The sequence below is a fragment of the Poecilia mexicana genome, unplaced genomic scaffold (assembly GCF_051168715.1).
Source record: "Poecilia mexicana isolate PSO_F unplaced genomic scaffold, ASM5116871v1 scaffold_4, whole genome shotgun sequence".
NCBI classification, from domain to species: Eukaryota; Metazoa; Chordata; class Actinopteri; order Cyprinodontiformes; family Poeciliidae; genus Poecilia; species Poecilia mexicana.
Window position 1 is genome coordinate 15,616,350 of NW_028263373.1, and position 288,358 is coordinate 15,904,707.

General features: G+C 37.3%; 1 protein-coding gene and 1 long non-coding RNA gene across 3 annotated transcripts; both read left to right on the forward strand.

Moving 5' to 3' along the window:
* Positions 1–57,656: 57,656 nt before the first annotated feature.
* Positions 57,657–224,079, forward strand: negr1 (neuronal growth regulator 1). Of its 2 annotated transcripts, XM_015008974.2 has the most exons (7): positions 57,657–58,335; positions 112,299–112,537; positions 143,314–143,439; positions 155,098–155,229; positions 168,918–169,038; positions 172,079–172,227; positions 220,142–224,079. In XM_015008974.2, exons 1-7 carry the CDS (start codon positions 58,166–58,168, stop codon positions 220,240–220,242), a joined length of 1,038 nt encoding a protein of 345 aa, XP_014864460.1. In that variant the 5' UTR covers positions 57,657–58,165; the 3' UTR covers positions 220,243–224,079. The 2 variants fall into 2 exon arrangements, with proteins under 2 accessions (XP_014864460.1, XP_087861143.1); XM_088005017.1 differs by lacking the exon at positions 220,142–224,079 and having other exon boundaries at positions 172,079–173,971.
* Positions 224,080–233,822: 9,743 nt separating this feature from the next.
* LOC106931048 (uncharacterized) lies at positions 233,823–237,415 on the forward strand. Its single transcript, XR_001420979.2, has 2 exons — positions 233,823–236,159; positions 236,287–237,415. It is a non-coding gene; the product is annotated as an uncharacterized LOC106931048 (long non-coding RNA).
* Positions 237,416–288,358: the final 50,943 nt, after the last annotated feature.

The window sequence follows — 288,358 nt, forward strand, 5'->3', positions numbered from 1 at the left end:
TATTTAACACACATAAATAAAAAGTGTGTTATTTAGAAATATTAAAAAAATACACCTTTTTATATATATATATATAAAAATACACCTTTATATATATATATATATATATATATATATATATATATATATATATATATATATATATATATATATATATATATATATATATATATATATATATATATAAAAATTCCCCTCTCACCCTCCGTGGGTGGTCTCTTTCATCCTCTGAGCTCGGGTCCTCTACCAGAGGCCTGGGAGCTTGAGGGTTCTGCGCAGTATCTTGGCTGTGCCTAGAACTGCACATTTCTGGACTGAGATGTCTGATGTTGTTCCTGGGATCTGTTTGAGCCACTGCTCCAGTTTGGGGGTGACTGCCCCGAGGGCCCCGATGACCACAGGCACCACTGTGGTCTTCACCTTCCAGGCCTTCTCCAGTTCCTCTCTGAGGCCCTGGTATTTCTCCAGTTTCTCATGCTCCTTTTTCCTGATGTTGTGGTCACTTGGTATTGCTACATCCACCACAACGGCTTTCCTCTGTTCTTTATCCACCACCACAATGTCCGGTTGGTTCGACATTACCATCTTGTCTGTCTGGATCTGGAAGTCCCACAGGATCTTAGCTCGGTCATTCTCCACCACCTTTGGGGGTGTCCCCCATTTTGACCTCGGGGCTTCCAGTCCATATTCTGCACAGATGTTCCTGTACACTATGCCCGCCACTTGGTTATGTCGTTCCATGTACGCTTTCCCTGCCAGCATCTTGCACCCTGCTGTTATGTGCTGGACTGTCTCAGAGGCCTCCTTGCACAACCTACACCTTGGGTCTTGTCTGGTGTGGTAGATCTGAGCTTCTATTGCTCTGGTGTTTAGGGCCTGTTCCTGGGCGGCCAGGATGAGGGCCTCCGTGCTGTCCTTGAGTCCAGCTTTCTCCAGCCATTGGTAGGATTTCCTGATATCAGCCACTTCAGTTATTTGTCGGTGGTACATCCCATGTAGGGGCTTGTCTTCCCATGATGGTTCCTCCAGCACCTCGTCCTCTGTTCCCCATTGCCTGAGACATTCGCTGAGCACATCGTCCGTTGAGGCTTTGTCCTTGATGTATTTATGGATCTTAGATGTTTCATCCTGGACAGTGGCTCTCACACTCACTAGTCCTCTGCCTCCTTCCTTACGGCTCGTGTACAGTCTCAGGGTGCTGGATTTGGGGTGGAACCCTCCATGCATGGTTAGTAGCTTCCGAGTCTTAACATCCGTGGCCTTCATCTCTTCCATTGGCCAGCTAATTATTCCGGCAGGGTATCTGATTACTGGTAAGGCATAGCTGTTTATTGCACGGATCTTGTTCTTGCCATTGAGCTGGCTTCTCAGGACTTGCCTTATTCGTTGGAGGTATTTGGCTGTGGCTCCTTTCCTTGTGACCTCATCGAGGTTGCCATTTGCTTGTGGTATTCCCAGGTACTTGTAGCTGTGCTCTATGTCTGCTATCGTTCCCTCTGGGAGTGAGACCCCTTCTGTGCGGACGACCTTCCCTCTCTTTGTAACCATCCGGCCACACTTCTCTAGTCCGAATGACATCCCAATGTCAGTGCTGTAGATCCTGGTGGTGTGGATCAGTGAGTCGATGTCTCGCTCGCTCTTGGCGTACAACTTGATGTCATCCATGTATAGGAGGTGACTGATTGTGGCCCCATATATATATATATATATATATATATATATATATATATATATATATATATATATATATATATATATATATATATATATATATATATATATATATATGTATATGTATATATATATATATAAAAAGGTGTATTTTTTTAATATTTCTAAATAACACACTTTTTTTCGACATTACATCTGCCTTATAATGACGTAGAATATAATGACTTAGAATATTATATAACATAATGTGCAATAATGTTTTTTCTCATTTTTACCAGTATTACTGACATTCTAAATGAAGTTGACACTGACCCAATACAGCCGGCTGTGAGCCTTTCACTGCATGCACATCATTTCCCTCAATAGTTTTACTGCCACATTCACAAAATGAGCTTGTTGCCATGTTCCCCGACAATGATGGGAAGTAGATGTCCCAATGTTTTCAGGGGGAGATTAAAAGCAAATTCAAACTGAGAAAAGCTTCAGAAAGCGCACAGGTCCTTGAAGGAAACTGAACATGTTATATGTTTATGGCAATGTTAATGACATCATTCTCACTTTTATGCTGTTTGGTGTGTTGTTGTTGCACTATGCCGTTGCTTTCATTTCATAAAGCAGCCTCTTTAGGGCTTTTACATAAACAAGGTTGGGAACAGAAGTGAGCTTAATGTGGAATCTTGTGCTAAAGGCTGCGAGATTGTAGGCAGCACAAAGGTTGATTTAGATTTGTGCATTGCGTCATTGTATCTTACCAGCTTAACGTTTACTGGAATCTAATTCAACTGCAACAATTAGCAGTAATGGTAATAATAATAATAAAACAGTTTTACATGCCCACAAAGTGTGTGAACCATCCTGGCCAATCCTGTACTGTGCTTCCTTCCTTTTTTCTGTGCGTGATTATTTTTGACTCTTCAATAGTTGAATGTTAAATGTAACACTGAGAGTTTTAGAGTCCAATTAAAACATATGGATAAGAAAATCTAGAACTCTGAAATATTTTTTTGTTGAATTGGTGGCTTACATGGTTCTAAAGGTGGCAGAATTGTAGGCAGCTTGTGAACCAGCCTGGCCTGTGGTACAACTGAACATAAATAAGGATTAAATATAAGTTATAAGAGAGATGGGGGAGTTTAATCAGATTGACATGAACCTGTTCATTAAATTGCATGTCAACAATGCCTGTGTTAAAATACAAGCTGCAGCACTCTAGATTAACTACATTGTTAACTAATAAAAGGAAAACCTCATCGATACCACAAAGGTTACAATAGTATACTGGAATGTAATGAAAGCATGAATCATCCTTTTAAATTGACCATGAAAAAGAAGTTTCTCCTTCAATAAAATCCTCAATTAAAAAAAAGAAACTTAAGAAACACTGAACTAATTTGCTTTTCATAGTTAAAATAGAGGGAATGTACATTTTCTATTTAGACACCAAATATAACAAATTATATAATTGGTTCCATATTAAAAATACAATCACAGTTTTTTTTTTTTTTTTTTTTTTTTTTTTTGTGAACTGTCGATGTTTCTTGTTGGAGTAATTTGTTTTCTAAGAAACCCAGAATAAAATAGAGTTATACTTTCTTTATGCATCATTTTCAGCTAGAATATATTTTGAATCATTACTTACTCATCTGACTGGAAAAAAGATGCCTAAATTTAATTAGATAAAGTTAAATAACATCAAGATGTAGAAATTTAGTCTTAGAAGGAGATAAACATGGATGTACTGCCAGGGGTGTTTCCTTCTTAAAAATTTGCCAGAGCAGTCTAAGGTCATTATTTTTATTTTGTGAACAGATTTAAGAGCTCTGAAGCAGTTTACTTTGATTTTCCAAGAAATGATTTTGTGAGAGCAGTTTGACAGTTATGTTTTCCACCCACAGTTCAGAGAAAAAGGTGTGAGTTTTGAGGAAATGTGTTTTGGCGGTTTTGAACAACTTTATTGTGTGAATGGCGTCTGAATCCTATCTAGCGGCAGTAAATCCATAAACAGTTTTTCCAAGGAAGCTTTAGCCTACTGTAATAGTTTGGGATTATCCCCGGATATTCAGAAAGAAGATCACGATTCTAAAAACCCTCCCGGTGGTCAGGCTAACTTTGAAGTTCCTTGCAGTCAGTTTGAAGAGAACGACATTAGTCCCTACAATAAAATCCATAAAGCGTGTAATATCAAAAGAAAAGAAGCCATGGACATCTCAAACACAGCTACATGCAACACTCCCATGTTGCTTTTCATCTCAGCCTCAGTTGTTTGAGCTCCATGAATTATCTCTATCTCTGTTTTAAGAAGTCCTTCAGAAAATTACATTTGATTATTTAGAAAAATGTCTGAGAAGCTCTTTGTGTCACCCACAGACCTTTCTTTAATTTTTCTTTTTGTTCTTTATTCATGATTATCTCTTCAAACAGTAATAGGATATTTTGTTTTGTTCCAAGAAAATGGCTCTAATAATTTTAAAATGTATACAGTTCAATGACACTTAGAGCTAAAATTAGGGTGAACAATAAAGATGACCTGAAAAGATTGTATCTTAGTGTTGATTCATCCCATAAAAATAAAAATAAAAAAATGAAACAACTCTTTGTGTTTGTAAAATGACTGGACAGAGCTCAAATTTGCAAGTTGGGGTTTTTAGGTGACAGATCACTATTCATATTAGAAACACTGAACCTCTCAAATACTAAGTATGTTCTCAAGACCCTACAATGGCAGCGGTAATACAGGTCAGTAATGCAGTAAAATATTCAACAAGTACAACTAAATCTAAAGGAAAGATTGGAGTGGAAAATATTGCTTTCTAAGACAGTTGAGAGAAAACATATTGTTTTCTTGAGTATGAAAAGTTACACTCAGTGCCTTTCTTGATTGATTTGGATGTGTGTCAGCTCTCCAGGAAATACATGTGAGAGAACAAATATCTCCTCACCCACCAAAAGCAGTCTCTTGGTTGGACACATTTTTTTCCCACAGAGATATAAAACAATTGAAATCTCAGGTTTTAAAAGAAAAAGACAAACCAAAGCTGAGAGACAATGAAACTGGTGAGTTAATGCCCAAGGCCACAAGAGACAAATGTAGCTCTAAGTCAGCAGCCAGACCACTGATGAACCTGTGGATATTGTTTGTAAACATGAAGATTATAGGTAAGAAAGTGTTTTTTTGTTTTGTTTTGTTTTTTTTTGTTTTTTTTTGACTGAAAATCAGATAAAGTTGCATAATGTTTTCAAATCAGTGTCTGAGCCAAGGGAGCATTCTAAAACATCTGGTGTCTGAGTTTATTAATTCAAGCCAGTGCATTTCTGGCAGGATTCAAACACTTACTGAAATATATCTTGACTCCATAAAATGGCACTATGAGCCTGGAAAACACATAACAACGCCCCTTTAAAGGTGTTTTGTTTTAGTTTTTCATCATCAGACACTGAACTCAGAATTGTTCTCATACTTCTTTTGAGTATCTTTAATTTAAAAATAAAAATAAAGTTTTTTTTTATAGTTAACAGTTATTGAATGATTTTAACTTTCAATCCACAATCCCTTTAGCCTTGTGTAAGTGTATTGTTTTTAAATATCACTCTTTCTGGAAAAATGTTGAGAAGGTAATTTAATATTTCAACTTTCAAAGGAGGTGGTTTTAAATAGATTGGACAACTTAAATGTGCAAGAGACCAGGAGGGGGCACTGTTGATCTTGGCAGTGATGCAACACTATTCTCCAGCAGCCCTCTCTTCTGTTTTTACTTTTTGTGAAAATACAATCTCTTTTATCCAGACACGATGCCATTCTCCATTTTTACCGGTTTGACCCACCAAATGCATGTAAACGTGATGAAATAAGTGCCTTAGAAAGTCCTAAACAGTGACTAATCAGTAATCTAGAGAGAATTCCTGCAAGATGTGTTCATTTCAACTAAGAATACATTTGAGCATCAGTCAGTATGATAATCCTGTACAGCTGTTTTACTGATTTTTTTTTTCCCAGTACTGTATACATAGAAAAAATGAAAATTACAACATCTTCCTTCCCTCTCTGCAAACACACAGATAAACTGATAACTGAGCAACAGAAACAGAAAAACCCGTGAAAGAGTAAAGGTGAATTAAGAAGCTTTAAGCTTTTAGCCGCCAAGAACACAACAATTCATTCAGTGCAGTTCTATTAGCTCGGTGTCTTCGGGAAAAGAAGGCCACTGATCTCTGTGACTGTGAGGAGTGGTTACCATAGCACCCTCACAATTTATCAAACCGGCGAAGAGAGCGTACTGATGTTCCACACATAAACACACACACATACAGGATGTGGGCTACAGTGACAAGCAGCAATGCTTGGAGAAACATTTTTTTGTAAATTATGAATTTACCCAGTCTCTCTGTTCAGCATGTGAGACGGTAAACGAAAACATGACCGTATTCCTGAATTATATCAGGAACTCTATCCAGGAGCTTATATTGTAGTGAGTAAACATTTACATACTGAGTTGAGCAGGTGGCAGAGCGACAGGGTGATTAGAGATTAGCTATGAGTGCAGGCTTACAGCTTTGATTCCTGCAAAGATCAGAATTTATAGAGAGCTAATAATGTTGTCTTTCATTTAGTCATACCATAACAAAAGCAAGTCATTAAATTGCTACAACAGCTAGAACCAAATGTCTTATCTAATAAAAGCTACAGTTGAGTCAGGCTAGAAATCTTTATGTTTAAAGTTCCTTATGTAATTATCGGAGCAAAGTGCAACAGCTATTAATGAAATGTGCATTTGTATTTGAAGCAAGTGACAAAAATAGCAAGATGGCCGGAACTTGTGTGTTGCTTTATCAAGTTCAGAGGACCCTAAAGTGCTCACCTGGCATTCAATCATTTGTGCACACATTAACACGCTGATGGTGGAGAGGGACATTGTGGTCAAAGCTTCCCCGGGGCAGTCTGACAGAGACGAGGCGGCCACACACCAGGACCGCCGGGACCTCTGACCACCACCAGCAGATGACGTATCTTGCGCAAGGACACAATGACACAATGACAGAGATGGACGGAGCAGGGCATCAAACCAGCAACCCACCGATTCAGGGGTGAACCTATCGCCGATCACCACCATCTCCCCTGGAAATGCCGCATTAGCATGGCATGTGGTCCTTCCAGATTATGAGTTCAATTTATGGTGGCTAAGGACCAAAATAAATTCAATAGAAAATCCACACAAGCAGCAGAAAAGAAACATTAGTATTAGATTCTAACTCTAATAGGGTAAAAGGGGAATTGAAATAAATAAAAAAAAGAACTAAACTCAATCTCTGTTTATTCTGTTATGGAGAAGTTAGAATTGCAGCAAAACTAGTTGCTACAGGAAGTAAGAAAATTAAAGTAGTTCTGCAAAACTCTTGACTATTTGCTGTCTTCTTGTTATGCTTTACTAGGCTTTTTGTGGAGTTTTGCCCAGTAGCAATTAAGACAAAAAGTAAGAACTTTGAGTCCAGTATATTAATGTTTTGTATAAAGGCTTTTTCTTCTCTTGAAATTATCAAAGAAAATGTTATTTATGTGCTCAGGAACAGGGTTGATATTTTGCCCGTTGAAAACTTTGATGCCAATTCCAAAAATCTCACTGTGGCTTTTTTTTTTTTTTTTTTCTTGTTTGGTATTGTTTATTGAATTTGACGATTTAGTTTGAAAGAAGCAAGGCATTTTGGCATTCTATTCATTTAATAAACAAGACCCTCAGAAGTGTGTGTGTGGCTGGAGCAAGTAAACACAACCAATTCACACTGGCTATGGATCATAATAGATGACAAAAGTATTTAACATGGCTGAAGCCAGAACTGCAGGCAGGTCATTTATGCCTCTCCACTCCCAAATGCTTAGCATTTTTAAAAACAGAGTGGGATCCCTAAGAGAGGAGATGTTGAGATGCATCTCAACATCTTTCTGGGTTGAAATTACTTTTTGTGATGACAAACCTGTTTCTAGTTAAGGAACTGTTCAGTTAAAAAAAAAGTTTTCATGGGTACAGCCCACATACTCTGCCATATAAATAAGCCCACAAATGAGATGTTCTTACAAATAAAGCACCATTTAATGGGAAACAATTAGAGTTTTCAACAATGTATGATTTATTGCCAAGAAGAATTGCAGCAGCAAAGACAAAAAACAACAACACACATTTCTTTATAGCTCTGTTGGGTATTATTTCTCTGACAATAAGAAATGTGTTTCCAATGTCTACAGGATTAACGAGTGTGTGAAAATATGCTTCATGGTCACATATGCATCAAAGGTTTGTCTGCTAGTCCTTCATGAAAACTGTTGCTGATTTTTTTTTTTCCCACAACCAGTCTGGAGATAGTGTTATATCTGTAAGCATGCATCCAACAATCTTGTGGTGAGGACAGATACAAATAACCAGAAATAAAGCATATGTAAGACACAATAACACACTGAAGAAGGGGAGGAGGACACAGACAGCCAAACTCTGTCAAGCTCTCGTCTTTAGAAGACTATGTACACGATTCTGCTCTCTGTTAGCATGTCGAATGCATTCCCACTTTCTATTTCTCAGACGCGCACAACACACCCAGTTGTGTATTTTCCTTTCTGTGTGGGAGTTACTTTTAGTATAAACTCCACTATAACTAGTGTGACTGCTCCTTGTCATTTCTACACGGCTAAAGAAATAAATAATCACCGAAAAAGCATGACAAGCATAACGGGTATACGCAGTGTGACACCTGAGTTCATCTCGCAGTAATTGAGCTGCTCAGCTCACAGCTAATGGAGTGAGATTGAGGCTCACAAAACACACTCAGGCATTTATTTTGAGACCTGTATGGAGTATTTACCCTTCTTCCTGAAAGGTTTTCAGAACAAATGCCGATTTCCTTTCTTGTTCAGTCTTGCATTGAGAGGAAGCCCAGCTAACATAGTAGTTGTTGAAGGACTCTTGCCCTTCATCTTGTCACAACAACGAAGAAAAACGGCATGTTCAATTTGGAATAATTGACAGAAATTACAGTATTTTTAGCCTCACAAGACAGTGCCATAGCTTGAAACCTGCCGTCTCTTTTGAAGAAACGAAGTGTGCTCTTCGTCACAGGTAAGACAGGTGGTAGCCCTTTTGAGTTGCTACAGATTGCATTTTTTTCTTTTAGAGTCTTCATAAATATTTTAAATGTGAGCTGACAGCGCAGGCAAAATACAGTGTGCTCGCCATTTTCAGACAGCAACAACCTTCAAAACAATATTGCGATGCAAACATGCTACAAATATGCTCTACAAGTCAGCTTCATTTGACACGGAGCTAATGAGAACCAGCACCATAAATTATTGTGTCACCCATTTAAAAAATAAATGAGGGAATTTCAATTTTGTAGCTGGCAAACATTTTTAGACACGCTGAAAGATGCGTCTAATCTGAACTGTGGCTGGCATCTCACCGCAGGTCTGCTGTCATGTCTGCTCTCTGTGAAGCAGAATGATTAAAGAAGCAGCAAAATAACACTCAAGACAACAACCTGACAAGCTGACTGTGGTGGCACTAGCTCAGACTTAAATAGGTTTGAACTGAAAAAAAAAATACTCACACCAAGGTAACTTTTAAAAAACAGCAAAACAAACACCCACCCAAACCTCTTGACACGTAAAGATATTTATATTCCTACACAATGTACAGACACAATGAGCACACCATTTAGGCATATAAAGGAGGTAATCAACTGTGTGACAGTGAGCACTTGTTTTTTAGGGTTTTTTTTTTTTTTTTATCCCATCAGGTTGTTTTGTTTTCCTGTATTGTATTCATAATCTCCATTCTTGCAGATACAAAGCTAAGCAGCATCTACATTCTGTTCTAAACATGAATGTGTCTCTTACAGATTCATAGTTCAAATCCCAATCAGTCCCACTGACAAGTTGTCAAGTGCAACGGGATTCAAGTGCTTAAATTGCTTTCCCGTGTCTCAGTGTGCAAATCAGCAGGATTCATGCTAACGTGCACATGGCCATTTTCGTATTCAGATTGGGAGCATTAGTTTTGATTCAGCTGCTGAAGAAATTCCACTCCAGCCCATCAGGTGGCAATAATCAATGGATGGGAGTTGTCATCAGAATTTGATGTATTTCTTTTGCCTTTGCAGCGATTTTCCTCACATTACATTTAGTCAAAACAAGAATCCATAGAGTTTTTCTCCTTGTGATTTTGTCTTGCTGCTTATACCTTAATCATTGTACCCTCTGTTTTCTCATGAGTACCTAAAAGTCAATGTCTCTCACACTAACTTTTACACTTACCATGTAATAATTAATGCCCATTTTGGGAAGTTTAACATTTTCTTTAATAAACATGACTTATTCATTGTCTGTTTCTGTATGACAATGTAGTTGAGAGAGAAGACAAGTTTCCATGGAGCTATGTTGGTATGTTTAACAAAAAGAAGGCAAAGACAGAGTTTTTGAACTTTTTTTTTTTTTTGTGAAATTGAATTATTTGGATACCAGAACAGAGGTAATGTTTGATTTAAAAAAATAATAAAAAAAAAAAAAACAGCATTTGGTGAAGCTGGGAATTGTTTTTTCTGAAGCAGGAGCTGGCATGGTCACCATAATCCACCCTGAAATGTATCAAATATCAGAGAGTGGGCAAGGAAAATGCTAAAATGTAAAATAAAAAAATGAAATTTACCAGAGCTAGACCTTGCATTATGATAAAGAACCAAAACAGAAAAGTCGCACTCAAAACAAAAGAAAATTGGAGGTCAAGTTTTGACCTCATTCTAGGACCTGGCTGGCTTGAAGCGAGTTGCGCAAGTAAGACACCCATCAAACATCGACAACTGAAAGAATTTTGCCGTGAGGAGTGGGGCAAAGTTTGCTCAGACTGATATTGCAGACTGGCAGAGGAAGGATATTATTTTAGGCAAAGATAGCAAAACTTTTTCCTCTACTAGAAAAGCACATTTTGTTTGTATTTACTTTTTAATGACTCAAACAAGGTTAACTTTTGTCATTGGCAAAAGAAAAGACAACATGTACAGCACATACTGCTGACAAAAATATGGGTTTGTACCTGAAAAGACATTGCAGGCTGATACAAACAAAAACTTGCTGCCTTTGCTTAAAGAGTCAACTAGACAGTCAAGCAAATACAGAAAAACAAATGGGGTCTTTTAGACTGTTTAATTTCTTGCAACCTCATGCAAATGTATACAGGCTATACAGGCTATACCGTAAAAATTTCATAGACTGACAAATTCTTATGACATTAACACAAACACTGACGGCCTCCCCTTGGAAAATGTAGATAAATCATACGGTGTGGGTGAAAAATAGCTTCAGATGTATATCTAAGACACAATTATTGTCGCATATTGAGTTGTTTGTGTCTTTGATCAAATGTTTGCATTCTATTTCCATTTCTATTAGTTTTAAAGGCTTTTAGTGGTGCTCAATGTAAAGGTCACAAAGTATAAAAAAAAAGATATGTAAGTCTCTTGGAAGCAGCAAAAAATAAATAAACAAATAAATAAATGCAGAGATGTGGCTTTTTTTCCTTTGTAAACAAGAGGAGTTTTTTCCAAGGAAACATTTTCTATTACAAGAATGTGTCCCAGTTAGCCATTTGTGACCCTCTAATCTTTTTCATACAAACTCAGACGCAACAGTTTTGACATTAGTTACTAGACATCATTCACAATTTCCTTTGGCTCAAGCTATTTTTCCTATAACATTCAGAGCATGCCCATTACTGTTGGAATAAATCTACAAGAATGACAAAAATAATTTTTGATTTGGAAAAAATGAAAGAGAGGCTGTCCGTTTGATCACCCCTCTGTTTCTGTGTTTCCAAACAATGTATTTTAATATAGCCACAGTCACATAAAAGCTTCTCTCGCTTACATATTTTTCTGTTTGTATTGTCCGATTGCATTTTAAGTCTGAAAATCAAAATGCAAACATTGGATCAGCTCATTAGCAATAGTCACTGTCTTTTTTTAAAAGCTAAATTTCATTTACGCATGGTGTTAGTCAACAAATTGTACATTTACATAATCTGAAAATACTGTCTCCACTGCTGATTAGGTTTTAATTATTTGTAGGGTACTAAGAGAAAAGAAAATATATGAACCACAATGCCCGAAATCTCCAGTATCCTCCTGCAAGGCTACACAGTTCTACATCTGGACTAGGACTGTGTTCACCCAGGCTGCATGCAGAGGTAAGTAACAGTTTCAGTTTTGATGGTCATTGTTGATTTAAAACAAAGGGAAGGCCCCCTCAAATGCAGGAACATCTGGATGAGTCCCACTCACAGCAGACCACAGAACACCAGATCTGGTCAGCCAGGAAAAATGCTGTGATAGCTAAACTCTTTTCCAAATGATTCAGGTTAAAGCAATCAAATCAAGAATAGAATTTTGTTTAATGTCACCCGTGAGCTGAACTCTGTTCAACCACAGCTGTAATAAATTGTTTTCAGATAAAAGTGTATATAGCTTAACTGGCATATGCACTGAAAGTGAGCATTGTCTGTTTTTCCTTTGTATCACATTTGTATTGCCTAGAAAAGTAAAAAAAAATATGTGATGGCCTACTCATAAGATCAGTAGTCTCATCCTTAGTTATCTCAGTAAAATCACAATTCTTTCTTAGGAAATAGTCTGGGGTGTATAATTTGTTTTCAAGGCCTTGTTTTTATTTTCATGGATGAAATGAATCAGCAGATTTCTTGTTTTAATTTGCAAAGTCAGTGAGTTACAGTAATGCTTTAAAACACAAGTCCTAAGCTGCAAACTTGCTCCAAATATACAAAAATTGCACCTCATCCCTTTCTAGACAGGTAAATACATAAAATAGAAGCAAATATTTGCATAGATAAAAGTGCATTATTTACAGAGACCGAAACAATCAAATGATTTTTCAGTGTCGGGGCTTAACCCCACTAAAACCCAAAAATATCACCCACACAGTTATATCAGTTCCCCACACGTTATGCAAGTTAATCAAATCATCAAAACTGCACACAAAACAAACTAAAATTTAGACATGAAAGGCTGTAATTGTTTTGTACATTGATGTTCAGAATTAATGGACGAGTCGCTAATTTTATTTCTCCCTGATTGTCTTCACTGATGTAAGCATTAAGCAAAAAAAAAAAAAAAAAAAAAAACATGGAAAAACCATGTGCACAAATGGACTCCAGTACAATTATATTGTGTAAAACATTTGCAAACTCAGCTGAATCAGTGAATGTTTACTTTCTATTCTGTATGAATAATATTGGTTATATGATGTTATGATTATTTCCAGCCTATGCTGTTGTTGTGACTTTCATTGTTTAGAGAATTTTCATTATATTTACTAATGAGATTTAAAAAAAAATGTATAAGGTATGCACGGGTAAACAAAAAGTCCTGCTTTTAGTCGCTTTGAAGTTACAAGTACAGCTGAAACCTAACTTTTCATACACCAAATTAAAAGACACATATCTTCTTTTCAAAGTCTTGAACTATGTCTTTCTTGCTTTAGGTCAGTTAGAACTACAAAATGTATTCTTATTTCCTAAAATGCACAATAACAGAAATGTATTTGTTAACTTCAACTCTGGTTATGCTTAAAAGTGGTGGTACTCAAACAGCAAATTACAATTAATACAAACTAATTAAAACGTATTTTAATTAGAATTTATTTATCTGTACAAGAAACACTTAAATGTTTGTTTTGTTTTATTCTTTTTATAAGCCAGACTTTTTTTTTTTTTCACGTCACATATTTTCTTCAAATGCAGTAACTCTATTTCAATTCATTGAAGGGGGCACAAAGATCAAGAAACTTCACAAAACTAGAACAATCAGCGAACAATACCAAACTTATAAATACTCTTAAAAGATGAAGTAACAGACTAAACAGCATGAAAGTGAAATTGATCAGCTGCTTCAGTTCAACATAAGTAAGAATCCAGCAGTCAGCCTATCAGTCACACGACTTGAGGGGTAATTTTTGCTGCCCTTCTATTTATAGAACTACACAGAGTTTTCAATACTGTTGATCACACATTTTCCTGACAGCAAAGACCTGATATATAAGCCTTGGTTTGTACGTGATGACAGACTTGACTTGATGTTTTTCCTTCGCTGATTTTCATCTATCAAAGAGCATTGTTGCTGTTTAAATGAATAAGTCTCTTTAACAAATTTACACCGTGAATCTATGTGGCAAGCATTAATTATTCATGTTCATAATACATATGTGATGTAATAATTTAGTTTTTGTAAATGATCAAAACTGTAAGCAGTTTTTATATCTTTGAACTTATGCATTTGGTTAGCATTCTCATAGATTGGACATTCAAACATTATTTTACAACATTCAGGTCAGCTTATTTTTGTGGCACCAATTCACAGCACATGAACAATTCACAACAACCTGAAGCATCCTGCTAAACATGCACAAAGGTGATTTGATGTTCTGGAGAGGCCTAGTCAAAGCCCTGGCCTCAATTTTGACTTGACCTCAGAAGGACTGTTCACAGCCAATCTCCACACAACCTGGCAGAGATGAAGAGTTTTTCAAGGAAGAACTGAATAACATTGCAATTTCCAGATGTGAACACCTCATTGAGACATATCACAAAGAGCAACAAAAATTTCATCTACCAAATGCTGACTTGAAAGAGGGAAATTTTACCCTAGATTTACACTGTATGCAGCCTCTCTGGTGCGAACCCCAGAGGAGCTTTGAGAAGAATACTTTAGAAATGTGAGATTGTGCCACAAAGCTAGAGATAAAAAAAAAAAAGATGAGTGGTGTCATATAAAATATTATAGTACTCAACTTCTAAATTTAATCTTTCTTAATCCCTTACTCTGTCACTTCATCTGACTAAATAGATTTCAGGTTTGTATTTGTGCATAGCCACAAATGATACATTTTGAGAGCATATGTGTGTAAATATATCCATATTTTATTGCCATGCTTGTTCATTTCAGTGTTGGTGTCTGGTGGTCTTTGTTTAAATGTGTTTCTAAGCATGTGACTGAGATGTTGAATACAAACTAAAAAATTGTCACACAGTAAAGTTTATTTTCATTATCTTCTTCTTCTTCTTCTTCCTTGAACCTTTGCTAAAAGTATCTGTATATCTGCCTTAGCAGAGGCTGTGTGCTTATTTGCAACTCCTGCTGAGCCAGTTGACTAAACTGTAAAGAATCTCTGATTTCCGTCTTGTTTTCTCTCTGGTCTCCGGGGGGTTTCACTCTCTCTGAGCTGCATGATCTACTTTAGCTGCCATAGAACTTCAGTGATGCAGCTACAAAGAAAGCCTTCATGGTATTTCTGACTGCTAACACGTTTAACAGAGGACCGTTACCTGGTCAAGTTGATAGTGTCTGCAAACTCCACATGGACATCAGGAAGCTACCACAAATTCATCTTACATACAGAAAAGGATTTAAAAGTTGCACTTTGAACATCATCTGTTTTACGTGCAATTATTATTATTATTGATATTTATTGTAACACTATTTACATTTATTGGTATTGCTTGCAGTGAATTTCTCAGGACTTGTTACTCCCACCTTTTATGTATATAATTACAGCAGTTTTTGTAATAACTAACAAGGTGTTTAGTCAAATTTAAATTTATTTTGTAGATCACTTCATATCCTATGTTATGTGTTTAATGTTCTCTATGTTGCCGATAGTGCCTGTCTCGTCCACTTGCTCCCTTATAGGTCACTGTGAGTTCATTGGTTCAGAAAACACTGAAGACAAATCTCTCCTCACATCAGTCAGCCAATCAGTAGACAGCAGAGGTAGAAGAGGCAGTGTGGCAACATGAAACTTGGCAGTAATACTGTAGATCATGAAATAGTCTAAAAAAGTATTTACAAAATCTTAGTCTTAAAACTGACGTTGCTTACAATTTATGCTTACCTAAATTTCAGCATTTATCTTGTAAATATCACACTATTCGTTGTTTGGATTTTGCCACATTGCGCATAAGCTACGTGTGCACTGTTTACCTGAAGCATGTGCATCACATTGGCCTCCGTTTTTCCTGTCTTGTGACCAGATCAGGTTTCCCTAAATAGAAGAAGTTTGGATTCATACATCAAACCAATGTCAGGAACTTTGAGGCAGTGGCAGGGCCCTCTGCTGTGTCTCCTCACGCTGCCAGCGTCTGGGAAAAAAATAGCATTGAAACACCCTTGCAAAGAGGACACCCAGCTGACAGTATGGATCCATAAATACATCACTTGGTTGGGTGGGACTTGTTAAGCAAAGCTCTGTTTGAATGAAGTTGTGTGAGAATTTGCTCAGTTGCTCTCGTAGTTTCAGCAAGAGATGCTGTGACTGTGATCCAACACCCTCCCTGCCCCACTCTGATTTAAGAAATCATTTAAAATACTGGCCAATAGTGAGTTTCTCTCCAAAACTATATAATGCTATATGTGTGGTTATTACTCTGCAATTAGTAATAACAATAGACTTTATTTGAGAAATGTTTATTTTAATTGTGGAAACGGTACAGCAAAAATGCTGCAGTCTGTTTAGTTTTATAAATGTAAATAAAATGTTGTCACACAGACGTCGCCATGTTGTTTCACACGGTAGTTTGCAAGAATTTTGAGAAAACTCCTCCCGATCAAACTGGTGTAACAAAGTCAGGGTTTTAGGCTTCCTTGCACACACAAATCTTCTTAAATGTGCCCACTTTTTTTTTATTATCATTTTGCTGAGTTTAGGTCTTTCTTCAAGACTGAGTGGCCTTGAAGTTTACATCCATAGCTGTGCTCCCGTGAAACTAAAATGTTGTGAAATAACCAGACGCTTATAAATACACATCACATCATTAATTTTGTTGTTGTTTCATTCCTAACCTCCTAACAATTCAGCAACATTACATCTAAGCTTGTTTTTTATTACGTAATTTACAGAACAGGCATTTCTAGTCTTAAGGGGAAAGTATTTTTACTATTTTTTTAGGGAAAACCTCCTCACAAGACGCAATGAATCTTAAGCCAAAGAAAAAAATGAAATCACCAAAACAAGTTATCTGTTTCCCTAGATGTTCAAAAACCTTGGACTGCCTTGAACTTTGCACTGTTGGACTTTGCTGACCAAAAGCCATTTCAAAGGGAGATAACACTGATGGAGGCCATGCCCTCAATCATTTTTAATTCTTCTATAAATGCTGCTGCAAGTTGAAGTATAGTAGAGTTGTTTTACCTTTCTGTCCTTGACTTACATTGCAGAGCGCCTAAACCTCTACAGGCTCAAATGCGTCGTGTTTGTACAACAGCACAGCACAACAATCGGCTGGCCTGAACAGTTTGAACGCCAATGCATCTTTTATGAGAATTTATTTTATTAGATCATAGATTTATTAAATCTTCTGAAATTACATAATACTGATTCAAAACTATGTTGCATGATTTTCTGTTTTATTTTGTATTTACATTGTCTACTATTTAGTGTTTTATATGGAGACTATGTGATTTAGCAGTTCATTTTTAATTTTTGCTGTGTTTGTTTTTGAAGTGGTGGTATCACTTCATTATACCACCACAGGACAAAAAAAGCATTCTATTCTATTCTATTCTATTCTATTCTATTCTATTCTATTGTTCTCTGTAAATGTATCCTTACTGCCCTATAGCTACTCTATAGAAGCAGAGTTTTCCTTTGATCTAATCCTGTCATAATGATGCAATGTGAAAATTTCTGTGCAACATCTGAGATCTAAGAGACTTCAGAGAAGAAAATGTCATTACTTCAACCAGTTTCTGGTTGTTTTTAGGCACTAGTGGCCTTTATTTAACAGTAATTGTTAAAAATAGGGAGGAGACAGAAGAGGAAGACATGCAGCAAACGGACCAAGACCGGGAATCAAACCCACCCAGGACAACCGCAGCGAGGACTACACCTCAGACACATGGAGTGCATCTGCTACCAACAAATGCACTCAGGGCCCAGTTTCTGGCTTTTATGTGATGGGTTTTGGAGTTTCTTGTGGTTGCAAATAAAGATATTCTTTTGAGTGTGGGACGTCATGTTGCCGTAATGCATGCAGTTTGATAGAAGCCAAAACATGCACACAAACACACAGACACACACAAACAACTGAGTGAACCATTTTTGAAGACTGATGACTGTGGGTAGATCCATTAAAAGCATCACATTTTCAGATACTTTCACTAAGAAGATTATGCTTTCCAGTTTCTTAAAATGTTTATGTATTGCGGTGGTCTCTGAAGGATATAGAATGGACGTCTGAAATTGAGTCTTGCATCGAAATGTTGGGACTTTGCAGAAGTTTATTCCACTGTAACTTCCATTTAATGTGGTTGTTCCACATCAGCTCTCAGTCCTTTCACAACATCATCCTGTCTTTCACCCATCAGTGAAAACTGCAGAAAGAGTGCTGAAATGAAATTTGCTGTTCTAGCGTCCTTGAGCGAACACCAGCGCGGCTGAGTATTTGGAGGATAAAGGAGTAGTGAAAATGGATTAATTACTCCGGTCACTTTCCACTTGCAGCCCAGGGGACTCACCGTGGGACCGAAAGACTCACACAGACTCCCACTGCTGCTTCCATCTGTCGTGTCACACCTAGTGTTTACAGCTAGTGCACCACAGCTATTAAAAACCCACAGGGCACAGGGGCAAATTAGAAATACTCGGTTTGGCACAGGATGCAAGAAACTCTGGGAGTAGAACAAAGGTGAAGGCTAAGGGTTATGTGCAGTAAGGGTGAGGTTAAAGTGTTTTGACAAGAGCTCTAAACCCAACCATTGTGTGCGTGTTAGTCACTTCATGTGAAAACCCCACAGGGTCTGACATATCTTTGACAGTAAGCTCCCCACCCGAGTGAGAATGTCAATGCAGCAATGTGGTGTCCTCTGGCCTCACTGAGGTTTGTCAGTCACACAGCTACCCCCCTGTCCCAGCAACCCCCCCCCTGCGTGATAACACACTTCAATCGTCCCTTTTTCTCTGGTTGTACAAGAGTTTTCAACATGGCTCTCCAGTGAGTAAAACATTCAAGTGTTCTCGTGTCAGTGCCTTCACATTTTGGCGCTGACCTGAATTGAGAAAAAGACCGTAGTTATCACAGTCCCACACATCACAGCTCCATGATGCCCTCGTGCCGCATTACATTCAGATGGAGCTCAATCACTTCTTTGTGGGTTATAATATATTGCAAGAGTTTAAAGGACATGATGTAACCCGTGATAATCCTTTTCTGAAAAACATGTTTTCATACTGTCTGCATCATTTCAGTCGACAAATGCTGCGTCTTAATGTGGTTTTGATGATTATGTTCGCTATGTTTTGTTTAGTTTTTTTTTTCTCTGCCACACAGACCAGAATGTAGAAAACTTTATTCCAGTGTCATGTGTATAACAAGAATCTCACTCAATTAGCTGTTGAAGAAGAGAGGGTCTCCTTGCTTTTTATCAACAACAGCCATGATGGATGTCAAATCCTCTAGGCAGATATGTTTTACATAAATAAAGAAAAAAAAATCAAGTCCTTACCTTCAGCAGCACATCTTGTGATCATTGATCACTATGTATTCTTTCAACCACCTGCTGCCACCAAAGATTTCACCTCTGCCAAAGCAGCACTTAGCGAGTCAGTTCTTTTCCTCGTCTCTACTAGGTCAAGTAAACACAGGATTTTTGCACATGCTATAGCTTCTCAGACCGAACAGATAGATTGGACGTAGCTTTTCTCAGGCTTGAGGTAGTAGCCCCCCTCTAACCATGAGGTGGTAGAAAACTTGAGAGGGTGAAAGTTTCATTGCTTAAGACCCTTGTAATATGCTTGGCACAACAGTACAAAACACAACTCTAAATAATGACCAAGTCTACAGCACCACAGCAAAAGATTTTTCATATTGTGAAAAATGGCAATATGTTTCACTACTCATTTCAGCAATGGAAAAACCATATGTTATATAGATTTATTACACAATTAAATATTTTACAATTTCATTGGCTTACAGTTGCTGAAAACTCAAAATTCAGGCTGCTATAAAAACAGCCTTGGCTTCCATAACACTTCAGCCATGCCACACAGGCTGATCCACCAAATGCCTCGCCACTGCAGAAATTCATGCAAAATAAGACCCAACCTTGGGTGCAAATAAATAAACAAGACTTTCAGAAGTCTGACGTTTCTGTTTAAAATATCCTTTTTCACTGACTTTCTGCATTATTAAATTTTGGTTTGTCCTTATTTGGAAATCATAATCCTCCAGAAACAGTCTTGAAATATTTCACTCTATTTGTAATGAGTCTAAATATGAGTTTCACTTGCTAAAAGGAGCTGCAAAAATATCTTGAGATTTTTATAATATATATTTTTTTTTAGATATGCCTGTATATGATTTTTTTTTTCCTTTTGTTTTGCACCGAATACAGTGTTTACAGCACACACCCACCTTTCCAAGGAGGATTTAATGGATTTGACGCAGTGAATACATCAGCACTGTAAACACTATCCCCGTTGATGAGAGTACTTAAACACATTCATACAACCAGTAAAACTTTCAAAATGTAGAAATCTTTTTGAAAAATGCATGTCCACTATAATCTCCCAAAATCCTTGAGCATTCGCCGTCTCTCCCATGCTTGTAACAGCTGTTGTTGTATGGCACTAACTGCATGCATTAGAAATGCATTTCTTTCTCTACATCTCCAGACAGCGTGTAACATCGCAAACACTAGTTGACTTGACAGACCAATTAAAACTTCCCCGATGGCAACACTTTCCTGAAAACCTCTCAGTTTTCCCAGAGATGTGGGGTCCATTCTTGCTCGCAACCTTCCTCTTTCTGACGAAATTACGTTTTGCATATCCTGGTTGATTTGCTCTAAACCAATAAATGGAAACGTGTCTAATTCCCTTTTTTTTTCTCCTTTCAACATTTTAAAAATTTTCTCAAGTTCTCCATGACAATTGGATGGAGTCACAACTATTGTCAAAATAAAAAAAACCTGCGACCCAGCTAAATACTGACATCTGATCCCTGGATAGAGGAATGACGGCGTAAGGTTGCAGTCAGTTTTGAGAAAACTGCAACTTTATCTTAAAGCCAAGGGTTCCTCCGTGTGGTTTATTTGTTGAAATCAACAAATAAACATTATCCTTCCTATGTTGCCATGAGTAGATATATTTGAAAAAAGTAAAACTGTGAGGCAGTATTGCATTTTTCATTTATCTTCATTCAAACAGGAAAATAAATTTGAAAACCTGAGCCAAGACATGGTGCAACATCATTCTTTCACCAAACTAGGTTTAGTTGTTGCAAAAGCCAATAATTAAAATCCAGCATTTTATTTTGATGTTATTAACTAAAACCTTATTAGTTGAGACACTTCACCACCTGCCTGGCTGCAGGAAATACCTGCCAGACAGATAATGAGTGAAGGTTTATACACTTTGAGAAAACAGTCAGCACCGCTTATCAACACAGCTGTCAAAACAAGGACGTTCATTTATGTGAAAGGATTAAAACGTGTCAACAGTCGTATCAGTAAACACAGTACAACTTTCACAATGCTGCAAAACCCCTTCAGACGTTAGCATTTACGTGACATAAAAACATACTAATAATGGTTACTGGTAAAGAAAAACTTATCCATTCTTTTCATTTTGCCCCACAAATTGACATTAATGTGTTATGAAATCTCTTCTTAGTATTGAGAAAAGGCTTAAGAATATTTGAACCAGAGGAAAAAGATTAAAAACCAGAGAACAAAGAAACTAATTAAAACAGATAACATCATATGGTGTATCTCATATGAAAATATTTTAATAATGTTGTCACTTGTTCTCGTATTGCACAGTCTTGTCCATTCATGCATAAACAGAGCAAAAGGTCGCAATGTAAGTTTCCAAAGTCACACTGCTCAGTCCCAGTCGTGAGTAAAAACACTGGTACACCAGAACAGATGCTAATTACAACCCCTGGCAAAAAGTATGGAATCACCAGTGTTGGATGAGCAGTCATTCAGACATTTCATGCTGTAAAACAAACTCGGATCAAAAACATGATACAATATTAAGGTCATTCCAAAGTGCAACTTGTTGGCTTTCAGGAACACTCAAAGAAATGAAGAGAAAACATTGTGGAAGTCAGTGAATGATACTTTTATTGACCAAACACAGGGAAATAAATATGGAATCACTCAATTCTGAGGAAAAAAGTATGGAATCACTCAAATTGGAGGTAGAAAAAAGGACACACCCAGTCTATTTCCTTTCCCTAAATGGACATCTGCCCCAGATTAGATGTGCCCGTTAGTGTGCAGTTCAAAACACCTGCAGTCATGACACCTTGGAGGGCTGCTGGACGAAGTGGAGTGGCGAGAACCATGACTCCAACAAGAGAAATGTCCCTTGAAACAAAAGAGAGGATTGTGAAACTTCTTGAAGAAGGTAACCCTTCACGCATGGTTGCTAAAGATGTGGGCTGTTCACAGTCAGCTGTATCCAAGATATGGTCCAAACACAAACAGCATGGAATGGTTGTTAAAGCCAAGCGTACTGGTAGACCAAGAAAGACATTAAAGCGTCAAGACAAACAACTAAAGGTCATTTGTCTTGAAAACCAAAAAAGTACAACTAAACAGATGAAGCATAAATGGGAGGAAGCTGGAGTCAATGTATGTGACCGAACCGTAAGAAATCGCCTAAAGGAGGTGGGATTTCAATACAGGAAAGCTAAATGAAAACCAGCATTGACACCTAACCATAAAAGAACAAGATTCCGATGGGCTAAGGAGAGGCAATCATGGACTGTGGATGACTGGATGAAAGTTGTCTTCAGTGATGAGTCAAGAATCTGCATTGGACAAGGTGATGATGCTGGAACTTTTGTTTGGTGCCGTTCCAGTGAGATTTATGAAGAGGCCTGCCTGAAGAAAACAACCAAATTTCCACAGTCCTTGATGATATGGGGCTGCATGTCAGGCAAAGGCACTGGGGAGATGACTGTGGTTAATTCTTCTATCAATGCACAAGTTTACATTGACATTTTGGACAGTTTTCTCATCCCTTCAATTGAACAGATGATGAAATAATTTTCCAAGATGACAATGCATCGTGCCATAGGGCAAAAACAGTGAAGGCATTCCTTGAAGAAAGACACATTCAGTCGATGTCATGGCCTGCAAATAGTCCAGATCTCAACCCAATAGAAAACCTGTGGTGGAGATTGAAAAAAATGTTCCACAAGAAGGCTCCAACCTGCAAAGCTGATCTGGCAACTGCTATCAAAGAGAGTAGGCACCAAATACTGTTTGTCCCTCATCAAGTCCATGCCTCAGAGACTAAAAGCTGTTATAAAAGCCAAAGATGGTGCAACTAAATACTAGTGATGTATTTTGAATGGTCTTTTGTTTATGTGTTTTTCATGATTCCATACTTTTTTCCTCAGAATTGAGTGATTCCATATTTATTTCCCTGTGTTTGGTCAATAAAAGTATCATTCACTGACTTCCACAATGTTTTCTCTTCATTTCTTTGAGTGTTCCTGAAAGCCAACAAGTTGCACTTTGGAACGACCTTAATATTGTGTCATGTTTTTGATCCGAGTTTGTTTTACAGCATGAAATGTCTGAATGACTGCTCATCCAACACTGGTGATTCCATACTTTTTGCCAGGGGTTGTACTCATTGTCTGCTGTGTGGTGATAAAAAAAAAAAACTAATCTCATACACTTCTAACAGCAACAAATGCAGCAAATATATATACAGCTGCTGGATTTTTTTTTTTTTTTTCCTTCACAAAAGAGACTGCTGAAATGATGGGACATATCGGTGCCACCACTTGTTTGAATTTCATGGTGGTTTCAGAGTTCGGAGAAAAATCAACTTCTCTTTTGTTGCTGGGAGATAAAGTCCTTTACTTATGGGGACATCGGAAAGTAAAGCCTGCAGGGAGACTTCAATCGAGGGAAGTGTGCCCTCACCGCAGGCAGAAATAAACCCTGACACTCTTCACCAGCTTAGCTCCCCATGACTGTCTATGACACACGGTGAAAGCTTTCGGATCGCTGGGCCACCTCATCGCCAAAATAAACACTGCAGGTTGCTTTTGCAACAAGACAGCTAGTAAAACAAATGGGACCAGCTGTTGGTTTATAAATGTTTAAACATGATGCTCATCATTAGGATTATTGATGTTCTTAGGGTGAAAATATTTCAGATTTACCATCTGATCTAAGGAAGGTAGAGCCATAACACATTTATTTGCACTTGATGTAGCAAAAAGCTCCCAAGTTTGAACGGAACCAGAACCTTTCTGTTTCCTTGTTCCCTCCACCGTGATGTGATACTCCATTTAAGCTTATTCCAGGTTAAATTTCTAAATTGTCTTTATTGTGTCCAGAAATGTTTGGGTTTTTTGCCCTGTGTATCTCCAACGAATTTCTGCAAGGGGTTTCCATAATTTCCTTGCACATGTTTTGCTTCTTTCCATGTACATCTTCTTGCCACAATTTAAAAACATGCATTTGGTTGATTAAACACTTACATTTTTTTCTGAAGTGAGTGTGCACCCGGATTTATAGTTACTTGTTCTGTTTTGCCTCATTTCTTTTTGCTGTAACAGACTATGTTCACAATTCAGGTCATATCCTGTCTCTTACCCATTGATCACTGTCCACAAGCACTTCCCCTGACCCTCATTATGTTGCGTGGATTAGATGTAGAAATGGACTGATTCAGTTTCCTGCCTTAAAGCTCTGCTTCAGCTTTTTCCCTGTATTCTTTTCGTGCAGTTACGTCATTTTGAGTTTAGTCAAGTTTTGAACCGCCCTGCTTTTGCATTTTCTTCAAATCCATAACATGTGTCATTAATGTTTTTACATTATTTTACACTGAAAGATTTGTAAAATTCATGAAATCACAATTATAAAATCATATTCACATTACTGCTGAAAGACTGCAACTCACTTCTAAGATATAAGGCCTGTAAATATGTCCCAAGTACGGTGAAACTTTTTTTTTTTTTTTTTTAACTCAAGGTGCCAAGAAAACATTCCTTTTGGTCAGGACATTTCATTCTTCTGAAGTGTAGATTTCCTGAGAAGTCTTCATAGATCCTACCTGCAGCAGCATATACCAATTAAATAAACACATCCGTTATAATTTTTTGACCAATCGATCAATATTGCAGAAGTAAAAAGTTCTGCCTGGAGGATGATTTAACAACAAACTTTTGTTGTTTGCCACTGAAGTGCTGGGAAATGAAAAAAAAGAAAAGATTTGTCCCTGCAGAGTATGTATTGGCCTAAAGATGTGAACATTCACAGCTTTTTTGTTGAAGGGCAAATCAGAGTTTGAGCTCCAAGCAAGTCAGATGTCTTTTCTCCCATTAAGATGCATGGAGTCTTTTGGAGTCTTTGCGTTTTTGTGTTGTTTTATTTGAGTACTTTTCTTCCGTTTGTTTTCCGTAAGATTGTTCTGGGTTGGTAGTTTATTGTGTACTGTGATATTGTTGTTCCACATTTTGCTAGCTAGTTTGTTTCTTCATTAGCTCTGCCATCTATGCTTCCTCTCCACCTGGTTCTAATTTACTGATTGTACCACCTGCTGAGTGTCTGTTATTATATATATTTCCTCTGCATCGTCGGTCCTGGGTTTGTACTCTGCCAAACTGAATCCTGTTGTTTTTTTGTATTTTTTTGTCTCTGTGAAATTTGGAGCTTGACATAATTCTAAAGTAATCTTGGTTTCTTTTTTTGACAACAGGTGAATTACTGTTTGCTTACTTGCATTTGAATCTTCTCCAACTATTTACAACAAAAGTGTCCGAAGTTTCTCTGCTTCAAAAGTAGTAGTGCTTCTCCTTATAAATTCATGTCATTCTGTCACACATATACGAACAAAAACATAAATGTCCCATGTGAAATATAAGCGTTTTATGAACATTTGGATTACGCAATATATAGAGAAACTCAAAATATATTTTCAGTAATTCCTGATCTTCATTTTGGCATTGATAACATTGTGGCATGGCCATTTGTAGCAGATAGTAGCGGCCTGATCTTTGAACATGATAGGGTCAGGTTGAGGAATTTGCTGGACATGCAAGTTGGCTTGTCATAGCCGGTTACGGACAGTCTGAGGTGTGATGGGTCTGTTGTGCAGACCAATAGCCTCATCAGCTGTGTGTGTTGCTGGTCAGTGATTCTTGAGAATAGGGACAAAACAGGTCCTATGGATAAAGCATGAAATTTGAATAAAATATACACAAAATATATTTTTTTCAAATATCTAACTAAACTAACCTGGGTCATGTGAGCACAACAATGTATATTTTTCTTTTTTTTGCTGAATATTTTTTTATTTTAAACATTGTAGTCGGTGGATGATGCCTGTAAAAGCCCTTGTCCAGGAGCAGAACTCAATACATTCTTATAGTTTAAAACAATTAAAGAAATACTAAAATTATATATTATGACAATTAAGTATAAGTAGTCATATAAATAATTATAAAAGTATCGATAAATTGAATTAAAAATAATTTTTAGATATTTTCCAACTCCGTTGAAATTTGTCCATAGCTTTTGTCAACACCGTCAGAAATGAAAAGAATGTAAAAAAATCAGGCATTATTGGGGGGCACCAGAACTTCTGAGGACCCCATGACGTTGTCTTTTCTCTTCCTTTGCTAGGAGGGCTAGTTAGCTCCGGTTAGCTTAAGTTATTCTTTAGTTTTTTCTTCTGTTTTATTCCTAAGTTGTTTGTCACAACCATGATGTGTCAACTCCATAACTGACAATTTACAAAACTTTGATGAAATTTTGCGAAATAAAAGCTTAATTTTGGTATAATATAAAGATTTCATGGACCTGACGAGCTACAATATGGCCTCCTTCAGAATAACATCATATAAATTGAGGTAGTTTGGCATTTCGTCAACTCCGTCAGATGTCAACTCCGTCAGAGTTTTTGACTCTTTCAGTGAAATTGTTGTCAAATCTCACTTAAATGTGCAGTTAATTCATTTTAATGTATTTTACATGAATTGCATTACTTCACATGTACCAAGTTTTTCATTTTACTCACTAGTTTGTCACCACCTTCAGTTCTGTGTCAACTCCGTCATGCACTGTCAACTCCATCAGATGGACTTTTTCTTGTTTTTTGTTTTAAATAATATTTATTTTATTTCTTGAGAAGCATTTGTCTGTAAATTGAGTAAAAATATCACTAATGGGGTATTTTAAAAATCATTTTAGATTTATTTTTGTCAGATGGTGATGACAAAGTTTTGGGTCAGGTCGATTAAAAATGTAATTTTTTTTTAAAAATTCGCAACTGGGAGCCTGTACCTTAGCATCTTCATATTTTCTAAACATTATTTGTCATATGTGCATACATAAGGTTGAGAAATAATTTTAAAAAAATATGGGAAAATTAAAACCCATCTTGTCCCTATTCTCAAGAATCACTGTGGTCCTAACCGATCCCGCAGATGGACGAGGTGGACGTGGCGATCTTGTGCAGGAGTGGAGTGGTCACACACGGCTGACAAGGATGAGATCAATTTGCAGTAGTGCCAGTCTGTTGGAAACAAACTCTTAAATGGCCTATGGTCCGATAATGGACATTGAGCCATGCAGCTACTGTTTTGGTGGACATCCCTGCATCCAACATGACAATAGCACGCTCCCGCATAACTTGCAACATATGACTTGTGATTAAAATTGACATTTTGGAGAGGCCTTTTATTGTCCCCAGTCCAAGGATTGTCCAGTTGTTGCTCATTTTGTCTGATCACCCACTGGACATGCCCCAACCATTCACTGAGTAAAAAAACAACTCACTGAGTAGTGGTCATTAAAAATCAAGTTGGATTCAAACTTAAACACAAATGAAGAGAAATATTACTTTTGTACAATAAAATATCAACAAATCCTTGTTTTCTTCACATGGCATCAATATTTGATATGGGATGTTTATATATATATATATATATATTTTATTTTTTTTATTTTTTTTTTTTTAAATTAACTCCAAAAATAATTTAAATTGTTCAATTTCTTAAACCTTCATGTTGTGGTAAAAAAAAAATGCAAATATTCCAGTAACTCATTATTTAATATCCCAAAATCATAAAAGTTCTGACCCATAATCATGAGCTGACTTGAAGGACTTTGAAAAAAGCTCAGTAGAGCTCGTAAACATAAATATGTCAATATCCATGGGGGGCCAGAAGATGGATATCGATATACTCACAAGGAGAAGTATCCATTCAGCATCGAAATGCTGGTAAGCAACGAGCCTCCGAAGACCTGTAAACACTTTGAGTGATCACGGTGTATTACAGATAACGCTATGTCAGCTGTCATTAAGATGTGTTGCGGTGATTGTTGGTGAGGAGAAATATGCCAGCTATAGCAAACAGCTGCATTAGAATCAGAAGGCACCCTTCCCAATCTACACTATGTAAACATTATCTGGATGTCTGTAAGTAAGAAGATGTGGCATGATTTATCAAAGAAAAACTCAAAACATATGCTAACGGATGCTCCAAACAATAATCAAATGGGATTAGTGCTACTAAGACAAAGTCAAAAATGTTCTTCTCCTGACACCAAATGGAGAACATTGTGGAGATAACATTACAAACCTGATATGCGAAGAAGAGACAGTAAGATATGGAGGAGAGAGACCTCAGGGAAAGATAGGAAAATTAAAAGTCTGTGTAACAGAAATACAAAAGTCCTGAAAGGTAAAGGGATATTTTTATTTTATTTTAAAGACCCATTTTTAAGCTTTACCAAATGTTACTTTACTTTTGACTTTTAAAGTCATGTGGAAGTAAAAACATAATTACTATGTATAATATTTGATTGTTTTTTATTGAGTATTTCAGACTATAAAAAAATAGTTCTTACATTTCGACTGTAAATAATCTACTGATTGGAAAAGACAAATATTTTTGTAAGTCTTATGTTTTTTCCTCACTGAAATCCTGAAGGGTAAGTGGGGAAAAAATAAAATCTGACTTGTGATTTGTTTTTAGTTTTTTATTTTCTTCTAGCACACAGGAAAATAAAATAAATGTTTTAGTTTTGTTTTCAAAGTCTTAATTTTATTTATTTATTTTTTTGTTTAAGCCTCAAATAGCAAGTTGGGGAAAAAATATTTATTTTTTTCTTAAGAAATATATTTTTTTCCCTTTTCTCATGAGTTGATTGAGAACAATTATTATGAATTATGCAAATTACAGCAATCTACGTGCATTTTGTTTGTGCCGATCACATGTTGAAAAGTCAGACGTTGCTGGAAGCTGCATTTTAATGTTAGCCTGTTATCCCACAGTAGAAGGAAATCTGATGTATCGACTGGTCGTGCTGACCGTGTCATCTAGAATGGCAGGTATTATTCCACATAGCGCTCAGTGTGATATATCCAGTTACCTCACAGGACTATGCTGTTCCATAAAGTAGCTTTGAGCAGAGTTGATTATTTGTTGATTAATTCAAACACATACCTTTTGATTAATCCAAACACCTGTCTTCCAATTTAAACTTAGAGATGCTGTGATTGTCTGTAAACAGACTGTTCATGCTCAAACTCTCACGAATGTGGCTGAATTACAGCAGTTCTGCAAAAAATGAAAATTGATCAACATTCCTCCAAAGCCACTTAAAAGACTCGTCACCAGTTATCACAAACACATGATGGGAGGTGTCGCCACCGAAAGTGGCACAACAGTCTGTTATTTTACTGTGCTGTCCTTTTTTCAGAAAATCATTTTATAAATAATATTTTTTTGGAAAACTTGTTATATTTACTCAGAGTTTAGCCAACTATCCGAATTTGTTCGCTGATATGGAACATTTAAATGACAAAACAGCAAAACAAAACAAAAGAAGAAAAAAATGTCTAGGCAGAAGAATTACTATCATCTTTACAGTACAGTCTAGCAGATAAAAACTCATTAAGGTAGAAATCTGCTCCACTTGTGCGGATGTCAAAATACGCTGCTGCTGTTGCTGCTCCACCAAAAATTCTTGAGTGTTGATTTCAGGGATCAGACATTTCTTTGTGCTGCTGCTGCTGGCTCAGAAATTACCTAACCGGTATTTTTCTTCCAAGTTTCTGGTGGCATTGTTAAATTTGAGGTTTGCGCTCCTTTAACCTGTCTGCCACCAGCTGAGTCTGTTTTGAAAGATTGGGTCAAAACAGGGGCAGCTTAATCTCCTCCTAACTTAAACAAGGGAGCCATTTAGTTTTTACACACAGAGGAAGTCTCGGGTAAATGATTGGTTTTGGTGGCTCTGTGTTTTCAGCATAAACATAGGCTCCTGTCAGCCATTTATATATTTTTTTGTACAGTCCCAATCTCTTACTTGTCAGACTCGACACAGTTTGATTAAACTTGTCAACACTTCTTGTCTCCGCAGCTTCCGATTCATGATGAATGCAATCACCCCTTGGATCCCCCACCGACACACACACATATCCGCACCCACACTGCTGCCGATCCCCTCATCCCACCTCAGGTCACTCTCGAAGAGCACTGCTTTGTTCCTGCATCGCTACTGCTCACCTCAGCAGCACTGGATATACACTATTATCATATTATTTATGAGGGCTGGCCTTCGGGGATGCAGCTCAAGCAAGAATACCAATTGAGCTCTCCTGCTGTCCTGCTCCCAGGCCTTCCTCCTGGGTTAGGCACTTACACTTCTCCTCCCCAGGTAGTGTGTTATCTTCAAGCTGGGGTTCAGTGGGTGTTATTTATTTTCCATTTAAGCAGACACTGTGTACACACTTTTACTGCAGGTGTCTTGTTGGTGTCCTGCATTTGTAACTTGGAGCGAGAACAAACAAGCTCGAATCTTGTGCCTGAGACTGTATCTTGCGCCTGATGAATCCCTCCCGGTTAGTTTTCCGTTAACATGAGGATTCGGTTAATGCGCCCGACTTTCACTGTGTCTCCCTGGTGGCAAGGCATGGATATGATGTGTTTTCTGTCATGGCTGCGGACAATCCACCAGTCTGTTCACTGGATTGTGAAACACAAAGCTTTCCCCGGTGTTTGGACCAGCAGATTACATTGTTAGCAGAAAGTCATTATTTCCAGAAAGCGCACTAATCTGCCGTGGCTGTCCGAAAGCAAGACCTTTACTCAGCCCCCAGCTAGATGATATTGTTTCAGCCTCCACACTTGGATGGATGTAACAGATGTGACTGAAATGACGTCAGCATCTGAATCCCATTTAACAGCAGGAGTCAGGTGGTTCTATTAGACATTAATACCTGCTGGCTTTCCATCCTAGACTGCTGATTTTTTTATGCATCATGTGTCAGCTTATATCACCGTTCTTTCCAGTCGAATACTTTAATGCAGTTTTTATTAGACTCTAACTCTGTTTTAAAAAAAAGTGCTGGCATTTTCTTCTTTCATTTTTAAATTTCTTTGTCTTAGAAAAATAAGAGCTCCAAATGTTAAAGCGTTCCCTGCAGGTCTCACTGCACAGAAGTTGCCCTCATTGTTGACATGAGCGTCTTCAGTATCTTAATTTTGGGCTTTTGACTTGTTTGAACCATTCTTTCAATTTGCAATGGACTGGCAATACACATAACTTTATGGATGCGTACAAACAAGAATATGAAGAAGTTTGAAATTACTGTGAAATTACTGTGAATCCTTTCACTATTTGGATAAATGTACCGGACCAACTCCACTGTGTGGAATGCACTCCTAACATTGGCAGCAGAAAAAAATAAATAAAAAATAAAAAAAAAAATTAAATCCTCATCACGATTCACTCACCACCATGTTTGGTTTAAAATATTTGCCTTGACTTCCCTGCAGAATCTCCTTGTTGCAGTTCAATTATCTGAACTGCATGCAAAAACTAGTCAGTAAAAAGTTCCCAAATGGATTTTTTAAGACGTTTCACCACTTCTGTTTTTTGGAACAATTAACATCATATGTTTGTTTAAAGTTTAACCAGAAGATATGTATCATTAAAACTCCAAAATCAACTTTACAATCATCTCTTATCAGTGTATGCAGACTCTTAAGCAGAATGGTAAAATCTGAAAAAAATAAAAATAAACAAATGCAGTGTTGTTTTTGTGCAATGTCTCTTACAGCATTGCATCTGTCAATATTTAACTACTCTGAGTAATTTTCACCAAATTGTCTATGCTTGACATTTATAGCCAGCTGGATCTTTCATGTGATTGCACATGCTCACTGAAGAAAAGGAATCGAGTGTGTTCTTCTGCACAACAAAGAACTGACCTGAAATATTTACACGGCTGAACGGTCAAAATGAAAGGAAATCTTTGGCTTTTTGGAATTATTCACTGAAGAAAAGAAAATTCATTGGGTTCATTGTGTGGACATATGCTGAGTTAAGCTTTTGGACAATAGTTTTCAGAAAGACAGGAAGGCATGTGTTGTGCGCCCATTGGAGAAATTCGCCCAAATTGGATTAGTGTCCGCAGTGATGGAAGCGCTGAATGGTGTAATGATTTTGGAGATCTGTACTCCTCGATGAACCTCTTCCTGTTCCACAGCCCCATCACACTAAACACAGACCATAAGCAGGCTGTATGCATGTCACACAGGATGGATAAATGTGTTGCAGACACATTGCAAAAATTGCCTCATTCTCCTAGGAGCTTTCTCTGCAACTGTCCTAGACCACAAAATGCCGAAAAGCAAAAGGTTGCATGGTGGGAGTGGCGTCTTGGGAAGAAGACCCTGGCCCCGGTAGCATGTCTTCCCTTCATGCCTCATTCATTCACTTCATCACCCCATTAGGTGAATGTGAAGGTTTGGAGCAGAAGCCTTGTCACCATGAGACTGAAAGGCAGAAGCTGCACTCTATCATCTCCTCCCCAGGCTCAACTTGTCCCCTCAGATATCGAGATGGATGCGGAGTGGGACATTCATCACTAAGTGATTCACGACAGAAATTGTTAAAGTTATCTGCAATTTTGGTATGAAACAAAAGAGTGAAAACTTTTACGAGGCTGCCTATGAGGTAAATGCAAATTCTCTTTCCAGACAACAGAGAGAACATAATGTGCTGTGCAGACCATAAAGCCTTAGTGGATTCTGGGATTTATGAATAAGAAACATCCTGAGTCACCCATAATTATCTTTTAATTTTTATCATTTTATTTTTATGGCCTTCACTTGTTCAGTAACATTAAACATTGCTTCACTCAGTATCTTTGATATTTCAAATTATGCCTACCCAAATGTTATCATCTCACACAGTGAGGTGAAAAGCGACCTCCCAAGCAGATGGTGCGTATCTTATTCTGGCTTTGCATAAGTCCTGATGCACTTGTAACCATAACGTCTTTTGGGATACAGTGTGCATCTTAAGCAGTGTTTAAAAAAAAAAACTGAGGTAGCAACTAAGTTAGTATATTGTAAAAGTAACTAATTATCAGGGAAACTACAGCATTATTTACACAAAAAAAGTGTTTAAATATGTAAAACTATTTTAGATTCCCTCTTGGAAGAACTTTAAAATATATGTTGAAATGTTTATCACAAAACTTAATCAATAAATCGGCTCTTAAAAGAAGGATTTACAAACAGGAAACTGCGTACACTGATGTTGTGGCCTCATTATATCAGTGAAATCAAGCTTAGACGGCTTGGACAGCTGAGTGGGGTGATGAGATATATAGGAGATGCATATAAAAGAATCTTTCATCTTCCTTTTCCAAAGAAAAATATTTATTTATTAGGAAAAGTTTGCATTCCAGATTCACAAATGAGAATTCTCTGTTGTGTGTTTTTTCACTAATCATTCAAAACAACAAATTGAATGCCAGGAGCAGAGAGAGATGTAGCAAAGACAAGGAAAACATGCAACACTGACTTAGTCAGAGTCCTGGGTTTGATGTTTCCTGTAAATGTCTTGCAGATGAAACAAGAATGCAGAATAAAATATCTTAACTCATTTCACTGGGCAGAAGAGAATAGCTGGAAAGACAGCTGACTTCCTTTAGCTATGCTCAAGCTAACATATAAATGTATTCATTCATTTATTAATTTCTTTTGGCATATTTTTTGAATAATCTTACATATTTTTGACAATTCTGGAAATATCAGAAGGAAGCAACCCTCACCCAACACCTCCAATATCTCCACCACCATCACCACCACGACACACATAACCACATTTAGTGGAAAAATGGACAGCACACCTTCAGATGTTTTTGGCGTTATTTGAAAAAAAAATGAGCCAATACTTGAGAAGTAATTATTTGCCTATTATCCACAGAAACCTAGAAAGAAGTAGTTATGCCCAGAAAATGCGCAACATTTTCTGATTCTCACCAGTGACAATCAAAGCAAATTATAATAGTAATAAAGGGAGACAAAAAAAATATGAAGTGACAACATGATAACCTATTTCTTCCTGGAAGAAATTACATAGAGGTTGTGTTTAACAAGCAGACTAATCAGATGGAAAAATGTGTTCCGTTTTGCAGTGAATGTTTTGTGCTTTTAATTATGTTTTGTATGATGTTCCAGGTTAGACTGATTGGAGGATCTGCAATCAAACCATTATGTGCCTGAGGTTGTGCTGACGCAACATTGTTTTTGGTACATAATTAATACCTTGCATCATTTAATAAAGTAGTCAAACTGGCTTCTATAACTGTAATGAGCTTTATGAGCCCTAATTTGCAGTCCATTAGTCATTGAACTACAAACTCATTTTCCCGTTCATCTTGTCTGGACACAACAACTTAGACAAATTAAAAACAAATAGCAGCCTAAATTTTTATTATTCCTTTTGTTACTTTTACTTTGAGAGAACATGTCTCTTGCAGAGAAGCTGTGTATGAGAACAGAATAAACTGTTGTGATAATGAATTGGCTTCAGCTTTTTGGTGAAGTCAACAAACCTAATTGTTTAAGATTATAAAGTTAATAGTGGCGAACATGAATAAAAGAAGCATAATTGCTAATCTCCTCTGAACCTTCAACATGTGGCTGCTTTTGGTTGTGTTTTTTTTTTTGTTTTTTTTGACAACACACCAGTCAAAAGAGTAACACATAATCCATGCAGTATTTTGCTACTTGCACCACCGTAAGATAAAAAAAATGTTTGGAGAACATTTCATTTTGCATGTAGAATAATCCATAAACTGATTAGCTGTAAGTAATAAACAAATCAGTCTTCAAACCTAATGGTGAAGATAACAAAAAGGTAAAATTCTGCAACTGACAGAACATTTCAGTAGAATAGCAGGTGTCAACATGTCCAACTTCAGACTTTAATGCATACTATACTGGAATCTAATGTCTCTGGATGTGACTGTGAATGGCTTTATTGCTTCCTTTAGTATCTAAATAAAAGTAACACAGGAAATAACGAAACTTTGTATATGAACAGTTATTTTTCTTAGAGTTAGAGTGTTTTTTGTATATTTTGTAAAGTCTGTTTATTTCTCCTAACATGGTGCCACATTTGTGAGGAAATTGCCTTTGTTGTTTTAGGCAGAAGAGTTGAGTATGTGGGTTGCACTGTTGAAAAATAATCCAAATCCTGTTTTCAGCTCCCTATCAGCTTTTGATGAACGCAGTGCGATGGTGTGGGGACTATCTCCTTAAAGGGAAAACAAGGCTTTAAATCACTGAAGATTAATTCAAAGCAGAAATAAACTGAGTTAAGATTCTAAAACCTGTGAAAATCCGAAACCAATATTAGTGCTTTTGGCTGATTTATAGCTAATGTGACAAGACTACTGACCAGCATGTGGTGTTGAACATCCAAGTTAACGGCTCTATTATGCACTAATGAGGCTGCCATTTAATGTTACATTACTATTACGTCTAGGTCTTTCAGACTTCAATCATCCAAAACAAGGAAAGGCAGCAAATCAAGCAAGTCGGTTGCAGAATTAATTGTTTAGCTTTGGAATGGCAGAGAGGATATGGCAACATTTGTATTTATACAAGTCACAAAATGTTGCTCAATTCATAAATTCTCTAATACATGGCTAGATTTTGCCAACACCAAATTTTCTAGTGCAATATTGTGTTGTTGCAATGAAAGAAGAAAGTGACATGTATGACTAATTAACGATGTTTCTAGCTAAGTAATTTTCACAGTAGCTAATTTCTGCAAGCTAGCTGAATGTTTTGGGGGAGCGGGGTACAAGTTAAGTTATGAAAGTTCAAGTTAAGACTTTTTGCTTCAATTAAGAAAATATATTCACCATAATTAGGTTAGTTAATGAAAATGGCATGATTTACATATATTCCTCAGCTTAGTCAGCTTTTAAGTTGCCGTTTTTGTCACTTTGTTAAAAAGCAGCACACAAATCAAGCTGGCGCTTAGAAACAGAAAGCAAAAAGTGACAGTTTCTTGTTAAAGTGACGAAATGAGGGGTCCTAACCCCATGTGGTGCTCATTAAAAGTGAGAACCACAGCTACCTCCATACGTTTCAGTTTTAAATTAACATTTAAAGATAAATTATTCTTCTGTTCCAACTTCAGAATGGTGTCAAAATAATTTTAAGGTGCTCTTTATATTTGTGAAATAGTTCAAAAAATCCATTAAACTGAAAGTATTGTGTGACGAGGAAATATGTCCAATTACACATTGAGCAAGTTTAATTAAGAATACAGCTGCCCAAAGCAACAAAAAAGGCTGGTATTGCTGGAGAAAAAACTATTTATTGTAATTGTATTTAACAGCTCAAACATAGATAAGGACAGTTTTAATTTCAGAATTAATCTTTGTGGTGGAATGGCAAAGAAAACCTAACCCACCCAGAAACCAAACCGAGTGCTTCATTGATCTCTATATTACATAAAAAGTGTAACAGAAAATGTCTATATTTGTTTATGTTTTATTTTAATACTATTAGACTTTATAAGACTGGGCTTGCATCAGAAGTAATGCAATTAAAAATCATGGCTGAAAAAAAGATGACTTAATCATCTTTTTAAATTATGTGTGGAATAGAAAATGTTCACCTCCATGGTGAAAATTGTTCTTCTGAATAATGGCTGCCTCTGAGCTAAGTGATTGTATAATTAGGTTGGCATTTACAAAATATCATAATCATTACCACCTGGTAGGTCTTCATGTCGGTGTAATTTAGCTAATGACTCAGACTTTAGTCATTTGGTGAATTCATTCAACCCAAACAAAAAAAAAAAAAAATCCTTTTCACACCAGTATCCTAAATTCTTCCCCTTAACCCATCCTTCTAGCCGTAATATTCCAACACCACCTTAATGTCTTGGTGAGCTTTGACAGGTTACATTACTACGGTGCTCCATCTCAGTGGCAATCCGCTGTTGGTAAGCAACTATATTTTTCAAAATTAGAAATAGAAAAAAAAAAAACGTATTAATTTCTAGTCCTGATGTATGACTTGATCTGTAGATGTAGTAGGGGAAGTTCACTAACGTGTGGATATTGTAAGTTCAAGGAGAATCTCACAGACACCTTACTGGGCCTCATGCCTCTTTGACCATTTCACCCAGTTTCATAGGTTTTCCTGCGAGACAATAGTGCTTGGCCTGCTAATATATGGACCATTTTCTCCACTTGGCTGTTTTCTCCCCATTGGTGTAATGTTTAAAATTAATTCAACCTATTAGCTTTTTTATGTATTTTTTTTTCTTTTCACACAAGATATGTGATTTTGAGTTTAGCTCTGACTCTTTCCTGAATGAAAGTCAATGGTGAAACATTCAACACTTAACTCTGTTTACTCTTTCTGTCTTTCTTTCTTAAAGAAATAACTATTGGCCAAGTCTCTTTCCTAAACAAAACATTTAAAGAAGATATTGCTATCATTAGGCCTTTTTTACTCTTTGTTTTTCTTTTGCTCACAAAGTACTCCTGAAACACTGTTTATGTGTCTTTATCTCTCATTTACGTCCTCTCAACTGCCATCTGCTGAAATGAAGCCTGCTTCACCTCTATTGCCACATCTATGCTTATGGGGAATAGCAACAAAGTAAAAAGACCTTGATACAATTAGCTGGACTTCCTTAGATAAACAGGTTTCTACCCACTGACGTGATGTTGATCTGAAAACTGTGTTGAAGAGGAAGTGATGTTTTAAATGCACACTCAAATGAGGGAGCTAAAGATTTAATAACAGTATGTTTGCTGTTGTGTGATGGAAGTAATCTGAGCATAAAACCCCTAACAGGGGAAAATCTCAAGAGGACAGTCTGCACTTTGTATTGTGGCTTGATCTCACATCAACTTCAGAGGTCATTACAATCATGATTTTGTGATGTTATTCCATTCCAGGGTTTTGTTTTTTTTTTGCATTTGTTCTTCTGAAAGGTACTTTATCAAGGCAGTGACATCAATTGCTAGTTTAATTTGTTGAAATGTTATATGAATTTCTATGAATTATTAGGTTATTAGTTATTAACTAATAATAATTAATACAAATCTGCATCATACCTAGGACTTATTAGGGCTTTATGTAAGTGAATATTATAGTGTTTGATGTATTTGTATTTGGATTTATTTCAATTTGGACAAATTTAAATCATTTATATTTCGGTATGAATTGGCTCAGATTCAGAATCAGAATGCATTTATCATTATTGTACCGAAGCACAGCTAAATTAATTTCAGTTCAGGATTGTTGTCTAAAGTTGTTTTAATATATTTATTGTGATTTGCAAGTTGGAATGTTTCAACACAGAAGTGTGAAGCAAATTAGAAATTGCATGTTGATAATGTGCAACCATTACTACTTACAAACTAAAGCTCGTGCACAAAAATTTTCACCCATGATGGAAAGAATTTCCAGCCATAAATTTTTTATTAAATGCTAATGAGCAAATATGTGATTATCTGCTGCACAAACACACTATGCACCCAACAATAGGGAGCTTCAAATGTTAATAGAGCATCTTAAGATTATGGCAAAGTGTATTTCTTGGGCTCCTGATGTATCATTGACAGAATTTTGTTCTTTGACAGAACAAAAGGTTTGACAATAGATGAGACGACTCATTCCAAAAAACCACATTAAGCTGATTTTAGCTTTGCGTCAGCTGTAAGGTAACGATCAGAGGCAGATGATTCCTTAGATCTGTGATTGCTGTGCAAACAGAAACCACTTTCAGAAAGCCTTTCCTCAACACATTCAAATCTGAAATCTTAGACTCTGTCCTCTCTGGAGGCTGAAAACTCTCTGGTGCACACTGACTGACTTCTGCTTGCTTCTTTCTCTGATAGAAAATCAAAAGATACTTAATTTTAAAATGGTGACACTAACAGTAAGAAATTTTACCATGGTAACCATTAAAACTAGTGTTTTATCTCTAACCCAGATCCACAGAGAGATTCTCTTAGGAGCCTCTGAGGCATATTTGATGGTTCATTTTGTCTTGGCTCTTATGATATTTAGCAGGAGTAGGATTTGTACAAGACGCAGGCACCAAAATCTTTATGTGTATGTGAGCTCATGTCAGATTACCATATAATCCTTAAGTTACATATTTTCAAGCTGTCCTGGAAGTATGAGATGCCTGCCATGTCAACTTGCAACTCCCAGTCCTCAGCCAATGAGGACAGAGAGGCTGAACATTACTTTTGTTCCACCGATTTGGGTGCTGAAGAAAACATGCCCTGAAAACATTTTCTGCATCTAGGTGTAATACCAGAAGCAGTGGCCTTCTTTCAAGGCTTTTGCCAAGCTGCTACATGTTTTTTTTTTTTTTTTTTTTTTTCAGGATAAAGAAAACAAAAATATCTCACAGAAAAAGGTGACAAATTTGCAACAGAAATGCCACAGAATAAGCTTTTCTTTGCTGACATAACTGTTAGCAGTGACATTTGTGGTGTGATACGATTGATTTAATCTCGCAAGCAGAAGCAGTGTGGTTTCTTCCAGAGCTCTGATGCTATTTTCAGAGTCTCTCATCGTCTGTTGTGTATTTGTTACTATACAGAGGCAAACCATTTGTGTGAGACGGGGTCTATCAATGTACAACTTATATAAGCCAAACAACTGAACGTCAAGTCAGCATAATAAACCCAGACTGATGAATGATTTGTTAAATTGATTTTTTTTTACCACAGAAAGGGTCTTTAACAGGTTGAAAGAAAAACACAGATGTTGGGGGGGGGGATCAGAACAGATTCCTCTGTGTTTATCAAAGTTCTCTGTAAGCAAGTAATTAATCTACCACCCACATAAGCACTGATGTTGTTGCCCAGGAGTTTTCTGTAATGTCCCTGTGTTTGCTTAGGGGTATTTTTATGTGATTTTTTAATTAAATATTTGCAGACTTTTTGCAACTTGTCATTATATGATTCATGAAAGCAACACCATTTTTGTGTCAGAGACAATCAGAAATGGATGACAAAGGAAAAAGAAAAGCTTTTTAATGCAGTCAGTGATAAGAATCTTACAGTAAAACATGCCAGAGTCATGGATTTCTCCTCTAATTTTATTGAGCACATCGTCCTGGTATTGGGATGGTGCACTTTGACCTTCAGAACTGTCTTAAGGGGTGCTATTAAGTGAAATAAACTTTTTTTTTTAGATTTATATTACGTTGTAACGTCATTCCTTCATCAAAAATATACCTGGGGCATATATCTCCATGGGACAACCTTTCAGAGATGCCTAATAGCTTGTTTCCACAAAGTTCTGCCTATTTCCAAAAGGTTCCTCCTTGGAGATGCAAGTCTCCAGCTGAGCTTCTGAATCCCAGGCCACACCTACCAGGCTCTCTTAAGAGGTGTAACTTATAAAGTGGTACAATTGTCTGTGAATACTTATTCTAAACACAAGATCTTCTGCCTCACTTCAATTACTGCTCAAGACAGCACAGCGAGCTCTGTGCAGAAAACTTTCTAGGTAGAAATTTTCCAGATATGTATTTAATTTCTACTGATTGTGAGAAAACGGTGAAGATTTAATAGCCATGTTGGTATTAGAATGGTCGTGAAAGTGCATGCTTAGTTTTGTGCCAAGTCTGCTGTAGTGAGAATATCTATCTTGACATTGAATAGTTTGACGTGACGTGCAATAGCAACTCTGTGACAATAATAGGCTAACCATCACGTTTCAGAGCCTTGTCGTTATTGTGAGGTGAATCAAATTCTAGAGCTGTGAGCTTTAAAATATTAAAAAAGATCAATCTCATGAAAAAAAAAAAAAAAAAAAACTAAGAGTTTCTTTTAACCAGAAGCAACAATTCCAATCATAACAACCTCGTCTAATCTCCCTCTCCCCTCTCCTTGGGAGTTTGACATTCGTTTCAAAAACGATGTCATTAATCTGGCAGAAATCCCTGCAATAAAATCATATTCTTCAGGTATTAGGCCTCATCTACATTCATCGGCCACGTATAAGGGATCTTATCGGAAGTTCAGTCACACATAAAGGGACATGGACCAATTAGTTAACCTCATTTGAGGTGCTCTCTCATGATAATATTCCCTACAGCGACAGGATTTCACCTGGCTGACAAACGTCTGTGTTTTCTCACTTCGCAAAACTGAGTTCGCTGCAGTGTTGCTTCTCCACGACTGGTGAGCCACATAAAGCAGGGCTGTCCCTCAGGAGACAGAGAGCATTTCATTTCACTCTGACACATTCACCTCTATCCTCTCCGTTCCGCTGCGGATTCCAGGGGTTGTCGACCATGGGGGAAATGAAAGAAAGAATCAAGATTCTTGCCAAAAAACAAAACAACGTGAAAACAACAATTGTGACTGCAACACAAAGCTGATAGATAAAATGCTTCCGACTCTTAAGATGGAAGAGTTGCTTATGCGGTTTCATGTCAGGGTGCCTGTTCTATCATTCAAAAAGATTAACTTCATAATACTTTAAGGAATCATAACACCCTGAAGTAAAAATAAGCACAGGGGTTTCATGTTATAAGTACGATTTGCGTAAGGAATAAAATTATGATGTATCACCTCATTCTCTTTATAAATAGATGAATGTGGGAACAATTCTCTGTAACTGTGTTTGTCTTTGGTCAAGTGGAGGTCAACCTTCTAATAAAGCACCTACGGGGGGCTAGCAGAAGTCGAATAAATTGGATTTTATATGCTTGTTGTGAATATGAGGCTCATCCAATCTGGAGGCTGCTTTGCACTTTTTAGAGCGTGGATGATACCCTCAGGCTTTTCATCACCAGCAAAGCTTAGGCATATCACTTCTCATTATTTCTTGCTGAATCCTCCAATCTCACCAGTTCGAGGTAAAACATAACTCAGATGTGGTTCCCCGAGGGTTGAATTTTTGAGGTACACTGGGCATGGGAGACAAAAGGGCAATATGTGTTGTTTCTCATGCTATTTATTTACATAATTTGTTTTTTTCCTCTTTTCTCTCAACATCTGGCAATGAACAGGAACTCTGTTGTAACTGTGGTAGTATTTAGTTCAGCTATAGATGGTTGTTTTCAGAATCCTATTAAATTACATTTTGGTTCTTTATTCTAAGTTATACTGTTTATTGCATGTGTGCAATAAATCCAACTGAGAATTGCTACTTTGCAAAGAAGATTTGGCACAAATATCATGTCTAGATTTGTGGAGTTGGTGAAGTAATACCCTGAGAGATTTGCATCTGTAATTGCACAGCAAATTATTTTAGAAAGTAACTCAGATGGACTGAATGCATATGGACAACACACTTATGTTCTATTGTTTTGCCTTATCAAATGAAATCCCAATAAAATACTTTAAAGTGTGTGGATTAGACATGACAAATGATCTCAACACTTAAAAAATACAGTGTTGTTGCAACATTGTCTGCAGGATTTTGAGAGAACACAAACCAGTTCCTGTTTTGATATGATTAGCACGGATAAATGTATTTCTAAAGCTCGGTTTTCATGCTCCTAAAATAGAAAATGCTCCTAACAATGTATGTAAATCTGTAGTTTAAAGGGCTTATAGGGATGCGCGTGGTTCTGCAAGAAGTTAGGTTCTATTTATCTGCTTCATAAGGTCATACAGATTAAATCCTGCTATGAAGATACCAATTTCCCATGACAGCTCCCTGCAGGAGAGCTGCAGTGCTCTAAAATCAAGGTTAAAACAGCCGCAAGTGTTGGAGCTTAAAGGTTGAGCGTTTGCACAATGCCTGTTCTCAATTCAATCTCTATCATTATAGCATTGAAGCCTATATGAAAGTAAAAGTAAAGTGATGGTGCTCTCTGAACAAACCAGTGGGCACATTTTTCTTTAAATTAAATAGCACATTTGTCAAAATGGCCAAAAATGAAATCTACTCTCAGGTGCCATACAATATAAAGCTCTATAAGTCACTTGACGACACACTAAAACACATCTTCTTCTGGAGAAGGGAATTTCAGTCGAGTGGATGCTATGTTCCCACGTTAACCCCGAGCTTTACTATGCAAGAACTATCTGTTTTTCTCAGCTTTTGGAAGGAGAAACATCTCCTTTAGAGGATGGTATTTTATGTCCCTTATTTCAGCTCGTGCATTGAAATAACTTAGCCGAGTCGCATAATCCGAGATAAAAATGTTCACAACTACTATTCACTCACTTCTATTTATAATGGTTTTGTTCAGGATAATAATCTTTCTTTGTAAAAATGAAAGAAAGTTATTTCAATCTTTGACTGAACCTCCCTAGTGATTCCTAGAGATTACCTTTAATTATTTAAAGTCTTTTCTTTAAACATTAAAAGGTCACATCTATGTGTGTATTAAGACTAATCTCAAGCTAATTAATTTTGATGGGGATATTTATGTTGTTTTATCACTTATTAGTCCTTTACCACTGAATTTCTGCAGTTATCTGATCATTTCAGTTGCCATGCCATTTAAGCTGATACTTAAAAGTTACATTTTCACTGCTGATTTAACTGGAGACTGAAAGTTTATTTTTAAACTACCTTGAAAATGCCTCCGTCCTTTAAAAAAGGTCACATAAGTCACGGCGTATTGTTTCATTTTTATCATTTGACATCCACCCCTTCACTCTACCAATGCACCCCGGACTCAGAGATGTTTTAAAAATTCATGCAGAACTATCAAGGTAGAAATGAAGGGAATAAAGCTGTTCACATAAAAATCTTCTCTGTGAAGGAATCAACTGCTTCGAGGGTTGCAACATGTAATATTAACACTGCCTTGAGGCTCTACATGCTCTAGTCAAAGAAACCTTCACTGCTGCTGACAGCATCAATGAAATCGAGTAAGATGTTTTACTCTTTTTTAGCTCATAGGAAACTGTACTCAGAAATAAATTATAATGAAAAGGAAAAAAATAAAACCAATTGAGAGCAAAAAAATATCTTCACCCTCACTTTAGACACATACTATATTTTTCTACCACTAAACAGGAAGATGCATGCAAAACGTCAAGGCCTACTACTGATTTTGTTTTAGAGTAGGAATAGAATAAAAAAATATCCTTTATTTTCATGTCTCTCACTGGGGGCTTTACCAAAGTGAAGCTTGCCGCTGGTTGAACAGCAGCAAGATCCTCTCCGAGGATCACATTCATGAAAGAACAGGAACATGATCCTGACAGTGCTTCTAGGCTTCTCCAGGTGGGTCAGAGCTCAGTGAAGGAGATAGCTGATGGCGTCATTACGCCAACACCAGGCTGGTAAGTAAACTGCTGCAGGTTCAATGAAGACCTCACCGGTGGACCGATATGGTTGAGGAACATCTCAAAAGTTTTCATCAGATGTGAGGTGGAACACGATGGCCTGTAGTTGGTGAAGTCCGTTGGATGTTAGGACTTTGACATCGATACCACGCAGGAGGTTTTCCACAGCTGTGGTACTTTTCCAAGCTTCAGATCCTTGATGAACATGTATTCCATGGTGACACAGTTGGTCTGCAGAGCGTCTCAGAAACCTTAAGCCATCCAGACCTGCAGCCTTTTGTACCCTGATTTTATGAAGCTCATTCCTAACCTGAGGTGTTGAAAGGGACAGGATTATGGAAGGGCAGAGGGGCTGTTGAATGGAGTCCTCTGAAGTGGTGGGACTGGATGATGGCTGAGGGCTGAGAGGTGTGAAGTTCAGGGAAGAAAAGCAGCAGTTATTAAAGATAAGATGGTTTACAGAAGGGGTGACTGGGCTGAGGGAAGAGTGAGTGTCTGATCAAACCTGTAGAAGAACTGGTTCAGATCATTAACCGACTCTAAGTCCCCTACAGCCTTGGGGGCTTGGTTTGTGTCCTGAAATTGTCTTCAGGCTCTTTGAAACCCCACTGATGTTTTTTTCTGCTCCAGTTGGTCCTCCATCTTCTGTTTGTAAATGTTTTTTTTTTCATCCCTATCTCCTCTCTGTTTCAATTTGCCAGTATTTTCTTTGTTTTTTTCTTTTTTTTTTTAAGCAACTGGTATTTTGTCCCAACAGGAGTTTTTTTTTTTTTTCTTTGCTGGAAATCATTGACATCATACTTCAAAACAGGGTTAATTAGGTTTGGGAAACGATTATAATTTTATGACTATTCAGGTGGATATCCATCATATTCTTCCAACGTGATTTCCCTTTTTCTGTGGCCAGCTAGGAAGCTAAGCATTGTACTTTTGTTAGATCGAGTTTCTATTTTCAGTCAGATGGGATATTTTTTGTAGGTTTAGCCTCGAAGACCCTAGAATTTATTGCTTTGCTTAAATTGAAGTCATGTGAGAAACACTGAACTCTGAAAATAAGAGCTAGGGTTTGTTCAATATTTTGAAGTTGCTGATGGCTATGTTTATTTTATGAATTTTGTATTACACCCTATTTCTTTTTGACTCATCCAAACTTGATGAACTGGATTTCAGCTGGACTTTGTTAGACAGTTGTTGGGTATCCTGATCACAGCATGGAAAGCAGGTCACATGATACAGAGAGAGAGAGCTGCAGCACCCAATCTCTCTTTCACTTTACATCTTTTCATATTTGAAGAAAATACTTTTGTTGTTGTTGAAAGCACATTCATTAGATTAAAAAAAATGTGCCTAGGATACATTTTGTCTACAATTATCTCATAATATCTTAATAGCCTGCTCACTCAACTGACTTGTGTGTTATGGCTCAAGCGTGTAATGTCTAAAATTATAATTACCGCCGGCCTCCATAGCCACCTGATGAGGGAATTTAAGGCAAAACACACAAACCACTTGTGTGCAGTGTGGGTTTAATGCACATCCATTTTCATCATTAACAAACAGTTAATGAGACAGAACAGCAGACGGGACTTCAGTCATAGTTTCTTCAGCAGCAGTTATTTCTAATGGAACAAAACGTGAAGGTCTCGCACAATACCAATGTGTTCAACCTCTTAGAAAACCTCAACCCTTGTTTTATGTGTAACACTCTATACTGACCCTGCAGAGCTCCACTCCATGACACCTTTAGTTTCCCATTACAGGCTTGATTTTTGAAAGCCCCTGTGTGTGCGACATTTCATTTATACATGACCAAAAAGCGGCTCAAAGAGGCTTTAAAACCATGTATAGTAACAACAAGTACCTGGAGTTTGGCTTAGTCAGACTCCAATATCAATCATTTCAAACTACCTTTATTCCTGTTTCACTGCAGCATAATGTGTTGTCTGAAAACACAAGTGGTAAAAAAAAATAAATAAAACCTTCTTCTCTGCGAGCACCTTTATTTTATCATTTTCTCTGTGATCAACATATTTGAAAGCCCAGAATATTTAATTTCAAAACTTACATATAATCAATGAGAGCCAGCCAATAATGTAGCTTTATATAAGCGTCATTAAGTAATTTATAATTTCAAAGAAAATTATTTTTGAAGTAATGGAGGAATAAGAACAGCACTCTTTTTGGCATCCTCGAGTGTACATTCCTTTTATCTACAGTCACATAAAACATAAGGACACCTCTGTGTTTTTCTTATGTATTTGGATATGTGAATCCTTCATGTTGACTTCAAAATACTGAAGCTTTTAATTCATCTGGCCATTTAATTTCTCGCACGAAGTCAAAAGTCACCTGATTATTTCAGCCATTCTCCCCGTGATAGATCATTGAGGTCTGCTATTCATGAACTCTCCAGCATTTCATAAAAAAAAAAAAAATTGGATGCTGTATACCGTTGTGCTCTTCTTTTCATGACTAATGGTGACTTACAAATACATCACCGCGCCTTGTATGCTACAGCAAAATGTCCGTCTTTGAATGACCGCAGACTTTCTCTCTGGCTGGTTTTTATCTATAAATGCATTCTTGCTCATTTTCCTACATATTTATATGCACTTCTGTCTAGAATCTTGCGCCATTATGGCCTGCACTCTCAGGACATCATTTTGAAGCTGGTCCCAAAGGTCAGAACTGACTGGGTAAAAAGGCATTAAATTTTCTGCCCCTGCCACCAGGAATAATCTGCAGAATGACTTAAAATGATCATTTCTTGTTACCTTGCGGCAATTCAATTCAATTTTAAAGGACAGAGACATCAGATTACTTGGATCCTGTAACTGCCCTAATGTATAATTATGTGATTTTTCTTGATTTTGCATTTTGTGTGTCTGGGTTTGTATTTTGGATTTGTTGTATGTTTTATGTTGCCGTCTCAGCAAGGCCACTCCTGGAAAAGACATTTTTAATCTCAATGGGGTTTTTTTTATGGTTAAATAAATGATAAATATATACAATATTTGAATGAAAATATCATTTCATAAAAAGTCTTTTCACTGTATGGAAAATTGCCTGCCAGAGAAGAGGCCATTCAGAACAGCTGACAAAATGTCCAGGTGTGATAATCTTAGTAAGTTCACCGCAAAAGCAGGTTGCATAATGCTAAAAGTAGTTCTTAAAAAAAATCCTAAAACCTCAATCATAGAAACTAATTCAGGTACTTGCTGCTGCTGATTGAAAGTGTATGCTTGTTCAAACAGAATAAAACTGCACAAACCTAACCTCCAAAGGACATGTGCAAGCAGGAGACCTCTGATCTCCAAGGTAGAACAAGAAAAGAATTAAGGAGTAGGGAAAACAGACTGATGTTGGAGACTGGTTGAGACTTACTGAAGAGTTACACTAACTATTAGGGGGTAGAAAATCCTCATTCTTTCTTTCATTCTTGTTGATAAACTCTGTTTAATTACAAAAGATAGGAATTTTATTGTAAATAAAAAAATAAGGTTGGACTTGAACATGTTTCTTGATGAATAACCAAACATTTAACGCGATGAACAATTTTTCACATGAATGTACAATAAAACAAATAAGGAGACCAAGTGAAGTGGAACTTTGTTTTTAATTTAACAAGCTTTATTTATTTTTTTTACTTTCAGTAATTCATCATTCATTTATGTACTTATCATACCATAACCATACAGAAACACACAAAATCTTTTCTAAGGCCAGCATGTCTTTTGTGTGTGAAAGAGTCCTATTTTAAAAATGTGTGTATGGGTAACAGAGCATTAATAAGCATATAGACCTTTAAATTCACCAAAAACCTGTTGTGGATATAAGGTGGAAACCATGGTATGAAGATGTTGGCAGGGAAAGCGTACATGGAACGACATAACCAAGTGGCGGGCATAGTGTACAGGAACATCTGTGCAGAATATGGACTGGAAGCCCCGAGGTCAAAGTGGGGAACACCCCCAAAGGTGGTGGAGAATGACCGAGCTAAGATCCTGTGGGACTTCCAGATCCAGACAGACAAGATGGTAATGGCAAACCAACCGGACATTGTGGTGGTGGATAAAGAACAGAGGAAAGCCGTTGTGGTGGATGTAGCAATACCAAGTGACCACAACATCAGGAAAAAGGAGCACGAGAAACTGGAGAAATACCAGGGCCTCAGAGAGGAACTGGAGAAGGCCTGGAAGGTGAAGACCACAGTGGTGCCTGTGGTCATCGGGGCCCTCGGGGCAGTCACCCCCAAACTGGAGCAGTGGCTCAAACAAATCCCAGGAACAACATCAGACATCTCAGTCCAGAAATGTGCAGTTTTAGGCACAGCCAAGATACTGGAGGAACCCTCAAGCTCCCAGGCCTCTGGTAGAGGCTCTGCTCAGAGGATGAAAGAGACCACCCGTGGAGGATGAGAAGGGAATTATATATATATATTATATATATATTATACATATTTATATATAAATAAATATAAAAAACGGGCTGCACAGTTGGTAGAGCTGTTGCCTTGCAGCAAGAAGGTTCTGGGTTCGATTCTGCATGGAGTTTGCATGTTCTCCCTGTACATGGTGGGTTCTCTCCGGGTTCTCCAGCTTTCTCCCATAGTCCAAAACATGACTGTCAGGTTAATTGGTCTCTCTAAATTGTCCTAAGTGTGAGTGTGTGTGCATGGTTGTGTGTCCTGTCTGTCTCTGTGTTGCCCTGCGACAGACTGGCGACCTGTCCAGGGTGACCCCGCCTCTCGCCTGGAACATTAGCTGGAGAGGCACCAGCACCTCCCGACCCCAGTAAGGGACAAGGGTGTACAGATGGATGGATATATAAAAACTGCTTCTTTGTGTGCTTTGGAGTTTCTGTGCTGATTTTTTTTTTTTTTTTTTGCGAAGCAATAAAAACTGGTAGATCTTGAATTGCTACAAAATAAAGCTGTATTTCCTTCAGTCCACTGGCTGCAATGTTGAACCTTGAGATGTCATGAGACCTAAATTCTGAACATCATGGCATGGAGTGCATCCCAGTTTTCCATGTCTGGCATATAACCATTCATTTTAGCTTTTAAACTGGTTCTATTGATCCTGTGTCCAGACAGACGGATAATCAGTAGCCCAGCATCATGACCCGTTTGTTCCGAAGATCCTGCAGCTTCGTCTTCCTTACATGGCGCCTCATCACCCTGACTCTCGTACTGATAAGAGCTCTGTTAAGTTAAAAGCACATCTTCTGAAGTTGGGATATTTTTCCTCCAACAGGTTCCAGAGGAATCACCTCAAACCAAATGTTGGACTGGATTTTATTTCAATGTCATTTGTGAATGTTAGCTCCTCTTTTTCAACAGTGGAATTATAAAAGTTGGTTATCATTTTGGAGAAAGTCTCATCAACATCAATATTTCCACTAAATGAGAGGCAAAAAAAATATATAGTTTTACAGAGAAAAAGCCTCTCAGACTCTGAGCCCGACAGCACCAAACTATTATTTTATATTAGACAATTAATTTAATTTCACATAATTATCGCGGTAGAAGCCATTTGTTAAATACTTAATGAAACATATTTACCGTGTTTGATGTTTGTTGTAAATGACATATGCTCACAGACTAACTTGATATTTACTCCAAGTTTGTCTTTTATTGAACGTTCAGAAACTACAGCGGCTGTGAAGCGCCAAGACAAAATAAACAAAGGTAAAACAACCTGAACAGGTGATCAACTCAAAACCACTCGCACCTTTTTACTCTCCGTCTCTGTAATTTAAGCATACCCGTTGCCATGGCAACCTCCAGCGCTCCTCAAGCCGACCAGAGATTACGTTAAAAACATTCAGTCCGTTACGATATCAGGTTTGCAGGCTTGATATTTATTTTGCGATCATTAATAAGCCTCCCTGAACACAGCGGTGGTTGATTAGTTAATTTTAAACTCCTGCTCTGCTAGTTATTTTGGTAATGGAACCGAAACGCACAGAATTGCGCAACACCTTGTTGAAACAAAAAAATCACTGAGATTATAATTGTTGTTGGGTCATTTATTTGAACATGTTTTGTTGATTTTTTTTGTTGTTCTTTAATAAAGTTACGAATGTTTTGAGCGAGTCAGAGGACAACGTGCTGGTCTCAGCGTCCTGGCGGCGTTCAGTTTGTCACCTAATGCCGAGATCGACTCAAAACCTTCCGCGATCGACGTGTTGTTCCACCGCTGCTCTAGCAAAGCACGAACGGTGCAGAAACAATATGAAATGGGGGGGAAAAGTTATATATTAACTGATTAAGTCGTGTTTTAGGTTGTTCTTGAAAAACTAATCAGTCACGGCTGATTAGTGGGTGAAACACAGCTGCACAGTGAACCCATTGATTTTTTTTACAGCTGACAGCCGCTCCTCTCTCTTGCAAGCACTGCGTATCCCCGCTAAATCTTTTAGGGGTACGCAGTACCCTATCGTACCCCTTTTCTTTCACCCCTGTATATATATGTCATAGGGAGTGGTTTGGTGGTGGTGAAGAGTGGACGCAGGCAGACCCAGATGTAGATGAAAATGGTGATCTTTAATGCATGAATCCAAGGAACGGAACAACAACACGACGAGGATCCGACGAAGAACACAGACAACAGGTGGGACTAAATACACACGGGGTAATCAAGGGAACGAGACACACCTGGGAGACAATCAACGGGGAAGACGCAGAGACAGAGACTCGCAGGGAACAGGACCACACAGAAAAAACTCAAAATAAACACACAGACACACGGATCATGACAATATAAGAACTGCACATAGCTTCTCTTCAAAAAGACTGAGATGTGACTCTGGCAGTCTTAAGTGTTTTTGGAAATAATAATTATTATTTTGGAAATAATCCACAAGTCTGGATTCATTTTCTTTAAAAATGTTCTTCCTCTTTTAATAATAATAATAATATTAAGAATATTTATTTGTTTTATTCCAGATCCCAAGTCAGAAACGTTTAACCAGAGAGCAAATAAATGCCTAAAATCCAAATATTATTAGCTAAGATTTATTCTGCAGCTTCATTTATTGCTGGTTCCCCAAGTCTCATTATTATGTAGCCTAAAGCACGTATAATCCACCATGGACTTTTCTGCATCCTGCCAAGTGGCCTGTTCTAGACAGCTGTTTCACATTTAAGGGATGACAGTTAAAAACAAACTCAGCAATATCCTATAGGAATTTGAATAATTTTTTTAGAGATGCACACTCTCAACATATGTTTTCACATAAAGGCATTATTCAGTCCCTGGCTTTGCTATATTTTATATGTCTGGCCATGATGCAAACCCTGGAGAAAGTTCAGAGTATTTTCCAGTCTTGGGGCAAACAGATCAGACTCCTGCTATATGCAATCACTCAAGGGACTCGGGAGAGCTTTTTGAACTACCCACTATGTATAAAGTATGGTTGGTGCTGTCTGAGAGTGCAAATCAGTTATGACTCATAAGCGCTGTAGGTTTCATGCCACGCCATGTGTTCAATCCAGGAAAAAGCAAAGAAAGTATTGGCTGAAAATAAATCACTGCTTGTGGGCCACATATATAAAATGCCATGGTTCATTACAAATATATTTTGTTCACTATATCTGTAAACATTTGGAATCTAACAGTAGGGTGGAGATTGAGAAAAGCATTAATCTCTCAGCAAACAAACAGTTTAAATCAAGTATGATATAATTTTTTTGTGCAATGAACTTAAGAGAAAATAAATCAGATTTTCTGCCTTTATGTTTTTTTTTATTTATTATTATTTAATCAATCAATCCATTGTCTACACCGTCGTATCCTTGTGACAGCGTGTTGGGATCAGTGCTTATTTCCCACAGTGTCAGCCACTGGGTGAAAGGCAGGACACACCTAGGTCACTAGTCAATCACAGGGAAGTGATGTTTACTTTAAGTTGCATGATTAACGATTGTCTAATGAAAAAAAAAAAAAACATTATTTTCTTAAAGAGGAACATGGGAGTGTTTGAACTCCCTGTATAATATACTCCAAACAAAATTGTGTATATTTAATAGGATTTGATTTTATGGCCCTAGAGTAATGAAACAGTGCAGTCAGTGCTGTTCTTCCGCCACTTTTCCCAAGACAGCTTAAAGTTTTAGTGTCTGGCAATTATTTAATGTTATTTTGCGTTGTTGTGTCCATTGACAGGGCAAACCTCAAAAGTCAGTTTGTGCTGACAGTACAGATAATCCATCCATCCATCCATCCATTTTCTGTACACCCTTGTCTCTAGTGGGGTCTGGAGGGTTGCTGGTGCCTATCTCCAGCTAACTCTCTGCGCAAGAGGCGGGGTCACCCTGGACAGGTCACCAGTCTGTCAGTACAGATCAATTCGATAAATTAGAATATGATTGAAATTATTTATTTCAGGGGCTTTATTACACAACATATTAAATTAATTGCATAAAGAGTGATGTTTGAAAGCTTTATTCCTGGCAGTTATGATGATTTTCCACTCCCAGTAAATAAAAGCATGACATTTACAATTATAATATTATATCAGACCAATAAAAAAAAAAATTATATAGAAATTTAACCTTAATGAAAACAGTGTTTAACACCTACTTATTGATTGGCAATTTTCAACAGGTACTTAAATAAGCCTCATCAGAACACATATTCTAGTTTAATAAATAAGACTGCATAATAGAAGGAGAGTTGATATAGAATAAAAAGCACTTCAGTCAAAATATTGTAAACTTAAATGCTGTTTGATGTCATTGAACTAAATTTAGAATGAGTTCTTTTAAGGGTGAACTGGCACAAAGACTGTCAATAACTATATGTTGTCACAAACAAGAGGTTGTGGCAACTTTTCAATTCCTTCTTGTTTCACTTCTTTGGGGGGAAAATAACACCAGCTTCTTCTCTCAGAAGAGAAATGAAAGTACAGACTTTTACAAGCTTTGTTAAGAAAATGTTTATGAGACATGTACTTGTTTTTTCTTTGTTTGCTTATAATTTTTCCCCCTTTTTTAAAAAAAAAAAAAAGAATTAAAGATAATAAAACATGCCATATATCTTTGTACAATGATTCTGATGATAGCATAATTTGAACATAGCTTTAATTATTATTTGAGTCATTATTTATTCAGTGGCTTTTGTTAACTTCAGCAGTAGGGAAGTACTACAAACAATTGTTTTGTATTTTAGCATTTTGCCCGATCGATTGACACACTTCCCTGCTGGATGTCAGCCATTATCATAACAGTCAACATAATTGCTAACTGAGAAAAATGGTGATGTACATAACAGGATACAATACGCTTCAATATCCTGCATTACTCTGGCTGAATAAATCCATTAATCTAAGACAAAACTTTTATATCTCATAGAAAGATGGGAGGAAAAATGCAAGTATCATTATATTTAAAAAAAAAAATTAAGCATGACTTGGTTGGCTAATATAGCAATATCATCAGCAACACACAAAATGTATAACTAATATAATAATACTGAAAAAAGGTTTCAGTTACAAAACCTGAAAAGTTTTGTGACACATCTTTGTCACTTTTTTGTTTTCATGCATGAATCAAACTGACACTGTTGTCATGAGAAGCTGATTGGCTTTGAAACTCAAAGTAAAAATAATAGCCAAGGTATCCATCACTGAAAAAAAAAGCTCTAATGCTGCAAAGGTTCAGACCTGGTAGCTTTCATCTTGTTCATAACTCCTGAGGTTATTATGAGTTGAATATTAGAGGCTGTCTAAATGGAGTTATCGTAATTACAGGTTTTATGCATGGGAAGGTACATTTTCCCAGGTAATTTGAAGGGCTCAGAACTGAGAGAAAAAAAAAAAAAAAAACAGCAATAGAAAATATTTGACTGTCGGAGAGCCCAAGCCCCTATGACACTGAAGTATTTCTATTGATGGAATTATCATAGCTATTAACAGCAGAGGGAGCTTGAGTTATGCAAATTACAACAGTGTTTGCAACTAGATGAACTTTTCATTCCCTCTTTTATTTTTGCCTGTCATGGAACGCTGTTTTTTTGACTCACTTCCAGAACATTGAAACACTCCCTGTTACCTTTGGAAGCCATTATGTTTCTTTCTTGTTTACAACTAACTAGGCAATTAAAGTTGTGCCCCTGATTCACCGCAGTAAAAAAAAAAAAAAATTATAATAAAAGATGTAGACAGTAAAGCTGGAAGTAAAACTCAAGTACAAAGAATGAATTTAAGAGTGTATCAAGGTTTCTTTCATGGGTTTAAACCAAAGACAAAACTAAGGCTGGTTTCAATGGAAAACTACAGCAAATATCCTAGTTCAGATCTTACCAAACCTGCAATCTTGACGTTGTGGTCGGTGACATTTCATAAATATTATATCAGCATTAGAAAAATAAAAAAAAAAGTATATACTTGCTACTGTTAAGTAGCAACTATATACCTTTGTTATATACTTGCAAAAATATAATCACAATCAACTGCAAATTCATATTAGTGGGTGTACAGATCTAAACACAAAAGGGATTGTCCCTTAATATCTGTTGTATTAACAACAGATATTATACCAGGGGATGTATAGCAGGACATCCCCTCAGTAAGCTTGTGGGACAGTTCTTAAACTGGGTAATGCAGATGGTCTCTGAGACATCGTTCAGGCTGAATGTTCCCGATTCGACGCCTTCTGTTGTCACACTAAATGCTAAATGTTATGTCCATAATGTCATAGTGTAAGTCAGATGTACCATGCAAACCTGCTGTCTCATTGAATGTATGTCATTCCCATGGTTACGGCTGTACAGTCTGTCAAGTATTATGTAGGCTAAGTCAAAAGGCTTAGAGCAGAATAATGCAGAGGGGGGCTGCTCTAAAACAAACTTTGTAGTTAAGTCCTCTATCTCCTTGTGCATATGTGTATATGTTGGAGTTTTCCAAGCCAACTGAAATCCCCATAATGCAAACTATATGGACCTTAAGTAGTGTTTTAAATATTCCATGTGGCCAGACCTTACGTTTCAGTTTGAAAGCAGACTTTCATCTCTCTGCTCTCAAAAATTGTAATTCTTGAACTCAAAACTTCTGTTCTTTTTCAAAAATCTGGTCACCCCCCTGCCCCCAGATTTTCTCCTCGCTCTCTGCATGGATCAAATTTGCGCTCACAAACCTCTCTGCTCCTTTGCGAATTCTGTTTTCTTACAGATCAACGAGTACCACTGCCTAGCAACCATTCCAGCCAATAGTATGACAGTTTTCCACTGGGTGCACTTGATAATATCTAGTGGTTGTGCTTGTGTGGCTACAATAGATAGCTGCATCTCCTCTTCTGGCAATGTATAGAAAAAAAAAGAGAAAAACTTAATCTTTCTGCTCCTTCCTCTGTGTTACAATCGTTACTGTTACAATAGTTCAATTTTCTTTACAAGGTTTAAATATTTTGGACAGAGGTAGGAGGTTGCCCTACATCCTTGGGGAATTCACTTCACCTACCTTGCTGCTGGTGGTGGCAACATAGCAGCCTGGCTTCTGTTCCACTACAAATCAGTAGCATGGTATTATCATCGTGTAAATGAGGATGAATGGGAAGATTTCATTGTGAAGTGGTGCTGCGGGTCCTGAATAGCTCTATATAAGTTTAATGTCATTTCATTTCATAAGAACAAATGGAGTGCAGCATCAAGAATGTAGCTCAGAAACACTGACACCACCCATCACATCTAAAAAAATATCAGTTTATGATGTATCGACAAAATGTCGTTATGTGACAAGTAATGAGAGAGAAAACTGACATAGTGAGTAAGTACTTTTAAATGCTGGTGGTGTAGTGGACCTTTTTAGAATGAGGTAGCCACCATTATAAAACTTTTTTGCCCAATAAATAATATTCTGCCAAGGATACTATTTATCCTTGGCAGGACAGAGAAGTTGGTCTGAGTTGATAAATCAACTCAGACCAACTTCTCCTGCCAAAGACATTATTTATAGCCTTGGCATATAAATAAATGTAAATAGCCTCAGTATAATTTTTTGGGGGGTCAACTTCTAATTAAAAAAAGAAAAGCATATTACATCATAGATTAATATAATGTAATATGTTGATTTATTTCACACATTTTATTTATGCTAATTTTCATAGATGTTGCTTTTAACTAATGATTATCCAAAATTCAGTTAAGTTGCAAACTGGAAAATTACAAGAGACCAATAGAAAATTATTTTTTATTACAGAAAAACATTATGTTATAGAAGCTGTCTCTTTGCATAGTACTGAATGGAAGCATATTATAGGAAAGTTTTGTGGAAGTAAAAAGTAAAGATAACACAGATAAAGCAATAAGGATGTGTGTGTGTGTGATTTAAGTAATATATGAACATTGGGTTTGCATAATCGGGTTGGAGGATTAAAATTACACAGAAATAAATGTTTGGTAACACTTTATTTGAAGGGGGGTGAATAAGACTGACATGACACTGTCATAAACATGTCATAACACCTGTCATGAACATGAATAAGCCTTCATGAATATTTATGACTGTTGTCATAAAGCGTCATTCGGTAAATCATGACACTTTTAATACAAAGTTGACATTATTCAAAATGTCTTTGTTATGACAACTTGACATTAACCAATAAATCATTATTGATATAAATTTGTTATAAAAGTATTACTGATTGCACTTTAAAAACCAGGTAACTTTATGTTATTAAAGGTAAAGTTTAAACAGTAATGATTTCTTGGTTAATGTCAAGTTGTCATAACAAAGACATTTTGAATAATGTCAACTTTGTATTAAAAGTGTCATAATTTATCGAATGACGCTTTATGACAACAGTCATAAATATTCATGAAGGCTTATTCATGTTCATGACAGGTGTTATGTCATGTTTATGACAGTGTCATGTCAGTCTTATTCACCCCCTTCAAATAAAGTGTTACCAAATGTTTGAACTCTGAGTTTTATATACTGTATATTTAATCAGATTTTTTTATTATTATTATATGACACATAAAGAGTTTTACTTTTTGAACTGCATATTTAACTCAACTTGAGAAAATGAACTAATTGTAGTGTAAAGTGCTTTGGGGTCACCTGGACTTGAGAAAGCACAATACAAGTATAGGAGTTTAGCACTTATGGTTAAAAAAACCCCCAAAAAACTTTTACCATAAGTTTTTGCATATTTGTTTCAGTTTAATAATGTCTCATGGAGCCCCAATGGCTTCTTTACATTCCCAAAACATTAGCAAAGTTTGCTGGTCCCTAAGGCTGTCCCTGCTGCAGGTGCTACTTTGACCACAGTCCCCCTTGGTAAAAGGGACTTCCCAGATTTCTCATCCAAGAAAAAAAATGTCCAGAGTTTTCCTTCGGGATAAGTGCCTTTACGTCACTAGACTCCATTTCTACAAATGCTCGGACTCTTCATTTCCTTACGGAGGGATAAATAGGGGGTGGTTCACAAGTCGATATCTTTAATTGCTCCTGGGTTGTATCAATACCTACCGGTTTTACTGCTCCATCACGAGCCACTGGGAACGGGTTGCCCGGGAAACGGCCGCATGGCAACAGGATCAGAGCCTGGGGGTTGTCTGCTTCTAGGTCTGCTCCCATTTTACATCGCATTTCCTCACTAGATGGTGTGCAAGCCACTGGAGAGAACACTTCCCCACACAGCGAGCTGTACATCCAGCTAAACAAACCTGGGAAACTATAAACCACGGAGCGTTTCTTCACGGGGTTCCGAGGCGGAAAAGTCTGGAGTTAAAGCCGTCTGTCGCTTTTCTCTTTCTTAAAAAAAAAAAAAAAAAAAAAAAAAAGAAGACGACGAAGAAGAAGAAGCTTTTTTGGGCAACAACTTGGGAGAGGAAAAAAAGCGACCGCAAAACAGCTGTGATGGACATAATGATTGCGGTGCAGGATGCTTGTGTCTCTGGTCAGTGGCTTACTGCGATCATTTTCAGCCTGTGCTGCTTTCTGCCGTCCTGTTTGCCAGCCGGACAAACTGTGGACTATTCTTCGGTGGAGAATGTAGTGAGCAGACAAGGCGACACGGCTCTGCTGAGGTAAAACAAGCCAACACAACTTCACTTTCTCCCGCTCTTACTCTCATCCCTTTCTGCAAAGTTAAACACTCAAAGACGGTAGTCCCTTTCTGGTCTTCCATAGATGTCCATTAACTACTTTTTAAGGCATTTGGTACATGCGATATCCAAACAATAGATAGTTTTCCCTCCATCCAGTCGATGTCTTTCCTTGACGGGGGGGTCGTTTGTGCAGCGAGCCCCTTATACAGGACGCTTGCACAAGTGCATGTCGACTGGCTGCTAACAAAGTTTTCATTGACAGTTTCCCTTCGAACACATTAAGCATTGAATAAAGTGGAACAAGAGGGGTCGGGTGTAGTTCTGATTCTCCCAGCCTGAATTACACAGTTCGCCGTGTGCCGTCTGTCGCTTATGTAATTTGATTACATTATGTTTGCCCGATTTCCACCGTTTTGAACGCGACGGCTGCTTTAAAAGGGGACCATGCGAGCTGAGTGTCAGGTTTAGGAGAATACACAGTGATGTCGCAGTTTCAAAACCGAGGCAAGACGAGTGTACGTGTGGCCGCTGCTGATCTGAATCGAGTTATGGCAATGACGCGCTATCTCCCTCATCCTCCCTTTCCTCCAACCATCTATCCCTTCATCCACCTCCCCTTCCCTTCATCACGTAGGCTTCGGTGCCAGCTGCCCAGGTAGCTGCTCATTAAGGCTTGAATTAACAGCTCTGGGGTGGGGTTTCGCTCCAGTGCACGCATTTTTTGTGGGCAAGAATTTATTCGAACATAAAAAAACAAAAAACGCCGTCAAACTAATAAAAAACAAATGCAAATAAGTAAATAAGTTCCAAACACACTTTAAAAACATCTCTTTAATATCATTGTTTTATTTTATGTTTTTAATCTCGTGCCAAAAAGACACAAGTTAACTCAATAAAAAGATGCAAAATCTCTTGGTCTACCAGTAATAAACTGAGAGGACGGGCCTATATTTCAATATAAATTCCGGAGATGTTGACTGAGAGATTCTATGTGTGGTACTGAATACAGAACAGCTAAATCTGCTTGACTTTTAGTCATTGTTGACTCATACTTGATTGTTGAAGCGCAGAGGTGCATCTGTGGCACAGGATCTTTGGCAGCCACACTGAGATGAGTATCATATCACAGAGAGTAAATATGTACGCAAAGCTGCAACAAAGTTAAGTTTGAAGCAACATAAGTTGTGCCCATATTAAGGGTGTGACAGTACACCTCAGTTAACAAGATGCTTCACAGTAATGGGATCATCACTACTTGAAGGGATTTTTTTTAGCAATCTGTTTGGGAATATGCAATTTTCATTTTGTGTTTCACAAAAAGAATAATGGCTTTGTGAATCTCAAATGGTGGTTTAAAAAAAAATCTTAGTACAATGCAGTATTGTCTAGTTTTGGTCTAACAGCTCTTTTAGATTTCCAACTAGTTCGGACAGGAAGCTAATGAAGGGAATGCTAACTCTAGCATTGGTAATGGTTAAAGTTAGCATCTGATTCACTAGCAGCTAACGTAAGTGTCAGCTGCTAATTTTATCCTAACCCTTATATCTCATTTGTTTACTGTCTTACATTTTTTCTTTTGTTTCATTGGGTAAGAAAAAAAGTTGATAGACAATTTGAAAGTGGTGTACAATTAACAGCCAGTATTTATGGGGGCTAAGGACAACAACCACCTAAGAATAATTGAAATTTGCGAATACTTGAGAGTCCCTCTAAAAATAATTATTTTAATAGTTCAAACACCACATTCAAAATCCACTTAATGATCCCAAAGGAAAATTAATTGTTGTTTCTCATGGTAATTCAAGGTTCTTCAAAAAGTATTTCTAGATGGTGATGGCTATAAGCAAGAAAGATCTTCTGTAGCAGTCTATGTTACATTGAAATTGAACTGGCCTCTGATTGAAGACACTGTTTTTCTATGACAGTCTCATGAAGAGGATGCTCAGGGTTGTCCTTAATTTATGAGGGTAGAAAAATTAGATTGTGGTCAGATTTCCCCAGAGGAGTCTGGTGTTGGTGTAGGGTGGGGCGATATGGCTGAAAAAGTATCATAATATAAGGATTTCATATCAGTCAATATCAATAATTTATTTGTTTTTTTGTTTTAAATATCTGAAATATAGTCAAACTTTGAACGTGACCTTTCCTTTTTTATTCACAATTTCCTCTTTAGTTCTACTATTTCTTTCTCCATGCTGCTGTTTTTTTATTTTTATGCGGCTGTGAGGTACATTGGCAAAACCTTAAACTTTTGATGCATCAAATTACTCAGCAGGTTGTTGCTAGGTCACCAAAGACTGAGTGAGTTAGTTGATGTCACCAACCTATTGAATTATTGAATATTCTATTGGATGGATCTATTCATATGGATCATGTGTTTATCACGACGACATATATTGCCACTGATTTTCTTGTCCAACCCTACTTGGAGATATAGAAATCTAACCAACAACAGATTTGATGGCTTCATGCATTGTCAGCAACAGCCAAGGGTGGAATGTAACCGGTTGCCAAAATAACGAATAATGATGAGCTCTCTTTGTAAATAATATGGATGGAAACTTAACTCCAACAGTTCAATGTCTGGACTGCAGAAACAACATTTTATAGTAACACATCCTGGATAACACTATCTGTTGTTGATGAGCACTGCTACTCCACCTCTTTTGCTTTTCCAGCTTTACGTCTCTGAGATGTAAAGCGTGTTGAGATGTAAACGCCCCATATAATTGTTCGTTCACAAAGATTAATCATTCTCACCGCTCCACAATCTGCCTCTGAATTCGCTACAACTTATTCCTGTGGTTCACATTGAGCTGCGCAACCAGAGCTAACGCGGCGGGTTTTAAACTCTTACCTAGAGTTCTCCAAAGGATCATAATTCCTCACAGTAAGTTAGGTCAGCCTGTGTCCAGTATGAGTTAAAGGAGCCACGCGCGATCCCACTGAGGTAAAGCAGCGGCAGCGCGCGAGGCAAAGCGCAGAGGCAAAGCGCAGAGGCAAAGCGCAGAGGTAAAGCGCAGAGGCGCCAGCTGTGTGATTGGTCCGCGCGCTGTTGGCTTTTAAATGCATAAACCATAAACCTATCTATTGCAAACCTATCCTTAAGGATAAATCTGCTCTGCTAGTGAAATGCTAAGAGCAAAAGAGACGCTTGCAGCCCAGCTTTAAAAAACTAACAAAATAAAAAAAAACAACATTTTTTTTTCTTTTTCCTTTCTTAGAAATGTAAACAAGCAATGCTTAGCCTGGCGGCGGGGCTAGCAAAGCATGGCGGGCCGCCAGGCTTATGATACACTGGGGGAAACCCTGCTCATGGTACAATATTCTGAAGATGATCATGAGAATCTTGCTCCATCTTATGCCTAGATTTGCCAGTAGCAAAGAACTTGGATGTCTGACTCTATAAGAGGAAGCCTAATTCCCCGCTACCAGTCTGGGTTGGCAGTGATCAGTGGCAGGGGATTTCCCTGAATCCTGAGGTTTATTGGTTCAGATTATCCCTTTGCTATGAATCAGTCCATTAAACAAGTTGCCTCCCAACCCCCACTTCCCTCAATAGGGGCACACTTACTCTCAAGCGGGTCATCGCAGCAGTAAATATCACCTAGAAATTTAGATGAAAAGATGTGGAGGAAATATTTTCAAGATGATTTCATGGCTAGGCTCTCATAGTTAATTAATGGGTTATTCAGTGCTCACTGTAGCCATTCATTTCCCTTTTTTCATATGTTGATGCTGCCAGTATGACGTTATTGCTTTGCTCTGCTTGGACATGTAGACCATATGTAGACGCTAAACATGAATGTTCTTAGTTTGCATCTCACTGCTTAACATTTCCATCAGGGTAGTGGTGATAAAAGCCCCGCTCTGTCTCTGTACTGTCATTTTCTCCAACCACGAGGAAGCACTGCTCTATCATTTTCCCTCTAGATTGAGAGTGCAGCATTGATGGATGAATGAACTATCTCTTTAGGAACTAGCTGCTGAAAACAGTGCCTGCCTGTTGAATTCCTCCATTGTTGAGACCCTGGCTGGTAAAGGGCACTTTTACTGTGCCTCAAAGCTGATTGCTGGCTAAGAATGTGAGCGTTCTCAAACACTGAAATGCCTAGAAGCATGCAATTATTTCCTGCCTTTGGTTTATGAAGTGGCTCCTGAGAGATGTATCTGCGCTCATGTTTATTTCTCCCAATCTCCTTGATTCTTGTTGCTGCATTTTTGCTGGCCTTTAGCCCTTTGAGAAAGAGTGGTTCACAGGTACATCATCTTTGTAAAGGCCCAGACTGTGAGAGAGCATCGGCTTTCACAATGTCTTTCTCGTGCATGTTAAAGTTTGGCAAAATAGATAATTCCTCTGTGTCTGTGAACTTTCTGTGAGGGCACATTGTTCAAATAACACATCTTTCAATTCAGCCTTGGTTTGCAAATTTCATGTTGTTTGGACTCAGATGAATGAACTATTCTAGTAAATGACTCAATGGGTTGCAAATTTGAAATTGACGGCAAAATGAAAGAGCAGTTTTATGCTGCCAGGAAATGCGCAGCATCAGTGCTTGTCACTTCCACATGGAAAAGCAATTGTAATCAACAGTATAAAGCTTATCTGTGTAAATTTAGTTCAAGCAGACTTAGATCTTTTAAGATGGGACTGGGCCGTACATGAAACTTCTTAAATTGCTCGCCCTTTATCTTGTGTACTTTGATTTATCTGTCGAGGATTCCATTTTGTTATTCTCTATTATAAAGAATTTTATAATAACACTCATGTTGTTGAATTAACACTGTATTTTTAGCATACAACACTTGCACTGGAAATCTGACACTTCCGAATTTGCTGTGCAATATTGCAGTTTTACAGTTTTTACAGTTTATCATCATCATCATCATCATCATCATCATCATCATCATCATCCATCTATCACTATCCAAATTCCTCCTAGTACTCCTAACCTGCTCAACTGCTGGTATAGACTGGTCAACTGCTTGTGGTCAGCAGTGTTTTTCTGTGAAATCCTTGTGGATGCAGTATCTGTCTAGTTGAAGTGTGCAATGATGACACAGGAGCCAGAAGTTTGTCCTGTAATTAGTGGGTTGCTGGTTCAAACCCCCCACTCTGTCCGTCTCTGTCCTTGTGTCCTTGGGCAAGACATGTCACCTGAATTGCCTGTTGCTGGTGATCAGCTGGTGATGACTACAATGTAGCTTACCACCATCAGCATTTGAACGCGTGCATGCATAGGTGTTTGATTAAATGTAGTATGAAACGCTTTGGGGTTCACTGGATTAGATAAAGCGCTATACAAATGCAGGCCATTTAACATTTGCCATTGTCCCTGAAGCACCTGTATGATCCTTTATTAGGTTTTTATTATTATTATACAGTTGGTGTTTTACCATCACATTGTGCTTTTTCTACGTTGTCCTGACTAAATTACAAAGGTTTCTGTCACCTCGTTTCCTTTTTTGCCAGATTGTCAAATATGTTGAAAAAAAACACAGATTCTATAAGGTTTTGAAAGGAGGAAATGAAGCAGGTGTTGTGCAAGATCAGTTCTCAATTGTGCAATGACAATACATTTACTTTTACCATGTTTTTTGTTGTTTTAGTTTGAAGGATCAACTGGCCACCTAGAAATTACATTTTATTGCTTTATGTGCCTCAAAGTGATCAGGTAATTATAATCTGAATTCATAAGAAAGTGGCAATGTCATCAAATCTTCTCCTAGAGCATTTCCAAAGTTTTGCATGTGCCTTGGTAATGCTTCTACTTGGGTCATTGCTGTAATATTCAAGTAGCAGCTGTGTACTGTAGGTACAAATGTATAGTATGTTTGGAATGTGATAGCCACATGATAATGCAGCAGAATATTATGATATATTTAAAAATTATGTCGCAACCTTAGTTGGCTGGTGATCATCTTGTTAGTGCTGCTGCATTTAATGTTTTGGGAAGCACTGAAACATAAGGCAGATGCACAATAGTGTGAAGAAGGAGGTTTACGGTCCCATTTCTGAAATGTTTTTCTACAGCTAGGTGGGTTTGCAGCAGCTCTTTAAGTTTTAAACTTTCTAAAATGATCACAATACTGTGTTTTGGATTGTTACTTTTTTGGGGAAATCTTTTTATAGCCAAGGCCTTTCATATATGATGAAATAATCTCCTCTTATTGCTTCTTTGTAAAGCTCCTTTATCTTAACTGTGATTGAAACTCAACTTGATTACTGTTGTGGGTGGGGTTTATATGCATTATAGCTGAAGCAAACAAGGACTAATTACAGAGGTTCCAAATGCTTAATTATGTTTTAACTTTACTTCAGACCCAAAAATACTTTCATAATAACAATATTGTAAAGGGATGAAATTATTGTGATTGGCTTTCTTAAAACATACTGCTACACACTAAGACTTCATTATGCATTGTTTGTGTTGACTTTATGTGGCATTCCAATCACAAAGAAATCATCCAAAGTGAACTTTGAAAAAACTTAAGTAATAAATCCCGAAACTCCCTGGGGGATAGATATATATATTTTTTTCTGATTCCAACTGAATATGGGCAAAACAGAAAGAAAAAAAAAGTAGTAATTTAGATGTTAAAGCTTTATTTTAAGTTTAAAGCACAGTCAAGAAATGCAAGAAAGACTATACAAAGAATAACAAGATAATCTTGGCTTATTTATGTTATTTAGTTTGACGGCTGGCCCTCAGCCACAAATAAGGCCTGCACCACAGGCCTTTGTCTCTGTAATGGTGCAAAATTGACCTGTCACTTGTTTGAAAGTCTGGTATTCGTATAAATCTAAAATCATTGCCACACGTCAGCAGGCCGCTTGATGAAAACCTTTTCGGGCTGTACACAATTGCTGCGAAGCCTGGTTTTGTAGCTCTATCCTGGACAAAAACGGTGCCATGCATCACTTTCCTTTTCCGTGTCATTATTACGGCTTTGAAAGGTCTTGACATTTACTATAAGCACTTGTGCCATAGACAGCGCCTATTTTAAATGGCTTACTGCCTACCCCCACGCATGTGCAGATTCTAGTGGGATGGAATAAGATAATATTAAATGACTGTTCAAGCTCCACAGGATATAATTTAAAGGAGGAATTGTTGACTGTCTTCCTAACACAGACCAAGACCAAAGCCGAGGAGCGCGCTAACTACTTTCAGCCATTCAGCACTTTTTTAATTAGGCCAGAGCCACTTCACTGAAAGCAGTATCAACAGTATGAACTACTTCATTTCCCACAGCTTGAAAGGGACGGAGCTTATATTGTGTGCTACGAACACATTGGTTACCTGGCAGATATCAGCAATACCATGCGCTTGTTTAGGTGAAAACCTGTTCTGCCTCTTACGACACATCTGGGGGCACACCTGAGTCTGTCACTGTTAATTAAACGGCGAAACCCTCTCTCCTGTTCAATGCGGCGCATGTTTAACGTAATCTGTGCTGCTCTCAGCACAATGTTGCCTTTCTTTCACAGCCTCTCTGCTCCTCGCAGTCTCCATTCCAAGAGGAGCCAATGTTTTGGTTGTCATTTGATCTCTCCTCAGCTAGGGAATAGCCATGATCATGAATAAAACTGTGTGCATGTGGGAGGGGCTCCCAGATGGAGCCATCTCTAAATAGATATTAGTGATGATGGGAAGCTGACTGTCTCTGCTGCCAGAAAGCTAACATTAGGGAGTATCTTCTGTTGCTTAAGGGAGGCTGACTAACTTACTGATTAGATTCATTGCTCTGTCTTCTATTTGTAAGTGATAAATATTAGTGAGAATGGAAACCAGCTGTTGAGGTGACATACAAAGTTTGCCATGGTTTGTATTCAAGTCCTCAGGAGAACCATAAAAGCACGTCTTCAGCAAAATAGCAAAGTGTATTATTTATTTATTTTTTTATTTTTTAGCTTTTATGTTTGAGTAGAACGGGGGTAGTAAAATTCCATAGATTGTCAATACTTTATCAACAATTAAGTATCTGCTGATGAGCTAAAGACTGATCTCATTTATATCATCTCCTAAAAATAGTACAGTTTTAATTGGGTTGTTTTTGTTTTGAGCTGAGAGGATTTTGATGAAAGTTTGTAGCTTTGTTAGAAAAGAAAAATATGTTATGCTGTTTACATTTGTCTTAAACCTGTAATTCTAACTTTTGCATTCATGAAAATGTTATAAGTATGAGTTTTTATGTGTAGATTGACTACACATAAAAACTGTGTAGTTTTTATGTGTAGTCACTACGTCATGATGTAGTGACGTCCATCATGACGTCATGACGTCATGATGGACGTCATGATGGACGTCCATCATGACGTCCATCATGACGTCATGATGGACGTCATGATGTGACGTCCATCATGATGTGATGGACGTCACATCATGTTTGTGACGTCCATGATGCGGGGTCACAAACAGCAATACCTTTAATTTAATCAGTTTTGAAACTGGCAAAAAAAAAAAAAAAAAACCCTATGGTTTTCATTGTATCAGTCAGTAAGTTTATTTAAAGAGTTTTATTTAAAATAAACAATAAGAAAAAAAAAAGTTTTCTTCATATGGAAACAAGCACCATAATCTTTGATTGATCCTGTCTAGGTAGTAAAATTCACAAATTTTAAAGTTAAAACTTGCTGTAGAATATATATAGAATATATATTCTATGCTATAATATATAATTATATATTATAGTATTTTTCTCTCACATTTTGAAATGGCATTTTCTGCATTTATTTTAATGTGAGTGGTTTGGTTTTAACCAACTTATGCCTTGTTTGCAAACAGTTTGTACTGTTTTCTAATAAAAGTTAAATATAATAAAATTGATAGAAGTTTATGTACTTTTTCCACTGTTTTGTTCAGTGCATAAATTGCTATCTAAAGGTTTGAAAAGGTCTTCATCTATATTTTGCATTTATATGCAAAATGACAGAAAATTAGGTCTTTTGTCATTCTTGTCTAGAGATTATCATTGTACCTCCTGTTTCTTTTGTCTTCATCGACAAATGGTCCAAATAGTCCCAGTCAGAATGGAATGTTATTTCCAGGGTAAATCATGTTCTACTTAAAGATTTGAACTTGGCCATTTATTGATATATTTCAAAACCATAAACATTTAAATCTAGTGCTAAAATTAGAGGGGCCAGGCACTTAGTTTTGTCAGCATGCAAAGCAAAACCTAGCTTTCTATAACCTAATGGTAAAAACTATGAAGTGCCACTGACATGCATAAACGAACCAAATTTACACACTGTGAGCATTTTTCAAATGGATTATATTCGTGGCCATGATTTTGCAGACAAATCATTCCATTGTGCTTTCTGAAAATTAAGCTTTTCTATTTCTAATGTATTTCAATTAGTTCTAAAGTGATTGAGTGCCCTGGTAAATTAAAGCCTAAATAGAAATGCTTTTTCAAGGTAATTTTTTCTATGGAAATAGATGCTATGTTAGGCTTTAAAGCATCTTTCTAATACTCTTATAATCACTACAATTATGGAGGATAGAGGAAATAATTTGGGATGGAAAATGGAGCTTTCACACATTTGAGGCTCTAAGCGTCCATATAATTATAATAATTTGGCACTAAAATATCACAGAGGCATTTTTATGCTGTGTAAAAAGGCAGTGCATTGGAATTGAACTCAACAGAAAGTGTGTAGGCATTATATAATCTCTTTAAGTATAAAAAGAAGTAACTTGAAAGATAATTTTTTCTGAAGTTCTTGTCTGCCTTGTTGGTATACTGCACTTTTTTGTAATATGTCAAATACACTTAGAATTTGCCCCAAAGTAATTGGACCACCATTTCTCCATTTGCTATTTATATCTACAGTGCGAATACATTAGATCAAGTGAAAGGAGTTCTTACAGACTGCTTAAGAAGATAGTTGGTAGTGGATTGATTTGCAGAAAGCCGCATCAGGAATAGCACTGTTTCTCTGCATGTTCCTTTATTGGCGAATCACTGCTTTGTTGTAAGATTTTGCTACCCTCCGACGGCTTCTGCAGAGTAAATTTGTTTTACCAGCTCCTTGTTGAATGCTGCAAAGCCTTCTTAATCATATGCCAACTCTTGCAGCCTTTAATCACTGAGAAAACCCGTTCCTTAGAGCCCCTTCAATTACAATCCTTAATCAATCAGTTTGCATCTCCTCGTGTTTCATGATAATTAGTTGTGCTACTCTGACAACATTTTGTAATCTCATCACTCCCTCCCCAGTTGAGCAGTATATGGAAAGCCTGGTTATATAGCTCATGTTGGCAGGTCAATGACAGCATCTACTGTCATCTACTGTAAAGTTTAGATGCTCTGACCTGAGTTCCACCACACACTTGTCTTTACTTTTTTTCAGTGCACCTCCGTGACCTAGATACTAAATGTGGGACTTTTCAAATTTCCGGAAAAAATATCACCTCTGTTCTCATCATGGTAATATTTTTCTCATGTTTGCAATCTTCGATATTTATAAGAAGTGGGTGTGTGAGGTGGAATCATCATCAAGACAATAAATTTCACTGAATAGTGTGGCTGATGACACTACCAGCCATGGTGGATATTTATGAGTGAGCATGGCTGGAGGGAACGGAGCCAGACATTAGTCTCGTCCCATGGGAATATTAAATCAGATGTGTTGACACATGGATGTCTTAACGATGTCCTTCAGTGAATTAAAACCAGCTAAAGAGATTTGAGATCTGAGCTGGAATGTTCTTGTGGTTTAATGAAATTCAGTCCAACCTATATATCTTGGTTTTACATTATATTATGCACAAGGATAAGTATAACTTTAATACCCTCCGACTATGTCCTTCAAAATATTCAAGATGGCTTGAAGTTGGCTGTAACCTGTCTCAGTTACATTAAAATGCATTTAGATCCCTTTGAGTTTACCACTGTGCTGTACACAGTGGTAAACTCAAAAAGATTAATACCCTTGGTAGATTCAGGTTTAAAGTAATCTTATCATTGTTCACGTTTCCTTTGACTAAATTTAACATGAATGTTTTTAAATCTTGAATTTGATTGAGAATCTGCGGAGGGAGCTAACGATTAGGTTAATGAAAGGGAAGCCTTGCAGCGTCAAAGGCAAACATGCCAAACATCGGCCATTCTTAAGCTTTGATTGCTTCCATTTTACATTTTCAGCTTGAAACATTTAATTTAAAGAAAGGCTGTCAATGTGTTAACGCATGCGATTAATCTGAAAATGTCATCGCGTTAATATTGCATAATGCAGATTTTGACCTAAAAGTTTCTCTTCCGCAGAGGGTTACCTCGTTCACAGGAGTGTGTTATGTGCTCAAAACATGGGATGCGAGAAACAACAACGAAAGATTAACCTTTTACGCTGATGCAAGCATCAGGCATCAGGAAGGAATGGGACACCCAAGAACTAGAAAATGAAATATGTCACATCTGTCAGTTGTGCCCTGAACAAGTTTGTTGCTACTTGTGTAGTGGAGTAGGTTTCCCTTAGTTGCTGCTGAACACTGGGAGACAATATTACCCGCTTTCTGCTGAAGAACGAAAATAAAACAATAAAATAACAGTAAAAGAACCACAACTGTGTGCATATTTATATTTCACGATTACAAGTTTAGGCATAGTGATTCATTGTGATTAATCAGCATCAGAGTGTGATTAATCTGATTACATTTTTTAATTGATTGACAGCACTAGTTTAAACATAAATAATAACCAAATAATTTCCAATATATATGTTGTATTTGCAAACTAACACTTTAGACTTGACTTACACTTGTGCTCTAAAGTGTTGAGACTTGAATTTAAGGCCTGGAATTAAATTTAAATAAACAACTGTTTAAACTGTTTTTATTCATTGCTATCATCAAGAAAGCATTTAGAGTAAGGAAGCCACAGATGGCTGCAATGACTTTAGATGTAAACTATTTTCTATTAAGAATGTTTGATTTATCAATCCGGGATGCTTTTGGACAGTGGGCAATTTATATCTGAGCAAAAAGGAAAACAGATAATAATAAATAGTGTTTAGAATACCCATGCATGGCTGAATGTTCTGAAAAAGATAACTGTAAGATGTTCATGGTTAAATTATGCTTAAAGTTTATAAATCTTCTATACCACTCTAATGCAGTCTTATTGGGAGAGAACACAACATGCATTTGATGTGAGACTTTTATTTTTGTTATTCAAGATTTGACACTTGACTTGAGCGAGAAAAAACTAACCTTTCTCTGGCTAATATATGATCACTTTAAAAGACAGCTACTTTCTTTTCGTTTCGAATTGTCTATCATCGACATTCCCTCAAATAAAACTTACAGACTGTAACCACTTGTACTTCAGTCACTTCAGTCATATTTTCACAATGGCCGCTCACTCAGCAATGGATTAGAGGCCACACCAGCTAAAGGAGTTACATATTGTCATAATTCATTTGTCTCATTGCTGGCATGGCTAAAGAATTTTAATTGGAGTTGTTCTCAGAAGGTTATGGTGATGTTTTTTTGTTGTTTTTTTTTCTTTTTCTTCTTTGCAGCTTCATAACGTGCCAGGATTTCTGATTGCTGTAAATGTTTGTTAGAGCTGAGAAATTGGAGAGTCTGTGTTGGTAATTAGTAAACAAAGATGGAAGGGGGAGAGAAAATCAGAGTCATTGAATGGTTCTACATTTTGCTTTCAACGGGGTGAAGATAACAGAAGTGTGTAAAAGACTCAAGAGCTGATTAAGGATAATTGATCTTGGAAATATTGTAACACAATGCTACGAAGGCTGGAATCAACACTGGATTTGAAGTAATATTTCAATCCATATTTTCATTTTTATTTAGTGTCCAACAATATTTTTAGAATCACAAATCACTTTTCCAATCACAAATCATTATTTTTGTCAGCTGCCATGTTTTATGGAAGCTCCTTGTGGAAAGAACCCAGACCAGGACTCAAAGCCAGGAACATCTTGCTGGCAATAATGTACAAAGATTACTAAAGGGCTTTCCCGCGATAAATATTATACATATAGTCACACCTTGACCAGTTGAGGAACGAATGAAGAACGTCTGTCGCAACCCAGAGGTTTCTGGTAATGCTTGAACAGTTGTACTGAGCTTTCTGGACTATAAAGTGGAATTTCTGTGGATTGGATTGTTACCCATGTTTTATTTTCTTATTTTATGTGCATAACATAATCATAAAACACTGAAGACTACATGTATTTAACCATAAGTTTGCAGTCTTGTTTACCTCTAAAATTTATAAGAGTGATAAATGCATGCTGTTGCTGTTGATAAAATACATAGTGAAGGATTCAGTTCATTATTGCTCAATAATTACCAAAAGTCACAGGGGGAGAAACAAAATTTGTTTCTGCGTTATATCGCGGCAGAAGCCGCTCAAACTGACTGACAGGGCTGACATATTTTTAACTATTGAGAGATACGTCAACCACGTGATCACGTATCTGCTAGTTCAAAGAGTGACAGATGATGCTTAGTCAGTTATCAGGCCTGGGTGTAGCTTGCAAAATTGACCCAACCCATTGTGGGTCAACAACCCAACCTAACCCATTGCGTATGTAATGTGTTCTTTCATGATTTAAAAAGGATACCACAATCATTTCAAAAGTATATTTTGTATTTACACAAGCTATATTTACTATTAAAATGCGTTTTAAGATTAAAGCATGTAACTGTGACTAAAAAATCTGTACAGAATATGTACTACTCCAAATGTGTTTTCACAACATTAATATTTTTCACTTCATGAGGACCTATTATCTCTGCAGTGCCGCTGCTCTCACACATGGCATATTTGAAACATAATTTACTTTTCAACAATTATGAAGTTGAAAAAAGGAAATTGTATTGTTTTTTTCTGTTTAATACCAGATGTTCAATGTTCAGATTGTACACATGGTTTGTTACTGTAAAATTTCACAACCACAGAAAAATAAAATAGCTGTTTTTCTATTGGAATGCAAAACAGATGCTTTAGGACTTGAGATATGCGGCAGCTTTGAAATAGGTCATTAGTCAAATGGTCAGTACTGGGCTATTAAAAAGTGTTAACAGTATTATACAGTATTCTTACACAAGAGTTTGACAGTGTTTTATTATAATAGCCATCAAATCACAGCATATCATTTAGTGTAATGAAAAAAACACTCTGCAACAATGTGCACATGTTAATAGTGAATTAATCAACTGATCCATTAGACTGCTGCTCATTAGTTTTCTAATTTTAGACGAGGGGGTGATGGAGAGCTAGGCTTTTAAGATTCCATGATTTCCTCTCACTCCTGTCTTTTTTTCAAGCTCTTTGGTGCAGTCTGAGATACTTTTTTTTTTCTTTTTATCTGTCTTTCTCACTGCTGTTTTCTCTCCCTAATTGCATCCAGAGGTAAGCAAATGCAGTTGTGATCAGCTTCTACCCAGTGATGGATGAGCTGTCTGGTGTTCTCAGTGAACCCTCCAGAGTTTGTTGAGTTGTATTTAGTGATATTCTATGCTGTTTTGCTCTGTCTGATGCTTAGTTGAGAGGAGAGCAGACTATCTTTGCAGTTAAGAAAAGCCTTCAGCAATGTTCTTTGCTCTTCAGTCAGTCAACAAATACTCCAGAGTTTTAATATTACAGACACTTAAGCAGGATTTACGCATAGCTTCGGGCTAGGGAGGATTGATGGTGATCACGCAAATCTCAAGAGAATCTGGCTGCTTCACAAGATAATTAGAAAGTTTAGTATTCATCCAAAATATGATAATAGCTTATCTAGATGACACTATTTTTCAGACTACATTCTTTTGGGCTCGTGACATTAAGTTGGAAGTTTTGAAGTCACTTGGATCAGAGAAATGCAAAAAGTATGCATCCATAATCGAACAAACATCCATACAAACTCAACTTGTTTTTTAGTGCAACTTTTCAGCTTGTATTGCTAATAGTTGTTGGAACCTCAACAATTATAAAATCCCACAGATTTTTATGCAACTAGAAAAATGCAGCTGGACGATATGAGAAAATCTTTCAATAGCTTCCAATGTTCTCTGTAGCATTGAGAGTCATCTGAGTCAGGAAACGGCATCTGATGCACCAAAATTTAATTAAAAAATTGAATTAAATTTCTCCAAATAAAAAAAAAAGTTTTCCCATGGCTACAGACACATTTTTTGCTGTGGTTGCAAAAGATGCAACCACCTAACTTTTTTTTATATGGGCATTCAAATTTTCTACCACATCACTTTTAATATTGTAATGTTACTGGTTTATTACTTTTTAAATTACTGTCCATAAATACAATATTGACTTGTTATTGATTAAAGCTGCAGTATGTAAAATTACAAGTGAAACATTGTTTTTCCACACTGAAATTTCAATTATTTGTATATAAAATAGTACTATTAAGAATAACAAAAATAGACTGAGTTAGAGTTCATATCCATGGGTTAAATAATGTATTAATTAATTTTAGGTAAAATGACTTGTGCGGAACCAATGTTTGTCTTAAATCCTATTCACATAGATATAAAGCATGTTTAAAGCAGGATGAAGGAAAGTGTATTTGGACTTCTTCACATTCTATACCAGTATACAGATAAAATGTAACAAAGACAACGTGTATAACCTTGTAGCATAAGGTAAAATGATCTCCCTTTGGGAGAAATAAATTAAATAAATTGAATGTAGTTCCATTCAGCAGCTTAAAATAACTTACTGTAGATTCCTTTTTTTTAACTCATCAATAGCCTTAAGGTCAGTCTCTTGAGATACTCATGCCTGGAGCAATGAAACTTGCTGACTGTTTAACCTAGGGATGCAAACAGTTAATCAACGTACACTTAATTGTCGAGTAATGGTTTATTAGATTAAAATTAGTTCCATTCGATTAACTAGTAACGTCACATTAGATCTTCTTTCAACGGCCACCATCCAGAACATGATCGTTATTCGATCGATAAGATCACTCAACTTTAAATTAACTCATTAATTGATAACTTGCATCCATAAGTGGACTGCAGAGATGCATGTGATGTAAATCAGGGGTGATAAGAGAGGCGGGCGTGTTGCAAGAACATCCGTCAATCGCCGTCATCGACTACATTGACGCATTTTTTTCAATTGAGGCAGAGGCAGGAGTTTAATGTTATTAATGCTAACCACACTAATCTCTACTAGATGCCCAAAACATCTTAAAATGTCAATTTGGTGTTCTTGCTCTAAAATAACAGTCAAACTCTGCTTTGCGACACCTCCTGTTTCACACATCGTATGGCATCACTTCTGTTACCAACATTAGAAATTTATGAGAAACATTGGTGGCTGTAGACTGTGAAAAACATATTTTGATTACTTTTAAATTCATCTGCTGGAATCGGTATTGACAGGTCAAAGCTTTACAAAACTCTTGTCAAAAATCCGCCACCTAACTGATCTTTGCATCTCTTTCTACAGATGTAGATGGAATCTTTACAGACCCAACATCAAATTACTCTGAGTGCTTCACAGCATGTTTCGGTTCCACATAATACCAAGTTAGTGTTATCAAAAGAAGGATTACAGCTCCAAGCTAATTAGCATTCAACCCTTGGGGTAGGAAATAAATGTATTTCTATGTTATGCAGTGTGTGCAGAGCATTTTCCTTGTCATGTAAAAATGTGCTTGCCAGTTTTGGATTTCATACACATACTGATTCATCTTACTGTATTTTGGATAAAGCCCCATTTCACAATAATACTTCCCTTAAGCATGCAATCAGCTCCCAGCTTCTATAGCTCGTGGTGCAATTTCTCACTCAGATGTCTTTCTTGGAAGTGAGTAGGCCACGTCTTCTGCCTCAAACCTCAATCCAGGCAGCGTCTTTGATTTCAGCGCAATGCCCTAGCTTTTTTCTCTGCACCGTTCGAGTGCCACTTTCATTTCAGAATATTCACCCCTTGTTATTACCAGTGCAGTTGCTAATGGGTACTCTTTTCAAAGCCTGGAGATGATAATCCTGTCATCTTTGTTTTCATGGTCACCTCGGGGCTATTCAACAAGTTCAAAAGAGAAAGAAAGAAAGAAAAAAAAAAACCTCAGCACTGGAGTGTTTGAGGTTTGTTCTTGCTGTTGTGTTCCATATCTGCCATCGCAGGCAGAGCTTCATGTGGAAACAGGTGCTGTGCTGAATGACTTTAGTGGTGTGCATTGGCTCACTTAAGGGAATTTGTGGGCCAGATGTTTTATTATGTTCTGTTAATGTTGCTGTCAGTGTTCCCCACTAGACAAAGGAGTGGGCAAGATGTGGCTTGCTTTAAAACACTTGCAATCTTTAAAATGATAGCTATTAAAATGATTTTTTCCCCCCCAATTTCCTTTTTTCCAGTGCAACAGCGTATAAGGCAACAGAAGTAAACATGAAACCAATCAAATATATCCATGTTTATGTCACACTTTTCACTCAAAAAAATTGGCTGTATTTCTGCTTTTGCATCACAGAGCCCAATTTGAAGCAGCAATTTTTGATTTGATTGTAAGGACACTGGGGGAGGAGAGTCTTCTTAATTTCTTTTGATGAGTAAATATTTGTATGGGGTATGGGATACATCCGTAAAATATGCTCAACGAATCTGAAGTGTTTACAGTAAATACAAACCAAGGCTTCCTCACTTAACTCTGTACATGACATGAATTCTGATGCTGACTGAATTAACTTTAAGACTCTGGAACGGAGAAATTGTAAATGTATATGTTTTTTCTCTTCACGCTGCACACCGTGCTCTTGTTTCACTACGACATTTTATGAGTAACATGTCTTCAGAGTCTAGCGGCTTTTCATCAAAAAACACCATTGTAAGCTCAATACAGTGATTATAGATTTTTATACCTGCGTATGCATTTTACTATTTATATTTTATGAAGAAGACAATGATATACTGTTCAATAATGGTATAATTGAGGACAGTGTCACATTGTTTTTTGCAAAAGCAGCATGATGATTTTGAATAGCTGGGGAGCCACTTTGCTGAGACGATAAGTATTTGATATTACACATCTAATTTGCAATTTGATGTCAAAATTGATGAAGATATTCTTCCCTCTGTGTTTCATTTTAACTTCTTAAATGCCAGAATTATAATAACCAAATTTTTATAGAATCTGATAAATATAAAATAAAGGTAACACAGGACAGTGAATTAAGAATAATACAGTTTGTTTCCTGTAAAAGCTCAGGTTTCAAGGTTAAACAACTGCTTGATTTTGGAGTTTGAAGCATTATTTACATAGATAGTCTTATAAATTGCTATCTGATTAATTAGGATGCATTTTGATCCTTTAAAAGAGGTCTGGGTGTTTTTACCTTTAATAAAGATCACTCCACTTTGCTGTCTATTTGAATATGTGCTCTTGGCTGTAAAGAAATCTTGATTTTGGATTTGCATGCTTTTTAATGAAAAGCCCCAAAAGGCTTTCAGACTCTCTCTCTCTCTCAAAGCCTAATGCCTAATCTTTCTTTGATAGCTGGACTTATTTTGAAATTAAAGTCACTAATCAGGACAGTTTATTTTGTCAAAGGAAGTTAATTTGGGATGTAAAAACATAATGAAAACCATTTTAAGTTTTATAATTGCTGTATTTACCTATTTGTTCTTTTTTGGGTATACTTCTTGCATCTTACTATTCTAGTCAATGTGACAAAAAAGATGCATTGTATGGATGATATATGTGTTGTACGTGGTTCCTACACTTTTCTCTTATTGAATGAATGAATCAGTAGTAGTCTTCGATTTGGTCTTAGATACTCAAATTAGCAAAGACTAAGTTTAGACATGAAAATATAAGGACCGGATAAAGGGCTGTAAGAAATAATTAGTGTGCTTTATGATCCGTGTGTATGTGTTTATACTGATGTCTGTCACTGCTGTGTTGCTGTGTACTGTAAACATGTATTAGCAGGACACATTTGAATGTGTTGACAACTACTGCATGCTATATTTGTTAGTTTGCTGTACTGCATCCAACATAAAACACAATTAAATAATTAATGTTCAGAGCACATGCAATTGGCACTTGCCAGTTGCTTCACATTACATTTATTTTCAATCTTCAGCTTACTTTTGTACTTTTCTATCAACCCAGCTGTCATTTGACAGACTAATTTACTCCACAGATTTATTTCTTATCGGAAACTTAATGAGTAGACAGATACTATACACTGCTCAATGCATAATTCATGCAGGAGTGGCTTTATAAAGATTAAAATAGAATTTAGAAAATAATGCCGTAAGCTTTCGTAAAATGCCTTTAAACTGCTAATCAACTAGCGATCCTGTATAAGGCAAGTCAACAGCTAAAATGTTGAGCTCAGCTTCAAAAGTGCCTGTTAAGAGTAAATTTAAAGGTCTCTTTTTATATTGTCATCACCTCCTCCTCGATCTTAATTCTTGTGGTTTTTCACTTGGATGTGACACTTTGGAGCCTCTCCTGGGTTATTCTGGCACCAAGGAAGTGACAGGTCCTAATTATACAGCCATGGTGCAGAGACACTTAAACATTAACAATTAGGTAGGGATGAAAGCAGAACATGAAAGAAGGGTAATAACAAGTAGGGAAAACGAGAGAGGGAGAAAATGAATAAAAACAATGCATTTTGATGGGTTTTCTGATATAACAGGCAGGAGATCAGGTTTGTGGAGGACATATTGATAGATTCATTAAAAATCCTAATTTGATTTTGAACCACAGTCATTAAATTTTACATAAAACTTTTTGTGTGTTTTTTGGTCGTTGCCAATGCACTGCCACGATTTCTCAGCCCTTGTGTTGAACTTTCGTCCTTCATTGAGGACCCAATAACAGACAACAGACCGTTATTAGATGCTTCCCAGCCATATGGTTAGCAAGCATAGTAATTGCCTCATTCGGCATTAGGGAACATTGTGGATGAATCCGTGATCTGATAATGCCGCGATGTTTAACAAACAGTTCGAAAGGACACTGGCCTTCTGTTTATGGTGCCAGCTGTAACCCTCCCTGCTCTAAATGGATTAATGATCCTGAGGTAGTCAGTTTAAACCCGGGCACAGAGGATACAGCTGATGTGTCCTTGAGAGAGTCACTTAATCTAAATTGTGTCAGTTAATATCCATCTCCGTAAAGGCTTTACGCACATATCACAGGTTATGTAAGTCATCCTTTATAAGGTAAGGAGAAAAGAACAATGCAACATAATATGGCCACTTGGCTCAACTTGGTCTTGGCAGTGCCAAGCAGCCGTGGCCAAAATTAACTGCTTTGTCATTGTTTGGAGCTATAATGTATCGTATATGCACAAAGATTTTTTTTTTTTTGTTTGTTCATATTATTTATACAGTGGCTCTCAAAACTGTTCACATCTCTGTTAAAGTGCCAGCCTTTTTTGCATCTTAACAACAACAGCAATAACAACAAAAAAACAACAATATAAATTATACACAGAGTTGTTCCACAGTGTATAGTTTTGTATAATTTAAGTGACAAACAGGATTTTTAGACTTTTTTCACTTTTGCATTTTCTAGCTAAATCAATAGTTTGCAGAGAGGGTAGAAAAGATAAGGATGTCATGTTTTAAAGTATTAATCAGAAGAATGGCACAATAAGTTATATTTTCGTACCGTGGTGCAAAAAAAGACATTCAGATAATCACCCGAAGAGAGCTGAAGGCGAGACATTTTCTCACAATCTCAGAGATTTGGACCTTTGCAAGGTGGGGAAAATGCCAATGCAGATGTGGCATTTTGCTACATTCCTACCAATAAGGCTGTAATGCTATACATGCTTTAAAATGTGCATAGATGCAGTCAACTTTATGCATCTGGGTTATTTCACCATTATTGCTTAAAATGACTATTTCTGAAATATTTTTGTTTCTCTGGTGAACTGTGGTTACTACAGTATATGAGTGAAAAACGCATAGAAATGATTCATCATGGTCATATTTCTGTATGTCAGACAAACCTGGGGTGTGGGGCGTGTACACTTTCAAGAGCCAGTGCACATGCTTCACCTGTTCCAAATGTAAACTCACAAGTACTTCTCTTCTGTCACTATCATGGCACGGTATCTGGTAAATGTACAGTACACAGTAAACAGTCCCACAGTGTGTTTTCTGTGTGCAATGTTTAATCAAAGCAGGGTAGCTCAGACACTTTGCTGAGTGGGTGGTTGGCTCAGACCTGGAGCCCACATACGCAGGGCGGAGAGTTTGCAGGGTTGCCCAATTAGTGCTGAAAAGTGTAGCACTGTGAGAGCGTGTCAGCAGGGAAGTGTGCACCGGAGGAGGCGTGTCATCAATCATCACTTCAGCTCCGGGCTTTTTCCAACCCTTTCTCCTGTCTGGCAGGAGGAGAAGGAAGGAGAGGCAGGAATGACAGCGGCCAGACCATTCCAACAATGACAGCAATGACGGCTCTGGAAGTGACTACATTGAAGTCTAACTCTGGGCATCAGAAAGGGACAGTTACATCTTCTGTTGATCCCCTTCTATTGTTTAAGATACTTAGGCTGCGGTCTGAAAAAATAATAGTTGATTTGAGTGTGAAGGATGTCAGTTTAAACTGGATGTTTAAACTGACTTTGAGCCATGTGGCAGTTTTAAGGAAAGCAAAACAGATTTTCTTCTTAGCATTAAGGGCTCTTCCTTTGTCCACATTCTACATCTCAGCTACATTTAATTAAATCAGGGCTGGTAAATTTTGCTGACAGTTACACAAACTGACAAGTAAAATGCGCTGGAAAGATAGCTCAGCCTCAGCTCTCACCTTGGGCAAGGATTAAATCAGCTCATTCACATTTTTGCACTTGGAGGCATATGTCTGAATACTCATTCACATATAATTAATAATTCATATGTGCCAAATTTTAGCACAGTTGAGAAACAGTGCCGTGGAAAAGTACATATACCCCTTGAATATCTTCATTTTTTATTTTATTTTTTTAACCCTCCACAAAACTCAATGTATTACGTTGGGATTTTATTTGCTAATTATGAATTACATGGAATATTTCACCTGAATTATTTTTGTTTTTTTGCAAATTTTATAAGAATGAATTGCAATGCAATTCTGTTTTAGAGTATGCAATACTGATTAAATATGGTCTTCAACTCCCTTTACTCTTATTACCCTAAAAGGAATATAGTGCAACCATCTGTCTTTGAAAGTGGATCTGTTTGTAATTTATTCTTAATATTAATTACAGCTCTTCTCTGAAAGCTAAGGCGTATAGGACAATAGCAGAGGAAAAACTGCTAAATCTGCTGCAAAAACAAATTGAGACAGGAATATTTTCATCTAAAATCAGAATATTGGGCATACATGTACATCTACAGTAATGGGGGGCTTTAAGATGAATGCATATTCATGTGCGATAATGTCCTAGGCCACATCCTGAGCTTAATTCGGTATTTGAAACATTCATAATTTTCGGACACTATCCATCCATTCTAAGTCTGAACTATTTAAAAAAAACTGATTCAAACATCTGTTTCTAGATGTTTTCTGAAACCCATTTAACTCTATAAAATGTTGAAGTTGAGAAGGCAATCCAGTGGAAACTCTGGACAAAAAAGGCAGTTACTAACAAGATGAAAATCTCTATTTTAGCCTTCTTAAACATATTTGTTGAGCAAATTATAAAGCGTGCAGTCAAAATTCTGTTTTAGAGTATGCGATACTGATGAAATATGGTGTGGAAAAGCTTTTATCTGTAAGGGTTTTCAGTTTACAAGTACATTACTCAGATGTTAAATATGTGCAACCAGGTTTGCATTAAAAAAAAAAAAATTCCCCCACACAAAATCTCTACAGAAGTAGAAAAGAAGTGCAGATGCAGCACAAAATATTCACTGTGCAATGTTTTGGTGCTTGTGTTGATTTGTACGTGCCGTTATCACATAGAGCAATCGGTACAAGATCATGATTGACGTTGCTAAGACCCTCCTCCTAGCTCTGATTGGTTGTTTCTGACCGGGAGCGGTGTATTTCTGAAGATGGCAGGGAGGAGACAGAGGAGCTCGATTGTTTTCCACAGATTATCAGTCCTGTACTGTCATAACATGGTCACAGTGATAGGGAATATGTTAAAAAATATATTGTTTATAAAAGTTATATACTACAGCTTAAAAAAGATAAACAGGCTTAGCAAAACACAATTCAAACCAGGAGGTTTAGAGTATTATTTATTGGTTGAACCTGACTGGAATTTTACAGAAGCCATCATAAAACATTATGGGACTGTGAAGTGTGTGCAGCCATTGTTTGCCTTCAGCAAACACTGTCAATATGCAACACCATGCACCATGACCTCTGACAAATGTTTTAAATTCAACCTGCCCAATGTTTACACTGCCTCTCCTCCCTCTTGTGTCTGGTATCTATAGCCAGCTGTTCCTCAGGCTCAAACACTGACGCATAGTGTCACACCGGTGCAGTGATTTGTAATGTTTCCAAAAATGGGAGCTTGGCTCTGTATGTAGGGTATAATGATAATGAAATGTTAATCATCTCGTTAAAAGCCTCTCATTTAGGCAGACTTCTCGCTGCTTTGTCACACTCTTTTACAGAGCCAATTTCAGCTAATAAAAGCTTAAAAAAAATCATCTGGATGTAATCTTCGAGATATTTCATCATATAGGAACCTGTAAAAATGCTTTTCATTCTAATTAAAAGTATGGTTATCTTTCCTGGCACGTGTCTTTTTGTTCATAGTGTGCTCTAAAAATCTCTACAGTGGAAACCATTGATGTGGAAAATGCTTTCAGGTAATCTTTCCTTTGGGAGGTGTACATCGATATAATACGGGAGATGCCCTCACAGAAAGGGCTGTGGAAGTGAAAGGGCTTTGCAGTTACAGGTTAAACCGACCTTTCACAATATTTACATAAGTGTAATTCAAATTTTTGTATGTACGATCTGTTCCTAACGTGGTCTGTGTCCAAATGTCTGACAACTACACTTCATAAACCATTCATCTACTGTAGTGAAGCATTTTTAAATTTAGTTTTGTTATTCGGTTTCTCTGTCAGGGGTCTCAAATGTTTTTTCATCATTATATAATTGGCACTAAATCAAGGACAATTAAGCTAAATCACAAAAGCTGAATAGCAGTGGATCTCTGCGTATTAGCCGATGAGTATTCACTAATTTTCCTTTGGAATGTAACTAAATTGTTCAAGGAAAATGTGCTTGTTTGCAGACTTTTTCATAACTAATAAATATTCAAATAAACATCCATAATACTTGATATGGTATTATTGGCTGGTGTTTGCAAAGCAGCCGCTCCAAGATTACCATTAATTATTTCCTTGGGGTTGATTGGCTGTACCCCCAAGAGAAGAGATAAGAAAAACCATGGATGTAGGCTTCATCAACCAAGCCAAGACAGTTTCCACTGTGCCTGTTAATGTTATGTCCTGGGTTGCTTGAGTTGTTTTTGAGGTTTGATTATTCTGTGTTTCTTCGTCTCTTTCTTTGTTTAGATCAGTCTAGTTTCTGTTTTACTTTAGTTCAGTCCTTCTTAGTGTTTCTAGTTATGCTTATTTCTTATCTATAGTTATTCCTTCTTACTCTAATTTAATTATGTTTCTTCAGTCTTGTTATTCTTTAGTGTTAGGTTCATTTCCTAGTCTCTTGTGTACTCTTGCTCGCCCCCTGTGACATTTTCTCTCTCTCTCCTCACACCTGCAAGCCGTTAGCTAATCATCCCAGGTCTTTTGTTCCAGCATTCACCCTGATTGTATTTAAACCCCTCTCCTGCTCACATTCCTTGCTGGTTCCTCATATTGTACCCAGTTATTTTCCTGTTTTGGCCCTGTGTTTCCTGTTGGCTGTTTTCTTGGTTTTATGTTTTTTCCCTGCTTTGGCTTCCTGTACACCCTGTGTGTGTGTGTGTGTTTTTTTTTTCCTAAGTTTTTTCATCTTTTTCATTAAAACAATCAACTTGCTCCTTTATGCATCCATCCACAAACTCACTCTTCATGACAGTTAATGCATATTAAGGTATGTTTTTGAAGTCAGAAAATAGGTAGCCATGCTATTTCAACTGCTCGCAGGCTGTTGTGGTCTCTAACTTAGGCAAATGCTGGGGATATTTGCTTAAGTTATGGCAAGTTATTAGCAAGTTGTATGGTTCTTTCTTTACAAAAAATTAAATGACCAACATTATGAAATTACTGGGAGGTATTATTTTTGATCCTTTTTACATTATTTGTTTCTACACAGCTTTATAAGCTTTTAGCCTCTTCTTGTCATGAAACATTGTCAGTCATTTGGGTAATCTGAAGATTTATCTATGATTAAAAAAAAACACAGAGAAGGCTTTTAGTACCGCTAGCTGCACTAATGTTGCTCTCAAGGACAGTTTTATAAATCACCTGCAAATTATTTTGTTTAAAAATAATGACATTTTATTTTAAGTAACTGCTTGCTTATGCACACACTGCATAACATTAATTTTCCTCTAAATATGTATTCTTTGACAATTTATGACAGGATGACTACAAAAAATACAACATGAATGCTGTTTTTATCTCTTATTTTTCATAAAGAAAACTTGGAATCACATAGAATCTGGATTAGTAGGTTGAAACTTGAGAAAACTAAATATGTCATTGCAAAGTTGTGATCGATGAAACTTGTTTTGCCTTTACAGTCAGTTTGAATGTTAGATATGTCAAAATACCTTTAAAAAAACAAATACTTCAATGTAATCCTCGAAATCTATTATGGGGGCAGAAACTTTCTGTTCTCAACAAAAGCGTCTGTCTGGGGGAGCGGGGGGGAGAGAACTTGGATCTAACTGGTTATAACCTCTTTTTTAACTGGCAGTTGTAAAAGGCAGAAGTGACCTATATGCTGTAAGGAGGATTCCTGCTCTCTTGTTAGGGTGTGCTGGTGTGGAATTGAGGTCTTTTCTGTCAGGAGGTGATACGATAAAGCTGTGGACTATTTCAGCAAAGCCCCAGGAAAAAAAATAAAAAAAATAAAAAAAATAATGAGAGCAAGCTCTGAGAGAAGGGGGCAAACTGTTTTTAGTTCATGCGTGCGCCCATGTACGGTTGTGAGATGTTTGTGTGGTTGCAGTGTGTGTATGTGGGTGCATTTGTGTAAGAATCGAAGGTTTGACTGGCGGCCCCATCTCCCACAACTCCATGGAGCTCCATGCATCATTAATAGCTGACAAAAATGAGCATTCCGCTGTATCCTATAAAGGCTGAAAGACTTTACTGCCGGCTTTTCCCAATTGTCATCCTGTGTGCGTGTGCGTCTTGTTTATGCTTTGTGTAGGTGAGGACTCACTATAAACTTGAGGTTTTTGACCTGTGTGTTTGGTCCATTGCCACTATGATGGATGACATGGTTATCAGAATCTCTGCTTCAGGATGAGGGCTGTCCTATCATGCTGTCAAGGTCAGTGGTTACCAGGTTCATAACAGAGAGGCAAACCAGTGGGATCACTAAAATACACCCTATGTTCCATCCAGCATCCATCATGTCAGGTGTCAGATTCAGAATGGGGTTCAACACCAACAAGTAAGCCTGCAATTGGAAAAGTCTGACCCTGAATCGGTATTGGAAGGTGTTGACCTGTAAAGGTGTAAATAATGGCAATATTTGTGACACCCATTAGCTGGAAGACATTATAGTGAATTGATTTGTTTTGTAAATCAGATGTAATGAGGGGAATTTATACACTGGCTCCTTGTACATTACATGTCAGAGTATTGCTATTTATCCAAAGTCTAACTTTGGGAATTGATCTGATACTGTATGAAGGTACACCAAGGTGCTACATAAGGGATAAAGCTCCAGTGTTTTAGTGTTCTGCAACATGTAGAAGTTGCAGAACAACCTCGGGTGCCTATAGGTGCTTTATTACACCTGATTAGATCATAAGTGACCTGCATGTTGGCAATTTGGTTTGATGCATGTTTGACCAGGGACACAGCTAAAAGTTGCAGCCTACCAGCCCTCAAAGACTGGAGTTTAGGATTCCTATCCTAAAAAAAACAACAAATTTTATTCAAATAAAGAAAAACCATTAAAGAGCAAATTTAGAAAACACATTTTACTGTCACCAGTAGTTTCTGTATTAAGATCATCAGCTTTTTTGTTGTACATTAGATCAATGGAAATTTAAAGTTTAAAATTAACAACAAACTACACACATACTGTACATAATAATAATAATAATAATAATAATAATAATAAATGGTGATGTTGTCTCCATCACTTTCAGCTTATGTGTAAAAGGGGTGTTTTTTGACAGAGGCACATGATTGAGTGTATGGTGTTATTAAGACTCCTACAGTGTTACTTATTTTTGGCTTGATTCGAATGTCCTCCATGGTGCTGGTTAAATGGAAAATGTGACCAGATTTGTACTACAGTTTTTTTTTTTTCTCTTTACCAATTAAGTTTACATTCAGATGATGCTGATTCCAGTGAGTAATTGAGTGCAACATAGATCCGACTACATACAGTGTTGTTGCATGATGCTTTCGATTGCTCCACTTTGTTTCCCCATTGTCTCTGCAGTAGAAAGAGAGATTTAACAGCCGACTAGTGGGGTGCTCCTAGTTGGTGCTTCCCATGCTGTTTTGTTTTATAGCTGCTATATGTGTTACATGCTGCTATTGTTTTGTATTAATGTGCATTAATACTTATGAGGCTCATAAGATACCAGTATACGCGTAACTCCACTCCCACCCTCCACTTAATATGAAGGACTACTTGTTCAAAGAACTTAGGCTGATCCAACACTCTCTGTAGGATTTGTTCTGAATTTACATGGCATTACAATACATGTGTAATTCTGGGTGATGCTCTTGCGGGAGTGGTGATTTGTTTACTTCAGGTATTTGCCCGGAATTGTCTGTAGTTTACGTGTCCTGATACGAAGACTTGCGCATGGACTCGCCAATTTGTTTTGACAAAGCATACTTGTCGAGTTGATGACAGTGTGTGCTGCTGTGCCGAGAACGCACAGGTGTTCCCGCCAAGAGGAGAAGGTGTTAAAAGAAAAATCTCTGCTTGTGTAAGAGCTTGGAATAGCATTAAGAAAACATTCTCAAACTGACTGCCATCTCACTTTATTCTTCATTTACAGAAGGAAACCTAAGATGAATCTGTAAGTGAAAATAGTGTTTCAATAACTGCTGTTGCAACATTTTTGGAGCCGCTTATATTTCATTCATTTCATTTTATGAAACACTGTGATCTGATGCTGGAACATTTTTTTTTTTTGTTTGTTTTTTATTGCGGATGATGGCTCTGAAGGGTGACCCTGAACGAGACAAAAGGAGCATGAAAATCTGAATACATGTTATTAGACTATATTAAGCTTTAGTGGTGCTTCCTTACTCATATATGCTGTCTAATCTACAAGTATTTAAAACATGTTTCAATGTTGATAAGCTGAAGAGTAAAAAGGCTGATAAAGAAGAGAAATCCAATTTACAGTTTTTTTTTTTTTTTACTATGAGCCAAGGTGAGCTGGTAACATACCACTGTGGGGCCAGGTATGTTCCTTGTGCTTTGTTGTAAAACAGAAAGGTAGCTATGTTTGTCATTGGCAAATGACACTCCTCTAATTATCAATAGGTCTGGTTGCTTGTGACTTCTGCAAGCAACCAGCTGTCAAAACTCGGCTCTAATAAATGCAATTTCTGGCAAGCTGCATTTTCACATGCTTTTGAATTGAACTGGTTGTGCATGTATTTGGTGAAAAGTGCTATTTGTGATATCACCCACAGAACTGAATACTCCCAAAATTGCTGTTTCTAATTTGCAAAGAAAAGCCTGACTTCCCTGCTTCAGCACTGCAATATTAGTCATTAACAGAAAATGCCAGTATTATATATCATTTGTAGCCTTTGTGGTATAATTATACCCCTGTTATACAGAGGTATAATTTTTTTGGGTCATATCACCCCAAATGGTTATCCATCCTGCTTTGTACATTTTAGAATAGAGGGTGAATGGGATCCTTGAGCTTTCCTTGGTGTGGTAGGATTGTAGCCATGGATGTAAGAATTAATGGAACTGAGCACTCCAGCATGGTGGCAATTAATATTAATGACGACTAATTATTTGTACTTTCTTAGTTTAAATAATGATTTCAGTGTTGCCATTTTGTTTCAATACGGAAAATACAAGTTTACCTTTAAGTATTTAGCACTATGCTCTACATGTTTAGGTATCATGACTGGAATTTCATATGCTTTAATAATTTTATGACAGTAATGAAATGTCTCTTACTATTCTGGCAACCCATCAGATTTAAAAGCATGAATATTTGGATTCACTGTTGCCAAATAAAACTTCTTGCGAGATTATGCTCTTAGGCTTTAGGATTTGTTCACACTAACAAATATTTAGCAGAGATATTTGTGTTATTGTATTCTCTGGTTATTTAGAGACTATTCAAAACGATAACACAGAGGTCAACCTTGTTTGGGCCAGTGATTACATTTTGTTCTGGAAAGTACAACGGTGGTTATACCAACCATGTACAATAGAATCTCACCTACTGTATTTGTTGTTTAGTATTTGCAGCTTTTTCTGTGGAACATCGCTCAGAATCATTTTTTGTAGAGCATACATAAAATATGCAATTGAAAATACAGGGTGGGAAGCTGTAATACCTGGGCACAATGTTATTGGGTGTATTGCAAAGCAGCCAATCTAGGAATGACATTCATGTTGCTTATCCACTGCATTGACCTAGTATTCAATTTTTTTTTTTTTTTTATGTGTGTGGTGCTCTTGGCTTAATAAGTAAAAAATATTATTTGTATCAGCAGACTGATATGAATGATATAAGTGCACAGATGTATGCATTGCCGTATTTGTAAATGGCACAAGGAAGCTGGACACATCTTCCACTTTTTTGACTACAGACGGTGTTGATAAAATATCCTAAACCCCCCAAGCAAAAAGCAGCCAACCCATACTGTTTGCTTCATCTATCCTGAATTATTTCTAAAACAGATTCCATTAAGCCCTGATTTTTCATAGTGCAGATATGATTTGTTTGGTAATGTAGAGGATGAACGCTTGCAGTAACTCTTTCTCATCAGCAAGGCTAGGAAGATAGGCCTCTGGCTCTTAAACCACCAACCATCTGAGATTTAATGTATGTTAATTATAGCTTGTGCAGTCCTTATTCTTTAATCCATTTCTTCCCTCTACGTCGCTAAATTTAATCCTTAAAGTAACACCATTGTTTCTCTCCATGACTTGCACTGTAACTATATTAAGAGTTAGCTTCTGACTTTTGCATTTAGAAATTGTTCCATTAAACAACTTTATCCAAGAAATAAACCTTGCTACCATCTCAGTTAATGGCATGGTTTTTAAATTCATACGAAAAAAGTCAGCGTACAGGCTCATACATTTAATTTAGAAAGACATACTTCTTTAACAATCTGCTTAAAGGGCTGAGTTTTTTCTTAGCAGCTTACGTATTCTATACCCTGGGGTTTGCAGGGTTTGATTTAGTGTAGAAGACATACGCCGTTTCTGTGATCCCAGTCATTTATTTTGTGAAAAAGAACTCATCTAAATAACAAAATCCGTTTACTGTGGTGTTTTCCTGTCAGTGTCTTGATGAGTTGAGCTTGTTGTATCATGTGCAGAATCATCAGTCCTTCCCCTCATACCCCAGAGAGCACAATATTGTTTGTGTGCATGCTCATTTTCCATTGGCTCGTTTGAATGTGTGCGATGTCGGTAATGAGCAGGCAGAATTGGTGAGGCATAATAATGCCCAGGGAGGGGAGGAGATGGATTCTCTTTTGGGTGTTTCAGTTTTACCATTATTATCCTGGTTGCCAAGATTTGAAAGTCCCGGATGCTGCAGCATTTACATGGGCTTAATGAACCTGCTCACTTAGACATGCATTCTCCTGCTAGTCTCCCTCGCTACTGGCACATGGGTAGGAGGACGAGAGCCCAAATCCATCATTTAATGAGCTTTAGATAACATCGTAATGGCTAATATATTTTTTCCTGCAGTTTGGTTCTGCATTTTAAGTGATGGCTGTGTTTTCACTTTTGATTTGGTAAAGACAGTCCAAGTGACCGAATGTTCAAAGCAACAAGAAGAAATTCAGAATTTTTGATTGCTTTTGCCTAAGTAGATTAAGACATAGAGTAACAATTGATCGGGAGGTTATTGAATTAAATCAGATAACGCTTGACTGCACTTGGATTATTTTTGTTTTAATGAGTTGGAGGATTATTGTCACTAATGGAAAATGTATCATACAATTTGTTCCCCTACTTACTGTCATTACATTTATTTCCTTAATCCAGACACACTGGGGCTTTCTCTGGGAAATATTCCCAGACAATAGAAGCAATTTCTTGTTCAGGACAATCCTTATTTGTCTCCAGCTTTAATTCTGCTCTGCAAGGTCATTTTGTAACCGGCATTTGCCACTAAAGTATCAAACGGGGATTTGTGTTAAGACCATCCTCACTTTTGATATGGAATGACGTTTTTATCGAAGAAAATTTCACTAAAACGCTGCTTCCCCCTTTGGTATTCTCTGACAGTAAGAGCACGGTTCAAAGGAAACTTAATTGCTGCTTTACAACAGCTCTGTGCCATGTCAACAAAATACTGGACTAATAGCTCCTAGTTATTCTCACCCAATTATTTTTGTCAAGTTTTCTATATTTTTATGTCCAGGACAAACACTTAACCTATCATCCTACAGTAGTGCTTGTTTGAAGGAAAGCCGTGGACTGGCAGAGAAAAGGACAAAAAACCAGAGTAAAATCTCTAGCAGTAAGAAAAACACACACTTGTCTGTCTGACAGAACTAAGGTTTTAGTTAAATTTTGGTTTATAATGTTTGTCAACTGTATATTGGCTGTATCTATGGAAGGAGCAAAATTAGCAATTTAATGCCTAAGCAATTCATTTTAAATATGGGATTCAAGAAATATCCTCTTGGATATAACAACTAATATAGATGTAAATTGATACAGACTGAGGTGTAGATGTATTTTTACCCCAGTAGATTAACGTTATATGTTTTTCTTTATACTCACCTACCACTCTATTAGGTACAAGTTGGATACAGATTAGATCCTGCTTTGTCCTCAGAACTGGCTGAACTTTTGGAGGCATTGATTCAACAAGGTATCAGAAATGTACCTCAGAGATTTTGGTTCATATTGACATAGTGGCATGATGTAGTTGCGGCAGATTTGTTAGCTTCTGTTCCGCCAAATCCCAATGGTGCTCTATTGGATTGAGTTCTAGTGACTGTGACATACTCTGTAAACCAGTTTGAGGGGATTTGATCTTTATGCCTGTTATCTTGTTAAGTGTAGCCAATTGAAAATGGTTAGACTGTGGTCATAGATTGATGGATATGTTGACCAACAATGCTGTGGTAGGCTGGCAGATATGATGCTTATTCGGTACTAAGGGGTCCACAGTGTTTAAACAAAATATCCTACACCATTACACCACCAGCACTAGTGCGAATCTTCAATACAAAGTAGGATGGATTCATGCTTTCATGTGTTTTATGCCAACTTCCAACTCTACCATTTGATTCGTACAGCTGAAATTGAGACTCGCCCATTTTTCAGAGAGACAGGTTGCTTGTAAGTCTGGGAAATCATGGCCATTCCTCTCTAAAAGTAGCGGCTTTAGTGAGCTTATGCGAATTGTAGCCTCAGCGTCCTATTCCTTGCTGACAGCAGTGAAGCCAGTGTGGTCTTCTGCTGTTGTAGCCCATTTCCTTCAAAGTTAAATGTATTCAGATGTAGTATTCCAAATACAGTACTTTGGTAGTTAAGATATGTTTTTAGAGCCACTCCTTTCTATCATCTCACTCTAGTCTATTTGTTCTTCTCTGATTGATTTTGTGTAAATCAGAAAGATGACTGTAAAATGTAAAATCCCAGTAGATCAGCAGTTTCAGAAATACTGAGACCGGCCATTCTGGCACCAACAACCATATTTGCGATTCTGCTGCTTGATATGAGTTTCAGCTAGTCATCAATACATAAAATACAATTGAATAGAATAGAAATAGCCTTTTTTGTCCTAAAGAGGGAGAATTCATGAAAATGCTGTGGAGTTATTAGAATAGAAATATCATATTCACAACTTAGAAGTTATGATCTAATTGGCTGATTCATTATTCACGTGAATAAGCAACTGAACTGTCTTACCAAATAAAGTGGTCAGTGTGTGTAAAATTTGAATAGAATGATTACTGCCGACGACGACATATTCGCGTTTGTAGATATATTTTTACCCAGAATGCAAATGGAAAAAAACCGTGAGCGAAACGGTGACTGGTACTGACTAGTATATATTCCATTGAGGGAAACTAAGTTTCATATCTGCTCAAGAGCCCCCCGTGGTTGAAGAAAAATCCACATATATATGGAAAAAAAACACTGAATGCTCTCTGGTATTGTTCAGGGGGCCGGACCAAATGAGGAGGCGGGCCAGATCCGGTATTGTTCAGGGGGCTGGACCAAATGAGGAGGTGGGGGCCGTAGTTTGGGGACCCCTGACTTAGAGTGACTCTTGCTGCATTAGTAATGGGCTCAGATGCAAGCGAGGTGGGTTCTGGTCTGCATGAACCTTTTCGAATGTTCATTGAATAGTTTTGAGTTTGTTTAGAATTCTTTCTTTAACAGATTTTATGGAAAATTAAAAAATTGAGATGGAAACGTGTATTTTTTCAGTTAGCCTAGTAGTTCTAATAAGGTTTCCCTGACAGCTCGGCACACAGTGTCGCTTGTTGCTTTTACTCCTCATGAGATCCTTTTTGTGCCATTTGGTAATGAGAAACTGCTTATAGATAATCAGTTAGAACTAAACTTCAGCATTGTAACTGACACTAATGGGTGTCAGGGTTGTTTTCTAATTATCAACAGATTTGAGCTATTTCCTCTGCTTTTTGTACCTTTTAAAAGCTTCATTTCAATACTTATTCCATAAGTCATCCCACTTCATTCCTCTATATCTTAATGTGTGAATTTAGCTTATTAACTTTATATGCATACTTGTTATGTTGCCAAAATCTGGTGTGAATTTAATATCTGTAGTCATATTACAAATATATATGTGTGCTGAGAAAACATTGAAGTATTCTAATGTTTATTTCCCCTAATGAATCTGTTATATTAAGAGAGCAAGCCAATAAAAGGTACAAGCAAGTTAAAACTAGACTTCATTAAGCTCCAGTGATCTTTGCTGACATGCTGCAGTGGGTTCATTGAAAAGCTTCACATGTGACCTCTTGATCTACACGGTACATGGGCTACCATTGCTTTGAAGTTAATAAAGTTGAAAAGTAAACAAGGGGAAAACTCACCCAGGAAGCAAGTAACTTAGAAATCATCCCCCGTCCATCATTTAACTTAAATTGTTTGGTCCAGCTTGGCTTGCACGCACCACCTGGAGCTTTGGATTGTTTGATTGCCTCCTTAAAACTGTATACCAGTGTTGACACTCCTAGAGGAATTGGGTTGTTTTTCACCCTGCTGACCACCACTTCAGTTAGTTAAGTGCAATATAGGCTCTGAGTCAAGGTGGAGTGAGATAAATAAGTGCCTCTCTGACCCATGTTGTGCCCCCTGTTGGCTGTCATCTGGATCTCATGCTCAGACCTTTGGACTATTAACTAATGTCTTACTTATTTGTTTCGCTCTGCTGTCAGGTCACCCCATTTAAAATCTCTACGGTCTCTGGAGATAAAGTGACAGCTTTAATTAAACTAATTGTACTTTACTTTTCCTGGTGTCTTTTGTGGAGATCTCTCTGTGATTAAGACAGCCTATTACTCTATTAATACAATTAGTCTCTCAAATCGGTGTTATGAATCAGAGACCCTGTTTGTTGGACAAAACCTGAGCTGTACATAATCCTTGCCAAATGATCTGGCGATTAGCTTAACTCAGGACATTTTGGTTCCTGCCAATGCACTGGCTCTGCATTTTAAACAGAGGAGCATTCACTCAATTTTTGTATTCATCCAATCTTCTGCTGCCTCCTCCCAAACAAACAGACTGATGTGCAAGCATTTACATGCACAAATTAAACCATAAATAATGGAATTTACTACTAAATATACTGCATTTACTTAATAGACTTGATACAATAATGTATTGATTTAGAAGTCGGCTGAATTCTGTCATTGCAGTTCGCTAAACTGGTCTCAGGGATACACATCTCTTTTATGCTGTATGATCTTACTGTTAGTCCTTCAAGATGATGTATTCTGTAATGTTCTGAAGTAAAAGCAGGATGTTGGAGCATTTCATGATGAACAACCCAGTTCTTTCACCCTCTCTGTTACCCAGTGGAGGAAACTTGCGTGTATGTGTGTTATACCATGAGCCAGACAGGAAAAAAAAAAAACAAAAAAAAAAAACTGGAAAGTCCCTATAGAAAGCCAGGAAGCACAAATAGGGCATGTAAAATATGACTTTACCCAGAGGGACTTCTCCTTTGCACAGTGTATTTATTCCAATATTTGCAGATGACTGAAAACAGTTAAGTACTGTGGCAATTGCTTATTTCCCTTTGTCAGAGTGATGGATGTGGTCCCACCTATCGTACTGTGCAGAGGTTCCAAACTGCACTGACAGTGAAGGATTGTCCATTTGTGCCATGGACAGAGCACATCAAAAAGGCTGGATAAAGGCCTCCAGGAAGCAATTATAAACCCTGGCTTGTTACAGCTGTTGTTTATAATAGAGTTGGTTTAAAGTATGGCATTTTCCATGTCACATGTGTTCTTTGAAGACTTGACACCATATTACACTTGACCGGATATGCTAACAAATATGAATTTTTAGCTGCTTATATGTACGTAATATACATTTGGAGTAGGAAATGTTGTCAGTAACTGATAGCTGCTTTTTAATTTTGAACTGAGCCTGCGATGTTTTGTATTTGCTAATTCGTCATGTAGATTTTCTTCAATAGTTAAAAGTGTTAAACAAAAACCTTGAATTATGTGAAAAAGCACAACAGGGAGTTGGGATGGGTAACTGATATTATTTGTTTAAAAATGAGGGGAAAAAATGATTATTTCTGTGACATTATTGATAAATTATAATTAGTATTTGCTGAACCTACCAAAAACTGGCAGAGCTTTAATTAATCTTTTTTTGTTGTTTACATATATATATATATATATATATATATATATATATATATATATATATATATATATATATATGTGTGTGTGTGTGTGTTTGTGTCAACATATGATTAAATGACACTATTATCTTCTGCTCAGCACAACAGTTGTGCAATGTGGTGAAGATGTTATAGTGATTTACCAATTTTGTTATGTATGATTGTTTTGACTCATTTTTGAGGCTTGATTATTTTCCTTAGTCTCTTTATTTGATTAAATCAGCCTTGTTTCTGTTTTACTTTAGTTCAGTCCTTCTTAGTGTTTCTAGTTATGCTTATTTCTTCTCTGTAGTTATTCCTTGTTACTCTAATTATGTTTCTTAGGTCTTGTTATTATTTAGTGGTAGATTCATTTTCTAGTCTCTTGTGTACTCTTGCTCACCCCCTGTGACATTTTCTCTCTCTCTCTCTCCTCACACCTCCAACCTGTTAGCTAATCAGCTCAGGTCTTTTGTTCCAGAATTCATCCTCAGAGTATTTAAACCCCTCTCCTGCTCACACTCCTTGCTGGTTCCTCCTGCTATACCATGTTATTTTCCCAGTTTCTTACCTTGTTCTCTGTTGGAATTTTTCTTGGGTTATGTTCTTTGTTCTGCTCTGGCTCCCTGAGCTCCTTGTGGTTTTTGTAAGTTTTTCAGTTGTCACCTACAAGCTGCCTCTGCCTCTCTGCATTTAGGTCCACCAACAAACATGCATATCATTACAATTTTTGATCAGCAAATTTAATTTTTAGAGCTGTACTGATTAAAATCAGTGAAGTCAAGTAGTCATTTATTTATAGCCAAAATAGTGCATTCACTTTTAAATTATCTTTAACTTTAACTTTTAGCATAATCTCATTAAGTTCCACAAAATTTTGTGTTAAAGTTTTAAATGTGTATTGCCCTTTTCTACTTCATCAATAAAATATATTGAAATCATTAAAAATACCATAGGGTTCTAATGAATGAAAAAGCTCAAAACTTTTGTGATACTGGGTTTATAGGAATGAGATTGAAGTTTAACAAGATTTACTACTCTAATGTCTGCAACACTTGGCAATTTTTTCATCCATCCATCCATCCATTTTCCTTCACCCTTGTCCCTCAGTGGGGTCGGGAGGGGTGCTGGTGCCTATCTCCAGCTCACGTTCCGGGCGAGAGGCGGGGTTGGCAATTTTTTATTTAATTATTTATTTTTTACAGAACTGCGCTGCCAGCTCAAATTTAATTTCCAATCTATTGATTCAGTCAAGTTTATTCATTTAGTGTCAGTTCACAACAAAATATTCTCTCTTTGCACTTTGCAAGAAAAACGGATCCAATCCATACCGACATACATGGTCAGTTCAATCAAATCAACAGATTCAAAGCTAGTTGCATATGTTCCAAGACAATTGTAATTTTAAATTCAGTCAAGGGCAGTTTATTATGCCAAAAGGTAAAAAAAGATTTATATTGATGGAAATCCTGTCCCTATTATTTTTCCAGCAATCCCTCCTGACCGAGCAAATAGCAACAGTGGACAGTTGTTTGCATGAAGTCATTGACTTTGCAGCAATTCCTAATGCTTACCATGCATGTTACAGTAGAGACAAAACCCTTTTTGAGACGAAAGTGGCTGGAATTTAAATAATTCCGATAACTGGACTAAAATGTCTATGAATGTGCTTGGTCAGAGTAACTTCTGATTTATTAAATAAAAATGTTTTCTCATTTGAGATGTTATACTTATTTTATTTAATCATTTTCATTGTTATATATTTGACCATACTTACTTTTCTAGAGATTGATGATTAATGTATTGGTAGTCTGCATAATATTCTATATTTTAATGTTTTTCTTTTTTTTTTTTGTAATTTAAGGAAAAATTCAACAAGAAAATATTGCGGGAATGTTTCTATTCATTGACAGGTTAGCTACACATATATGCAAAAATTGATCAATAACATAGTTGGTTTATTATGTTTTCTTTACGTACATGTGTTACCTTTTTTCTTCCTTTTAGGAGTAGAATACATTTCAAAAACTTTATGTGCCCTTATTCTTATTGGTTTACTCAGTAAGCACAATTGATTGTGACTCATCTGTTTCATCTCAGTCCTGGTGTAGAGGGCTATAAACTCATCTGTAAACCCTAGTGGTTGCAGGCAGTGAGTGGCAGCATACCCCACATCCAGCCTGACCTATCCATCTGACTCAGGTTCTCCCGGTCTGCCTGGCACACTGCCAACCTCGACCTGTCACTTGGGTAGTGAGTTGTGAGGGTAGACAGCAGTGGAATTCCCAACTAAGAAGATACAGCCATAAGGAATCACCTCTGATGCTCATGCATACTTCAGAGCACGAACAAATAAGGTGAAGAGGCTGATCTCTTTATTTAGAGAAGAAGGTGATGGGGTATAATGTGATTATGCTAAAGGAATCCATGTTTTTAAAATGGTTTTCTCACTTTTTTATTCCCCAAAAATGATCCTTTAATTTTGCCAATAACTTTTAATTTAATAGAAAACAAATCCTTTCTACAAAGACAAACAATAGTTTGGTATCATTTACTGCTGAAAGAAATTGATAAACATGTAAAGGATAAAATAATAATAATAATAATAAAAAATATATATGTACTCTTTTATCAGTCGTGTTTCCAGGAAAAATTTAAAAGTAGCAAAAAACAAGCATTTACCGTAAAAAGTGTTCAGCTGTATCATATCTTGTAAATCTTTACTGCAGTGTTTGTATTGTGGTCCTTTTCTGTCTTTCATTTGAGTCCTAATCCTACTGTTGCCTAAACTTTGCATGTGTATGAGAGCAAATATGTACAGTCTGTGTTTGAAGTAGTAAACATTCGAACTGGAGGACGACATTTGAAAAAGGAGAGCGAGAAAGCTTGACAGAGAGAAGGGATTAGGAAGACCTGGGCACAGATGGCTGTGGGAGGCAGATGTCCCTGCTGAGCTGTTCAGGGTACTCCCTGCCAGCCCAGAGATAGAAACACAAGTACACAGAGCAAATAGACTAACGCAGAAGAGGGAGACAAAATTTGTGAAAACAGATGCTGAAAAATGCGTTTAATGCTCGCAAATGTCACCAGTAGCATCATGGCGGAATTAAAGCAGCCCCTTACACTAGAGGTTTTAATCCCCTAAAACACAAGCAAAATAAAAAAAATAAATAAAAATAAACAAATAACTTTTTTGGGTGGTGGTAAAGTAAAAGCTAAGGAGTCATGTTGTTAGCAAAATGTAAACTTGTAAACTTCAGCTGTATAATTAACATTCAAATAAATGTAAAAGCAGTTGAAAGGCTATTCATTGATTGTTCTCTGAGAAGTTTACACTATTCATTGCTAGCTAGTGGCAGTGATACATAATCTAGATCAGGCCAACTCTAATCCAGGATTCAAGAGCCTGTATCCTGTAATGTTTGGATGTCTCTGCTTCAGCAAACCTGAGTCAAATAATGAGGTCAGTAGCAGAACTCTGGAGAACTTCACTGCATACTGAGGAGGCGATTCAGTCGTTTGATTGAATCGCCTGGACCAAAGACACATCTAAAAGTTGCAGGAGTCCAGCCATTTGGGCCTGGATTTGAGGACCCATCTTAACCTTTTTTGAGGTACCGAACCCCCCAGTTTCATAGGCGCATTCACTCCCCCCTTGCCCCCTGACACAGAAAATAATTTGCGGTATTCTGATTTATTAATTTATTAACTTGTGTTACCACCCCCACGCCACTAGAGGCAGTACCAACCCCGAAAAGATGTGACTAAGGAGCAGATTTAGACTATAGAATTTGGTAAAACCGGTGAGCTTTACTGAAGTAATTAAAGATACAAGTTCAAATCCATGCTGAGAGTGGAACTCCTTCCCACAGCACTGATTGGCTAAGCAATGCAACGTGATCGTCTGGAGCAAGTGACGGCAAAGCGGGGCGTCATCACGACTTTACACTAGTGTGTCTTTACCTCCATGGCAGAGGCTCCACCGAACCCCTGAGACCGACTCATCGAACCCCTGGGGTTCGATCAAACCCAGGTTAAGAACCACTGATCTAGATGATGTAACTAGTGTTCTTGCTTTGGATTTAGAATATCAAACATGAATACTCCCTATGCTTTTTAACATTATGTCAAGTTATAACCAGAAACCATAATGTATTTTGATGAGGCCAATAGAAAGTAACACTTTTGTAAAGAAGGACATTGACATACAGTTTTTACAATAGTGTTTATTACATATTTGTATACTATATGTAGCATTTTTTGTAATATTATGTGTTAACTTAAAAATTTAAAAAGTAAAGTGATAACAGACAAGATGTCTTCCAAATGACCATTGCTTGTTTTGCAAACCAGAAATGTGAACAATAACCACAGGCAAACAACATTCTTTGCAGGAGACTGTGCTATGGTCTTTTTCCCCAGAAGAATTGGTGTAAATGTAGATAGGAAGCACTCATGCCACTTCTGATTTCAAAGGTACTATTGTGATATCTACATGACTTTTTCTCATGCTTTACTACATCTGAAAATTAGCTTGGACTGCTCTGCGCTTGCTTTAATTACAGCATTTAGCTCATCTTTCATCAGATGAAACAACTTCATTGCCATTTTCCGTTTCCACTTTACTACCGCAAGAACCCAGTAATGGTTCTTCCTTTGAGGTGTAACTAGCTTCAGTGCAGCATAGTGAAGATTGCTTCTAAAAGCTTTTAGAATAAAATTAAAACAAACCAAGTACCCAGATCAGCAGACACTATTAGGCATCTTTGCCACAACTGAGCATGTGGTCACTTTAATTCAACTTAATCTGGTCAGATCAGCTACATTTAAGGGAAAAATATGTCTGGTACTTTGAGTGTTTGAAAATGGAAACAGTTGACAAAATAATGAGACGCGGGTGGGGGAGAGAACATACACAACATATTCCAACCTCTTATTAATCAATGGCAGTCTTAATTGTACAACACATATTTATTTATATGAGCAGCATTACTCTTATGTTTCACATAGCAGTGGAAATCTTTGGTGCCATCACTGGTGTCTTATGAATACAAACTGCAGGAACAGTCTGATAAAAACATTTTATGGTTTTTAAATCCTAACATTTTAGAACCTTGGTACTGATTCATGTAAGCGGCCCACATGAATCCTAAATATCTGTGAGCTTGTTGAAAATAATAGGAAGATTTATCATTTAAAAAAAGAATGAATGACTTCAGTTATGGAGGACAGAAGCCTCACTAAGTGATCTGGTGTTCTGTTTTCTGTCTGCTTCTAATGGCATTTTGGAAATGAAATAAAGCGTAATTAAAGAGCTCCCAGGGCCCAGACTGTATTATAGCACCCAGAACTCAAATGTGTTTGTCTGGGATTTGTTGGCCACCCACGGCTTGCCTCGGTTTGATCTCTGGGTTTTAATACGAGGCAGAAATGCAGTTATTCACCATATTTGCATTCTTTCCTTTTTTTCCCCCCCTCCTGCTGTCGCATTAAATTCCATCTCCCTTATTTCCATAGGAGAGACAGAGTCTCTCATTGATAGTGAATGTCACATTCAGTCATTACAAGCTCATAATGAGGCATTTATGAGGCAGTGTAAAAACTTTTCTGGTGATAATGTATCAAGCAGTGTCAAAGAAAATCTAGTGGGCTTTGAGGACGTATATCTGCAAAATACTTTCAAAGTGTGTCATGTTGAACAGCTTAGATCAGCGGACTTCAAGTTCCGGCCTTGAGGGCTGGTGTCTTACAACTTTTAGATGCGTCTGTGCTTCATCACATCTGAATCAAATAATGAGGTCATTAGTAGGATTGGACAACATTTGATGGCATTGGTGGGAATTCAGCCATTTAATTCAAATGTGTCGGACCAGGGATGTATCCAAATATTGCAGGACACCAGCCCTCTAAGGTTGGATTTGAAGAGCCCCGGTATAGATAACTGTGTCATATATGAGTAATCACAATCTTCACTTAACTGTGTGAATACAACTAGATAACATATTATTAACTGGAAGCACATCTGTAATCTTTTTCACAATCTTTCCCTTTGTGTTGTGTTCAGACTTGTAGCATATAGTCCCATTCACATGCACAGTTATTTTTTTAAATAAAAAAGGCAAGGTTTTAACTGCACAGAAATAGCCTTTTTAAGAAGTAAAAAAAAAAAAGTAAAGAAAAAATTTCACCCTTCCCCATTTGTGTGGACAGCAAAAATTCATCTTTTGACCTCAGATGCATTGTACATAATACCAACAACAATGGGGAAATTATGTTCATCTTGTAGTTTTTTTTTGTTTTGTTTTTTTTGTAATCCAATGTGAAACGGAGAAGTTAGACTTTGTTGTCACTCCACAGACTCCACTTGTGCTTTGTTGTTCGTCATTCTTGTATACTTTTTGTGATTACTGTTAACCTTGTGTGGAGGCTTTTAGCGTGTGTCTCATACTCCATGTGTAGCACCATTTGCCAGCCTTGGGGAGTAAAAACTGCGCTTGGTCTGTTCTCAATGCTTCCATGTGGATGAAAACATCCCCTGAAACAGTCCCACGTTGATGCAGGTGTTTTTGAAACCGACAGTCCATTACAGAAAAAAACTATCCCGTGTAGACAGAGCCTATGATCGTTTCATTCATTTAAAGGACAGAAATCAAGAAACATAGATCTGAAAAACTGTGAAAGTTAGAAGAAAGCAAAGAGCACCAGAGAACTTGGCTGTAGGTTTCTAAAGAGGATGACACAATGGCAACTCAAAACAAGCAGTGATGGCAAAGTCTCCAGCTCCAATACCTCATCTGATGGTTTAAATGGTGATTTTTTTTTTTATTTTTATTTTTATTTTTTCAGTCAAAAGGGGGAAGTCATGCGTGTGTTTTGCCTGATGAAAATAACTGGGAGACATAACAAACCAGCAGCCTATTAAGGGATTCAAGAGCTCTCAGTGAAAGCCCAGTCTCTGTGTGATTCACCAGAGTGGTGAATGAGGGCTTGCACCAAAATCATTACATTACATTGCAATTCTGGCTTCCAAACACCATTTATACATTTTCCGTATAAAACATTATCAATGGGGGACACCAGTGCTCCCATTTCTCTAAACAACTTTATGCTGCGATTTTACAAGTCGTCTTATGTACATGTGGATCGATCTGTTTTACTTATGAGGGTTTGGTGACTACATTAATTTAACTGTCAAAATGTTATTCCAAAAACATTATCTATTATGCCAGAACTATTCCAAAATCACAGATCATCAAAGGAAAGTGTTTGTGCTTCTATGAACTATCTGTTAAAATTGTGTATACACAAGTCGTGACAGTCTTAACTTAATTGCCAGTCCAAATTTCTGCTGTAACCACAGGAGGTTGGAAGTGCCCAGTGTTAAAGCAGCAGTTTTGAAGGACAAGATAATTTGATTTCAGAGATAATGTACACTGCAGGTGACTCTTGCAGCCAACAGAAACCCCAATCTACTCACAGATAGCTGAGTGAAAACAACTCTGTGCTCATTTTGTGCATTTTTCTAATAGCTCTCCTTTAAGGCTGACACATTAATAACTATATAATTGGTACGTACATCCTAAAAAAATATAATATTGCATACAAGTGTACAGTATGTCTTACCAGTCATCTCAGAAAGTGAAACTTATATATTATATAGCATCGTCACACAGTGATCTTTTCCAAGCCTTTGTTTCTTGTCATTTTGATGATTATGATTTACAGATAATGAAAACGGCCAGTCCTGCTCTAGAGCACTTCATGCCTCCCTCTGCTGACAAGCTGTATGGAGGTGCTGATTTTATTTTCCAGCAGGACTTGGCACCAGCCTAGCCTGACCATTGCCTTCCAATGCTATTCTGCTTGATTCAAATCTTGCTTCACACCTGGGAGTCTAGTAGAATTTTAACTGGGCCAAAACAGAAGGATAAATTGTGAATGATGAAATAGGTTTTCTTTCTTTGGCGACTTCCACTTGTAGCCTGCCTGTAAGTTTAGCAATAGCAGCAGTGGAAGTGGACGAAGCCGTTAGGTCCATGTTGGCCACACTTCCAAATATTGTATTCACATTAACAGACGCCTCGTTTGGCTCGGCACTTCTCTCTTTGCAGTGAAGGCTGGTTGTTTACAGTGCAGGCAATTTCCAGTAAGCTTTATAGCGTCAAAATGGCAAATTCCATACATCACGGGCAAACGTTAGCAATTGGGTAAAATTTAAAACTTCAGCACAATCCACACCTCCAGGAGACGATTGCTTTTTTCAATAGCTGAGAGCCTAAACCCTCTGTATGAAGCGAAGCGTAGGACAAGGACCTGGTTTTTACCAGGCTAACACCAGTGCACAATACCAACGCTTCCAAAAACTGGTTCTTTGGTCATGGTGTTTAGGTTCTTGATTAGGTTCTTGATTGGTCACCAAGCTACTCTGACCTGAACCCCATACAAAATATCTGGCCTTTTGTCTAGAGGAAGATGAGACACCAGCCACAGCAAGACAGATGACCTTAAGGCAGCTATCAACTTGGGCTTTCATTACACCTATGCAGTGCCACAGGCTAATGGCGTCTATGCCAAGGCACATTGATGCAGTAATTTATGCAAAGAGGAGGTCCAACCAAGTTTTGAGTGCATGGAAATATACGTAGTTTTCGGAAGTCTGACATTTGCGCTTGCTGACACCCTGAATTTTGGATTTCTTTACCTGTAAGCCATAATCATGAAAGCTACAAAAAATAATGCTTTTATTCTATGTGTGTTAATGTCTATGAAATTACTGCTTCCCTTTCTAAGATTACTGGTGAGAAATATTGCACTTTTATGCAACATTCTAATTTACTGAGATGTACTACCATAGACTTTGGTGATAATATCAAAGGATATCAATCAAACACTAACAAAATGAAAACATCCTTTTTCATTCTTTTTCAGGTCTGTTAATAAACAATAAGCACGCTGAGGGAATGTGGCTGAAGGCCAAAGACTCCTCTCTTAATGCGCTCATCTGTATGGATACAGAGTACATGGTGGATCTTATAATTTAACGTAACACAACTGAAGTGATTTAAAGTGGGCTCTCAGCCTGCAGGATGCTTTATTTTCAATTTGACCAAAGAAACAGGACCATTCATTTCCCCAAGTGCTCAGTGTGACTCGCTGTGAGTGAATGTTTAAATGAGAACTGTTTATCACTAAATTTAGTCTGAGGCCATCGTGCTTCTCCTTAGATTCTGTCACACATTTCAGGAAATAGCAGTACTTCCAGCAGCAAATTTGAATGATGATTTCTATGTTATATTCTGATGTCTACTGACTTCATGTGTTACTTTGCCATTAGCAGTGCTGCTGCCTCATATTATATTGATTGCTTGCATTTGATTTAGAAAATGCATCCAAAGACTGTTCTTTATTTAACTCAGACTGTCATCAAGAGAGCGACTTATTGTTTGCTTTGCCGTAGTGTGACATTTAAGATTGCGTGCACCAGCCACAGTTGTTTGTTCTATGCGCTTCTTTTATACTGATTCAAATCAATTGTCTGTGCAGAGGAATAGTGGAATGGCTACTGCCTGTCCTTTGTAGACTCCGGTTCTAGACAATTTTGCAGCTGCTCATTTGTGAACCTCATTAATTTGTTTTTCTCTCAAAATTGTGCTTATGTCATCAACATGAACGCCTGAAAAAAAAAAAAAAATTACCAAAACAACAATCAATAATGTGAATTAATCCAGAGATTACTCAAGTAGCACTTTGAATGATTTTCTGTACTTGAATTATTTGTAGTGGAAAGACTCGTGTTGACTTGTTCTCAAACTGACATAAACAGCTTGTAAAATCTTTGTGTCTGTGGTTGAGACAATTAAAAAAGGAGCTACAGACTTTTATTTGTATTTCCAAGTGGGAAATAACTTTGTTGCACACAGGAGCAGTTCACACAATGCTGTAAAATAAATAGAAAGTGCCTCCAATATATTGGAATTGCCGCGGCAGTAACAACTCACGGATTACATCTTATGTGTATGAAAAATTCTGATTGATTTCATTATGTTGCCACAGTAAGGAGATCTTTCTGCCGGCTTTCAGAATAAAAGCGCCTTTCAAAAAGCACTTAAGTTAAAGTGACATTTTGGAAATTTTAATTGAATAGTCATGAAAGAGTATCTGTACTCCCTCTGTGCCTGTGACGTTAGATGCTTTCTTTCATCATTGTGTCTATGTGGATTAGAGCTGGAAAGCCTTCCATGTGTCCCTTCGTTGGTCACAGTCGGACAGATTATATTCGGGATTAAGAGCTTGATGCTCTGTACCTCAATTTTACAACACTGAACAATGTCCTTATTCTTGCAAATCTGCTGACACATCCTGACTGCCAAACTTTACCATGTGAAAAGTTCCCATTTAAAATAAAAGAGATGGGAAAATTCCTTAAAGTAAACCTCCTGGCAACATCTCAGGCATAAACTGATTATAAACTCTGTGCTCCTCTGTTGTAGTTATCTTCCTACACATTTTTTTTTTTTAATGATCTTGAGGATTCGCTGTCAGGGCCACAGCGAACCCTCACCAGAGAGGAGATTGATGCCTGTGCATTCCAGCACTGTCTTTTTTGTGATCACATCTGTTCACTTCACCTATTCTTTGCTGATAGACTTTATTATTTTTTTTTATTGATTTTTTTTTCTTTTTTTATTTATACACACCAGAACAGGTCCTATCAATTTCTCCCCATTGTCCTTGTTTTGTTTTTCCTCCACGTTTGTTTAGATAGAGCTGTCTGCTGAGGGACGCTTTGTGCAGAACGTACACCTATTTTTTACCTGCCAGGGCAACAATTCAGACCTTGATAAACGACACACTAAATGCATTTTCTACAATCTGCTCATTGTCTTATGTAAGGAAATTGGAGGATATGGATTTAATGAATACTGTCTACCAGAAGGAGGTTGGTTAGAGCTACTTTGGTTTCATTTGAGGTCACGATCTCTTATAATGTAAAGTAGGCCAACTGGGGATGAGGACCACAATAAATGGGAATAGGATGTAACTCAAGCTTTTTAGATACTAGCAGAAGATTAAAAAACAATTATTAGTGAGATTTTAGCATTTATCTATGTCTTTATTTTTCACTTTCGTAAATTATGAAAATGCTTAAATACAATACAAAAAAAAAAAAACCTGATATGCTTAAATGATTGGCTTAAAGCTACAGCATGGACAAAGGAAGGGATGGCATTGCCACTGCCTATGTACAAATTAACAAAGGGGCAAATTGACCCTTCGCTGCCATTTAAAATCTTTGTCACTTATTCTGGTAACGATATGCAAAATATCTTCAAAGACATTAATCTTTATTTATTTATTTTTTAGGAAACTGGGACATAAAATTGTGTTAAAATCTAATCTGGAAAATGAGAATATTTATTCAATTTGTGATAAAGAAAATGACACCCTTAACAATTGTTTTAAAATAAATGTAGCTATATGTTTATAATTTGACCAGTGATTAGGAACTTCCATCACATTGCAATAGTCTTTAATTGAAAATGTGGAAATTTAATGTATTTCCACTTCTTTAAAAAGGGCAAGACAAGAGAGCCTGGTGTTCACGTTTGGAAGATTAACTGATTTGTCAATAATATGATTCAAGCTAATCTATTGATACAAATAAGCTATGAAATATTAATATATATATTTTCCCCCCATTTTTTGTGTTAAAATTACGTTCTTGGTAAAAATATATCCGTTTTGCTCATTTCACTGAATAAAATGACTTTTTTTTAAAGACTGATCACTCCTGGTCTCCTTTCACTTGTGCTTTAACATCCAGTCAGTCAATGTGAAATGCATTTTCTCATTTGATGATTCATTGCACTCCAGGGCAGCAACTGGCTCCGTAAGCTGTGAAGAGAGGGGTGCAGTCACCTTTTATGTGTAAAATGCCTAAGATGGAATGGACCATTTCTCTTTAAAGGTGTAAAATTTGAGTATTTCTTCCATAAACGAATGGCTGTTCAGACTATACATGAAACTGGTCTTGATGTAATTAAGTTCTTTTTTTTTTTAAACAATTATGTTATGAAATCAGGATCTTGACACAAAACAAACACACCACCGCATGCTAGTGTCATTAGCCAAACAGTTTTTTAACTGTATAAAACCTTAGATGACTTTATTTTTTATTTATTAAGCAAAAAAAAGTAACATTACCTAATTTATTTTTAATTAAACAAACACTGGTTCTACTGCTGTGAAAATGCATTTTGCTAACATGCATGTATTTCTTACAAATCTGAGCTAGGCATAATTCTAATATTTGTTTTCCTTAAACTCGAGATTCATAAAGTATACTGCTGAGGTTTAAACGGTACTGGTTTTGTACCTGGATAACTGGCACATAGCAGGACACCTAATAAAACCTAGAGACCTCTCCTTAAATACAGTCATTTACTCTGCCAGTTGTCTTAGGAAAATACTGCTGACTGCAAACTACGAGACTGTGAAACATGAGAAATCTGTTTACAAGTGGATATATGTGGGGTTGGTGCCAGAAGGATATTTATTCCTCAAGAATCCCAAAAAAAAACAAAAACAGTTTTATTCAGGTAGGAATCTGGGTCAGAATACTCAGAGTGTTAAAAATGGCATCCAATCAAGAGATTCAGCGAGTTTGGCTAAACGGATTACAGTGTGTACCTCTTACCTGCTGCTGTACTGTAATTAATGGTTTGTACTCATTAGATATTCATATAAGGCATTTTAATACCATCTTATGACTTTTCTCTCCATCATTTTAGTGTAATGACGTCCTGATCTCTGGTCCAAAGTCTAATATATTGTATGTATTTAAGTTTTGAAGAAAATGTCTTGTTGTAAGCCCGGTGCCTGAGCATTCACTCGCATGAAGCAGGGATGAATAAAAGTAATAATTGGTGCATGCTGCAGAATGGAAACTTCGATGCCTGAGGACTAATTGGGCAGAATTTATTCAAGACAGAAGCTCCTGAAAGAGAGATTGATGAAAGCAAAGGCCACCAAAGTTATCGGTTCTGTGCTGCTATGCATGACCAAAGGGAAACCCCCAGAGAAAGTGGCTGAAAAAGACTTACCTGATGGCAGGACTGTACTTTGAAACTATAATATGCTTATTTTTGTGGTGGCAATAGTAAATGTTACTTTTTGGAAATGTGATTTTGGTTTTAATTTCATTTCTAGCTACAAGAAGAACTGCTACTTCTGTTGACATTTTCTGTTAACAAAATGTCAACAGAAGAATCAAACGTAAAAAAAAAATACAAATAATAAAAAAATTCCATTAATTTTCTGTTAATATTTTATATTAAACTAGTATTATTGACATTTCTAAGGGCAATTTTCCAAATTGAATTCTGTGCTGTTTTGTATCACTGAGGCAATCATGCACTTGGTTTCAAGCTAAACTCCACTACGTTTGAATAGCTGAGGCAGGACAGAATAATAAATACGTGTCAGTACCTTATGTTTTTCCAGTATAGAAAAAATCAAGTATTGTGGCGACTTTAGAAAAGTAAATTCATTGTATGAGCAGCAAAGTACCAGTCAAACTGAAGCACACAAATACAGATCAATGTAAACATTGTACACATAAAAAGAAGACTTGGACCATAAAGTACAATCAAATATACAAGGTAAAGAACTTTACAGTTGTGAAAGGTAGCAGATGCAGATTCTAAGAAATGTGCATGCGAATGAGATAATTGCTTTTAAATAAATTAAGCTAAACAGAACTTTACAAAGATATACACACCTGTGAGGATAATAGCTGGAAATTAAACAATTTACTGAGTTTGTTTGGACAAGTGATGATTTGAAAAGATATCCTACAGTAAGACACAGTTTGCTAGAGCTTTAATTTGTATTATTATAGATCACATGATTATAAGATAAGGTATGTAGATGTTTATGGGGCACTAGCCTGTAACTCACTGCGGCCTGAGTGCTGCAGTGTGACCTTTGATATGCAAAACTTTATCTGTGTTCCTAGAAATCCCTGTTTATGCTAAGTCAGTATTAGGACAGCAAAGCTAAAAAAATCAATCTAATTTTTGTAAAAAGTTTTCCATGCTTGGTAATTGGGGTAGTATATGCTTGTTGTTTTCATTCATGTTAAAGATTTGGCACTTCTTCATTTCGTATTACACCCAACATAAGTTGGTCCAAGCATGTAGTGCAACATCGACAATTGTTGTTATATGGATTAGAGTGAGCTTTGGGGCAGATTTTGCTCTAAGATTTTACACAGATGATCATTTCAGCCTCAGCTAGCAGTGCTAGCATCATACTGCTCTAAGTAAAATGTGTGTTTTTGCCTGGTTTGCTGGACTGTGACTGGCTTTTTAAATACAGCCATCTGCATGGCTCCATGGTGAGAAACTTTCAGAAATTAATGGACCAGAAGTGCTAACTCAGTAAGAGAACATCAAGGAAAGATTCTTCAAATGTTGTATCTGACAAATGTGTCCCTGAAAGTTGGTTCATAAATGCTTTTCAAAACTACAGAAAAGCAACAGCAAAGAGCAAGTTATTTAACCATCTTGTTTGAAAAGTTTGGCATAGTTTGAATACATTTGAATTGAATGGGTTACTCAAACTTGATACGTTTAATTATCAACACTTCTCTCCAAATACCTGTCATGTATTTAGGCTCACTACTGCTCTAGCTTTCTTTTGGACAAAAAATAGTTTTTAACAGTTACCCTTAAACCTTAGTCAGAGAAAGTATTGGCTTTTAAAGAAGTGCACTCTGAAAAGCAGGCAGAGAAATCAGGTGGAATCAAACGAGACGAATGGAGAAACTGTATTTTATACTTACAGTAATAATATAGTGATGACGGCCCAGCAAGTTGTTGAAAAGTTATTCTTGTCGGGCTTTGTGCTGAACAGAGGTCAATGTATTTTTTTACTTTGTCTTGCTCCCTCAACTGCCTTTTAAATTCTGAGTCACTGAAGATGTGTGGTCGGAAGTATGGGTGGCAAACCTCACCGGGATGTGTGGTGATCCAAGTACTACTTAAAAGCAGGAAAACACTTAATTGCAAAATTAAAATATGTGGAAAATATTGTCATCACAGCAGTCACATACTTTTTATAATGCTACATGGCATGTTTCCACAGGTATAGTCTTTGAGGTTTGAAAGTCGGCCTTAAATGTTGCTGCTGCCATGGATTCTGTGTGAGATTCCAGTTTTTGCTCTGCTTTTGCCACTCAAAACATGTTAATTACTTGGAATCAGAAAAAAAAAAAAAAGTATTCAAAAATAGGTAGCTTAAAACTTTAATCTGGCAGAGGGGTGAATGATTTGACGCTTAGTCTTTTTTGACAATAAAAATTTTCCTTAAGCGTTTGAATTCAGATAAAATGCTAATGTTATTGGCCTGTAATGTTTTAACTCATTAGACTGGTCACCGACCATAACAGATTGCAAGTCGCACTAATTTTCTTATTTGTATCTTCTAAACTCTGTCATAGGTTAAATATCAAGCACATTGTATTCAACATTTTAGAACAGATATAAAAAAAAAATTGCCTTAAGGAGAAGGAAACCTTAGCTCAAGGGATGTCTGAGTCTCTGTGTTTCTGTTCCTGACTTAAACTTTCATTTAATTTTTCTACCTGTCCATTGTCTATGCTCTCGGGGGAGAAGTCAGCTACATAGACTATTGTCCTCTATCCTTCTTCCTGACAGATGCTTTCTTGGCAGATGGAATTGGTGCTTTGTTATTGTGCCAAACCGATTTCCTTGGTGGCTTTTCCACCAGTGCCGACAGTCCTGCTTGGCATGTCGACAATAGCTTTAGAGCCAAACTTGATTGCCTTTTTACTGCTCATTATCACAGTATTTGTCATGGAGTATCATTGGATTTCTTCAGTTCATACCATTCTGAAATTTCTAACAAAACAAATGTATATTGACCGAAGAGGTTCAATGTTTAACAGATTGTCCAATTTATTCAGTAGCTTCTATAGATAACTCAGCAGTTGCATAGTTAGGCTGAAACTTTGCAGAGCTCTAAAAGGTTTCATATTTCATACTGTATGTTGTCGCAAGTTAGAGACATACTTGTTCAAAACTCAGAATGTACACAAAAACTTTGTCCAGTCATGTTTTCATACGAATACCCTATTGCCATGTTTTCTTTGCTTGTGGCCTAAAAAAACTAAGTGGAGCTGACATAAATATCTCAATTCCTGAAGTGTTTTGCATAGCAGTTTTCTGAGAGGAGCTAACAGCAATGATGTGCGAGTGTACATCATGAAGAAATATGGAAAGCAACAGAAACTTTGTGTTGGTGTGGCATGAGGCAGTTTTTGCTTTGCTGCTCTGGAAATAGCAGTGCCTTCCCTGCAGAAGTTTGTCTTTCTCCAGCTGCTAACACTGCTGTGAGGGTCACATTTTATTCTACATTGGGTTATTTTTTTCTCTGTCTGAACCCATTATGTGATTTGAATAATTATATTTACTAATATTAACAATTTGTCATGCTGCCTTTTAATATTTTCTAAATGCCTGTTTGTTGTGCATAGCAATTTTCTTTATTTCTCTGAAGTGGGAAAAAAAAATATGATCAGTGGTGTGGGCATTTTTCAAAAAGAAAAAAAAAGAATTAAAAGAATTCACCTTACTGTCTTGTGAATTTCTTATAATTTCATAATAATACAGAAAATTCATGATGAATCACCTGAAGGTCCAGCGATGCTTCAAACATGTCAGAGGTTTAAATTTATGTTAAAACTAAGGGAACATTCTCTGTCACATTTCTCACATAAGACATAGAAATCTCCTTAATAATCTGAGTTATTGAGGGTTATTAATAATTATCAAAAGAAAAATAATGAATAATAAACTATCACAACTAATAAGTTATTTTATCAAAACCAAATTTACTAACAAGCTATTGTCCTAAGCTTTATAGATCCTGCACATGTATTTTAATTTAGAGAAATTATGTTCCGTAAACTCCAGTCACTTTTTGACATCTTGTGTCCATTACAGGTCATCTTGTATCCTGTGATGAACACACAGTCCATTACAGGTCTCTGTGTAGCCCTGTCATGGATTGGTGTCCTGTTCAGGACATACCCCTCCTCTTGACCGATGGTCTCCGGACATAGGCATCAGTTCCCATCAGGATAATTGTGTTCAGATGATGGATGGATGGAGTTTTATTTGTAAATACTTGGCCGTGCAAAATTATTCATACAATTTGAACCTGTCCATATTTCGACGGGCAACAACCACTCACTTCAGTGGAATTTGTGCAGCGTTTAGTGTTTTATGGTCTATCGGCACCATATTTGTATTTCTAGAGAAAAAGCAGTTTTGCTAATTTCACTCATATCTATAAAAAGAAATCACTTTTCACTGATTTTGACTCAAATTTAGGCTGGATTCAGATTATTTGATCTACAGCATGTCATTTTAGGACTGGCTGTTTGATTGGGATTGCCGTCCTGCTGGAAGATCAAGCTGTGCTCCAGTCACAAGTCTAGTATTTCTAGCAGGGATTTTCCCCATGACTAACCATTATTTAGCTTTTTCTTTCACTTTATCTGGAAAACTTCACCATAGAATGATGTCGTATCACAGAGAACGTGGTGTGTAATAATTGATAACATGCAAACAAACAAGTTGCACGCATCAAAAGGATAAACTGTAGTTTTAACTTCAAAAATTGTAGCCATATGTGAAACAAAGAAAGAAAAAAAAAAAGATTAAGTTTTATTTATTTCTCTCAATCCAGGTGCTACCTGTTGGATGGGATCTCTAAAGGAGCCTGGCTGAACCGCTCAAGCATCATTTTCGCAGGGGACGACAAGTGGTCTGTGGACCCACGTGTGTCCATAGTGTCCAGTGTTGGAGACAAACACGAGTACAGCCTTCAGATACAGAAAGTGGATGTTACTGATGATGGCCAATACACATGTTCGATTCAGAGCGAACGCAACCCACGGCCGAAGCTACTCAACCTCATCGTAAAAGGTACATAGAGGATAGCCTCTAGTCCTCTGCTGTTGTGTATCTTCTGAAAGCAGACATTTCTTCTCTTGATCTACGATGTTGGAATTCAGTTGTCTGCATGTCTGCTATTTATGTGTCTGTGTGTGTGTGTGTGTGTGCGTGTGTGCGTGTGTGGGGGTGTGTGTGTGTGTGTGTGTGTGTGTGTGTGTGTGTGTGTGTGTTTTGAAGGATGTGCTTCTTTTTATTATTCCTGCCCTATGTCCTGTTTCCATTTTAACACCTTATTTGTTGCATAGAAGAGTTGCCGCAGAAGAAAGCAAACTGACATGGTGCCTTTAGGCTACACCATATAAAGTAGAGGCTTGCTGGTTTAAATGACTGGAGGCAGACTGCAGCTTTAATCAGACCTCCCTGGGTTTTGTCACAGCAGGTACCTCAGAAAGATGTGATTCATATGACTTCAGACCTGTGTGTTGCACTATCATCAACATGCTATAAACGGTGTTATGACTGAGCTTGTGTGTCGGTAGAGAGCGCTATAAGCTAGAATCCATAAAAATCAATCGTCTTCCTCGTTCTGTCTCTTTAATAGGTTGTTTTTTTTTTTCTTTCTTTGAAAGATTTCCTGACAATCTGTCAAAGGAAAGCACTTTTTTTTAGGTCCCACTGTTTATTTCACAGTACACAAAACACATTTTTGTAATTTCACTTTTTTTTTTTTTTTTCACAGCACAGTTTGATGGCTCAAATTCACTGCTCAGTCGCATGAGTTATACTTCATTTACTCAAGAGAAGCCAAGCTTAGTGTAACTCTGCAAAGAAACACGACATTAAAATAACATTGTATTAATCCAAGGTGTAAGGGTCGGGTTTGCATCTTGAAGAAATGTCAGCAGTGTTGTGTGATGTAAACAGGCGTCCAGCTGGCTGCTCTGTTGCAGCATATGTTCGGTTGTGAAATCCATCTTCGTTGTGTGATTATACTGTACCAGCAGTTAGTTTTGTTTGGTGTAAATCGTTGTAAATATATTTGGCTTAGTATTCTTTATGGCAAATGACATAATTTCAGTGAAAGCCTTTCATCCAGTGTGAAACTATTGTTGAAACAAATCACTTTTCTTCTGTGGTATTTACTGCTTCTTAGAAAGTGCCAACAAAGGGCCAAACATGAGTAAAAAGCAGAATGCATTCCTGTTTTTTTTTTGTTTGTTTTTTTTCTGTTGCTTCTTTACCTCAGCAGTTTTAAAATTGAGGCTTATGTATTCAGGTGGAGATGACAGCTGAAGTGAAAACCTTTCATTATCTTGTTTTGATTGAAATTTTCTTGTAGCTCTTGGCATCCACGTGGATGATACAAATGACACATTACTGACACAAGACTGTGCACAATCTCACTCTGATGGCAGTGGCCTGCCTCAGCAGGTCAATTCACCGTGCCACCTCATGAAAACAGATGAGGGATGGCTCAAAGAACATAGCAGGTTTCTGGCTGAAACAAGCCTGGATTCTTGTAGACCACACCTGGAAGTCCATGTAACCTCAAGTAACCTAAAGAATAACATGAAATGCATTAAAAATGCTGAAAAATCTGCACATTTCAGTTGTGAAACATATGGACTTTTAACATGAAATTTTTGTAGGAACTATGTTTGTCGGAGAAGTAATGCAGTATTTTGCTTTAGCTGTCAACAACCTTTTTAGGCCTAGCTGATGCTATAACTAAATTTACTTGTTTTTGACGAACCGTTTCAGTTGCTTGGTTAAGATCTCCAATATCAAGATTTTCCAGACTACAGTTTGGGTGGCATCAGAAATATGATTTTACACATGGATACTCAACTTAGTATCTTTCAGAATTTTAGAAAATCTGACGTGGAGATATTTGTGAAGAATTTATGGAATTTAAAATGCAGTGCAACATCTAAATGTGTGCTGCATTCAAGCAAAATGTGGTCCAAGAAAGTATATTTTATTTAATTTAATTTTTTTCTCATTATGGGCTGCAAGGGTACCTTTGCTTGTTCAACAAAAACAGAACTCTAATTGCACCCGCTGGCTCTTTAGAGTGCCACTTCAACGTTATAGTTACAGTAGCGTCTGTTTAAAAAATCAGACCAAAAGTGGGAGAGCAAGTATGTGTCAAACCCAATAGCACATTAACTTGCCACTTCCTGGACTTAACAGGGACTAGACTGGGGCTCCCTCTGGGCTTGGGGTAGGGCTTTCAGCCCAACAAATACCCTTAGGCTAGAAGGAGCAGACTCTGATACAAAGTAATGTCAAGGTGAAAGGTAACATTGATTGATATGGAAAGGCATGTTGCAGATGAACGTCCGGCCGCTCATCAATCTGATTTTAAATTTTGCTTCAGGGCAGGTTGAAACAGAAACTAGTATAAACTGGTGTCTTTTCACCAAAGCTACTATGCTGCTATTAGTTTTGAACTGTACTACACCACAAATGTAGCAACATGGACAAGTGAGGGATTTTGAATCATTTGAATGGCCCCCGAACATACAAGTGAAACGGTCCAAACGGCGGCAGGTGTGAGATCCAAAATGGACTGTTTTGAAATGTAAACTCTTGAGTTTCACCTTAATGGTGCTCATTTAGCTGTGCTGCGTCGACCTTTCGGTCAAAAATTTCTGATGTGGTGCGAAGGTGAGAATGTGATGACGGAAAAGTGGAGAGCATTATTACATGGAAAAATTAGAACATGATGTCAATAAACTCGGCTGATTTGAAGGCTGTCGTGAGCTAATGCACTTCTTGGAGCCAAGTTTTAACATTCCTTCCAGAGGAATCATAACCGCCTGCTTAGAGGCGCGCTACAACAAGAAGGAGCACAACTAACAGCTCAAAGTGTTGCTCTCACCACCTATTGCAGATCGAGCTATCTCACAGGTACTGCTTTCCACTTCTTTGACACAGTGGCAAGTACAGTCTATGATCCTAAACAACACTCTGTTCAATTTCTGAATTAGGTGTTTCATATATTTTAGTATTTTCTTTTTTTTTTTTTATTCAGCAACCTAAAAAGTTCCCGTTTTGTTGCATTTTATAACTATGTCTACATTTAATAATCTGAGAAAAATACTATTTTCTGTTTATTCAGTCAGTATGCAATACATCTTACACCAAAAATATGTTGAAACACAATTATGTGCCGCTTTTGTAAAAAATTCATATGGAAACTTTGGCCTTCGATGTATGGGACAGCAGTTGACCCGTTTAATACTATAAAGAACTCAGGTTTTTAAGAAAATGATTGCTTTAATTGTTAGTCGATCAATAAGGTCAATCAACTTTAGACCAACTCATTAATCAATTATCATCGATCAGGAAACCTCCTGTAAGGTAGTTAAGGGGCTAAGTGCCTGTGTGTCCGCAGTGTTGCTGTGTAAAATTGTGAGCCAGCTCGGGGACATGATAATGACTCAGTCTATATTGATTTTGGTATAAATGAGCATCTTAAATATATATTTTTTAGTACTAATTATTATTATTTTGATTATTTTTTTATCACAACCTTTTAGCTCATCAGGACTTTACTTTGGGTAACAATACATTTCTTTTTCAGTATTTTCATTTCATGAGCTGTAGGACAATGAAAGTATCAGACTGAGAGTGGGCACTGATAGAAACTTAACCTTCAATGGCTCGGATAATTGCTGGACATCTACATTAGAACGCCCGCAGTCTAAACTATTGTGTTTCAGCTGTTACAAAACCTACCCACTGTATTTAGACACACGGTGCCGATATAAGGTCCAGCTTGCTTTTTGCTGTGCTGCACTCAGACTTTACAGGTGCTCCATGCCTCCAAATGTTGTTGTGATAAACCTGATTAAGCTGTTTGGCAAGCAGCAGTGGTCACTCCAGGACCATCGTGTTTTTGGGGGTGTTGGCTTTCTGAAGAACGCCCTGTAATTTAAATCCTACCAGGGGTTTTTCAGGTCATGTCAGCCCCTCACCGCTGCCCATATGGTCCCAATCAAACAGAAGCGAATGTGCCAGCTGTCAGCTGTGTATTATGTTTTGCAATGGCTGCGCTCCTGATTATTGTGACCCAGCGACAAGGATCTGGCACGAGGTTTGCCCTGTGAATACCAATTGTTTTTCTCAAAAGGGTAGTTTTAGTTTGTGATGTTGGCAAGTTATTCTTGCAAAAAAGAAAAAAAAAATCACAGTTTGGATAAATAAAGCAAAAATAATTCAATATTTCACCTTTAGCTTCATATTTATTTTAGTCTTTTTTTTTTCAACCACCATGCACTACTCAGTAAAATATAATTTACAGTTGCATTTATACAACAATTTATAAAAAGTGCAACGTGATATCAAAAAACCAAGAGCTAAACTAACTACTTCTAAAATATTACATATTGGGTGTCATAAATACAGCAATGTTTTAAATACATATTATAATGTTTTATTTTTTATAGATTTAAAAATATATAATTAATTACTGCCAAGTTTAGTTGTATTTTCATTTTTAATTGTTTATAATACAGACTATTTTTTTTAACCATTCTGCTGTCAGCATAACAAGCTGATACTCGGCTTGTTAAAGTGCAAACTGGGAAGGCAGATTTTTCCAGTACTCCCAGTCATAAGAAGGACAAAAAAATCAGAATTCTAGCTGTAGAAAATCATGAATTGCCTTTCAGCCCCAATTTCTGCATAAAGAAATATAGAGTAATGTAGAAAATAGTGAACATTTTATGTATGAACTTTGAGGGTTTTAAATGACCTTAAGTAGATTTATTTTGTTATCCTGATGATGTTCTTCCTCTCATCCAAGAGGCTACTTCAATTCTGAAATCAGGCTTTTTTCAGTTGTTTTGCAGAAGTTCTGCATCTAAGACATCAGGTATAAGGCGCCAGTCGTTTAGACAGAGCTGTGTACTGGAGTGGAATCTGTAGGCAGGAAGCATGTGAAATACAGATGGTACACTCTACGTGATAGATGCCTTTAGTCAGGTTTCTGACAGCCTTTGAGGTAGTTAAATTTTACTTCCACTCACTCTGAATCATAAATGTAGCATTCTCCCTCGTTTGTGCTCACATGGCATCTCCATAGAATCACACTTAAAGGCACCTTTGCTTATTTGCTTTGTCAAAAGCCAGCCGTGTTTCTGAAACATTACCTGTCACAGTGTGGCACTTGTGTACACATGCTTAAGCCCACTCATGGAGAACACAAGGATTACTTTACAGATGAGATGTAGCAGAGGGAGCAGCTCTGTTATGCTGCAGAGGCTTCTGGGAGTATCCACTTTTTTTTTTTATCTGCTGGAATAAAAGAAAGAAAAATGAGCTGGCACTTTAATCTGGGCTTTTCAGTCCAAGCACACACCATCTATTAATACTATGATACGACAAATGTTACAGTTGCTGTGAAAGGATTTCACGCTATTAAAGGTTTTGGCACTTTTTGCTTTGCAAGGTTGTGCATCGTGAGGAGTATCTTGGAAAATGGGAACAAGAACGGATTACTGTATACGTCAGAAAATGCCAGGGTCTCAACCTATTTCAGTTGGATGACAGGATCTTTGACTCCCTGATCCACTGAGTGATTATACTGATCTGGAAGTCATATCTTATCTTGTTCTTAAAAATTAGTCAAAATATACATGAAAAAAAAAACAGTTTCAACTTGCATAATAATCATGGAGTAGCATGGATCATCAAAAATATAAAGGGTAGACTTTTGCAGAAAACTGTGTTTTTATGTTTTACTGGTAATAAAAGAGGGAAGTAAAATGAAGTCCAACAGTGATGATGATGGTGATCAATAAAAACAAATCGCAATTTGCAAAAATCTGATATTAGATACAAGACTAAACAGGTTTACAGGGTGACGTGTGGACTTCTACAGTTGGAAACCAGATATTTACACAACCTGTTTATAAAGATAGCTTTCCCCCCCTGACTTTCTGACATTCCAGACTATAGTTTCTTGTTTTAGGCCAGCTGGAATTACTAAAACGTTTTCTATTTGCTAGAATAGGGAGAAAGATTGCGACTTTGCTTTTTTCGAATCATTTCCAGTCATTCCCATCTCCACACTTGTATATGTTGTTTTAAAGAAAGATTTTAAGATCTTTATAATAGTATAACTTCATTGCTTTTCTATAGAAAACATTCTTGCTATACAAAAACACTGTAGCGTCACGTAAGCCCCTACTGAAAACCTTTTGTCCATAAATTCTCCTTCTAGATCATAAATAATTCTTTGTTATTGTTTACCGTCATAGCCATTGATAATAATGACTTGGAAAATGTTCACGTTTAATGTTTTATTTTGTCCTCCAACCTCATATAACCAAGAACTTCAAATAAGAAAATAATCTTTACATGGAGATACAAGAAGCTGTTTTTTTTTTCCCACTGTAATCACATCCCATGGGGTTTCTCGTTTCCAGCAATCTTACACAACAGGAATCCCTCGTTAGCATCACCCTTTCCAACACCTGAATTACCTGCTGCTGAATTAGAGATGATGACTGTTACTTCTCTGGAATGCCTAAGAATAATTTTGTCACAGTGTGACATTTATCCCCTCTGAGACCTTATGTCACCGTACCCGATTCCTGTGAATAGAGCTTAGTCAAACATGGCCCATTTGCAGTAATTTTACCTTACAGCACCACACTAATACTTTGTTGATTCAGATGCTCTTCAAAGCTCTAAAGTTGGGGTATGGCTGTGCACATATAATTCTCTTACATAATCGCCGCCGAAAGCAGAAAGCTGTTGTTTGCTGAAATAGCCTAAAAAAATAAAATAAAAAAAATAAAAAAGTCTATGTTTTCCTTGATATGTTTTTGACATTGTTTAGACACGTGTCTACTCTGCAGTTAAACCAAACTGTTTATTCACTCTTAATAATGAATACTCTGACCCCTTACATAGCTCATCTTTTTTCTTTCCTCATCATATTGTACAGCTGGTCTTCATGTGTATATCCTCGTCGCTGCTTTCACTGACCTATTTACAGCCCATCCCCAGCTTTATCTGATGAAGGATACAGAGGAATGAGAGATTGGTATCGGGCCCAAGCAGTCCTTCCGTGCATCACATGACTGTCTTCCCTCTCAGCTTCTATTCTTTTCCTCCCTCCAGCTTAATTAAGATTGAACATGTGATAATGCATTAAATATGCACAGCATCTCTCATCTAAGAATATCTTGTCCTGAGGAGAAACTGGGAAAGAGGCATTTTTCCCTGTTTTCCACTTGTAAATGGTTGCATGGCTGTCGTTAATTTGTTTTTACCGTTTATGGTTACGGAATGCAAACAAGAGTTAGGATAACTTATAAAATATGGAAAAAAAAAAAAAAAAAAAAAAAAAAAACAACAAACAAAGAAAAAAAAAAAAAAAAAAAAAATATATATATATATATATATATATATATATATATATATTTATTTTTTTTTTTTTTTTTTGCGGGGAGGAGTGAGAGGGCACTACAAACAATCTTTGAGTTACATAGAGGCTGTGGAAATTTTACAGCAATTAGTGTATATCGATTAAATCTCACACAGGAAAATGCTTAAAAGTTAATCTAAAAAGAAACTAAGAATAACATTGAAGCATTGATTCTGTGGCATAAATTCAATTCAGATTTTGAAAAACATGTTTTATATAGACCCAGTATACACGTTGGTGTTCTGTATGAAATAAAATGTTTTGGATGTTTGTATGGATCAGAGCAAATCCACAGTGGAACCTTTTTTGCCCACGTTTGAATAGTGAGTCAAATTAGACGGAGACATTGTTATAAATAAGTGAAGAGTTAAATCTGCTCCTTTTAGCGTGCATCTTTAACAGCAGGTTGAGATTAGAGTTTATTTACAGAGTACAGTGTTTTATTATAAATATGTTATGAAATGTTTTAATGTCCTCAGGCAATCATGAAACAAATCACCAACATAGTGCATTACTTTACATTTGACAGGCCAGAGCACCTTCCCTATTTGTATGGAAGAATAAAAAAATGTTAGTTTTACATTCTAGTGACACAATCGATGCCTTCTGATGAAAAATAATCCGCTGATATAGAGTCTCTGCAAAGGGGGGAAAAAAAAAGAATAAGCCTGATGTATTGGCTGACTGATTAATCAATCACATACTCTATCACTTTCAATAATAATTGCGGGGGATTCTTGATCACCAGAGTCCAACAACAGCGCTGGCAACTACCTCTAAAGCAGCTCACTGAATTGATCAACTGAAGTAAGACCTCCAAAATGTAATGTCCCTCTCATTTACAGCCAAGAGTTTCTCTTGTGCATTAGCGGCATCAATAATGTAAATTTAAAGCGTAATTGGAATTTAGCTCAACCTTGTACTTCATACAATTTAAAGTCGATTCCACACTGTGAACATATTGGTTGAACAAATTTCCATTTAAGTTTGGTGACAAGTCACTTTAGAAGCTTAATGTTACATTCTCCATATTTCATTTAAACTAAAACTCATCCTGACATTTTGTCAAAGGTGTCTGTTGCTGCTGTTCCTTTGACAGTTTACTAAAGTTGTATATAAATGTTGTGAAAAGAAATGGCTGGAAGGTACGTCTAACTGAATTTGGATGACTGTGAATTAGTGGGTAGATTGTCTTGCAAAAAAAAAAAAAAAAAAATATATATATATATATATATATATATATATACATATATATATATATATATATATATATATATATATATATATATATATATATATATATATATATATATATATATATATATATATATATATATATATATATTGTGGGTTTGATTCAAGCATTAACCCCAAGAGAAAGTTAGACTAAGAATGTACATTCACAGTTTAATAAACTGTTTGCTGGTTGTGAATTGTTCCTTACTGGCTGACCTTTACTTCCAATAAATGCATGCATGCAAGTTGTTGATTATTGAAATTGTACAACTTTTTTTTTCTTTTGGCAAGGAAAAGAACATTTACAAAATAGTTAAGTTATTGTCTGAGAGGTATTTTTTTGGGGGAAAAAAGTAAGACGTGTAGCTGGTGATAAAGAATGCCTTTATTTAGAATCAAAGTGGGGAAAAAAAAAGACAGACTCCTTGTGTCTATGTGTGATAAGACTTTTTTTGTGTTATGAGAAGAGCTGAAGTAATTGTGTATCAGGAGTGTCAGTTGAATAATTAGCATTCAAACAATGTGTCGTGCCAGTGGTATTACAGTGGAAAGTGTAGAGAGAATGTGAGTGTGTCTACAGAAACAGATTTGCTATTATGCCGAGTGACATTTAGTTAGCCACTAATCATTGTCATTTGTGTGCGTGTGTGTACGTTTGTGTGAGAGAGTGAGCGAGTGAGTTTGTGAATCCTACTCTGGGTCTCGTTTTTTTTTTTTTTTGTTTAATCTTCCGATGTGTTTAGACATGCATTTAGCACTGAATGTGTGCATTTTCGTTCAAATTTGCACATGGTTGAGGGTATGTTTATGCACGCTAATGTGTCCTCATCACGGATATAGCTGATATTAGCTCTGGTTAATTAAAATGAGTGAGGACAAAGGTCAGCCACTCAGCTCTCACGTCTCTCTTCTCTAGAGAGGGAATAGATACAGCTTGAGTGGAGAAGTACCTGGCAGCTTTTATTTGGGCCTTTGTAGTGGTCTTTAAAGGTAAAGCTTCGAGAATTCAAATGCATGTCCGTTATGTAAATTGAAACGAATTCTGTATACAAATATAAAGCAAAAATGTCAAAGTGATCTTTTGGGGAGTAGTTGATGCAAATTATAGACCTAATTTATTCACTACAAAAACATCACGTTCTGCACACTTATGCATATTTGACTTGTACATCAGTAGGAGCTTCGGATTACAGTTATAAAATTGTCTTTAAACAGAAAATGCAGATTTATTCCAGGGGTATTTTTATATTGTCCACTCAAATGCCTCTCGTTTTCAAAACCCAATATTTTCCATCCAGTACTTGTGGATAAAAAGCAGAAACAACGATAGCAATGCCAAAGAAGGTGCAGAAGCTCGCATGGAAACGCATATTAAAGTGAAACTGCTTAAAACCTATTAAAAAAGACTGAGGTATGTGTTGTATCCTAAGGTAAATAGTATCTTAATTACTTTTTATGCTTTCATTGATTTTGGAAAGTAATTATTTAAGGAATGTTAAAAGGTGACCATCCCTGAAACTAACCAACCATTTAAACTATCTGTTCATCAATTCATCAATTAATCCATTCATCGATCAATCAATTATCGCTCACTTATTCAGGGTCGGGTCATGGGGGTAGCAGCCTAAACAGAGAGACTCAGACTTCCCTCTAATCAGGACCGGCTCGTTCGAGGGAATCTCAAGGCATTCCCAGGCCAGCCAATAAACATAGTCCCTCCACTTGAGTGTTGACGTTGCCAGGAGAACAAGGGAGTCCCCCAAACTGGGAATCCACCAGTTACAAGGCAAACTCCTATGTAGCCATCAACATTTTTTTGCTAGATTTCTGATCTCAGTTTCTTTAAAACTTTCACCTGCCAATATCAGCTTGGGCCAATTCAAATTTCTCTATGTAACTATAATTTGATAGAATGATGCCATTAAAATCTTCTTTTTTGTTTCTTTTTGTATTATTTATTTAAAATAACCACAGAGGTAACATTATTCTGCATTTTGTCTGAAAATATATGTAAAACTGATTCATAGTGGCTGTTCCACAAAGACAAATGATTATGTAGTAAACATTTAGTCTGTCTTTAGCATTTTAGACTAGAGATTAGGATGGTCACTATTGAATCTTTTCAGATCCATCACACTGAAAACTCAAGAATAAAACAGTACTTTGACTATACTTTGTTCAGTCTTTCTGTTACATGCTTGAACATATTGTTCCCTTTTTCTCTCTCACAACCTGAATAAACTCCAGACATGTTGTAAAAAAACAATTTTGTCTTACACATTTTCCTATATCTACTTGCATGTGCTTTTTTTAATTTAGTCTGTAAACACTTCAGTTCTCCTGAAAATGGGTAAGATTGAGTTTTCTTCTCTTAGTACAAACTTTCACAGTTTCCTAACAGAATACCCGAACATCTTAACAAGTGTTGTTAGGAAATTGTGCTTGTGGCTATCTGTTATATAATTCTCCCTCTACTTGGAAAAAGATTGGATTTTAAAGTTTTCAGTTGGTCAGGGCCAATTAAACTATAAATCATCTGCTTGTGGTCAATAGACCATTTTTGTGTCTCTCTGTAAGTAACTGCTTTTTGGTGTTGCCTGTTAAAGTTAAATAAATTATGTCTTATGAGATAAAGTTAGAAGTGGTTGATAGTTTTACAAAGTACTTATTTTTTATTCCTTCACAGTAAAACCTATACGGCACTTATCTGTATTTTTTTATTTTTTTTTGTTTGTTTGCACTCGACTCCTTTTTCTGTACATTCATAAAAAAAAACGTTGGTATATTGAGCCAAGGATAGTTTGCCTGGGAACTTGGATATATTGCTGGGTTTTGGATCGAACTGCTTATTTGATTGGAAGAGAAACCAATTACTCACAATTGCCCAACAGATAAATATTGACATCAAAGTTAGTGTGTTGAGTCGACAAGTCTTCCCAGAGGGTGCACCCATAATGAAAAAAAAAAATAGGTGGTCTGTCCATTTTAAATGTTTAAAAAACTGAAATGGTGTCTCATTTTCTTTGGGTTTTTCTTCACTTCAAGGATTTTTCCTGAGGTTTTTACTAATCTGTTGCCTTTTATTAAAAAAAAAACAAAAAAAAAAACAGCCCAAATTTACTTAGCTTGCTGTAATCCTTTTTCAGAATGGCCTTTTTTCTGGTGTTTCCTAAACTGCATTGTGCTGCAGTTGAATCCTTTGTCAATTTTCCATCAGTTCAAGGATTTTACTTTTTTAGTTTATAAATGTTCAGATTTAGGTGATAGCTAGTTTTTGTTACTATTCTGTCTGGCTTTGATGCTCATTAAAAATTACTTTTTTATCTCTCTCTCTCTCTCTTCACATCAGTTCTATGATTTGGGAGTAAATTTGACTTTTTTTTTTTTTTTTTTTTTAATTTAGACAGTGGTGAAAGTGTTAATGCATCCCTACACAAGCCCTTACAGCATGCATTTCAAGCTCATGCTGATCCTGATGTTTATCATGATATTTCTCCCATCTCCAAGCATGATTCGCAGCAGTTATTTTTTAATTGTGTATGCACAGGTTTTTCCTGCAATGTGATAAAGTGTGACAGTCAGGCTTAGCGTGCAAACAATCTATATTCAGATGTTTTATCAGTCAGTGGTGTGAGCCCTTGGCTTTTTTGTGGTGTTAAACAGTTGGTTGTCAGAGGCGCAAACCATAACTGAAACGTGGGTTCTCTCACTACTTTATGTGGATCCAAGAACAGTAGGCGCTCGAGGCGGTGTTTATCATACAATGTAACCCTCATCAACAGAGGCTGTGAAACAGATTTCCAGGAGGTGAAGCACTGGCAGACGTCTCAAAGATACGCTGGCCTTAATTGGGCAGATAAATATCACAGGTTGTGCTCCCCGGCCCTGCAGCCCCGTTGCATACATCACCCTGAATCCAGTCCAGCAGTAGCAGCAGGGTCTCGCCTGCTTGTCTCATCCTTGAAATTTGTCTGTAGCCTGTGGTGCACTGAAAGAGCACTTTGGGCACTAGAGATTTCGTTTCTCAGTCTGCTTCCCATGGTTGCAGCCATTTTAAGGTCAGATTTCAGAGGCCCTCCTGCTTTTTTTTTTAATCGTCTTCTAAGCATCTTTATTTCCAGAATTAGAGTCAGATGACACAGGATGTATTATCAGACATATTGAGATTGTATACTTTATTATTTCAAAAAAGATCAGAGCCACTGATTTCCTGTACGGACACCATTACTGGTCGATACCAACTCTGTAAGTAAATTCCAGGAATTGACATCTGCATTCTACAGAGCAGCTGAGGGTTCTTAATAATGAGCATTGTTTTGAATATTCATGACTCTGGCCTTTCGAAAGCCCCCCAGGAGCTGCGAATTACCCCGTATTACCTATGTGTTGTTCAGTCCAAGTCTTCTCCCAGCAGCCCGTGGGGCCAGCTCTGAAGATGCAGAGCTTCATTTGGGAATAAATGTGGCTTCAGACCCATACAAACTACAACAAAAGCACGCTGCATTCAAACACATTCACAAACCCACACATCAGACACACACAAAGTCAGAGTAATCACTCTTCCTCCTTAGTACTTGCACCATGGACTAATGACTCCTGTTGAAGCAAATAAATCAAGACAGACGGAGAAGGGAAGAGGAAAGCCTTACCCAGGATTCTCATTCAACACAACTTTTTGGTCTAATCATGCTTTCTGAAGAACTCAAAGTCCGAGTGCGCCGCATGTTTTAATCATAGATTCATATAAATATTTAATCTTAATGGATGATTTAAGGCAACGTATTGAGCTCTCATTTGACGTGGATCTTCTGCAAGTTCAGTCCAAAGTATGTAGCGAATATAACAGAAGACTCGATACGGAACTCATAGACGCTGATGAACTATGACGGTTTATCTTTCTTTTTTTTTACATCTAAAATAGATTTCTTTATGATTTACTAATTTAAAGCACTAATTTTGCTCTCCCTGATAAGCAAGAACAAAACAAGGTTAAAAAGATGACTGTTCATGTTTGTGTTTTGTGTTGGTGGTTATCTTTTACATCACAACATTTCAATCTGGAAAGACTCAGACGGACAAAAGGGGAACAATTAAAAGATTTAATGACAGGAATGAATAACAGTTCTTTGGTGCTCGGACCCCGGCAGCAAATTCGAGCTGAGATTTGATGTGAACTCGATGAACATCCCGATAACTGATTAGGGATGCTCTCCCCCCGGGGCCCGACACTGGTGGTGATGGTCAGGAAAGGGTGCTATCCTAGAGAGCTGAAGGATGTGGGTGGAGAAGGGGAGGTGGTGGGTTGAACGCAGCTGGGAAGCGGCTGATGGCTTGGGTGTGGATCCTTTATGCAGAGCCTGATTGCTGATAGAACGCGCCGGGTGAGGTCCAGTTCTGAGGTCGGAGATGAGCATGACGTCGATGGGCGAATGGAGGGGGCGGAGTCTTCCAGTCTGAACTTCCGCTTTAGCTCCATTCTACAGTGCACCAGTATAAGATAGCAAGAAAACTGAGAAATCATTTGATTTGAGAATACTCATGAAATTGGGTGAAAAGTCCCATGGTAAATAATAAACTGTGGAGCACAAAAGTCAGAATACTTTTCACATTCCTCTTTTACTATAGTTGTAACTATTCAGAATAATAATGCCCAAGGAAATGTGACTGAAATACTTGCTTATAATGCTTTCCTTTTGTAAGTTTGCGAGGGTGTCTACAAATCTGTCCATATCTGCAGGCTATAACTACCATTGAACTGGAGCCTGAAATTGACTTTTTAAAATGGGGGGAGGGAGGATTCCCCACGGGGGACATTTACGCACGGGGCAGGTTGACTGCAGGTTTTATAATGTCCAATATGCAGCTCTATTTTATTTTTATTTTTTACCTCTTTTTACGTACTTATACTCTTTGGTGCTCTCTCTTGTCTACTTATCTGTTTGGCTTCCTCAGCTTCATCTCTTTCCAGATGAATGTTTTATGCATCTAAAATAATAATAATGATAATAATAATAATAATAAAACTAGAACTTTTCCAACTTAAAGCTTGAATTTTGAAAACCCACTCTCACTGTTCAGTATGGTGAAGGACATGTGATGTGTGGAATATTTTCTTTTCCAAAGGCCCTAGGAATCTTATTAGAGTGCATGGTGTCATGAAATACCATGTGCTCTGAGTTATTCAGTAAGATAATATTGCAAAACCTATGGCCAAATCAACCCAGTGGTTTACCAGACACAAACCTGATCTTCCCAGAGTCTTTCTAGAGTCCCCAGACCTTAATTTTAAAGAAAACATGTGGGCTAAGTTGAAGAGAATAGCATATTGAAGTGGGTAATATAGGCAATGTGTAGCAATTGTGCTTAAAGTAGTGGTCAAAAATCATACTCTGTATGCTACAAACTTGTGAAATGTTGTAGAAGAGGACCGAGTGTTATTCTGTTGGCAAAAACAGGGTTTTCAAAGTATTGAGAGCAGGGGTAACAATAATTGGACCACTATTGAATTATTTAAGTGTTTTCTTCTTATTAAATAGAAATGTTCAAATGGACGTTGTGTTTCTTATTTTAAATGTTCAGTGTGAGATTATGCTCTCAAACTGAAATATGGAGAAAAATTAGTTATTTTTTTTCAACATCTTTAACAGAATAATTCTCTCGGGTCCTGCGAAATCCCACAGCAAGAGTTTAATTTCAAGGTTGCGGCAGAAAAAGACAGCTACAGAAGTTTAGCATTAGCTTTTGGCTCATTTTGTCCAGATAATGATAACCTGTGATCATAACTACTGCAACAATGGCCCTAAAACGGACTTTAATCTGCTTTGAAGCGGAACACGCTCGGAGCATGACAAATGTCTGAGTAAAGGGCCGATAAAGAGCAGATCCAAACACCCACTGAGAGGCGAGTGCCTTTCCTCTGACTGAGAGAAGAGTGTCTCTGCTGGCTGCCAGCCGCTTTCTCCCCATTAATCACGACCCAGGTTCTAAAGTTTGAACTCTGACCTTTATGGCTGCATCAAGTCCCAGTGACAGATGGAGGCAGAGCTCTGTGTCTTCACATGAAATTATTCAGCTCACATACTCTCCCTCTCTCTCTATCTCTCTCTCTCACACACACACACACACACACACACACACGCAGACAGATTCTCCAACAGCAAGGGTCATTTGGTCACAAGCTGATATTTTGTAGTTGGAAAAGACCATGGACTGCGATGCTCTCTGTGTTTCCTTCTGACAAGCAGCAGTTTGAAATGAGGCCTTTGTGTGGCAGTACTTATTAAGCACACTTTGTGCTGCTAATTGAAAAAGCAATGATCACCCTTGAGAGTGAAAAGCGAGTGCCCCGTGTAGAGGAGTTTTGTTTATAGGCAAGATGCTATGGTTGAAAGATGCTGATTAGTATGAATAAATGAGATAGCTTATCTTTGAATTGCATGCCCAGTGCTGCTCTCCTATTGAAGATTAATTGCCTCTCACAAGGTGTTGCTAAAAGTTCATTTTCATCAATTGATTTCCCTTAATTCCTAAATTCCCACAGAAGTGCATTAAATTGGTAACATAACCACACTTCATGCATCATTAATTTTGTCGGCAATTAGTCTCCACATGTACTGCTTGTGACGTTAGGGGGAAGCATGTTATCTTTACACCGTTAGGTCGTGACGGGAATATTATCATATACTAATAGTTGGTACAATTCAAACATTTATGGCGATTAGACCTACACAATGTATCGAAAATTTATTGTCATCCCAGAATTGGTATCCGCAATGAATTTCTTAACCAGCATACATTTTGTAGTAATAGAAGATATTTTCGAGGCCATTAAAATGTTTTGGTAAAGTCATAAAGATGCTTTATTCTCAAGCAAATGTTTTTTTGTTTTTTTTTTTTTCCATTGCAAGTACGGCAGCTATAGCAAGGTGCATCAAAACAATTCAATCTAGAATGAGCTGCACAGACCCACACCTCAGCTCTTGAAATACTAGCAAGAGCAAAGTTATTATTGAAAGAATTCATTATTATTCCTGTTTGCCGCCAACCACTTTAATGACGCATCGTAGGGAAAAACAAGGAGATTGGTTAGACTGAAGCTAAATCCTTTTTTATTGCATGAAGGATACAAAGCTAATGCTGACATGTGCTTTAATTTAGTATTGATTCACATCTCTAATAAAGGAAAATAAATTTAGCCTTAGAAGAAAGTTAAGATTTATGCCTTTGTCTTATAAACACAAATGTTTTTCAGATATATCATAAGCTTTTTTATTATTTTATGACATTGGTCATTGAATAACAACAATAATAACTTTATGATTTCACACAAAAATTCCTTTTTTTTTATAGAAGTTCTCAAAAGACCTCATTGTAGTTTCCTAGTTATTGTTGGCTTTGAGAAATAACCTGCTTCTCTGATACTTCATTGCATTAATTTAAGTAAAAATAAAAATAAAATAAAATAAAAACTATCCTGCATTTAAAATATTTAAAGTTTACGGCCATCAGAATACATACCATGCATGCTCCGAAATCAATTGAATGTGTTATGTTGTTGGAAACGTGACTTTTTAGAAGTAAAGATTAGATTTTCTTTTATTTTAGTTAGTTTTACTTTATTTTCAGCAATGGTAAAAGGTGAGACTGATATAAGCAAGACTTGAGAAAGTCCTGGATTGGCTGAAACTTAACCGCCCCGCCAGATCCTTGTAAACGGGAGAAAGCCCAGAGCAGCTGTGAAGCAAGATTTTAAATCGAGCAGAATAGCACACAAAGGAGTTGGCCAGAAGAAATTTAAAGTTTTAGTGTTTTTATCTTTTTTTAAAGCATCCCAGGGGCTAACAGAGTGGCCCAGTTGTAGGCAGGTAGATGGTAGGGCAGGGCTACTAGTAAAATATAATATTTGTAACAATAAGTCCAGTCTAGCCCCACGGTAAAACATGTTAACAGTAGCATCATCATGCTATTGACAATACTTTTCTTCAGCAGGGACAGGAAACTGGCCAAAGCTGTTAGAAAGATAAATGCACAGAAAGTCAGGATAATCCAGTGGAACTGTGTTGATCAAAGCATATTCACATGCTAGAAATGCTCAGTCAAAAAAAAAAAAAAAAAAAAGAAAAAAGAAAAAGATCAGACCTCAATCTAGCTGAGCATCTTTGACCATCCTTGAAAATGTATGTTCACAGACACTCTTCCTGTAATCTGATGGGCATTTCAAGCCAAGTAAAAAATTGCGTCCTCAAAGCAGAGGCATTACTGGTATCCAAGAACCTCATCACATAAAAAGAAAAAAAAAGAAAAAAAAAATATTCACAAGACTCCTCCACATCTGCCTATTACTGAGAACATGTTTGAGGCTTGCAGGTTAGTTGTCAGAGGCTATTCATCACCTCACCACTACATAATCATTACTGTAGTATTGGGATCATTTTGGATTCCATTAGAGGCAGCTTACCTTGAAGCCAAAAAGTGAGCTATTGAAATAAACTGAGAAGGACATAATTCAGCAGTTACACAGCAAGATCACATCTGGACTTGCACATAATGAAACATATCACACAAGGATCCTGTCATGAAACTCCACTCCACTCAACATGTTTATCAAAAAAAAAAAAAAAAAAAAGCACATGCCACAGCAGACAGTGTACATCGTAAAAATATACCGGTTTTCCTTAACCCCCAGGCAAATTCTGACTTCCTGTAGCGCATTAGTATGGTAAATCACTGGATTCATCATGCATAATGATGTCATTATGGAGTAATGTTCATCAGCTAATGTGCACTTGCCACAAATCTATTTGTGTCTTTAGCCATTTGCTGTCTCCTACAACTCTTTAAATCTCAATTTTTTTATTAACTTACCCAACATCTTTGCCACAAGGAGCTCTTACAATATGAAGAGATGCCAAAATAAGACAAGCAATAAGGGCTGATGAGGTTTTATGATTTTGCACTGCACTTTTTTTTTTCTTTCCTCCTCTTAGTCCATCTCCTCCAGTGCTTCTGGGCTGGAATAAATGGGAAGAAAAAGAAAACATAGTCCCCCCCCTGAACATTTTTATTGCTTTTTATTATTGGCCTATGTTTTTGTGTGTTTCAGCTGAAAATTGAGATTAATATGTTTCATAACATTGCAAGAGGCATCTGAAATTGCACATATAAGTCGATTGAGTTTCAAGGTTTACGTGCTGGGGGGTCAAATGTGGTTTTTTTTCATTTGTATAAAAGCAGACAGGCTCATGAGGTTTCGCTTGTGTGGTCAAGGCAGAAACCAACTGTTGCTGGGCATTTTTAGATGTGTGGAATGTTAATTAGAAAAATTTGAAAACTTTAAAAATTAACTAAAATATATAAGTCTGCATCTTGATCAATTAAAAAAAAGGCTACATTTAATGGTCAAATGGGCTTTGACCACTAAATGTAGCCTTTTTTTTTTCTTTAAAAAAAAAAAAAACATTTAGTGGTCAAAGCCCATTTGACCACTAAATGTTATGGATTTTGGTCTGCAGCAGTGATAAAAATTTAATATACAATACTGGGAATTTTGTATTTATTTCTGCGCAAACTTTTCCCAAAGTTAAGCACTGCAAATTAACTCTGTCTGGTTTATGACATTGTAAATGAAGTTAATCCCCTCGAGTAATATAATCTGTCACTGTTTATGTTTGGTTTCCATGTCTGACACCTAATTAACAGACTTGAATTTGTTTTTTTATGCTGCATTCTGTGAGAAGAGGGGAATTGAACCCCTTCAGGAATAACTGCGTGGAGACTGTCTCATTACGGGGGTTTATATTACACCCCAGAAACTCAGGTTTATTCTACTGTTATATCATAATCCATCTGTGTTAGTGTCATCTCAACAAACTGCGGAATGGGTAAACATTCAGCTTGGTAATTTGAGAATTGTAACGAGCTGTTCTAAAATCCCACCCTTGGATTTGTTCACCGCTTCATGCAAAGCTGAATAATAAAACTCAAATCAGCCTCTAATCCAATTCCAAAGTGCTGCATGCTGCAGATAAAATAATATCTGTCCCTGGTTCAGTAAATGCATATGTTTTAATAAAACTGTTGCATCAAATAATGTTTGGACAGGAAATGTGCTGGAGGCATTTCAAGCTAATTTGAGCATTTAAATTTGTTCTCAGTGGAAAATGCCGTTACTTTCTACAACTTTCAAAAAGGAACATTTATAGGTATTACATATTTTGTAAGTGTTCAGAGTTTTATGTACTCTGAACTTTTCAATTTTGGATTCATCTGTATGGAAGAAATACTAACTTATTAGAATTGTGTAGCTTTGTACACTTGAGGCTTGGTTGACAGTACTGTGAAAAGCATTTGTCCCATAATATACATATTTTTTTCTGTTTTTGCTTCATTGATACATTGATACAAGGTAAATGAGCATTACCTTGAGTTGCTGGCCTACCATAATTACTCCAAGACCACTTTGCTGACTCATCCAGAGAGACATACAATAATCCAGAACAACACCTAAAGCAGTGCGTGCCTTTCAGTAATAAAAAAAAAACCCAGAGTTGGTAAAAATCACATTCCTGGAACAAGGTATGAAAACCATAATATCTGTCTCACATTTCACAAAAAAAATAAATAAAATAAATAAAATAAAATAAAATAAAATAAAAATAATTAAATAAATAAAACAAAATAAAAACATCTTGATGATCCACAAAATATTGTGTTGCCTGATGAGACAAAACTGGAAAAGTTTGGAAGGCATACATTTCATAACGTCTGATCTAATACTGATGAAGCAGTAGAGAAGAACACTATGTAGACAGTAAAACATGGTGGTAGCAGAGTAATGGTGTGGGACTTCCTTGCCACCAAAGAGCCAAAGGACGTCTGCAGGTCTATCTCTGGATGACTCCACATTTTAAATTTAAAAATAATTTAAATCTTGCAGCATAGCCTTTCACATGGTACTTATGCTTATGATTCACCCAATGTTATTGAATTAAAACAATTCTGCACCATATATTAGACTTGGGAGACAATTATTTTTCCCCACATTCTTCTTCCCTCAATGCATGAAATCCTGATATGTAAGCTGCGTTTTTATTTAACACGGTTCTTGTCTGGTAATAAAATTTGTTTCACAACCTACAGCTTAAGTATGACCAAACAAAAATAGTAAAGGAGCAAATACTTTTCATAGCACTTTTAAGAATCTATCTTTTACACACCAACACAACTAGGACTTAGACCGAGGGTGTACTTTCTTTTCCGATGATCATCTCATATCTCCTACCTCCATGCCTATGCCTATGCCAACTTGTGGCCATACTTCCACTCCGAGCTCTAATTGGAAAGTTTGATGGCAGTGGGTTTAGCCAGTAATGGGGTTCAGCAATTTGGTAGCAGACGTTATCCCAGAGAGGCCTGTCAGGATTTATAGTAGAGCCCAACTGTGTGCATCCGCTCCACAGCTGCAATAGAAAACCCTCTTGCATTTTAATAGTGCAGCTCTGAGCATTTTCGTAATTTAAAGTGGCGTCATTAGCACTTTATTTATTCAGTCGAGGCATCTTCTATGAAGGTGATGATGCCACCCTGATCAGCTGTGGCAGCTCACTCGATGCACCTCCTGCAGAGCTGGAGAAGGGAAATTGGAGAGGTAGGGGCAAACATGACAATTAGTGTCATTAATGAATTAGTGTGGGAAGGAGACAACAAGCTGCGTGTGAAGGTACTATAGTCGGTGGAGGGGAGTTATGTTTTGTTGTTGAAGGGGCAACAAAGTCACAGCTGTGTGCCACAGTGTACTGAGAGGAGAAAGTCTAAATGGGAAAATGAAGGAGAAAAATATGTACAAAGGTGAAGTGATCTGCAAAACCATTTACACAAATTGAACTTTTCTTCATCTTGTCACATTGAAATGACAATGTGAGGGGAAAAAAAAAGTCAAAGTGGGACTTCGAACTTTTAAATAAATGTATTGTGTTTAGTAAGGTTTGTATATGGATTCAAACATTTTTACTTTAAATGCTTTAATTAAAATCCAGCGGAAAACCTCTGAAAGTCAACTAAAAATTTACTCTCAATATAAATAGGTTACAGCTGATCTGAAAATGCCTCAGAGGTTTCTTAGAAAACATTAGAGAAGGAACAGAATCGTGAGAACCAACAGACGCAGCACACAAGCCAGACAGGATAAAGTTGTGGAGACATATAAAGTAGGATTTGAAATAATATCTCAGGCTTTGAACATACCACAGGGCCATGATCAAGTTGCTATACAAAAATGAAGAATACGACATGTCTGGAAACCTACAAAGACATGATTGTGCTCCTAAGCTGAAAAGGTAGACAAGGAAAGCATTATTCAGAGAAGTGCTCGATAGGCCATAGAATAGTTGTAGAATTAATGCTTTAGTGGAGAGAATCGGAATTATCTGTACAATAAATATGTAGTTATCTGTAATCAATATTTTATCATCTACTACAATTTATTACTTATAATGAAGTTGTGTGAATTAAAAAAAAAAACCTTTGGCTTGGAGTTAAAAGAAAATTCACTAGCAAATATTTTCTACACTGACTAATTTGAGCAAACATTTGAAAACCACAAATCAATACTGTGTGATCGAGGTATAATTCTCAATTTTAAAGGTTCGGTGCAAGTGAAAGATCTTGTTTTCACACACCAACAGCCTTGGGCCATCTTCATAGTGCTGGACGTTTGTTCGCAAAAATAAAATAAAAAAAAAAGCTTCTATCCATTTAACCCTTCTTCCTTTTATGCATTTGTCTGTCAACAAGGCCTAACAGATTTTTTGAAAACCTTTGCTGATTCACAATTAAAGCCTTTTGCACATTTATAACCTTCCAGGATCTTACCGTTTTTTTCTTTTTACCAAAACTCTTGAGCTCTGAATGTACCTGCATGTTGTCGTTTTACACCATCCAGGTGCACCAGTTTCATCATTTCCAGAACAGTTTCCCTAAATGGAAAAAAAAAAACAAACAAAACAAAATAAAACGTGGAGTTTTATATAAGCCTACATGTGTATGTTTGATTTCTCAACTCTGCATCTCTCCATTAGGCTGTTATGAAAGAGCAGTAATGGTGTTAAGTGAGATAATGGTAGACCTTAACCCCATTGCTGGTCATTATTCTCCCTAAAAGGTTAACATCTGTTCTGCTGTGTAGGCATGACTTAATGCCATTTGCAACATTACTGATAATCACTTTTTCAGCAATTTGGGGTAATATCAGTAATGATTAGAAAATTTCTTTGTAAGCACTTATGTACAAAGAACTGAGCACTGAAAAATAACGTCTGCAGTAAATTGATTTTTCTCAGGCGTGGGTGTTGAGTTTGGACTGAATTTACATTATGACCCTGTTTAGAGCTGGCATCAACATGCTTTCTGGCTGATTCAGGTAGAAGTTGACAGTTTAAAGCGCGAGTGTTCCCAACTGACATTAAAAGCAATCCTGAAGGATTAGGTCATGGTTACCTGCTCTACATGCAAATAAACATGCAGCCACGTGACACAGTGTGCTGAAAGCTGAGCTGTAAAGATTTGAAGGGCAATTTATACTAGAGGAACGCTTTCTAAGGCAAAAAACCCAAATAAACTGTACCTTTTTGAGAAAGGCCAATTTCAATGCAATTCTCATTTTAGTAACATTTGATGCTGCCATTTACTACAGACACCTTGATTAGAATCCCAATGCAGCCAAACAGAGTTAATATCAAAGAAAGAAAGTTGAATGAATTGATTTGTAACCTCACTGAGTTCAGTGTTAAAAAAAAAAAAAACAACAACAAAGAGTACGCTCTCCTGGCATCCTGGTAATGCATGATTGAAAATCTGGCTTTTTTTTGTATAATCAAAACTGTTATGTTTCCAAGGTTGTTAACAAAATGTTGTCTTTTTTTACACCACAAGGAAATGACTCGCTGCTTGAGAGTAGCCACATATTTTTAATAGATTGTCCATATGTGTGTCACTGGAAATTTTACTCGCAGACTGCTAATCTAATGTAAATTAATCCTTCCCAAATCTACTTTCTGAATGTCTTCAATTAGTGCAACTGCACCTGTACTTAATGCAATTTACACAGAACTGGATTTCCCAGGAACTAGTTTAGTGTCAGGTCTGAATGAGGCCCAACTCCATGTCTCCCAAACACAAATCCCATGAAATCAACTATGTTAAGAATCTATTATGTTGGGGGGGGGGGGGTAAATTGCTGTTTCAGGGCTATTCAAGAAACTGGAGGAATGTTATAAGTCTGAATTCAAAATCACTTATTTCCCTCCAAGTATGATTTAAAAAAAAATTTTGATGCAATTTTGATTTGTAAAGTATCTTCACAAGCCAAAATTGCAGTCTGTTATAGTTACATGTATGTCAGATTATAAAAACACAAATTCTATTGTTTAACCGTGTTGCGCCCCTATGAATGAATAAACCTAAACTAAATCGTAATCAATATATGCCGTACAACTAAATTTGTTTCCACAAGTAATTTTTTATATGAACTTTTTTTTTTTTTTTTTTTTAGCAAAGAAACAGTGGTACAGTTGCTCTGAACTGGAATAAAATGAATGTTCTTCATCTAAAACATTTGAAAGTCCCCCAGTCCTTGTCAAAGAGAGATAAGATCAGTAGACAGCCAACATTTTCAATTTTGTGCTATCAGACACTGAGGAGATGTGTCAACACTTGGGTCCCTCTGCAAGTAAACACATGACTCTGACAACCAATAACCTAGATTCAACATCACCTCTGCTCCTATCCCACTGTAGGTCCTCCATGTTAATCTAATTTAGATCCGGATCTGTTGATCAAAACGGACTCCTATCCTCCCCATATGACAGAAAAATTCAGTGTCATTCAAGTCATTCCAGGTAATGTTTTAGAATGACAGCCTGTGAATCCGCTTATTTACTTTGTCTTCAGAAGTTCCACTTATGGGAGTAGAAGCTTTCAATGCCATCTTATACAGAGGAGGACTGTTGTCTTTTGGTTCCTAGAATATAATTGAAGCCCACAGGTTTACTAAAGGGTAGTATGGAATGATGCTTTAAATCAGGGGTCCCCAAACTACGGCCCGCGGGCCGGATCCGGCCCGCCACGTCATTTGGTCCGGCCCCCTGAACAATGCCGGATCCGGCTCGCCTCCTCATACCAGAGAGCATTCAGTGTTTTTTTTTTCATATATTGTATTTTCTGGTTTATATGTGGATTTTTCTTCAACCACCAGGGGGCTTGAACAAATATGAAATTAACTTTCCCTCAATATACTAGTCAGTCCCAGTCACCGAAAAATCTATCTAAAAGCGCGAATGTGTCGTCGCGCCCCTGTTACTGTTACTGTTGTAACTCTGAAATAAGCTACTATATAAAAGATGAAAGAACAATAAAACTAATAAACAACTAAAGGTAAAACAGTAAAAATATACCAAAAAAAAAAAAAAAAAAAAAAAAGAACAGAAACAGTGAAATGATTAAAAAATGTCAGATTTCATTATGTTCTGTGAATTCTGAGTACCAGGTTTATTTAAGAGGAATTTGGAGCTTGGGCCAAAATAGTTTTACACTAATTCACATTTGGTTTCACCAAAATATGCTGTGGATTTTTACACAACAACACCAAAATATGTAAGAAATAAAGAAGGGAATTACCCATAGGATGATATGTAGTAGTGTCACAGTTTGGTAGGAATTGGTATTCTTAAAGACTATGGTTTGTATTGAAGACTTTTGGAAATTAGCCTGAATTAGCCCTAAATTAACTCAAACTAGTTTAATAATGTTCAAACAACCAGCGTGAAGCAGAAGTGAAGATGAAACATTATTCTGAAAAAGTAGTGTTTTATAAAGCAAGGTGCTGAGTTAGAAATGAATAACCCTTTGGACAAGTGATTCTAAATCTATTGATCACTCACCATCCTGATTGATTTGGAGGCTATTTTTGGGATGGAATAGGACTGGATACCTTTAGCCTGCTTAGCTACATTAGTTTGGTTGACATTTAGTGTATTTTTTGACTATTTCATATAGCTTAGTTGGAAGAGAAGAATGGAAAACTCTGATAAACTGGAGTAAACTCACAGTGCATGACTTAAATAACTCCCATCAATCAATAACCTTATAAAACATTGCTTATACCACAGAGTCAATGGGAATTGTTGTGTACCCAAGCAGTCTGATGGATTAATATTCTGCAGAACACAGCAAAGCAGTGAAATAGAGAATCAAACAATATTAAAATAGTTTATCCTAATCTAACTTATCACTGCAATCCTTACTTGAACAGTTTTAAGAACCAGTGACTCTCCTGTGAATGAGCCTCCTGGTAAGAAGCAGTAGTCATCCCCTCATCAGCGAAGTAGAGGAGACTGAAGACTGTCTCCCCGATGCTTAGCTGACCTAAAACAGGAAAGGTTTAGACTGATTTATTGTCAGCCAGTAAGACAAACACAGTTTTTTTTAATTAAAAATATATGTAAATATCTGGATTTGACTGTAACAGTGTTACGTTTAGCTTGTTAAATATTGTGTTTTTGATCAATCTCTTTTTGAACAAATTGGCTGCATTTTAAAATATTTTTGAAAGTTTTGTATCTTTTCTTACCAAATTCTCAAGGCTAAATTCACAGCACTTTCACTCAAATTATTAAACAAAAGGAAGTGAAGGACATTTCAGCAAAACCACAGAGTTAAATTACAAAGAAGACTATGTTGAATGAACATTTTCATTTATTTATTTATTTATTTTTTTGTCAGACATCAGGCCGGGTCACAGAGTAGAATAGTTGGACCCAGATGACTGAGAATCCATTACTGTATAGCACAGTCCACTGCAGAAAAGCTCCCTCTGAGATTCAAATCTTGCAGATTAAAATAGTGGTTCATAAGCCTATGTATGTGTGCACATGTGTGGGTGTGTGTACCTGAATGACTGTGCGCATGCCCATGCATGTGTGTACAGCGAAACGTGCTTAAATGCCTTTGTGGGTGGCTTCGTGTGTGCCTCCGTGTTTTCAGCAGCCTAAATACCGAAGCTTTTAACATCAAAGCTCCGAGAGGATTTAAGTGGCCTAAAACTTGCCAATTATGATTATAAGTGATGTCCAGTAGGGATTGCTGATGAGCTGCCATGTATTAAAAAAATAATTCACTTTTTTATTCTCAAATTTATTCTTCCTTGGCTTTTTTATTATTCATTATAAATGCCTAAAGTACAACCTGATTTTAGAGATGGAACATTTTCTATGCTGGCATAGGTTCTAGTTTAGTCATTATATGTAGCCTGAGAGACAGTGAGAAAAGCAAAACGAGTCTTTTCCATTTTCTTTGTACATTTATTTCAAGTATTTGGTAAATTTAGTTTTTAATTATATTGCTCATCCTTTCAATATACGTATGCTTTTTTTTTCTACCTGTTTCAATGATTTAAGTAAAGAACATCTTGAAAAAACATTGTTAAATCAAGCGGATGAAGTGAGAACCTAAATGCAGCAGGGCTCAGAAAGTAGCTGGCTGGTAAATTAAAAAGCAGAAACTTGAGAAATGGTTCACAAATCCAAAGATCCAAAGTCACAGGCAGAGAGAAAAAAAAAAAAAACTAAGCTGAAAGGCACACTAAAAATGAAAGAAAATGAACATGCTTATTGAAAACAAGAGAGGACTTGTAAACATTATAAATCCAGCACCAGCCTAGCTAAATCTTCAGGCGTAAATGTCAAAGAAGATTCAGGGAAAAACCTTTACTCTACAGAAGCATGTATTTTGCTTCCGTATGATGGTATGAGGATTCTCGCGTATTGCAAAATTACTACAGTTCCATTGTACCACAGTTTGTATGACATGATCTACTGCCACAATTTTTAATGCAGATTAATTAAAAAATAAATCTCAATGTCTTCCGTAGAGAATGCTTATTTAAAATAAGGTTGTTTATGACAGTCTGTTTTTAAAATGAATAGAATAGAAGTAATCTATTCTGACGCTGAGCAACATTGTTGCCCTTTTTCTCCTAGCCTAGGTAAGATGCTTCTACAGTCGTCTCTGATTCAGGCGTGGTATTCACACAAGGAATGCAACCGTTATATTCCATCTCCTAGACATGACTGTGTGGTGGCTGTCGAAGCACCGACTTCAGCAACAGACCATGCCTTTTGATCTCCCAAGCACCTGAATGGCCTTTGCTTCTCAATCTTCCCAATGCAGCGGTCACCCGTAGTGCTGGTGCACACCTTTTTGACCACACATTTTTTCTTTCACTCTGCGTCCCATTAAATGTTTGGATACAGGACTTGGTGAACAATTGTCATCTTCAGCAATGGTCTTTTGTGGGTTGTCCTCCTTTTGGCAACTGTCAGTGACCAGCCTCTTTCACAAAACGTTTCCCTCATAGAAGACAAGCCGCCTTTGAGCTGCCTCTGGCCATTCATAAGTCACAAGTGGAGACAGTGATATGCAGCACAAATGACACAGCGGAGCACAGGACGTGTTGTACCACGTTTATGTTAGCACTACACATAAACCTCTGTGTGATGTCAAAGTAATAACATCAAATAAGCTAAATGCTGTGATTTTGTTGTTGGCTGAGCAATTGCTTGAAATTAGAATTGGATGATATGGCTGAAAAACGTGTCATGATAAAATAATTTCCTATGAGTCAATATCAATAATTATTGATTCAGTTTTGTTTTAAATATACAGCGAAGCTGGTGACATGACGTTTCCTGTTTTATTTGCAATTTTCTCTTGAACTGTTGTACTCAACCTCTCTTTTCTCCACATTGTTTTTCTGAGCACCTCTGAGGCACGGTGGCAAAACCTTAAACTGCTGCTGCAGCAAGTTACTCAACAGGTTTTGTTAGGTAACTTAAGAGTGAGTTAGTTAGTTGATCCTATGTCTGGCAGATCACATCATCAGCATATCACTTTATCAACCAGTGAAGCTGGCTTGACCTCTTATGAGTCAGCTCATATGAGGGTGTGACTGCCTCGCTTCAAGACAAGAAGCATAACAAAGGTGGGCCTACTTCCTCTGATAGATCACATAAAGACAGCACAAAGATGCCTTAATCCTGCTTTTACGTGTTTTGAGTGAGTGGTTGATGTTTGTTAGCGTAGGCCAAGTCAGCAGAAAATGATTGTGATGATCACCCAACATTTCTTGTAATTGAAATGCCTTGTTGTATTATGTAAATTGTAATTTACTAAGGCACAGATTTTTATTTCTGAGATGAAAGTCATAGTCCTCAAAATAAAACTTTACTTCTAAGTTGAAAAACTGAAATAAAAAAAACAAACTATAATTTATCAAAGATATTCTCATCAAGTTGCACCTGTATCTATAGCATAGCACTAATTTATACGATTTCAGGATTCTGAGCTGCCTTTTGTTCATTGTGTGAAAAACTACAAGACAAAAGTAAGAGAAGAGACTTTGAAGAAGGGCTTCACTCCACTTGTCTGCAATGTCTTGTTGAACGACAGACGGAGAATGCAAGTTGTGAAGCCAAGTTGCATTTGATATCAGATCAGTTTTGTTGTTAAAACGTTACAAACCTAATGCACGATATAGGAAACATGGCCATAACTCAACTCTTTTGGATCTGCTATCTATCTTCCTCTCCTACATAATAGCTATCATGATCTCACACATGCCTCCTCCCACATAATGGAATTTGGCACAAATCTAATAGAAAAGATTTGTGTTAGGTAGTATTGACGTAATTTAGACAGTGCCGTTCCAGCTATTCAGTCAGAGTTCAGTCCTCGACCTTGATAATAAGACACTCTCTGTCTCCAGTATGGATATCACATAACCTGATGTGAGTGTGTGTGTTTGTGTGGACACACACATTAGCTTTCTGAATTTCGATTTAGCTTGATGTACTAAGCAAGCTTTTTTAATATTATAGTGAACTCTTATTGAGTGTATTGAACTTTATAGTTAATTAATTGCTTAATTACCCTGTTGGCCATATCAACATGCTTTGTTCTCAGTGGTAGAAATACATGAATAATTTCATGGTTGTGTTTAATTAAAGGCAGCAGTCTTGTACACTTAATGGTGTAAGACATTGAAACTCCTAAATGTCCCTTAATTCAAAAAGCTAATGACCTAATACATGTCTTTACTATCCTTAAACACCTTTTAATGGTTTACTGGCGCATGCCACCCGAGTCAAGACACATTTAATCAAAAGAGTTTGTTATAATTGATGGCAAAAAAAAAAAAAAAACCTTCCCCTATAGAAGATTTCTATCCAGATACCACAGTTGTATTTAGAAATATGTTTGAATAAATACAGTAGGGCGTTTTTCATCTGCTTTCATTCTTAATACTGCATGTGTTGTGACAGAAGGGGTGGAAATCCGTTCTGTTCCATTAGTTAGTTTTCTTGACATATGAGATTAGAAATCGGCTGATGCTCAAGGATTGAGATTTCAATGCTCTGAGTTTCGCCAAGGTTAAATTTACTAATACATTATTAGTAAATACGTATGAAATGTATTAGTAAATATTTATTATGCAGATATGAACCAGACAATTATGAAACACAAGAAATGAGTGAATAATTCAAATTACAGCTTCCAAAAGATTTACCAAAAAATAGAATTGAGAAGGAAAAATTGATTGGGAGGGATGGTTCAGGAACTTCCTCTGTGGTTGCTACACACTTTACATTTCAAGGATGGTGAGCTGAGTGAGAACAGCTTAGTGTAGCAGGAGATTAAGTAATATTAAGTTAGGTCATTGCTGCAGTACCTTCCAGTTGCATCGGTTCTGCAGCAGTGGTGCAAAGGGTGGCATAGCATGGTGTGTGAGAGCTGTGACATTTATTTGTTGTGTTTTAAGGTGATACCTTCCTACACCTTTAAAACAAATGTCAAGTACGCAACAATATGCCAGAGTATGTAAAGTTTTTGGCATGTTTAAATTAATGAGGGGACAGTGTAGCTTCATTTCCTCTCTCAAAGCAGAACCACAAGTCATGTCTTACCCCAACTTCCTTCCACTGCTCTCTTTCATGCAGATGAGATTGTTGCTTGATTGAGAGGTTGCCATTTGAAACTCTAATCTTGTTTCTGTCTTCTTCTTTATTTTGTCTTCTAGTTCCACCTAAGATATATGACATTTCCTCTGACATCACAGTAAATGAGGGCAGTAATGTGTCGCTCATCTGCACGGCCACTGGGAAACCTGAGCCAGCCATTGCCTGGAGACACATAACCCCATTAGGTGAGTTCATCCCACCTTTCATGTGCACTGATGGACGGATGGACGGATGGATGGATGGAAGCGGAAATGAGAAAAGGGCTACATGATCAATAAGTGATTAAATGAGAAGTTGAGGAAATGCTTTTAGTTACATTGCAGTGAGAGATGTAATTCACTGAGATATTTTTGCACGATTAAGTTAAAAAGTGTAGCGTTAGAATAACTGTTGATGGAACCATGATTAAACCACACCTGATAGCTGAACTTTAATACAAAAAAAACATATATATGTATATTTTAAATGAAATGTGAAAGTATCGCAGAAGAACATTTTGTTGCTATAAATCAAACAGGGTACTTCAAATTTAACACACTTTGCTGAAGGTAAATGTTAATTAAGTGTGCATTACAAATTATATCTTTATTAATATTATCACTGGGGCACAGACACTTAATTAATTTCTTCAAATCCCGGATCTTTGCTTTGAAAACTCTTTCCAAAGCATAACTGTTACACCAAATCCCCCACCCAGTCACTTCTAGTCCTCCCTCATTTTCATATTAATGGATTAAAGCATGCAGTGCTTATCTGATAGCTGTGAGGATGACTGTATTTATCTTATGGCTGTCAGATCCCCCCGCTCCGGCACGCTGGCCCTGATTGCGTTAGGGGAGTTTTCAAAAGATGATCAAAAGAGCCATCCTCGGAGTCCAAGTGGCAGTCACTCATTCTACTTTGAAGTGTCCACACTTTGAAGTATGCCAGGCAAGGAAATGATATGCTGGTCAAATGAAAGGGCCCACGACGAAATGTAATCACAGAGTGTCTCCCAGCACATCAGAGGAGAAGCCCTTTGCCATGGGATGTCTGAATCAGCTGAAGTAAGGGTGATTTGTCTAAAAGACCTGATACAACTGGAAGGTTGTAATAGGCTAATTACCTATCCATGGGATTTCATTAACTCTCTTGGATATGCAAAACAGGCCGCCTCAGCTAGTGTTCATGAATGCCATGCAAATATGCAATCACTGTATGAGTAAAATGTATATGATTTCCTCTGCTTTATTTGCTAAATGAACGATCAATTAACAATGGACCTCGAGTTAACTAGAGTGAACTGATTAAGTGAATATAGTTAGTCTATAAGTACTGGTAATTACTTCCAGGGTGTGTGTGAATGGAGTCCTAATATCATAAAGTGATTTATAAAATCAGACAGTTTATGAATTCATAAAAAAAAAAAAAAAAAAAAAAAAAAAAACGTAGTATATTATACCTAGGGTGGCCAAGTCCAGTCCTCGAGAGCTGCTATGCTGCAACTTTGAGTTGCATCCCTTCTCCACCACACCTAAATTAAGTGGTTGAATTGCATCAGCATGTCTTTCAGCCCTGCACAGGTGATTCAGGTGTATTGGAGAAAGGATGCATCTAAATGTTGGAGGACTACAGATATTGAGGACTGAACACCCCTCATATGTTTGTAGTATTTTGTTGATTGATCCAATCGATGGATGTTTCGCCTGTCGATTGAAGTAATTTTCTACAAACACGTTTCACTCTGTTGGAGTAGAGCAGCGCCGGTTAGTGGGTGTCTGGGTCCTACACGTCCTCGCAACTAGTTGCGCAGACTCTCAACTTTATCAACTTGGTGTCACATACAAAACAGTACGACGTGAACACTGTTTCCCACCGAGCGGTTTACTGTCCAACACTGAGTGTGGATATGTGATTTGTAAAAAAAAATGACCTTTGGGCGGTCATGTCCGGTAGACTTCTGCGTTTAATCCACCTCGAGGAAATGGAGTGATTATGCCTGTAAATAAATTGGTGACTTATTTCTGTAACCCCCAAAGTATTGCATGGTTTGTGACTTTCTGACCAGTATTTCAACATGCACAGAAACACAAACAGAGGCACTTCACTTATTAGCCTGGTGTTTTCCAAGCTTTTAAAATCACTGAGAGCTCATTATTTGAGTATTTAATTGTTTTAAAGTGGTAATTTTAGCTGTAAGCAGAGAATAAGGTCAGGCATGAAATAATTATATAAAAAATATATTTGTCTAAACTAAAATCCAGTTATTTCAAAAATACAGTTCAACCACATATGACAAGCTACAGAAGCAAAAAAACTTGCCAGATTTAAGTTAGATATAAACTGAATTAAGTTCATGTGAATATTACACCATCCAGAATGTCATTCATGATATACTGAATAAGTAGCTAGCAAAATTAGGTAGTAGACCATAAAAAAAGTTTGTTTTTCTCTGTTTTTATCCAGTGAACAGTCCCTTCCTTTGAGTTAGGTTAAGCAGGTGCAATGGCTGCAAAGTGGGAAACATCTTTACCTGGCAGGTTTGATGTTTTCAACCTCACTCTCTTCAACAATCAACCATTTTGGCGTGGGGGGGGGCATTTTTTTGCACTGTAGATAGCTCCACTGCAGCAGTCAGTGAAGTTTGACAGGATGATAAATTGCCCTGACTGACTGTCAAGTTCTTTTTCCCACTCCGACTGTTTTGTGTTTGCATTTTTCACTCTCTTGCCTTCCTGCCAACCACCAAACTGCCAGCTAATAATAAACTTTGCGCATCCAGTGAAGTGTGCCCATAAACTGTTTATGGAGACAATAATTTGGCATGGTATCTGTGCATGCAGAAATTGGATGCATGTTTCTTGATTACAGAAGAGCAATGTGAAGCAAATGCTTAAAGTTTGTAGAGCGTTTTACATAAGGAGGAGGATGGTAGGTCTCAACTGCATAGACATTGCTTATTGACGTTTTAATTAACTGTGTAAAGTTTCTTGTAAATTTCCTGAGAATTTTTGGAGGAAGTTTGAAAGATAACAGAGCTTTATGTTTGCAAAGTATATTAAACTGCATTTATTAATGGATGTGCCAAGTGAATTTTTCCTTCCTCTCATCCTATAGAGTATTAGTCCAGATATCAAATGGTTATGGTCATGGTTGCCACTTAAACTAATATTAAATTCTGTAAGGAATTTAACGACTTTTCCCAGCTGCTACTTATAATCTAAATCAAGTTATATCGGTAAATGAAATGCATCCCTAAGCATAGAATATCATTAGTGAAATTAGTTTATTAAATTCATTTGTAATGTTGCACTTGTCTGACTTTCAAGGTAATGTCAGTCTATGAGCACAATGCTGTCTGCTTGCCACTCCTTCATATGTCACAGAAAGGAGGGGGTGAAATAGCCTTTAACATGGTCTATTTCAGTCTGGTTTAGTTCTATGGATGGTGGGGGGAAATTGCTTTGATAAGCTTTTCCCATTGAGATTTGAATTCATCGGATAGAAGTGTGACCTTTGAAAAGGCCGACTAGAATGCTTGAGAATGTTTGATTTTTTTTTTTTTTTCCTTGTGACAGAAGTCAGCCTAGGCATATTTTTCTCCTTTTCAGTCGCAATGCATTTATCAATACTGTACATGTTTCATTTTATATTTATGAATGCACAAGAGCCGTCTCTCATTCTAAATGACACTCTAAGAAAGCAAACATCGCCATCGCAACTCATTAAATATGTTGCATCTAACATAAAACTTGATCCAATAAAAGCTGGTGAGCTACACCACTGTGATGCATAATACGATTTAGGAACCACTAAAATTGTACAACAGCTGTTCTGTTGGTGTTTCAAACATGTTTGTATCTACATATAAATTAGGTCTAAAATGATAAAAAGCAAAGCAAGACCCTCATAAAGATTTTATTTGTCACCAAGATTCACATTTTTTTCTTCTTTTTTTTTAATGTCATAATTAAATTATTTTGAAATATTACCATAAAACACACAAGACCACGAGAAAACAAATTATATAAGATACTGGTCAGAATATCTGAATTGAGTTCAAAAATGTCTTCCATAAGTGTTTGGTTGACCAAGACCCAAACTGCCAAGGCATACATATACAAATACACTAAAACAAACAAAAAGTAAATACATAAATACAGATGATAGAAATGTAGTGGTGTGAAAAAGCTTTTGCCTCCTTCCTAGTTTGTTATTTCTTTGCATGTTTTTCACACTTAAGTGTTTCAGAATATCAAACCAATTTAAACACAAGCCAACACAAAATGCAGTTTTCAAATTAGGATGATTATTATTAAGAGAGAACAAACACAAACTTACATGTTCAGCCACACTCGAGAGATTTTGAGCATGTACTGCCTTTTTAAGGTCATACCACAGCATCTCGACAAGGATTCAGGTCAGGACTTTGACTTAGTCACTCTAAAGTCTTCATTTTGTTTTTCTTCAGTCATTCAGAGGTGGAATTGTTGCTGTGTTTTGGATCATTGTGCTACTGCAGAACCCAAGTTAGTTTCAGCTTGAGGTCACAAACACATGGCTGGACATTCTCCTTCAGGAGTTTTTTGTCGACAGGAGAATTCAGGGTTCCATCCAGATCCTGATGCAGTAAAATAGCCCCAGACCATCACACTACCCCCACCATATTTTAAAGTTAGTATGATGTTCTTTTTTTTCCTGAAAGGCAGTGTTACTTTCATGCTAGATGTAATGAGACACACACCCTCCAAAGAATTTAATTGTCTCGTCAGTCTACTGAAATCAAATCAAATAATTTTTATACCTTCATTTTATGTTGGATTTATAATTACTTCTTATATGTTGTATAGCAGTAGAGAAGATACATTTACCCAAACGAGTTGTGTGTGTGCTACAATCTGTAGAAAAAGCCTGTATAGGTCAAGATAAAAATTGAGCTGAGACCTTTAGATAAACCACAAATCAGCATGTTAGAGGCAAATATAATTGCATCTCTGGCATTAAGCAGCTCTGTTCTAGAATAACTATAGATCTTTCTGTTAAATGCAGTTTGCCAGTTGTGCCACTAGGTGTCACTGCTGTGTAAATACTTCCCTGTATGCAAGTTAGGAACTTTAGCTCACAAGTGGGATCTGTCAACTACATTTTGAATTGGCTAGTGTGAGGTATTCTTAAGCGTTGAACCCTTTACATGATTAGATAAACACATCTGGATTTATCTGACTTTGCTGAGTCAGGAGCTATAATCACTAAAGTGGCAGGATTCAGTTAATGTAGTGCTTTCCTCTGGGTTTGTAACAGTTCATCTGTTTGCATCTATTGTTTAGACGGTGTTAAGATCTTTATTAGCCTAACACCTAAACTTCTTCATGCTCATTACCCATTGTGCCATAGCTGTTAATGAGTGAGGATGCCATAGAAGAAAGTGTCCTATTTAACAAAATTACAGTAAAATAGCATTAGTCATATTTACCTTCTAATTTTAGCTGCATTTATTTTAAAATTTGATGTGGGGTATTACATCAGATTACTTTGGTGTTCAATTATCATGCCTATCAATATTGTTGACATATAGAAGACTGTTTAAATGGAAATGTCTTAATTTTTTATCAAAAAATACTATAAATATTTTGCAAATATGTCTATAAGTTAATGATAAAATAATATGTGCTAAAGCTTGCTCCTTTAGCATAAACAGATTTTTTTTTCCCCAATTCCACACATATTTCTCACAGCCAACTGAAAATGTGTTTCCCTGCCCAAGGAGTATTACCTAAATGTATAAACATTGAAAATAAGAGGAAGGTAATCCAGCAGGTTGCAGAAGTGAATGCACATCCAATCAGACATGACTTAAGGCCCCTTTGACCCAATTCCTCTCCCTGGAGTTTAGCACCCTAAGATTGACAGCTGGTGAACAAGAAAGGGTTTATGTATCAAGGTACTGAAACAGCCTTTTTGTCAGACAGCCCCTCCACACACTGTGCTCTTACCCCTACATCTGGCCCACACCTTAAATTGGGACCAGAAGGCAACAGTATACAATGTAGCAGCGTGGGCTGTTCTCCCCTTTCAAGGGTTAAAACGATAAATTGATGTAGAAAATGCTGCTCTATGCTATAATAGAATTTCAGCAATGCCTGCCCTATCTGTGCACTGCAGCCCTGAAGGAAGTGTACCCCTCAGCTCCTCTACACAATGTGTGAAATTGCTTACTGCAACAGAACTTAGGCAGTCATTGGCACTGAATACACAATCAACCTTCCCATGATTTCTTTAATTTGCTGCGAGTGAATTGTCCCTCAGGTCAGAGGACCCTCTGTCAGTTCCTTAGATATCTCCTCGTATGCTCTCACACTCATCTGTGGTAGTCCCTTGGTGGATTCATATTACACCACATTAGTTTAGTTTTCTTGTTTTATTATGTTTTCAAATGGCATATTGTTATCAGTGCTTTGTTTTCCATAATATAAGGGTTTAGTATGCACAATGTAATGATCTTAAAACAATAGGTCAAGGAGAGGATTCTTGTTTAATAACTATGACCTTTGCAGAGCTCCCATCCTTCTGTAATCAATAGGAATACCATTTGCTGCATGAGCAGGAAGATGCAACCAGATCCTGCACTGAAATGATGTCGCGTTAATGCATTTGGAAATGGCTGCAGTCTAATGAGCTATATTTTAAAAAAGAATTTTTTTTATTTTTTCAGAATAATCCGTTTTCTGTGTTTGATCTTTTTTTCTTCAAATTAAATATTATATAAGCAGATATCTCAATAATAAAATGCATTTCATAATCAAAAGCCCGTCACATACCTCACTGGTAGAGTATTATTATGCTACGAGAAACAAAAACCACTGGAGGTTTTTGTCAGACAAGAAAACAATAGTATTTTTTGTTTTTTTTTGTTTTGTTTGTTTGTTTTTTTAATGTGTGAACTATGACTGGCCTAAAGTCAAATAGTTATACCTAAGCAAAACATTAGATTTTCTGTGTTCATTTAAGACGCCTTTGTGGTAATCAATTTCTAATTCTCTCAAAAATCAGAAGACATTACAAATTCCCATTTTAGCTCAAGTTGAGTCAAAAAAAGAAGCAGAAACAAAAAGCTTGAACTTTAACTGATGCCGTGGGAAATCAAACAATGCGACAATGGAGGCTGTTATATCTGCTTCCAGAACTGAGCTGATTTTACAACCACTGATATAATCACCTCATTTTGGTAATGGCCGACGCAGTCCACCATGATCAGCATAAATTTGCCGACACCTGTTGATAATCAGGAGTTGGTAATTTAGCCGAAACTCAGCCCAGCTGCTTTTTGTTGACCAATAATCAGACACAGAAACATGAACTTTCTCACTTCCAGAGTGTTTTAAAAGGCCTGAGCTGATGCTCTGGTCAAATCTGCCTTGTTCATTAAAATAAACTAATACCCCATAGGTTTTATGATGTTTATCATTCTTCAGGAATTAATTGCTGTAAATGTGCCTGCCATATGAGAGTATTTTCCCCCTACTGGCTCACAAGCAATTCATTGTGTTTTCTGCAGAGTGGGAATCAGTTCTTGTGGCTGCCAATGAAAACCAAAGCATTTGATTCAGCCATTTGGCAAACGGTATTGGGAGCAACAAGAATAGTTGCCCTCATGGGTCAGGGCTTTTGATTTTATTGCCCTAATAAAAGACACAAGTGCACACAATGGATTTCTACATCCTGGGTATCATAATTTCCCACTGCAGTGAAATACACTGGAACTGTGCATCAAGGGCAGTGTTCAGGTCATTTTAGTGCAATTATTTAGTGAAGTTATTCAGCATGTGTGTGTGTGTGTTAAAGGGACGATTCCCCCCGCACCCCCCACTTACTCTGCAAATAAATATACGTTGAACAGCTTTTATCTGGATATAAATTAGAGGGTACTGGTACACGGGAACTGTAAAAGTAAAAGAATGTCCCCTGCTATGTGTTATACTTTGGCATTCTGTCCTCTCTAAAAGCCAAAGAGAAGTCACTCACGTTGAATAAAATTCTATTAAAGCAAAGCATTTATTTAATTGTATATATCTGATATTATGATGGTTCTGGGAATGAGAATATTCCTCATATGCACCAGTTGCTGTAGGAAACCATTGTACTCTACCATATGAGTTGTTAGTAGGCTTTTCAGGATCAAATTCTTTTCAGTGCACTCATACTTGTGCTAATACTCCAAAGATGTTCTTTGTTTATGTAACCCTCCAAAATTATTCTCTGTCAACTGTTTACCATTGTAAACAGCATAAATTTATTATTGATATTTGCACATATTTTGTCCTCACATGAACTTTGTAGATATAGGTGTATTACCTGACTCCTTTTTTTTACTTTTACAATTCCATCACGCAGTGATCTGATTATAACATTACTTAATTTTAAATTATAGATCATCTGTCTGCTCTCATGAAGATTCTCTCACCTCGGCATGGATAATGTTTCACACTGAAATTGATGCCATGATTTATTTTCTGAGTAATTTGGCTAGTAATTATTTGCCTTCTTGGCGGATCACATAGAGGATTAATCTTTAATCACCAGATGGTCAGCAGATCCTCGAAAATGCATAAAAAATTTATAAAGTTGAATAATCCAACATCAGGCTAGTGAACACTGAATATCAGTCCGTATATGCCAATAGGCTTGCACTATTAAGCTGGGAGTACAACAAAATCAACAAACATAAATAGAGACGCAGGACTTTCCTCATGTTGCAACCTAAACAATGAACATGTTTTAAGCCACAGACAACTATTTCTGCAATACAAATGCAGTATAGAAACATCCATCCATCTGTCCACAGTCTATGCTTTCTAATCTGTGCAAGGTCTATTGCACGAGAGGAGGCCAACATCACAGGCCAACATAGAAACACACGGGACAAACTCACACACTCATTCCTAAATGAACTGTGGGAGGAAGCCAGCAAATGTGAAGAAAACCCACTTATTCATGGAGAGAAAATGCAACTCAATTCAGAAAGACAACAGGCAAGGATTCGAACCGAAGACCTTTTTACAACACAGCTACCAGCTGCTTCACTGCAGCCATTTAAGAAATTAACACAAATATATTTTTCTTTTGCAATAAAATCATAGTGTATATTGACAATTAATTCAGATTGTCAATGTAACTTGACAAAAATATCTGGCTACCAAATTTGGTAACCAATATTTGGCTACTGTGGTTCATATCAATATCCGATATCTAACATTGATGTAGTTTTAACATAGTTGGAAAATCTTCTTTAGGCTTTTTCAGATATGTTTTTTTTCTTTTTCTCCAGTCTATGAGACCAGTCTGATGTATTTAACAAAGACTTAGGGGGTTTCTTTTACTTCAACTCACATTTAAATAGAGACCTACTTGGTTAGTAGAACAGACAATATGCAATCTCCCTCCTGCTGTCGTAGTATAATTTAAAGTCAAGATTACTCTAGCTGCACCTCGTGTCTGGTCCCTTGTAAAAGCTGTAGCTAATTTAGTTTAAGCTCTGTGTATCTCTTAAATTCAGAGTTCTATTTATATTCCCTGATTAAAAAAAGCCTTCCTGAGTCAAAATCTACTGCATACTCTTTTTTAGAAGAAGCAGTTTCATAACACATAACCTGTGCAGTCACAAATAGAAGGAGCTTAAACCATGTTTACATAAATTCCTGTTTCGTCTGAGATCACACTTGCTCTGCACCATTTGGTTACTCTATTGACTCACTGGACTGCACTTCTCCTCCCACATCAGTGGGATTAGGTACAGATAGTCTTCACCCACTGAAAATGCTTCTTCAAGGGTGCCAAAGCCTTGCTATGTAGAGAAGACAGCCAACAAAAGCGAAAATTAAGAAACTTGTGTTATGTCTCTGTTTTCTATTTGCAGGTTTATTTTTAAGAGATAAGGTGTGTTTATAGAATTTTTTTTGGACATTTTCTCTACATTGTGCCTTTGTCATTTTACTAAGACGTTACCACCTCAAAAAACATCTGATTTTTTTTTTGTTTTGTTTTTTGTTTGTTATTTTTGTGTACATAAAAACCCATCAAGGTTGCATTATTATCGCAACCCAACTTACACACAGGGACGATTTGATTTTCTTTTAGGTCTTGTCAGTATTAGGTGTCTTTGTCTTTCAGAATGTTAAGTTCCAAAAACAGAAATGACATGAAACAGATGTACAACTACTGGTGTTTCTTGTGCAAAAATAATATTACATATTGCTATTCCTTATTATATTTATAGCTATAGCAATATAATGTTTGTTCATGATTATCTTTGATGGACAGATTCATAATATATTAGTGTACTTTGGCCCAGGAGTATATCTGCACAGATTTCCACCCATTTATATATTGAGTATCACTGACATTTTAATGATTTGAAAAACCCTCAAGCTCAGTTTTTAGCAATATTCAAACTTCATGTTCTAATTCATAGGCTAGACAACAATAATATGCAGATAAAACACACATTTGTTACATATAAGTTCATTCATATTTTTAAAGCAGTATTTTTTTTTCATTTACAATTATCTTATGACTGGTTTGCATTTGGAAAGAGTAACATTTTGAACACTTATGAGTGAACCACGTTATCTCACCTCACTAAATGAATAATTTCTCAGGTGATTTATTACTCTCTAAACATGTCAGAAAACAATGAAATTGTGCTAATCTCTAAACCTTGGGTGATGGATGTACATAATCAGCAGCGTAAACGTCACAGATGGTCAGTTTGCTCTCAACTTTGCACTTGAAGCAAGGTTGTCACATCAGGAAGGTGAAGCTGTGGATTACTAAAGAAATCACTGTCTTTTTTAACAGACCTTAGAAATAGCAGGCGATTATCTCTAAATCCGACAGTGAATGAACCTATCCGTTTAATGTTAAATAATACAATAAGTGGCATAGTCTCAGTGCTGCTAGAAGTAAACTTCATTTACATCCTTTTGTTCTGGGTAAAACTGTGTCGGAGCCATTGTTGCTTTCCAGCTTTTGTTGTCTCTGTCTTTGAACAAGCAAATATGCGCAGCATCCCCGCCACCAATTTGTGTGTGTGTGTGTGTGTGTGTGCGTGTGTGTGCGTGCGTGTGTGTGTGTGTGTGTGTGTGTAAAACAAATTATATCGTGCTTGGTAGGAGCCAAGGTTAAAAGGAGCTGTACAAGTGTACGCCATTTAAATTATCTTCCTCTGTGTATTTATATCTCCTGATTCTAACTGAGTTATGGTGCACACTGTTCTGTATCTCACTGTTTTCTCATTACTTTCCTTGATATGCAGTGGGAGCTTAAGTCTATCAGCTGTGACAGTGTTAGTATGTTTTAATTTTCTGTTAATTAGAGCTTTGAGCGTGCACGTTTGTGCAGATTTTCTCTTATCAAGTTAAGTATGCAGCCTGCACGCCAGTTCTGTTGCTTCGAGGCTACAGCCTTTTGCTCCTCCAACTATAAAGCACTGGCATTTGCATTGAGTCATCAAATCTGTCTGTGTGTCAGGAGGTAGCTGTGTGCTTTGATAAGAACAAATTATAAGTGGATGGCTGGGAACACAACATTATTTCCTGCCACCATATCAATAAAAATAGATCAATTCACTGCTGATGTGCTATTTGAGAATGCAAAGAGGGGAATGGGGGGGTTCAATGCGATGTCTTAATTGTTATGCATCTTCTGTTCCGGCTTAAATTTGAAAGCAATTTACCACAAATGAGAGCTTTCCTCACATCTAGCATGGATAACAGCAATCCGTGTGCAATAGATTGTGATTTGTGTGATGTGCTTGTATTCTGTGTGGACACGTTGTAAGTACTTTGCTTCCATTTTTCTCTTTCCAGCCAGGAAGTATGACAGCAGCGAATATCTTAACATCACCGGCATCACAAGGGACCAGGCTGGAGACTACGAATGCAGCGCTTTAAATGACATTGCCTCTCCTGACACCAAAACAGTAAAAGTCACAGTCAACTGTAAGTACATCTCTTTCTTCTTCCTCTTTTTTTAGCACGCTTCTTTCACCGACACAAGGAAAGGGACGGGGGCAGCCTGAAGTGACACCGGTGTCGCATCCCTGCCACTGCTCTTCAAAAAAGTACATGTTGTGGAAGTTTGAGAAAGTAGAAAGCCAGACAGCGAAGTTTCTTAATATTTAATGTGAGAATTTCCTTTTTGTCTGTGCATGCAGATGATTAATTTGCGCAAAAGAAAGGTCTGACTGTTCTAAGCGCTATTCCATTATGCAGGTAATGAGTCTTTCAAAAGTGTAAGGAGACAGTAATGAGGAGCCCAGGCATTAATGAATGATACCGGGCTTTTGCTGTCGTGGTCACATGGAATTCAGCACCACTAGGAATGAGCAAGAACAGGGGCTTGACAATTATGGTCGATCCTTCTTTCTTTATAAGTGCTCCTTCACCGCGCTGTTGTTCAGGGAGGTTTTTGCATAAAAATCCTGGGTTGGATCTCGCTTTTTGGCATAACTTATCAGCCAGCGTGTTACATAGATGGTGGGGGAGGGGCAGGAGTGAAAGAAAAGAGGCTCTTTTGCTGATTCCGAAAAGCTAATCATGCACGTTTTCTCATTTAACCTTCAGGAAGTAGGGTTATTTTATTTTATAAATGTTTGACTACCTAATTATTTTTTTACAGCTTTGTGTCTTGCAGCCCCCTGTACTATATTTTCACCTTACTGTGTTAAGATAGTTCTTATTCCGACCGCCTTATAAAACCAAACCCTGGCACCATTATTTCAGTCTAATGTTTGGCTCTAATGAGCTGGACATGAGTGCAGTTTCTGAGACCAGTTATTTATAGCTCTATTGAGACGTGGGTTCAAGGATGAAAAGTGCTTTGACAACCGGTAGCGTCTTTGTGTTACAGAAGAAAGGAGATATTCTCAGTAGTTGATAGGGCATGTCGCAGCCAGACGCTGCATTTTAAAGTAAGACTGCAGGGTTTTGTCGCTTTAGTCTCAAATCTAAGTGAATAGATTAGGCATAATTTTCTTGGCTGTGAGACAAAGTGTGCACATCGCAAGCTTCGGAAAGACCCTTGAAGCTGAAGTCTCTTGCAGCTGGTCAAGTGTTGAGGCAGTTTTTGCCTCCTGCCCTCAGAAAGCTGCAGAGCTCTCCTTGTTATTGATTTGACGCGCGAAGGAGAACAGCGATAACAATTTAAATGGTATATTATAAATTTGAATCTTGCAGGGTTTCATGTTACCTGATAATTTATCACAAGTTTAACTATTTTGATTTAATTCAAGTCACAAAGAAACAAGGAGCTTGCTGTGTCGTTTGTGATGTGACCTCCTCTGCCATTGCTCATCTTTACCTCAGACAGTAACTACAGACCTGAGCACAGCACAATGCCATAACACTTGCGCATAATAGTTGCATCATTTGCAGCAACAACTGACTTGAACCACATATTATTATAGAAAATATTCCTACATTTGCCTAGCACTTCAACAAACTGCTTAGAAAGATGCTCAGTACATTGTGATGTGTGTTTGAACACTCAGAGTTAAAATTGAATAATTCCAGAACCTGGTAGTGATCAGAACATTTTTGGTGTCAAGCCTCTGCATTGGATACCTGCATCTTCTACCTACATTGACTGTAAACCAAAACCGTTGAAAGAGAAAACATAGAAGTCATGGATTCGAGTCCAGAAAACAATTCTTCAGAGGAAGAAAAGTCTCTGATGAACTTACTTTAGTACAAGCTTGCAGCAGAGATGCAGTTATTAGGCCAGAAGAACCACAAAGCACTAATGTTGCAATAAGTAAAATTCAGCAGACAGCTTAATAGTTCTTACTTTTATTGGTTGGTTTTTTTTTTTTTTTTGATTGCTTCATCTTTAAGACCTGAGTTCCACAACACTCCTCCAATTCCTCTTCTCGTGTTAGCCAACATTTTCAGCTCCTCAAGCTGCAACTGTTTCTCTGTCCTGATGTAAAATCCAAAGCTACTTTATCACAAACAATTTTTCAAGAAGCTGTTTCGTCAATGTGTGATTAAGTTTCTTTAGCCTCAGCTGTACTTTCCCTTAACTTTCCCACTGACTCCACAATACAGAAAAATCGGTCATATAGATCAACTGAACAAAAACTGAAGTAATTTTACTAAACTTGCAAGCTGATCTGGAATCCATGCAAATAATTCACCTGCTCATTATGCTCATCCCGGCTCATCGGCTAATCAAGAAGATAATCCAAATGAACACTAAATAAAATCTAACTAAACAGTTTTTTTTTATTCTGATTAATTCAGCTTTCTAAGATTACTCCTCTCTTCTCATCCTTTCCAAAGTATACCCTTGCAAAGCACTTTGTGATCTACATGTCTGTGGAAGGTGCTACAGAAATAAAAAAAAATATTGCTAACTTATTTTTCACCTCTCTGAACAAGGAACCCATGTGCACATTCCCACTTTGCCCTTATAGTAGATCCATGCTAGCCTGGAGGTGACATGTTGTCAGAACGTTATAGTATTTTTTCTCAATCCTAGTTAACCCCCTTTTGGAGCAGGGAAGGAGGGCTAACTTACAAGAAACTGCTGGAATGAAATATCTGTTGCTCTCAAGATCAGAAAAGAAAGATTTCTTAGTCGATATAGGTTAAGCAAAACCAAGCCACTTGTTGTTTTCTAAGTTTTCCAGGCTATTGAACTGTTTTTTTGAATATGGTTATTCATTTTTTGTTTTTACATGCAAACTCTCTTTTGCTACTCTTTCATTATATGAACACGATGTATACTCAGATGTCATTTGCCTAGGTGATGCTACTGTATGCATACATAAATGACTCCATTTATTTATTATGCTGTAAATGTTTCACAATTCGTTAAATACTGTTAGAGTTATGGCCACCACTGATTCATATATAGTCAGGGTTTTTTCTTGTTGTTCTGTTTTTCTGCTTCACAGCCGCCTCTTACATGAAAGGTGCTGAGTTTTATTGCAGCTGTTTAGCATTCAAAGTGCTGTGAATCCATTAAACTCAAATGAACAAAACATTTAGCTGACATTAAAGAAGAGGAGCATTGGTATTTAGTGGCTTTAAATGGGAAAGAAAGGTATTTGTAAGCTGCTGTTTTCAGTCTGTTTAGAACATTTAAAAAAACATTTTTCAATATACATTTTTTGTTTTTAATTACGTACCTTCAGTGACGCATATGTCATTTTCCAACTTTATGAAAGCAGAGTGAATAAATCCCAGGTGTCCGCTGGAATGCCTGATTCAGTCGGAGCACATAATGCTGCGTTCATGAAAAACCCGAGCGTAGTTATGTCTTTGATGAGAGCTAGACTTAGCCAAGTTTTTTAATTATTATATGGACATTGGCTTTTATTTGACCTCAAACAAGAACACAGTCCTACAAGGCAAAAACCAACATGTTTATATTCTAAAAATAAAAGCAGCGTTGCTCTTCTTAGCTTATTAAATAAGACTCTTGATTTGCTCAAATGGTCTCTAGAGGATTTTACACGTGTCTGATCTGTTTAGTCAGTCAACAATGTAAATTGTTCCATTGAAAGGATTTCAAAGCGAATAACATCCAGATACAACTGAATGTGGATCATTTCTCTTTATTGCACATAGTATATACCTAGATAATGTAAGTAACCTTTATGGTGTGCACTGACCCCCCCTTTCACCATGTTAGCATTGATCTGTTGTTTTCTTTCTAATAGCAGTTTAATGACATTAAGTCATAAAGATCAGTTTGTCAGACCTGCACCACTTATTCTTAATCACGCTATTTAAACTGCATACAATTCAGTGGCATTGACATTTCATGGGTTAACAGATTAATTAAATATGTATATGTTCCTTCAAAAACAATGTTTTTTTTTCTAAGTTAAGAGTACAGTTGACCTCGAAGCTAATTGCAGATTAAGGACACTAATTAATCTGAGCAAACCAGAGTAAGGAAAACAAAACGGAGCTTGAGCATATTTCCAGTCTTAATAAGAGCAGCCTGCAGTTTGCCTTCCTATGATGTGGTGGTTTAGAGACCCTGTCACTGTGCATGTGTTGCAGCACTTGCAACCTCAGCTTGGATTTCTCTAAAGCTCAAAAGACCACTTTGATTAAATTACTTGCCTGAGTGGGCTTCTTGCCTTTATTCGCACAGTGATAAATGAATGCCGACTGAATACTTTTATCAGCTAAAGCTGAAAGATGGCAGCCACACAGAAGGTCGTCCTGGAATCAGATTGGCTGAGGGCCCCTGCTTGGCAAAAGGATATTTCAACTGCGAATTTACCCGATGAAATTCGATCTCCGACCTACTTTTCAAATTTACATATTCATCTTCACTGCAGGTGGGTACTGTTATTGGCTGAAATTCTCCCGACACAGTAAGATTCAAAAGCATAAATATCACATCTCAGCAGCTAAGTTGCAGGGATGAGTGAGAAGGAAACCACGGTGGAACACCTCCGCCTGCGATCAAACGCCAGCATTTCATTAATTAATGAAGCCACCTCGTTGCAGAATCAAGGCGTTCATCACTAACTGTGTAGATAAAACATTAACAGCAATCTGTTTCTCTTTCAAGATGAGAAATCAGAGGTGTCTGACCTTGCTAAGCAGTTTACAAGGTTCTTCTTCGCACACAGATAAGTCTGCTGTTCTACAAGATTATGTTGCAAGGTGAATTTGACTGTGCACAATTTTTCTTTTCTTTTTTTTCTGTAAAAGCAACTGAGACATTAGTCTGTCTTTTGCTTCATTTTATGCCCTTTTTGTTGTGGATTGTATTTGCATACACACCACCTGCTCTGATCTTATTTGTACGCTCATGTAGTATTCACAAAGCTGTCACAGATCAGTTACCAGAAGAGGAAAATGACACAATAGCTCGGGCACTTCTCACAACTGTATCCAGACACATAAAACAGGCTGTAGTTTGATAACTAATAATGTATGAAGCCCTAAATTTGCATATGAGCAGCACATATGAATTATTCTCTGTATATTTATGAAGCTGTTTATTCATATATTTCGTTAATAAATCTCATGAAATTGTGTGAGAGCACAAGTTATATTTAGAGCCATATTGTTGCACATGAATAGAAAGACATTATGTCCCCTTAATTAATCCTTTACATTTAAAGTGTTGTCTGAACCACAAATTAAGAGGCATAATGAAGCAGAAGTAAAGAAAAAGCATCGTTTTGTATGCTTAATTTGACAGAGATGATTAAAAGTGTGAAAGAAAAGGGAATTGGTTTTATTTCGTTCACAGTTTCTGAAACACAAATTGATCAAATGGAAATGCAGAAAATTCAATCAGCTCAGTGAGTTTAGAGTAAATTAGCCTACCGAAGTAATAACAAAAGAGACAGCTAACTTACAAACAAGGGGCTAAAATTCCCATCAGTTTTCACGACGACGGAATCAAAGCTATGTTGGAACAAACTTCTTACACGGCTCACCGAAACAGCCTGTGGAAGCTTAAAAATGAGCCAGTAATCATCTTGAAACAAACGATTGCGGTAATCTCCAATTACTCATCATGTATTGAGAAGTTGTTTCTTGGCACCTACTGTAAAGATGTTTACAAAATAATGTACAAAAAAAAAAAAAAAATAAAGTGTTGTTCTGGGGAGTTAGTGACCCCAAGATGCTGCTCTTTATTGCAACCCTGGTGCACATGTTGGATACTAGTGCAACTTTAGCATCAAACAAGTGGTGACAACTGTCTTTGTTTTTCAACAGTTTTTTTTTAATCATTGCTCTGATATGGGCAGTGTTAAAAGATAAGCTTTTCAAGGTAATGCTTGAGGATTAAAACACATCTGGTGACTTCTGGTTCTCTTGTTTTTGCCATTTTGAAAACTGAGAAAAAGGCCTTTGTGCTGTTTCATATTTATATCTCAAGGAAAAGGCAAGTCATAGAGAGCAGCGTTAAAAGATAATTTTGTTTTTATTGACTTTAGACATCTTTGCTGTGGACATCAATACTTTAGAAAGGTTCTGTTTTTAAGAGATGTGAGATTGCTTTTTAAAACGCTGGACAGAATGCAACTAAAGCATTATCACCAGATTTCCCCGTGACTCTTAAAGATATCAGTTTTAACGTCTAACATCCAGGGCACCCTGATGTTATCTGTTTAATATTTGACTTTTTGAAAAGTTCTGTGCCGACAGCCTTTGCTGATGTGCTCCTTAGTGGTTGAGCAGCTTAGCTATTTACAGGATGAGTGACCGTGAACACATCAAGTCTGACCTTTCAGAAACATGTAGATCTATCCTTCAAGTATCTTTAGAGTGCCCTTGCTGGACGCTTTTCAGCAGTAATATTAACTACTCATTCCACACTGATGGCGTCCTGGGTGACTCTTTAAAACATTGATGTCCGATGTTAGTTCTGAAGGACTGGATGTTTCCACACATCTGGAAAACTTCAGAAAATGTTTTCTTTTTTTTTTTTTTTTCTTAGAATGATTATGTGTGTGAAACCTTTAAGAAGGATGCAGTTCAAGCAGGAGTAGCATTTTATCGAGAATTATATGTGTTTGTCTATTTTAAGGAATGAAGCATAGAGAGAGAGAGAAAAAAAAGAATAGGTTCTGTTCTCTCATTGGCTGTCAAATGTAACACGGCACATATTGTCCAAAATCCACATATAATCTGTGACGAGGTTTTTGAAGTTATCCTCCCCAGATACTACTGAGCAGCTGAGGGTTGTGTGCTGACTCAGAAAATAAATAAATAAATAAAAGAAACTGAGAAATACAGATAGCTAAAAGGAAACATGGACGAGTTCAAAACGGACATGGTCAACATGTGATATTTCTATTGGGATTCATATTTTTGTGCATAAACTCTATTTATGTTTAATTTTTTTGACCTCAAAGATTTTTTTTCTTCATATCAATTTGTTTCTTGAGCGATCCACAATAAAGGAAAGGGAAAAATCCAACAAATACCTATAGTATTTGTTGGATGTTTTTTTGTTTGTATTATGGTATAATATAAGACTTATTGAGAGTGATTGTTTTTTTTTTACATTGATACAACATGAATTAGGTCTGAAACATGCTATAACCACAATTTAAAAGGAATAAATTGATCCAACATCTCTTTTGTTTCATATTAAATCCTTTTTTTTTCTTTACATGATGATCTGCTCCACCATATCAGGTTTAAATCACTTAAAGAACATGTAGGTATGTTGATGCTCTGAAGAATGGAAGCGGTGCACTGATTTCCACCACACTTTGTCTCTTTATAAGCACGAGTTAGCGTGTTAGAAAAGACTGTGCATGTGTTTTGCACATACACATTGTGCATGCATCCACCCTCTAAAGTTTTAATTGGGTTCCTCCGACACACTGTCACTCTTTGTTTTACGTTCTTTTATCTATGCTGTTTTTATGCACACTAAAAGTGTCTACACAACTCTTTCCCTTCGTTTTTTAATTAAGGTTAGGGGTTTAACTTTGCACAGATAGACTTAAACCTTTTTACTTCATGGCACAGTTTCACATGCCTTGCAAGCTGTACCCCACTTGGTTCAAAGTTTGCCAGCCATTTTTACGCCTCCTGCCTCCCCCAAGCACCCTGCAGCTATGAATTCTGCTCACACTTTCACCGACACTGTTTTTTTTTTTTTTAAAGAACAGCCTTTTTTCTTGCTTACAGTAATTTCCCAACAAAAGTATAAACATTTTAAATAATAATGAGGATGCATATTAAATCTGTTGTAAGCCTTTCAAGCTATACCTCTGTGGAGGGTTTGCAAAAAAATAAGCCAGCAGTGGTGTACACTGAAAATTAGTCAGTCTGAACATTATTTTGTCTTTTGTTTGTTCCCATCTTGCCTTTCATTCTAGTTCTCTTATCATGTTTGTGACGCAGACGTTGCTGGTGTAGATGCTCCCCCAGCATGCACTTCTGACTCCGCAGAAAGAGTTGTTCTGGGAAGTCATGACCGACTCACATAAATAAGCAGCCAAACCTGTTTGCCTAGCACGACCATCCAATATTACAATGTCAAGTAATGATGACAAAGTAAACAACTATTAGCGGAGTGTGGGTGTGTTTGGACAGTATTTCACTGTCAGTCATTATGGACTAATAGCTGCATAGCTCTTCATTTGCATGTGACAAAATGCATGCCCTGACTGTCGTGTGTGTGTGTGTGTGTGTGTGTGTGTGCGTGTGTGTGTGTGTGTGTGTGTGTGTGTGTGTGTGTGTGTGTGTGTGTGTGTGTGTGTGTGTGTGTGTGTGCGTGTGTCCAGTGTGAGTGCAGTGTTGGCTTGTAAGGTTGGATCAAAGGGAGGAGAAATGTTCCTTCCATGGCTCAATGAAATCAGGTGTTGAGAGTGTTTTAAAGTAAGACACAAAGTCTCTGTTGAGCATTTGTCGAATACTTAGGCTTACAATTCAAAAGAGAAGGCTTCCTAGAATTGGTTTCTGATCCAATCCTAAGTAGAGTTAAAGCCACTGCCCTCAAGCTGTTTAGATGTAAATCCATCTCTCTACATCTCTCCAAAGCTCTCGTCTTGATTGCTATTTGGATTCCATGCTACACGAGGGGCATGGATAAATGAGTGAAACCTTGATCTCCAGCAGAATAAATGTTCTGGCTAGTATCACATCAGCATTTATTGGCACACACCGACTTCCTTTTTATGCTTCATCTTTGGTTTTATTGACTGATTTTAAAGCTTGAAGTGGTTGGCAAAATTCAAATATCTTTAAAAGCACAAGTTTACGCAAAATTCAGAGTTTTATTCCTCATTGTATTTCAATGTCCAAGCTTTAAAAAGCAAATTTCTTGTCTACTGACTACACTATGTGCATTTATGAAAATTGGTTTCTATGCTGTGAGTGGTAGTTATAGAGGTGGTCTGACCCAGTGCAGGATCCTACCTGCAGGGATAGCGACTCAGGTTTGGGGTATAGGTGGGTGAGATGACTTGCCCGGTGGGATCTTTTGAATAATTGTCGAGACTCGGTAGTGGATGAGTCTCGACAATAGTTAGTTATTCCTTGCTTGACAGTTGTGTTGTGGGAGAGGACTGTTTGGTGTTTTGTGGTGGCACATTTGTGAAGAATATAGGTTGTTGAATCTGCCAGTCGGTGCATTTGGCCTCCTTTTTCTTGTCACTCACACTGTAGTCCCTCCAGTCCCACCACAGTTTAGCTGCCAGGACATTTAAAGAGAAAGGTAATTTGTCAGGAAGTTTTGCATATTGGACTATTTAGTGTTAAATACAGACAATGGATTAAACCCCTTCTGTTGGCCCAAACAGAATGGCACATTAAGCTGGTTATTTTTAAGCCATGCACTGTATGAAAAGCAGGAACACATTGTTTGCTTGTTGTTTTGAATTGAAAACTTAATGAATTAATAAATCCTGGCAGCAGACTGACAAAAAAGCTGGACAATGAAGCCTACAGATGGTAGTAGGGAACACTGTCTCTGTGTGTATGCTGACAAGTCATGCACTGATGAGTCCATTTCTTAATTGCTGGAAAAACCTCTTTTTTTTTTTTTTAAATCTGACTCAAGATGTTGGATATTAATTAAAAAGCATCCATTTTCTGAGTTTGCTTGGTAAACAATTGCATGCTAGTGAGTAAATCTTGATCATAAATCTTGTAGAGACATGTGGGGCATAATCTTTGTCGTGTTGACAAGCTTTGTATAAAACAGGTGCAGCTGAAGTCAGTTTGTGATCAGCCCACAACTGGCCATTTGTCACCCCTGAGGGCTTCGCATGTGCTCATTTTTCTGCTATGCCCGTGCTATTCCTGGACCCAACCCTTCACCCCCATCTGGTAGAGTCACTACGACTGCAGGTATGATTTACAGCGCTACCCCGGCATTCTGTAGGTACTAAATTACCTGGATTATTGAATTTTTATGATTTTTAGTGCACTACTTTGCATTCTCCTCCAAACCTCCTGGTGTATTGCACGTTATATGATGATATAAGACATGCCAGCAAGTTAAAATTGGAATTATTGGATTTGACTAGATTTTACGGCTGTGATCCGTCATAACAGAATCCAGTGCCAGGTTCCAAATTGAAGGGATGTGATATTATTGATATGCATAAAAGCAATGGCCTTCTGGACCACCTGCAAAGGTGTATGGAGTTTTTTTTCTGCTTTCAGTGCTGTAATAGTTAAATGATTTTTTGAACTCTGCTTATTTGCTGTAGATATTTTCAACTAGACCTTGAGATAGGCAATACAATACAAGAACCTTGGATCATTTTTTTCTTTTTTTTTTCTTTTTTGCTTACACTACTGCAAGAAATAACTTGTTTTTTTGTTGTCTTTTATAAGCAAGGTAATACATTATATCAGACCAGACAAACATTTAAGACACAAAGCATAATGTTATGCTTTCAAAAGTACTCCCATGCAACCAGACACCATCATTATGTTTATTTGTATTGTGGGTATTATGAGGTTAGAGCTATACAGAAATAGTTTCAAGTAGTGGTTTCAATTGTGATTAAATAAATGAGGGTTTCATTGTTTAAAAAAGAGCTTTTTAAGATTTAATCTAAGTATGTTTTGCATAAAATTGCAATCATAATGTCTTGTGTATTAAATTAATATTGAGTTATAAACAAAAAAAAAGATGTGTTGCTATTTCTTAAATCTTAACAATAATTAATAAGGGCTATTTGGTACTAAGGAGCAACAAGGGTTATATATTTATTAAAGTAAGTTTTGAAAAGGACAGCATCCCTTTAATGTATATTGGTGCTAACCCATTCAGTGATTTATATGTTAATATCAGTGTTGCAAAGTCTGTTCTCTGAGCTATAGGGAGCCAGTGTATGAACTCTGGAACTGGGCAGATTTTATTTTTTTTATTTTTTATTTAGGTAAACCTAAAATAATAAAAAAAAAGAATACCAATTTGAGCTAAATTTGTATTTTATCCAATTTAACTTAAATTGGATGAAATGCATTTTGCTTTTCTCATTCAAAGGGATAACTTTATGCCAAGAAATGTCAGAAATTGTCCTAGGTTCACCTTGTACATTTCATTTAGATTGTTAAAAGCATTGTTAAGTCTGATGGTTCTGTTTGGGGACATTGTCAGGCTGCAGAAGGATTTGGAAACTCATCAGACACCTCCTCATTGTATTGTGTAGTGGATAAACACCTGGAGTGCCTAACGCTCTGTATAGGACTTTCTATTTGCTAATCCCTTTTGTTGGCTCAGTCTAATTTGCTTGTCAGGATTTTAACAACTTCTCACGGAGAAGAGTAAACCAAATTAACCATAAATAGAAAATCATAGTTTTTCTATAGAGAAAACAGAAATCACTGTTTGTCTTAACAAATAATTGGTTGTAAATTAAAGTGAGATGAGTCGGTGCATAAATCGAGCATGTTCTAGAAAACAATTGGGATTTTGCCTACTTATTCTTACTAAGAATTACTAATATGTATTTGTTAAAGCATTTTAGGTGTGAGGTTTTGAGTATCGACTCTCCTGGCTGAGCCGCAGTGTTCACTGTCCTGGTAACTGTACAGGATGACAGCTAGGTCACCCTGACACTTTGAGAGCCTTCAGATAATCAATGATGCCGCACAATGACACCAATGGAGGATTACGAGGACTCCCTAAGCCGCTGTCGGTCAGCACGCTGCATTGATTTTGTCACAGTTGTTATTGCCTTGTATTTCTGGGGCTGTTGAATCTGGTGGCGATTTTTTGTTAGCCCCGTTTTATTCCTTTGCTTTAAATATCATTCAGACCTCCTTTATGTAAAGGCTTATCAGATTAATTGGATTATGTGTAAGGCAGAGACTATTCTTCCTTAAAACTGCTGGTGGAGTCTTTAACTTTTCTGGGGGGTTTTTATTGCCAGTAATGCTTATTTTTCTGAAAATACATTGAAATTCTGACAGTTGTCTGATTTCTGAAACGGAAAACTGTTAGTAGTATTACTTAATATTCAAGCATAGACACATACATCTATGCCCTAACTCCTTCCTCAACCTCCCTTGCATGGTGTCCAACATTTTACTCAGTGATAATTGAACACAAAAACCTTAAGCATTACCTATTGCTTAAGCCACTCTTGAAGCCTTGGCATTATACAGCTGAGCCAAAGAAGTAAAAAGAAATAGCCGTATAATTTGGCACAGATATAAAAAGGTAGAAAAAAACCCCTTAGGATGCAAAGGAAAGCTGGTCAAAGGGCATCCATCATTCCAAAGCATGCTGTCACTTCGTTATGCTTCTCTCACATGAATATAGACAATAAGTACAAATTCCTCCTCACACCTTGTTTTGCACAGATCTGTTGGATCCTACCTCATTTATCTGTGCTGACTCTCAGGCTTGCTGAAATATTGCTCACATTCTGCCTCCATATTGCTTTCTTTTAATTAAAACCGAGTCTAACAAATATTGCATGTGCACACACCCAAACCATGACTGCCTATTAGATGGATTTGCTGTTGTCTGCAGTTGGTGTAATTTGATGGGAGTTGGCATTTTGTTGCCGTGTTGGGAAGCTGCTGCAGCCCAAGCAGAGGTCATCCATCAGGAACATCTCCAGATCCAATTGAAAGGAGAGGTTTGCAGGCATTTAGCCAAGCCTGTTCCACTCTGCACAGACCGCATCTCTGACAATCAGGTCATTCTGAAAGGCTCATTGTCAGGGTTTTATATAGTCTCTCTCTCTCATATCAAACACAACTGGGTATTTTACTGATGAACGAAGGAGTGACCCTAAGAGTGTAAACTTTTTTCTGTTGTTTTAATGTCTCTGCATCTGCTTGGGCTGAAGGGCTCAAAGTCAGCCCAGACCGTGATGCAATTTTGGATCTTTTGCACCAGGTACAAACTTTAGTTCTAGTTCACTCAGTCTGTAATAGTCTGGCTTGTGATTGTAGCACAAAGTAATGTAAAAACACACACAATGTATGAATATATGTGCATGGCCATTTCCATTTTTATTTAAGCTAGTCATTTTAGCACAATAGTAATGTGTAATAATAATAATAATAATGATAATAATAATAATAATAATAATAATAATAATAATAATAATAATAATAATAATAATAATAAAGAAACTCTAAAATGAAACCTTTATTACTATTCTACACTTGTTTTGTTTTTTTGTATTTTCACTAACTGTTATACCTTAAACAAAACTGTTTATTTTATATTTTTTTATTCATATAACGTCAGTACCTTAAATGCTTTAAAGGCATTGTTGTTTGAAAGCTGTGTGAAAGCATAAAGTACTGAAGGTTGGCGTTGCTTTGGAAACTGCCCATATGCAGAGCTGCCTTCATGACATTGGCAAAGAGATTTACACCACATTTCAGTACATGAAAGGAATCTCATTTGGCATTCAAAGAACCTGCCTCTACCAGCCAGTCTTTGAACTTCCATTAAGCCATTTATCACCATGCTGTGCAATTCCTTTTATTTCCCTTTACTCTAAGGAAGGAGGCCGTTCTTCTCAATTCAGCATCTGTTGACCCTGAGCATTCAGTTTGTCCTATACAAAATGTTCAGAAACCAGAATGTTAGACGTCATGAAATCTAAAGCACCCATATGTACTTTCTGCTATTCTTATACAAACAATAGAAAATAAATGTCTCCTTTTTTTTTTTTTTTTTAATTTCCTGTAATCTCTCTCTCTAGTTCCACCGGACATCCATGAAATGAAGAGCCACGGAGTTGGTTTGGGGCGCACAGCACTGCTGCGGTGCGAAGCTGCTGCTGTGCCTTCTCCAACCTTTGAGTGGTACAAGGGTGAGAAAAGGTAAGTGTTGTCTGATTGTTTGTTCTGTCACGTCACAACATGTAGTTGCATCACTCTCCTACATGTGCTCTAGATGTGACTTTCATCGTACCGGGCTCCAGCACGGTACAGTGTCAAACTAAAGGGTTTGCTATCTGGTAACATGCAGTTTATCAATTTAATATATGGTTGCTACACAGTCTTGGAAGGTTTGGCTTTATCCTTTTCCTAGTTTTGATGCATATGAAAAAAAGCACTTAATACTGTTTTTTTTTTTTTGTTTTGTTTTTTTCTGTTACAGGCAAAACTAAAAGTGAATGCAGGAATTTTACAATAATTTATATAAAATTGAAATGTGTATCTTCAATTTGTCGCATCTCATTTTGATTCAATTTTTTTGGCAACTCTTTCTATGAAACACATGCTTCTATTACGCTATTTCGGATCAGCTCAGATTTTCACTGTTTAGAAATGAGCAAAGCGACATGGAGGCATAAAAAGCTAGATCCTGGACCCTCACATGTTCTTGTAAAGCTTGAACATTTCTCCTATTCTTGCACATATTTTCTGTGAGTGATCTTGTCTCATCTCTCAGACCAAAACTACAGATGCTAGGTTTAACTAGCCACCCCTTTATTGCTTTTATTTGAGATTGCATATGTAAAACAAAATGGTCATTCTGTGTCCAGAGCTCTGACAAGAGTTTGAAAAAGTTTGGAAGTGTCTGAAATTTCAATTGTCTATATAGAATGGAAAAACCATTTATGTTTCCACCGTGTAAAAGTTACATCTTTTCATCTACCTATCAATTCAGTTTCTGGGTTTTGCATGTTCCTTGTTTAAAGTCTAACCAGTGTAAAGGAAAATCTGCTACAATTTATCAATGTTTAATTTCTAACTAATGCTGCCTCTCAGCTTTACTTTCAGTAAGCATACACCCCTTTTAATTTGCTCATGTTAGTATTGAGGCACATCATTTAACATTGATTTTAGACACACTTTTACATGTATGTCTTGTAAAATGAACATGCTTCCACCACAGCTTACTATTGTTGATGCAACGAGTGGCCATATTGAAATGTGAAGTCAGCGAATAAAGACATAACTGGGAGTAGGCAGAGTTGCTCCCACTTTCCCTGTGGGAAATCTGACTTCAGTGAGGGCATTTTGGTTTATTTTTCTGACTGGGAAGTCGGAATTTCCCAATAGCCGCTACATCCCGAGTGCAGCATACGTTCTTCTTGTGCGTGTTTTCTTTGTTTTGTTTGTTTCCCAAAAATGATGCTTTTCTTTGTCATCCCATTCCTCATGTCTCTGGGGAAAGCCCACTAAAACACTCCAGCAGGAGTCATTTTGTAGCTTTTTCTTACTTTGCATTCTGATAAAATATTTGCAGGCAACTGGCTTAACTCACTTGTGACACATACATCAATCAGTCTAGATTCAAGTGTTAGTTCTTGAATTTAAAAATCAAATTATACCCATTACCCATCATTTACCCACTCCTGGTGAGCACAATTTCAGTCATCAGCTCACACTGTGCTAATTGTAATTATGGGGTGGATTCAATTTATTCAAATTGCTAAGGAGGCAAGTTGGCATAATTCTGGTCTTTTCTTAATTCAAGGACTCGTTCCTTCTGTGACTTTTCACATGGCTAAATTGTGATTTCTTCTTCCACTTGTAATCACAACCAGAGCAGTAGTGAGAGGTCTGAGGCACAGAGTTCAGATTTCTTCATGGCACGTTCGTAGTGCACACAAAGTAAAAGCTGTGTTTTAGCTCCGCTTTGTGCAGCTTTCCTTTTAGTTTGTCTGCATCAAACTTATTGTGACAGTTTTGACAAGTAAACGTTTCTCTTGTTGTGTCACTGCTTTCATTCTTTGAGTGGAAGTGGGCGAGTGTTTATGTGTACATCTGTCGGGGTGGGGAGCTTTCTTTCACCATGACAGGGGGAAGCATTGACTGGTCTGATGTTAAGCTAGTAATGGTGTGAAACACATGCTGAGATTTTCAGAGAGCGTCAAGGTAAACTTTGAAGAGGCCGCAAGCAGTGAGGCAACAACACATTTTGAGGATATTGTTGGAAACAAGGTCACACGTAGAGTTTTGGCTCAGACTGCCTTACAAACCAGCTTGAGCCAAGCCGTAGCTCCCGGGAGGTCACAGTGAAGGCAAAGTTTGGAGGATTTTCAGAGTTAATAATAAGTTAACAGCAAAATGAACTAAAATATTCGGATTAAAATCACAGTAGCACGTGCCTTAATGGAGTCACGTTTAATCTTTTCAGACTGTTAAAGATTATCACCATCAAAGTACAAACACCTTGAATCCAGCTGTTGAAGCCAGATATTTACAAACGCTGCATAAAAAGACATATAATCGTCATTTTTCTTCGCTGTCTCACAGTAAATCTAAGTAAACATTTTTTTCCATTCTATGCCAAAATTACCAAGAACACACTGTGTTAATTTTGGTGCGAATGTCTGTCAGTCTGCTAGCCTTCATACCTCGCTCAGTTCAGGAGGAATTGACTAAAACTTCAGCAAACTGTTGTGAGAAGCTTGTGGAAGGAGCCTCAACGTGTTTGACCCAAATCTGTTTACAAGGCAGTCATAACAGTTACTTAATAAAATTACTTAAAAGACTATCTCTTTCTTTCTTTGTCAAATAGAAATGGTAAATAACTGGCCTGATTAAATATAACACAGTGAGGAAATGAGTTCTTTTTTTTTTTTTATACATTACATGTACGTATCTGGTTGTAACTGCTTGCTGTAATCATGTGCACCTGCAACAAAACCGAGTAAAATGTCAAGTTGCACCCCGCTGCTTCTCCTCCGGTTCTTTCCACTCTTGTCTCAGTCCTTCAAAAAGCGTCTCTCCAAAGCAGACACGATGAAATAAATAGATGCTCTGAAGAGCGTGGTAATGATGGAGAGATCCACTTAAGATGACATTTGCTCCATTCTTGCCTCTTGCCTCTTTTCCTACTCCAAGCGTTTTTGTAGCAGGTGAGAAATCAAAGCCTCGTTTGTCACATTTACATTGGTCTTTTCAGGATCATTAGGGGACACGGTATCGACATCAAGAACGTCAGCTCCAGATCAGTCCTCACAGTGACCAACATGACAGAGGATCGTTACGGGAACTACACGTGCGTCGCCATCAACAAGCTGGGGAGGGCCAACGCCAGCGTGCCTCTTATTCGTAAGTTGTCATTCCACTTGTTCTTGGCTGAGTGGAGTGGTGGAAGCGACAGAGGCCTGAAAGTATCGCCTCTCAAGTGCTTTCTTTACATTTACTGCAAACCCAGCTAAACCAGAGCAGCCACTGGATAAGGACGTACTAGCAGTTAAGCTTAAATGTTTTTTTTTTTGTTTGTTTGTTTGTTTTTTTGTTGGTGTTGTTTTGTTTATATTTTTATTCCCACATTTGCTGTCTGCTGTGGTTGCAGAGTCTGCGTGGGTGTCTGCTTTGAAAGTCTTCATCTGCATGTGTAATGGTTGAAAACACCACCTGAAAGCAAAAATTAACTTTGGTGTAATGACATTACAATTATGCACATGACTGCAAAGGTTATAACTGGTAAAATCAAGGCTAAGTAGTGTGGCTCAGGTTTGTTTTAAAAAATGTCTGGGAGTCAACCCTTTTGCAATTTTCCAAGCTTTGAGTTCAAAAAGGGCCAAAACATCAGAACCCATGCTGCAGGAGCATCTGTGCTGCGCTGGGCTTTCATTTATTGTGGCTAAAAAAGCATTCTTGCACACATGCAAGAAAAGAAATGGGAGAATATCTGCTAACACCACAAAATGTTCAAAACAACAATATGATGCGTTAGTTTGAAGAGTTATACGGATGCACAGTTGTAATTCAAACTAAAAATACAGCAATGATTTCTCACCGCAATTTTTCCAGGAGCTTTTCTGTACATGCTTAAATTGCATTGCATTGATACACCAATAACATGTTGCTCTGCAGGTCAGCATCTTTCCCCAGACTTTCCTTTGCATCGTTTGCTTCATGATTTTTTTTTATCAGAACTGGAGATTTGGCTTTTATTTGTGTCATGCAGTGCTGTGTTGTAGATGAATATTATTCTAGACTCAAGTAGTAAGCAATGTGCTATAGTGGAGGGTTTGGATATTTTTCCTCTTATTAATTTGGAAGTCAGCATTCAAAAATAAGGGGAAAACCATATTTAGAAACCTAAAAAGTATTTTATTGCAAAATGATTAGTTTTGTAATTTACAAGTGTATATAACTATCAGAACTGGAGATTTGGCTTTTATTTGCAAATGGTTCATAATGTAGCAGGAGCATTACCCAATAAGGAGGTGGTATGTTTTTTTTTTCTTTCTTTTTTGTGAAAACATGTAACTGGTAGGTTTGATCTTTATTTTGAAACCAGGTGAGGTTCACTGAGTTCAGCTGAAAAATGCAGGAGCCTCACAGCACTTCTCCTGGGATTAGTCTTCCGTCTCTTACATGGCAGTCATTTCAGTGCTGATTGAGGTTATTTATCAGCAAAATCAAAGGAAATCACAGGTCCACACAGGACATAGCCTGATACTTAACATCAGAGGCAAAAATGAAAAAACAAGAAACAACGGAGCCGAGGTACAGCACGAAAGGAGTTTTTAATGTACAAAAAATAATAGTACCGTAGAGAGTTTGTAATGGTGATTGCAATTCTCCATCCTGATTAATGAAACAGAAATAGCTTTTTTCCTGTAAAGCAATAATAAACCTGTGCTCAAAGTTTGTCAGATTCTCTTCCATCAGCAGCAGATCCCTGCTGCCACTGATGAAAGTCTGTAAAAACCACCAGGTGTAAAGTGGTCACTGCTGAGACAGGTGTTATCCTCAGCTTTCTGTCATTGTGGCTCTGCACAAAATCAATGAACTGAACATCACCCCTGCAGCCCTGACTCTTAGAGTTTGTGAACAGTCTCATAACGCCCGACAGCACAAGCTACTTAACTTGATCTTTTGGCCCAACGTAACTCACACTGTCGGAGAATCTGCATTCCACATCTGCACTGCAGATTCTCGAATTATCCAAAGGGAATTTAGTTGAAAAATTTAGGAGGTTTAAATTTGTTAGCAAATTCTTGTTTCAAGGAAAGGTATATTGAGACATGAGAGCTGATATTACTCGCAGCACTCCACTGAATTGAAATCAGATTAAACACATGCACCTCTAGAGCATTAATGAGAATTTCTGACACATTGAAATACAGTGAAATAGAGATGATCAGTAACAGTTTTTTGCAGTTTAAGCAGACGGTAGAGCAAAAAGTGCTCCTGTTGACATTGATTGCTCTAATGCTTTCCTACTCATATAAAGTGCTTGAAAGCATTTTTTTTTCACAGAGATTCAGATAAGTGTAAAAAGTATTTGCAGAAGTCTAGTTATGAAAATAATCATCCTTCAGACCATCATCGGCATATGTTGAGTAATACAAAATTCTTCTACAGTGGGTAATCACAAGCATACTGGATTTGTTAGCCTATGCTACAATCTTTTTTTTTTTTTTTTTCAGTTCTAAAGAAGAAAATTCCAACAATCACTAGAGCATTCTAGGAAAACTTTTCTCTGAAACAAGTGTAGTTTGTTCTTATTTTTGCACTATTTACCCTTTTCTCTCAGCCACTAAACAACAGTGTGGACATCCGTATTGTAATTGATTTAATTATGAAACCTGTGGACATCTAGTCTACATTAAAGCATCACATGATCATTTTCTCACCAAGAGTGCAGTTTTCATGTGTACAAACGTAAACAGAAGTTACTGTTCACCACTGTAACTTAGAAAAAGACATTAATTCAGTCAAAGGAAGCACAGCACAGACAACCACAAGAGGTCCTTCCTGCTTACAGTTCTTCTTATCTGTGATTATTTTATGAAGAAGCTCAGACTATGAGAACTCCTGTGTCTACATTCCCTTCGGGATTAATAAAGCAATATAGGATTGTATGGTGTACCACCAAGCAAGACGGTGACAGAGCTGTGACAGTCGATACCTGCAAGTGTTGGCCTTCTTCACGTCTTGGTGGTGTGATATAGAGATGAGGAGGTCTGTGCAACTCACCGAGATCTGGAGATAGAATGTATTTATTGTGCTGTACCTCTGCGGTTCGCAATGACATCAGCTATGAATGCTTTACTGGTTAGTTACATTTGATCAGTGGCTGCTTAAAGAGAGGTTTGTCTCTTCTGAAGTTCCAGGACCCACAAGAAAAACATTAAGTATAATATTGAAAAAAGTTGAGCAACAAAAACACAGTTATTGTTGCAATATAGCTGTTACAATTTTAACAGCTGTATTGATTTACTTTTGAACACATTACAGATTTCGTACTGGCAACCCCATTCAAAAGACTCCATAACATATCATCGGTTAATCAAACATGACTTTATCAAAATAACATATTTAAAATTCTTACAGGACACAAGGTAAGACCTGAGTCCACCTTGTATTTTTAAATGGAATTGGAAAATTTTTTATTTCGTAACAGTGTAGACAAGGTTCATGTTAATGCAAATGTGTTAATATAAACTAAAACAGTGTGAGTTAACACGCTACATTGTTTCTCATTGTCTTTTGTCACTTTCAATCTAGTCAGAGTTTTTTTGACACCATTTGTTTACGATGCATAGCATGAAACCAGCCTTTCATTGTCCTATACCTTTAAGATTTTGAGTGCCTCGTATGTTCATCATAATGAAAGGAGCTGCCTGCATACATTTAGATCTGCTTGAGGAAAGGACTCATTATTGGGCTTGTAACCAGTTGCTAATGTTTAAACAAATAGTAATTCATTATTCACCAAGTTTGTAATGTTGCTCCTCTTTCAATAATGGTCACAGCTTACATCTTTGCTTTGTCATCCTTTGAGTTTCCCTGTTTGTAGCCCCTTAAGTAAACTACCTCCAAATAGCATTTTTCCTTTTCAACTAAACAGGGTCAAGTTGAGCTACTGTAGTTTTAAACATCCAGCACATGTGCTTATGTTTCATTTTAAGCTGTGATTTTTCAGGTGAGCTGCTGCAAGAGAGGTTAGGTATGTGTGTGTGTGCGTGCGTGTGTGTGTGTGTGTGTGTGTGTGTGCGTGCGTGTGTGTGTGTGTGTGTGTGTGTGCATCTCTAGGCATGGTGATGAAAACAAGTCCATTAGGTTACTTATAAAGGACTTTCTACATTGCCTCATAGGATTAAAAATATACAATTCCTTTTTATGTATTTTTTGTGAAATGAATAAACATTGCAGGGGTCCAGGCCCTGTTTAGCATCACCTAACCTGGAGTACTCTGAAATTTTAAATGTCATTAGTCTGTTAACATTTAAAAATACTTACAACTTAATTTCTGTTTTACACTTTTGGCTCTGAACATTTAAAATGTATTTAAGATTTACACATCTAAAATATTGCTATTAAGATAATCATTTTAGTGAACACTTTGGAGACTGAAAGAACATTTCCACCCACTATTACATATGCTTATACATTCATGAACTTCTCAACTATTTCTTTTGCGTGCAGCCCGAAACTGTATGTTTGCTTGGTGTGTTAAATCCCTGCATTGTCAGATTGTTTCATTATTTTGTCCACCTGCTGTGCCATTTGAGCAGCTAAAAAAGACAGCAACAGTAAAAGGAGTTGGGTACAGTGTTTCAGAGTGTGGCTGGGTAAAATAATTTATTTTAATGTATTCAGTGATGAAATATGAACAGGTAAATTAAAATATTCACCAGTTTGCGATACTCCCTCTGATGGTAACATTGTCCCTATCAGGCCAGAGACTGAGAACAGAAAAAAAAAAAAATGTCTGTAGAGTTGGCTATTGTCAAAGGAGAGCTCCATTCCCCTGTTTGTGTATGCACAAAGAACATCAAAGGCCTCTCTCTGATTCTCAAATGGATGATCTTAATGTGACACTAGCAAGAGCTCAAAGGCAGAGTAGTGAAAAAAGAAAACCCTGAGAATGCGTAGAGGAGGCAGCTTCCTGAGTTGCCACCCCCAACTTCTCTCGCTCTTCTATTCCTTTTTATCTCTCTGTCGTTCTCTCTATCATGGTTGTGTCTGATTCTCTTATCTCACACACTCCTGTAGCTCCTTTTCCTCTCTCTTTCTCCCCTGTCGTTCATTCTTCCTCCCTGTCATTCTGCTTTTCTGTCAAACATCCACACAATCTGATGCATTGCTCGCTTTTCTCTCTCATGATCTCAGTTTCTCTCTCATGATCTGCACTAATGGAAGAGAGGCCAGTTCTGATGTCGCTCTTAACAAGAAATGGCAAGCAGTCACCAAGGAGCACCCGGCCACCACAGCGAGGCAAATAATAAAAACCCAGGGGCAAATTTAGTCACAGGTGAATTTGAATTGATGCTTTAAAATGAGTCAACTGCTACTGATTATCAAGATGCAGAGGGGGAAAAGAAACATCCATATTTCATAGCTCATGATATATTGAGGTGAATTTTAAGTAAGGGTCCCAAAATATGTGTTCCTGCTACTGAGGGATCAGCCTCGCTGAAAAAGCTTATCCCAGAGTGCTGGAAAGGAGGATCTAACCAATTGTTAAACCTTGGATTTGACAGGAAATGTTTAGCTTTCATCCTGGTCGTGCAACAGTGGACCAGATGTTAAACCCATGGTATTGTTAAGGGGGATTGGCTGCCCAGGCCCCCTGCCGTTCTGAAGAATCTTACGATCTTGTCTTTTTGAGATATTTAGCAAAAGGTGCTACAGACATATGGGATCCTTTGGTTCCTTTTAAGGAGCCGTTTGTCTGATCCTTTAATAATCAAACAGTGAGTCGCGCTTAGGTCCTTGGCGTAAAGTTCTACATTTTCCGTGTGAAGATTGGGCTGTCCTTTGTCATAGACTTTTTAGTGGTCATTGTTCGTGAAAAGAATCTGAATGTGCGATCCTGAGGAGAACAGTGTCTAATGTGGGAGCCTTAGAAACTCTCCATGAGACAGTTAGGAGACTCTGATGATCTGGTTCTGTTGGCATCTTCAAGTCATGACCTTTAGTATGCGCAGCAGGGAAGGTGGATTGCTCACTGCAGGTCAGGTATCGGTACCTGCTTCAGAGAAGGAGATCAATTATTTTACTTTGTTCATTAGTGATGTAGGGCGTATTCACAGCTGACGAAGTTGGTCCACTTTAAAACAAACCAAAGTCATCGTCCTCCAGTGGTCTGGACCTTTTGTTCTGTTGTGAATACACTCAAGCGAATCTGGTGTGGGCCAAACAACTGGACCAAGTTCAGGTTTAAGGTGGTCCAAACTTACATGAATACAGTTCTGCCTCTATCCAAACCATCTACAAGAAACAACATATTTTGGAATTTACGAGCCATTGTTGCTGGACATCTTGGTAAAAAATGAGCTCCTTAGTGTTGTTAACGTGACAGCTGCTTGTATTGATTTTGCTGAAATCATACCTGATCTACCATATTCTGATTAGTGAAACTGCTGACGGCATGTTGTGGGTCAGAACATGCAGAACGTCTTGTCTGATTCAGCTAGCAGCACAGATTTGCTAACACCGTCCCAAAATAAGAAATAGCACATCACAAAACTTATGTTTAATGAGCTGCTCGTGACATTTAAAATGATATTCCAGTTGTAATAATAGCACAAATGTGCACAACAGAAATGCGAACAAGAAGTTCTTCAATGTTTGTTTTCTCTCTGGGTCTGCGCTCTGCTCTGTCATTTCTTTCCAATGGGTGCAATGATCATCACCAAGTGGCATTGTTGGAAAAGTTATAGTACAAGCACAATGTGAAATCAAACCACACCAAGCGAAAAATAAATAAAGTGCACTCATGGTCTGGACCAAACAAGCGAACCAAAGGACTTTCCTGATGTGAATACTTAGAATGGAACAGCAGATGGATAACATACAATCGGTTTAGATTCTGACTTTCATCTATGGCCTTGACATATGGATTCTGACCAAAGGACTGAGATTCCCGATATAAGTGGCTGAAATTAGCTTCCTCCGTAGGGCGGCCTGAGGTTGGAGTAGAGTCACTGCTCCTCTGAATTAAGTTGAGTCAGTTGAGGCAGTTTGTGCTTTTGATAAGAATTCCACCTGAGCACCTTCATTTGGAGGTTTTTCTTAGCTACACGGCAGTGGGGGAGCTCTATGGTGCAGACCAAAACCTCACTGGATGCACTGTTTATCTTTTCTGGCTGGGAATACCTTGGAGTCTCCCACAATGAGCTGAAAAGAGTTGGGTTTTTCTTCTAGAGCTGTTAGATTTTAAAATAGCAACACAAATTGTGGGCTTGAGGGTATTTTTCTATGTTAAGAGACCTAGTTTTGACACATAAGGTAAGTGTTACAAATATTAAAAAAAAAAATGGTTTCAGCAAAACAACGTAGGTAAAACCAGTGATCTCCCTTTGACAGTGCAAATATAATTTAATTGAATTTGTTCAGAAAATCACTTATTACCCCTCACTGTGGTGTTTTTTTCAAATGAAATGAGGATGAAAAATATCACCCATCAATGTAATACTAGTCATGTTTGCATTCTGGGTTTTTGCCAATTTTTTTATTTTTAAAAACTGAAATAAAATGGTAATTGAATGTTGTGAGATAATTTTGGGTTTTCTGCAGTTAAACTATCAGTCATGGGATGGTGCACTATATTTTTACTGTAGCCGGTAGAAACATAAACTGGTTTATTTTAGCGGAGAAAATGAAAACTACATCTGTGAGTACTAGTCAAAGTAATAGGTGTACCTCTGATTGTGTTTAAAACAGGAATAATATTAATAAGGTGAATATTAAATTTTAAAAAATTTGCCTGTTGTTTTGAGACGACTGTTGATACTAGTTTTACATTTTTTTTTAAGTTTCCAATATTGTATGATTTAAAAATATCAAAGAATAATAATAGATTAAGAACATAACAGGTAAAGGGGGAAAAAAAACAACTATTTTTCCTGCTTATGCCTCAGAACATCTGTCCCTAAATCTTATCTGATTTTTATTAAACTCAATAGAAGTGCATCAAAGCACATGGTGTTGGTTTATGTATTTAGTTAAAAAATAGTGGAAGTTCTTAGTTTTGATTATTAAAAAAAACAAAAAAAAACAGAGTGCTGATCTTTGATTATAACCAATAAGAGGAAAAATAGCCAAAACAGAGGTTCAGTTTTGATCATTGTATTTACAGCTCTTGCAGTTGTGTTTACGCTTAACTTCATTGTCAGTCATTCAGAATAAATGAGAACCTGCAGTTCTTCTCCGAGGATCTTGTTTGTTTCTGAACAAATCTCAAACTGTTTCAGACATAATGGAAATGTAATTGCAGTTCATAAATTACAAGAGTTAGAGACAATTGCAGTGCATTGTGTACCTTCATGAACACAGAACAAACTTGAACTAAACCTGTTTACTCTATGTGGATGGATGTTGTTCTGTTAGCCATTTACTAGTTCCATTACTGAAACCAGAGCATTTAGGCATTCGTCAAATCCATGTCCTTGTGTGTCACAGTTTTGTTTTTGTCTGCTTCACAAGTTGCCTTTTGCATTTTGTAGTTAATTGAAGTACAAAGCATAGTTAAATATACATCATCAGAAAAGGACTGGCCCTTAATAAATTGAGTCATTCTTCATTACAAAGGCTCACTGACCTGTCACAGTCTGTGTTTCTCATTCTAGACAGTTTAATTAAGATGTAAACAGTAAATCGTGTTTCTCTCCTCAGTCAAGCTTCAGGTCACAGTTTGCTGCTTACTCTTGTATTTGTTTGGCCTCAGCCCTTGCTGTGCTTTTGTGATCATATTACTATATTTAGTCATCATCCATATTGTCCTTGTCAGTCAGTTTATTTTGAGGTGTCCTCTCATATTTCAGATCTACATGACTTCTGGAGGCTTATGAGAAATGTTGCTCTTTAAACTGCTGAATTTGCTTTCATACTTACCTATGTACCTATTTTGCAGTCTGTTTAGCCATTTGCTTAAGTTTCATCCTTTATCAAACGTGCTAATGGCAAGGGGTGCTGGTGCCCATCTCTAGCGGTCAGCAGGCGAGAGGCAGGGTACCCTGGACAGGTTGCCAGTTCATCGCAGGATAACACAGAGACAGACAGGATAAACAGTCATCCACGCACACACCCACACCCACACCTGAGGAGAATCAACCAATCAACCTGACAGTCATGATTTTGGACTGTGGGAGGAAGCCAGAGTACCTGGAGAGAACCCACGCATGCACAGGGAGAACATGTAAACTCCATGCAGAAAGACTCTGTGCTGGGGATCAAACCAGGACCTTCTTGTTGGAAGGCAACAGTGCTACCAATTTGCTTTAGAAATAATACAAAATATGTTTATGTAGCAGCTGATGTTTTAAGTTTAAGTTGAGATCTGATGATTTCTTTTGCCGCCACGTTCCAGATTGTATTAGCTTGATGTTGTTATTTGTGTTGTATTTTAGCCTCTACGTGCTACAGTCTTTGATTATTGTCACTGTAAAACACGATTGATGACCCTGCATATATGCATATGTTTTTTTTTGGGGTTTTTTTCCACAAAGTCTAGGTTCATTCTAGATGCATTGTTACAGCCTTAGATAAAGATGCTATTAGTATCATGCTGTAAATTCATTTTCTGCAAGTCAATATTATTGAGCTATATCTCAGATAAGAAGGGCACTCCAGCGATAAATATAAAGTGGAGCATGCTGTAGATTCTCATAAAATAGGTGTATTATAACTTAGCCTTTTTCCCATTGAATTACAGTATTGTCAGTATTTTATTTTCAGTTTACATAAACAAAGCCGGTGTGCCAGTGAACCCTGTTTCTTATTAGAATCTCTTTAAGACCATGCGAAGTCACTTGTCCTTTTATCCTGTTCTCTTGCTTCTCGTGCTTTAGGTTTTTAGAGTTGTCCCTTAAACAGCATAGCCCTTCAGATCAAACTGTATAACTTTGAACAGTCAGTTCTTTGACACACAGTAGGGGTTTCTGACACAGAGAACTGGATGATTGATGCCGGCTGACTGCAGGGGGTTGACTGGTAATAGTCTAGAGCAGTCAAACTTAGATGTACTTTTTTTATGTTCAAAATAACAGTCTTGTACCTAGTGAGGTCATACACTTCATTACATTAAACATGTTGCACATGAATAAGTTAGCCATGAGGTTTAATTGTCATGCAAATTTCTGCTGTCCCTGTAGAATTATCAAATCATATACATATCCATTATTTAAAAGATAAAATGTCACATTTACAGAGAGACACCAAAATTGTATGTTCCTGCCATAAAAGTATTAGAGGGGCAGTATTATGTACAATTAGTGCTATCTTGTAGCACAATCAAGTAACAAAGGTATTTCCAGTTTTTCTAAAAATACTGTATATTTCCCATATGACTAAAAAGAAATTTGACTTTGTAATTTATCGGCCTGAATTTGGGTCTTTGTCTCTTTAAGAAGATTCTGCTCTTTCCAACACTCCGCTTTCAGGGGTCATAACATCGCTCCTCCACTAACCTTTTAACAATGTTTTTACCAGCATTGCACTGCGAAGTAGCAGAAGACATGCAGTTCCACTAGGTGTTTGCAAATTGTTGCCGCCACTATTCTGAAGGAGCGGAGAGGGACAGGGTGTGCTTTGTGAGGCAGACACTCCAAAACTTAAAAACTACAGCAGAGGAGGAGCTGTGCCTCGAAGGTGGTGCTCGGTTCCATTGATTTTTTTGTGTTGTTTTTTTTGTTTTACACAGCTGAGTGGTTACCATGGGAGATTAAAGGATTTGTCAGACATGCAAGAAGGAATTAATGCAACATGGACAGAGTAACATTATAACATGATGTGAAGCTCAAAAAAGTCAATTTTACGTATTGCTGCTACTTTAACATAACATTTTGGCTACTTTATAATCAGTAATTGTCTTTCTTTGGCTTAAAACCTCAGATGTTAGTTTAGATGCTTGTCAGGGACTGCTCTTGATGGTTGCATAAAGTTACCAAAATAGGGTTGTGCATGACTGGTTATAACGACAAAACATTCGCCCTTTTGTTAGTTTGCGCGCTTGCTCTTCTACCAGGGGACAACAAAAGTCAAACAAAAGACACGATCGTTTTTTCATAAAGCCAATTCATCTAGGCAAAAAACACTATGTGCACATTTTGCAATGAGAAAGGTTTTGACTTTAATACAAATAGTTTTATCTAGCTGAAAAACTGCAGTTCATGAAGAAAACATCCCCAAACACAAACCCAGGCATTTTTTGTGTTCAGCAGAAATTCGGGTTTTACAAGCAGATTTCTGATTATCTGTGGCATCTGTGACTTAGTGGGTAGAGTAGTCGTCTTGCATTCGGTAATAGATACACTTCATTATCAATATGCATTGTCTGGGCACTATTCAAAACAATGTGCACTTAGGGAGCCATCTTCTCTCTCTGCCTGCTGGTGTGTGAGGGCACACAGATAAGATGGACAGTTATCTGCTATCGTCCTGTCCAGTCTGACCCAGCTGGTTGTATTTATCCAAGCCACTCAAACACAGCTAATTCTCCACACATAATTTTAGCCTGCACCTTCGACAATGCATATACTTCATGCTACGATGTGCAGACACCCTGTCTGCACAAGGTAAGCTCACCTCAAGATTCTGAACAGTCACACGTTTACCCAGTTAAGAATTCTTTCAGCTATTTATTATTTAACTTTTTAGGGGCAAACATAAATTGTGTACAATGTATCAATCATTTTCAGATCATTAAGCATTATAAAACAATCCATCAAAGCCAGACGTAGCTGAGCATGGACTTGTACACTCTTACTCATATGACATACACTGTACAAACTAACACGCTTTATGGTTCCCAAAATGTACGTAATTTGTTTATGTTTATTTCTCATAAGAAATGTTCTGAGATAGGCCAACATTCATGGGGAGATAAGATACATGTGATAAGACCTTACTCAACAACAACCTTAGTGGATATATTATAAACCAATAGTCTCCAACAGACTAAAGAGCTACAAAGAAAGTTTGTGTTGAGTATTAATTAGATTAAAGTTTTGGATGTGCAGTCATCAGATTTATATAGGACATTTTCATATATTCCCATATAATACTTTTTTTCTTGAAATGCAATAATAGAACTGTTGTATAAATGCTCTTTCTCCACTATGTATCTATGCAACACTCTCACACAAGCACACGTCATGATATCAGTTAAGGTTTAATACTTGACAAAAAGGCAATTCTGGATTTAACTTCTTTTTTCATGTGCTAGATTAAAGTAATCTTCATTGAAAGGGCCAAGCTGACTCTCTCCAATTTTCTGAGGACTCCTTCTGCTTAATTGGTCAATCTGTTATCCCTTAAACCCACCTCAGCTTAGCCCCGGAGGAAGATTTTCTCCCCCTTTTTCCTCTGTCTTAGTTTCCTCCTCTATATGCCTGCAGTCCCAACCCACCTACCCCCTCCCCTCTTCCTGTTTGTCCTCATCTTCCCCTAGGCAGAAGAGACATTGCCGGCTATCGGGTTAATGAATGTTGTGTTCATTTGTCACGCTTATCAATCATTGCATGTGTAGGTGTCATTTTGACACTTCTTGTCATCTGCCATTGTTGCTGATGATGTTGTTTATTCCCACACTGTGTGATTGTACCTGAGTCATGGAGCAGAGGTGCAGAGGATGGGGTGCTAAAGGTGAAACCTGAAACATGGGCATATTCGATAACAGCTTAAAATGCTGGAGAAATATGTGGGGATTGGATGGAGAGGTGATGTGCTTCCCACATTGTTGTATTTTGAAATAACACTGTTAGATTTTAGCTTGTATAACGAATACAAAGTTTATAGTCTTGGCATCTTTGATATGCTTTATTTTTGAAGTGCTAACATAAAAGATACATTCACCATATATATATATATATATATATATATATATATATATATATATATATATATATATATATATATATATATATATATATATGCTGCACTGCAACATTTACCTTTTATTTTCAGGGTTCCCATTTCCATATTTAGGCAATCAGAAAATCCATTAACATTTCCCTGTTTCATGGCAATAAGGAAATGTTTGATACTTTGGTACTGAAGCTGAGTGTTCATTTAGAAGCCCAGCGGGCACTGGGCTTTATGTGCACCCACACCACACCCACCCTTGTTGAGTCTGGCAGGAGGCAAGATGTACTGCCATAGGGACCTTTGTCCCTGGATGATTCATTCCTGTGTGTGCCCAAAAGATTATACATTCACTGGCCAGCATTAAAAAAATCACATTGGACCAATAACTAATTAGCTGGCTCACATTAAAATACAGACTTTACAACCTACTGTTCTATCATCACTGAGGCATAAGTTAGGTGGATGTTTAAGAATTTCTTATCTGGTGAGTGAAATGGGAATAAATGCTACTTCATAAGCATTACCTTTAATTTGGATACATATACTTTGATTAGTAAACATTTTTTGGATGCCTAAAATCCCTCAGACTAAAAATCACTGTAATGTGATTTAGTGAATTTCCAATGGGTATTATTGATTTAATTATTTGATCTTTTTTTCTTGTTTTCTTTATTATCACTTAATAGGTTTAGGTAGAGTTACATTTTGAGTAACTCTGAAAACCTTGTTTAAATCACTAACCAAATTAGAGCAGAAACTAGAACAGTGAAGCCATGTAGCCTCTCTGTTGTCAGACGTCTAAAGAAATCACCTGAAGCTTGAAGAAAATCATTAGAAAGTTAGAGAATTCTTAAGAAACAAACTCCAAAGTTTAAAAAGGAAAAAAAAAATCAAAGAAAACCAAAGTTAAAAGGGTATACTTGTACAAAAGCTCAGACAGCAGGGCAAAAGTTTATCTCAAATAAGAGGCTTTATTCTGCCTCAAGTGATGGGCAAAAGCCAATTAGTGCCACCAGAGACACTGAGTTTTCCAACCATTTTATATGCAACAATTCTTTACTTACTAGTCTCTTCTATATTTTAAAGACGTCCTTGATCTATAACCCAATAAGCACCATTCTTGGTATTGTAATAAAGATGGACTAAACAGACACTTCCCGTGCTGGTGCACATTAGTTTTGCACTTTTTACCTTGATGTCATGATAATTTCCATCTTAGATTCTCTCCCCATCACTTTTATTCTTGAGTAGGCTCTGTAACAATTTAACTCTATGGTGTTGTCCCACAGCTCAGTTACAACATGTTAACATGAAAAGCATCTACTCTTTCTGTCAGAGCTCAGGTAGTATAAACTTGTATTTAAATACTTTATTGATGCTCAATACAAAACGCCTGTATTGAGGTCAGCTGCTTCAACGTTCTTATGTGCCGTTTTACACAAGATACTGCATCTCTCGGAATAGACAAATGGGATCTGCTTGTGATCTACTGTTTACTATATTAGCTAGAGCTAACACTATTATCAGAAGGTAATACAAAATCAAAACAAATTAGAAGACACCGAATGCATGTTTAAATTGAAGCATATGGATATTTTATTTTTTGACACACTATTGTAAGAAATGAGAAAATGTTTTGATCCCAACACTTACCATAAATAGCTTGGGTTAGAAACTACATATTGTTGCAATATATATGCTCTCCTTTCAGCTTGGCATTTCTGAGCACCAGCTCCATTAGCACCAACTTTTACGGCTGACTTTCTCCTCTTTATCAGTTTGGTCATCCTCCTTTTCATTTTCCCTAGTCATTTCTGCATCACCTTCTTCATTAACACGCTCCAGTTCAAATTATCACATTTTTGTACTGTGCTTCTTATTTGTATTTATGACATTGTATCAATGTTACTTTTGTATACTGTGTTGTCTGTTTATGGTTCTCTCAATAGAAATTAGCATCTTGCTTAATCTGGTATATTTACAGCAATATTGTACGCTCATTAGTATTATGCGACCTATTTAATTTAAGGGCCTGGACATTTCTAAATACACAAAATTTCTCGTTCTGGCTGACCGGAGCTGGCTTCATAGTACTTTGCATACATTGTTACCCAGAATGCATTGCAGTGTAAACAACTTGTGGAAATAATTTATTTAAATTTATAAAAAACTTCTAACAGCCTTCAGTATTTTTATTTATTGTTTTTACATCTGAAATGTTTCTCAAATAGTCTTATTTTACAGCTAATTGTGCATCTTTTTAAATCCGTTATTATGGCATCAATGCTAATTGTTAGCTTAATGTGCATGAAACCACAAACACAAAAATTAATTTTCATGTTGTGTTTGTGGTTTCATGCACATTTAGCCTTAGACATCCATGGTAGGAAGAATAACAACCTTAGTTAACTTTGTGTGTATTTTGTCAAGCTACATTGCTTTTGAGGGTTCCATTACTCAATTTACCACTACTGAGTATTGCTAGTCATTCAATACTCCTTCTGCAGATGAAAATAAATGTATTAGAGACCCTAATACATTTGAAGTGGACTTCCTTCCTAGCCCTGACATTAATATAATTTCCTAAGGTTTATGTCCTATAAATCTCATATACCGTTCAATCTGTATTTAACAAAAATACATTATACAGCTTGAAAGATAATAGATAAAAAAAAAGTGTCTTGTCTTTCAAGCGAGCAGGCTGTGCACAACAAAGGAATGCATCTACAGTATGTAAAATGATGTGTTGCTCTCTTGAATAGGCGAAACAGTTAAAGTCAGAGTGGAGCTATATGAGGGAGAGATTGTATGTCAAAAGATATGCTCCACAGTAATGGAGGAGTGTCTGAGAGCTCATGAAATGATTCACTGGCAAATTCATTTTCAAGTATTAATCAGATAGTACCCGCTTGGCTTTTTGAAGAAAAGGGCTGAAAAGAAACTGCTTTCACATATCGGCTCCCCCAGGAGTGCTTAAAGTAGAAACATTTGTGGAAGAAAGGATGAATCCAACCATTTCTTCCACAATATACCAAGGGTGAAAGGCATATAATTTCATGTATGAGCACTCATTCCTTCACAATTTTTCCTTCAGACAGAATGATGAAATGAAATGAAAGCAAACAGTTTATTGTTGTTGGCATAACAGTGGTTTGTTTAACAGGAACACAGTCATTACACAGTTGTTAAAGCACTACAAGAAAGTGAGACAGATGGTCAGATTTTGATAATTCCATTGACCGTCTTTTTTGGACTGCAAATGGAAATGTCCATATTGAGTTCCCATGTAAATGGATTAAAATGGCGAGTTAAAGTGTGCCTCTGCTCTCTTGCCTGGCCTAGATACAGCAGCTCACTTCAACAATTTAAAGTCGTATTCTTTTCAGAGGAAACGTGTGTGGTATAATCACAGCTGCCATGGTGTCTCTTGTGACAGACAAGCTCCTCCTCTGCCATGAAGCCTTTTGGAAGGGTATGGCATAACTTTAAAGTTAAATTAATGTAGCTGCAAGTATTAGATGTGTTGGAGACCAGAGCAAAAGTGGGAGGACACTTAGGGCCCTAACTATCGCTTCATTTTGTGTTAGTCCATCACGATGAAGAACAGCTTTGCTTTGCGACCTACATTTGACTCACGAGACTCATTGGGCACAACTGAACACAGCTTACTTGTTTAACTAATTACAAAGGCATCCTGTCTACATAATCATGTTGTGTGCATCCATGCATAATTGTCACAAAGATGAAATTCAACAGACAATTGTGACTGAGATACCTCATACTAGCACAGATTCTCTTGAATGCTAGTATGAGGTTGGACCACCTCATAAGAAATGTTGTTAATATGGAAATGATAGTGGTTATTGCAGATTGGTTGGCTGCATATCAGAAATGAAAATCCTCTGCTCCACCACATTCCAAACGTGTTTATTGGACCAACATTGGTAAGCCCATGGTGACATGGATGGTTGTGTTTAACAAACCAGTTTGAGGTGATCTGAACGCTACGAGATGACGCAATGTTCCATAGTCATAAGAAGATGGATACAGTACAGTTAAAAACGGGTGGACAACTCAGGTAGGCTGCAGCTTTTAAATGACAAATGATACGTAACAGATGCTAAGGGGCCCCAAGTGTTTTAAGACAACGTCTTCCATACTATTGCATCATAACCACCAGACTGAGACATTTATACGAAGCAGCATGGATTCATGCTCTCATGCTGTTTTCGGCAAAGTCTGTCCATCATAACTAAAACAAAGAGTCGTCAGACCAGGAGACATCTGTCATTGTCTGATTTTCATGAGGCTGTGTGAAATGTAGCATCAGTTTCCTCTTCTTAGCTGACAGGACTCGCACATCGTATTGTCATCTCCTATAGCCCATCTGATTCAGGTTTTCCGTGTTCAGAGATGATATTATGCTTTTCTTGGCTGCAGTGAATGGTTATATGTCTTGTCCTGAGACCATGCAATAATTTTGTGATGACATCAATGAGGCATTTTCATCCACGCATCTTCTCCTCTCCTGATATTTTCTCATTTTCAGAGCTTTCAGCAACAATCATGCCATTAAAAAAGTCCCTTTAATCTCCTTTCCTCCCCGTTGTGATGGTCGATTTGAGCATCATATCGATGTCTGGTTACTACAATGGGATTGGCTGACTTGTTTGCTTCCATGCAAAATGACAGATGTATTTAATAAAGTCGTTGGTAATTCTATATTTCTGTTTAAATAAGCTACAATCTACATGGATATTTGTAACTGTTGGCATGATCAAGTATAAGACCCACTTTTGTGACATTTTACCCATTGACTTGGGGAGGAAAAGGCCTTCGCAGGCTTGGTTTTGATGCACTGGGTTGAACATTTCATGGTCTCACACTATTCCATCACTCAAATGCCACCAGTGGCTCAGCCTGAAATGAGTTCATAAGTTAATCAGATTGAGCCTCCTGACTTCATTCCTCTGCGGGATCAAACACAGACTTCAAGTTCCCCATTTTCTGCTCATTCTCTAGTCACTTCATACATCCTAAAAAGGATGACAAAATCAAAACCGGTGGCTGAATCTGTGACAGAGAAAGATGTGATTTAAGAACTCCCCACGAAGTGCTGTTGAAATTATGGGGTGGTTCCAGAGGTCGGTGTGTTTAACCATCAAAGCGAAGAATAAGTCCTCGATTAGCAAACCAGAAGTAAGATTTCACATCGCCAAGAAATCTCCTTGGAGTTTTGAAGCAGCAACAGCTCCAGGGTTCATCTATTTTTTTTTTTTTATTATTATTATTATTTATTTTTAATTCATGCAAATCTCAGAGCATTGGAGCAGTGGAACATGTTGTTTATGAGCATGTAAAAGCTGCATCTTGCTACAGAGACTTTAGTCCTTATTGCATGGGGAGGGTTTGTCTCCATTCCCTGTCCTTTTTGTCCTTGCATGCATTTTTCTTTTTTGTTTTACGTCTCCATTCTGTTAATAATACATGAATGTCCTCTTTCCCTTCCCCTCCCTCTTCCCCTCCTCTCCTCCCCTGTAGCAATTATTGAGCCCACCACCACTAGTGCTGTCTCAAGCCCAGGTCAGTATATGTCACTATACTGTACACCAGATTAGTAAAGAGGTCCGCTGCCTCATACTAACCCTAGTCAGATTCCTCCCCTCCATCTTGGTTACTTTCAACTGGCTGGCTGGAATGCCTGCTGGGTGTACAGCTTTATTTATGTCATCTGTTGATTTTATTTGCATTTATTTGCTAATTTTTGTTTAGCTCTTAATCTGGCCACATTTACTTCCAGCAGCCTGCGTCATTGCAGCTTTACGCCCCCTACCTTTCATTACAGCCCCCATCACCACCACCCTTTTGTGGAGCGAGCAGTAAACATCATCAAGTGGCTGTTCCATATTCGTTTTGGGTCTTTGCTGCTTCTCATAATGCTAATGCCTTCGTCTTCTTCTCTTTCTGGCTTTTTACCACCACTCCCTGCAGTACCCGTCACAGGCAGGACACTGTCGGTGGTAAAGGGCCTTGGTTGTAAGACTGAATCTCTTGACGTCCTTGTTCCTTTATCACTCCCTTCCTGTCCAATACTCTTCCTCTCACATTTCTTTTACTTCTCTCTATAGCTTTTCTTTCTGCTCTTTCCTTGTTTCTAGAACAATCAAATGGCGCTTTGCCACTGTCTTTCACCTGATATTCTGCTTGTGCTGTTGTCGTTGCTACACTTTCAATGTCACCCTTGTTTCCCCTCCTCGCTCTATTCTGCTGCTTCCACATTCCAGCCAAGAGTAATCCCCTCTGCCTGGTCGTCTTTTCTCCCTTTGTAATGGTTTTAAGCAAGTCTCAGAATGTAATCTCTTTTGCCGGTTACATTATTTTTGCTTAATACTTTCCACGTGTCAAAAACACAGACACACCGAGAGGCTCTCTGTGGCGAAGACATATTAAAATTAAACCAGCATTTAATAGTTTCCACATAACCACATGCAATAATTCCTATTGCATGATTAATTCGTTAAGTGTTTTTTTTTTTTTTTTTTTATTATTGTCATTTTGCAATCACTTTAGTGGATCGGCACAAATTTTGAATGTAATTATCTATGGAGATTTAGTGGGATCACAAGCACAAGCCCAAATAATCTCAGCAACAAAAAAGCAGCCCTGCATGGCCCTTAACTTTCATTTGATAGAGCCCTTGCAGGACAAATGACAATTTCATGGTTCAGAGGAACACCAGGGGTTTCAGTCGTTAAGATAAACTCACTCAGTGGCTCACTGTTCCTGTTTTTTTCCAGGTCGTTTTAAGGTTGTTGTTTTTTTTGTTTGTTTTTTTTTGGTTTTTTTTTCATGGTGGTGGTGCTCTAAGTAAAATAGGAATTAGTTTAGATTCCCAATACTCATCATTGGTACTGTGTCCTATCTATTGTTTATATATGTTTTATGGACAGACTACATATATAACTTTTTCGCTCTTTCTTAACATCTAGAAAGAGATGTTAAGAAAGAATGATGTGTGTCATTACGAAATATATGTTATATAGATATATATGTTAAATAACTAATCTTTTAAGGTTAGACATAAATTATCCAAGTTTGTTTTATCTATCTATCTATCTATCTATCTATATATATATCTATATATATATATATATATATATATATATATATATATAGATATATATATAGATATATATCTATCTATCTATCTATCTATCTATCTATCTATCTATATATATATATATATATATATAGATAGATAGATAGATAGATAGATAGATATTGCCAGTAGTTATTACAACAAAAAACCTATTAAATCATCCAAGAATGTTTAATGTAGACAACAATTTGGCTATTTCAATAGGTCATCAATTTCCTTGATATCTAAACAAACGGCACCAACAAACGTAATACTCCATACACATTTGTGCCACAGTTTATCTACTGATCAGTCACCATTAAATGCAGTTTGTTTATAGACACATGAATATGTCACAGTTAAGTGGCATTTACTCAAAATGTTCTGTCAATTCAAAACAATTAGAACAAATTGTGATGACATGTTTGTTACAAAAGCATGGAACTTACTACAGTAAGCTACAGTATTGCCCTTACCACTGCTTAAAGATGTAAAATTCCACCTTTCACCTTTCACAACAATTTATGGCTTATATCTATAAGATTGAATATACAATCCCTATCACCCATGGAGCAAGAAGACTGGAGTCCAGGCATCTGTTATCAACTTTGACGATAATGGTCAACAAAAGTCAGTGGTCAGTAGACAGTCCCCTCGTCAGGAGAGGACCCAAGACTCTTGGATCTGGCACTGCAGTCAAATCGAAATCAGAGAACAGAGAGGAAGAAGATGATCAGCGTTCTAAATAATTCCTCCTCCTCACTCTATGATGAACTGTGGCAGATGGACATCACATTCAGCCCCCAATTTATCCCACCAAAGAGCAAGACAGAGCAGTGCAGCCGTTTATTTGTGCCCACTGCCATCAGACGCCTCAACAGTCAACAAGCCCATAGCCAAAGCCAGCTGTGCCCCCTCACCTCCTCTGACTCCCACTCAGCCAGAGCTGTCACACTTATTGCTCTCTTCTTCTCAGCTCCACATTCACATTCACTGCTGTGCATGTGATAACCCTGAGCCATAAAGAGTAGTTTCAGAAAATGTTCATTGTTGCCATTAAGAGTTTATCAATACCACTGTTATGTCGCCTCATTAAGCGTAGTGGTAGTCACATTAAAGATTACATAGAGAATGAGTTGTCTTTATATGAAATGACGACAAAGATGTCTTTTTTTTTTATTTTACTTTTTTTTTTGGCTGCAGCGTGAAACGGCAACATGAGTTTTCTTGTCTCCCTTCTAATCAATCCTAACATTGCTATCTTTTGCAACATAATGTTTGGAGCTGCTGTGAGTTGACTGTCAGAAACAAAAAAAGACAAGAAATGACTGTGGGTGATACTGGCTCTTTTGTGTTCAGGCAAAAAACAAAAGCAAACCAGTCCACGATTCTTGCTGAAAGGATTTTATGGGGCATTCTTAGTCTGTCCTATTATTGGGATGATACTGAGCAGCCACAGAAAAGCCCATCAAGTGGCATGCCATATCATTTGTTTAAGCCATGACAGGCTTAAGTGTAAAAGTGACAAAATGTGGTGCTAGTAGTCAGGATTTGTCATTTTTAGATGCTACAGGACTGTCTTCTTTATTTCTAAGCAGAACTAAGCAAACTATCTCCTGCTTATACAGATAAACATGGAAGTTTACCTCTGCTATATAGAGACAATCTTTTTGCTGACATTAAATCACACCAAATATGAATTGTTTTCTATTTACTATATGCCAGAATAATGGGCAAGATTTATGCATTTTTGAAAACTTAACTTCTTTAAAATTCAGTTGTTTATGTACTTTATTTGTAACTCTGTGCTACTTTGATCAACCATATTATGCATCCTTTCACACTTATCGCATTAACTTGAATTTTATCCTATTCCTTGTGACAGAACTGGTGTAAGTCAGTCTTTAAAGTAAAGTACCTTTTTCTTTACACAACTCAGCTCTTCCCATACATTTTCTATGAATTAACATCAGAGCTTTTTCAGTATCTACTTTAAAACATTGCCTTTATTGTCCTTTTGCCATTTGTTTATTGGTATGCATGGGGTCATTGTCCATTTGGAAGACACATTTGCTATGAAGCTTGAACATCTTGGCTCATATCTTGAGCTGTTGCTTTCCTCATAATGTGTTCTCCAAAGTGAAGCACACCAGTTGCTTTTTACAGGCCCTCTCTTGGCCTCCTAGGTTTTCGGTTGGATTTAGTCTGAGTTGCTTTTAATTTAACTTCTTTATTGACAGGGCTTAATTTCCTCATCTTCAAAATTAAGTTGTTGATTTTGTTGTTTTCTAAAAAGAAATATTTATCCATTATGTCCTTGTGTCCCTTTCCCTCCTTTTTGTCACAATTCCTGAGCCAGGTTGTGACACAACCATAGACATTAAAAATAATCTTCTTTCCTTCCTTGACTTCTTCTCACTTCTTACCTTATAAATATCACACATGTTCACACCTGTCAGATAACCATAGACAGAAAGGGAAACCATCTATTTTTCTACAGAATCTCTGAAATCTTTCATGCCTTGAAGTGATTGCATACTGCTGCCAATGCACAGTCCTTTATTTTAATGGAATAGAAACTCCTATACTTTTCTTAACTTTAACAAATAGATTTATGTACATTTCCCAAAACATAAAGCACAGCTGAAACGCTCTAAAGCAGCTGGCCTGACGCCACCCTGTCAGCCAAATGAAATGTAGATCTGTGATTATAGCATGCACTCTTACAGACTGCTACCTCTGTTTATTTACACGAATCACTTGCAGCTGGTAAAAGTAGTCTCCTCATAACTGTGCTGAGTCACAACTATTGTTTTTCAAGGCCCAACTGTCCTGGCAACCTGAATGACAAGCATTTAACATTATCTAGCTCTTCAGTGTTTCATGGGTCATTTTAGCCTCCATCGTGATTTAAATTTGCACTCTGAGAGTCTAGGGAAAGAAAGAGCAGCCTCATCCAACTTGACTCGAATTACTGTTTGTTCTTCTGCTTCAAAAGAAAAAGAAAACTTGTCATTTGTACATTTTGATAGAAATAATCACTGAAAGGTTGAAGATGGTCTGCATCTTAAAAGGTTGACGTGTCTCGCAATATTTATAAGCATTTACTTGCCCCTCCTTTGACCCAGCATGGAGCCTGAGGAGATGAGAGGAAAAAGATCAATGAGCAGAAAGCCGACGTCTGGATATGTATGAGAGAAACCCATAAAAAATGCAAATGATGGAGCAAACCCCACAGATTGAGATAAAATACAAACTGCAGGCACACATTGGTTTCCATCTTTGTAAAGCATCTGGAAAAAAAAAAAAACCTGTAGGTTACCAATGTTATTAGACCTTGCTCTTATTGCTTTAGACTGAAAGAAGGTCATGCATCATATTTCATTTCAATGTCCAGGGCATAACATCAAAGAGATAATAAAGTATTCTTCTGAACCTCTCTGAAATTCAACTTTCTCTCTCAGCTCCAGGCTTTGGATGTTTTAATCAAATTATCCTCGGAACCATGGAAAGCTTTTACAATTAAATGTTTATTTATGACCTAAAATGGGAAATTTGTCAGGTATTTGTGCTTTTAATCATGTTTTGTTCTTGTTTCATACTTTTATCTGATAAAAACTTTCTTAAGGCACATCTTGTTGTAGTTGTACATGATTATACCACATCAGTAATTATATATCCTTTGCTGCAAAGTTTTTCATTATTCCTTAATCAGGTAACTAACTTAAAATACCTGTGACGGTTTCCTGAGCATTTAAACGGTCTCTCACTCTGGTCCAGTAGAGTGATCAACCATATAAATCAACAATGTTAGAATTATTGATCATACAAAAGATCCAAAAGCATTAAGGATGCTGAAGTAGACAATATAGTTGTTGTTTATAACTCTCTTACTGGTAGCTAATCCACACAGGACCTCTGAACTGGAGCGATTGCTTTTTAACAGACAGCTCTGAAAGGTTTTGGTTTTAGCAATACAAATACATATTGTTCATTTATATGTCTGCAGTCAGACACACAAGCCAAAAGTGCTGTTAAGTCATGTCAAGTGTCAATTATGTGTAATAGCGAAAGCGACTGCTAACTGCTGGGGTTTGTGAGTCACTCCTGGATAATGTGTGTATAAAAACATTTCACTTATGAATTATTGAATACGATGGAGTGTCGTGATTCAACAAGCTTTTACTGAGGTCTCCGATGAGTGGGCTTGTGCCGTACGTCCAAGAGGACTGGACTCGTTGAAACCAGTGTGCTAAACTTCTCGAGGAGATTCTAAGGCAAACAAACCAGCATCTACTTCACCCGACATGCTTGTCGCCAGACACGCTGAGCTACCCACAGATAATCCTTTTTGGCAGTGCATTTTCTCCCAGCCTTATCGGTTATATGGTAGCAAGATCAAGAACCGTGCAAACAACTTCCACACCCTCGGAGCACCGCCACCTCAGCTCCTGGCCTGCACGGTTTGTTTTGACTTGATATGCTGACCTTCATTTTTACTGAGCGCTAACTCCACCATCACCTCTGGAAGAGTCTGATAAGCAGACGGCATGTCATCTATCATACTTGACCCCTTGATCCCTGGACGATGTAAATAGACAATAGATTTTGTCCTGTGGACCTAGAACCCTGCAGGCTTCTCCAATAATAAAAAAAAACAAAACAAAAAAAGGACAAATCTTCTTGAAATGATAGGATGGAAAGACGCATAAGTATCCTTGAAGTAAGACCTGCATCTCCTCCTTCACTCAAATGAGCATTCTATTTCTAATGAAAAGTAAACAGAAACACAAAAGCCTCCAGTGCCTGAATGTAAAATATGCATAATGCACATAAAGGCAAATACATCCGGCACTTAGTGAGGCTAATTTTACCGCTCGGAGCAGCTTTATAGCATGATTCTCAGAAATATCAAAGCTTGCCAGAGTTCATTTAATTGATCAACAGTTTTCCTTTTGAAAACATTTGCTTTACCATACTGTGTAAATGTGTTTTCATTTAACGAAAGCAATTACCGTAATCTTAGAATAAGATTGCCATATGATCCTCTGTTTTCTTTCTAATGAGTATTAATCGGGTTAGATCTGTGTGCAGTTGTTTGTGTAATAATAGTCATTACAAGAAGGAGTCTGCTTTGCCGTTGATGCTCTAGCTTTTTATTACAGTGCACTATCTCACATATTTACTTAATGTGGGAAATAGCCACACTAAAATAGACTTTGTATTTCATTCTGCTTATAGGATGCTTTAAAGCAAAGTGATGTCTCTTTCCTCTCTTGTCTTTTATTTTTGCCGTCTACCATGCCAGCATGGAAGTTAAATGGCATCATTCCTAAGTTAACTTTTAAGAAATATTTAAATATAATTAAACTAAAATTGAAAGCCAAAAATATTGTTACCTTATGAAAGACCAATTTAAAAAGTATTGAGAGAGCCAATGTTGCTTTAACAGAGGTCCCTCAAGTCCCTCACCCACACCTTACTATCTTAGCTTCTGCAGACTAGTGGCAGCAGCAATAAGCAAACACTTGGTGGAACTGCAAGTCTCCTGAGCTTATCATAAGAACTGTTTCTCAGTTGTACATGAGACAATGAAAGTTGTGATGACATGCTGAAAGCTGAGTGTCAGAGAGAGTAGGAACTTCTGAAAGAGACGGAGGCTGATCTCAAATCAGCAAATTGCAAAGTCAAATGTTCTTGAAGTTGTGCTTGATATAGAGCATTTTTATACAAACTGAAGGTAACATAGTTACTTGATTATGCAATAAAATGGCACTATGTGTCTAGAAAATACATAATGCAATCTCTTTAAAAAATTGGTTTTATAATGGTGCTATGTGATATTCTAATTTACCAAGACACTTAATATTGGGTTTCCATTGTTTTTTGGCTTGAGAGACAATAGCTTGAAATATGTGGCTCAGTGTGTAATAAATCTAGTTTCACTTTTTTAAAATTACATTTCCTAAACGAATTAACTCTTTGATGATATTCCAATTCATGAGCTCATCAATGGGACAGCAGAAACGGCACAGTGGAGACTAAATTTTTTGAAATGATTATTATGTTCACTCCAGTTACATCAAACATGTCAAGCTCATATTTGTTGCTCCATCAAACAAAGTTGTTCACACTTTAAAAGACTGCAGTCGAACACACACTGGGATATTAAAATGAATCAACTCAGTGAAGGTGTACTTGAGCATTAATCCATTTTTTCCCCTAATATTTTCCAGACTCTCATAAAGCATTCAGAATACGTCCTAGTCATCCACAGAGGCCTGCTTTCCTCCTGTCCCTCTAATGTTAACTACATAAACAGATTGTTATCCTTATTTTATGGGACTTAACCTTCCCTGTTCATCTCTGCTCTCTGCACACACTCATTTTCAGGGCTGCCATTCACCAGTTTGTCAGCCTCTTGTATAAATGGTCAAGGCGTGCTCTCTCTCCGTCAGCACATTTTACTTACCTCACATCTCTGTCAGAGCCGCTCTGTTTCTACCTGTCTTTTGCCAGCTTTGTCTGTTGCTCCCTCATACAGTCTCTCCTTTCTACGTCTGATCACCTCTCCCACTTCACACCTCGTCGGCGGTGCCAGCCATTAAATGCAGAAGTGGTCACATTGACAGTCCCGCAGGCACAGAGAGGAAACGCAGCATTAAACGCAGAATCCATAAGTGTCTTCAGAAGAATACGGAAATTATTTAACAGCCGTTTTCTGTCATCTTGTCTTTCATGGATGTTTCTCAGTATTTATTACAGAATCACAGTGGATATTAAAACCGACTCCTGCTGGAGTTGTTAAATTGTGCCAAAAATTTTTGTTCTTTCATGTGTTTATTCCCACATCCCATTTGAATTCTCATTGCAGGCAGTCCTTTTATCCCTGTTGGTCACTTTTTTTTTTTTTTTCTTGGTATAACTTTTTAGAGTTTGCAAAGCACCAGATCCAACCAGAAGATGAAAGCACATAGTGAACTGTAATTTCTTGTAATCTATTACATCTTTCACTATTATTTTATGTTGCATTTACAATTTTACTTTCAAAAGCCTGTTTTTTTTTGTTTTTTGTTTTTTTCTTCCCCAGTTCTGAAAGTTTTCAAATAAATAATACAAGGCCGCAAAGAGAAACAGCACTACAGAGCTTTGGAAAATAAATGTAAATCTTAGGCTAACTTTAATTGGCACCTTCACTGCAGTCAGGGTTATTAATAAGACAATTCAGTTGGAAAGATGAGTTTTTGGTGCTCTGAACAACAGGCAGGACTGCGCGGCCAGCGTGTGAGAGCTGAAGCAGAAAATGGATAGTCATTTCCTTCTACAGCTGCCGTAGAGATTCAGTCTTGGCCTATAATTGAGACACCAGGGTATATTCTGTTTCTGGACAGACTCTAATGGTTAGTGCATTAAGGGGGATGATTGAAGAAAGCCACAAACTTACAGTGGAGGCCACAGTAAATCAGAAAAGATGGCTTTTCGGCCAATTTGGAGATCGTAGTGAGTTCACACTGTGCAGGGCTTTGGGTCTGTCCTCTCTCTTACTACTACTAAGAGCACTCCTTTGAGGAGTTAAATGAGTGTAATTTTAAGGTAAAAAAGTGAGCAATTTCAGCAGTAACGGAGAAAGAGCTTTGGACAGGTCCTTGTCTTTGAAAATGTGGTTAATGGGCTGTTTTGCGCTCTGCTAGTAATCAAGCAGGTCTGCTCTGCATCACTGTGATTCTTGGATTAAACTCTTCAGGAATAAGGACTTGCAGCAGTTTGTATTTTTCATGATGTCTGCTGGAGTTGTGCATAGTCCTGATTTTCACCCAAAGCATCTGACACGGTTCTAAACTCTTCTTGTTCCTCAGCAGACTCTCCACCCATTACAGCAATAAACGGCTCAAATTACATTTTAATACAAGTTTTTCTAATTACTTTGTTCTACACAAATCAAACATAATTTTGATCTCTCACTACAAAATTGAGGAAGTTACTTGGTTTATTTAAAGAACTTCAATGTCAGTATAACTAAAAGTTTATGGTACACATATTTGTACAAAACCTCCATGTAAGCTTTTTGTGTTTGGTAAGCAGCTGTTCCAAACAAATACAGTGTTGTTTTATATCCGAACATATGCAGAATGTTTATGTGTAGAACAAAGTGTGCCGTGCAACATTCTGTCGCGAAAAAATAGAGAACGTCCAGATGTCACCAAACTGCTAATTCAGAACACTGAGGTTTCTTATTCATCTGCAGTGGAAAAAGAAAGGTGGACTGCACAAAAACCTTTTGTCAACATACAGATTTTTCAACAGCAGTAAGATCTGAGTCTCGCCCTGTACTTAATCAAAGTATTTTCCTGAAATGCCAAGGTAAATGTTAACATTACTGGCCCAGGAGAAAAATCTGCTGCCATCCAAACAGCTACCCGTAGCGTTTGATGAGGAGAAACTCCATATGTGCTGTAGAATGCAAATTGGAGGAATTTCCATTGATGATCATATTCTTACTCTCATAAGAACGTGAGAATGAAACATGTTTTCATTCTCTTATTTAATCTTATTTAAATGATTCTTAACACGGAAGTTTTTAAATAGTTATGTTCTTGCATAATCTATCAATCCATTGCCGCTGCTTTTATTATTTATTTCACTTCAAAAAAGAACAGCCAAATCTCCCATTGGTGATTATCTGTCCACTTTTAAAGTTGTAGATTGTAATAAATTAATCTTCATTTCAGGAACTAAAAATGAGTGTTTGCTACTAACCACATAAAAAAATCTATGTTAATTTATTATTTAAGACCTATATCTAAAGGCACCAAAAATGTTTCAATCCATAACTTTAGTTTATTTGTACAGCACATTTCAGCAACAAGGAAGTTCAAAGTCCTTTTCATAATATATATCATAAAAAAAAATACGTCCAATACGTAATATTTGTAATAAAGTTATTGTGTTTTTGGTATGTAGTGTCGAAGTGTCTGCTTTAAGTATCAATTTGAGACTTTGTATCTCCTAAAATATATTCTTACTTTACTCTGACTAGTTTCAGGGACAAAAAAAAAGTAATCAGGACATCCGTTAACACGATGTTTCTTTTAATTTTTCTGTATGAAAGTAATTCATATTCATATGATGTAATACCGTTAAGTACTTTTGCTGACTTTATTGATTGTATCTGTACAAAGAGTTTTATTTTGTTATTGTATTCTTTGGATGCATTTTTTTTTCATGAATTTGAACAAAAGTTGTTTGTTTAGGTCCTTGAACTAAGAGAGACAGTTGCTTTTTACTGCTCACTCAAAGAAACATCTGTCACAATGCCAGCATAGAAACCCTTGTTATTCCTTTGAAATTGTTGAAATGTTTACAACTAAAGTGCATTTCATCCAGCTCTGGGCAAGTATGAAATCAAGTTATTTTTAATCACAACAGCTGAGAGTCACACGCTTTAAAGATATTGGGTTTCTACTTTGTCTGCAGGGTCATACTGAAGGAAACGCGGTGGGGGGATGATTTGGCATTGTTTTTAAGCAGAAGTTTCCACACTTTCCTGTTCTTCTGAATTTAGAGGGATTCTCAGCAAATCCTATTTATGTCCTGCGCTTGTTTCACCTTTTATAACATTCTGTTATCAATTACATGGATCTAAACCCAATGACCTTTTGACAAAGCAAGGATTTTACTCCATTGATTTCTCAAATTCTAAAGCCCTTTAATAAACACCCTCTCCGATTTTTTTTTTCTTTAAACACTTACTGTTATGTCTTCAGTCTTGGTCTTCTGCACTTTCAGGGTAAACTATTGAACAGCGTTGTTTTACTCTGGCGATGTCTGAACTAGGACCTAGTAGTCAGGGCAATTCCCCACTTTGTCCTAAAAGCCTGGACTCCTCGTCACTTTACAAATGCCACTCAGACGTCTTCACACACACTCTGATAACCCTGTTATTCCTTTCACTTCATCTTTGTTATGCTATTGAGGCCGTGTGTCCTAGCTTTAAAGTTCATCAAGCCTGCACACACACACACACACACACACACACACACACACACACACACATTCACAGCTTCAATCACTGTGATGTAACCAAACCAGCTCAGTCAGATCAACAATAAGGATTGGTATGTACATTAAAACCTGCTCACGTGTGTCATTCTTCGGCCCATTTACCATTCCCCAAGTGTCTTCAAATTCGCTTTATTGACAAACCACACCTTAACGACCTTGGAGGGCTTTAAACACGGTTAGAAAAGGTCATGACATTCAGAAATGGCATTCTCTTTGGGGGGGAAATGGCTCAGATGTCTGCCCGTTAAATAAGGTTAGTTCTATCGGCTCGATTTCGAAGCCTTTTGGCACTTCTGGCATGTCTAAAGCATGGCTTCACTCTGCCAATACTAAAGGCTCTCTGTAACTTGGAATCATGTCACTCTTTATTATGGCCAATAAAGATTTCAAAACCAGCTCAAACACATGCACACACACACACACACATTGTAAAAGTACTTGAGTATGCTGTTATGTGTGCAGAGAAATGCATTAATGGGGGACGCGTGCATGTACATGCACATATAAACAGAAAAACAAACCACCTGCATACACAAACGCTTTTATGCATCCTGTGCTGTTAACTGCTATCTCAGCTCCCCAGTCTCTTCCTTAGTTCTTTTTGTACATGAGAGGAATGGAAATGCAAGTACTTAGCAGTAAAGCCTTTAAGGTTTCAAAAAGGAACCATTAACCCTTTATTATTTCCCCCAGCTTTTAAGATGATGAGTTATTCAAGGCTTTTGACAAGGATCCACCCTCTTTACATTTGCAAATGATGAACTGAGGTCAGTCAAAGTGCTGAGAAGTGTCTTTGGTGAAGTAATCTTGAGATTCAACACACCAAGGTTGTAACGGCCTCAGAAGTGATGAACGACCCTTTTTTTTTATTATTCAAGTCCCTCTTTCCTGCTGTATTACTGTAATACGTCTGAAACTATCAATGAGATGAGCATCTCACAAGTCCACAGCCTGTCACAGACGACATTGTTAATTAGCAGTGAGGAATCCCAGGCTCCTTGTCTGAGCTGTTTTGAAAGGAGCAGATCAGATTAGACCATTTTGCTCTATATTTGTTCTCTCTAATACCATCTAGCATGTAGAGATCATAGTAATGGTGGGTGGCTCCCTGCGGGCCCACAACACCAGATTTGCATCCCAACAGAAAGAATCTGAAAAAGACCAGAAAAAAGACGTATAATAAAATAGTTGGCAGTCCACACTCGGAACAGAATCAGAAGAATATATCCAACTCCAAGGATTATTAATTTCCATATCTGCCATTAGTGTGTTTTTCTTGTTAAGATTTAAATGACAGACCAGTTTAAGATGAAAATCCGTCACAGCCACTAATCAAAGGATGACTCCACTTATCCTGAACCAATAAATAAATAAGAAAATAAATGAATAAAGTAGACGAGAATGTACTTCAATTACCAGATTGAAAATATCCTACGGAACTGTTTGAATTTCTCAAAAAAAAAAAACAGTATCAAGTCATATCAGATACTTCAGGCTTACCTTTTTTGTTCAAATATGTAAAACAATTTGTAACTAAACTTGCTCGTTCACTCTAAAAAAATAAACGTTTTTTTTAAGAAACACCTTCAGAAAACATGCTTGTATTCCCATACAAGCATTGTCCTCATATTTCACGTGAGAAGTTTAACCTACAGAACCATCTTTTTGCAGGTCACTTAAATGCTCTCATAGAGCCATAAGTTTAGTAAAGTAAACTACATACTGTTATCCAATATCTCAAAACACAAGGAGTCTACAACCTCACTGGTTGATGCCCACCAAATCATCTGATTGTCTAATAGTAAACGTGGTTTTTTTCTCTTTCATATGACTCAGCAAATAATGTCACCAGCTGTTTTTATTTCACCTCAAAATATACACAAATAAACAGCAACAAATGAACACATATATAAATTATTGATAGCTTTGGACAAAGTCAAGTAAGGAAACATTTTCCATCACGTTACTGCATTTTTAACCAAGTAGTGAAAACCTTTTGCCTTACCATTTATGGTAAACGACATCACAGAATGACAAAAATCATGTTGCTACTATAGTGAGCTAAATAATGGTTATTATTTTAAGTGTTTATTTTTTTCTATTTGCTTGTTTATTTTTTTATTAGAAATATTCCAAAGTGTTGTGCTGCTGAGTTTTTGTGAACAGTAAAGAATAGTGTTAATAAAAATGAACTAATCAGTATCTGTTGCATCTCGTGATCCCAAAGCACGAGCCCTCCGCTTCAAACATTTAGTTCAGTGTCAGTTTTGATGTGCCCATTGTTAAGCAGACAAACTACAACTCCCAACATGGCTTTGCCAAAGCACAGATTGGCAAAGCTCTGACACAGAGCAGAAAAATAAGCAAGTATTTGCTCTTAACCGATTGGCTAACAGCTAAGCTTTCCAGTGATTTCATATGTCATTGATTCATTCAAATTCTATTGTAAGAAACAAAGTTTAGCCATTGCTAAAATGGTTTTATTTGGTCGAAAATACTCAAAATATTGAAAGAGGTTCATAATTTAACTTTATTACCCCACTTTCTATAATTTTTTTGTACACACCAAACAGTAACATAACATTTTTTATTTTATTTATTTATTTATTTTTTGTCTTTTGTGTATTAATTTGTCCAATAAAACAGAATGTTCATCTGGTAGATATTGATGTTGTATCTTGTGTTAGGTGTAGAAGATGTAGGAGGGAAGTAGCTCTTTTCACATGTACATGCGATCAGCAGAGAGACTTGCCTAAGGAGCAGGTATGAACTTCACTGACCATGCCAGTAGAAATAAATTAAGCTGAATTAATAGTAGGGGTGGTGCAAGTTCTTGCAGATCACAATACTGAAATATAATATTCTTGCCAAATCAAAGTGGTCTATTCAATTCCTGTTAGTGTCGTAAACATTTTTTAGGAGACCTGAAAATGAAAGGACGGGGGTTTAAGCCTGTAACATTTTTGTATGGATGTGGAAAACCTGTACTTTAACATTTCTTACTTTTCCCAAACATGTTGACTAATTCTTGATTGTTCTTGTTCTTGTAAAGATTCTGTTTTGTTTCCTACCATTTTGTGAGCAAGTTGTATATTTACCCCCCTATTCAATAATGTGAGTTTGAACTATGTCAGTCACCTTTTAGTCAAGTTTTTAAAAACCCGTATTTCAATGAGATATAATTTTTATTTTTGCTATAGGATAAATAGAGGATCTTCCTGATAAAGACATGAAAGCCACATTCACAGAAACCTGGAGGTTGGTGGTATTTAGATGTCTTCTAAAAAGGGGAAGAGGGATTTTGAAAATCAGAGACATAGCATTGTTGGTTAGGATTAAGGCATTTTGTTCCTTTTCATTGAATTTGCCCACGGTAAAATAAGACAGACTATTGTCCTTGATTCAGCTTTAAAGGCAATAAGCTGAATGCTGAAAAGTGAAGAGAATCGTCAGGTTTTACAAAAGAAGACAGACTGGTATTGTTATTCATTCTGAAACACTCTATGGGTTAGCATCACAGCCGGACCTAGAGAGCAAATTTTGTTAAAAAGAGCATTGTTTTACCATCACATTTACGTCCGAGTAACACATTGATGGGCTTTGTTTGAATAGAAGAACTTTACTTATAGAAAACCAAACTTTAACACTGTGAGAAGTCTTGATGGAAAAGAGCAGATTCAATTAATCTGGGTTAATTTTTCTTTTCTCACATTGTACTTGGACAAATTAGAGCTGATACTGCAGAGAGACTGTAATTGGCTTCTGGGTCTTACTAGCCAATAAAACAGCATTTTAAAACTGCTGCTGGAACTTCGGTCATTATTTTCTAGACATATGACACTAGTCGCTTTTATATGGGCACTTTGTGACCCTTTACATTCTGCTGTAATTGCTCTTAATGTTATGAATGCAGTATAATTAAAGTGACATTTCCCACACTCACATTTCCTGCCATGGGGGCAGAAAGTCAACTTGATGATGAATACTGTATGTAAATGTAAATGTGTCTGCCCCATTTCTGGTGACTGAGTGAGATTAATGTCTTTGTCCAGATGTATTGATGTTTCCTTCTCCTGAAATCCAGCTAAGTTGAACCAGAGGTCAATCCAGGGGACCAATTTGTTGTAAATGCAGGCTCATTCCCCTCACTGGTTCCAGTCAATAGTGTCTGACCTCATGCGAAAAACAAGAATATAGAGAGCGGTATGCACGTAGATTTGGGAGCTGCACTCACTGATCCTATAGTCAAAGATGAGAAAGCATGTCGCCCTCATCGCTTCTGTTATTTATGCGGCAGTAACAGTTGCACATCGATAGTGTCAGTGTGGTAGAGAGGATGGAGCTCACTCAGGAAAGGCTAAAGTGGATTTAGAGTGGAGGGTTTTTACAGACGAGCAGATAAGGGTTAGGGCTTTTTTTTTAGGGATCTCACACATTTGAGTTACTGTCAGCCTCTTATTCATAAAGCTTAAACACTTTGGAGTGTTCAAAGTTATTGTGACTGTACAGGGCACACGCATATGAGTAGTTCCAAATAGCAGTTTAAATCCTGGAACCCACTCACATAAAATTGGATGTGACTTTCTAACATGCTTGCTACTTTTATTTTTGCTGCTTTTTTAGTGTTTCAAACAACCTCAACCTGGGTGCTCTTGAACTCTTTTGATTGTTTTTGAAGCATCAAAATTGGAGCTTAACCTCTGCAGCACACTGAGGCTGTGCTCAGAAAGATATCGCTGCTGTGTATAGCATCTCATTTCCATTTAAAACCCTTAAATGAACTCAACTGTGTTTCAGATGGTAAAATTGGATGATGCATTTTTTCTGAGAGCTGTGGGTTCTGTTGCAATGGTCATATTAGGTTGTAGGTGTAAATGCGAAGGCTTATAAAATAATAACTCAAATGTACTTTTGACTAAAAACAGAAAGAAAAATGACTAACATTTTAGTCAGAGTATTTCATGTAAGTTATAAAATATATATGTGAGATGTTAGATTTTGAAATATTCACATTGATGAGATGTTGCTGATATATATAGTATTTATTTAAGTATGTTTTTCCTTACTGTAAGGTTTTTAATCATACATTGATTTATTTTGACTTTTTCACCTGTAATATTTCCTCTTTGCATTTTCTCTCTAATGCTTTCTTCCTTGTCCATTTATTTACAGATGCCTTTTTCATATTCCTGATGTTCTCATGCGTTTTCCTTTCTGACTCCTTTTAAGAGAAGCTTGGTGGGCGGGCATTCAGAGTCAGCTTCTCTCCTATTGGTCACCTTCAATATTCAAGCTCTGTGCGCTGAGATCGAGTAAACAGGACATGATATTTATCTTAACTCTCGTAGACTATTGATATCGTCTCTGAAGACCTCTGAAACAGGCCCTCCTCCCAATTCCTCCCAATGATAAGTTTGTTAACTTCTCAAAAGAACTGTGTTGTGCTGAATACATTCAGTATGCAATACACGGCACAGATTCACAACTTTGTTGTCTCCATGGAGCTAAAAAACACATGGGTTGCATAAAGTTTTCATTTTATAATAAAAGATAAATGAATTTGTATATCTAACAATTTGTGATAATGTGCATCGAGCACCATTATTACACTCAGAGCTACACTCATAGGAGCTTGTGAGTTTAATGGAATTGCAGACAATAAAGTATCTTTTGAAAGAGCACTACAGGCTCAGTTTAAAGTCATTTACATAAATTTTGAGTTGGCAAATTAATCTTCACTAATAACGGTGGAGTGGTAATTTAAAATCAAACTTATTTCTCTCTGAAATACATCACCCTGAGAGTTTTAAATCGCATATGTTACACACAGTTTATGTATGTTTCCCAAGAAGAAAAAACACACTGTACACCTCGACATAAAACTGTAAATAAAAATTTCTCAAATTGCATGCAGGATATTGTCAAGAACCATATTAACAGGATTGATTTAAAGAGTACTTTAAGCAAGCTATATGTCATCTATGTTCCTTGTAGTTTTCTTGAATTAAATGTATTAAATTAAGTCCCATTTATTGTGTGTGCATAACTGCATGCAAGACAAGGTCCGTCCTGTTTTTATTCTCCCATCTGCAGTCAGAGCCTATTCATGTCAGAACATATGCCTCACTGTGACACATTTCAACTCCCCTCTCTGTTTATGCCTTAAATACAGACGCCAAATTAACTGCAGCTGACATTGGTGACTTAGTTTTTAGCCTTTTTTCGTGCAGTCCATTTCCAGCACGACAGATGGAGGGTATTAAGAATTAATTACTAACCCTACAATTAGTTTCCTAGTTTCAGTGTAAAAGGGATTCATTCTCATTCCTCAGTGTCAAGAGGGCCACATCATTAGCACAAGGGCTGCGTTGTTTTGTTTTGTTTACTGTCCTCTGGGTCGTTCCTAACTTAGCAGAAGATATCTATTGATTTTTACATTTATTGGTGTTGTTAAACTGATAGATGCATGAGAAATTAAAGTCTTCGTACACTGCACATTTGATGGTGTGTGTGCAAAGCCTCTGTCCTCTTAAAACACAGCAAAGAATCTCCATCCAGATCAATAGTGATCACTTCAGGACACTGCAGTTTTTATCTGAACCTCCCACAGGCATTCTGAAACAAGGTGGGGGGAAGTGGTTTCACTGCATGAGGATCTAACTTGGCAAAAGAAAGAGCTATTTCATACGTGACACTCAAACAACCTGTGGGCGTAGGCTATTTAAAGTAGACTTTGACTCAACAATAAGTAATGTAAAGATAGGGGAAGTGCCTCCATTGAATGGCGCCTGCCATCCGCTCAGCCTCCATTCTTCTGCAGTCCTTCAGTTCGAAGTAATCCACTGCACATGCTAATCACTCGGCAATTGATCAAACCCCTTCTGCTCCACCAATTTCTGTAAACCACAGAATTGATCTGAGAAAAATCAATTAGCAGCTCAAGGAAGGTAAATATGAAGAAAAATTATAGATTGCTCCTCATATAGTGTGACCATCCGAGCAAATACTGGCAGCAGGGCCGTGTGCTTGTGCCGAGACGCTCAGCTTGATCACATTTCAATCAGCTTTGACTAGCCTCAGGTGAGCAGTGATAACCAGGCAGTATGCAGTGATAAAGTTATCTTATATCTATCATGAATGAAAAGCACTTACTCCTCTACATTTAGCTGTGCTGCTTTATCGGGACCTCGATGGAAATTGACAGAAGGAAGCTGTTTTATCATATTCCCATATACACTACAGCTGGGAATCGATGTGACAACGAATGGCTACAGGTGAAAGAAATGAGTGCGTGAGAGCCGACAGAAAGCGTATCGACGCAAAAGCTCACAGACATTCAACCCTGTCATGAGACTTTCCTCATAACGGGGTAGATTGTCGCTGACATCATAGAAACCAGGCAGCCTCCTGACTCAGCAAAACACTCGAGCCTACGGCTGGACTTCCAGAGAAATAAAACCTTGATAAGCATTAAAAAGAGTAAGGAGGAAATGGGGGCAGGGGGAATTATCAGAGGGAGTCGGGGAGAGAGACGCAAATATGAAAGTGAGATTATTACACAGAGAGTGAGAGAAGAAGACGGGAATGTGGGAACTTACAACATGCTGACGCCATTTGTTTGCATCCCTGTGCATTATATTAAACATGGAGCATTAAGGAGATTTAGTGGGAGCAGCTGAAGTCATGGAGTAATTATACGGTTGGAACTGCTGTGATTAAAAACAGTCTCAGAGCATGCTGTGTTGTATTCTTGAGATTTGTTTTTCAGAGAATATGTTGATGACTATTTATCTTCGAGATTTATAGAAAAATACCTTAAACGGCTGGGGGGAAAAAAGGTTTTTCTGTTTCAGAAGGAGGTATAAAGAATATTACTTGAAAGTTGATAAATGTTCCATGTAGTGAGCACAGATCCATTGATCTTACCTTTTACATACCTTTCTCTAAGTATTTTGAAATATCCCCTCATCCCACATGGATACCAAGCTCCATCTTCAAAATATGCATATTTTATTACCCTGGTGTGTTGTGTTCAAAGAATCAGTAAAAGGTGACACAATAAAGGCTCCCACTTATTATGGTCTACTTCTCTCCCCAGAGCTTCTTACATACTTGAGGTGCATGTCTACCGGACACCTCTGTGCAAAAGTCTTTTTTTTTTTTTTTTTGTTATAGCCTCATATGCATACGCTGTGTCGCACAGTAAGCTGCTCGGCTGCAAACAGTGTTCACATCGAACTGTTTTGTATTCAACACCAAGCTGATGGATGTTGAGAATCTGTACCATCTTGTGGACAAGACAGAGTTAAACTTTGAAGAGTGTCTGAATAAAATAGAAGCTTTGAAGAACTTTGGTCTGCAACAATAGTTTTTTTGTACCACCAAAGGAACTTTTGTTCCTTTTTTTTAAGCTGAAAAGCAAAATATCTGTCCCCCTTGTACATTACTACCATGGCTGAATTTGTGGGAAATGAAGAAATGAAGGAAATTGGTATGCTCGACAAGGAAACTTTCCTTTTTAAACATTTTGTCATGCCTTTATTTTACAGTGGTCAGACAGGAAAGCGGATTTTGAAAGAAGATTTGCAGAAAGAAGACATGTAGCAAAGCTGAGACTCGAACATGTGACAGCCACGTTATGGCTTGAGGCCTCCGCTTACTGGTCTCACGCTTTACTTCTGCACCACTGTGCCCAACAGACACTTTGTGCAGAGTATATGTGACTCACAAAATACAGTACACCAAAATATGAGGTAGTTGCTAGAACCCAATCTGGTACCCTGCAACTTTTAGATGTAGCTTTAGCGCACCTGCTTCAGCAGAGCTTTGTAGTATGTAGTAGCTCTAGAGAACATAATTAATCCTCCAGAGAAGATTTTTGCTATTTTCCTGTAGGTTGTCGGACTGATTAAGATGATTTATACAGTTGAACGTAGTTTCAGCTTTCACACCTGCAGAAAGCATGTTCTTGAATTAAAGATGCAATGAGGTCAAAAGTCCCATATTGTCTCTAAGGACAAATTCATTTCAAATAAAAAATAAAAAAAAAATCAGAGGAGGAGGGGAGAAGGTGCATTACAACAGAGTTAATCAGTAGGGAAATGATCAGTAACTGTAGAAAAGGTGGAAATGTTTCCTCAGTTAGGATTCCCCACTCTCGTATACACTGGGCTGAGGTCTCTCAAGTGTCCAGATACCCCACAGAGGTGTTGATTAAGTCAAGCTGAAGGCCAGCGCTTGCCTGCGTTCAAGAGCCTCCAGCTCACTCAGCGAGCTATCAGGTGACCCGTCACTTGCTCGGTCTCTCGCCTTTCAGATACAGATGCTGAGAGGAGCTATTCTAGCCGGCCCCAAAATGCGTTCTGCTGGGTGTTGATAACCGACAGGTAACGGGGTGTGGGGAGCGGGGGGAGTGGACTGTGAGGATACGACAGTGCTGGGAGGCAGAGGAGGGTAAATGATCTCTGAAGGCCATCTTATTAATGGAGGCTTTTCATTACTAACACTAATGCAAATGATTGGTGGGGCTAATGAGCTCCAAGGTGTGAGTGAATGAGAACTCTGTGCAGCAGCACTCTGTGGTAATCATAACGGGAGACAGAGGTGATGAGTTTGAACATCATATTTGGTCATGATGAACACTTTGCTTGTACAAGAACAGAAGGAATAGAAAGAGAAATGGATGAATGAGCTGATGGGGTGGCGAGTCAATTGTGCGCCAACTTAATATGGCAGCCTGCTACTGGCAAGAGGCAACAAGATGAATGGTGAAGGGGGAGGCTGTATTTCACTGTCAGTGGGGTTGAAGTGAGGTAAGACATGGGAAATGTCTTGATCATCTTCCATGAAGTGCTCTCATGCTCCTTCTTTAAGTACTGAGCAGGCCATAAAGCTTGCCGTATCATTTCAATATTTTTCCTGCTCCTCGTTGCAGGTCTTAAATGCTGTATGATATCAATCAATCAATCAAATTTTATTTGTATAGCACATTTCAGCAGCAAGGCATTTCAAAGTGCTTTACATAATTAAAATAAAAACAGCATGTGACATTGAATAAACAGTGAGAAAGAGAAAGAGATTTAAAAAAAAAAAGATTAAGAAAGATAAAAATATTAAAACCCGTGCCCCTTTTAGGACTTCAGTTAAACGTTGTTTTACTGGGACTCTAACCCTCTGGGAATTTAGTCAAAAACACGGTTTGACAAGGACTCCAACCTCTAGGTTTTTCGGACTTTAGTCAAAACGCCGTTTGACAAGGACTCTAACCTCTCTGACTTTAGCAATTTTAAAATTTACTTACGTTTCTGTCGTTATCGTAAAATTCACTTACGTTTCTTTCATTTTCATGTTAGTTGAAACGCCATCAACTGGGACTCTAAACCCCGTAGGACTTTAGTTAAACATCGTTTAACTGGGACATTTTCCAGGGGGGCTTTACATCATTAAAACGTAGACAGTGAGAAAGAGAAATAAAAAGAAAAAATTAATAAATGGATAAAAAAGTAAAGATAAAAACATTAAAAACATCAAAGACATCAAATCCCGCACTCTAACCCCACTTTAGCCATAAGCAACTCTAAACAGGTGGGTTTTAAGTTGAGATTTAAAGGTACCCAGTGTTTCAGCTGTTTTACAGTTTTCTGGAAGTTTGTTCCAAATTTGTGGTGCATAGAAGCTGAATGCTGATTCTCCTCGGTTTGTTCTGGTCCTGGGGATGCTGAGCAGACCAGAACCAGATATGAACCAGACTAGAACCTTATAATATGAATTTATACTCTCCACCAAACAGCAGCACATGGCCTACTCAAGACAACTTCTATGTGTCTTAGAGACACTCCTGGTGGCTGCTGTGAACCTTGCATGTAGGGGGATTTAGCCTGAGTTACACCATGGTGTGTATAGGATCAGTTCTGGCTTAGGAACGTCTCTTCCTCTGGGAATCTGTGAGGGGAGGACTAGAGGCCACTGAATGATGGTCAAGGACATTAAACCCCTCCTCCAATTCCTGCTCACACGAGCCCTTTCTGAAGCTGCCCATAGGGGATTAGGATGATGCCTGGCTGGCTACAATGTCTGTACAGCTAAAACAAAAAACCTGCTTAGAGGAGACAATCAACTCAAGGGATGTATTATAAATAAATAAACTGAAACAGAAAGCAATATGGAAATGCTCAGGTCCTTATATAACATACCAGAAACAAGAAGGCTTTCCTGAAGTTATCCAAGTCAAGACAAGTCACAACATGTGAATACATTTTATTGCAAAAAAACAAAACAAAACAAACATATCAGTAACACTTTATTTGAAGGGGGGTGAATGAGACTGTCATGACACTGTCATAAACATGTCATAACACCTGTCATGAACATGAATAAGCCTTCATGAATATTTATGACTGTTGTCATAAAGTGTCATTCGGTAAATTATGACACTTTTAATACAAAGTTGACATTATTGAAAATGTCTTTGTTATGACAACTTGACATTAACCAAGAAATCATTACTGATATAAATGTGTTATAAAAGTATTACTGATTGCACTTTAAAAATGAGGTAACTTTATGTTATTAAAGGTAAAGTTTAAACAGTAATGATTTCTTGGTTAATGGTCTTATTCACCCCCCTTCGAATAAAGTATTACCAACATATCAATTATAGTTAAATAAGTCATAAAAATTTAATTTAAAAACGAATAAATCTGGACTAATAAATAGACAAAAACATTCATGGATAGCACCAGCAAATTCAGAGTAAATGCTGACTACAGGTACTCAAATATTGGACATAATTGCAAAATCATAAAAAAGAAATTTTCTTTTTTTTCTAAAATTGTGCACTATGTCCTCTTTCTATGCATGTAATTATTAAAAATAATTCACAATAACTCCTAGAAAAATCTAAAATGTTCTTTGAAAAAAGTCCAGTATTCATTATGAAAACAATTTCATATTATTCAAGGTTATAAGAGTTTGCTCAATTAATTGACATGCATGTTTTTATCATAGTAACATTAAAAAAATCCAAGTAAAACTGATTTTAATTAAGTTGAACAGCTTAATTGAAAGTATTTATCACAGATTAAAATGATAGTAAATAGTTTTAGTTTTGTTGTTTTTTCGCTAACCAACAGCTAAATATTGTGGTTGACTAAGGATGAGCATTCTTTACTTAACTTATATTGTCACCAGCTAAACTTCCAAATAGACAATAGCTGTATTTTCTTTTTTTGTGTGTGTCAACATAACAAAATAAGTACTTTACTGGGCTATAGGTAAAATGGAACATGATTTGTTGAAGAAGAAATGTGTTTTTGTACAAAAGTTCATGTAAAAATTAAAGCAGGGCAAGGAAGCAGCACACATTTCCTATACAAAGTAGGATTTTCCAGTGAATTACAGCATGGTGTTAGATAAAACCTGCACTTTATGTCACTGTTGCATATATATCTGTTTGATTCATTTTCTTTTTCAACTGTCACTGAAGTTCAGCGCCTTAGCATTTGTTGTACATATGATATGTGGGTGACAAAAACTGCTGTCGACGTAGATTCGGGAGGGATCGGAGAAAGGGAACAAGGACGGGGGGAATAAGTGCAGCTCATGCTCCAGCAGGCTATTTAAAGCTAATGGCTGCTCTCCAGATTCAGGGGAAAGAACCATTGATTGTAATTTTCATATGACTTCAGCTAGAAAGCCTATAGTTTTTTTTTTCTTCTTCTTCTCTTTTTTCAAATTTAATTCTGTTGCAAAACAGTAATTGAAGCGTGTCGCTTTCATCTCCACTTATCTCCTCTGCTGCTCTCCCTTTGGAGTGCTGCTTCTCCTCCCCACATTGGTGCTTTGTGACGCTGTTGGTTTCTCTGTGATGTATTGTCTGGGATTCTGGTGCGTTATTGTAACTTGGTGTTGATGTACATGGCAATTAAATTCTAACTCCAAAGAAGCAGAGCCCACTCCCACTCGCTCTTTTTCGTGTTGTTTTTTTTTTTTTTACTCCTCTTGTGTCCGCCAGACGCCGGTGCGGCAGCTCCGTTCCTGAACCCCTTTCAATCAATGTCTAATTTTTCCCAGTTCTGTCTCTTTTGATGAATCCTTCCGCTGCCTCTATCTCCCTTTATTTCTTTCTCAGTTTCTGTGGGTCTGTCTCCTTACCTTCATGTTAATGAGTAGAGCGAAGGCATAGCAGGCAGTTCCTGGTTGGGGAGTTAATTAAAGTGGCAAGTTACAGCCCACACAGTCAAAACAAAAGGAGGCTCCTGCTCTTTCCAGTGACATTGGGAGATATTAAACACCTCGAAACTTAAATGCTGTGAGGGGGCAGCTGCACCAGCATCACCTGCCTTTTCCTCTCCTGAAGCACTGAGGGGTTTATTGTTACGCTCTCCAGGCCTGTCACTGCAAACCAAACCAGTGAACCAGTAATTACTTACCAAGCGTCTTAAACTGCTGCATGAAAAGCGGAGATATGAAAGGGAATCCTGCGACCGGAAAACTGCACTGACACTGATAAGATAAGAAATCAAAGTAGAGAAATAGTGAAATCTGCCTCTCTCTCTCTTTTTTTTTTTCTTTTTTCTTCACCCCTACCATGCCACCTGAGGTGCACACAAGCACACGGAAACAGACGCTAAAAGATTTGTTCGAGCACGGGTAGCTCTGTGCAAGCGCACTCGAGCTCGAGGTACGGCGGGTCGGCCGAGCAGGACGGGAGCTGTTGCCATGGTTACCGTTCCTCGGCTCACTCTCGCAGCCCGGGAAAACTGTGTCATTATCCTGTACTCTGGACAGGAGGAGAGAGAAGGGATACAAAGAGAGAGGATGGGGAAAGGAAAGGGAGACAAAGATAAAAAGGCAGAGAGAAAAGGGGGGCAGCCATGCATCCCACTAAATCATCAAAATTTGCACCCATATGTGGTCCTGTATTCATTTTTTCCCTCCTATCTCTATTTCCATCTGTCAAGCGTGCCATGTTAACGTAAAAAGGTAAACAACTTCAGTGCTGACAAATAATGCTTGAAAATGTCAGGTAAAAACAGAGCAGTGTCAGGTGATAATGGGATCTGTTTTTTTGTTGTTGTTGTTGTTGTTGTTTTGCCTCTGAATACCGTTTGCAGCAGGCTATTGTGTTGGTGACAAAATCAATCTCTTAATCATCCTACTTATTTTCGATACTGTAGCAGACATATTCCGCCCTAATAACAACCCACACAAGTTAAATAAAAACACGCTTCACTGTAGCGATTGTTCAGTGGGATAACAATCTTCGTCTGAAGAGAAACAACCGCGAGTCGTTTTTTTTTTAACCTCACAAACACAAAGAGAAGAACTATCTGACCAAGATCTCTTGTGTTTGCCCGCGCTGTACGAACGCAGGCGCGTGTTAGGTTATTTTGCTGTTTGTGCAACACATCGTCTACTTCAGAGGAGTTACTGTACATTGTGAACTAATTACCTGGCAGTGTAAATAGAGGCGCCCTGCTGATATGGGCTGTTCGCCACATGATTTCCCTTGGTACAGCAGAGCCTGTTTGCTCCGCCTTGCTGTGCTCCGTGTGCAGGCATGCATGTGACCTGTACACGCAGGTATATGTGCGCATTGATGGAGAGTGTTCTTTGTAACCCGCGAGGTGGGGTTTATTGAGCCGCGGGCTAAAAGAGTGTGTCTGTGATGGAGGGGGTTTGGGGGAAGGGGGGGCAGAGGGGCAGCAGAGTAGCCCCTCCAAATGAAAAGCTGCCCTCTACTTCTCTGTCCACCACACGTAGCTCCCCTGAGAGACCTGTTCATATTACCGTGGCTGTCCGCTGGTCAGAGAAACACAAACAGCACAAAACAAAAGCCTCCTTCTGTAGCGGCGAGAGAAAGGAACTTGTGTTGCCCTCATTTATCCTTCTCTCCTCTGATGGGGTCCGTTGGCCAGCAATATGAGGGGAAGGGAAAGGGGGAATAAGTGTTTGACTCACAACTGAAAACAGATGAGATGGAAGGAAAGTCAGTTTGACACGTTTCCAATTACTTCTGCCTACTTCATCTCAAGTCAGGTTAAAGCGAGGTGTCACAATTTAACAACAGTCATAGCAGCTGGAAAGTAGTGTAAGCATTTTGTCCACTTGATGTGGGAATTTCTCCCATATTAAAAGTTTCTGATATATATATATTTATAAAGCTGGAGCAAACTCAGAATATTTTTCTAAAGAGCTATAACATTAGAGGGTATAGGAGATATTCAAACAGCCTTACCAGTGTGTGAATCCTTATTATTTATATTAGCAGCAGATACGCCACTGTGTATCTGCTGGGCTCTGCTATTTTTTTTAAGAAACGATTACATCGTTGGCATTTTAGACTTGCTTCACAGTCTTATTTTAATCACTAGGATAATTATCACATTTAGCATTTCAAAACCCTGATCTCTATCTGTATGTTCTACAGTGAAGGTCAGCAACTTTAACGATCCAAAGAACCGTTTTTGCCCTTGCTGTTGCTAAATAACTTCCTTGATCACTGTAAAAAAATATATATAATTCATCCAGTGTTATAAATAAACTGGAATAAATGAAAACAAAGTAAATTCATACTTGTTGAAAATGGGAAGAAATGCATTTTCATGAGTAAAGCAGCTGAGTCCTTGAATGGCGGTAACAAATAGGTAGCAAACAGAAAATAGAAAATTAAAGCATATGCTGTGATGACTGAACTAAAATAGTATTCCTTGTTCTACAAGTGCCATTCAACAGCATGAGTAGATATTATATGAAAACAGATAAAATGACTGTCTTTAATCTGCCTTTATATTTGAAACCAGCAACTTCTGTATTATTCTTTTATTAAAGTCAAGCTCCATCATGGAGGGTCTACAGAGATGCCTCATCACTTCACTTGACTATGAGATTCCTAAAACACTGTCATCATTTTCAAATCCTGCATGTGCTAAGACTGACAAAGATCAAGAGCTCAAAACGATAAAATTACCAACTGTTATTTGCAAAAATCCTGGCTCTTTCTCTCACTCTGAATGAACCACAGCCATGTCTCAAAAACAGCCTCATTTTAAATAGGTTCTTGTATCTCTGTGGTTCCCCTGACTTGATTTTTAAAATTTCCAGTAACAGACTCCAAATCAAAGAAAGTAGCTCACTATATGTACTCAAACATTTTTCCTCACTCAGTGTTGGATCTTTTATCTTTTTATCCAGATCTGAAAAAGTATAAAACCAGATTCTAGACTTTTTCTGACCTCTATGGACTCTTTGGGGAAACTTTCAAGTGGGATAATCTGAAAATGATGAATAAGAATGATGAACTTCTGAAAATGAAACTATCTTCACTCACACACAGCAGCAGCAGCAGCAGCTCTGTTTATAATGTGTCACAGAACGCAACATTGGTGATTTTTAAAGAAAATTGTAAAATTGACATCTTTGATGACAAATATAGCCTGAATTATGTTTTAATCTACTCAAGATGCAATACAGCAACACTGAAAACCACTAAGTGTTTTCAGTGGAGCACAGAACCAAGTCACATCTAATTGGGTAAGAAACTGTGAGTGGCCTACACTCAGGGAAAAAAAAAAAACATGGCTGTTTCATCCAGAGTGGAGCCTGGTGTTATTGCAACCACTCTACGCCTTGTGAACATGTGGATACTGACTGCTGTATCCAAGTGCAAATATGTGAGTCTTTCAATAATTTAAACTCAAATCCGCTAAAGTGGCAGTGTCGAACTCATTTTCATTTCGGTCCACATTAAGGTCATGGATGTCCTCAAAGAGTCGGTTGTGGCAGAATGCATGCATAAAACTACCAATTAACAAACTTAAAATGTTATAGCTTCCTCTGCATTGGTTTTGTACGTAAATATTTAACATATTTTCCAGTTGATGTAAGAGAACGGTTGTGACTAGACAGTCGAGTCTCTAGCTCGACTCAGCAGTCGAGCTAGAGAACCACAGTCCTATTCCTGTGGTTCTCTAGCTCAGAGGGCCACAGAAATAGAAATGATTTATGGTGGGCTGGATTTGACCTGCAGGCCTTGAGTTTAACATGTGCTCTAAAATGTCTATCAGGAACAAACTGATTTACAAAATGCATGGACAGGAAAAGTTATGCTGGCCAATACCTATAGTTTCCTTTTATGCTGTCTACTCTGAAAAGTCAAAATATACCCTGGTTAAAGTAAATGTGCTAGAATACTACAAAAAAATATTTTGACCCTGAGAATGTCATCAGGACAAAATGTCCCGTCCAGTCAATTAAGCTGTCAGTCATTCCTCAGCTAAATATGCCAGAGACAGTAAGAAAAATGGTCCAGTCAGGTTCCATAATCATGTGAAAATGTCCTGCTGACTTTCACACAACAATACAATATGCAGTTAATGAATAAACACATGCTTCCAACCACTTTTAGAGAGAATAAAGAGAATAGAAGTCTTCCTTTTATTCTCTGTCATTTTTCAAATCCCATTATAAATCTTATCTAAAAGTTTTTGGTGTATTTGTGCATTTCAGTTCAGAGACAGATTTTCATTGCTTTGTTATTTTTGTGTGTGTGTGTGTGTGTGCGTGTGTGTGTGTGTGTGTGTGCGTGTGTGTGTGTGTGTGTGTGTGTGTGTGTGTGTGTGTGTGTGTGTGTGTGTGTGTGTGTGTGTGTGTGTGTGTGTGTGTGCAATATTGGTTATTATGAGTTTATTTTTTGTTCAGTTTTCAGAGTAAACTGTCTCTGGCTCGAGTCTGCAAACAGCTAAAGCATCAAGACATTGATTGCACAGAAAGGCATAATTATTAAACTCACCTTCAGTCCTGTGAATAACTCTGTAACGTTCTCCTCACAAGCCAGATCAAATCACTGGTGGTGCTTCTGTAAATTGCCACTCTTGCCATTCTCATTTGTAAGCCTCAAACCACGCCTGCTGTGGATTTGGAAATATCGGGTGTGGAAGAGTGAAAGTGCAATCACAACTAATCAGAGCTTCTCTTGTTTCCTGCCCACAGCACCCAACACTGCACCCTATGGGAGCACAGGAAGCGCCCATGTCCCGCTGGCCTGTCGATACCTGGTCCTGGCTCTCTCCTCCTTCATCAGTGTGTACTAGCAGAGGCCGGCGCAGACACAGTGACTGTCCAGAGCATTTATGAGTCCTTTTTTTGACATTGCTGATGGCTGAAATCCAATCTGGTACTGTTTGTTAGAAAGCTGAGGTGGGGAAATAATCAGCTTCTGTTTTTTTTTTTTTGTTGTTTTTTTTTGTGGGGGACATATCTTTTATTTTATTTTATTTTTTGCTTTTTGGTGAAAGTTCTGTCATGTAAATGCTATGATGTTATTTTTTTATTATTATTCTAATTTTCTCATATTTTATTTTCTGATTGACTGACCACGTTGTGAATTAGTGCTCACGCCCAGCTCCAGTCTTATCAACAGCCTCTCAAACGAGTTACTTTCACGCTTTTCTTTTTCTCTCCTTTGAGGCGATGGCGCAAACTTTTCCATTCATTTTTTTTTTTTGTACATGGTTCAAAAGAAGCAATTGTGCCAAGTCTCTGAAAACACAGATTACCATACCAATGTTGTATTGAATGTATTATGGGCTGTTGAACAAAGGAAAGACATTTAGATTCCTAACAATAACATTTTTGATTATAGAGTGAGCTTAAAAAATACAGGATAAAAAAAGAGGGGAAAAAAACAAAGAACAAAAAAGGCAGGGTTTTTCTTTTCTTCTTTTTTTTTTCTTTTTTTTTTCCCGGCACCCCTGTTGCCATGATTACTCAGTAGGTGGATAAACAGTGTTGAAGGTGTGCTTTGTTGTATTTTGGAAATGGGTCCGTCATTTACCATGCCTGCCTAGCAGCTTTGATCAGGCAGCAGTCAAAGTAGCAACATATCCTGTATCGTATCTTTATATTTTAATATAGTGTAGGCTTTTGTTTGAACGTGGGACCAGCTTCGCTCATCCAGCCAGGAGCATTAACACGAACCATGACTTTGTACAGTATGAATGGAGGAACATCGCTGCGCTTTTGTTTACATTTTTCTCAACAGACAGTACTACAGCCTATTCGTCATGCTTGTTCTGATTGCTTCAGCAGTTTTGCTTCAGTTAGGAGGAAAGCGCGGAGCCCGAGTTAAACTGTTTAAAAAAAATTGCAGTTCTTTAAAAGAAGTATCTTTCTGCAGGCGTCAGAGCAGAGACATTTGTTCCTTAACTTGGTTCTTTCTAGCTGAACTCACACAGCAGCAAGATGCCGTTTTTTGGCTGCAGGTTTTAACCAAAAATATTTGGATAACCAAATCAACAAAAAAAAAAAAAAAAAACTCTGCAGCACAATTTCCCCCCCTCCTAACAAAAAGTAATCTGAGACTCTGAACACTTTTCCCCTCATGCCACAAGGGTGAACAGAGATGATCAGTCTCTATTAGAGTTTAAGTCCAATTAAATGATGGAGCAGATTTTCCATTTCCTTTTTAGGAAAGCTTGTAAGAGCAGCATCCTCATTTCTAAGTACAGTGCCTTGCAAGAGTATCAAAACCCACTTTTGCATTTTTACACTTGTTCATACAATAACCACAAACTTGAATGTATTTGTGCTGTTTCAACACATTAAAGCCAACACATGATAAACAAAGACAAAGTAGTGCAGAGCTATGATGTGGAAGTGAAATGATAAACTGATAAAACAGTTGCAACATTTTGGACCCCTACCAGCTTTCATCTACAGACAGAAATCTTTACACGTTCTTTCTTACAGAACTGTCCAGGTTCCCTGTCCCTGTTGAAAAATAGCCTCCTCACAGCAAGATGCTACCACAACCATCCTTTTTTATAGTGGACACAGTGTGGTAATTTTGCATGTAGGCCATTACGTTCACTTCGGTCTCACCTCATGTTTTTGCCTCCTTGTGGTCTCCATTAAATGGCAAACAGCAGAGGGTCATTAATTTGTCCTTTAAAACTTCAGTAACCTTGTTAGTCTTCAACAGAGGGCCAATTTGTAGCGTTCAAGACGTAGTTGCCAAGTCAAAAGATGTCCTACGTGGAGCTGCCGATCTTTGCAGCTCCTCCATTGTTGCCATGGGCTCTTGCCTGCTTGTCTCTTTTGCTCCTGGAACATTTCCATTGTGCTGTCTTTTTTACCATCCTCAGAAAAGATTTGAATTGTGCTTTGTTTTATAACCTAGCTCTGCTTTAAACTTACCCAGAACATTCTCCCTGATCTGTATGATGGGTTACTTTGTCTTCATGATGCTGTTTGTTCACTGATTATCTCTAACAAATGTCTGAGGCCTTTACGGAGCAGCAGGATTTTTACTGAAGTTAAAGGTGAACATTTGAAAGCATTTAGCTGCTTTGAAATGTATTCAGAGTGAAAGGGGCTGCATGCCACACTTCTGAGATTTGATATTTCACTTGTTATAAACCATGTATCATTTTACTTCTGCTTCATAATTATGCGCTACTTTGTGTTGGTTCCTCTCATGAAATCCCAATAGAACACATTTAAGTTTGTGGTTTTTAAGTGGAAAAAAAAGATAATTGAAAATGTACAATGGTTATGTCTATTTTTGAGAAGGCACTGTACTCTCAGCCCCATCACTAAAACAGAGATACTGAAATGCCTTAATATACCCATATACATACATTTACCTTTCCTCCTAAAGGACACTTCCAGAAGCTCTCACCGAGGTTCTTCTCCTTCCTGATGATAGAATATCCAGTAACCGTCACTCAACATGTCTTTGAGTATAAAGAATTATGCTGGGAATAATTACAGCCCTCACAAATATTATTATTATTATTTGTATTTTTTTTTTTTTATGAATCAGATTCTTCAGATAGAGATGCTGCATTTTTGGTTGAGGCTAACATGTTTGTGAGGTTGTTTGAATTTAAACTTTGTTGCATTTTACCCAACAACTGAGGGACTTACCCATCAGGTTCACAGAAGTATGTTCAGAGGTGACTGAAAATCTGTAGAACAATAGCCATCGCGGTTAAAAGACTTAAAGCACAAACACTGTCATTATTTACATGGTGGTATTTTGGTTGTTTTCTTTTTGTACGGAAATTATTTTCAGCTTGTTTTACCAACGATAAATTTACTGCACCATATGATTTTGTTTAAATGTTAAAGTATAATGGAAATGGTTCAGACGTATATTTATTCTCTTCCTTTATTAAAATGATGTATAAACACTACGTTTTGAAACATGTAAAACTGGATATGTGACATTTATTTGAATGAGACACAGTATGGCATAGTTTCTAATGTCGTCAGATTTCTTTAGATGCCATGGCTGCTGTTTTAGGTATGTTTAAAAAGAACAATGTTTGCAATGAAATTTACCTACTTTTTGAAACAGAGGGTGTGAACCAGTATATCAGTATTATAGAACAGAATCAATGTGTGTATATTTGGAGAAAATAGGTACCTTTTGATCTGTAGAGCCAGTGTGTAGTCCTAGTTTTCACACACTCGCGTGTTTGACGATGTGCAGAGAGTATGGTTGTGCTGCATGTTCAAAATTAACCCGTGTTTTTAAGAGGTGGCCATTTTACAGACCTTCACACTTTCTAATGAATGGAAGAAGTTTTTATTTTGTTCATTTGCAAAATCTTGTTTCATAACCCTGGTCTGAAAAATACATACCTCTACAGATCACCAGGCTGTGTTTGTATATGATTTTATTTTATTATTTTTTTTTTTTTTTCAATCAACTTGCTCTTGAGTTATAATGATAATGATTGTCGTGGCACATTGTGGTGACAGTCTGGAGTTATGCTGGTTGCTTGTTTGAGCACTTAAGACCATGCTAGTATTCCATATGAAATGTACTGGATGTTGATTATTATTTTTGGATATGGTATTAACAAGTCCCTTTTACCGAATCCGTATAATTTGCAATAAAAGTCTTCATGTTACAATGTAAACCCACATCTGAGTTAATGAGCAGTAAAAGGCAGTTCTCATAGGTGATGCCAAATAAATGACAGCGAGACAGCATCCCTGTTGCTAATTTGACCCCATGAGAACAGAATCAAAACACCTGCTTATGTTTTTTATGCTATTTTTTTTTTTTACTTTCAGCATGATCTAACTGATCAACAAACATAGACTGTCTGGTTTAGAAAAATGCAAATAAAGCCTGTGTTGATTACTTTAGCTATCCTAATGCCGGGTTCACAGTGCAACATTTTTTAATTGTCGGCCGATTTTCAAATCATGAGAAACTACAGGCATGACGATAAAAACCAATTTCACTCATCAACGTTCGGATGTCTGATAGGAAATCTCGCAAAACCTCTCGAGACCAAACGTGACCTTATAGGCAAACACGGCCGACGGGGAAGAAACAAATGTGGACTGCGATTAGCCGAGAACGACAGAAAAAGTCGTCTCCAACATCCACTAGACCTTCTTTTTTTGTCTTCCATTTAGAATCCCCTCCATATTTCAATCACCTCGCTTTCTGCTTGGCTACACGTCACATCCATCAGGCAGCATTCTCGTTTGTCCTCGGGGGAACATCACACACACACACGCACACACACACACACTGCAATATCGGGCCAAGACAATCCAACATGTTGAATATACTTAAGATCTTAAGAGCTATCCCAATAATCGGGACGTTCTTAAGATTGTCAGAAGGGGAAAATTGGAAAAAGTCGACATCAAAATCTTGTTTTGTGAACTAGGCATAACACAATAACAACTGGCTGAAAGTTATCTCACTCACAAGGAGAAATTGCTTGCAAGAATGAATCCATTTGGACTTTGCTAGAAGTCACAAAATCATGCACTGGTTATTTGTCACAGCAACTGAGAAACACAGAAAGGAGTTCAGATCAGGAACTCGGTGAAGGAGGTGCTAGCTGGACTTTGGCCGAGTGCATCAAATGTGATATTTTGGTGAGCTACATGCAGGAAGCAAAATTAAGAAATTTAAATCGTATTGAAATTGTTTTCTTGACAACTCACTGGGGATGAAGTAACTCAAAAGAATTGCTTTGACAAAAAAAGCTGGGCTACCTGTAGCTGAAACGCTAAAGTTTTCTTCACCTTTACAGTGCTTTGCAAAAGTATTCTCACTCATATTTTGTCATAATAAAACCTCAAACTTTATTGAGACTTCGTGTGATGGGCCACCAGAAAGTAGTGAGAAACTGAAGTAAAAACAAACCTACAACTTTATCCGTGACCTGTCTGCTGGGTTCCTTGATGCTGTTGCTCACTAATGTTGTCTAACAAACCTGTGAGACCTTTCAGAACAGCTGGATTTGCACAGCAACCATTTTGCACCCAGACAGACTCTTATTTACTAAGAAGTGACCTCATCAGGTTGAACTGGATTTTATTTAGCCGTTTCCAAAGCAAAAGAGTCTAGATCCAAATGTAACCCTCAGATTTTCATAAAAAAATTTTTTACATAATAACGTTTCCTCTACTTCATAAATATGCTCTACTTTGTGTTTGTCTATCATAAAACTATCCCAATTATTAAAAAAATTTTAAATTTAGTGTAAATTTTGTATAATTTGACAATTCAGCTCCAATATTTGATTGTTTTTAAAACATCTTTTGAACTTCTTAGTCTGCATTATAAATCTTAATATAATCATGTCTGATACTATTGCTAGAATTAAAACATTTTCATGAGGTAAAATAAGTAAAACATTTGATGATGTTTCAACTGAAAGCAACAAGTGAAACCTGCAGGGTCAGAAGTCCCACACCGAGCCGAGATGACAGCATCTCTGGTTTTAAGATATTAATGATTTACTTGTTTTCTTGTAGTTTCATGATACCACCAAGAAAAAACAATGGTAAAAATCTAAATTGTAAGTTGAGTACATTTAGTTGGTAGAAATATTTTGGGGTAGATTTATACTTATCAAAGCCTTTTATTTTAAAGATATTTCCAGGGTTACCAACAATAGTGCCAATTATTTGCTAATGTAGATTTATTTTTTCTTCAAATGTTGTGAAAGTGCTCAAGCTGAAGGCTGACTTTTCTTTCCAAATTGTTACTGCAATTAAAAGTTAATTTATTTTAAGGAATTTTTATTTTTATTTTTATTTTTTTGACACATTTTTACCTTTGAATATGTATTCACTTAGTTCCTGAGTCGCATTGTCTTCAATAAAAGTTCCACATTATGGCAACGAGTAACATTTCACTACCACCATGTAATTATCTTCCTTATGTTTTTTTTTTTTTCTTCTTGAGATTAGTTTGCAAGATCACATATCTAAAAGGAAAATCCTCTTGCTTTTAGAGAAAAGGAATCTTATTCCGATAGAGCAGATAAGATTGGGTGTTTTCTTTTTTGCCATGGGTTTTTTTGTCTTTAAGTCAAAAACGTACAGTAGAACTGAAAAGCTTTGATATACTGAAAGTTGTTGTTTTGAAAAATGGGGCAAAAGCTTTCACTAGTACTTTTGACATCTCCTCAGTCATAAATTCAGCAAAAATATCCAGGTGGCCTATATAGCCTATAAAAGGCATGAACCACATACTTATCTTTAAAAAAAAAAAAAAAAAAAAAGAAGGAACATATTCATTTCTTCTCTACCAACGGTGTTGCATCAGATGACTTATTATGTCCAAACCATAAGCAGCCGTAATCGAAAACAGGGACTAGTATAGATCAAGTCTACAAAAAGCCCATATTTTAACTAATACGAGGATAACCCTGTTCTTTTCCTCGCATTAATTTAATCAATATTTATTATTCAAAACAACCTTCCCAGCAATTAGCTCCTGGCTCAAAGTGCTGTAAGCTGAGGGACATATCAGTGTGTTGCAGTTGGCGCCTGAAGATATCAAGTCATCTAAATTGTGCAGGATCATGCATATCTGATTCCCTCTTCCCTCTGGCCTTGCATACTGCATGCACATTCTAGAGCTCAGATGGCCATATGCCACGGCACATACAGAAGGATCAAGCACCGTTTACTCAGCATCATCTTTACTGGCTCAAGAGCATCATTCAGCGTGTGGGATCTCTACAAAGATAAGCCACTGCTTACTCCGTCCATCCCACAGTGCACCTGGGTTGGATCAGACCAAAAGAAAAAAAAAAAAAAAAAAGAGTGCACAGCTTTCAAGTGTCCTATGACCTGAATCGTCTCTTGACTTAAACATCCTGGATGTGGCATGCCTCAGAGAGAGGAAAAAAAGGACGTGTGATGTGCAGGCTGAAAAGAGGCCGTGCCACCCACCTGCAGAGACTGCTGCCTCACCTCATGCTCCCAGCTGACAGCCGTTTAAAAATAAAATCCTTCTACTTTCCATAGAAGATTTTTAAATATTCATGTTAATGTATATTATTAATATTATTATTATTGTTGTAACTATAATGGCCTCATAATGATTTTTTTTAATCACTTCTGCTTTCAAAGTTTTTTTTCTCCTCCTCACTCCAATGTCTTTGAGTTACACTGTTTAGCTTGAATGCATTTCTGAATAGTGGCTGTTTAATATCAGCTCAACAGGTATTGTACTGAATGTGCCTTTAAAGTATTTTATCAATTAGTGTAATCCCATAACCCAATCTTTCTTAGTTTCCTTGCTGCCATGTATTATTCTAAATCTTAAAGCTGCAACAAAAACTTTCAATGGCTGACAGAATTTTCTGACTCTTCGGCTTTTTTCCCAGTAAACATTTTCTAATGCAGTTATTAGCATAATATTCATGCCAGATGTCAAAACAAATCCAACTAATTGATATATAATAGATATCAAAATAAAAGAAGTGGAATGATACAAAGAATCAGTTTTGAAGATGTGTTCCAAAAATATTTAATAGATAATAAACAGATTCAATATGTATCTTGTATGAAGAAACTCAACGGAAGGCTTCCATGGTTGTGTATTTAGCATCACTGTCCTGTGTATTAATTTTGTGTTAAGCAGCCTGGAAAAATACAAAAAAAGAAAAAAAAGAAAAATCCTATCACCAACAACCCTGTACATTTCTTCAAATTGTTTCTTCTCCAGTGGAGTCTTGTGTTGTAAACTTTCATCGTGGTTGACTTCATTTTCTGAGAAACAACTCAACCTGCTTGAGTTGTTTCGCAACCTAAATATACTCCAGATTTTTCTAAAACTTTCTCCGAGTTGTTCTTGGCTCTTTGACGGCTCCTCTGATTATTTTCCAATTCTTCTGTCGTTAATCTTGTGTGAAGCATCTGGTTGTTACTGGTTCACGGTTGGATGGTTTGGATCTTTTGGATCATCCAGAAGTTTGCAAATGTCTGGAGAGTTTTGATCTTGCCTACGTGAGACCCTTATTAAAAATTTTGATTGAATCATTAGTTAGAACTGAGCCAGTTTTATAGTTATTTTCATTACCATGACGCGACTTCTCAGCATGAACTCATACAAATCCCTGATATTTTATTCTCCGATAGTCCCTCTGGTAAATCTCTGGCATTGTTTTCATCAAATGTAACTTATATCTGTCCTGCCATTTTTCCCACAAATAAGGCAAAAGCAAGAAAATGTCTTTATAATCCAAGTAATTTTGATCGAGCCGCAGTTTTAAGAATCAGGCTTCCACTCAAATCAAAGTTCAAACAAAACAACTGCTTGTTGTCGTATGTCAACATTGTTGTTTGTAAAATAAAATTTGCACAGTATTGTTGACATACTGCCTCCTACAGAACACCAAGTAGTTTGGATTAACCCATGTGGGACAAACATTGTCCACTCTGACAGTTTTCTGTTTTAACGAATAAAAGACGAGTTTTGTGAATCTGCCATCAATGCCTTTTTTGTTTGCAGCTCCTCTGAATTAGTCTCCCTTGCACCACTACCCCTGCATCTCAAAGTGCTGGCCGAAGAAGTGATTAGCATTGTGTCGGGGTTTTGTGGCTCATCACAAACAGCGTTCTGTGGTCAGCGCAAACAGGAGACGGGAGGCGGCTGTGAGAAATGGGGATTCCTCCTGACCTTGTGGTTAATGAAGCTCTTCCTGTGCCTCTGTCAGTTTTAAGTTGGAGATTGTGTCGTGCTGCACGCCAGGGCTCCTGCAGTCACCAGACCTCTTCCCTGAGCAGCATACTGAGTTGTCAGTATCAAAAAAAAAATCCTCTCTGTTTTCAAGAACATGCAGTTTGGTAGACACGTTTGTTGCACAGCAGGCAGAATCTATCCCTCCTGTCAACCCTGTGCAGAATGAGGAAGAAAAAAAAACACTCCATATAACCAGTTTTTCTAAGAAAGTCTGATTCACTTCTAAATAGAAATATATATTTTTTGAAGCAAGACTTTTTCATTTCTCTCTTACAATGTGTGCACAGGAAGTGAGTAATTTACTGGTGTGATCCGCTGATTTCTTTTCAATCTGTCTGAAAACACAGCAGCTCCAAATGTGAGAGGGTCTGAAAAGAAAAAAAAATAGAAAGAAAAAGGTTGCATGAAGTATTTGTCAACCTGTCCCTGGTTACTTCCAGTGAACTGGAAAATAAGTTGCCAGCCAATGATGCAGAGCCCGAGATAATGCCTGGGTTTTAAAGCGAGCTATCTGAAGCAGGACCCTTCATCAGGCTGATGACTGAATCACAAATTGTGTTTGTTTTTTTGTTTTTTTTAAACGGAGCCTGAGGCAACTTTTTAACAAGGATTGAAAAGGATTGGCACAGAGAAAAGTCATTATTTGACTGACAGCAAATGTAATCCTATTTTATTTGTTTTTCACCCTTCCAATGGCAGATTACACGTAGTTTGGCGCTCTCTGACTGACACAGGAAATTAGTTCTTTGTAGCTTGGGCTGTATTGTGTTTCTCCTCGGCGACGAGTCCAATGTCTGAGATGCGGCATTTCCTCTCTTCATTACTATAGATGAAATGTATTTACCATCATTTATGGTTCTTTTTGCACAAAGTGGGAATGGGATTTTCAAACACTGTTTGGACTTTCATCTTTTCTGACTGTGTTATATTTATATCTTATTGCTGAAAAAAAACATGTGGTGGGGATTTAAAATGTTTACTTGTGTTGGAGAGTCCTTCGGCCACCAGGGGCATAGTTGTACATTCATAGGCTCTAGGTCAGAGGATTGATATGTAAGCTTTTCAAGTGGTATTGATATATCTCTATATAAAATATATATATAAAAAATTATAATAATATATACTGATATTTGTCCAGAAATGAGAACAATTCATGTACTTTAATTACTTTAAAGCTTACATTGTGAATAGCACGTATGCAAGTCCATTTTCATGATGTTTGATGTGATTTTGTAGCAGTGGTTTGATACTAATAAATGGCAATTAATGATGGAATTGTAGATTGTGTTTGTATTGAAATGTTTGGTCCTGAACAACTTCAACTGCATGAATTGTAATAATTTACACAATCTAAAAATATTCCACCCAGATTTTCTTTCAGTGGCTCCTGACCGATGCGCAAAACCAAACTTTAGGTTTCATTCTGGCACAGTTTCATAATAAGATTCGAACTATTGGAAAACATATTTAAGATTTTTCTTAAATCTGCAAATACATACATATATATATATATATTTCATGCATACAATACTTTAACATCATTCTAGTTTTTTTCATACAGCACACAGGAAAGTTTGAAATATTAGCTGTCTGACTAAGAGTTTGAAACCCAAAGAAACTTCCTACAACATTAGACAAACGTGGAGGCCAACAATTTTTAGTATTCAAAATTGATTCAACACATGGAACCTGATTTTCAATTCAGGCTTTCTGAAGGTTTATCAAATATCGTCCTTGTACTTTAGCTGCTTTCCAATCTTTTTTTTCTTTTTGTCTCGCATCTGAGGATTTTCTGAATGTTTTGTAACGTTTAACTGTGGCATGCACAGCATCCATTGTTGTGTCAATTGCAAATACAAAACGGAGTAAATTCTAAAATCCCGCAATGGAGTTTACTTTAAAAAGATTTTAAAATATCATAAAAAAAGATAAGAATTATTACTGGATGATCCACATTACCAAACCAATAGTTCTGACAGAAACCAAGCAGCCGCTGGAGATTGTGAAGTTACACCACATGAGAATTTAAAAAGTGTTTTAGGTTAGAAAACGCGACAAAATTTACTATTTTACATGTTAAATGATTATCAAAAACACAAAAGCTAACACAGCTAATACACATGAAATTGTTTTAGTAAATATAAAGTGTTTCCGAAATTCTATAACTTGCAAAAGTATTCATACTTGAATGTTTTCACATTTTGTCATGTTACAAAACAATATAGCAATCAATTTGATTGGGGTTTTCTTATGAGTAAGTAACACAAAGGAGCACATAAGTATGAAGAATGGAGAAAGGAGAGTGAAATAAGGTTTAAGCTTTTCACAAATACAAATCTGAAAAGTGAACCATGTATTTGAATTCAAATCTTATTACCCAGAAAATTAATTAAATACAATAAAATAAAGTAACACAGGACATCAGCAGGATGTCCACATTGAAATACGATCCCTGCTGTGAAGGAGCTTTTCACAGGCACAGTTAGTAAAGCTGGTCAGAGTTAAGATGGATGGTGCTAAATACATTGCAGCCCTGTGGATTTAGATGCTGCAAAAGACTTCAGACACATAAACACTGTCAGAGTTTCAATAAATAAACTTAAACAAACCAAATCGCATGTTTTAAAATGACCTTGTGAACATCTGGGTTTAAATCCATTTGAGAGTATGTGGTAAAACCGTAGAACCAGTGTTCACAGATTCTCTCCATCCAATCTGATTGAGCCTGAGCTATTATGCAAAGAACAACAAAAACCTCCATCTCTGGATGTCCAAAGTTTGTACAGACACATCAAAAAAAAAAAAAAATTAAAGCTGCAATTGCACTGACAGGCGGCTTTACTAAAGTATTGAGTAAGTTTTCTTTGTGAAAAGAAAATTGAAAATCAAATATAATTTTCCTTCCACTTTGCTATTCTGTATAACTTTGTGATGGCCTATCACATAAAACTGCTTTAAGTGGAAGTCACGTCATTGTGTTTGTCATTTGACAAAACATAAAAGTCCAGGGGTAAGAAGGCTTTTTAAGGCACTGTGACAATTAACATACAACTAATACGTTTTCTCTATCTTTCAAATGACAAACTTTTCACCTGCTATTGATATTATTTTTCTCTCCTCCACCATCAACACATTACAGCAAGCACCCAAAGATGAAAAGAAAACTTTGTAAGACATCCAGAAAGCCAAAAGATCTACGGATCACTACAAATTTAAAAGATTAACAGCAACTTTTGCTGATACAAAGTCGGCAATTGTTGAAAATATGCGAGTGAAATTGTCATCTTTTTTTTCCTACCAATTAAATAGAAAAAATATCTTTTGACCATTTTAGAAGATTGATTTTATGTTTTAATTCCATTACATGAAGAGAAGAATATCCTCTTTGAAATTTCCTACCTAAACAAATTCCCATCAGCCTCGAATCCTAATCAGTCTGTTGGGTGAATGGTTCATTCATTTCATCTTTAAGACTGATCAAGTGCTGTAAACTTCAAAGCTTCAGCAGTGCTCTCAAATCATGTCCTGACAAGCAGCGGTCCTTGGCTCCTCTAAGCTGCTGCTCACTACTCTGAGCTTATGAATAATTGATGCTTGAAAAGCCAAAAAGTTGCCTAAAAGAACATAGAAAAGCATTTTTAAAAGGAGCGTTGCTCAGTTTGTAATGCAATTAGGAAATTTAAGTTAACAGTAACTGGAGGTCAAATTAAGGTCTAAAGGAGGAAAACATTCAAAGAGGGCTCGTAGGAGGACAGATCTACACCCCCTTCAAATACAAAGATTTAGCTGGAGAACAGAAACTGGTTCTCTGAGTTGCTCTGTAGCTACACTAGAAAGATAAAACTTTCTTGCATGCTCGACAAGAAAAGTAGGCTCAGATGTTTTAAAATGTGTCTAAAATAAGCTGAATGCACTAAGTACGCAGTAGTTTGTGTTGTAAAATGTGCATGAAATCACATGTAGCATCTATCCAGAAGTCTGTTGTGATGCTTTTCAATAATTTGTCAAGATGGGGCATGTTGAACATACTTTAGCAAGCTTATTCATATGTTTACAATATTTTCTGCAGCAACTTTGTGGTTGTTGGTTTCAGTTTCTTCCATGTTAGCTTTGTTTTGCAACGTATGGCAAACATGGATTAATTGCCCTGAATCAATTTCAGACTGCAACTAAGATACATGTCTGTATGAACATTCAGACTTCAAAGCATTCTTCAAATCTCTTTAATGTTTTTACCCAGCAATCCGCAGGCGGTTGTGGTCCTGAACCTCTCCCAGTACTGGAGGTCAACTGTGCTCTACTGAAGCATCTTAAATTTGCATCCAACTTCTCAAGTAATGATCACTGTAAGGGTTGAGCTTTAAGGCCCTCTTGCGTCTCTAGTTTTACTTTGATCCAAATCGGTTGATGAGTTTGTTAACTTCTAACAGTTTTCAGGTGGTTTGGTTTCTTTTCACACATAGAAATCTCCAAGGAACTAGAACCATCACTGAAATGTAATACAGGAAGCAGATGCTTTGCTCTGAGCCAATAGGAAACACAGGTCAACCATCATAGCATTAGTGAGTGTGATTTTAGGCAAAATGATCTGAGCAGTATATCGAAATATTTAGAAAAAAATCACTCAAAAGTTGCACTGGTGCTAAATGATAAAACACTTCAGCATTGATTGTTTGTTTGTTTACCGTTTACAGTAAACCTGCCTATGGAAAGGCATTTGGCTGAAGCTTGCAGCATAAACCTGGTAGCCTGCTGGATCGAGGTCTGATCACATTCGCACCATAAACAATCCCCCCCGCCGCCCTCCGTCTCCTATTCTCACCCCACCCACTCATGTGCAGTTCACATCCTAGGGGGGGAAACGAACCAGAGTTTGCTTTAAGTGAGGTAAACACCTCAGGTGTGAAAACACCCCAAGACTTTGTGGCGTGTGGGTGTTGATTAACATTAGAGATGTTTTTAATTACTGACATATTTCCTGCCTTACATCTGGTCCTTTGAGGCTTTAAATGCCCATCAAAAAGCCTGCTGATATCTGACGCTCACTTATAATTAGATAAACACTTTTTTTTTTTTTTCTGTGTTAGTCTCGGTTAATCTGAGCTGAACCTAATGGGTTTTAAAGGGAACTGTGAGTGTGCACTCAAAGATTATTTTAATCTGTTTTGATATAGCTCCGCCACCTCAATCAGGCTCTCAATCTGTGTAAAATGAGGGCACTCTGAGAAGGTTTGGTAAAGCTCAGATTTTTTGTCATTTTGGACTACTGAGTTATGAAATGGCTCTTGGGTCAGTTTAACAGTGAATGTTTTGGGAAAACATTTGGCCTAAGGAGGTTTAGTCTCTCATTCCAGATGGAAAAACAAGCCAAAGCAATTAGAGCTTTGAAAGTTGACATTTTCCAAATATGAAATTTTGCTGGAGTGGAAAGTTTTTTCTGCTTTTTGGTAAAATATTTACAGTGAAGTGGTAAACATTTTATCTGCTGTCATAGTCATTCTCTCAGACAGCATGGTTTTAAAGGATTTGAGATCCTCCTGCTTTTAAAAAAATGCCCGTGCTGTTGCTGACAATTGGTGCTGTTGCAATAAATTAAAATCTAATTCCTGGAAAAAACAAACAAACAAACAAACAAAAAAAAAAACGTTTTAGCAAGTATAACTTAAAATATGATTTTATTGTTTTCACTGCATTGAATTACAAAATGTCAGTTTATATTGGTGGGAAAAAAACTGAGTTTTGCAACAACGTTTCAACTACAGATGAGCCTAAAATTTAGTGAGTTTGGGTCTTTGAATCTGCTCCTAATGTCTAGTTATTGCAGGCTTTTTTTTATTTCTTTATTTTGTTTGCTGGTGGGTCAGGACAACAGAAGGAGCAGTGTGTATTGAACATGTGCTACCAAGTTTTTTTAGAATGAACAATTCATGCCCAGCGCGTGAGAACAGGTCACTCTTAAAAAAAAAAAAAACAGTAGATAAAGAACTGAATTATCCAAGAGAATCTCCCACCTGAGTTATGGATCTCTGCAGCTCTTCCAGAGTTAAAAGAGGCCTATTGGCTTCTTCTTGAATTAAAGCTCCTCTGCCAATTCATGTTAACAGCTGTAGTTTTGAGAGGTTTGCAGATAATGAGTTCAACAGTGCTAAAGGCAACTTGTTCTACTTACGGCTATCAAAGTAAAAGACATTTTATACAAATTAATGCAACACTTTTCAGAGTTTTGTTTGCAAAATAAACTGAACATATATATTCACAACTGAGCACTATTTTTGATTTATACATTCAAATTTCTGGTGACAAAAAAAATAAAAATAAACAAAACTTCAAGTGTTTTGAAAATTTCGGCAAGGGACTTAAGGCGTCACGTTTAGTTAACAAGCTCTCAGTCTAGTAGTTGGCTTTCAGTCTACTGCTTTTGTCTCTTCAACTTCTTCATGTACAAACTCTGAAAAGTTTTACTCTGAAAAGTACATCAAATCTAGAAACTGGAGTGCGCATATCTTTGTAACACTTCTGTGTGAAGTACATCAAAAGACCCAAAGCAATAACCACCTGGGATGCTGGAAAAGCAATGTTAACATTAATAACTTTAAAACATTTTTTTTTTTTTAGCTCCGTTTGAAATTTATAAAAATCCTTTCACTTCCTCTATTCCGAGCTGACCGGTGTTGATGCAATGTTTCACTCCAACAGCTCCTTTCTGCTTTTCCTCCAGTCGCTCCAAGAGCCAGTCAAAGTGCCAGAGGGGAGTGTGATGTGATGACAAATGGTTAAATCCAACAGCTGAATTATTGACTGGAACCAAAATGTGAAGACAAAATTCCTGTGGGACAGGAGTTGAGTGGAAGCTGCTCTCCACTCTAATTGCTCCCCGCCCACTAACTCGTTTCTTTCTTGGCAGCCCCGTGTTGAGAGTTACGGAGCGCTGATGAACTCCACAACACACTTTAAGTGTTCCAATAATTAAAGCCCAAAGAGATTGTCAAGGTAATGCACCACACAACAATTGACTACATAAATTCAGGAGCCTTAAACAACACATTCGGCCATGTCGCTTAATTGCTGTGTCTGTGCAATTATCTTATCAAGAAACTTTTTTTTTTTTTTCTTCCAGTAACGGTCTGCCCCTCTCACCTGTGGAGACAGCTGGGGCCAGTGCAGACTTTGTGACTCTGGAGGGAATATGCAAATGTGCAGAGATGGAGTTTATCATCCAGAACTGTTCTGCTCAATGATGGCATTATAAGTGACAGCAGCTGGAGTCAGGAAGGAAGAATTTGCAAAGTATTTTTCAAATGAAAGTGAGAATAATGAGACCTGTGTCTCTGGTGGATCTCTGCTCCAAAACCACAATTGGAACAAGTCTGACAAGCTGGATGGCCTTTCGGCTGATGGTATTGCCTCAGGTCTGTTATTTTATAGGCATCCTAGGAGAATCAGTCTCAGTTGTTTATTATTTATTTAAATATCTATTCTAATGCTCTTAAAATACGGATGCTGCTTATAAAACATGAGTCACTAGTTCAGCATATTTGTACATTTTTTCTTGTGTCTGATTTAACATGCTTGGTGTTTTTCTTTTTGTTTTTCATATTACGTAACAAATATTTTGTTGCGAATGATCAAAGAGGTAAAAAGAAAGAAGCCTTTATGTTTCATCAAGCTTTTACTATCAAAGCTGCTGTTTTTTTGTTTTTTTTCTTCCATCTGATTTGTGCCAATTCATCATTGGAGAGGACAGATTCTAGTTTAATTTATCTTCATTCATGTTCATAGTTCACCACTGACACAGCTCCATTATAAACACGCTTTTGTTTAGGTTCCGTTTTTGTTATTTTACAGTTCTAAAATATGTCTCTCTTTTTATAATTCAACTGTTAGTACATTGACTAGAGCGTGTACCAACTCTCATTGAGATCTGTTCTATTCTCCTCTCTTCTATCTGCTCATGTAACCTGCACACTGTTGTGGTTGAATTCTGTACTCACCTGCTTTCATTTTCATATTATAAGGCCACTATCGTCAGAATGAAAAATGAGTCACTGATTTTGACTGAACGGTGGTTAATTAAGTCTGTGTTTGCAATTGTAATTGCTTTTGAAGATCTTCAAAGTCAAAGTCTGAAAATCCTGATGCTGAAAATCTTTAATCATGTAGACAACATATGTGCTGCTATTTTTGGTGTCTTACCCTATATGTATGGTCTCAGAAAGATGTTAGAAGCAACAGATTGCAGTAAGCTCCAGCCTCATTGCTTTGATCAACTCTGCTTAATTCTTATTTCTTGGACTGCAGCTGTGCATCCTTTCTGAAAAAAGTAACAAATGTTCCTCTCAAAAGAATGGTAATGTACATATTTTCTGTGAACTGGTTGAATTGCGTCACTCTAGGCTTAAAATGGAAAAAAAACAACAAAAACAAACCCTCAGCATTGTTCAGCTTAGATTCTCGAAAAAAGTGATCTCCACTAATGAAAAACTTTAATGTACAATGTGTCTTCACATTTAAATTGGGATATCCAAAACTTGCATCACAGGGTCTAAAAATATTTAGGATAAAACCGATGTAAAATACTACAACCTTTCCAATCTATGACATGTCAGTAAGGTGTATGTGTTGCTTACTGTGCTGCGAAAGTTAATTTTTAGCAATAACTAAATCTAAATTTGGTTAAGACAGGTTAATGTGAATTAAATCTTGCTTATAATTTGCCACCTAAATATGTTTAAACTAAGTTCAAAGTTCCCACTATACTGTATAAACTCTAGAGAACATGGGCTACATGCACATATCATTTCTTCATATGGAGTTACAAGTGAGAAGAGGGTGCAGTCATCTCCAACCTGTCTATTCATTTTTTTTTCACAGCAGTCAAGTAGCTTATGGAGTAGTGCATTAGGCAAAGCACACTGTGCAATTTCAAAAAAAATGAACACGAAATACTGAAAGTTCAGTGTTATAATAACTCATGTGACACTGCAGAACAGAAGGCTTCAGCCTCCAGGATTTCTATTCCACCACAGAACTGTGTCATAAAGGTCAGATGGAGACATGAGGGCATCAATAAAAGGACAGGAAGTTCTTGGAAAGTAAATGAGAATTTGGAATAATTATGTGTTGCAGAATTTTCCTAGAACATTTCTAACATTGCCTATTGTTTGTTATGAATCATTTTTGGTCAAAAGATGACTTCAAGGTGTCTGAAAGTGTCTTCTTTTTCTATATGTGGCCTGATAAAATGAGAAAACCAGACACAAAGTTATAAATGGGTTGTTGTTTTTTTTTTTATATATATATATTCCCCGAATACTCTAATAGAAATAAAGTATTGTTAAATTGATTTGGAGTTAGACAGAACAGTAAATTTTGGGTAAAGATCTTTCAGTGACGGCTACTTTAATAGACGGAATCAAATAAATTTTTTTATATAATGTGCATAAACAACTGAAGCAGGCACGCTCCTACCAGAAAAGAAAGAAATAAAATCACACAGACTTCCCACAATAAAATCAAGCCAGTGTAACATTTCAAAATACTCACATAGTAAGCTTTGCTTACAACACAAAATCTCGGAAGGCAACGGGCCGTTCACCCTAACTGGCACTGTATAGTAAAGTCAGATAACATACATTCAGTGAAATAACAGATCATTGTTTATCTAGAGCCAGACATCGTTAAACAGAAACTCACAATATGCCAAGACATACCAAGCCCCACAATTTCTCCCGGAGCCCGAACAAACTCCACAGTTTGTCACAGAAACATTCCGTTTAGGACAGCAGAAAACCGTTAGGCACGTTAGCACCCCGTAGCAAGCAGGACAAAGCTACTTCTACCGGTCTAACGGTTTTCACCCCATTCTCTAACTAGTTGGCACACACAGCCCCCTCTGGTGGCCACTGTGGAAACAAAGCCTCACCACTTGGCTACATATAACTTTCTACCATCTCCAATGCTCCTCCCTTCAGTAAATAATCACTCAAAACTACATATCTTCGTCTGATATGCTAACAATTAACTTAGCATATGAATTAATGGAAGGAATGAATTGGATAATAAGAAGTTAAAAAATATCGAAAGAGAAGAGCTGTCTAGTCAGATTTCTAGAATAATCAGTGACAGTCTTCAAAAAACAATGTTAGCATCTGTCCCAAGTCAGAAACTGGAAACAAACACACAACTTTCAGATTGCAAGATGAGTATTATGTCCACTGAAGTACAGCTATCCTCATTAGCAATGCAACGTGCTACTTATTTGTCTTTTTTGCGTGAAAACAGTTGGGTTAAAACAATAACAAATATCCCAAACAATTAAAAACAATATTATGGGATGAAAAACCTAGGCTGTGGAAAATAATAAAAAAATACAAATGCACAAAGAACAGGTTACAGAACTCCTCCAGGGGGAGCACATAGTTGTAAATTCAGATATTAAAACACATAAACTGTGCTCGCTGCACTGGCAGCATTTGCACCTTGTTAATTTATTCGGATGTTTCTTCATTCAAGCCTAACTGGCACTGTCGCTACAACGTAATCCCTACCTACACCCAGCAACAGGACAAAAGAGTTAGAGGGAAACCAATTTGATTAAGAAGATTCAGAAAACGAGGCTGAAATTTTCATTTGGATGAAGTTATGCTGTTAGAGCATCAAAGCGTTCTGCTGAGCTGGTTGAGTTCCAGAGTGTTTGTCACCTGTGTTTTTCATGGGCTCAATACAAAACCTGAACTTTGTCATGATACAGTTCTCATGCCAACTACAACCAAAAATTTGATTTAATGTTTTGTTGTCATTTTTAAAGGGGCAGTATAATGTAAAACTGACTTTTTTGAGCTTTACATTATGTTATTTCCTCATGATAGAAGAAACGTCTGGGGAGGAGAACTGGGCTCAATACGAGCCAGGACCGACTATGGGTTTGAGAGGACAGATTCAGGATGCTCTGTCCTCTCTTTACTTTTCATTGAATATGTTAATGAAAAGTAAGAAGTTAATAGCAGGAGAGTTTGTTAGCATTAGTATCTCAGCCAATGCTCTCCTCCAGGAACAAACTCCTGGTGTCTGGCCAAGCACATCGCCAGACCAGGTGTAGCTTCTACGGAAAGAAACACAATCTGAGAGAAAAAGTAAACAGTTGAAATAATAGCAAATAATGCAATTGGAGAGTAGCAGAAGAGGAAAGTGAGGAAAATGGGTCAGTTTGGCCTCCAGCAGACTAAGCCTATAGCAGCATAACTACAGACATAACTCAGGATAACTTTGTAACTGGATGAAGACAAGAGAGCCTTTCAATTCATATGTTTTTTTTTTCTTTCTTTTCTTCTCAGCACTGACACATTGAACAACTCTTCTGCAAGCATGCAAAAGAACCCACACTTAGATTCTGTCCAAGATGTGGTGAAATTTATAAAAGCACCGAGTCAAAGCGTCTTACATAACCAAAACCAAAAGTGCCTGGCAGGCGATGTCATCAAAAGTGTGTCCACAGCCACCTTCCTGAGATGAAAAACAAATGAAACACTTTGAGGCTGAGCTGATTTCCCTCCTGCTCCGCATCTCCATCTGTCACTCCTGGTGACTTATTCTGAGCAAGAGTGCTTTCCTGCGTGACCTCCATCATGGGGTGCAAGATGAACGAGGTGGGTCTGGTCTCTGTCCTCCGTCTTCTCTTTGCCAAGGCAGCAGGAGCACTGAAGCATCGAGAACACCTGCAAACCCAGAGTAATGAGGCAGCGGGCCACACAGCCTCCCCTCCTCCCTGCACTAATCAATCCTGCTGGCCATTAAGGGAACCAAGAGCAGAAGCTGTTAGAGAGAGCGGAGCTTCGTATGTATGCACAAAATCCATGGCCCCTTTTTTCTATAAGTGAACTTCTGTGAGACGGTCAGATGTTTAGTGTCCATTGCAGATTCCGTGGCTTCTTTTTCCCAGCTATTAGAGTCAGAGTTTGCATTAGAGCTGCAGCACATTACCAGATAAATAGGCGTCATTAAATTTAATTTGTTTTGTCACTCTTAGGCCAAATTGACAGAGGCTAGAGCCAAAAAAAAAAAAAAACAGAGGCCAGGATGCCTAGATTCAGCAAATAATTGAGTTTTCAAAATATAAAAATGAATGAAACTGCATCAAGCAGCTCTCCATTCACAGCTGTATGACATATTCACCTATAATATATAAAGTGAGATACAGTCTTTTTATTTCACTGTCTAAAATTAAATCAGAATAAACATTTCCTTGTTTAGGTCACTCAGGATAGCCATATTTATTTCTGTTCTCTAAGTAGCAGAATCATGATTAACACTCTTCAAATTCAGAAATGCACATATTCTAAAATACATGCACATTTAAACAGTTCGAGCAAGCCCAGCTGATGTCATGTGTCACTAACACTTTTACTTTCACTGACGGCGTCACTTTAATCTGCTCAAACAGTATTATGCAGTATAAATGCCATATGATACGTAGTTCTCTTCCTGATATCATGGCTGATTTCTTTCACATTATTTTTCCACAAAAGGGAACGGTACCTTTGGGGTTTTGCCTTAAGATACCTCCACCGGTGGTACAACCATCTCAACCGTTCTGGATTACTAATTCAGAAGCTCAGAAACCCCCGACTGTTCAAAATTTGTTTAAAAGAATAATATTTGCTCGTGAAACTCCTGACATCGAAAAAAAAAAAAAAGAAAACCAAATTCTGTCTGTTAATGTTCTGGCATTTATCAAACAGAAATGTCAAACAGCGAGAGAAAAAAAAAAAGTTAAATGTTCGTTTATACTTAGTCATAACGCCTGAGTGTTTCTATAACTTTGGTTTGAAAAAGTATAGGAATATATCTCTACGAAATGTTGTTTACAAAAAAAGCTCAGTATAATTTTATCTGGCCAAAGACACAGTATATCTAATTGTTTCTGTTCCCAAAGTTAGGAGGGAAAATCCTGTTTTCTGAACTTATAATGTTACTCTGCTCTGGTTCTTTAGCAGTGAATCTGTTTTCCTTCCTTACCTCGCTGCTCACTGAGTGTGAGGATAAACCTTGTTTCTCATCCAGCCACGTCATTTGCAGCTGTTTTAAACATTGCAATCACTGCTTTGAATGTGGAAATGGTCTGACTCAGATCAGTAGCTGTTGCTATTTTTGACGCACATCTGCCAGACTGAAATGCTACATTCTCTTTTATTTCAGAATTTATTGAAAGACTAAAGGAAATAAGCGTCTGTGTAGCGATATATTTAGGAGGGGAAAAAATCATGACTTAATAAGAGTTGTCAAAACAAGGAATGTTGAAAAGACACAAATTTACTATTTTAACCAAGAATTTTAAATATTTTCTTTGCACTGGTTTTAAAATGGCGAGTCTTCTCTGTAATCAGCTGGTCAAACAATAAATAATAGGCGAGAAAAATCTGTGCAGTACAAAACCAAAAGTATAATGATCTGTTTCTCCCACATACTTACTGGCTGGCTTCCAATTCTTGCCTTTCCTTAAATACCGAGTTAATTTTCAGAACATTTTATTGAATTTTGCCCTTCTTATAATGGCAGCAACAATGCTTTCTACACACAGCTGCTAAAAATTAAAGCGCATCCTGAAACAGACTAAACTTTTCTCAAGTCTTTATCGTCAAGCCGCACAACAGTTACCTTGTTTCGATGTGATAGGGGCTTTAAATGTGTCACTTGAGACAGAATGAGAAAATAATGCTGATTTAAGGCACTGTTCAGGCATTGCTTTCTTTTGTTCTTTTGTCAACTTTTATGTCTACATTACAAAGGCCTTGTGAAATTCCCTGTTTGGGAAAGTCAACAAGAAACAGCATAAATGAGAAGCTTGTCTGAAACAAAAAAAAAAGAACAAAGAACTAAGGATAAAACAAAATAAATCACATATGTACCGTAATGAACTGCACAGCATATTGTTTCTCCATGGCACTAAAACAAACAGTATTTAACCCTATTGTTTCATAGTAATGAATAAAAATGTGTTCATGAATTCAAGTAGAAACATCTGCCATGTGGGGACATCAAAGCTAAAAATGTGACTTGGTTGTATTTACACACACAAGAAAACAATTTTAACTATGTGGGCTTTCTGGAGAATTAAAGAATTTAGGGGAAAAGTCATTAATTGGCAAGTTGTTTTCTAAGCAAAGAAATTGTAAAAAAACAACAAAAAAACATGGCATCTAGGAACATGGTTCATGCACGGTGACGTTCCAGTTCTAACATACATCCATGAGTTGTTGTTTTTTTTTACTTATATTTGTATCAACTGGAGAACTGACCTCAAGCAAAAACGATCAGATAGTATACATAATACATACATTCAAGCTCTCATTGATGCTCCTTTGGTCTGTATTTATGCTACTGTTCACTTACCAGGTTCAGCGGCCCGACAAAGAGCACAGTCCCTGTTAAAGTGTCAGGCTTTTGAGATGGATTAAGTGTTTATTGAGATCACTTAAATTCTGAAATATCTGCTTCTTAACACAGATCAACCAATCACAAGGCAGGGAATTGATATTTTTAGACATCTAGACATGGTCAAGATAACTTCCTTAAGTTCAAACTTCCCACTGTGAAGCTGAGAGGAACCCCCCCTCCAGTTACATGAACAGCAGGAACATGTGGTGTAAAAGACACACATGTAAGAGTGAGTCTAGAATCAGTCTTATGCCTGCAAATATAAACTGAGTTTTTTGGTATGATTTCAAAATGTTTAACGTCAAAATCACTAAATTTGCAGACCCGCTGTTCAAATACATGAGAGAAGTGAGATGAGCTGTGTCTCACCACTGGCACTGCCACACACTGGATGATGCTAACTGTTGCCATGTACCTTGTATCTCTTACTTTGCCAATATGCATGTCTGATTGTGCATTACACATGTTGATGTTCCACAGTCTGTCTAAAATATTTAAGATTTGTGTGTAATATCTAGACTTGGTGTTCTGCCTCTAAATACTGTAGCGTGACACAGAACTGTGTCACTGATAGAGGGCAGTGCTGAGCCCCACAGGCACAAAGAGCTTTCCTTTTTCCATACGTTGAAAAGACTGAAAACAGTCAGACGAGGCCTGAACCGGGATGACTCCCCGCTCTGGTGATCGTCTCCATTGAAGCTGCCGTGCCTGCATGCTAAAGAGGTCATTTAGTTATTTAAATCAGGTGTGCTGCATTAGGTTTCACCTCAAAGCTTTGCAGGACACCAACCCAGGAGGACTGGAGTTTGAGATCTCTTTGGGGATTGCTACCACATTTCATTTCAAAAAATATGCTTACTAGCAGGTTTTCTGTAACTGTTGCTAAACTAATCTTTAGCTTCTTCCTGAATGCATGCAGCATTTGGCTAGCGTGGATAATATTTTTATTGTTTCAAAATACATTTATTCAGGATTTGAAACGTCAACTGTGACCGGATATTTATAAATGTTAGAAAAAGTGTCACACTTGCCGAAAGTCTGTTTTATCCAAAAGACCCTCAGGCACCGGTTCTCAATACATCAATAGTGTACACAGAAATATATTTGAATATATTTGATTTCAATTCAAATGTCCATCTTTTCCACCTCTTCATTTCTGTCTCCTTCTTCTTTGCATTTGCCACATCTCGCCCTGCCAGCCTGAGCAGCGGCAGCCAGAAATGTGCTGGAAAAGACACGCTGTCACAAGGTGTACCTCCTTCCTCCAAAGAAGAGGGAAAAAAAAAAAATCATGCCAACATGTCATTACCCAACCTACACTGTTTCTGAGTGATCACATGTACGTAGCATTTCTCAGTTCACTTCCCTGCACAACGAGTAAGCATGGCTAATGGAAATTTAATCAGCAACAAGAGAGGACAGCAGGCATAATGCAACACATGATAAATAGAAGAGAGATGCAAATGGTGTTTGTTTTAGACAGACTGTGCTGACAAGCCTGATAATGCATCCTTTTGCAGTTTCACCCTGAATCTGCCTTTTGCTCCAAAGTGCCATGCATCACATTTCACATCCATAAAACAAATTGTGTTATTCATAGAAATATTTTCTGATCTCTTATGAGCTGCAGGACCTGGGGTACAAATTAATAAAGTGCAATGTAAATTCTTGCAATCATTAGAGGATAGAAGTGTTTTAGAATAAGAAACACTTGGCACTTCTTTAATATTCTAGCGTTGCAGAATCTTCACTTGGAATTGTTCCTTCACATATAGGAGACAAAAAATCAAGACCCACATGCCCTCGTTCTAAAAGAACATACATTTTGATTACATTAAGAGTTCGCAGAGAGATTTTTTTCTGCAAATTTGCCCATATTTCAATGACACACTTAACAACATGAATCATGCCTTTGCTGCCCACACATGACGTCAATTCTGTATTATCTCAGCATGATCTCAGTCTGGGTTTAGGCAACTGCACAAAAGTATTTCAGAAGTGAAAGCATGTGGTGAATGTATGTTTGAAGCTGACTATGGTTCTCTTCTGGAGCTCTGACATTCAAGGTTTAATTGCATACATTTGCAGGTGATTTTCAGATGTCAAAAAGGATTAAAGCCTCCTTTTTCTTTCTGCAAATGTTTGTCAGAAACGCAACACCTGTCGCTAAAGCAACTGTAGGACTGAGATTTTCCTGAAAATAACTTGGCAGTTGCAACAGAAGTGAACAAAACAATCTTATTTGTTAGCGGATCAAATTTTTTGTAAGCTGCAGGCTAACTTTAGTGAGTTATTGAAAATAACTAAACAAGGTAAGGTTTGCAGAAATTGCAGTTTTCCTTTCTCATAAATCCTATTTGAGTCAACAATGCTCTCTTCCAAAAAAAATGGTTTCCAAAATATCTGAATGTCAGACTGTACAATGTTTTCAACACAAAGGTATTTTTCCCACTACTCCACTGTTGCTCCATTTCTCTTAAAGTTGGTATGAATGTGAATGGGCCAAACTTCAGTTAGTAGAATATACTGTATGTGAAGCCGAGTGTCTCTGAGGCTTTTGTTGTTGTTGTTGTTGTTGTTGTTGCAGACCTTAGCTACTTATTTACTGCACATCCCAGCTCAAATCCCAGTGCTGTGCAGCGTGACATCCAGATATTCAAATTTCTCAATTAGGGACAAAATAAGGGATTGGCTCTTACCCGATATTGGATTTTCTTTGAATGTTTGTGTTGAGAAGGAGACCACGACTGAACTAAATATTGATTATGGCCGAGAATGTTTCCATGCTGCAAATGGAGAGAACTTTCTTTCACATCTTCAATTTGTAGGTAGTTATCTTTATTCATGTTTGCTCACAGCATGTTGTGGTTTTTGAGAGATTTTGTTGCACTGTTGTTATGATGCTGGAAACCTGTAAAATGGTGTGAAAATCTCAGCAGGAATCCCCACATCCAAACCAAATGTAGAGGAATGTTGTCTATGGATGTTGGAAAAAGAACTGCGCCACAGTTTCAGTGTCACTGTCTTAACAAAAGTATTTTAAAAACAAATATATCTGTGGACAGAAAAATTGGGGCTTTGTCTATAGTAATGCCATCACTCCTACAGTCTGTCATGGAGAAGAAGGATCTGAACCGTAAAGCATAAGCCTCAATTTATTTGTCCGCCTATGTTCCTTTCCTCACCAATGCTGCTGAGATGCGAGTCATGACTGAGAGAAAATGAGCTTCATCTGTAGGGTGGGTAGGTTCGACCGAAGGCTCGAAGCAGAGCTCCTCCGCATCGAACGGCGTGAGTTGAGCTTCTGATCTGGATGCCTAATTGAGTTCGAAAAACGTATAAAGGCTTCCAGTGTTTTTCAAAGAGTTTTTAAAAAGTTGTTTTTGACTGGACTGAATAACCGAGACACCAGTAAAATATAGCAAAATCTCTTGTCTGAGAAATCCCAAATGACACATTTTGACCTATTTTAAAATGTCAGTAGACTTGCTCAGGATCACTTTTTACCACCTAAATTTGCATAGTTTGTCAGGAATGACTCTGATAATGTCTAGAGTAGACTATCTAAGGTGTCTACTTTTTTGCCACACATATTTGGCCTGATATTTATTGGAAATCATAGCTTTGTTTTTGACATCAAGACTATACATGGAGTCGCAATAGTTGTGGATATATGCTACCTTTATTTTTGAGTAAGTCATTTCAGAGGCAAAAAGGCATGCGTCATATTGACAAAGTGCCACTCCAAGCTTCCCACCTATAGTATTGATGAAGCTCTACCAACATAAGAGAGATCTGTGGTGCTCCTTAAGTTTCCACATCGTAATTGTCCTGTTTTTCTCAACTGGAAATATTGTGGGTAAGAGAAAAGTGTAAGAGCTTTTTTTTTTTTTATAGACAGCTGAAGAGAGTGGGCAGCAATGGGTGGGGAAGAGGGAGCAAAGAATCACTCTGTGCTTCACAAAAACAGAAGAAACTCCAATAACTCTAGCTTTGTGATCTGTGATTTCAAAAGGGGGACTTTACACTGTATGGAAGAAATGATGGAAAATGGTGCTCATTTGCTGCAGGTTCCCTAATAATACTCTGCTCTGCCCATTTCTTAGAACTGATGTGAGGAATTTTTTTCCATCTCTATGTGGGCTTGTGTGTTGTGCTAAATAACACAGGTGTGAAGGAAGCAATGTCCTCAGTATGAGGCATGCTTTGCAGTGTGAATCATAAAACGTTGAGCTGTGGCACATCTCAGCACACAGCAGTCTGTGTCATTTGAGACTGAGCCACCCCAGTGTTTGTTTATATGAACAATGGGAACCAACTGCAATCTACTGGTGTTTATTTAAATAGTTTAAGAGAGGGAGTGGAGTCAAAGTGATATCTGACTGCATTACTCTAAACCAGCTAATATTTATTTAGAAGACCTTTAAAGTGATATAAAAGAAATAAAACCTCTGACTAGTCTGGCAGTTGTACAGTCAGAGAGTCAGGAGGAGAGGAAAGGGAAGGAAAAGACCAACAACTGGTGCAAACCTAAAAACAAGAGCAGGTTAAAAGTTGGCCAGAAAGATGTATATACTGTAACTCACCCACATTGCACTCCAGAATGATAGTACATATGTATTGCCAAGGGTTTGTGTTTATGAACGTTTCAAATAAATGTAGGAGGAGGTCATGGAGAGCTATGGGGCTGGATGAACTTTCAGGTCAGAGTGCAAGATGAGGAAGAGTGCAAATATGTGTGGCAAAAAGTAGATACCTTAGATAGTCTAGACATTATCAGAGTAATTCCTGACAAACTATGCAAACTTCTTACAGCAGCTGAAACCGAGGGAGCGCATCCCCACTGTGACACTGAAACATCTCCCTGTTTAAAGATATTAACTGTTAGTAGCAGTTAGAGTGCTCTGCATATGTTGTTTTTGACATCATTGATATTAGAGATAGAGACCTGTTCTCCTGTACAGCTTTATAGAACTAATTTGGGAAAAATAAAAATAAAAAATTAAGACAAAAAAAAAAAGAGTAAGTGGAATTTTAAAAAAGGAAATGCTATGGAACTATTATCTCTCAAGGTGGTAAATATTGAATACTTTAAAAAGGGACCTCTAATTTAACTCTGAAATAATTTAGATGTGAATTACGATTTCATTATTTCAGTAAAACAAATGACTAGTTCAAGGTTTGATTTAAATTAAAAAATATATTTGTTGAACAAAAACATAATATACGGTCTGAGCTTTCAGAAAAGCTCAAGAAACATAAGTTTTACATAATTAATTACATATTTAATAAAATACCAAAGCAATAATTTTGATCTTACTGGCCTAAACTTGAAAGAACACTTTACAGTCACAAATGATATACAAATTATATAACTGTAAGTCTTTACAAGAATCATAACTTCAAGTGGCGTAGCTTTGACAACTCAATATTTTGATGGTGTGAAAACACCATTAATCTCAAGTTGGGGAACACAAACAGCTACAGCACAGCTGGACCCTGGAAACACATAACAGCAAAGGTTTTCCATGCTCCTTGGTAGGTTTAGGTTTTTGAAAAGAGTTTAATTTGGTCAATATGGTTCTCCTGACTGGAAGTAACAAAAACATTTCGGAGTTGCCCGGTCAGAGTCATGACTAATCTGAGGGGAAAGCTAAAAATTAGGGCGATGGCAGGGAAATGTTCCAACTTCACACACTTGGAGCACACTGACAAAGACAAATGGCCAAAATACAGCAGATATGAACAAAAAGCTGTGTGGGATTTGAAAGATCAATGATAAGACTTCTATAAACACACTTGGATTAGCGTTTTTCCTTTCCATAGAGAGAAAAGTTTCCAATTAGAAACAAACTTCAGGGTTAAATGAAAATAATTTGAATTCAAATATCCCCATGGATATAAATTTTTTATTTTATTTAAATACATTAAATACCAACTTGCATTTGATAAATACCAGGTTAGGCGCATCTGTTAATTAAAAACACTACTTTTTAATTCAATTTTGAGAGCAGAAATGACCCTGCGGAGTGAAATCTCCTAACACATTTAAGACTGGAAGCTGCAATTGCAAAATAAACAAATGAAATATGACAACATAAACAACATTATATTAATGTAAGTTATCAACATATATAAATAAACATTCCTTTGTGTTGTGCAACATACTTCTGTTCGGGGAGCGGATTGAGACTGTTAATTTAAGCGCCAAAGGTGATGAGAGGAGGTGTAAGTTTCTCAGGGCGATGTGTGTTAACAATGGGTGTTGTCAACACAAGTAGGGCAAGTGTGAGTGGGTGAGGTTTGGAAATAAAAGTGTGGGAGCTTGGGGATGGGCTAAGGGCAGTGGTGTTACAGTGAGACAGCCACAGAGCAAAAAAAGTCCTATTATCTTGTGGGTTTTGTCATCATGGTTTGGTTCAACCTGGCACACTACATGAGTGGGCAACGAGCAGACGTCTGTATGGTAGCCTTGACAACTGAAGACCCTTAGGAGTACAGCTTTGACAGTATGATTTTCACAACTTGTTGAAAGCACTGCTATTGTTCTTATAACTCAATATGGTGTTGAAATTTAATGTGACGTAAACATGGTTTACCAAGACAGCTTTCTTTGTCAGACAACAAAGTCTTGGGTGTCACATTAAGATAATCCAGCTTGATGCAAATGTTAGTACTTTAGCAGCTTGGAGACCTACCAGAGCCAACCAGTTAAATCCTGTCCAACAAGAAGACACTGCAGTGGTTGACAAGGGAGGGAATGTGAAGAGGGTTGAATATTGGCATTTGTGGTAACCGGATGTGCGCCGTTTTGTATACTGTTGTGTAGGGATGTGCGGTAAAGGCTGATGTATAGTTGGGATGGATAGGATCAGAAATCGATACTTTCGGACTTATCTTTATCTGCTACTATTCTTATACTGTGGGCTGCTGTCGAATACCTGGCACATCATTTAAATGATAATCTGGCTGATGATATGGACATTTACAGTGTAATTTAAGTATGAATGGACCAAAATGCTTGTACTGAAGTTCAGAATGGTTTCTGCCTTAGTGAAAGTGACTATTTTTGCAGCGTACTGTACCCCTTTATATGCTGCCCACTTCTAGAGGTGGTAAAAGTAAAGCAGTTTGCGGAAACTCAAAGTGACGTATATTGATAGAATGTGAATGCTAAGCAAGCTGCTTGGTATGCTGAGATGGACTAGAGAAAGTCACTTATTTGTTGTTGGTGGTGTCTCCACATTTTGAGCTGTATACATAACCTCATTTACAGATTTATGAGGAGATTATGATTCTGCAAATAACATCATCCTGTTAGTGGTGGACACTGCATGAAGCTCAGACAGAATGTATAACCTTTAGGATTTCAGCCTTCTTGTAAATTTGTGACATATTTCTGTAATTTATGTATTTTTTTTCTTACATTTTAATATTTTAATGTCAATTTTTTTGATCCCCAGAAGTTAAATTGCATGTTCATTTGTTGCTGAGCAGGTAAAAAGACAAAAAAAAAAAAATCACCATAAATCATTTTGCATGTTTAACAGAAAATCTGAGGGATGTAAAATTTCTGTTTGCACATAGCGCTGTTTGGCATAAACCAGGAGATGACTGTGAAATCAATGCAAATAAGAATACCTGTAATAAACATTGGTTATTATAATCAATCAATATTTCTGAATCCATGTGGAGTAAGTGATGTAAAAAAGCCCTTCTGGTGAAAAACTGAATTGTGTATATATGAATAACCCTTTTTAAAATTAAGATATTAATAGATTTGTATCCAGAAAAAAATAAATAAATAAATAAAAGCCTTCCAGAAGATCAACATCTCTGTGGTGGTCAAAAACAAACAAAAAAATAAAAAATAAATAAAAAATTGCGATTAATTAATTAATTGTTATTGATTCATTTTTAATTACTAATTGATCTTCCATGATCAATTAAAACTTTAAACATCCCTAAAACGTAATCATGTTGAAGTACATAGACTTCCAAACCAGAGTAAGCTGAATGACTTCAAGTGCCTCCTTGCTGTACTTTACAGTTGCGTAAATGTCAGTCTGTGTAAATGAACCTTTTGAAATAGAGTTTACTTTATGAAATGTCATTTGATGTCTGTAACCCGTTAAAAAAAGTGACTATATGCTTATGTTTTAAAGGTCATTTATTTTTTTTTTTTTTTCCTGTTTCCTGTTTTCTTTTGTTTGTTTGTCAATTACAAACTTTTATTAGAGAGTGCTTGTAGCAATGAGACCAAGAATGATCTACAAACTCCTACAGGCTTTTATGCAAGAATAATACTTTACCTCGGTTTCAATCAGAGCCCAAGCTGAAGAAACTTGGAAATAGGCCACACAAATATCCTGGCAGCAGAGACACTACTTGTGTACCTTAACCGTCTCTCATCTCCTTCCAGCAGATGTGTTTCACTAAAGAACATAATCCACCAACATTAAAAGAGTTAATGAAACCCTTCTTGTTCTTAAACCTGTCTGAACTGATATCATTGGAGACTCTCTTCCTTTGAACATCCGGTTTGGGAACTTTTTTTACATGCTTGAATCTTGTGATCCTCAGTGATGTATGATAATTACTCTCTAGCAAAATTATATCCAGAAGGTGGTTTAAAAAAAAACATTACAACGCTGTATTTTATGTTTGATTAATCCCTATGTTTTTGTATTTGTGACTTCCTTATTTCACTCAGTATATTATCTCACAGGATTGTTTCGTGTATTTCTTTTGTTGAAAAATTGTGGATGAATTTTTCCTTTAAAACTTGTTTTACATTTGTATGACAAGAGAAACGGAGGATCTTAATGCTTTACTGATGTTAAAATCACTACTGGTAACCGAGCTGTGTGACACCCAGAGTAGTAAACATTTGATTGTCAAATACTTCTTCAACAAACTCCATGAGCTGTTGGCTGCGGAAAAAAGTTTTGCAGCTGTTATTGGGTAGCTTTGAAGGGGAAGTGAGTTAGAATGTGTTGCAGAATAATTCAGCTCAGAAGAGAAAAGAAGAGAAGAGAAAATGTGTCAGAATATGAATCTCAGAGAAGCAGAGGGAGAACACAAAGACCGGAGAAAGAAACAGTCAGCAAAGAACAGACTGAAAGTAAAATGAGGAGAAAACATTGGATGAGCAAATTTTCAGGCTGTTAAGACACTGGCAGTGGCTGTGTCTCTCCTTCCTTTATGAAGATTTAACCTAAATGTCCATCAGTTTTATATTCATTAGATATCACATATACCTTAATAAATTAGATGGTTTATTTCTTAAAAGCTCCCAATTTGCATTATTTTCTCCGTGCTGTTTTCAACCTTTATTGTCCGTTTCATAAACATCCATTTTTCTTTTTATCGTAATCTGATAAAAAAAAAAAAAAAACCTTTTCAGTTGTATTTGTAAATGAATATCCATGTAGATTTAAAGGTCATGTGTCTTGGTGTGAAATCAGACTTTCAAAGTGAGACTGAGATCCCATTCTTAGCATAATTTGCATATTAAAGGGATAATTTTGAGCTCTGCAAATTTGTCCTTGTGTTCAAGTAATCAGGCAATAAATGATCAAACAGTAATTTGATAACACAAGCATAGAATTTAGCATATTGTTTCCCATTTAAGTAGGTAAAGATATTGACATGCATTTATTTAAACAGAGAGAATAACATTCATTTAGAGGCAACAAGCTTCCAAGCATGTTTGAAAGATTATAACATTTATTTATAGGTATTTATTGCATGGCAAGATTTAGCTGTTATGAAGACATTTCTCCCAAGTCTGACTTCATTGGTTTGTAAATACTTGGTTTATGTAAAGCTGCTTTTACAGTTTTTTAGGTCTCATGCGTAACTTCATAAATATGTAGCAGTTTGTCTGCATGATGCTGGTAAATGACATCAAAGACTGCTCACTAAGAAGATCTGTGTTGCTCTTACATGCACACACAGGTTCATGATTAGTATAGTCCTGGCAGCTCTGAAAGCAGAACATGCCCTCTCTTCTTTTACCAGCAATAGAACCGGAGCCGTGTTTTATCTGGCCCGGCTGGCTCAGCGAGGCCGAACGCCGTTGTCTGAGAGGTACTTATTCGCCAGGATAATTCTCTTGTCTTTCTGCAAACTGTTTAAATTTAGACTTACACGGGGAACTGAAAGTTTCATTTTTAAACCAGTCATTCATATCTGCCCAGTTTAGAGAAAAACTGCCTTAAGCTTCACTTCAAGTGTTCACTCAATAAGCTTAACAATGAAACCAGAGTGGCCCTTGAAGGAGAGATTCTTCGAAACAAAAAAAACAATGAACAAATATTTGTTATTCAGATAAACAGTGATGTGCAAAGTAAAGAAACTTCAATTATCTAGAGCAAGCCGTGTGTTATCTTATCCTTTTTAACAGATTCAGGACAAAAGTCATGGTGAAAACATATGTTCAAGAATTATTCAAACAGGAAGTTACCCAATTAGAAGAAGTGAGCATTTTTCTAAACTGAGTGAATCTTCACAGCACAATTACGCATGAATGGATGTCATTGCTCTCCCCTTAACCTGTAAACCTCTATACTTGTCCAGTAGTTATCAAGTCCTCCAGCCAAGGTGTTTCTATGCCACAGAGTAACATAGGCTGTCATTAGCACTATTGTAGCTGTCAGCAGAGCTGCAGTACTGCTGATTGGAATGAGGTTCTGATCAGCTGCTTTTCCACACCTGGTCATGTTTTTCTCCCAAGGAATATAAAACAGTCAGTGCTTCTTTTTAAAAATAAAAAAAATAATAATACTAATAATAAACACATGAAGTTAAAGTTGAAACAGAAATTGCTTTAAGTTTAAATGAACAAAACTGGATTTTTAGGATTTAGCATTTGTGTTTTGTATCTCAGTGGTTCATGGAGACATGTTGGTTTAGGTAAGCAGATCTCCACCATAACCTTTCAAGCACACACATTTAATTTTTTTGTGTGTTTGCACCTCCCATCTGTATTTTAAATAAGGTTTAAGACCAGAGATTTTAACATTTTCTTAAATTGAAATTTAATACAGTTTGTCATGCACATGTGAAGTAAATGCTGTGAGACTATTAGAAAAGACAAAGAAGCCAACTATTTGCACATGCTCTGGCTTCAAGTGCCAGATAAAACAAAAATAAAGCCATTTTGTGGACTTTTCCAAATCTGCCTCATTTACCTCTGACTCTGTTTCTGTAATACTTCAAATATGAGCCGAAAATATTAATGACTGAGAGGAGAGGTTTACACTGTGTCAAAAAACAGAAACTAAAACCTTACAGGGAAAATTTTGAGCACAGTAGTATGTTAGCCATGCTCAAGATCTCCTGTTAAATGCTGATATCATTCATGTTGATTTTATTGGCAGCTGCTGGTGGAAAGTTCACATTACAGGCTTTTTTGAAGGGACTCTAGAGACATTGATTTTCTTTTAAACTTGAGGGGGAAAAAAATATTGATTTCAAAGTAGTGGCCAGGGTTCTGCAGCTGGGGTTTAGTGGTGGTTCTCATGTCGTCCCCTGATGAGATGCCGCCCTGGGCATCTCATTCTGGGGTTCAAATGAGAGCAGGGAATGAGATTGACATGAGTTCAAGCAGAAATGAGATGAAACAATGTAGTAGAGGAATGTAGACAAAACAAATTTACTCAACCTTTTGGATTTCTTTCTGAGCGAGAGGTGCAAATTTTTTATTTATCAAAACAATGTTTTACGCATCCTCTGCCTCTATCTTGTTGAACTAAAAGGATTTAGATTTTTATTTATTTATTTTTTATGTTTTTCAGAGATACAGATGTATCGTGCATATAATTGTACTTCCTTGTGTTTTCTGGTTATTTTAGGTTTTTATGACAGACAAAAATAATTTCATCTATATGTTTTCAAAATAAAAAAAAAAATCCAGTTACCAAGGAAAACACCTACACTCAGAGATAATCCTGCCAAAACAACATGAATCTGGGTAAAGCCCTGTTGTCGGTGCAACCATACCGCAGGAGACAACAGCCTCCCTGCAGAGCTGTCACTAATCAAGTTTCATTTTGGTTTTCACCAGCTGCTGGTTGGACATCACTGAATAGCTTCAAAACTGTCAATGCCGTCACACTTCTCCATGAACTGGCAGCCCCTGAGAGGAATTCATTAGACAAACCCTGGCTGTGCACACGTACAGCTTCTGCGCTTTATTTAACATCACCACGTACTGAAGAGAAACCGCTTGATCCTGAACAACGTCTATAACGTTCAGGGTATGGTGTTCTTAAATCTGTATTGTATCTTCAAAGTGTAACCAGTGGGGTTATGTAAAGACCAACAGCTTCCACTTACTGTACATGCTGCTGCAGAGTCCTTTGACAGTGATGTATAATCTCTCATAAACACCAGAGATTAAAGAATAATAAAATGCCACCCTCGCTCTAGCTCAGACATTGTACATCTTCAGCAAGAATCCAGAATTTCTAAATGAAGATGAAATAAGTGAAATGTAGCTAGCATATTGGTCTGAGAAAAAAAAAAGAAAAAAGAAAAACATGGAGAAGGGTTGCTGCGCGACATCCTGCTGAGATAACTCGTTTCCTTGATATGTTTTTTTTTTTTCCCCCTTTTCATAACAGCAGCGTGGCAAAAACAAAACAATATAGCTGTTTTTTTTTTTACACGGACAAGAAATCACATGACAAACTCTTACACCGATCAAACTGAGCTGCGCCACATTCTGGGGAGTTTTTTGTTTGGATTCAATCTCCTGTGTCCTGCTTCAAATTAATGTGAAAAAGCTGTGACTGAGCATGTCATATCACACGAATTAACACAGGCTCACATGGATTTAATTCTCTTTTGTTACATCATTTAGAAGTTTTCATAAAGCAACACTTGCTCGTGTGTTTTGGTGGTTTCCCACAGATTAAAACTGCCCAATTTATCAGCTTTTCTTTTCCCTTTTGCTGTTAAGTGAGCACCTTTTTGTGCAAGAGAAAGGATCCCCAACGAATGACATGCTGTTACAGTGGAAACAATAGCTGAAAGTGGTAAGGCAAAAACAAGGGGAAATTGTTTGAGATAAGAAGTGTGGCACTCCTCCACTGCTCATAGAAAGGATATTTAAAAAAAAAAAAACATTTTCAAAACTAGTATTATTGTGAGTATAAGCTGTTTTGTTGAGAACTACTATCCCTTTGTAATGCAACAGACCATTTGTGCTGGGCTATAAAATAAATGTTGTCAAACACCACCTGAAGTCAATTATCTCAATCCTTCATTTGAGCAAAAATAGATAGTGTTTATTGTAATAGACAAATATAACCTTTACCCAGCTACCCAATCCAACTTTGCTCTATGTGAAAAAGTCATCAAATGTTTATTATAATTGGGAATGAGTATTTTATATCACTATGGATGAAAAACTAATTTTGTTCAACCTCTAAGAGGATAACTCTGTGTGAAAAAGCTTACCATAACGGCTTATTATTCCAAAGAGTTGCTATATTAGTTATAAGGTGGATAAGTTGAAACCACCCTGAAATAGTGTGGCAGAGAGTTGTGAGATAAAATTAAGCATCATAATTATGTCTATGAGCTACAAAGCAACATCAGTACATTGAACATTTTTGTTGTTTAGATAGTAATAATGACACATGTAATCAAACTTCTAGTGTTTTTATGAGTGATGGATTTGCTGCATAAACACTTTCTATCTATGAAGCCGTTTAAGGAAAACACATTTGCTTGTTTGGTATTATCAAGAAATACAAACATATTTCATCTTCACATTCTTCAAGAATGTCCCTGTTCACTTCTCAATTAATCTTTCCTTTAATTATATGAAATCTGCCAGTTACCATATGCTGTAAGACAGACTGCGATGTTTCCACCTGCAAACTTCACTACTAGCATTTTTTTGGGGGGGGGAGGGGGGGGTATTCAGAAACATATTTCCTCTTAGAAAGGTGTGTAAAATGACATCCATCAAGATTACATTTTCCAAGTATTTAATTCACTTATCCAAATTGCACTATGGCACAGAGACCTTTGTGACGGAGAGCACAACAAATGTTTTTCAGAAATTTTAAGAGGGACAATTGTGATTAGTTGTAATATGAAATGATTCTCCTCCCAAATAATTTTCATGACATCAGTGTCCAAACCTCTCCAAATGCATTAAACTAAAACCTGCACTGACTGCATTATTATATGAAGTGACACTGAGGTCCAATGGTGACTGTGGTTCATTGCTTAAAATTGATGTATTTTCTCACTGGCTATACAGGGCATATTTGTAGTTTTAAGACAAACTGACCGAAAGTTGATATTGATTTTGATCAGTATGATATTTCCAATGGTGATTTCAAATCTCATTGGGACACAGTTTGCTTCCTTTGTGAGGAAAATCATGCGATGGAAAGTTTAATCTAACGTAGCCTCTGTTTCTACAACGTCATTCTAAAAACAATGAGTTTAATCCTGGCAAAGTCTTATTCACTCTGGTGTTGGCACACGTATAATATTGCTGATGTAGACTAAAAAGGAGAGGAACTGAAATCTTGCCAGAGTTTAATTCTGTTAAATGTTCACTCAGTTGTGGGGATTGCATGCTTTGTCCACAGTATTTATGTCAAATTTGTGAAATGTTTGTTTTAGATTTCACATTCTCCACAAAATAAAAATAATAATGTCTTTATCAAGCTATTTTAATTATGGGATTTTGCTTTTCATGGTTAAAATTATATTGTAAGAAAGTGGGAAAGTGGGCCCAATCGGTGGAGCAGCTGAAGAAAGAAACTTTGAGTTTAAGTTTCAAATATGCCATTCAACACACTGTCCTCAGGGCCCTCTGTCATCTTGATCCGACCCTGATTATAGGCTAAATTTACATTATGGTGATGCATCCATCCACTTTCTGTGCCAGACGGGAACAAGCGCATACTAATCAGTCAGCTTTTTATGTTGAGACAACCATGAGTTGATTTACTGATAAAAAAATATTATACTTTATTTTAGTTAGTTCCAGCACGCATCAATTTCCCCATTTTCAATTACAGTGGTAATCATTGCTTCAATTTTAAATAAGCTACGAGACCACATGGACATTTCCTAATCTTTTAGAGTTTAATAGCAATGGCTCCCAGAGACAGAAGTATTCAACCCTCAGATTGACTTAGAGAGACATTGGAATGACTGGTAGTGGAAGAATTACACTGTTTCTTAACTAAAATACATCAATTTAACACAATTAAATTGACAATTAAAATAAAGTCTTCAAACATAAATAATACTTTCTAGTAAACCAGTGTATTTAGAAGCCATCATTCCAACATGTTGTGCTTTATTCGATGAGATTACAAAACAACTAATCAAATGATAAAGCATAAAGCAGCCATTTAGTTGCTGACAGACCTATAATTAGTTGGGTTGAAGTAATAATAAATTTACCAGACTTGTGAGAGTGATGTTGTATTGATTGCTCCACCCATCTCAGTCTAACTCAAATTAACAACTCCCACATCTAGATCTTAATCATTTAAGTAGAAAATCAAACAAAAATCAATAATATAGCTTAACTAAACGGTGGGGTGGCAGCAAGAAGACAAACCACGAAGTCTCCATTCTCAGTGTTAATGGATCAGGTGAATGCTATGAATAAAGCAAGGTGAGCATTTAGTAATTATCACCTTGCAACGCTGATTACATGCCGAGCTGTAAACGAAGGGGTTCTTAACAGCTTATGAACAAAACATAACTGTGGAGAAAAGCAGTTGTTTCACACCCTATTTTAGGGCAAAGTGACCAAAGATATTGTTCAAACTTTTGTTTTGACGGCAAATTTTATGTATGCAGGTTTAAAGAGCTGTGTGACCATTAAAATAGAAGGTAGGCTTCACTTGTCGTGCAGTTTTTGACCTGCTCTTGTTAACCTTAAATGACAACCCGAAGGCGTTTCCAGGATGTCGTTAGACTGGTGAGACATGTCTGGAGGGACATTAGTGACACAGACATATGATCTTATTCATCCCAGTTGGAGGGCATTGATGCTTGCCCAAGCTAAAGTCTTGCAGTAATATGAAAAAGTTCAGCCGTTTGCTAAAGGTTCCTTCAAGTGTCAGCTTTTCGTTTTTGAACCATTTCTGTGTTAGCTCACATATTCCACGTATCCTGCCCCACTTTGGTAAAGCAGAACGCTTTCCTCAAGTAGTAAATGTCATTTTCTCGAGGTGTGTTTCATAAACATTTGGAGCCAAAAGGTTCTCTGCTATCTTTGCACACAGACAAACAGTCTCGCGTGGGAAAACCATGTCCTCCGCCTCTGTCGTCTCCATCACAGAACTGTCCCCAAGGAGAAACTTCCTACAGAAAAACAAGGCGATTAGTAAAGCAGACTGCAACAGAAAATGACTCACCATGTGGTTTCAGCACAGACACAAGCTTTTATAGCAGCTGTTACTTTCCACTGTCTGCAACAAGTAGCTAAATTTGTCTAATTTGTCACATAGCTTGACATTTCCAAGGAAGTACAGGTGTGTTCTTGTAATTGGGTAACAGAATTGAAGCAACGCAATCATGGCACTGCCAGTAAAGATTAAAAAAAAAAAAAAAAAATCTTTGAAGTAGTGACTTCCACACAAAGCCTGCATTGATATTAATCTTAACATATGGATAGAAGCAGTGCAGCTCTCGGCATGGATGGTGCTGATTAGGAAGGTAGAATTTCAGATCAACCTATCCGGACTCCAATCTCTGTTCAGGCAAAACACTACCACATTTTGTTTTTCTTTTTCTTTTTTTTTACTTTGATCTGTCTTCCTAAGATAGAAAGATAACGGTGAGAAATACAACATGCTGCCACAGTGGGGGTAGAACTTCTCAACTCCTCCTCCAAAGATCATATCCAGCATTGACTGTCTCTGCTAAAGCCTCGCGGATCTGACAGGTGATAATTCACAATGTCAGCTTTAGAGCAGGGGACAAGTGTTAGCACAATCTCAATCCATTACATCTGCATGCCAGCGCTTCCCTTTATGGCACTGAAGATACCGGCTTTAGTGCCGTCTTGGTGCATTTCATCCCTGCTTGTCACTGCGTTATGAATTCTCTTCAAACATGTCAGTGATAAGTGTGTTAAGATGCCCATGTTCCCTTGAACAGGTGATAAATAACTACTCTGCTTTAAAACCTTAACAATATAAAGCCAAAGTCTCCCCCCCGCCCCCTCATCCTAGTGAGTGATTCATGGCCTGCTGCTATATATAGCCATGACCGGTATTAAATGCATAAATAGCTGGGCTAATGCGGTACAGCTAAGTGTGAAATCATGCGTGCACACACCTGCTTGTTGTGCGGATGAGCTCTTCCTCCAGCATAATGGGAGCGATGCTTCAGCCACTGCAACCGCTGCCGCTGATGGCTCCTCAAGCCGGCTGTGCATTTGTGAGCCTGCTGTCAACTTTTATAACGCACACACTACTTGAAATCTGTGTTGCTACAAATGAGCATTTGCATACAGAAATTGTTCAGGTTGATATTTTCCAGTCATTAGGGACAGCGGTGTAAGAGAAAAACAGAAACTGACAGAGCTACAAATATTATGTCAGTTTTGGTCTATTCAATGTTTTCATTTGCTGTGAAATTATTTAAAATGGCTGTTTACGAGAAATTCTTAAAAGGAAAGGGACTGAAAGATGTGCATTGTTGAAACCAGACTTTTACATTGCCTGTGTGTAAATATAACACTCTTTTTGTCTCGAAACCTTAGACAGAATCAGACTAAACACGTGATGTTTCAGGTCAATTAGGAAAAAATTTTATTTGCTGAATTCCAAAATAAAATAATTTTTTTGAAAATTAGTTTCCATAATTTCAGAAGTGTGCATAAACTAACCTGCCTTTATATAATAAAAATCTATATATATGAAAAAATCCCACTCAACGAACATAAATAATTCTGCTAATCTTAGCTGAAATTATACAAGAAAACTTTAGTCTGACTGAATGTCAGTGAAGGAAAAAAACCATTATGCATATTTTTTATACAAAATAAATGTCTCAGCTGCATATTGCAACATAACCCACAAAATTAAGCTGCTGTTACATACTCTGCTGTTATTTTTAAATAAAACAGCACTTTAAGGTCAACTCAATTAGCCTACATCCCTTCCCCAAATTGAAAACCTATTTGCGTTTGCTTTTCAATACCATGAAAGCAGTCAGCTGTGGAGAATTTGTAATGCAGTCATGGGTGCCAAGGCTTGGATATTTCTTAATTACAACATAATTGATGGCTAATGTTTCGTGGCAGACAGAAGACCTGTTTTTAGTGGTGCAGCAATACGAGCAGAGGAGGTAGAACCTGACTATGGCTGAGCAGCTAAAGTTGTTATTTCATTAGACATTGGGACACACATGTGACTCCAATCGAGGTGCATAGCTGTTGGCCTGGAAAATCACACAAAGACCGTGTTTACACGGCAATCGGCATTCAAAGTGCACGGGTCACGATCAGGAGATTAATCTAATTACCGTTATCATTATTTTATTATCTGATAAATTGGCTGTCTTGACAAATGCTCCCTGAGGATATGGATGTGGAAAATTAAAAAGTCCTGGTTCTGCTGGAATGAATAAATTAAAACTTCTTTCCAATTAAGCCTATCCAGGAGCAAGGACACAATGAAATTAAATGTAAAAACTTTAGTGAGTTGGCAGACAGTCTTTTATGGGATGCTGAAGTGATGCGCTTTTGTGTATCTTGTTAGTGGAAGTAATAACAACAAATTAAGTTAGGTATTGTGATCTTGGCAGCATCTAATGAAACGGTAAAACTCTTGTGCTTACTTTATTTTTCACTTTGAAGCTTTAGCTCATTACTTCGTCCTCAAGTTTTCTATAGAAGCAGTGTTTTGACATTTCCTCCCATAGATAAGAAACTGTTTTGTCATATTAATGTAATTTTTGCTATTGCTGTGTTCATTTCCTACGCAGCACTCACAATAACGTTACAGGGTAATAAGAACTATCATTAGACAGACTGTGACAAACCAGGAGTTAATAATTCAAGAGATTTATTTTTCTATGAGATTGAGATTACGTACGCAAAACTTTGAGTAACCACCTGAAACTTTATGGCACTGTATTTTCCATTACGTTTGCTTTTGCATCCCAGATGTAAAAGCAATTTACCAAATACTTTTTGTTACTTTTCAGGTGTTTTGTTGGTGCTTGCATATCAGAAGCTAATCTTTACTTTTTAAAACTTTTCTGAAACTTACCTAGCTCCTTTCTGGAATTTATTAAGTCTTGTCTTGGTTGTTATTGTTTTCTTTCTCAAACCTTTATCAAACCTTAAAGGATATGTACTTCAAAACAAACATGATTGATAATTTAATTTGCTTGCATACAGATGCATAAATGCTAATGTTATGAACAGTTAAAGTTTCTAGGCACATTGAAACCGTGGTGAAGAGAAAGTTGCATCCTTCCCAGGGAAGTGCTGGGCTGATGGAAAAGAAAAAAAAAAAAGACTGATTTCTTATATTTTCTGCTTGCTGGGCTGCTGGGCTGGTATGTGACATGACATTAACCGAGGATGTTTACAGGTCATTTTGCGCTGATAGCAACTTTTACAGGAAACCTCTTACAGAATAATAAGCTTGCTATATAAAAAAAAAAAGAGAAAATCACCAATAGGACAAGAACCACCAGAGAAACAACATTTCACTTTTATTGAGCTATAATGAACCCTGTGATAACAGCACAATTAACTCTGAGCTTGTTGCGTCCTCTTAAAATGAGCTGTGTTTATTTCTTCTATGCTGTTTTTCTCCCCGCAGTGAGGGGCCTGTTAATGGTTTTGAGTGAATGTGTAAAATGAATGGTGACCTGTTGGCCTCACCTTAGCTACCGCACAGTAGCTTGACATAATAAGCAGTTAGTCACACCTCGGTGCCCTCTTTCATTCACTCTCTCCTACTGTATTTTGACCTCTGGATGGTCTGGCCTGTGGCACCTGGCGGAAAGCTGCTGACTGACAGCATGATTCATTGTTGTCCATAATAATTAGTTTAGCTCTGGCCAGTGTGATACCCAAGGGACAAGGGATAATGTTTGTAGCAGTGATTTATATAATGCACATTCACACATAAATGGAGGAGATGATGTGGCACTCTGCCCTATCATCCTGCACAGCTGTCTAGACAGGTTTCCCAGATGTTTTTATGAGATGCATCAAGAAACACCCCTGCAAGCAAGATGCGTCACACTGACAGAACTTCAAAAATGAACCCTACAGTCACACGGATTATTATATTTATTTGTTTGTTTAAAGGCTTTATACTTAGACATTTGTTTGCAACATCACCAACTGAATCATCGCATATAAATATAGCAGAAACACCACAGAGAAAGCTCAGATGTAATTTAAACCTAAAGGAACTCAGTCCACAAATTTATCTGCGTATCCCGTAAAATAATAATACTTACAGAATTTACACCTGTTTATATGAAGCACTTCTTATTTTAAATGTTTAATTTATGGAGGTACGTGGTGTCCAGGAGGGTACAGATCCTTCTCATTCCTTTTTATTAAGTTGTAGAGAAGCCATGGATGCTATACTGGCCTGTAGTGATCCGGCTTGTTGTGGTGTCTCAGATGGTAAATAATCAGAATGAGATGTACATAATCAGTTGCTGGGTTGGATGCTAATATGAGTGGAAATCCAAAACAATGCGGCATAATTAATGAAGCATATGCTGCCTTAGCAGTGTGACAGACATGAAAATGTTTGTTGAACCCACCAAATGTTATTTGTTTTATTATTCAATGCTGGGATGTATAAAGATCTCTCTGATGAATGCGATGTGCAGTGATGTAAAGAAAGTATCATTTAAACACAGTGATAGTGAGTGCTAACAAAGCACACAGTCCTTCTGATCACAAAGCACAACTAACTGCAAGGACACAATGTGGTTCTCTTCATATGGAAAAAGGCCAAGGCGCTTCACACTACATTCAGTCACTGACCTATTCATGCACACATTCACACACTGATGGTGGTGAGCTGTTGCACTGTAGCCACAGCTGCCCTGGGGCAGCCTGACATACACCGGTGTCTTGCTCAGGGACACAACAACTGATCACCAGAAGAGCGGTTACAAGATGAACTCCTGCCAACATCGCTGCATAAAACATATCATTGCAAATACTTTTGGAAACCTTATGGCTAACTTTATGAATTATTCTAGATAAATGAAAGCAAATTGCCTTGAATAATTTGGAGTTTTCTTTCTAGAGAATTGACTTACAGTGTTAAAAGTATTAAGTTACATGGGTTTCACCTATTTTTATTTTTTTCGGTATACACTGCATGCAGCATGTTGTTAAAAATCTGTCAGAATCTAGATAGTTTCTGCAGATTCTTCGGCAGTGTGCATAAATAATAGTGCACTGCACGTTAACCATACCACTTAATTTTTTTTTAAGAAGTCTAAAAACAAAAGTAAGGCCGATCAGTGTGCTGTGCATTAAAACCCAAAGGAAAAAGAAAACACAGGTCATACAATTAAAGGTAAAGTAAAACACCAATACAGACAATCTACATTTAATTTAAAAAAATCTGTTTAACATTTAATGTGATAAAGTGCAAAACTTCCTCAACTATTTTATGTTTTTGCAAAATGTCCATGAATAGATCATAGTTTTTCAGCAGTAGTTGCATATTTGGATTGTGGGTGCTGCCTGGTAGCAGCAGCTGCAGCTTATTCTGCATTCAATTAGTCTTGGATGACGGAGCTCAGAGCTGAGTGTTACGTCACGGCCGAGTTGAGCTTGTTTATGCTTGCAAATCAGAAAATAGAGAGATTTGCCATTTGTTTTTTGTGCTAGCAGTGCAAGCTGATAATGTATTTATATACATTCTTGTCATAATGTTATTGCTAATCAACCAGTAGTGTCAAAACTTTGTGTGTACTTTGACCTTAAAAAGTTTGTTTATAACAGAAGACTATGAACTGAGAAACATTGTATTTAGGAGTAAGTTGGTGCTGTGAGCCTAGAAAAATGCTGGACAATTATGAACTATTTCTTGCAGAAAGATGCAAAATTCCAATCTTTTGTGAAACATCTAGTTGTCTGTTATGTATGTGACCTTCCTGGGGTGTTGCGTGTTCTGGTCTACTCTTTTCTCAACCAGACATTACCAAAGAATCAATAGGCTGTAAAGATTTCACCTTTACATGAAATCAACATTTCATGTAAAGGTCTGTGTACACATGCAATGAGGCATGCATGAGCATTCTAGGCATGGATATCGGTTTTAAGACTTTGTATTGCTAAAATTTCTATGAATAGCTATTGTGCACGTAGGTATAGCAAAATAAGTAGTACAGGTGTTACCTTTAAAGCAGAAGAGTTAATATTGTATTAGCTGTTGTTATGCTGCCAAAACATCATCATAATATTCAAAGAGGTTATAGTGATAAATATAACACTGGTTTCACAGCCAATAGTAAGAGAAATAGATGGAATTGAGATTTAGCTTGTGCAATATTAAGTTTTACTCATTACTGAAAACATGAAAGCAGAAAACAGTAGTGAATCCAACGAATGTAAATAATCTCACAAAGACCAGATTACAAATGCGACATGAAGACGCAATTAGTATGCTAACTGGAATGTGAGCTTATTTTGCTACACTGTACAAGTTAGAGGATTTTAAATCATAAAATATTGAAAAATACGTCAGAATTAGTTCATGTCTGATATGCAAATGTGGCTATGGATTTGTAAGTGACAAACACTGAAAATGAAATATTCAGTTTCAATCGGTGTGAACTGCCTTTAGAACTGGGGAGGGAGAATAAGACTGCATGAACATTTCTTAGTAGAGAAAGGCACAGGATGTTTTAAAAAAGAGTTCTTTTGTAAAGGAAATACATGTTCAACCTTTAACCTTGGGCTTTTTCTAATTGATTATTTTTTAATGTCTTTTCTTCCATAATGTAAAAATAGTTCTACCGACCTGCACAATATGATGTCATTGTGTTCCCCTAACCCTCCCCACTGTGAGATTTTTACAATGTGAAAGGAAGGAGTGGGAGAAGAAAGTGGAATAGAGCAAACACACTATAATAAAAGTCCCATATGGATATGCAGAGAGCAGATACCTCTGCTGTCAAGATTGGTGTAATCAGCGTATTCATAAACTGACAATAGAGCAACAATAGAAGCAGCCACCTGAAGCGCTAGAAGTGGAAGAAGTTCAGCTCCTTAATTTTCGAGGACAAAGCAGCCATTTATGCCTTGTTCCACGGAGGGTGAATCTGACTTAAGCAATGAGACACTATCTGAATTCAATTTTGGATATTGTAGCTCAAATGAAGTTACTCTGAGCTGAGAGTAACTTCTACTGTAAAACCTCAGCTGTGTGTGTCTGTTTGTTTTTTTTAACATTATTTTACAAGGCATAAACTGTGTGGCAAGCTGTAAATACATTAGCATGCAATGTATTTACAGAATATTTTTCCAATCTACTTTTTAATTATTTGTTTCATGCAGGCAGTAGGAAGGGGTGATTACAGGGTTGGTTTCCTTCTGACAAGGCGCTGTGAGTGGAGGAAACAGGAATGAGAATGTCAGGAGATGGTGACAGCTTTGGCTTTTGATCAGAGGATCTCAGAGTGGCACTTCGTGGCCAGCTGATGATGTGTGAGTGGAGTGACAGGAAGGGATCCATGCATACAGAAACAGCAGGGAGAAGCATTGTCACATCTGTTACTCACAGCCCTCACATCGGGACATTCACCAGCTGTAGTCTGGTGCATGCATACATTTTCAAAATCACTTCCTATAAGACATTTATTTATAAACCATGTTGCAGCCATAAGCATGACTCATTATCCGGAGTAATGTGAGAGATTTCATACATAAATATTTTACAAAGATGCTTAATGAAGAAAGAATACCAAAGCTTAACACAGGAATTCAGGAGACATCATTTCACTTGTTTTGTTTAATGGTTCACAGCTGCTGCTTGTTTGGATTATTTGGATATGCAGTAGTGTCATTGCCAGTTTCTGTTGGTTCTGCACTGCCTCATGTTCAAATAACAACCCAAAAACAAATTTTAGTCGAACACAATCACTGTCACGCTTCATAAAACCCACAACCACGGCCTCTACAACCAGCAAGCGGTGAGTTGACTGACAAAACAAGCCCTCAGATTCGAACCTGAGAGCCAGCTGAGATAAACAATTCTCCCATTCGCCAATTTGAGCAGCTACCCTGTTACGTCCTGCTTACATCTCGTAGCCATAGAAAGCATTATCCACTCAGACACTTAAAGTGTAGCATATTGGTGTATTTTTATTTGTAGCTAAATATTTCAATCAACTGGGTAAATAAAGTGTTAGAGAATACTCCCAACTCATAACTGAATGAGGTATGGCAACCTCTGCGACAGACTGGCGACCTGTACAGGGTGTACCCCGCCTCTCGCCCGGAACATTAGCTGGAGTAGGCACCAGCACCCCTCCCTACCCCAATAAGGGCCAAAGGTGAAAAGAAAAAGGATGGATGGTATGGCAACGTGTTTCTCATCTTTCTTTTTCATTTATTTTGGTTCTGATCACCATGTGGGACAAATTAGTCAGACTGACCCCCAACCAAATTAAAATAACTTTATTTAGAGACCAATTAACCTGACAGTCATGTTTTTGGAGACCAGAGTACCCAGAGAGAACCCACACATGCACAGGGAGGACATGCAAATTCCATGCAGAAAGACCCTAGGCTGGGAATTGAACACAGAACCTTCTTGCTGCAAGGCAACAGCCAACTGCACCACTGTACAGCCCCTAACTAAAACTTGCATAACCATTTCCTGTATATTTCCTGTACCTTAACATGCAAATGACCACTTAATTTAATCACTTCTCAAAATAAAAGTAATTTCTGCCTTGGTGGAAACAGGCCTCTGCACTCCAATTTCAACAAACAACCTAAGTACATATTAGCAAGCGGTGTGGCTTTGTAAACCATGGCATCAATGAGTGAAAGACTTTCTTTTACTTCTGAAGGTTGAACTGCTGAATAGTCACATATCTGTCAAGGGCTTCATCAGTCACATTGCTCAACGCTTTACTTTTGTCAAAAGTTTTTACAGAACAACTTGCGATTTGTCCCTGAAAAATCACTGCGAAGTTATTCCACAGATTGTAGAAGAAATGCAAATCAAAATGCTGGTTTACAAGCTGTCGTTCATTTAGCTCAGACACTGAGAGAAAAAACTATCTGCAGCTGCAGTGTGTTTATTTGTAATTCCAATGTCGAAGCTATTTGGGGGGAATAAGAGTGTAACCTTCATCTTTTTTTCTGTGTCGCCATTAAACTGCCACTCATGCTTTCAAAATTTGTTGGAAGGACTTTTTGTCAATAAAGCTGTCTATTTTCTGCCAGCTGGACTCTATTTGGGAGAAATGTTGCTCGAAAGCCTTGATTTTGCCTTTTAAATATATTTCTTTGGTTTAAAAGTAATAGGAGACTGTAAAATTCATACACTTGAAATTATTTTAAAGATGCCAAAACCAAATATGAGCCACAGTCTTCATTTTTTGGTATTCTTGTTTTATGAAATACCATTAGAACTATTTTTATATTGTTGAGATAGAAAAAAACCCAATGTGTGTTACTTTAGGATGTTTTCCTGGGTATTGGTTGAAAGTTTAATTTCTTTACAAGAAGCCTTGGGTTTAATGATGTGCCATTAGTTTAAAGTGTTTTATACACAGTTTGGGTGGGGAAAAACTTGGAACAGATTTGAAGGATCAGTAATGCAGAAAAATAACATAAACTATAACCTGACTTCTGTATTTCTGTCTATATATATATATATATATATATATATATATATATATATATATATATATATATATATATATATATATATATATAGCTGATATATATATATATATATATATATATATATAGACAGATAGGTGCCACACACCTGGATCATTGAATGCTTAGAGATGTACAACATCAATAGGACTCTAAGAGCCTTCATTGCAAACTCGATGGGGCTGTGGAAAACCACCCTTGAAGCCAACTGCAAACCACTTGCACAAGTGTCCATCAAATGTGGCATACCAAGGAGATGCTCTGTCCCCACTGCTGTTCTGCATAGGCCTGAACCCCCTCAGCCAAATCATCAACAAGACTGGCTACGGATACCGACTTAAGAATGGGGCCACAATCAGTCACCTCCTCTACATGGATGACATCAACCAAGAGCGAGCGAGACATCGACTCACTGATCCACACCACCAAGATCTACAGCACTGACATTGGGATGTCATTCGGACTAGAGAAGTGTGGCCGGATGGTTACAAAGAGAGGGAAGGTCGTCCGCACATAAGGGGTCTCACTCCCAGAGGGAACGATAGCAGACATAGAGCACAGCTACAAGTACCTGGGAATACCACAAGCAAATGGCAACCTCGATGAGGTCACAAGGAAAGGAGCCACAGCCAAATACCTCCAACGAATAAGGCAAGTCCTGAGAAGCCAGCTCAATGGCAAGAACAAGATCCGTGCAATAAACAGCTATGCCTTACCAGTAATCAGATACCCTGCCGGAATAATTAGCTGGCCAATGGAAGAGATGAAGGCCACGGATGTTAAGACTCGGAAGCTACTAACCATGCATGGAGGGTTCCACCCCAAATCCAGCACCCTGAGACTGTACACGAGCCGTAAGGAAGGAGGCAGAGGACTAGTGTCCACTGTCCAGGATGAAACATCTAAGATCCATAAATACATCAAGGACAAAGCCTCAACGGACGATGTGCTCAGCGAATGTCTCAGGCAATGGGGAACAGAGGACGAGGTGCTGGAGGAACCATCATGGGAAGACAAGCCCCTACATGGGATGTACCACCGACAAATAACTGAAGTGGCTGATATCAGGAAATCCTACCAATGGCTGGAGAAAGCTGGACTCAAGGACAGCACGGAGGCCCTCATCCTGGCCGCCCAGGAACAGGCCCTAAACACCAGAGCAATAGAAGCTCAGATCTACCACACCAGACAAGACCCAAGGTGTAGGTTGTGCAAGGAGGCCTCTGAGACAGTCCAGCACATAACAGCAGGGTGCAAGATGCTGGCAGGGAAAGCGTACATGGAACGACATAACCAAGTGGCGGGCATAGTGTACAGGAACATCTGTGCAGAATATGGACTGGAAGCCCCGAGGTCAAAATGGGGGACACCCCCAAAGGTGGTGGAGAATGACCGAGCTAAGATCCTGTGGGACTTCCAGATCCAGACAGACAAGATGGTAATGGCGAACCAACCGGACATTGTGGTGGTGGATAAAGAACAGAGGAAAGCCGTTGTGGTGGATGTAGCAATACCAAGTGACCACAACATCAGGAAAAAGGAGCACGAGAAACTGGAGAAATACCAGGGCCTCAGAGAGGAACTGGAGAAGGCCTGGAAGGTGAAGACCACAGTGGTGCCTGTGGTCATCGGGGCCCTCGGGGCAGTCACCCCCAAACTGGAGCAGTGGCTCAAACAGATCCCAGGAACAACATCAGACATCTCAGTCCAGAAATGTGCAGTTCTAGGCACAGCCAAGATACTGCGCAGAACCCTCAAGCTCCCAGGCCTCTGGTAGAGGACCCGAGCTCAGAGGATGAAAGAGACCACCCACGGAGGGTGAGAGGGGAATTTTTATATATATATATATATATATATATATATATATATATATATATATATATATATATATATATATATATATATATATATATATAAATAAGCAACAGAAAGTGTTCAAATAAAGGTTGAATGTTATGTCCTTGGTTTTTCTATAAACTGGGCTATTAGTCTTCCTTCCCTGTCACTTTTTGACCTGACTCTCTCTGTATCTAGCATAATATCTAGTAAGCTGACACAAACCTGATCCATGAATCATAATGCAGGGCCACAGGGTTGAAGGTCAACCAGCACATCACTTTCTTTTAACAACCGCTATTGGAGGAAAATGTAGAAAATAAGGACAGATTGGTTGATCCTTTGAGGAGTTTCAGATTTACTCCGTTTCAGATAGGGGAAATAACACATTACAATTTCCTTAGACAAAAGGTATTATGTGAACTCCCAAACAGTGGTATATCCCTCCTCAATATTTACAACACATGGGATAATTTAAAGTAACAAACAGGAGCTGCATCTCTGTCGAGGCAGGTTCAAAGGGTATAACAAGATATTCTTGCCCAAGATCTCGTGATATCACAATCCATAAATATTTCTTGGTAAACTCTCTAGTTGCCCAATCCAGTCAGTAGATCTCATTTGGTGAAACATGTCTGAGCTGTAATCATAAGATTCAGATATGTAGGTGTGTGCCTTCAGCTTGGTACCATGTGTCCATGTTTATTTAGAATTGAAAATAGTAAATTTTTGGATTGCTCTGCTGGGTTGATAAAGTTCAGTATGAATGATTCTGTTACAGAAACCATGAAGGAACCTTCAAGATGTTTACTTTTGTTGTGTGGGAGGGTTTTTGTTACTGCATAGAAAAGAGACGTAAGTTGTTCTGCTTCAACAAGATCCATCCACATACATATTCTAACAATCATTTATAATAAAATCTACTGGATGGTAAAGACGAAGGGCAGCGTTATTTACAGCACAGGCAATTTTTGGTAACTCACACATGACGCACATCACAAACTTAACATTCGCACCTGGATAAAATTGAAAAGCTCAACACAGTCCTCCAGGAAGCATACAGAGGATCCCAGACCCTCTGTATGAAGCAAAGTGTAGTGCAGCGGCTGCTTTTTACCAGGGTAAAGTAGTGCTTTAAAGTAAAATAGGAAGGTAATTATTTTCTTTAAAGAAATCAAGCAACAACTATATTGCAACGATAAAAGTGCAGCTCCAAAAGTTAAGATATTGTAAAAATATACATATTTTTGTCAATCATTTCAAAAACTAAAACTGATATTTTCCATAGATTCATCACACATGCTGAAACATGTTAAACCTTTATTTTTGTAATTTTGATGATTTTGCAGATGATGAAAACCCAAACTTTGGTGTTTCAGAAAATTGAAATTTTACATGAGATCAATTAAAAAAGGGTAGCATGAAATGACGACTAATAACACACAATTTTCTTTGATTTTCATTTCAAAACCAGCATTTTAACTGTCCAGTGTCTCCTGGATTCTAACATCCTCTCTTGTTATTGCACAGTAGTAAAAAAACACTTTCTCAGTTCATTTCATATACAAGACTTTTTTTCATCAGTCTCTCAAAACTGCACTGCAAATCAAATGTGTTTCGAGTGCACTTTGCAGCAACTTTGAAGATATTGACTTTGACCTCCAATTTAAAATAAAATGAAAGAAAGTGCCACAAGCAGTCAGATTTCCACTTCGGTTACTCTGTTTAAGTTTTCAACTAAAATGTTCACATTTGAGATTTTTCTTATATAAAGTAACTCAACGAGTAAACATAAAACTGTTGAGCTTTTCATATTTAAACATGTAAGAACACCCAAAGAAATGTAGTTGATTTAACATTCTGCTTTTTCAAAAGAAAGGTTTTAGTTCCTCATTTAGCCATATGTTTTTAATCATTAACACTGTTGTCTTCATCCACTTCCACTCAGTTTGGTGTCCAGTAAAGCACAGTGATACCATGATCATTAAACCAGGTACTGGTACTTTGGCAACATGGGCTTGTGCCAAGCTGAAAATTAAATCAGCACCTCCAAAATGCTTGGCAGCTGAAGGCAGCATGAAGTCCCCTAAAATTTAATGGGAGATGGCTTAGCTAAAGCACAGTGGACAAACACCAGACCATGGTTCATCATTAGCAACGCAGCTTAAGGCTTAAAGCAATTTAAATTCTGTGACTCGTCTTTTCCTCCACGTTTAATTTCCAAATACATTTCTGAGTATACTTCCAGTTGTACTGTTGTCCTTTTTCTTGCCAGCAGTCATGATGATTCTGGTGTTTTCACTGGTACAGAAATGGTTTAACACAAGGACACTTAGCCGACCGATGCCCTGAAAATGTCTGATTATGGCAGCCTACCTGTTGAAGTACTTAACAGATGCTTGTAAATCTTCTTCAAACACTTACAGAGCTTTGCATGACAACCTTCTTAGTGACTCCAATTTTTCCTGTACATGTGCAAATCTTTCCAACACACCTTTTCCTTCCACTAAACTTTCTACCCATGTGCTTTGTTGATAGCTAGCTTCTTTAGCTTTAACCTTTTGCAGCTAAGTCTCCTCATTGAGGGTCAGGACTTTTTGGTCCTATGGGATGATTTACGGTTCTGAGATACTATATCTTATGTTTTATTTGCTATGAGCCAAAATCATTGAACTTATTATAAGTACGGTAAACAATACCAATATACTACTGTGTAATTAATCATAGTTTTTTAAAATTGCATTACAAAAGTGGAACACTTTCAAGTATTCATTAGGATGGGTTACAATAAATAGTGAGAAAAGTTTGTTTGATTAAATGCTGCTAAACAACAAAGAAAAGTGATGTTGTGTTCATCTATAAAGAAACTGACAAACGTATCAAACAGGGTAATTCAGTCTCCTGACAGCCAGAGGCATCTAATTGTTGTAAATGTCAGAAGTATTTAGTTTCTCCCTTCTCTTCCTAAAAGGCGTGTGGTATTTGTATGAATAGATGAAAGAATGAAAAAAATAAATGGTTACACCCGAATGGATGATTATCTGTGGCATATCTTTAAAAAGGACTTATAGGTCATAATACATAGAAGGAAACAAAAAGTAGTAAACTATACCCTGGCATAATTTTGTATCTGTATCCTGGCTGGGTCCTATATCACATGTATAAATAATTACTGAATCCCACTGGGATAAAAAAAAAAAGATTCAAATATAAACTATTCTTTTTGGTATTTGTTTCTCTTTGAGACAGCGGCACATCAGCTGGTGCCATTTCTGCGCACACAGTTCACTCATCTTTTGCATTGTTCAGATGCCTCTTTAACTTTATGCCTCCCACAACAAGGCTATGCCAAAAGGAGACGGAGAGCACCTGCAGTTTTAGAGTGCGAAAGCTTTCAGTTATAATGGAATCATTCACTTCCACCAAATAGAGCTGTTGCAGTTCCACAAGGCAAATGTCAGGTGTGAAATGTTGTATATTTAGCATCATAGGAATGTGAATGCAGCAGAATGGCTTTTCATGCGACAGATTTATTTTTCAGTGTCTCAAGTGTATGATTGTTAGAAAGGAAAATAGACAGCAAAAGACATCCAATCAACATTTTAATTTGAAGCTACAGAAGCACAAGTGCACAAAGGGAAATATTCCGAACTAAATTTGTCTCCGAATTATGTTTCAGCTGCTTGTAGGCTAACACATAATGTCAAGATAAAGGAAGAAGAGGATCAAACTGCAACCTTCACATTTTGTCAGATGAAAACATTGTTGCATATATAAACCTTCAGACAAAAAGAAGTAAAAAAAAAAAATAACAACAAAGAATGCATCCCGGATGAAAGGAAAAAGCAGTATTGTCTGGTGTGACAGGATAAAAAATCATCGTCTCTCACCGGCCTGGTAATCCTCAGGCGGATAATTAAAAAGTGTGTGCCACTGTCGGAAAAGGGAAAAAGAAAGATTAAAATAAATAAATAAGTAGGGGAGAAGGAAAGAGGCTCGGCGCACATCCCGGGGGGATCCATTAAAGAATGTTTTCTTGAATTGAGGTTAGGTGCATTGATCTCTGTCGAAGCTGGCACCGCTGAGAGTTAACACTCCCTGCCTGCGACGCTGACTCATTTCATACATTATTCCAATTAAATCACTGCAGCCTCGTTGGCTGCCTGCCTTTCTATTTTCTAGGAGCGAATGAATTGGCACCTGGCATACTAAATCCACTGTCATGCAATATGACTTAAAGAGAGGCCAAAGGAGAGGGAGAAAACGGGGTGAAAAAGATGGTAATCTGTCTGTGGAAAGTATGGTAATGATTTAAACTCTAATGTGGTATTTTATCCACATTAGGGACACACTGGTTAGCTTAATATCGTATCCATGGAAGCTTTTTCACGTTTTATCACATCCCAACCTCAAAACTTCAATTTATTTTATTGGGATTTTATGTCAGCGAGGAATACAAGATAATTGAGAATAGAAAGTGGAGATGTTCCCTCCCTTCTTTTTTCTTTTTTACAAATTAAAATGTGAGAAATGTATTCTACATCTTTACTCTGATTTTCCAACATCACATCCAGTGCAACAAACTGCCTTCAGATGTTATCAGATTCTTAGTCTATCTCTGTTTAATTCATAAATCCAGCTGTTATTTGAGTATCACAAAGGTTTGTTAAAAAATATTGAAGAACAGCATCGCGAAGTCCAAGCAGCAGCCTAATAAAAAGACTAAAGCAGGGTCAGGCTTTAAAGTCAGATTTCAAGCTTTGAACACTTCACAGAGCATTGTTCAATCTGCATTCTGAAAATTGCAAATGTGTGGCTCAACTGCAAAACTACAAAGACAAACCCCAAAATTTACAGTTCAATCAAAGAGAGCAATAGTCACAGAAGCAGCCAAGAGGCCCCTGATAATCCTGGATGAGCTGAAAATATGTACCTCTATGCATCTGAGAGAAATCCATAAGGTGCAGGCGTAAGATGGTAGGTCTCGAGGAATGGATCTTCCCCTGTCCCAAACATAATCCAGAGCTGCAGGAATCAGTAATCTGTGTTGGGACTTAAAAATAGACGTTTACAAATGCTCTCATTTAATCCGCCTGCACTAAAAAGCTATTTTGAGAAGAAAAAAAATTGTAAAAATGTGAGTCTGTCAACATGTGAAGTTAGAGTCCAGTATTGGTACTTTTGTTATAGACTGTAGATTGATGGAAATTCCTTTATCTCTATTCTATTTTATTCTTCAAGATTTAGTCATCAGTTCATCCCAGCTGTAGGTTAGGGTTAAAAACATTTACTTCTGCTATTGTTTCCTGACAGTGGGATAATTCCCCCCTCTATTTAAGCTTTCATGAAACCTAAACAAACTGAGCTGCTAAGAGTCATAAAGGCCCCCCAAGGGCAAGGGAGATGTTGCACAAGAGAATCTGATATACTTTCCTTTTTTTATCTTTTCTGAGATTTTATGTCATCCATAAAAACCAATATTAGACCTCAGCAGGCTGGTAAGCAAATAATGGTTGGGCTCCTTTCAGCCTCTGTTAGAGGTGGTGTCATGTTCATGTACACCATAAAGGACGTTTACGGCGCTTTGATGGAAATACTGCCAGCCCAGACTGTTGTAGTTACTGTCCCTTGCTTGGAGCTTGCAAAACCAATCTGTTTCTCTGTGGCCCACAGGCCTGGATGTATGTCCAATCAATTGTTATGTGGCTATATGATACGATGGGGGAGGGAGGACAAAGAGTATAAAATGATGCTACACGTATAGAACAGCTGTTTCTGCGCAGTTATGGTCAAAGAGAAAATAAAAATAAACAGAAAAGAAGCTGAAAAAATGTTAACAATAGGGCATTTTAATTTCTTAACTTCAAAGACTTTGTCTTTTTTGGAACATAAAGTTGAAATATGAAGCAGAAGAGGTCAAACAGTGTTACATTTCAGCCTTGTTTCATACTGTGTTACTTCTATTGGTCTCCTCCTTCCTCACCACCCTGCTGTCTGCCCTGTGTCCAAGGAGCTGTGTGCTAATCTGCAGCTAATCAGGCTCTGTACGAGGACCAGCTTTCTATCTGTTTTATTTTGACACCAAGCCTGCAATCCGTCCAAAGCACCAGTGGAGCAATCTGCAATTTTCAAACCACTTCTTGATTACAAATGCTATGGAAAACATACCTGGACGACTTCCGGTTATCCACTGGTCCTCTGAACACAGTTTCTCTGCAGAGTTGCCATTGAAAATAAAATATATATTTTTCAGCCATTTCTAAATTTGGAAAAATTGAAACATTTCTGAAATCGGTGTCCTCGTCAACCTTTCCATCTTGTGGTTTTATTTTTCCAAAGAATTGGCATGCACTTCGCTGCTGCCCTATATCCTCAGTATTTACCCTGCACTGTATGTGGGGTCGGTCTCAGACATTGGAGGGTCTTTAGAAACATCAGCTACTCCCACGTTTAAACAACTGTGCTGCTGAGAAGGTCATCAGTACAAACAAAATGTTAAAACGGGCCTGAATTACCAAAATAAATGCCCTTAAGGCAGAGGATTCAAAACTAAATAAATGCTCAAAAATCCAAAACACTCACATAAAAATTAGCACAAGAAAAGATTGAATAAGTGCTTGTGCTCAGCAGTATTTAGTCACAGAACCGATTAGAATTTGTCCTCAGGGTGCAGTGAAGGTTTTCAAAAATGTCCCCATAAATCCACTGGGTATTTCACTTTGAACCAGAGATGGACCTGCTAATCTCTATGGAGTAATCTTTGCAAATGGTAAATACAAATCTGAGAGACAGAATTTACCATTGGTAGAAGATCACCCGAGTCATAAATCCTTTTACATTCAGAATATAAAGAATGTGGTCTATAAATAAATAGAATAAACAACAACAACAACAACAAAAAGCGCTTGTATCTGCAGTCTTCAGTTTTGTCGTAGCACGTAAATTTCAATGTCAAACTGGCAGAAAAATGGGAGCATTAGCGCTGGTGCTCAATAACACACACACACACGCACACACACAAACACACACACACAAAAAAATTGTTTCAGGGTTTGTTTTTTTCTCCCACAGGAGTAATATGCAGCTAACTGACAGAGGGATTAAATTGCTTTTTCCAGCTTGTTTCTCTCACCTTACCACACCCCTCCACTTTGTGCAAGCAACAACGAAAACACACCAACTGAACGCATATGCCAAAGCGACGCGTAGTAATCAGATCAAGCTTCGCGATTGCAGGCAGAAAATGTATTTTCATGTTCACTGTCAGACTGTGGGGATGATATGAGAGACGGCGTATGTGCTGAGGCTCGGGTGCAAGCTCAGGTTAGTAGACCAGATCATCTCAACTCTGGCAGATGCACTTTGCGTAAATGCTATTTATCAAACAGCTTTTATTGATATGACTTCAGCAGGACGATGACGAGTGGCTGGACAGCACACATCAAACTGCCGTTCGTCTTGGTGAAAGGGGATTAGACGAAACGTTTTCCTGCGAGGGGCGTCGTGTCTTAAAGCGCCTTGCCATCAGGAATATCATTCAAACCCGAGTAAGGGGAATGAAATCAAGACATCTTTTTGTGGAGCCGCCTCACAGTTATCTGATATATTATCTCATCTTTCTTCCTTTCTCTATCCCTGAAGAAGAGGCATTGATCTGGGGTGTTGAAATTATTGCAAGACAGAAGAGAGCAAGAAAGGCAGGTACACAAACAACCCTGAATCATCTGGAAGGAGCAGCAGAATGGATCATTTGACTAACAAGCAGATTTTCAATGCACTTTTCTGTTGTCTTCATAGACACGCAGAACCTTCTGTTCGCTCATTGATCGTCTTCGGCTGATGAACGACTCACACATTAGAATGAGAGGACAGAAAGGAGAAACAGAGAGAAAAGACATGTCACAGTGCTGTAAATAAGAGCCCAATGCAAACTTATTTCGTTTCGTCTTATTTTGTCTTGTGTTAAATGCCTCAGATCGACGAGATTTTAATTTCATTGATGCCCTCATTGGATACAAAAATGTTTTGAAAGGATTTTGTTTAATAGAAGAGAATCTGTGATTGAAAATATTTTTTTGGACAGACAGCTGTGTTTCAAGTTTCATTACTAACACTGTGAACAGACCTATTGAATCAAGAAATTACTTAAAGGGGCTCCGGGAGGTATTATGTATTTTCCAGGCACATATTGCCTTTTTATAGGACAATCAAGTAGCTATGTTACCTCCAGCTGTTACAGAAATTATGTATAAGTCAAACATAACTTAAAATAAATTTGACTATGCAATTTAATGCCTTTAAATTGGCCTCTTCCTCTGCAAGAAGCTCCTATTCATTCCAACACTCTGCCTTTGGCACATCATCACAATGTTTCTCCATTTACAGTTGTTCTTAGCAGCGTTTGACTGAAAAGTAGTTTGTCTGATCAGTTTAGCACACAGTTAGAGACACACAGTTACACCCAGTGTTTGCTGAATGTTGCTGCCATTAGTCTGGTGGAGCTGTGTGGGGAAGGCGTGTTGTGAGGCAGAAGTTCGGCTCAGTGCCGAAGCTCCAAGGAGGAGCTGCATGAAAATAGACAACATTTTGTGTGAGCAAGCGTTTAGGCACCCCTGAATGATTGCCATGAGAGAGTCAAGGATTCCTCAAACATACATGAAAGAATACCTAGCAACATTCCAGGCATGTTTATTATTATTACTTTTTTTTTTTAGGGAAATAACACAATAAAGCTCAAAAAAGTCGGTTTGCATAATACCTTCTCTTCAAGTATAACCCGGATAACAACATAATGTAGCCGAAAAGATTTCAAATAGCCACTTGGCATGCTGGATCTCAAAAAATGAAATAAACATGACGAATAGTGGTCACCATTTGGGGCTGCTTTGTTACTTTAGACATGGACAAATTCCTGAATCCTGTTCTCAAGTAAAAATACTGAAGGAGAATGACCGACCATCACATTTAGCTCAAGAGAAGCAAAGAGTAGCTTCCACACACCACAATGACACAAACACTGAGTTACTTTAGGGACAGTCTGGGTAGATTAAAGATGTACTATTTAGGTTTTCTACAACAAACCTTCCATATCTTCAAAGAACAGCTTATACAGAGACGGAATCAAACACAGGTGAGCTCCTGTTAATAATTTGGTGAGCTGGATTGTGAAGGTAATTTGTTCCATCCAATTTTATTGGACATCACAGGAAAAGAGGCTGAATAAAAATACAAATCCTACTTTTCATAATTTTTTTAGAACCATTTTTATTAAATTACCTTTGGAATTCATTCTATTACAATAGTGCGCTATATTGTGTTATTTTATCAAACGGCCCCGACCCCTGACAGCACTCCAAAATACAAAATGCATTTAGGCTTGTGGTTGTAATGGGAAAGAAAATGAAATTTTTTAAGGGACATGAAAACTAACATGCTAATGCTAATGCCTCACTGTAACGAGCACAAACACAAGGTTAACGGCAGCATCCACCGAAGGAGAACACAGCCCAGCTCATAATTGTCTCCTAATAGGAGTAGGTTGCTTTTCCTCCCCTGAGCTTCAGGAGCTCTTCTGCCGCTAGAGAAAGAAAAAGAAACAAACAAAGCTCTTAGTGTCCGGAAGGGAGTCAGCATTCATTAATGCAAAGGTTGAAGAAGTTAAGCTGCATGTAATTGGCGTGTTTCTATTTACGGTCTAGTGAGACCAGCCCCACCCAGTGTGTGAACAGTATCCATACAGTTTTCTGTATCGTAAATATGCAAACGAGGGCCGTGTTTTGATGCAGCCCGCTTTTCTACTCAGTTGTCCCAAATTGGCTTTCATGGCACAGTTAGAAGATGACAACTTGCAGCTTCCACCACGTGTTTGACAACACTATTTTCTGTTTCATAAATGCTTATCCTTCATTGACTCAACTGTAATCATATTACAAGCAATCTGGTGAGTCATTTGACCTTCTCTGTACCCACAATAGGCACCAAGCTTGTAATCTAATGGTGTGTAATCTAATGTCTGACATAATTACATCTATTGCTCACTTTAAACAACACAAAGCCTAGAATGATCATATCTTCTAATTGAGACATTGCAATGTCTTTTTTTTTTTTTTTTGCAAAGCCAAACAATTATGCTGTCACTTAAAGAGCTAACATGAGCTTTGGGCTGGTTTGCTTGAATATTCATATTTATTTCTTTTCTCTTAAAAAGAAAGAGGGAAAAAAGCTAATGCAAAATTTTACTACATCCCTTACTTTCAGGCTGCATCTCCAAACTTCCTTCTTGTGAAAACTAATGGGAAATGCATGCAGAGCCTCCAATCCATTTTAATCCCGAAGGCAGTGTTGTGTTCAAGACCACCTAACCCGAGACCAAGACAAGACCAAGACCAGAGTGTATCGAGACCGAGACAAGACCAAGACTTTTAGGGTCCGAGACCAAGTCAAGACCAAGACCGATGAAAGTCGAGACCGAGTCAAGACCAAGACCAGCGGTCCACGCTACATGATACAATAAAATGTAAAATATGATCGAAATTGCTTCTCAAAATAATCTGAAAGATCCATATTCCCATAAAAAACACCTAGATATTAAATACTTAATACATTTTACCAATATTAAATATTCCATTTCTGTGCTAAAATGTGTGATGGTCTCGTGCCATCCCTAAAAACATAACACCCTGGGCATTTGCCCATATTGCTCATGTAAGAAACCACCACTCTCTGCACCATTAAACATAGCAATTGAGGCAATGCCCTGACGGTAAATAACGCTCAACTACCAACACTGACCAAGGAGCAACAAGCAAGAAGTAACCAAACAGAAGGCGCTCATCGTGTCTGTTTTCACTCTCTATCCCAGTACATGAAGCCAGGTAGTCTGACACCATGGCAGACATTACAGCTGCCACTTTGAACAAAAACAATCAAAGAGTGCATGCCCTTTCTTTCTTGTGTTTTAGTTATTTGTTAATTTAAATATCAACGTACATAATTAAATAAAATAATGATGCAGTGCACACAGAGCATTACAAGAACAAAGAACGGGTGTTCTGTCAGGTCAGATCGTCATATGCTTAGCACAAACTCACGGTGTTCTGTCGGATCAGCATACGTTGTCAGATAGTCGTACGTTTAGCTCAGACATGCATACGCTGTCATTACCATATGATTTTATTTAATCAGCAACATAGAATCATGACGTAGATCATTATTAACAGTTATTAACAGTTGTATGGCATCCAGCTGCAGCCAGACCTGCTTTAAATACACTTTGAAACCATGACAACGCATGTATATCTATCTAGTTATCATATTATGTCATATTATAAACAATTTAATGACTTATTTTCGTCATAACTTGTTGCTGACAGTGGAGTTGTCAGCAACTGACAACTCCACTGACGGTCGAACTTCTTAAGCATGCGTTGGCATGGTACTCACTGCATGTATGCTAGCAACATAGAATCATGACGTAGATCGTCATACACTTTGTTATTAACAGTTGTATGGCGTCCTGATTTAGCGGTTAAGTGAGTTTTACACGGGCGTGTGTTGTAGCTTACTTCAGCTGCAGCCAGACCTGCTTAAATACACTTTGAAACCATGACAACACATCTATATAGTTATCATTGAAAACAATTTAATGACTTATTTTCGTCATAACTTGTTGCATGTGGTGAACTGACAACTCCTCTGACGGTCGGACTTCTTAATGCGCATGCGCAGGCATGGTACTCACTGCATGTATGCTATTCTGACAGTGTATGGTAATCTGATAGAACAACGGCTCTCAGTGAGTGACACTCCAGTCCTATCTATAAGTAAAGAGCCGTGGAGAAGAATCGACTGTTTCTGAATGTCACATCACTATATTGCAGACTTTTGGACATAGCGTTGTCCTATATATGCGACAAGACAGTCAACATCTCCGCACAATAACTCAGACAGTGAGTGACTTTTTTTCATTACAATACTTATGTGTCTCTGCAGCTAGCTTTGCTAACATCACGTTAACGGAGCTTACCTTCTTTGAGCTACTTTTCTAAGTGACGAAAATAGTTAGACGTTGTCCCCATCGTCTGTGAAAGCGAAGCGCTGCTGAGTTAGCTGTGGCCATCGGATTTCTTACTATTTATGCAGCGCTATTATATTACTGACGATTAGACAAACATTTTCTGCCGCTGAGAGAAAACCACTGCGCATGTCCTGGAGCGCCGCGTGCGAGTGAAAGGTGGGGAGGGGGAGGAGGGAGGAGGGAGTAGCGCCGCGCGCGAGTGAAAGGTGGGGAGGGGAGCAGGAGGGGGGAGTAACAGAAACATGTAGTTGCTTGGATTTTAATCGGTGCATTTGCATCAGCTGAAAACAAAGATGTTAACAAATAAACTGGACAGTATGCTGCACGTTTAGTGATATTTTCACAGTTGCGGTCTCGACTGGTCTTGAAATAAAATGCCGAGTCACCAGCGCCCGAGACCGAGACAAGACCGAGACCAAATGCGGTCGAGTCCGAGACGAGACCGAGACCATCAGAAAACGGTCTTAAGACCGGACTCGAGACCAAGACCGATCTCGAGTACCACAACACTGCCCGAAGGCAATTATAGTGTGGGGTTTTAGGGTCAGTATCGCTGTTGATTGATGGCAAGAAAAACTCACTTTAACAAAGTGATGTGAACTTCAACCACCTGCATGCACCAAGACAAGGGTTTGATGCTTTGTTAACGAACACAGAATGAAGAACTAATGACTGTTCCTCTGATAGCTCTTATTTGCCAGTAACACCAATGGCTGTTAAATTTCCACCTTAATTGCTTAATTTCTCTTCTTCTGTTTATTATTTTGTCTGACAATTTGGGAATGTAAATGCCACCAGTGGTACAGATTAAAAAGAAAATATTTCAGACTGAATAGTATCGGGCAGGTACATAGTTGCAATGCCTGAAAAGCCAAGTTTGTTTGTGAGGAAAATCATCCTCTTCTCTCTTTTTTTTTGGTTTTTTTTCTCGTTCGAGTTGCTTTTAAGAGCCATGATGTGTATCCTAGCAACAGGACTCACTCGCCCCCATCTATCTGTAGAGTCACTAGCATAGAAAAAGGGCACGGGCGCCGAGTCCCCACCGACTCCTGTAGCTGTCAACACATAGTGGTCAGATTCAGCTACTAGACAACTTCATGTAATACCAAGGGCATTACACAGGAATCCTTCTCTTCTTACTGAATACATTACCTTCAAAGCAGCATTATTTTATCCAGGCATGTTCATCGATCTAGTCTTGTACTTTATCTATATCTGTGTCCCTTTAAAGGAAAAATACATTTTCCTAATCTTTAATCAAGTTATACAGAAGTTAAAGTTTATTCGCAATACAACACTGTTCTTTGGAAATCATATACCTCAGCACCCCTAATAACAAGCCAAATGGTTTCAATTTGACACAAGCAGCATGTCAAAGTGAGAAACCTGCCTACTATTGGCCTTTATTTGTTGATTGTGCTCAAGGTTAAATTACTTAAATTTTAGCTGAAGCAGGTTTGCACCGTCAGTCTTTATTGATTTGGTTCCTTGAACACATTTTATGACAGATGACAAAGAAGAATTCAGTAAAGTGGCAGCTGAAGAAGTTTTGTTTTGTATGCATTACAATAAAAAACATGCTTCAAATAGAACATTCTATATTATAAATACCATTATAACAGACAACAAATAATTGTATTAATTACAAATGTATGAATCTAATGTTTTGTGTAAGTTAACTTCTATACGTCAATAAACGTCAGACACAAACAGTTGTTTTCAGGTATTTGTTTTTGTTTTCATTTCTTTCTAAATCAGCATCACACTTTTGTGTTTTGATTTAATTAATGTTTTCCATTATCTGCATCAAAGGTGAATTCTCAAAACTTAATTTGAAGCAGGTTTTGCATTGTGTCTCTTTATTGATTCATATTTCTTTGAACAAGCTCTGGTGTCAGTCTACTTGAAAACAGTTCCTGCAGTGACGCCTGAAGAAGTTGTGAGTTTCTTGCATGTAAATATTGACGTGTTGCTTTTTGCTTTTATTAAATAGTTGTTTATGCTTTTAGTCATTTATTTTTCTCAGTGACAGAAGAAGAACTTCTGAGTGATATTTGACACTGACATTAGTGTCATTCCATGCTTTACATAGACACATTATGTGTTTGCATGGTCACGGGTTTATTTTGTGGTATTACTACCTTCTGCAATATTGCAATATTATTTCACTCTTTTTGATAACTTTGTTATTACTTTCTTGTTTACAATATTTAATCTGAGGCTTCACGTAAGCTTCACGTAAGAACTTCATGTAAACATTTTTTTGTTGTTGTTTTTCCTTGCTTTCCACCGATTTTAACTTTTATGATCTAAAATAATAAAAGAGCCAGCTAAGTGACAGGTTAAAAATATGACTTTCAGAATAGCAGGGGTGTGCGCAACATGCTGTTGGTTCTATGAGGGAAGAAGAAGGGATTTTACTTTCCATCTTTTCTTTCAGTCAGTGACATCGTTAAGCAGACCTCATACGGTAAAGCTATAGCATGTAGAGGCATGTGAAAAATGATTTATTATTGAAATGATCATATTAAGCCTACAACATTTTTTTCCCCCAAATCTATGATAAAACTGGGAATTTTTTTAATGATTACTAATTGAATAACAACCCAGAGTTTGACTCCTTACTGTTTCTAATAGCCTTTTGCACATATGAGGAAAGTCCTTTGGTCAGTCCTTTCCTACGCTCCACCTCTCATCCCAATGCCCTCTGAATGTTATCAGATAAAGAAGAGCAGTGGGACTCCAATCTGCCACGCTGCACCACAAAGCCAGAGTGATTTCCTGGGATGAATCACAAAGCACTGCGGGAACGCTCTCAATTTTAAAACACTGGGGTCTCAAAGCTCTGCTTATACCTTTTAAAATTGCAATTTGTAAATTGTTGAATTTGTTGCAGGACAGACAATACAAAACAGCACAACAACGAAAAAATTGAAAGGAAACGAAAGGTTGTGAATGTTTTTCCTCCAGCTTTTTATGATTTCAAAGCAGCATTTGAATGCACAAGGTTTCTGTGATGGTCTGGTAAATGAAAACTTCTGCCAGGAAATAGGTTTCATCGGGCCATGATGTCCCCACCTGGTGAGAGTCATCAGCTAAGGGGCTGATTTGCCTGTGGTTTCCTGACTTTTCCAGACTAGGCATGCAGTGACCAGGCTGCAGAAAACTGTGAGAAGGCAAGTGTAGCGCCTCGCCAGTGCAGGCTATAAAAGAATGACACGGCTCATGGCAATTGTCCTTCCTGTGCCAGAACAGAAACAGATTTTTGATCTCTCTCTCCTTCTTTGGGTCAGATGCTAGGGAGGAGGCAGTGGGCCTCGAAACTAACCCTGTCACAACAGAAAACTTGTGACTCTACATCCGGTCCTTCTTTTGTGACGATGTAAAACTACACTGAAGACATGAAGGACTTGGTCACTCAAGTTTGGGATTCCAACTCTAGTTGCACTTAAGCTATTAAAAACAAAAGATCTCTGACTTTAGACTGCACCCTGCAGACTTGACTTGGACTTTTGGTCTGAGACTTGAGTCTTAGTAGCAGTTTTCGTGTCATGTAATGAAGACTAAAAAGAAGAATGTGACCACTAGACTGTGGCTGCTGTGCATATTTTCCTGTGAGAAGACGTGATTGAATATTTACCAGTGACATTGACTGATTATGGGCTTTTTTAACTGTTTGCATCCATCTGTACAACTTCACTCATTGATTTTTAAATGAACCAACTCAGTTGCACATTCCATTGGACTGGAGTGCACCATTTTTTAAATAAGTACATTTATACTGTATTTATGTTGAAAATTTGCCCACACTGTCCAGTATTTCATTCATTTCAGATATTGAAAATACAAACTACCATCACAAAACAGACCTGGAATTAGGCAGGAAGCATAGGACTAGTGGTGCAGAAGTCTGACTCACTGCCCTATTATAATAGAAATCCTGAGTTAATATGATACCTCAGTCATAAGCCTTTGTAAAAAGTTAACTGAAAACAGTCCTTGGGTTGCTGTATCCATAACTGACACATAACCAGGAGGCTGCAGGTTGGCTACAGGTCTGAGCAGTTTAAATGTCTGAATGTAAAATGACATATGCGGTCCAAAACTAACTCTGCACAACCCTAAACTGTTGCCGTTTAGAAATGTTCTCTAATTAATCTGTTTGAACTAGAAACATGTTTGTCCAAAATTGAACACCAGCATCTAAATGTGCAAAGCTGGAAGAGGCATACCTCAAAAGACTGTAAATCCAGTGTAGTGTGGTTCCATAAAGTATTGACTCGGAGGCTAACCGCACATTATTTATATCTTCATTAATGAATTTAAAAGGTTGAATGTAGACATTGGACACATTTAAAGTTAATGACCCTCATGTTTTTGTCACACAGTATATGGCTGTAAAAGTAACACATGCAGCTACTGTGTGCTCTGTTTGTCCCTTCTGCAAGATTAAATATTTAAAAAAAAGTTCAACATGTCACTGCAGTCCTCATAAAGTCATCTTTTTTTAAAAATAACTCCTGTAGCACCATGGTTTCTGCTTGCTGCATCAATTTAAGTTTTATTTACAGCATAGTTCTTGAGACGATAAGTTAAAATCAGAGCTTCGCATCCTGCTCAAATATTTACAGACCAGCAGAAAGCTTTCCTGATCTTAGATGTCCACAAACCTTATCCAAAATTATAATCCATTATTTAGATCAAAGCTGTGAAATATTACAGATTAGACATCATTCGTCCAGAAAATCTATCAATCACTTTAAATATTTTTACTAGATTGAAAGTATAATTAGACCTTCATTGTCAAAGAATAATAATGTGATTTGGACAGATTTCATTTTGCCTTCATAATTGGCAACATTGAAACTCAAATTAGAAATGCATTTGCAAGTAAAACTGAATTTTACAAACTAACTCCTTAGTTAGTGATGACAATATGTTCATTAA

What these genes read in the sequence shown, in the direction of transcription:
- negr1 (XM_088005017.1), top strand. Translation starts at nt 58,166, where the DNA reads ATGGACATAATGATTGCGGTGCAGGATGCTTGTGTCTCTGGTCAGTGG. An exon ending in ACTCAACCTCATCGTAAAAG is followed by an intron (nt 112,538 to 143,313) that starts GTACATAGAGGA and finishes TTTGTCTTCTAG; the next exon opens with TTCCACCTAAGATATATGAC. An exon ending in TGGTACAAGGGTGAGAAAAG is followed by an intron (nt 169,039 to 172,078) that starts GTAAGTGTTGTC and finishes TGGTCTTTTCAG; the next exon opens with GATCATTAGGGGACACGGTA.